Source organism: Chaetodon trifascialis, chromosome 2 (genome assembly GCF_039877785.1).
Source record: "Chaetodon trifascialis isolate fChaTrf1 chromosome 2, fChaTrf1.hap1, whole genome shotgun sequence".
Taxonomy (NCBI): domain Eukaryota; kingdom Metazoa; phylum Chordata; class Actinopteri; order Chaetodontiformes; family Chaetodontidae; genus Chaetodon; species Chaetodon trifascialis.
Window position 1 is genome coordinate 22,455,708 of NC_092057.1, and position 278,264 is coordinate 22,733,971.

Genomic DNA, 278,264 nt, shown 5'->3' on the forward strand with positions numbered 1-278,264 from the left:
GGAGATGAATGTTTAAATCTGTTACTTATTGTAGGGGAATTGAAAACGCATGCATGTTCAGGCAATCCTCATCAAGACAGAGATTTCTGAATGAACCGGTTGGATAATAACCACTACTTCAGATAGGAAGCCAATCGAGAAAACACATTCATGGCCCACCGACACAAGACTGTTTCAAAGAAGTATGTAAACAAGCTTGGGAAAATGAGTGAAAAGCAGCCTACAGCCTAGTCAACAGAAATTAGATGTACTTCAATGGCAAGTTCAGGCACATCAGATGGTTTATATAAAGAAGTTGTGCTCCACATGCACATGAACCAAAACAGACGATGTGCTTGTTCATTTTGGAATAAACGGGTTGTATCAGTTAAAGTAGCTCAGTAAAGGGTGTCATCAGTATCATGGTTTTTACATTTACAATTATTTTCAAACACAGAGGCAGATGCATTTAGGGAAACAATCCATTTAAAGGGTGTGATGGCAAGCCAAGCAGCCCTTCATTTATGAAACCTGTCATTTCACCAGTATTTCCTGGTAGCCACAGGATGTGGCTCTCTTCTGCTTTGCCATCCCGGCCTTTGCTGTCCTATATGGTGTTCCGGAAGTTCTGTTTGTACTCTTTGATTTACAGGGTGCAAACTGTGGGTTTGCAGTGTATGAGTACATACTGTAGTACAAATGGCCTTGCAATATGAAGTTGAGTGATGAGCGCTACTGTTGAATTTTGGATATGCCATGTGGGAAGATGGTTTGGATATGAATATGATTTACTGTAGTGTGTGGTGCTCATTTTTCCAGCATTTGTTTTACTGGATTAAATGGAGGAAAGCAGTGATGGATAGTATGAATGCATGGAAATAATGGCATGAATCTCAGAATGTGTTACCATGATGTTAACTGGGGTAGCTGGTTTTCAGGCTGGAGTCCAAGTTCAAGCACAAATATGAAAACTATGTGTATATTTCAGGGTCATTTTGCAGCTTAGGTGCTGCTGGGCTCGTTACTAGCAAGCACGTGTTAGCTTCCTTTGTCGCTGTTCTTGTGTAACAGCCATGACTCAACTGTGTGTTAAACAGCTGGCAACAATCCAAAAGACATAAAGTAAGAAGTGAAACAGACCAGAATTAAAACTGTGGCAGAATTCAGTGGTTGTCAGAACATAATATATGATATTATAACAACAGCAGCCAGTGGTAGAAAATCTGCTGGTCATCACTTCACCATCTCACCACATTGTACTCATCCCATTTGTTTTTGAGTCTGAAAAAGACAATGTTTTTAGAGAGTGCAGGGAGTGGATGATTCCCTAATAAATGTAACAGCCACAATCTTGGCCTCCCCCTCAGTTTTTCTTAGTGATATTTTTAGATGGGCTTGGTCCACAATCCACATGTGAAAAGGCGAGGAATTGTTTTTGTTGATGCTCGTTTTACCACTTCAGTGCGGTGACTCGTGATGAGCTGGTGCCTCCATACGTCACGAGAGGCCAGAGTGAGTGGGAGTCAGGCTCCACGCTCTATTAAGGGGGGAGCCAGTCACCCAGGTTATTGGCCAACGAGTGACGGGGGACTGTCCCGTGGATTTCCACTCGCTGCTATTTTAGGGTAGCTGCGGGTCTGTTTTGAGTTTAGAGAAAAGCCACAATATCCTATTAAGCATTGTTAAAGTAATTGGGCAGTGTTTACTCAAAGGGCCTGCCTGGTTAAACTGAGGCTCCTGAGCCTCTGCAGATGCTATGCAAGTCAAATTAAGGCTATGGATGGATGGATGGATGGATGGATGGATGGATGGATGGATGGATGGATGGATGGATGGATGGATGGATGGATGGACTTGATGATTCGCTGGGTGGAGGGAAGGATGGATGACTACAATCTACACTGTTATTATGTCAATACACACCAATTTTGAAGAATAAACGTTATATGTTTATCCTTAAGTTTGAGGGCAAAAAGAAAATTTTATCTTATTGCTGTATTTAACAGGGACAGTGCACACTGGTAAACATGTTTCTGTAAATATGCAAGAGCTGGCCAAAAGGCTGTTTTTCATCTGTAATCCCGGAATTGCACCAAAAATGAACCAACTTCTGATCCCTTGCCTGCAGCTGCAAAAGATCAGCCATGCTGTGGCCTTATGGCGCACATCCAGCATCTCCGCTTTGTTTGGACGGACTGTGGCTGGGTCAGCGCAGGCAGGTCAGACCCAACCAAAGCTCACCACGGGCTGACACATAAAGCACAGCTACCCAAAGCTGTGCCTGTGGTTTGAGTATAGTCCTAAAAAAAATAAACCGTCCAAGTTATTCTAAAAGAGTGTGCAAGTTTTGATGCGTCACCTATTTTGATTTTATTCATGGAATAAATGCTGATGACTGGCTCATTACAAAGCCTATTAAGTGCTTTTTTAAAGCAATCTGTTCCATTCCTGGACAATAATATACTGATTCCACATTAGGCATGTCTGATATTTCCATATTTTGACATGAAGCCTGGCTGCCTACCTAACAAAGATGATTAGTCATTACAAACAGAAAATCAGAAATCAACATGCACCTTTAGACTTTGTACACAAAACCAACACCATCAAGATACTGTCTTTACTGCACAAGAGGAAATCAGTTTGCCCGATATAAGACAGAATTATCAGCTCATTACACCCCGTTTCCATCTTCAGTCTGGCATTGCTAACCTGATGCACCACAGAACCATCTGGGAAGTCATCCATGGAAACTGTGTGCAATCAGATCAATGAACCATATGACATTGTGGAAGAACTAAAACATCTTCTCCATCAAGAAAAGCCTTCAGCGCTGTTCTTTGTTCTTCTTTCAATGAAGAAACGCTGTCCAGTTCTGACTGAACTGGTGCTATAGCAGCATTTACACTAACCTCTTTAGGAGCCATTGATTTCAAGCGAACAGTCATGCTGTCATCATACCTAAGCTGCCAGCAGTTACTCATAGTAACTCTTATTGGTCCAAACCGCTGTGGTTCAACTTGAAGCCTGGCATGATCTCACGTAGTCTCGTGATCTTGTGAATCCAGCTGTCTCACCAGCTAATGCTTCCTCTCTGTGAGGGGGGTGCGATTTAACTATCAAAAACATATCTGCCTGAATCTAACATCACCAACTCAACACTGTTGCATAGCACACTGGTTTTTCTGGAGTTTTAAGAGTGGAGCAGAGCTAAGTAAAAACAACCCATGATGTCAGGTGAAGAACAGCCTTGACCTTGCTTATAGCAGTCACCAGTGCTGTTATTACTCCTCTTGTTTCTGGTACACACCTTAACAATGACATTAGTCCTGCCCATGGCACTGATTGGTCAATTGTGTCCTCCTGCAGTGCTTATTGGATGGAATACTTTTTCAGCCAAGAAACTGTTTCATGCCATGACGCCAGATGAAATCCTCAGTGGAGTGGGCAGATTCAACAGTCTGGATGCAAAAAAATAGATGCAACCTTCAGAACTGCAAAATGAACTCATCACCAGATTTGTTGAACTCAAACTTACAGAAACATGTGACACATGGTGATGGAAGCGTTGCCTAACAGGTTTGTCAGTCTGAGAATCTATGATGAAACTCAGGAGGAAATGAAGAATATTCACAGTTTTGGTGATGACTGTTTCTTTGCATTTCTTGTACAGTGACAGAAGCAATCATTTGGTTTATAGCCAAGCAGCCAACGCCTTTCATTGTTTTTCATATTTTACAAAATGAAATTTCTTTACCTAATCATGTCAGAGAAGTATTTTCTAATCATTTAAAAGGTATTTCTTCAGAAACTATTTGCCCCTTCTGATTGGTGGATCTTTTTTTTTCAACATATGAGCATATATAAGCAAGCACAATATATGCGAAAAATAACTGACACTGAAGTGTTTATTTGCATTGTTTGTTTGAGAGAGGGTGCTCCAAACCAGTCCTTCGCCACCTCTGCCATTCCTCCGGCTGGCTGTCATCCCGCGTGGTTTTGCTCTGAAGGGTAATCACAGCACAGTCTCATTCAGACACCTTCTGGTTCCAGGGCAGTTGAGAAAATGATGGGAAGCCATCTGCTGTCTGAGAAGAAAAAGAGCATCTTTACAGTGTCTGAGGTTTGGAGATGCTGGGTTGAGATTAGAGACACAAAAAATAAAAAACCTTGGGCCCAGCAATTGCTTTGCTAATTCTAAATTGGTTATGTAACTGAAGAGTCTGTTAACGTTAGAGCTTTTCTGAAGAGCTTGGCCCTCCATGTGGCATTGAACCAACATTTTGGGAAACATTTGCTCTTTAGCTGAAAGTTAGATGACAATATCAAGAGCATTGTCATATATGTCTGATAAATATATGACTGCAGCCAGCAGTCTGTTAGCTTAGTTAAGCATAAAGACTGGAAACAGTTAGCTAGCATGCTTCGTCCAAAATCCTTTTTCCTCGTGTCTGTACATTAAGGAAGCCCTGGATAAGTTTCACTCAAACTGAAACATTTTCCACTTGCACAGATGCGTCAGCGCCTCTTTTCTTGACGCCCTGACTAAATTTTGTGCCTACTCACTTCTTTCCACTGACTTTATGTGCCGTTATGTCTCAATCCTTACCTTCGGACTGAGGCAGGCAGCCGTTTTTCCCTTTGTTTCCAGTTTTTATGCTAAGCTAAGCTAACTAGCTGCTGGCTGTAGCGTTATATTTTGGCTTCTGTGCATTTGTGGGAGCGGTATCAATGTTCTCATCTAAATCTCAGCTGGAAGGCAAATACATTCCCGAAATACATTTCTTAAGTGTATTTTCCAAAACACACCTACTTGTGTGTCGAGTTTTTTCTTAAACAGTGTGTGAGTAATCAAGGTGTGAGCATTTGGACATATTATGAATGACTTCTCACAGGTGCCAGAGCAGTAAGGTGGTAAATACTTTATGGCTCATATCACTCACAGAGGCATGTGAGACCGGTCTGGAGTCTACAGACTGAGGAAACAGATCTGACACACACAGAAATACACACACACACACACACACACACACACACACACAAACAGCACTGACGCTGTCTTCTTCACCGTATCAAGTGTATTTGCACATCACAGCAGTCCTGCTGACAGACAGGAAGCATTTTAGAGTCAAAGTTTAATCTCAACGACAGAGCCAAGCAGCAAGGAAAGGGTAAGATGGCACTGTGGGTAAAAGCGGGAGGCAGAGAAGCGGAACACAGAGCCCAGTTATAATTGCTTGCGTAGGCTGACACATCTGAATTTACAGGCTGCACTGGAGCTGCGCCACTCATTTAAGATGCTTATTTAAGAGCAAAGAGAGAATAAAAAATACAGAGCAGATATTTTGTTCACTTGTTTCTTATTCCATTTTAGGCCCCTCCCTTTGCTTTGCTGGTCCTAAATTTGTCTCCCCTTGCTCAAACGTAAGAAGCCAAAATGACACCATTATTTTGACTAGACTGTTTTTCCTCCCAGGGAGAGAGGCCAGAGGAAGTGTAGGTGACCTAGACTGGTTAACCACTGCTTTACCGCGGGTTGGTTGGGGCAGTGCCTCCCCCGCAGCCACCCTCTACCGCCTGCCAGGTCCACATTACTACTACTACACGCCATGACCGCACGTGGCCCTGCTCCAGTGCCAGCCTCCCATCAGGTCCTTGCTGGGCGCTTTCTCTCCCTCCATTGGTGTAAACAGTCTGCCGTCTGGCCATCGTCTGGCACAGAGCTCATTTAGCTTGTACTGTATTTACAGGCATAATGTGTGTATGTTTGTGTATGTTAACCCGTCTTGGGCCTGTACCAGCAGTTTGGTCTTCATTGCGTGTGCTCGACTCTGCCCCTGTGTTGTTTTTGTGTGACTCTTTCTCCATGAGCTGCAGCACGTCCAACCTCAAGCTCCTGTCTGGGACTGATCAGCTGAAGAGCCTTGGCTCAGAAGCTGCAATGAAGTTTCTTCTGAATGCAATAGGGGAGATACTATCTCTGCTCCAATCAGAATATATTTTCACATTTACTTAGAACACGTAGGGAGGGAAAAGATTTATAAACTCAGGACAATGTCAAGACGGTACACGTAAACTTGGTCCTGGGGAGATTACAGTGCACAGGGCTCTTTTTCAAGAAAAGTTCTCACACACCTCTAAAAATGTCCTCCTACAGCCAAGCACCAGATGTTGTCATCTGTCTACTGTTGATTAGAAAACACAAACACCCAGCCGCAGAGATTCAAGCATGTCAGTTACTTGAGTTAAAACAGAAAGGGAAGACATGTTAAGTATCTTTCTCTCAGCGTTTGGCCCCTGTGTATTATTTGGGACTGAAAGGTGTACTGTAAACACTGCAGCCCGTGCTACGGTCACACACACATACACACAACGCCCACCATACTGGTTGTGGTACACTGCTTGAGGTGTTTCGGACCATTTCTATGTGGTAGCAGCACTCCACTCAGGCTGGGGGACCGAGACATAACAACAGTCGGTCAGACCATGGATGTCTTTTTTGTTTAGATCTGTCTGGCAGCTACGTTAGACTGTGTTACACACATTCATTTTCTCTTTGTCTTCCACGGGTTGACGTAAAAGCCAGCAGGGTAAACTGTGAGGACAGCGAAGGATCATTTTGAACTTTCTGACTCTCTGAACACACCTCATAACAAACCACACCCAAAACTCAGTTGGGTTCACTTCAAAATATTCATTTCTGACCAATATTTTTACCACAATTATAGCTCCAGTTTCCTGTCACCTCCTAAAACAACACAGTCAAATCCAACTTTTCAAAGAATTTCACGTTCAAGTGATTTCACACGTGTCATGTTACATAATTCTCACCGTTTTGCACCAGGAGCTAGCTGAAGTGCTGGATAAAAAGCGCTTGGCGGAGGAGCCTGTAGAAGAAACATGAAGAGATGACTCATTTTTAAAAGAATAATAATCTCATATTTGCACATGGCGAGACACAGGACCTGGTGGTGGTCTGCCTCTCTGCCGAACTTTCCATGTTTCTTCACTGCGGTGGTGATGGCGGTGGTGTTAGTCCCAGCCGAGACGGTGTCATACTTTCCTGCGCAGCTGCTGCGCTGAAGTTTTCCCCTGTGTCTTGACCAGTGACCATCATCACGCCATTCGATGATGCTTTTCAGCAGACTACAAAGAGCTTTAAGGGCACACACTCATGTTTTTATACTTGCACACTGTGTGAATATGTCTAAAGACAGGTTTTGTTGTACTTTTTGAATTCCCTGTCAAACCCTCCATTTCAGTACATAAACAGTACTGATAACCTACTGTTACTCCATCATCAGCTGAACAATCAAGTCCCTTTTACATCTTCAATGTTCCGTCTCTCATAATATGGCCACAGAGTTTCAAAGTTAACCCCTCTCTAACTCAACATGACACTTGGTGACATAGTTGTGTAATGATTTCACATTTTCCACTAACAATGCAAGTTTCTGTCCAGTAAGATGACTAATTAACCAAACATATTCTCTTTTCTTCCCATATCAGCAGGTTTTTTGTAACACTTGGAAATGCATGTGATGCTTTGAGGAGGACCATTGAGTTAGCTCGACATTTTCCACTGAACAAAAAGAATCAGTTTGATTTGCATGTCTGTGGACTGAAAAACATCATTTTGTGACTCATATAGTCTGTTATAAGTTAGCGCTAGTGTCCACTTCCAAAGGGTTTTCCACACACACATTGTAATATGTTTGCTTTGCACCCCACTGGTGATACGCATGAATAGGTGTTACACAACACTGGCAAGAGGCTTGCTAATATATTGGACTTGAGTATAGTGAAGGTAAAATCCTGGCATTTATCTGAGTGTTGTTGGTCTCAGTTTAAAAGGTATGTCTGCTCACAAACACACTGTGTGGTCAGACGACTGGTGGTTTGGGATGTGGGGAAAGGAGGGAGAAGAGGGAGCGAGAAAGGAGGTAAGGGGCAGTGAGTGAAAGTGGGAGGAGTGTGTCTGGGTGTGGGACTGTCATCCCATTGAGGGGAGTTGCTGTGGTGTTTTGATCGAAATCCAGCAGATGTGGGAGAGAAGAGAGGGGTGAGAGAGAGAGAAGAGAGAGAGAGAGAGAGAGAGAGAGAGAGAGAGAGAGAGAGAGAGAGAGAGAGAGAGAGATTTCCACCCACCCAACAAGGAGACACACTCATAAACAGCAGGCAGACTGAGTGAGAGTCAGAAAGGCACAGGATCTTAGGGCAGCAGCAGTTCAAACAGCCAGGCAGACAGAAACAGAGTTTCATTGAGAGAAGATGTTTTATTAAAGGGGAGGAAAAGTCACACAGACTCTCTCCAACACACACACACACACACACACACACTAATAAACACAGAGCGTTCCACCGAGACAGACAGGCAGGAACAGGCTAAACCCAAGCTATACTACCATTAGCTAGAGAGGAAAAGTCTAATAAGGGCACACATACTTTTAGTCTTTCTCCCCTCATCACACTCACATACACACACACCGGTGCTGGTGCTGAGTGACCGACCCCAACAAGTGGACCATCAGGGAAGAAGGAGCAAGCGAGTGGATGGATGCCTTTTGCAGACTGAGTGGCCTGGACCCTCTGTGGGTGAGTTTGTGAGGTGTTCACCTGACCCTGAACTCACATTTATTTATTTATTTATTTGCCAAGACCAGATAATGCAGGACCGTATTCAGTTGAGTTATGAAGAGTTGGATATCTTAGGTATGGCAGGCAGGTTTTCCTTGTCACAAAATTCATGCTCATTTGATGTATGCCAATATCAGTTACTAACATTGAATGTAAACTTTTTGTTTTTGGGGCCTGAATAATGAGCATCCACTGTTGTTTATGTAAATTTAAATGCACAACACAGTGAACTAATTATGATCTTTTGCGTACTTTCTCTTGTTAACCTGTTAAATCCTGACCATTGATGGACTTAGTGCTTAATTCCATTAGCATTAGCCACATTAGCATGCTGTTCTTGTGTCCTTTGCCACTAACTATGATGTTCATTGGCACTGGACACGTATTAACTATTCGTTCCTAAATAATAGAATGAAAAATAATAAGGTTGTGTGTAGAGGAGGGGGGACAGATTAACCTCAAATGTTGCCTGACAGCACTCAGCAGTATTGGAGGAAAGTCCCCAAAAAACATACTCCGACCCTCTCAGTCTGTAGACTGCACAGTATGTGAGTGCACCAGAAATCTAACCTAAAGCGAGTCTGAATGGGAGACTTTGCTTTTGATGCATGTCAGCTGTAGTTACTGTAATGCTGAGAGGTGGAGATGTGTCACACTGAGGGAGCTGCTGTTGTTGGAGAGGCTTTTTAATCTTGCACATTAACATACCTCCACATTCTGAATCCTGGCTTGTAAAAAAAGTAGAAGACTGGCCATGAGCCAGCTGGCATGCCAAAATATTGAATGCATTCACTCCCGTCTTGCATCGTTCCCCCCTCTTCCCCCTCTCTCCCTTTCTGTTTCTCATTATTGCTCTTTCTCTGTTTTTACTCCTGCAAAACTTCAAAACAACGGCCATCAAACTTTACTGAGAAAGTGAAAGTAAACTTTGCCATGAAAGTTTGAAGAACAGATGCAATGTCCTCACCTTCATTGGATCCATCACAAAGCATAGCAGATGTTTTTGTCTCATTTTGGTTGTAACATTTACTTTCAAACTGTAGTAATCAACCTTTCACATACTTTTGGAATTGCATCACTGCTTACTCATTGGTCACAGCCCTAGGGTAGCACTGGGGATTTATTTGGCATTAATACTGAACTGAACATGCTCAATCCAGCTCATCAGATGAGGTTTGATCCAGAAACACATAGCATGCAATGTATTGAGGGTGGATAAATTTTAAAGGGGCCAATTTAGGAGCTACAAGTGTGTTTCTTTATTTTTAAATCAAGCCATCCTGTAATTTGAAAAACAGGACAATGCCTTTTAAAATTAGTGTGCCACATACTCGCATTAGGGGTATAATGCTGTTTCGCTCACAACAAAGTGACAAAATTTCATTTATTTAACTTATCAGCACATGAATTGCATTGCCATGGGGTTACTAGGCAGTGAAGTTCTCTATCAAATATAGCGTAGAGAGTAGAGAAGAGTAAAAAGAGAATGTAAAAAGAGACATTCAGCAGATCTGCTTTCACATTACTGTGTTTGTCAGGTAAAAATAGACACCTCGGGCACCCAAGCTGTTGGCGTCTACAAGTTTACTGCAACCACTTCAGCCACGGGTGAGACACAGGATAAGCAATGGGCAAAACGTGAAAGAAAGTGCCAGGAGAGGGTCTGACATTTGGATTTCTTACATAAAAGTTCTCTGTTCATCCGTCTGCCATTGACCACAGGACTCAGAAGAGTCTGCGAAAGTAGCTTCCCACTCACTGCCTCTCAAGAGATTTATCACTTAAATGGATTTTGGTATGTCGGTGCTCACAGAGACCACTAGTATACAGTACGTGCAAAATGCTGTGTTGATTACATAACCTGAACCACCTATGTTATGAAGGTATATGTGGGAAATTTTTATAACGCTGTGGTGAGGCAGGCAAAGATGTGTGCACGCTCTGATGTGAACAGGTCTGCAGTCAGACCGTGATTCAGCACCCTCGTGGCACCAGAGGCAGTAAACAGTAGCGATTGATGGTAAACTTGAATTAATCACTGTTCGCGCTGAGACATGCCTCCCCCCGAGCAGCAGCATCCATCTGCGTAAAGTGCGTCTCACCTGCCGTGGTTCGCTGGCAGGGCTGCGGGTGGACGGTCGTTACATAATGATCCTACAGCCGCCACCAATTGTGGCCTCTCTCCCTTATCCCACTTGGGAGTCTACCAGCAGGGCCAGACTGCTTCGCCATGGTAGAGGCTTTAAAACCACTTCCTGTGGTGACTCCGCAGGGCAGCCTCGTTAGCGCAGCCAGACACCCTGCCCCTCATTAGGCCAGTGAGGTGATAAACAAGGGAAGCAAGACAACAACATGCCACTTAGCTCCACTTAAGTTTTTTTTTTTCAACCTATCCTGCTTCTGCTGCTGTTATGTAATCTCAAACCTTGGCAGCGTTTGTCCAACACGCCTCGTCTGCACGGGCTTTTATTGTTTATAGGCTTAATTATTAGTATAATCCTTGACCTCACATTTTAATGTTTTGACAGCATACATTGTCCAACTCAAATTAGGAAACAAGCTGGAGACTTGGTTTGAAAAATTCCAAAATTGACTCAGCTTTTTAGCAAAAAACAAAAGTCCTCTTCCAACTCACACTCTCTCAGGATTGGGCACAGACGCATTTTCTGTTGACTTGCTGTGGTTTCACTCTCCACTGCCTCGATGGATGAAATGTAGGACCTGCACCAAGTCTGGATTCTCTGAACTTGGCCCTCATCGGCTCTGTCTCTCAGATGAAGGATACAATCTCACAGTTTTACCTCAATTTCTGACTCTCACGCTTATTGTCTTGATCTGAACTTTTGGCTTTCTTACATTCTCTTTGTTGTAGGACTGGAACCGTACGTGGTACACAGCCAACCCAGACCTGACCCAGTGTTTCCAGAACACAGTGCTGGTGTGGGTCCCCTGTATCTATCTATGGTTGCTGGCCCCCTTCTATTGCCTTCACCTCTACTGCCATGACCGCGGACGCATTCGAATGTCGTGCCTTTGCACTGCCAAAATGGTGAGACTTCACACAGGCTTTGGCCAGTCGTCAGTCTATTGTTCAAGGTTTTTCACACGACTGAAATCAGACAGAAGGTTTTCTCAACAAGATCCCCATCATCAAGAGAAATATCCTGGTAAATGTGACTGTCTATCCAATCCATCTCCCATTACTTTCCTGTCCTGTTCAGGTGTTGGGTTTCCTGCTGGCCTCCTTTGGCTTCGTGGAGTTCTTCTACATCTTGCTGGAGAGGAGCCAGGAGATCCAGCAGCACATGGTCTTCCTACTCAGCCCCATCATACGCAGTATGACTGTGGTAAATACTGTGGCTCTCTCATAATTTTGCTTAAGTGTTCACCCACGCGTTTTGTCCAAATCGGGAATTGTTGGACTAAACTCCTTGTAATTTTATGATTTCTTGAGCTCTCAATGCTTAGGGACCAGTTCTAACCTTGCATCAGTGCATCAAGGGTGGATTAGCAGCACCCTTGATGCCTTGATACCCTTGATAGTGACAAAATCCCAAAACATGATAAATGAACATTGGAGAATATCAACAGTGGACATAGCGAACCTTCTTCACGTGGTTAATGTTGAGATCATTCTTTGGCTTAGAAATGTTATGTAACTTAAGTAGGTTACATGTGTTAAAATAAGTCAACATTGACTTTTGGTTTTACACTGGACATAGGTGAACGTCCTGTGTTTGTTTGACCCATCCATCCACCCACCTGCTCCATATGCAGACTTTACTGTTCTTTATACTCTCTCCCATTACTGCTCTTTCTCTGTTTTTACTCCTGCAAAACTTCAAGACAACAACCATCAAACTTCGTTGAGAAAGTGAAAGTAAACTTTGCCACGAAAGTTTGAAGATCAGACGCAATGTCCTCAGCTTCATTGGATCCATCACAAAGCATAGCAGATGTTTTTGTCTCATGTTGGCTGTAACCTTTAGTTTCAAACTGTAGTAATCAACCTTTCACATACTTTTTGAGCTTACTCATTGGTCACAGCCCTAGGGTAGCACTGGTCCCATCATAATTACCATAGACAATCTATAAATCAAGGTCCATCTCCAACACAGATGTTGTCTTCAGTCAGTTTGTGGACTCATCCACCTGAAGCATGGTAAAATGTGACAAGTGCATGTACTGTGTGGGTAATAACAGAAAAGGCAAATGTGAATTTCATGCATACCACTGAAATATGTATGTATGAACTGTTAAACCTATAGACTGCCAAGGAATCACGTGCTTGTGCACTAGTTTCATAGAGTGCACACATGCTTTATAAATGGAAAAACCGATTGAGCAATGCCAGTGATTTGTGGCTATAATCGCACATCTGACATCCCTCCAGCCTTTGCTCTAGGTAACAGATAGGTTTTGGGAATATTTCAGGCCGTGTCCTGCTGGCTTTCATGTCAAATTGCAGACAAATGAAAGACTATATAGTGTGCGTACAGTATGTTGGCCAGACACTGAGGTGAGATGCACAACCAGGGACAGATTTATCTTGTTGCAGGCAGTGCAAATATTACAGCAGCCTGTAAACACAACCTGTATTTGACCATCACTCATCAGAGCGCAGAGAACATACAGTATGTACTCTGCGCACTGATGAGCTATTATTTGATCTGGAATAAGTGTACGTATGTACGTGGAAAGTTTCAATGTAATGAAAAATATGATTGGTAGCTGCTGTGCGAGTAAAAGACTGCATGCCATGAAGAAAAATGTATATAAAGAAAAAAATTTCAGATATTTTTAGAGGTCTATACTCTTCCAAAGTATATACTAGTTATCCCCACATCTCCGCAGATCACAGGCCAATCAGTCATAAACTGTAAGCATTAACTCACTGGACGGTCAGTGCTTGTCCACTCCACTATTGTTGATGCTATTGTCCAGTCATGTACTTGCATGCAAATGAGTTGCTCAGCGGTGGTGGCAGAGTGTTGACTAATCATGCGCTTTAAATCAACTTGATTTGAATCTCTTCAAACTTTTGGTTCATCTTTAAAAAACACAAAACCACCGAATACTAAGGTGATGATACACAATTGTAGCTTATGTTAAAGTTAATTACACAGAAAGATCTGGTCTTTATATGGACTACAGGTGTGCTGCTGGACTGGAGGTTTTCAGTTCCTCCTTTGAGCGCCATTGTTCTGACCAAAACTGTATTTAAGGTGCAATGTGTTTGATTGCAATACCTCTACAGAAAGAAAGAAAAAACATAAAGGACAAACCATTCATACAATTTCCACCAGAATAGGAACCTGAGGTGTTGAACAAACAAAATTATACCCAAAATCCATACAGTGCGCTTTGATTTGCTCAGATCTCAAGAGAAACAGCTCAAATAACTCAAGTGTTCAGATCCCAATCAGTGCAAGACCTGTGCGGATTTATGCAGTATATAGATGAGATCCTTAATCTTTACAAATGTGCTTTGACTCTTCTCCCTCCAAACAGGGCTGGTGTGCAATCAAAGAAATGTTTTGGCTTGTGTTGATAGAAACAGCCCTGAATGTTTCTCACTCCCACTCATTTTCAGCAGATTTTAAATGCTACTTAAATGATGAGTAGGAGCAAACAGGAGAGGGGCGCAGCTCACAACATGGGTGGCATGGAGAGCTTAAAATGTTGTTTATCCTCAGCAGGAGTGATGCAAGAATTACAATGCGGTACAAGAGTGCTGAGTCCATATAGGAAGGGTTGCTGTAGTCCAGTGAGCCTCTAAAGCTGACCCACAGAGCCGTATAGCTTAACGCACAAAGCTACCTCTCTCTGCAGCTTCATACAGGTCCTGCACAGTCTCACTCTCTCCATGGCAGACAGCCTTTCCCACCTGTGGTCTTTTCAGACTCTTGGGTAAATAGCAGCACGTGTTTGGGTAAAAATACACTGAGACGTCTCTTGTATCGAAGGATACATTTCAAAAATGGTTATTTATTTCGAGGAAATCATTTATCACACTAGGGGGGCAATTCAATTCAATTTTATTGGTACAGCTCCATTTCACAGCAGACGTTGTCTCAGGACACTTTCCATATGAAGCTGGTACAGACCGTACTCTTTATCTACAGAGGCCCAAGAATTCCCTTAGGAACAAGCATTTGGTGACAGTCAACAAACAAATCATATTAAGTGTCGCTTGTCAACAATCTTCAAATGTACTTGCTGATTGGGGCCTCCCACCACCCGTTCCCTGGATGCAGACCTGGAACACTGTGTTCTTGTTAGTCAGACTAACTTTTTTTCTCGCCCCTTCAACTACAGTTAATGTATAGGAACAGTTCTCCCGGAGTCAGTCAGCCCATGAATGAATTGTGGTCAGTATTGATGAAGTACACATATAACACTGACTATAATCAGCAAAACCATGACGTAAAACTGCTATTCCTTCCCCAGCACTGCACACTTCCCATGTAATTATAAGGTAGGGTTTTTGATTCGGGGGTTAGTGATGGACTTAGTTCCACCCACTGACTTGTACAAACAGATGGGCTCATGGTTTGCAGCAATTTGGCAAATCAGAGCGGAAGGCTGGGAATAGGAGGGTCCTTTTTTCCGAGGTCAGTTTTACATTTTCTTCTCTCATGTTAAAGTTTGGATTTAGGCGGATGCAGCCTCAGCATCATCAGCTTAGTACCAGCTGTCGATGACGTACAGTAATGTTCTTGCCATGGACTTGGTACTACTGACTGATACACTGTGGTCTGATAGATGTAGGAGAGACAGATACAGACCCATAGATGACTTGAGAACTTTCCAATGACTGGGAAAGTATTGGAATATAAATGTTCATTGTAAAAAATGTATTTTAGTAATCATTAGGTGTTCTTTGATTTGAATGTTGCTTAAAGTTGCAGTAATCAACATTTTCAAATAATGGATCAAATGACTGTGTTTAAAAGGTGTCGCTCACAGAGAATTATCCCCCGACTCAGCAGTTCCCCTCAGCTGTACTGAACAATTTCAGCATCTTTCAGCTCATTGTTTTGGTTTTTGGCCTTTGCTGAAAATTCTAGAAATCCACTTAAATTGGACTTACATTCGCCAGCTGACACAAACATGACCCCGAATGAATGAAAATGTTGCTTCATGTCGACTTGATGTGTAAATAAGCAACTGTTTCCTAACATGTTCTCAATATCCACTTTATAAAGTGGTAATAAGTCAATATTTTTCTTACAGCTTACAAGTGTAGCTTGTGTTGAAACTAGTCAAGTAAAAGCATGAAAGTAAAAAGCTGCTCAGTAACTACAGCACTGTCATTCACATTTTCACCCCTAAAGTACATCAGATTCTTTGACATTCATGAGCCTGGAATTTGCATAGTGTCCCTGTATTTGCATGCCCTCAATAGGTGTGACCAAAGACACGAAAGTCAGGTGGACTGAAGCCTCTTCTTCAATAAAGTGGCGAGTATCGAGTGAGACGGGAAAATGAATGAGCAAATGCTCCGCGTGTCACCACACCAGACAAATGAGAACCCTGGATATTTTTTTCTATCAACCAGACCACATAAAGATGTTCACCCTCTTAGTCACATCTCCACATACAACGTATGAGGTTGTTGATGTGAAACTCTTATATAATAACCTGACCGCCATAGTTTATAACAGGACAATGCTGTGGCTCACCGTTAAGTAACCAATGTGGTACTCGGTATAAAACCTACACCCGCTTTCTCCCTGCTTGGTGATGAGCTGGCATGACGAAGTGACGTCTCACTTGGCCAACCACTCAGAGAGGGAGCAATTACAGTGGTTCAACGGCAGATGCGTGACTCCATCGAGGACAGGCAGACAGCCATGTCCACTGAACACTGAATCAGTCCTATTTCTGAGAAAACATCACAGTATGGAGTTTGTTTTTAAGGCAAGTAGGACAACATGAAGCAATGTGTGCAGGGAATGCGGACATACCGTACATGTGTTATGTTTTTATAGGCGGAAGTCGACCAAAAGACATCTGCGCCTGCGGCCAGGGAAATCCCAGAAACCTATGTTCTTTCTTAAAACCACTATCAGCTGCATTAGATCAGACACAGTGTGATTATGCCCTCTGTGCCCTGCTGGCAGTGACATTGGCAGCTAAAGGAGAGAAAGTGCTTTTGTTTTCTTCAGCTCAATTAAAGTGGAATAGCGCTGAATGGCAGCTTGAAAAGAAGCTTCTCCTGGAGCAACTCCACCGCTACTAAAAATGAATCAGAAAACAGTTGAGAAAGTCAGTTCATACTTGGAAATCACATTTTCCTGTGCTTATCAGTGGAGTCATTTCGGGTTGTTCATAAACATGGCACAGATTTTGGCTCTCTGCTCTCTGGCTCAGGGGTCGAGTTGTTTCACCTCTCTGCTGCAAGAACTGCACATGTGAATTCTTACATAAAGTCTTTCTGTCTCTCTTTGTGTCTCTCTCTCTAGATCTTGGCCTTATGCATCATCCAGTTGGAAAGAGTAAGAGGCTGTCGCTCCTCTGTATTCCTCTTCCTGTTCTGGGTCTTGGCTGTTGTCTGTTCCCTGGTGCCTCTCAGAGCTAAGATCCAGCTGGCCATGGATGAGGTATGTCTTTAGCCTGTTAATGTTAACACTATATCACTCCACTCAACAGAAATATTACCACCATGTCCTGCTGTATGGATTAACACAAGATTCATCCACAAATCTCTCAACAATGCTCTTTTCAATGCTTGAAAATAACGAATTATTCAGCAGTAAAGTGAGTATTTGAACTTGATGAACCTGCAGTGTGAAAACACATCTAATCAGGTCTACTCCTACCCATAGTCTAGACACAAGACTCCAGCAGCACAGCTTGAGATATACCCTGTGTCAGCAAAGAGTTTCTATTTCATCCTCTAAATTTCAACCAAGGTAACCTAAAGTTAACCAAGTGTTGGAGGATGACGGTGCCAATTCTGGTCAAGCCTGTGTGTGTTTAAGTTTTCCTTTTCTTCCTGTGTCTCCTGTCAGACACTGCAATCATTGTTGCATGGGGCAAGTTTCTATTTAAGCACACACAGCCGTGGGGCAGTCGCATTTGCATTTCTATAAAAACACACAAACACACACATCCATATTTCTGTTTTTTATCGTCCTCAGTGTGACATTCCCACACTGCTTGGGGGAGAGTAATGATGGCCCTGGGATAAATGCTGGTGAGACATGGCAGCCCAGGGTCAGACCAGAGGAACGTCAGCGCTGTGTTTATGGGCCTACACTGCTGTAAACACAGCCAGATGGAAATCTATGCATCCACACATAATGCAAGGCCATTTAGAATTCAGGCACAGATGTTTTCATTTCATAAAACCACATGTGCACATTGGATACACATGTGCCCACCCATATATTTCTCCACCATATCCATATCATATATCTACAGTACATGCTGATGAACCAGATTCATAAGCTTCAATTCTGGTCAGACTTTAAGAGCATCCGGCGTATTTTGCTTGGTCATGGATGGTACACAGTCAAAGTAGGACTGGAGACAATGACGACAACTACAAAAATGAACAAGCGCGGACTGCTCACTACATCCTAAAACCAGTGAAGGAAGAAAAAGTTTTCACTTTCACTCCAAAGTCTCTCTAATTCAACATTTTGGGGAAATATGCTTATTCACTTTCTTGTCAAGAGTTAGATGAGAAGAATGATAATACTGTTAGAAATGTAGAGGAAGCAACCACTAACTAAATAGCTTATTAGCTTAATATAGCAGAAAGATTGGAAACAAGGGAAAACAGCAAGCCTGGCTTATTTTGTTATGTTTGGATAGAGCCAGGCTGCCTGATTCCCCGTTTCCAGTCTTAAGGCTAAGCTAAACTAACCATCTACAGATGTCTGCTTACGTATTTAGTGTAACTTGCGGATATGAGAATGATTTTGATCATCTAACTCTTGGCAAAAAAGTGAGGGTTAGCATCTAAATGCTCTGACTAATAGAAATATGGATACCTGGGACCTGTCATCAATTCAAAGCTGAACAGATGTCAGATCATCAGGGGAAAATAAATTAAAGGAGAGACATGAAACCCTCTTCCAAAAACAGGCTTGAAATAGCAGTTTCACTAACATTTTAATAAATTCTACATTGTGAAAACGTTAACATTTTGGCTGGTATGGTTTAATTTATTTCCACATTTTGATCCCCATTTTCATCCTTTCCCCATTTATGAGTATTAGTTTCCTAAAAACTGATTTTTGAAACTTGAATATTTTCACCATGTTGGACACATTTTTTTGTATCTGTGTCCATGTTGCAGAACTTATTGTAGAATGTTTTACTATAGCTGCTGATACCTGTCTTATTGTAGGACATTAAAAAGGACTCTTCTCTTGTAACTGGTGTTAAATGACAAATGTGAGCTGACAAAGAGGACGGGGAGAAAGTGCTGAGCTGTGCAGCAGCACTTTCTCCCCGTCTTCTTTGTCAGCTCACAACACGTAATTCACTGACACACTTTCAAAATATTTCTAAAGAAAGTGTCTTATTGACACGGCCGCGTCGATGGCTTGAGTTGACAGGGTTCGTGTTTGTTGACCCTCGGCCATTCTTAGTTGCTTGACCTACATTTTTGCCACCCACTCTCCAACCATGCTGACCGTGTTTTTCACTGTGTGGCCGGATCCATTTGGCCCCTTTGTATCTTCTTTCTGGGTACAGCACCACATTTTTCAGAGAAAGTAATTTTACTGTTTACCATGGCTCTGATTTTCATGCATACCCGTACTGCTGGACAACAGACTGGCTGTGGCAGTAGCGCTGGCCCAGTCATAAACAATGCCTCTGCCAAAACCCACAGTTTCTGTATGTCAGGAATAACATGCGAGTCCTACATTTCACAAAAGTCTCTGAGTGGTTAATATCACAGCTGCTCCTTTGATTGAAAGTTAGAGTGCTGGTTTGTAAAACCACAATCTCACTATTTACAGATACGGGCTCTTAGCATGGCGAGAGGCAGCTTTAACTATCGAGTCACTTATATAAAGTACACCATTAAAGACTTTGGGTTTTTACCCTTATTTAGCATGTAGGTCCAAAATACTCTTTATTGTGTCTGTGATCTTGGCGTATAAACCATATCCTGTGCTATACAATGTTTAAGTGTGGGAAAAGCCATGTAAGGAATATAAGGATGTTGTGAAACTGCATCCAAAGCCACAGTGGAGATAAATAGCACTGTATACCACAGGATGTTGTGTGATTTGTTAAGTAATGTTGAAAAAGATGAAACGACCACAACACATTCTGATCCTGCTGAAAACCTTATGTCTTGATGCAAGAGCAATGTTATTTTTCTGTGGCATGCGGCCACGAAGCCAATTAATTGTGTCCCTGCTTTAAAATAAAAGTCAGTCACGCAACTCGTCTGGAATAGCTTAAAGCAAATAAACCGAAGGAACTCTTACTAAAAGATTGTGGTATTTGCAGTTGTGTAGCAGCCTCCTTAATCTGCTCTTTCTTATTCCACAGGGCATTGCCTCAGATATTGTACGATACCTCGCCTTCTTCTCCTATTTCACAATCCAACTGGCCCAGCTCTTCCTGTGCTGTTTTGCTGACCAGCCTCCAGAGGGAAAAACCGTCTTGGAAAAGGTAGGCAGAAGAGAATGTATCCCGCTTCCGTCAAAAACCATCCACTCTGATCCACTACCCAGGAAAGAAAATGCCTGAGCAGCTATCTTGTGGTTTTCAACTTCTGTTGTCAAGACATTTTTCCCTTTTGGAGGAAATGATGTGATTCACCTCCCTCCCTCCTTCCTCTCCCACTCTCACTTCACCGCTTTTGGCTTCCTGTGAAGAGAGTGTGAATGTGTATGTGTGTGTGTGTGTGTGTAGGTGTGTGTGTGTGTGTGTGTGTGTGTGTGTGTGTGTGTGTGTGTGTGTGTGTGTGTGTGTGTGTGTGTGTGTGTGTGTGCGCGCGCGCGCGCTTCTCCTTGTTCTCCTGCATACCATCAATGCGACTCACTCACGTCAGCGTTGGATAACATCGTGACTGCTGCTCAGACTCAGTGACCACACAGCAGCCTAGGCATCACTTAATACAGATCTCACTATCCCATCAAACTTGAGCCTGACGGAAACGTTTTCGAGCTCAAAATAGCAAGTTGGTTCAGGACAGCTGACAGGTGAATGAAAATGAGCTTCTAATCAATCAAACAGACATGTGATGTAATATTTCCCTGGTGACAAACAATCAAAATAGCTGGAAAAGTCCCTAACAAACTCTAGGCCGCTGGCGAGGAGGCTGAGGGTGCAGAAGCCGCAGTCTGGCGCGGCGGACACACCCATTGGTCGTTCCTTGGTGTGTCCTCCTCCTCTTCCTCCACCTCCTCCTCCTCTCTGCCCCACGCTCTGGTTAGAGTTACTCACAGGAGGAGAGGAAGCGAAGGGATGAAGAGCAAGAGTGCTGGTAATGAAGAGAGCAAACACCCTGTTGAGGGGGTGGCAGGGTGGAGAGAAGCCATAAAGCATGCGTGAGAGGGCAAACTTTCTGTGTGTGTGTGTGCGGGTGTGTGTGTATCCCCTCATCGGACAGTTTGTGATGACACATTTCCTCTCTGTCTGCGTTAGACCTCAAAACGTCATCTTAACCCTGTGCACTGAACACTGAACTCTGTTTATCCTGTCCTGTGGGAGTTCACGGCCTCTGCTCCTCACAATGGACCACCTGACTGTACAGTGCTGTTTACACACATATGCTTTCCTAAACACACTCCTCACAAGGGCACCATTCAAGCATCGTCTGGCAGGCTCTGTGAAGCTGTGTGTCTCGAAAGCCTTTAAGCGGTGAGAGATTTACTGCGAAAACAACAGTGAGTCTGGTCTTTAATCTGTTGCAGAATCCCTGTCCTGTGAAAGATGCCTCTTTCCTGTCGAAGATTCTCTTCTGGTGGTTCACTGGGTAAGATGGTTCTTCCACACCCCCTCATTTTTATTCCTCAGCTGACTCACTGCAGCAACAGTTTGCACTTGTTTACAATAATTTGTGTGTTTTGTTGACGATTACGTGTGCGTGAATCATCTCCGCGCTCCCTCTTCAGGCTTGTTGTGAAAGGATATCGCACCCCGCTGGCAGCAGAGGACCTGTGGACCCTGAGAGAGGAAGACACGTCACACAAGATCATCTCTGAGCTGCAACAGGATTGGACAGCTGAATGTGCCAAAATTCAAAAGTGAGAACTCCTGATGATTGACAGATGGCAGTTGAAAGGGTGACCTCAGGAATGGAGTGCTGTACTTCAGACTCACAAAAGACAGATTGAACAAGCAATGCATGTTACTCTGTGAGGCAGTACTTAACACAGTAGTGTTAACATGCTGCTATTAGGTAGATATAATATTTACCATGTTCACAGTCCTGGTTTATTGTATTAGCATGCTAACATTTACTAATTGGCACAAACCACAAAGTACAGCTGAGGCTGATGGCAATGCTACTGACAGACAAACATTGCGTCCCAAGAGCCACGTCACTAGTGCGGCTAAAAAGAATGGTCAAAACTGAAGCACCTGACGTTTAGACCTTCAGATGGATCAAGTTTCAAAGACTCTAAATCCTACATTTCCCATAATGCAGCAAATCCCTGATTAACACGCTCTTTCAAACTCCAAGCTCTCAGCTTTATGTGTGGATTTTTAGTCTCCAAGATCAAACCAAGATAATCCCAGTGACATCATAATCCCAATTACATCATCCAGGGTATTTTAGTAGACTTTAGAAAGATCCATGTGGAGCCACGGAAGACATAGTAAACTGATTTTTATGTATACAATCTGTGCAGTGCCCCTTCAGTAAGCCTTGGCTGACTAGTCCTCTATTTTATTTATTCTATTAAGTAGCATGAAGAAATGTGCAGCAGAGGACCAGTCTTCACACGGACAAGACATGTGAAAGACATGCACATGTTGTCTTTCATGTTTCCCTCTGGTTCATCTGGCTTTCTATTTTAACACAGGCCTATGATCCTCCATACAGCTCTCACTATTGTCCCAGCTTAACAGCCAAAGAATCAATTCCATTTTATTGCATTGTGGCCAAACATCAGCATGGCGGTGGCTGAATTAATCGCCCAAGCAGAGCATGACTTAGCTATGATTGCGTCAAATTGAAATTCGGGACATCTCATCACTGGAGGAATTTTGAGCCAAAAATAAGTCCAAAGGAGTCTCTTGATCACATACAGAACCATAATGTCAAGACAAGGGTCCTGTGTCATTTTCAAAGCTTGTTAACATGATCCAGTGCTTTGAAGATCCCTCGTTAAGTCCCATAATTATGTCAGTGAATAATGCTCTTTACTGCTGCTGGCGTCTATCACTGATGGTACGAATAACAACACTTTTCATTTTTTACAGTCTGTTTTACATTAAGACTTGAAAGGCGCCAGCACCGTGTTGGAGCATCTCTGACACAGCTGTCTTGTCTGTAACTGCGTTCTCTCCCTCTGGCAGGCAGGAGAAGGCTTTGGCCTCGGGTGTGGCACTGGGGAGCAGACTGCCAGACCAGGCTCAGCTCCTCAGAAAGCTGCAGAAGGAGCAGAGCTCCGGCTTCTTCCTGCTCAGGACGCTGGCACGCAAGTTCGGTCCATACTTTCTGACCGGTACCCTGTGTATCATATTCCACGATGCCTTCATGTTCGCCATCCCCCAGGTGCTCAGGTAAGACTTTAAGCCAGGGTGCACAAAAACTAAACTTGCCCTCACCGTGAGTGCAATCTGGAAGTGACTAGCCGTGGTATTATTTGCCAGTGTTTGGAGATATTAGCTGTATCTCAGCCCAGTAAGCATTTGGTTTGTGGTGCAGACAGAGCCCAAAATAACAAGATAATCCACAAATGTTCTTGTTTACAGTTTGCCCTTTTTAGATGAGGACAGAAATCAGGCAGCTGTGCTTTGATAACAAGAAGATCTCAGTGAAACTGCTCATAAGTCACTATCACAAGTAACCATGTCATTATATTTGGATAGAGATGTTGTTGTTTTCCAAATATAACTTTTTCAGTGTTCAGACCCCCACAAACCAAATGGCATTGAACGCATCGTATTGACAGAAGCTGCGGCCAATATTTTCAAAACCCAGACTGAAATTACCTGGATGGACTGCAATCCAGGCTCAAGTGAAAATAGGTTTTATTGTGTTTTTTTGGGTGAACTGTCCAATTCAACTTGGAGATTTAAGTGAAGGAGATGATATTTTCCTCATAGGATGATTTAAAGAAACATGGCAAAAATAAAATACCACAGTCTAGATATATGGTTAGAACTGTATAAACAACTCCTCAGTTATCACCTCAGTTATCACCTTCATTGTCCTATTTTCAATGATTTGTGACACAGACAACCAAACAACAACAGAAGCTGGCAGCAGTGAAAACAGGTCATGGCTGACCCGCCGCACCATCCCACTAGCCAGACTGGAATGTTGTTGTTGATGCACAGCACAGAATCAGTGGAAGTGTTAATTACGGTCACGGAGCTGTGAGCAAGAAAAGTAGACGAGACCACAGTCCTCTGTGCTCCAGTAAGGAGGACAGGCAGAGAGGGAGAGGAGGCTCTAAATGGCAGAAATGTTGTGGGACCACAATAAGGGAGCCGCTGGCCAAGTGTGTCGGCCACAATCCGAGCACTGTTGTGCAATACATTCAGCCAGCGGCCACAGCAGCGCTCCAAGGCCATTGGTTTTAGGCACACATTGAAAGTCAAATAATACCAGATTGAATAAAAAAACACAATAAAAAAAGATCATGACAGGGTAAAAATTTGTCTGTCTGCTTTGATTTGTATCAGTCACTACTTTCCAGGGAAACTCATACATAGAAATAGTGTTTTGATGCAGGATAGTGCACTGAAGGGTCAATCAAAAACTCCAACGTGCAAACCAATGAACATCCTTTTAATCTCCTACTTCTCTCCCCCTGCAGTCTTCTCCTGGGTTTCATGAGGGACGAGGATGCTCCGCAGTGGAAAGGCTACTTCTACGCCACTCTAATGTTCCTGCTGTCCTGTCTCCAGTCCCTCTTCAACCACCAGTACATGTACACTTGCTTCACAGTGGGAATGAGAGTGAAGACAGCTGTTATGGGCTTGGTTTACAGGAAGGTGGGTAAATCTATATCTGTGGACATGTAGCCACTAACCTCTAGACAGGACATAAGTTATGTTTTAAATGGCAACAACAAAAGTATTCTCTCCTTCCAGACAGGGAAACAGTACACAGTGTATGATTAACAGCTTTTACTAAGATGAATGATCATCTGAGATCTTTACGAGGGTGTAAATTTATACTGTACACAGTGCACTGAGGGCTAAAATGTCTTTGTCTCTTTTGTTGTCAATCCAGTCTTTGGTGATAAACAGCTCTGCCAGAAGGACTTGCACTGTGGGCGAGATTGTGAATCTGGTGTCAGCAGACACTCAGAAGCTCATGGACTTTGTGGTATACTTCAACGCTGTCTGGCTGGCTCCCATTGAGATTGCTCTTTGTCTCTTCTTCCTCTGGCAGGTATGTCAAAATGTAGTGTTTTTACAGTGCTCCTCATTCATGCACAGCTGCATTTTAACTGAAAAGCCCTTGACACCGTTCTTTGTTTTGTTTAGCATCTGGGCCCATCAGCTTTGGCAGGGATTGCCACTGTCATTCTCATTTTTCCACTCAACGGGTTCATAGCAAAGAAGAGAAGCAAGCTACAGGTAAGAGCTGCTGCAGGAATCCTCCATACTTTCATTTCAGTAGCTCTGACATCTGGCATGTAAGGTCAGGGATGCCACAGCTGGTTTAGATAGTGGCTGAAGGGCCGTGTGGGTGTTTGGCCTGGATGGTACATTCTCTCTTGTCCTTTTGATGTCTGCCCCATATAACGTGTTTGAAAAACAATGAAAGGAAAGGGTGGGCAGTAGGAAGACATAATTTTTCATTTCTTTGGAAAAACAACAGACGGCTCTGTAAATTTGGATGCCAATTTAATCGAACTTAGTCTTGAATGCGGTGACCGCATCCATGGCCCTTTGTTGTTTCCTTGTCATAAAAATCACTAAAATGTAACAAGCAATAAATTCTTACAGAATTAAACAAGTTCCATGGTGTTCAGGAAACCTACTACAGCTGTAACAAGAGTGGACAAACCCATGTTCACAAATGCATGTATTTGCTCTGGTCTGGTAATTGTCACTGTGCCCCAGTTAAGCTTAGGATAGTTTATTTTTTAAAAATAAAACGTTAAAACTTTCTTTGTCTGGTCAACAGGAGATTCAAATGAAGTTCATGGACGGCCGCATCAGATTGATGAATGAGATCCTGAATGGGATAAAGATCTTGAAGTTCTACGCCTGGGAGAAGGCCTTCCTGGAGCAGGTTTTAGGCCACAGAGAAAAGGAGCTCAAAGCCCTGAAGAAGTCTCAGATCCTTTATTCCATTTCCATTGCATCTTTCAACTCCTCCTCTTTCCTGGTAAGAGCACTAAACTGAACTGAGAGAATGTCCAAAGTTGGAGGCTGATGAAGTTTAATATTTTTCTTACAGTCAAGAAATTCTGTGACGAGACCAAAACCAACTATTAATTGCTTCTAACAAGTATGTGTACCCCAAGCCTGACATAGCCTAGCTTATTGCTCTGTGCCGTAGATCTACTGTCCTATAAGACCATACAGCTAAGCCAACAATGCTGACTTTGCTAATTTGCACGAAACACAAGATGACAATGGGAATGTCATAAGCCAGTTGTATGGTATGAGTGGCGCTAGATTAAAAGCTATCCGTTCCACAGAGTTTTAAAGGTCATCCTGAGAGGAACACAAATGTCTGCAACAAATGTCATGGCAATCCATCCAGTACTTGTTGAGACAAGTTGACAACCAAAAACGCAAACCTCATGGCGGCACTAGAGGGAAAGTCAGGGGAATCATGAATGTCTGGACCAAACCATCAGACCAACAGACCAACATTGCCATCCCCAGAGCCGTACTGCTGGCGTGGCAAGAAATGAAACAAAAAATCTGTAGTTGTGACTGGTTTTTAAAGATCTTCAGTGGGAGCAAACAGGCTTGGAGTGCCACAGACAGGGCGGGGAAAGGCAGAAAATGCTGGGAGACAGACTAATGCATTGCTGTTGGTTTTGGTCTTTTCATGGGTTATATTGACAATTACAGAAATTGAGAATAACACCAGCCTTATCCTTTAAATTGCATCTCTAAAGATTATCCATTCGCACAAGTCCTTGCCTGTAAAGTTAACATTTAGCATCTTTTTTTCCCCCAAGATTGCCTTTGCCATGTTTGGTGTCTACGTGACGCTCGATGACAGGAATGTCCTGGATGCACAGAAAGTTTTTGTCTCAATGGCGCTTATCAACATCCTGAAGACCCCACTCAGTCAGCTTCCATTTGCTATAAGCACGACTATGCAGGTGGGTAACTAGTCATGATTGCTCTGAGACCTTTCATCCATCTCTGGCGCCTGTTGAGGTATATTTCCACGGTCCCATATGCTGAATGTAGGTCAGTTAACTAACCACTGTCTCCCTTTCAGGCTATGGTTTCACTGAGACGTCTGGGAAAGTACCTGTGCTCTGAGGAGTTGAAAGTGGACAATGTCTCAAAGGCTCCTTTGAGTTCTGGTAAGAACCACACCCATGTATAAACTATTACTTCAGATGAACTTTAACTTCATCAATTTCCACAATTTGTTCCCCATTCTGACTGAAATCATAGGCTGTCATAATCAATATAAGCAGGCCGCAAGATTTTGTTGTTTATATCTGTGGGGTACCACAGCCTTGTATGGATCATGTGCACTGTCACTTCCTGGGTCCTGGGCTGACTGGTAGACAGAGTAATTATAGGATGTTCTCATTTAGTGGTTGAGCATAAATCACAGCATGAATTCAGACATATGATTCAGGGAGAAATTAAAAAAAATACTCCACTCCTCTGTCTGTAATCTGTCAACACTTCCTAAGAAAGCTTGTGAAAAAGCAACAGCTCTGTAATTTGTATGATTAAGCAAATTCACTTGTAATTACGCCCAGGCTGCACTCTGACAAGTAACTTCAAGGGGGAAATTTTGTTTTGAAAGTTTCTTTGTCGTTCAGGTTGAAAGAACATGTCCTCAGTCTTCAACGTTTCTCAATCTTTCTCTCTCCTATAGACGGAGAAGATGTGGCGATAGAAAACGGCACTTTCAGCTGGTCTGCAGAGGGCCCTCCCTGTCTTAAAAGGTAGAGCTTATGGATTAAAAGAATTCAGAAAATCACTAAATCCACAATAAAAATAGACTTACAGGACAATTCCTTCTTTTGCTGACAGGATCAACGTGCATGTGCCACGAGGTTCCCTTGTTGCTGTGGTCGGACATGTGGGCAGTGGAAAGTCCTCTTTGTTGTCTGCCATGCTTGGTGAAACAGAGAAAAGAAGTGGCAGTGTTGCTGTTAAGGTACTGAGCTCATGTTCCATGTGCAAGTTCTTTTCAGAGTTGTGGTTTTCAGTTAATAAATATTGACTTTCTCTCTCCCTACATCTGCCATTGCAGGGCTCTGTGGCATATGTGCCCCAGCAGGCCTGGATCCAGAACGCCACAGTCCAAGACAACATCATATTTGGGCGAGAAAAACTGAAGACATGGTACCACCGCGTGCTGGAGGCCTGCGCACTGCTGCCAGACCTGGACATCCTTCCTGCTGGAGATGCTACAGAAATTGGAGAGAAGGTATGGAAGTTAAGAAATGGAAATAATGTGACATTTTCTTCTCGTCTCCAAATTGTCTGAGATTTATTTATTCTCGAATAATCTCAAATAAATGTCTTCACGCAGGGTCTGAACCTCTCGGGTGGGCAGAAGCAGAGGGTGAGCCTGGCCCGGGCTGTCTATAGAAAGGCTGATGTTTACCTCCTGGATGATCCACTGTCTGCTGTTGATGCACATGTGGGTCAACACATCTTTGACAAAGTCATTGGACCAAAAGGAGTACTTAGAGACAAGGTAATGCAAACCATGCAAAGTGCAGCCTGTTCAATTTAGCTGCAAAGAGCCAAAACAACACCTAAACCACTTACAAGCCAGTGACCTGCGCTATTGTTATCATAATATGGAAGCCACCACTTTGCTGACATTGTTGTTTTCGAGAGAGCTTCAATTTAGTGTTGGATTGTGCTTTTGTCTTATTTTTCTGACTTGTGTGGCTTGCCTTATAGACCCGCATCCTGGTGACCCATGGGATGAGCTTCCTGCCGCAGGCTGACCATATCCTCGTGCTGGCAGATGGGGAAATCACAGAGAGCGGCTCCTACCAGGAGCTCCTCAGCCGCCATGGTGCTTTTGCTGACTTCATCCACACCTTTGCGAGCACGGAGCGAAAAGAGAGTGCCATTCAGAGAGGTGACAAGATATTTCAGCAATAAATAAAAATAAATAAAGTGAATATTCTTTTGAATGGAGTTTTCTTCTGTTCTTAATTCTCAAACCTTCATTAAAAAAATAACCTTTTTAAATAAACTTCAATGTGTGCAGTAAAGAGGACTAGCATGGAATAATGGAGTCCAAAAATGAATAGTCACAATTAAAAACCAAAAAACTGTCCTTTTCTTGTAGCTGGTTCCAGGAGGTCCAATGCTCGCCTCAGCATGGTCGACTTCATGCCATTCTCCAGAGACCTGTCACAGGAGCAACTCATTGGGTGTGTAAACAAATGCGAATTGTAACACTGTCGTGAAGATGTTTGGCCTCCCAAGCATCTTTTTTTTTTTTTTTTACGAAATTGACCTCCGGCCTCTCCATATCCTCCAGGGGTGACACCACAAATACCAACCTGCAGAATATGGAGCCTGTGTCTGAAGCAGACCAGGAACCAGTACCAGAGGACCTGGGCAAACTGACTGTGGTGGATAAGGCCCGCACTGGAAGGGTAAGTTTGACTTCACCTCAACTCAACATAAAACCTAAACTGTCCATACAAAGACAAACCAAGTTATCAAATTCCTTGATATTGATTGGTACTTTTTGTGTTTTTCTACAACAGGTGAGGCTGGACATGTACAAGAAGTATTTTAAGACCATCGGCTTGGCCATCATCATTCCCATCGTCTTCCTGTACGCCTTTCAGCAGGGCGCCTCATTGGCCTACAACTACTGGCTCAGCATGTGGGCTGACGATCCTGTTGTTAACGGCACCCAGATCGATACAGACCTGAAACTGGCTGTGTTTGGAGCACTGGGCTTTGTGCAAGGTCAGTTAGAATCAAAATAAAAAGCATAGTTTAGTTCTTCTACAAGATGGGAAAACTGCTCTCTGAATAAAAGGTTTGGATTTGTCCTCAGCTACGACTGAATGAAACATCTTTGCCCTCTCTTCAGGCATCGCTATCTTTGGTACGACTGTCGCCATCTCCATCTGCGGCATCATCGCCTCTCGCCACTTGCACATGGACCTGCTGATCAACGTGCTGCGCTCTCCGATGTCTTTCTTTGAGTGCACGCCCAGCGGCAACCTACTCAACCGCTTTGCCAAAGAGATTGACGCCATCGACTGCATGGTCCCTGATGGCCTGAAGATGATGCTGAGCTACGTCTTTAAACTCATGGAGGTCTGCATCATCGTGCTGATGGCGACACCTTTTGCGGCCGTGATCATCCTGCCTCTCGCTTTCCTTTACGCCTTCGTCCAGGTACGTTTCTCCACCATCTCTTAAGGTCTTTGATCTTTATGTTTGAGAGCAGTGAGTTAAAGGTGGCTGAACAAGAGCTGGGTTCTATTGCAGCGCGTTGTTGGGAAGCTCATGGCTCCAAAATCAACCCTGCTGATTTTGCCGTTCGCTTATGTTTTGTTCCCCAACCTGCTGACATAAATGTTGTACATATTCACTTTGAATTATGGGAAAGCCCTCCGTGTTCCCTGTTGGTTTCGTTCATTAAAGCTGGTGCTTTACTTTTCCACTGTGGGCTGCAGAGCTTCTATGTTGCCACATCCTGTCAGCTGCGGAGGTTGGAAGCTGTGAGCCGTTCTCCCATCTACACCCACTTCAACGAGACGGTACAGGGCGCCAGTGTCATCCGGGCCTTTGGCGAGCAGCCCAGGTTCATTCTGCAGGCCAATCAGAGGGTCGACTTCAATCAGACCTCCTACTTCCCCCGATTTGTGGCCACTCGGTGAGTTAATATGGGATGGCTGTACATTCATTTGCTCAGCTACAGTTCAGTGCTTTATGTCAGATGGTTAAACAAAGTGACTTCTGGCTGTACTAATGGGGACACATTTTTGAACTCGCCTGCCCACAACTAAATCAATGTTACATCCACAGGTGGCTGGCAGTCAATCTGGAGTTCGTTGGTAATGGTGTGGTCTTAGCTGCTGCCATTCTCTCTGTGATGGGAAAAAGCACCCTGAGCCCAGGCATCGTTGGTTTGGCTGTGTCACACTCCCTCCAGGTGAGAGGCCCTAGCAACAGACATGCACACACAGTAGCACTGGAGGTGTCCCAATACTTGACTTATTAACATGAAAGACAGCCAATTTCATACACCACACAGCATTGTGGGACTCATTCCAGTTGCATGCCGCATGTACCAATTAGAGGTTTAACTGGATAAAGTGAAATAGAAATTCATGGCTTTGCTCAGTCAGCAAATGCATTTCCACCGCAGGAAAGAAAACGATTTAAAGTAAACCTTGTTGCACTGGATATTGCAGGTGACGGGAATCCTGAGTTGGATCGTGAGATCCTGGACTGATGTAGAAAACAACATTGTGTCTGTGGAGAGAGTCAATGAGTATGCAGACACAGTTAAAGAGGTCAGTACTCCCACCACTCTCACACACACACACACACACACACACACACACACGTATTTGACATGACAAGTACAGTCTTGAATACAGCAAGAGGGCTTTTTTACTGTTATTCACCTTCTGTTATTGTCTCATTTAGGCCAGTTGGAGTATCGAGGGCAGCTCCTTGCCCCTGGCCTGGCCCCAGAGAGGTACTTTAGAGTTCCAAGACTACGGCCTGCAGTACCGTAAAGGCCTTGAGTTGGCTCTGAAGGGCATTACCCTAAATATTCACGAAAGAGAAAGGGTGAGTCATCTTGTCTCATAAAAACAGTTTGCAATCTTCGCCAGTCTTAATCCTGGATCACTTAAATTGCTTGAATTGCAGAATTACGTCAAGCACAAATTCTGACTTAAAACCTCTTTACAGGTTGGAATTGTGGGTAGGACAGGAGCGGGGAAGTCCTCACTTGCCCTGGGAATCTTCAGGATCTTAGAAGCAGCAAAGGGAAAGATCTACATAGATGGAGTCAACATCGCAGACATTGGACTCCATGACCTCAGATCACGCATTACTATCATTCCTCAGGTACGACAGCAGTAATAACAAAAGCTGAGCCCTGGCTTTCATCACATAAGCTGTTTGCAATAGCTGCAATCCGTATCCAATATAAAAGAGGCCGGTCTAAATCCTAATTATCCTGTTTCGAATTTGGACAGTTTGGTGATGAATAACCTGCTGTCCTCTCTCCCAGGACCCTGTGCTGTTCTCAGGCTCCCTCCGGATGAACCTCGACCCTTTTGACACCTACACTGATGAGGACGTGTGGCGCTCACTGGAGCTCGCTCACCTCAAAAACTTTGTCTCTAATCTGCCTGACAAACTCAACCACGAATGCTCAGAGGGGGGAGAAAACCTCAGGTACGCACAAGTTCACTGATATGACACAGACAAACCACGAGCCTAGTCAGTCATTAATATATTATCACAGGGATATCCACACAAAGCTGCAGCACGCATACAGGATAGAGTCTAACGTCTGATTGCATTTCTCTCCATCCAACTCTTTGTCTGAGCAGTCTGGGTCAGCGCCAGCTGGTGTGCCTGGCCAGGGCCTTGCTGAGGAAAACCAAAATCCTGGTTTTGGATGAGGCAACAGCTGCTGTGGACCTGGAGACAGACACACTCATCCAGTCAACAATCCGCACACAGTTTGAAGACTGCACTGTCCTGACCATTGCTCACCGCCTGAACACCATCATGGACTACACCAGGTACTGTACATTACGCAGTTGATATTTTGTGGTATTGAGTGGAGCGACAGAAAGTAATAGATGACTATTTGGATACCAATTATTCATCTTAAGATAAAACACCAAGTATTTGATGGTTACAGCTTCTCAAATGGGCTGTTTCAAATCACTGTAATCTGAATACCTTTGGACCTTCTTACTGTTTTTACTTCCTAGCAAAGGCCTAACTTTAGACTCTGGAAACCTATTTTCCTTATTTCTGACTTTCGAGAGACAAAAGAAATTCTTATTTCCAGCTCTACAATCCACTAATTAATGAAATGCTAACCACATTCCAGGTAAAGGCCTGGGCACCCCAAAACCCACAGCTTTATTACACATGTATATGGTAGGTCAGGTGATCTAAAACCCATCTTCCTCTTTGTTTCCTTCTCCACAGAGTGATCGTCATGGACAGAGGCCACATTTCTGAGATGGACTCTCCAGCCAACCTCATCGCGCAGCGGGGACAGTTCTACCGAATGTGCAGGGAAGCTGGCCTGGTTTAGACCATCACTGGGCTTCATACCATGTAGCCGGTGTCCTGGTGTACAGAAGTGGCACCTTATTTGTGTGTCTCTCCAACACACATTCAATCGGGCCATTCCAAGCTTTGTGGCAGCTCTAAACTCCTCTCCCATTGAGGGCATTGTCCATGAACACGCTGTCTTAAGTCAGGAAAGGACACTGTAAACCTCAGATGATGAACATTCAAATGAAAGCTACAGAGTCTTCAAGCTATTAATATTGTATATAGAGTAGTGGCATCAGTTTATTCCATGAAAGTATTAAGCCGAGAGCTGGAATGAAAGAGTACCACAAATCTTAAGAATTTTCATTCTCTTTTTGAATGGGAGCAATATTATTTTTGTAGTTTTTGTAAGTGTTATAAAGCACATGACATATTTTTTGATGTTGTCTCAGGCTTAAAGGTTGATGTTTACTCACACTTTTTATAGCCTTCTATACAAAAAACAAAAAAAAGAGGCAGTTTTGTAATTGTAAATTGATAGACATCTATTTTTATCTTCTTGTCCAAGAAACTGGGAAAGGAAGTACTCTGACACACTAACCTTCAAAAGGTTCGCCCTGGCAAACGCAGGGGAAGTGAGGTTTTCAAAGCCTTCAAAATCTGAGCTGGAAGCAGCCAATTTGGAGTTTTTATATGTCAGGGTAAGAGAGGAAAACACTGAAGTGAGCCAAGGCATCAGCAACTGCCCAAGTATGTTGTGGCTATTGTTTATTTCTGTCAAAGTAAACACATAAAAAAGTCAATAGAGACCTTGCAGGTCCGATTTAACCTGACGCCGGTAGTGAAAACCACCATGAATGAAGAGAATGCCTCAAAACAATGGTGATAAATCTCTGTGCGATTGTCTCTGCCTCAACCACATAACTCAGGCCATATATACATATGCAGAGGAATAAAAAAAATCAGTGTTGTTCTTTTGGTGCTGACATAACAGACTATAGATAGTCCACATTGACCTTTATTCTAGATTCAAAGAAAGAACACAATGAACTTTTCAAAGAGAAGAGGCATTTACTGTTTTTGTCTTACTGGTTTAGACAATATATTCTAAGAGAAACCCTATAGTTTATTTATGTCATATGACAAAATGTATTAAGTGTCCTTAAAATTCTGAGGATTGTATTATATTTATACTTTTTATAACAAGCTTGTTCATTTTTCACTGATCATTTACTGTTAATGTACTGTCTTGATCCATACATCATGCTGGATAATAAAATGTATTTGAACCTATAGTGTGGTTATGCTTGAATTCATGTCATTGTAAATGAGTGTGGGGGCAAGATTAATAAAAATGAATGCCCTTTAAAAGCACATTTGAATAAAATAAAGTATATTATTATTATTATCTTTATTATTATTACTATTGTTGTATTATATAAAATAGTCATTTGTATTTATGAAGCCCAGTACAGGGCTTGCAACGGGTCCAAGTCAAGTCTTGACTCTGTCGGAGGAAGTCTCAAGTCTTCATAAGCAACTTCTAAGTCAAGGTGCATGCCTTTCAGGTCTCTGAAAGCTACCCATTAAAATGATAGCATCTGACCTTACTCAAAGTCCAAAGCATCTATATGCCTAATCATTAAATATACTATGAATGGCCATATTTTGATGCATGCAAACTCGGATGTGACTGACTCTGAATACATCTTCAGTCTTCTAATATCCAGAATCACATACAATAAAAATACTTTTGATTCACATTTAAAAGGGGTGAAATCTTCAGATGATAATACACATTACACTGATGTAGTACGTACAGTAGAGGTGGAAGTCCCATGAACCAGTAAGCTGTAGTTACAAAACTCGGTCACTAGATGGCAGAGGTGTTCGATGTTAACAGTGGCAGACAGTCGGTTGTTTACAGTTGTTGCAATGGCGACCATCACTGAACTAAAATGTGGTAAGCGGTCGCTATCATTCGCGATTTTGTGTACTTATTGGATTCTTCAGTCAAACTGGCTTAGATGAACGACAGATCATTTAACTGGACATTTTTGCAAATTGCGAGTAGCACTGGCTTAACCACAACACGACTCCTTCGTGTGTGTGTCTCCATTCAAAAATCCTACAATTTTGATAGCTAAGTGACCCTTGTTGTCAGGAAATAGACGCCTTAGAATGACTCAAGGCTGTCTCTAATCTCAAAATCTATATTTCACTTCGGCACACATAAATACAACCTAGGTGCTACAGAATTCCTGTTTCTCTTGGATTTCACACTGCTCGCCAAATAGCGTTAGTTAACGTTAGCATCTAGCGGCGATAGCTAGTTAGGTAACTTCAGGCCGAAGAAAGTTGTACGAAAATGGTGAAGTGCATTTATTGAAGACAGTTTGAATAATCATAAGTATTCCGATTTGAAGAGTGATTTCTATGGATTCTGATTGGATATTGAGTGGTATTTGAAGAAGTATGTGTCGTTGTGAATAAGTAAGGGATCATTAAATGTATACAGTGTTGAGTGGAGTACGGCAAATATTTGAAAAGACCGTTAGTGCTAAGTTAGCCTGATATACTAAGTAAACTACCACCCACAATATAAAGTAAGCTCTAAGTTAACGAAGTGTATGAGCTCTTTTTAATCTAATAAAACCTGAATGTTTTAGCCGTGAGGGAAACGCTGGAGTCCCGCGGTGTGCTGGGCCAGCTGAAGGCTCGTATCCGGGCAGAGGTGTTCAGCGCCCTGGATGACCAGCGGGAACCTCGCCCGCCGCTGTCCCACGAAAACCTGCTCATCAACGAGCTCATCCGGGAGTACCTGGAGTTCAACAAGTACAGGTACACGGCGTCAGTCCTGACAGCAGGTGGGTGAAAACAGCTTGTGTTCTCACAAACATTACCACAATTTCGTGATCACCAAAGCACCACGTTTTTTATGTGACGTGTTTCACTTGGTACAGAATGTGTCCAAAGTATTACGTGTCCTGGTTGTTGTTCCCGTCCAAAGCTTATGGGATTGATCATTTTACAGTCAGCAGATAAAAACGATAATTAGTTTTTCAAAGTTGGGAAAGGAGGCATCTGTATTACTCCAGCTGATGTTTCTGAAAGTCAACCAATCACAACATCAGAGCGAAATGAATTCCTTCAAAGCTCAGGTCTGTTTGTTTTCTCAGAGTCGGGCCAACCGGAAGTTCCCTTGGACAGACAGTTCCTGGCAAATGAGCTGAAAGTCACAGAGGATGCAAGTTCCAAGTCTGTGTAAGTCCTGTCTGCTGTCCAACACAGTGTTCAGATACTTACTGATCTCTCTGGGGGTATGATCAGTTACGGGATAATCATCTCAAAAGCTCTGTGAATCATCACTGTTATCATAGTTCCATCTTGAAATATCTAGGGATTTTCAATCATTTCAACTTGTCCCCACTACTGCTTTGGAAAAACACGACTAGTAGTTTGTGTCCTGAAAGTCTACACAGGGATGCATCGGGGGTAGGAGTCTGGTTTGCGTCACTTTTATACCACTGTTCCTTTTCCCATCACCTCTAATTTTGTCTCTATGCACCATCGGGGAAAACTTGAAAACACATAATTAGCCATTTGGATAGATTGTGTACCAATGTAACATGATGACCTGGGTCTGATTCTTGCCCAGGATCTTATCACTGAGCCCATTTCCTCTCAACCAGTTTAACAAGTTTCCACATTTCGCTTTTTAGGCCTCTTCTCTATGGCTTGGTGGGCCACTTTGTGAACAGCAGTGATAATGGCAGAAAGGCGTTTCTGCGGGGAGCCTCTCTACCAACTGGTACTACTTTAAGCAACACAGTACCTGGACCTGAGGCCTAAAAGTTGATGCACTGAGGAGTGGAACAGCATGGACTGAAAAGACACTTTTACACTTCAGTAGATGACGTGAAATGTTGCAGCATCTTGTCGGATTTTAGTGATGTAATCTTCACAGTTTTTCACTTTGTTTTCACCTGAGTGTAATCTACAGGCAGCCCAGCACGGTACGGTGGCAGTTGCCAATGAGCCCGGATGGCCTTTTTTTGTTTAGGCTTTAATTTCAAGCTTTAGGTTTAGCATCACCCATGATGCCACTCATATTCAGGTTTGATACTTTTCTATTGTCTTTCAGTTGTTCAAAAATAAATGTTTTATATTTATACACTACGCTGAATCCAAATCGTTTGTGGCAGTGCTATTTCAATTACTACCACATGGTGGCAGCCTCACCAAAGAAAGAAGAAGACTGCTGCTGCCTGAGAGCTGAAGAGTGATATTTTGTTGTAACCTGTTGAAGCCTCATAGCCACAAACTGTTCACCTTAAACACGAGGCACTGTGTATTAAAGATAAGGTATTCTAATTGTATTAACATTGTGGTTAGAATAATCTTATTAGATTTTGTCCGTTGAACAGTATAAAGATATGGAGCTCACTTTTTATTTGAAACTTTGGTAAAGTGTATTCCTCACAATCCAATCTCCATTTGCCAGTACAGAATGTACTTTTGAGCATTTTCTTCATTCAGTTTTCATCACATAGAGTTTAGATAGTGCTGAATAAGCTGCACCTGAGCGTTTTCTACATCCACATTCAGCTACTTTCCTGTGATTGTCCTGACATTTGTGGCACTCATTGTGTTGGGTGGGCTTGGCTGCACAGACCGTGTTGCCCCTTCACCCTTGCCTGTGAGCTGGTCTGTGATGTTTGTATGAGTGGATGTTTTATCCTGATCTCACACGGCTGACAATCCACATGTTCATGCTGAGTTGAACGGGACATCCTCCAGGTTTGTTTACGTGGCTGCTGTCCTGCTCGTTCGCGTCTTTTGCTGTGTTCTGCACAGCTGAGGAACCGGAGTCCTATCGACCTCAAATTTGCAATATTAAAATGATATAAACTGTGCCGGAAAGGGAAGAGGGTCCTTCCTGTGAATTCAGCAAGTCATAAAAGATGCTCACACTCCTTCAGCAGACAAACATCAACTGCAACCAGCCCGCTCTCTGCATCTCACTTCCTCTCACCATTTAAGGGAACTTGACATTGCTATCTCACACAATTTGAAACCCAGAGTTTCTGGAACTGATTATCTACGGGGCCAGGCATTTATTTCTCAGCCTGATATCTGATGCTGGACACTGAGTTGGACCACTACCGCTATCTGTAACGTAATCCATGTCTAAATTGTTTTTAGCTTTTAGAAGTATATTTATCTTGTCTACCATATCTGCACCTCTCATTCCTGATTGTAGAGAGTTTGATAGATGAGATAATAGCTCCCAAATTAGTTCACTAAAAGAGTGAGGTCATAATAGCACACATGGTAGAACTTGCTAAATTCACCCTTGCCTCTGATGGAGCGAGTAGCTTTACAGATGAAACGTGACCATTTACTGTCAGTGCAGTTTGTGCAGCAAGATGTAATGTTCACTGAACTCTATACTGTATGCATATGCATGTTGAAAACTGGGTCAAAGTGAGGCTCATTCTGGATATTTGGAGTCTGAATTTCCATGGTTTCCTTGAAGCAAACCTTTTTTGCCCTTATAGACTATGGCCCTGAGGCACCCAGTTTATTGGCACCAGATATGAGCGTTCTCTTGAAAATGGCTATATAAGCAGAGGAAGTTGAACAATGGCACATGATTGCTCAACTGGCATTTTGCCCAATAATAGGTAACCTTTCTCCTCCCCGGTATAAATTGGTTGTGTGTAAAAGCGACAGCTGTATAAATACTGAATGCAGTGGTCTTTTGACTGCAGCGGAGCGAAATGATGTTTGCCCCTGGTCTCAAATTAGAATGCAATTGCATTCCACGAGGGTCAAACATATCCATAAACATATTTTCTCTCCAATAGATGGCCTTCTATGGACATGAGGGTGAAGAAAAACATTAAACATACTGTAGAGATCTCTGCATTACGGTTCATATGATTTTTATTATATGTATTCTACCACGCTGTGTGGAAGGACAGTCCACATCTGTGCTGTCAGCTGTTTAGCTGAGTGGTGAACTGCATAAATTCACTCATTTGTTGCATAAATTTAGTCGCAATCATGTATTTTTAGATTAAGACTTTATTTAGATTTATTCTGTATGTTTCTAATCCCTTTATAATGGTTATAACGGGATTCACTGATGACTATTGATTTAACCATCCTTCACCCAGACTTTTTATCCACTCCCACCACCTCCTCTCCTCCTTGTCACCGTTGGCTTTTCATATGTTTATTCACTGCGCTGAGGAATCAACTTGAAATTATTGCCCATCTTAGAAAACCAGGAGAGAACAAATGTTCCGGACAAAGTTTAGCACAGGGTCATTTTGACAGCACATGTGTCCCCATACTTCTTATAATTAATGCTTTCAAGGTTCCTGTCCTCCCTTCTCCTGGCATGTATCATACATATATCACATTAAAGAGGAATACTGAGGTGACAGCAGTCTGAGAGCTATGATCCTGTTATAAACCTGTGGAAATGAACATAGAGAGCAAAGTAGTGGCATGAAGTTGCAATGCAAAAAATCATCTGATATATATACTCTTGGACTGACAGCATATTCCCTTGTTGCCTCGTTGTGCTGCTCATTGATGAGCCATAAACCATTTGTCTGTCACAGCCACAGGTAAAGAAACAACTTTGTTTGTTTGAACGACGTTATTGCTGCTGGACCATATTTAGTCACTGGGGCTCGGGGTGCTTGCCTGTGCTAGAAAGTAAAACAGAAAGCTGCCGAGATTCCATACAGACCCCACTGTCCTTATATGGCACACACTGCAACCTCTCTGCTCAGTGTATCTGCTGCTTTGTCTCCCTCTTTCCTCCTCCTCCTCCTCCTCCTCCTTGTCTCGTCCTTCATCCCTCCCTCTGTCTTGCCTCTCACCCTGTCTCCCTGAGTTTTTCAACCCTAGTTTCTCCTTCGTTAACGGCACCCTGTCCCCTTGATGTCAGCCAGAGGGAGCCCTGAGGTCCTCCGTGTCTTTGGTCTGTCATCAGGTTTCACACACACACACACACACACACACACACACACACACACACACACACACACACACACACACACACACACTGGTGCAGTGCTGTGCCTGTCTGGCACAAAACAGGCTCCGGCTATCAACCAGCAGCTTGATTTATTAGAGCAAATAGATTGGTGTCCTTATATAGGAAGTTCCATCGGAAAGAAGCTGGAAGCAGGAGGGATGCAGCAGGGGAGGGATGGAGGGGGGGAGGGCTGTTTGGGATAGTGGAATGCAATGTGCGCAATGACAGAAGACACGCATGTGGGATGCATACGCACACTCACACACAAACAAAAAGACACGCATTCATTATGTGAATTATGAGTTACGTATTTGGGGGGGAATCTCTTGGAGTGGTTACAGTAAAGGGGGATTCCTGTGCTGGGGACACCTTGCCTTATGAGGAGTAGGAGCAGATTGCATAATCTAAAAGCAGGATGTGGGATTGGAGCATGCAGCCATTAGCTCTTAGTGGTTGTGCCTCCATCACGTAACTGTGATGAGTTTTATTACCCAGTATTTTACTTCAGGTGTACAACCTGACCTGGGAGGGAAAAATATATTCATTAGAGCTTTTTCACAGAAGACATTTTTGGCATGTCACAGGAGTAAACGAGTAAACGCACATAATGACATTAACAATGGCTGAATTGCATCATGTATACTGTCTCTCTGTCATATCTGACTGGGACATTTGAATAGAGCAGAGCCATCATTAACATTATTAGTAACACCTGTGCTTTTACCCCTGCGTCAAGACAAATGTCTGCAGTGGAAAAACTATCACTATTGCAAGTAAAAGTCTTTCAGTCAACATGTTACCTAAATTAAAATCTTAATATGGATGGTAGGAGCTGTAGGTAGCAGATAAACGTGGTAGTAGAAGTATAAAGTAGCATAAAATGGAATGAAAAGTTTTACCACTGTCACACACAGACCTTACTGCACACAGACAAGCATCCTGCCCATGTGCCAGTCCACTAAGAGCAGTGATGGGAGACAATTAAATGATATTGACTTTTCTGAGTTTTACCCTTCTCCACTCAGCACCTCTTCATTCACGTCGTACCTTCCTGAGACTGGTGTCCGCAGTGCGCATGTCCGCTGCCTCCTCCGCCGCTCCTGGATGCTGCCTGCCGCGAGACGATGCTGGAGGAGGAGGGCCAGCTCGCGCGGCTCCACCCTCGCGCAGCCGTGCGCAGTTTAAATGGTAAAGCCCTCAATCGGTCGGGGGTCATTTGGACTGTTCGTTTTTGGAGTACCTCGTCAACGCCGGCCGCTCCAAACCCTAACTTTCCAAATCCAAAGCTCCCCTGAAGGCAAATTTCTTCATACTATGTGAGTATACCGCTGACTGCAGAGTGTGATTTTAAGAGCGGAGATGCTGCAGTGCACTTGACGTCCCTCTCACACTTCTGCTAACTTTGCGTTTGAAGAAGAGGATTTCATTCTTTTGTCTGTATGTGTAAGATGATAACACGTGGAATATGATGCTGGAAAAAGTTGAATATTAATTACCGGTTAAAGACATTGTTTTAATAATGATTAGCTTTAGCTTATTAGCTGACATGTTTGATAGTGTGTCTTTGCTTGACTCTAGCATCAGTTATTCTAATTACTCGTTGAATAAAATGAGAACATTTGGGTCCCAGACAGGTGCTTTATTAGTGAGTTTATTAGTATTTGTCATTTCTACAGAATTGTATTTATCAAGTGGAGGAGACAGTGAACTGCTAGGACTGTAAAAATGATGGTGCGTTCACTGCACCACACTGCAGTTTATAGCAAGGAAGTAAGAGGAGGTTAGGTCTGAATATCTCAGTGAAGACAGGCTTGACTCTAACCATAGAGTTTCCTGTTTTCCAAATATGGTTGTATTAAGCTTCATCTGTCAGACTGTTGTGACTGAAGATGCAGACTATAATGAGAACTGAGTCCGGACAGTTTTCACATGTCACCAATCAAACGAGTATCAGTAATGGCTTTGAAGGACTTTACTTAATCTCTCTTGATAGATTTGCTTCATTTTATTCTTTGTGGTCTGCACAGTTATGGATACGAACGACTAGTTCAGTAATATCCACATTCATTTGTATGAAATGTTCATTAGTCCAAAGGAACACCAGCATTGCTTTCACTTAACTTCATTGCACTGACTGTGAATGCCTTTAACATCGAGGCATCGCTGAAACAGAAGGAAGTTTTCTGTTGAGAGTTTATTTGGTTGTCATATTTGTATTTCCCTGTAAGGTTCTACAGTCAAAGTGGGACCTTTTCTCTGTGTCGTCATTCGTCTATTTTAGTCTCTATGATTGAATTATTTTCATGCTGTAATCCTTATCATTGTACAAAGGCATGGAAATCCTAATGCGCCATGGTTTATGAACATGATGATAACAGGAAGAATGTTTGTGAGGCAGCCAAGAGAGGAAATGAGTAAAATCATTCACAGGCTCTGCAGGTCAACCTCTTTAACCCACAAATAGAAAGGTCACAAGGTCTCCTGGGTGACATTTCCACTAGTTTATTATTATTTTGAATAGATGCTCTCAAATGATTTGATTGTTATTTGACACATCATAGATTTGCATTATTTTTTTCTTTTCAGCCTCAGCCATGGAGTGATATGTTCAAAGATGCTGGCCGACATCTAATGATAGTGAGGGATTTGATCATCTTAGCAGACATGCGATACCGCTTTGAGTTGATGGTTTGCACTGATCTAAGCGAGGCAGTCAGTTTGTGTGCTGCGTAGGGCGTTCCTGTGTTATTATGAGTTGAAATTAATATTATTTTCAGTAATTTATGGTATGACTGTGAGCACATTAATTATAACTCTGGATGGGTAGTGTAGTCTCATGGCAAACAATGCATGTGGTGACACACAGAGCCTTGTGGTGGCTGTGATCCCTTGTCATCCTTTAAATTTCCAGTCAGTCTGTGTCAACCTGTTATCCTGTCAACCCCACTGCAGACAGCTGTCTTCAAGATACACAGGCTGAGTGCAAAGCTGTGTTGACACAACAGAGAGAGACAGAGACGGAAGGCTTTACAAAGGTATGAAGCCACACTGCTGAGGAAAGTTAAAGAGGCTGAAGACAAGAACTTTGATTGGTTGCTTTAGCACGAGGGGCTGTCAGGAAAATTTTCTTTTATCTGCAGAAATAGACGTTCATCAAAGCGACAGCTGCGCCCTTCCTTGTTTCCTTAGAACTATGCTCGACTCACCGGACTTATCCGCAGCTCTGCAGTTATCACAAAGAGAAAGTGTCTGTCTCCATCTACACTTCATATTTATTAAAGATCTTTCAGTAGTTTCTGGGTGGCTTGGATTTGCGGGTCCCTGGGGTACATTTATAGGCTCAGTGGCACAGTTTTACACAGTTCCCACTCATTTAAAGTGTGTGCCAGTCTCAGTGTACAGAGGGATTTGGGGGCGGGGGGGTTGAAGTAACAGCAGTTGTCTGTAATCCAGGAACCACTAAGTTTTTCTCCGGTGTAATGTTAGACTCACTGCACCATTTTGCTTGGTGGCAGACATATAATGCAGAAAGTGGTGATATATTTGAAATATTTGCTACAAAGCCATATGTCTGATTTACAGTATACAGTTAGGTTCAGGTACAACTCCTGCACTGAATACTGTTGTGCATTTTCCAGTACCTCCCATTGCAGGGACTACTCCCAGACATGCTGAGTCGTAGACACTTGTTCAGAATTTAGCCACTGCATGTTGCATTTAAAAATGAATGCCGCTAGGGGCTCATATGAAGTATAATTGTTAAAGCCCCAAGCCCCCCTCAGGCGCTCTGCCTCACTGTTATCATTTTGGAGTAAACGACGAGGCCAGCAAGAGACATACTATTCCCTATATGGGCTTTGTTTGGGAGTTCACTTGCCTTGCTGTTTAGGTCCGCAGAAAAGAGTCCTGCTCCAGAGAAGGGGCCCATATATGGTCATCACAGCACGAGACTGTAGCCTCCTCACAGAGAGGCACAGAGAGAGAGAGATGGAGGAGGAAAGACATGGAAAAAAATGGATGTTGTCAATTAAGCACTGACTTAAAGGTTCAGTATGATTGAATGCCAGTGAGCATTAGTGGTTTGGGGATAATTCAAAGCTGTTGAGAAAATGCACTGGTCTTTATTATATTCGTGAGTTAATTCAAATCAATTTCCCAGCCTCAATCTTTCTGTCTAAATCAGGGAGGGGAATTGTTTGTGCGTGTCCCTTGTGGCGTCTGTGAAAGTGTAGGGTCAAGAGGGGGTGGAGGTCTGTGAGAATGACTGCACTCTGGAAGTCCCTGATGGATGAAACATGTTAGCTCTTTGAGTTACAATCACAGGCAGGAGGCAACTTTAGTAGCATGTCTTCCATACCAAGAGACTCATCATTTACTGCAGTGTGTAGTTGTGCACAAACTGTTGTCTTTTCTCCAAAAATAAAAACAGGATACTAGCAGCAGGGTGTTTGTTTATCTATGACATGTCATATAAAGTTTCATTTGTGAAATGTATAGTCAAAGCATAATTAATATTAATACATCAATGCAATATCATGTCCTATAAAAAACATGCTGTTGAAATCTTATTTCTTGCCCTCTCATTTTCACATATTTCCTGCCTTTCCGCTGTGCTTTGTTCCCTCTTGAGTCCATTTTTTCCTACATTAGTTCCTTCCTTACTTTTCACCTCCCTTCCGTCTTTGCTTCCATTATCGTTCACTCTTTTCCAACATCCTATTCATTTTGTTCCCTCCAAGAGTTGGCCCTCCACCTCAACCCAAGATGTCCAAGAAAGCCCCAACCGAGGACGAGAAGTTCCTCTTTGTAGACAAAGACTTCCTGAACAGCCCCATGGCTCAGGCCGACTGGGCGGCCAAGAAGCTGGTGTGGGTGCCATCGGAGAGGCATGGCTTTGAGGCGGCCAGCATCAAGGAGGAGCACGGCGACGAGGTGCTGGTGGAGCTGGCTGACAATGCCAAGAAGGTGACAGTTAACAAGGATGACGTCCAGAAGATGAACCCGCCAAAGTTCAGCAAGGTGGAGGACATGGCCGAGCTCACCTGCCTGAACGAAGCCTCCGTGTTGCACAATATCCGCGAGAGGTACTTCTCTGGCCTTATTTATGTAAGTATACAGTAAAAACATCTAAGTGCGCCTGCAGTCATTTGCTCACACCCACCATGACGACGTGTAATGAAACACAGATGTTTGTATTTATACATTTGTGAGGATTTTCTGTTGACTTTATTGATTCCCTAGCCCCTAATGCTAATTTGAACCTAATCTTCTTGTCTTAATTCTAATATAGGACGTTTCTGCAAATAGTGACCCCAAATATGTCTTTTAAAAAAATGGGTGCGCTGACATTTGTCCTCATATTGCTGGATTTTTACAGTATTTTAATATTTGTGTTTTCTTTTGTCAAGTCCTCCCAGTCATAGAAATACAAGAACACACACGTGTGTTAGCAGTACTCACATACTCCTCTTCCTCATGGTCTTTCCTCTCAGACGTACTCCGGCCTGTTCTGCGTGGTGGTGAATCCCTATAAAATGCTTCCCATTTACTCAGAGAAGATCATTGACATGTACAAAGGGAAGAAACGACATGAAGTCCCCCCTCATATCTACTCCATCGCTGATAACGCCTACAGGAACATGATGCAAGGTACGATGTTTCCACCTCTCCCATCACTTTGTGATATCTACCTCACATGTTCTCCTCTGATGGAGCAGCAGTTTCATTTGTGGTCCTTTCTTTGTGGACTTTTATTGTTATCCAGGTGTTTGTGTTGTAATGCAAATCACATCAAATGAAATCAAATAAATTAACTGAAATAAATAAAATGTTCTAGTTTGTGTGTTTCTGGCTCTATTAGCTATGGGCTGGGAGCCTGTGCAGAGTTGCCCCCTACCCAGTACATCTTGTAATAGGCTGCAACATCCCATAAGTGCAACTGATTAAGTCAAATAACTCATTGACAGTTCAGACACAAATGTGAGCCTCCTGTGTTTTCATGTGATGTCTGTCAAATCGTGGTGTTTGCTTTAAGAGCTCGGTGTAGGCGAGCTGTGGTATCAGCTGTGAAAAGTCTCACTTCTGCCTGAGTGATGACAGCTGAGAGCATTTAGCTCTGTCACGCTGACAAAGTGGTTAATAAAAACCCCAAACCGGCCTGCGCTGTCAGGCTCGATAGCTTGAAAAGCAGAACTGTGTTCATCACTACGTACAGTCCACAGTCAGCCTTGCAGCTCCACCTGTCTGCCAGTACAAAGTAAGCCGGTCACGGAGTATGAAAGAAACGAGCACAAAGGAGCGTTTTATGGCCGATTTGAGAGTCAGTGTCTTGTAGAGGTGACGATAGTGGCATTGGCAGAGTCGTGCTTACAGTAAATGGCTCTTGGATAGCCCTGCAGTGGTACGGCTTTAGAGCAGCTGGTTTCCCAGAGAATCTGTTCCTTGTGCCTCCAGGGGGTCGTGCCCACTGGACTTCATGTTGACGTGAGGATACTCTCTCAGAGGAGTTGACATCTGGATTGAGAGATGGGTGGAGGGCAGTCAAACATTTCCTGTTCCAGCAGCCTCCCCTTCCTCATTCAAACTTCCTAAGTGTATTTCTTCCCTTGTGGTCAGTATAAATACCAAAGATACTTTCTTGTGCGAGACATGAGAGTTTAAAGGTCTTATTAAATGGGTTTGAGATTTTACTTTACTTTGGTTTGATGAGATTCACAATGAAGCAGGATGTTTGGACAGGAATTACGGTACAGTTAGGAAGTAATTGTTTGGGGAGTTAAAGTGGAATTATCCAATCTTACGAAACCATAGCAACCAAGCCCTGTGGCAGCGAAAGGAGCTGCCAAAACTGACACGAATCGGATGTCAGCTTGCCGTTTTGCAGGTTATCTTTACTTAAGCCGTCTGTCCATCCATGAAAGCGTATGTAATCACATGCAGATATTTCCACAGAGCCCACAGTCAGCCTCCTGCTGCCTCTCTCATCAAATGGACACACTAGTAGAAATGTTCATGAGCACTGAATCTGATATACCTGCTCACTCTTTCATGTCAGTTTGGATGACGTGGAGGATCTGACCAAAGAAACAAGCATAAACTTGTCTTCAATATAACACAGCAGTGCAGTTCATCTTATAGGCTTAGATCAGGCATGTCCAAACTATTCCACAAAGAGCCGTGTGGCTGCAGGTTTTTCCTCCAACCAATCGAGAGGATGCAGTGTGACCAATCAGCTGTCTGAAGACTGAGATCAGCTGATGAAATGAGTCAAGCCTGGTGTGCTGCTGCTTGGTTGGAAAGAAAACCTTCAGCCACTCAGCCCTTTGTGGAATAGTTTGGACATGCCTGGCTTAGATTGTTTGTTAGATTTGTTTCTCATATCAGATCTTTAAGACAGTCTGCACTCTTTATTTGCAAATTATCAGGTTGGATTTGTGTGTCCACACATCATCAGCCTATTTTTGTGGATTGCTGTGGTGACAACATCGGCATCAGTAACTCTATAGGCTGGCGACATGGCTTTCCAACACAGAAGCATGAGAAATGCAGATCCATCGTTTCACTTTCCAAACAATCGTGGTGTCAAGTTGAGGTGCAGAACTCCTCCTTCGTTCCAGACGGCTCTGCTTGGAGCAGCGTGTATGCTGCTCAGCTGCTCTGATGCACTTCTGTCTCCCTCTGGATTTGACATTGTGTGTGTCGTGTTGCGAGTGATGCAAAAGACATTTTGTAATCTGATTTGAGTGGCCAGAGCATCCAGACTGAGACACACCTGTAGAATCCAATCTGATGTCCAGACTTTCTCAAATCAATCTGGATATAATCAGGCAGTCTGAACAAGGCCACAGACAGCTCAGTTTGCCACGAGCATTTCACCGTCATGTAAATTATTATTATGCACTCCAAACTGATCATTGATCTGAGTCACTGGAATATATTGCTGCTACCTGTTGTACTGATGTTGTCACTTCTTGGCCATCTTCAATTTAAGCATTTTAGCTATGACACACACACACATACACACACACACACACACACACACACACACACATGCACACTGACTAAATAATACAAGTGTGCTCAGAGCTAACATCAGAGCTTCGAGTGGTGCTGAAATGATAACAAAAATCTGGAAGCTCTTATTCATGTGGAAAGAAGAAGCTTAAGAAATGCAGCTGCAACAATATCCAGTTCTAATCCATGGATGTATATACTGTAATGTGTGAATGTTAAGATTGTGTTCAATTTGCTGAATGCTTTTGGCCTTGTCATGATGAATATCCGAAATCTGTTTCAATGCTTCATGCTGCCTCAGACTTCAAGAATGCAACTGACACTGATATGTGTACAGTGGAGAGCTTAACGTTCCATCAGGCTGGTACACAGGAAATTATTGTATTTACTCCTACAGCTATGTTGTGTAAACAAGTTGTCACAAGTAAACAAGAAGGGGGTGGATTGATAGGTGTTTGTCTTGGTGTTTGGATTTCAGTCCGTCAGCTCAGCCCTGCAGAAGAACCCATACAGCCGCAACTTGGAGACTATTTTCAGTTTATGCGAGGGCGCTAGGTGCACATGTAAAAGAGTGTGTCTTGATTTGCTGCATTTATTCAAGACTAAACAAATCAGATGTTTGCTTAGCCTCATGATGTATTCAGTCCCATTCAGTTTTTTTCAGTGCTTTTTACAACAGTGAGGAGCAAAAGTAACAACAGCATTGTCAGGTAATGCATGCAAAAGGAAAGATAAAGGCAAACTATAAAAAGGAGGTCATAAACACTTCAGATCAAGTGAATCTTTAAAATGACTTTTAGGACGTGCCAGAGATTTTACTCCAGTTACCCCTTAGGTAAGAAAGACAAAGACTCAAAGATGAGTCACCTGGTATTTTTAATCCAGACATTGGCACAGTCTGCAGGGATTGTCTGATATGGGTTCAGATTTCTGTGAGGGCCCAGATGTGGGTAGCTACTGTCCCTAATTTGCAAGATTTTGAAGAAGAGATTACCTGCAGGTTTGGATTTTCTTGTCTCATGGTGTATGATCTTTCAGAGAATAAATTATATCGAAGAACTGTGACGCTTCAGGACAGTCCTACAGTCTTTATGTAGTATAAGTGCTTTCAGGAGTCCTCAAATATGAAAAGGGTGAGACTGAAACTATACATCTATGAACCCCATTTGAGCCTTTATTGCGTAACATTGTGGCTGGCAGAGAGTTGTTGTTGTTGACGCATTGGTGGGCTTTCCCATGAGGTAATGACGAAAGACATGGGATGTTATACACTCAGTGCTGTGATATGAACAGTTCACATGTTAGGGTGGAAGTGGTGCATAACTACAGCAAATCCAGATAACGCTCCTAAGCTTTCAAACAGTCTTCTCGTAGTCTTGGCTGAGAGCCCATTCCTCCGAAACTGTGCTTCAGTCTTTGATGTCCACGAGAGAAAAATAGGAAATTCCCGCGGGGAGATTGCTGTCCCCTTCAGCAGATGACTGATGCATTGTTTTCTCTGCTGCATGTGTGTATTTACACACATGACAGGCAGGTGCAAAGACATTGACACTCACATGTTGTCAGATTTTGGGTCTTGCTTTACTGAGTCAGTGTCATGAAAATATTCTTTAAATTTAGCAGTGACAAAAAACCTGTATTTGCTCTCTGAGTGTTGTTCTTGGATGTTTTTAAGACTTGGCCACTCTCTCTCTCTCTCCATCTGCCTTAATTAGGAAGTGCAGAGAGAGGACAGACCGCATGTTGTGTACGAATGTAAGGAATGGAAGCAATGAAACAGCAGCCAAAGTCCGAGAAACAGCATTCATGCTAGTTTATAGTTCAGGACAGGCTGCGCACTCTAACTGTGTGTGTGTGTGTGTGTGTGTGTGTGTGTGTGTGTGTGTGTGTGTGTGTGTGTGTGTGTGTGTGTGCACACTAACACAGAGACGTATGCGCACACACAATGATAAATCACAGTATGAAAATGATGACGCTGCACTTAAAGGATCGCCTTCACAGTCCGCACATAGGATCATTTTTGCAGTACCACTTCAAACTGGCATTTACTGAGAAGTTTCATGTCAAGGATCAACTACAAAGTTATCTCTCTTTCAGCAGTGTTCCCCCAGGGGTGGTTTGTATTGAAGGGTAAATTTCCAAAGTAGCCTTACATGGACTCAGTGTTTTCTCCCAGGAGACGGTATAATGACTCATTGCTCAGCACATTCAGAATTGATTTTCATGGTTAAAAATCAAAGTACTTGTGGGACTTACATGTATCTTCAGACACGAGGGAACCTTCACAAACCTCTAAGCCTTGAACTGAGTTCGAGCTGGTGTGCTACATTTAACACTACATTGATCTTTATTCCTGGAGAGGCTTGTGGTTTCACATGTGGTATGTACAGTAATGTACTGAGCTATTGTGCATGGCTGCACAGCATAATCCTTGTAATGCATCTTTGTAATTTGGTCATTGCAGATTCCTTTGGTTTACCACATCATTTTTATGCCTTTATAAGTGATCCGGACACTGACATACTGTGTATTTGTGAATGAGTTGTTGTAAAATGTGTCTAACAGTCAAACTTTCTTTGCTCTGACAGATCGTGAGGACCAGTCCATTCTCTGCACGTAAGTAAAATTCTGTTGACTTTCCTTAACCTTTTTCCTGGACATCACATTAATACTAGAGGGAGGTTTGCATGTGTGTATGTGTGGAAGAACAGTTACATAATGCTTGTGTAAATACAGAGTTAAACAAATGACATACCTCTCTGGTCCCTCAGCACTCAGCCTCAACCAGCCAGAAATCATTCATAATACAGCAGTGATTTTTTTTCACTGGCGGTTGCTGGCTGTGTCCAGAATGTTTTGGTTTGTTACATTATGTTGCAGTGAGTTGTGTGATGTGTTCAGGAGGAGCTAAACTGGACACGAGTGTTAATGCATTCGCTCCCAGTGGGCTGTGGCGCCGCTCTCCTCACAGACCCTCGGTCAGGAAGTATGCCCTGCATCCTGATGGGAGAACCAGATTAGCCCTCCAAATGTTTGGCCTCTGTTTTTGTTTGTTTCTTTTGGGTTTTTTCTTCAAAACTAATTATTGGGAACTGGGGCATCAGACATCCAGGGACAAATGGCCTCTTTTAGTCTGGCAGTAAGAGCCTGATTGTTTGAATGGGATGAGTTAATCCAGTTTAATGCAGAGAAAACAAAGTTGATTAACCCATCAGTTTATTTTTCTTGTCCTGTTTTAGTGACTTTATAGGCTTTACATGTTGTATGAATGTGTTCCCAGGCCATGATTCATTTCAAATTTTCTGCATTGCCTAATTTTTTAGCAACTACTACGACTCAGGTTTCTCTCTAGAGACTAATTTTCCACTCCCATACTGTGCTCTATATTTATCTCTGTCCACCTCCACTGAAAATGCACCACATGACAGGAGGACTTTTATGCTCTAAATCAAACTAGTTGAGACAGACCAAATATGAATGGCAAAGGTTCAACAGTAAGTATCCCTAAATGGATCTACAACTGTACAGTGACATGTTTTCTTCTTTCAGTCCACTATAGTCATTTAGGTTGGCTGACTAGTATCAAGGAGCTGGTACATTTTCACATACAGATCGTGTTATTTCTTTGATTAGTTTTAAGTTAACAGTGGCACCTTTGCTGCTCAACATCCAGTGGTCCCAGTAAAGGATATGGAAGGAAGGGCTCTTCCCCTTCAATGCTCTTTCTACTCTAAATTTACAGCACTGGTGCCACAATGCTGCAAACTCTTTAATCACATCAGACCATTTCCTCAACTATCAAGCTTTCTTTATCAGAGGGAAGCTTTGGAAAAGTTTGTTAGTATTCATCCCTGTCTGTACGCTGAAAAGTAATGGAAAAACAGAAGGATTATTTCAAGCATTCACGTTAAAATGTCACTTTGAGCTACAGCTGGTCTCAGTCTGGAGCCATATATGGCAGAAATGTCTCTGCTGCGATACATGGAATGTCATGTATGACGTTTTCCTCCTGCATGTGCATGTACACGTGTTTAATTGCACTGTACTATATGTTCGTTGGCAGCATTGTTTTTACAACAGTCCACCAGGCCTTGCATCTTTATGGCATTAAGTTCAGTAGACATTTAGAAGTATTTGTTATTATGTTGTCCGGAGACTTCTGTAACTCTAATTTTAGGGATTTCCTGTTTTAATTTCGCTTGTAAGAATCGCATTCTTCTGTACTGACAAAAGCACAGACCATCAGAAATGCATGATGGCCGAGCTGGCGACAAAGCTGTTGTGGGATTTCTGGCATCCCTACACCAGCAACATTTGCAGTATAAAGAGCAACCTTCATAATAAAGAAAAAACAAACAGAAACAGAATACCAATACCTCCATCTGGAAACAACATCTCTTGATGACTGGTTTCTTGATGATGTCTGATGTTAAGAAATTATCTACTCCACTTGCAAACAAGAAAAGATAATTGCCAAACACAGGACATATAGAATGAGGGTACAGATTGGCCCGCACACTCCAAAAACAACCAGAAGTATTTACTACATTATAATAAGCACTTTTTTTTAGCAATTTCCTCCTACAGATGAAATGATCTGGTAAGATTTCTGAGACTCTTGCTGCATAAGTCTGATTTCTTTTTGAAACTGTTTTCACTCCTCTGCATATCATGCAACACACAGATTAAAAAGTAATTTCCCCACCTCCTTGTATTATGCATTGATGCTCATGCAGGCATAAAGACATTCCTTGGCTAATCATGGCACCTCTCTAACACCATGACAACACAAAAACTTAGCACACATTGCAGACCTCTTCTCCTGGATAGCATTAATGTTTACATGGGTATTCTTGGTCACTGAGTGTATTCTGGTGATTTCACCCATGATTATATTCCTCAGATTCCTCTACAAAGTAGCAAGAATGTGACATGGGAAATAGCTGGGAGCCAGCTTAATCCATTCTTGAGATGATGACATTTCATCTCAGCAAGGTCACCAGTTTCCTTTGTCTAATATTCATTCTGTGTGTGTGTGTGTGTGTGTGTGTGTGTGTGTGTGTGTGTGTGTGTGTGTGTGTGTGTGTGTGTGTGTGTGTGTGTGTGTGTGTGAAAGACTGGACTGGACAGTTTCCATAAAGTGGCAGGATATTGCTTACGAGTGCATATTCGCAGCTGTTTCTGACCCTGTTAAACCAGTGGATTTCAGATGTCGTATGTCCTTACTGAACCTGAGCAGGACAGTCATTCCTCTCAGACCTGCCGAGCCCCCACGCAGGAAGCGTCCCGTGCCTTTTATGGACCCATGTCTGAGGATGTGTCTGTGTGTCAGACTGCTGGCTGGTGGTTCTGGCATCATTCACTTCTGTCTTTCTAAGTGTCCAAGTTCATTTTTTGGAAAGAATGTGTTCCTGCTTCTGTTTGAACAATTTGAGTTATAATTTTCTTTTGACAGATAACTTCATTTTTACTTTGAGGTTTCTGACTAGTTTAGCGGCATCTATCATTCAAGTCCTAATAACTCTTTTTTCCCACTATATACACACTGATTTTGTTGCTGTGAAGTATCAGGCCATTAGTTCTGTGCTGCTTACAGACAGCCAAGGAATAAGGAATAAATCAACATCTGATTTTTGTGAGATATACTTATTCACTTTCTTGCAGAGAGTTAATACCATATTTGTGTCTATACTGTAAATATAAAGCATCAGCCAGCCGCCTGTTAGCTTAGAATAAGGGCTGGAAACAGGGGAAAACCCAGTTAAGCTGCATACCACTATTGTTGCATACACCCTTCTCTCTCCCCGTGTTTCCTGTCTATCTCACACTGTCTACTATCAATTAAAGGGAGGAAAGCCAAGAAGAATCTCCTTCATGGGTATCTAACATTTTCACATTAAAATGTCTAAAAACTGTGCCTATGTTCTATAATTTCTTGAGCTGTGTTCATGCATTATCGCAAATGTTTCCAGCAATGTTCAAACCCAAAGAAATGTATAATTTCATTCAAGGCAGTGGTGTGCCTGTCAATGGCATCATATCACCTTTACCCCCTGTACTTGCTATAAATTTGGGCAAACACAGGAAACCAGATTATGCGTCAGAGAGTGAGGAAGTCAATAAACATGGCTAAACAAAACGTGAATAAAACTTCAATACGCTAGCTCGTCCATAAGCATTGCAGCCTGAGTCACATCAGTTTCTTCTGCAATAGTGGCAACAACAACTCCCATGATACCACACTACACTACAGCCAGGTCTGATGTCTCCCCTTGTTTCCAGTAACAGCATTAATGCTCTAAAACGGGTCAAAGGGGTTTGTGTTTACAATTATGAACATGATAGTTGGTAAAAAGGACATGGGCATACAGGGATCGGTGTGTAGTGAGCAGACTGAACAATAACATTGTGCTTTGTGCCAGACGTTGGTGCTCTTATCTCTGCTGCACATGATTTCCATTCAATTAAACTGAGTTATTGAACTGTGAATAGAGCACCCGTCAGTGCTGCTTACCTTCATGTTCTCTCTCATTCCCTTTCACTATCTCTCTTCTGCTCCTTTTAATCCCCTTCTCACTTTTCCTCTCCAGTGGAGAGTCCGGTGCTGGGAAGACAGAGAACACCAAGAAGGTCATCCAGTATCTGGCTATGGTGGCCTCCTCACATAAAGGCAAGAAGGACAGCAGCACTGTAAGTATCTGTGTGAAGACACCATGCTGTATTAAAAGGTTCGGATCTGCCAGCCAGTTCCCTCACACTTCAACTTGTGTGGCAAACTGCCCGGTTTAATCCTGTATATCGCCATTTCCTCCAAATAGCAACAATCAGGATCACAGTTTGCCTACGTGAGTAAAGGGGAATGCCTGGAGTGTGTTTTTGTGTGTAGTGTTTGTGTGTGTTCCTTCCGTAGGTTAGAAAAGTGCATGAAGATAGTGTCACTGAGTTACCCAGAAAAGTCTCTTTTCTGTTTGTTTTTTCTTACACCAAGGGTCAAGATCCCAGATCTTCCTGTTCTTGCGTTAGAAGGCGTTTACCCTAACATTCGCCATTTCTGTATCTTAATCAACAAGAGCTGACCTAGGCTGCATGATTATCATCATAGTACTGACCCCAGTCACTCAAGTGTTCAGTGATGGACGTCTAGTGCTGCATACTCCTGACCTGGTTTACCATGTTGAGTTTGTGTCAACCATCTTCTTATGAACACCCTCTCACTGCCACTGGAGATGAGACAGGAGCCTCCCTGGCAGTGAAAGGGTCTCTCACAGATCAATGAGCACAGTGTGAGCATGCCCATCTCCTGTTTTTATCTGTCAAACACAACGACCCCTCCCCCTTCCCTCCCAACCTCCTCATCCTCCCACCTGCCATTTGCCCTGAAGTACAGCATTGGCTGTCCTGTAGTGTTAACTGGATGTTGAAAAACATCTATGTCATGAGACAGTATTGACTCTTCAACCCCATGGCTTGGATAAAATGAGCTCAGTCGATCAAGCTCTTTTTGAACAGCATTGCAGACAGGATCATGCCTGAGTAAGATGGTGTCCCGGCTCCTGATGAGATGTTGATGGTTTTTGGTGTTGTTCCGGCATTGTTGTATAGGAAGGACTCATTTGCGGGTCAAAACAAAGGTCACCCTCAGGGCCTTTGCCCCAGAGGAGGCAGCCTCCAGCAGGCTGTCCTCAAGGCTCCGGTGGACCTCACCTAAACAGAAATAGCACCAAGTCGATCTCTTTTCTCTGTTCTCACTTTCTCTCCTCACTCCTTAGCTATCTGCTTGAGCGTTTTATTTAACCAGTCTCTTAAGAACAAGCCTTTCCATCAGCTGTCATGCCATTTTGCTGTGCTCTATTTCTCTTGTTCTTTTCTCTCCTTTCTTTCCCCCCCAGCAACTTAAATTAGCAGGACCCTCCTCTCTGCTCTGCCAACTCTGAACTGCACCTCTTCAGCTGGTCTGTATCTTTCCTGTTTTTCCTTAAACGTTTAAAACAGATGAACTTTTGATGACACTAATAGACTTCTTATGAAATCACTGCTTTGTTTGTTTTTTATTTATCTTTACATTCTGAGTAAGAATCAATTTCAGTGAACACAGACTAGTTAGCAAATGTGTGAACATGTCCATCATCATCATTGTGTTCTTGCATTATTAACTCAGTTTGTGCCCTTCTCCTCTGCATGGCTTTAGCTTGTGTACACCGTAGCTGAAGGGAGTGTTTAAGGTAGAGGTCTGCAGACCTTGATGCTAGGCTGACACAGGCCCCTTTGATCAGGTGGATTAGCTCGATGCAGAAGGACGGGGTGTCTGCCTCATTTACAGACCATCACCCAGCTCCACCCACCGCTCTGCAGGCTCTGCAGCGAGTCACACTGGAAGCAGATCGCAGCCGTTTGTTCATCAGAATCATTTTAACTCGCCGACACATTGAATGCATTGAGTGCACCTCACTCTTCCCTCTCCTTCTCTGTTTCCACATCATCAACAGCAGCTTCTCCTCATTTTAACAGTTTCTCTCAGAACAGCTGAAGTCTGTAGGCCATGGTATGTGTTACGTAACGTACTGAAGAAAATCAGGATATTTATTTATATCCAGTCATATCAAATCCTTCATCTTGTCGCTCACCTGCCAGTGGTAATATTCTGAAACCTTCCCCAGCCCATACCCACCTTGAACCACTTCATCCACACCAATCATCATCTACTCCATCTACCTTCCACAACCGACCAATGTGTAATAGTGATGTTTCTGTATATCACTAGGGGGAGCTGGAGAAGCAGCTCCTGCAGGCCAATCCCATCCTGGAGGCCTTTGGAAACGCCAAGACCATCAAAAATGACAACTCCTCCCGATTTGTGAGTTTGCTATTTTACCAGACAACTTTTTTACAATTTAGATTTTGTGCATGTTTTGTTAGTCACACCAATACATCCTGGAACATCTTTGCTTATCTCTCTCTCAGGGGAAATTCATCCGAATCAACTTTGATGTGACCGGCTACATTGTTGGAGCCAATATTGAGACTTGTATCCTGTCTGTGTGGCACCTGTAGATTATTATTCTTATTTATGCATGTTTTTTTTTATCTTATTCACATAATTGATATCACAGAGGAAGAAGTAGATTTTGCATATGTAGTAGGTACTGCACATGTATTCTTTAACAGCTGACACTGTCAGACCTGCTGGAGAAGTCTCGCTGTATCAGACAAGCAAAGACAGAGAGAGCTTTTCATATCTTCTACTACATGATCGCCGGTGCCAAGGACAAACAGCGCGGTCAGTTAAAATATACTGCTTTTCTCTCTTCCATAATCTCAGTACTATTACACATGCAGAACAGTCACTGCAGGTTAACTGACCACATGTTGTACATCATCACTGTCATGTCAGACATTTCTCAAATTGAAACTTACAGAGACAAAGGGGAGACAGTCATGGCTTCAGTTTGACTGTCATGCCTTTTACAAATCTTTTTAAGGCCACGAGATTTTCCTGAACTCACAGAGGTCCGTGTAATCCCTCTGAAGTTAAACCATGATAATGAGGTTAAAGCTGAGAAAACACGGCCTGACTGTTTAACTTTGTGTGTTATATTTTCAGAGGAGCTTCTTCTGGAGCCCTTCAGTAATTACCGCTTCCTGAGTGCTGGCCACGTTCAGATCCCTGGCCAGCAAGACGATGAGTTGTATGAAGAGACCATGGAGGCCATGAATATCATGGGCTTCACCGAAGAGGAGAGACTCGGTATCAGTGATAACTCATCTTACAGTAACTCATCTTGGCAGGATTAGTTTGCTTGGAGTGGGATTAGGTAGGGTGCCACCACTGTTTCTTTAACTGTAATATCACCATGTTTCAGATATCCTGAAGGTGTGCTCCACAGTCATGCAGCTGGGAAACATTGAGTTCAAGAAAGAGAGGAACCAGGAGCAGGCCACCATGCCAGACAACACGGGTTAGACACCAGCGTTTCTCACTTGTTACCGTGTGGTTAATAACTTATTCCGATTTCACAAAGTGAAACGTAGATTTCAATTCATTTTATCTACAGCAGGGAAACAAAATATCTGCTCAAAGAAAAACAGAAGAAACGCACTTAAGTGCACCAACATATTTTTTCTGTTTCTAGCGGCCCAGAAGGTGTGTCACCTGCAGGGCATCAATGTGACAGACTTCACCCGTGCCATTCTCACCCCTCGAATCAAAGTGGGCAGAGAGGTGGTGCAGAAGGCACAGACCAAAGAGCAGGTACTACAGGGAGGGCACTGTGTGAAACCATAAGAACAATAACACTGATGCTGCATTTAATGAACACTTCCCGCTCGCTCGCTCTTATCGCTCATCAGATATTTTCTGTGTGTGTGTATTAGGCTGACTTTGCTGTTGAAGCCCTGGCTAAAGCTGTGTTTGAGCGACTTTTCCGCTGGATCCTGTCCCGAGTCAACAAGGCCCTGGACAAGACCAAACGCCAGGGAGCCTCCTTCCTGGGAATCCTTGACATTGCCGGCTTTGAGATCTTTGAGGTATGGACATGTTGATCACTGACAAGTCAGAAAACAATCAGATGTTGTGTAGCTTATTAAACACAAAGGACAGACAAAAGTGTTCAGGCATGATATGTATTCTTCAGTTCTGTTTTTTGGTTGTTGCAGGACAATTCCTTTGAGCAGCTGTGCATCAACTACACCAATGAGAAGCTGCAGCAGCTCTTCAACCACACCATGTTCATCCTGGAACAGGAGGAGTACCAGAGAGAGGGCATCGAGTGGAACTTCATCGACTTTGGCCTTGACCTGCAGCCCTGCATTGAGCTCATTGAGAGACCAGTGAGTAGCAGTGAGACAACAAAAGCACAGTCATTTAAATCCACTTCATTCATTGGCCAAGCCAAGTACGTTCTCCTGCCTAGTGCAGATGTTTTGTGATTTAGTGCGATGTGTCTTAATTGAAATTGTGGTCAAACTTAGTGATCGGTGTGTATTCTCTGCAGAACAACCCTCCAGGCATCCTGGCCCTGCTGGATGAAGAGTGCTGGTTCCCCAAAGCCACAGATATCTCCTTTGTGGAGAAACTCCTGAACACACAAGGGAACCACGTGAAATTTGCCAAACCTAAACAGCTCAAAGACAAGACAGAGTTTTCTATATTTCATTATGCTGGGAGGGTGAGTGTGAGGGGATGAACTGTATATAATGGGATAACAGCATGATATATTATCCTCTGTTGAGGACATATGGTTATAATTTGGGTAAGTTCAAAAACATTGATGTTGTTTTGTTTGTAGGTGGACTATAACGCCACAGCCTGGTTGACAAAGAACATGGACCCTCTAAATGACAACGTCACAGCGCTGCTCAGCAACTCCTCCAGCCAGTTTGTGCAAGACCTTTGGAAAGACAGTGAGACAAACACAGCTTTCTAACAATGGGTTACATTTATATATGAAGGATGAATCAATGGCAATCAGTTACAACCATTTTAAATAGAATTTCCAATTTAAAACTTTTAATTTGCATGAGAGACACGTTAGCATACTAAATGAATACATTTTTCCCCTTAATGTAATGATGTGTTGTCCATTTCAGCGGACAGAGTGGTGGGTCTTGACACAATAGCCAAAATGTCAGACAGCTCCATGCCAAGCGCCTCAAAGACCAAGAAGGGGATGTTCCGCACGGTGGGACAGCTCTACAAAGAGTCTCTGACCAAACTTATGACCACACTGCACAACACCCAGCCCAACTTTGTCAGATGTATCATCCCCAACCACGAGAAGAGGGTAAAGAAAAGTGCAATGTCATTAACACTAGAGTCTCTTAAGTCTCTCAAGTTCCTTTCAAGACGCAGTGTATTTGACACAGTGAGAAAAAACGTCAGTATCTGAAATGTTTGACCAGTCAGATTGTTATAGAGAAGGCCAGCTGCTACCTGTCTGTGGCAGACTGATGATCTGTCCAAGGTGAATTAGTCTCTCCAGCTCCCTGTAACCCAGAAGGATAACTGATCCAGATCCATTTTTAGAAAGTAATAACAGAAATCCAGCACTTTCATCTCTTGCATGAGTAATATATATGTATTCCTTCATAAAATCAAATTTAAATCCTCCTGTCCTCAGGCAGGGAAGCTGGACGCTCATCTGGTCCTGGAGCAGCTGAGGTGTAACGGTGTGTTGGAGGGGATCCGAATCTGCCGACAAGGATTTCCCAACAGAATTGTCTTCCAGGAGTTCCGCCAGCGGTGAGTGGTATCTAAGGACACTCATTAACTTATGAAGTGCTTATGAAGTTTAGAATATTTCCGTAAACCTTTCTCAACATCTATCTGTCATTTTCCTGTCTGGTAGTTATGAGATCCTGGCTGCTAATGCTATCCCCAAAGGTTTCATGGATGGCAAACAAGCCTGCTGCCTCATGGTGAACACATAAGTTCAAAATTCCCCTCCATCAAAGTTCTTTCAGAGATTTTCATACCCTGTGTGAGCCTCCTTTTTCTCACTGATCTCCTGTCTGTGCAGATCAAGCATCTGGACTTGGACCCTAACCTGTACAGGATCGGACAGAGTAAGATCTTCTTCCGCACCGGAGTGCTGGCCCAGCTGGAGGAGGAGAGAGATCTGAAGATTACTGTGGTCATCATCGCTTTCCAGGCCCAGGCTAGAGGCTTCCTGGCCAGAAAGTATGAATATACAAGCCTCCTTTCACATACTTCACCCACTTATGAATTGCGCTGTCTGTGTTACCCTGTTCACAAGTTTAGTATATCTTGTCTTTTAGACAGTATTTTGGCCCTTTTTATTTAACAGAAGAGGGGGGCTTTCATGACTTTTTGGTACATTTTTGCTGTTTTTATTGCTATAAATTTGAAAAAAGGAACACGTTGCTTTCCATTATATATGATATATTGGTTTCACTGTTGTATTTCTGAAGGGCATTTGCCAAGAGGCAACAGCAACTCACAGCCATGAAAGTGATCCAGAGGAACTGTGCTGCCTACCTCAAACTAAGAAACTGGCAGTGGTGGAGGCTCTTCACAAAGGTCAGCTCATCATTCTGCATAGGAATGCATTTAAAGCACGTTGATGCTTTTCCCATATTTTTAATGTTGTCTTAGAGCTAATTATTCATGTAAATTAGAAACGTAGCATTACATTGCCTTAACCACATTTTAAAATTTTGATGTTGCTCATCTTCCCAAACCACAGGTCAAGCCTCTGCTGCAAGTGACCCGACAAGAGGAGGAGATGAGTCTGAAGGAGGAAGAGCTGCAGAAAGCCAAAGAAGTCTCTGTCAAATTTGAATCTGAGCTGAAGGAGATCACCTTGAAACACACATCGGTAAATGAATAAATATACAACCACATTTCTTCCTTCTGCTTTCACTGTCACAGCCATTTAAACCTGTGTGCAAGTACCCTTCCCATTTTCAGTGGTTATTCAGCCCATGAGAGAGACCAAGCTCCTGTTTAAGGTCTACCAAGAATCTACTGACAATGAAGCCAACCCCAATTTTTTTTCCTGTGCGTCTGCTTCAGGTTTTGGAGGAGAGGAACGCACTGCAGGAGCAGCTTCAAGCAGAGACAGAGCTGTATGCTGAGGCAGAAGAGATGAGGGTTCGACTGGCGGCTAAGAAACAGGAGTTGGAGGAGATCCTCCATGAGATGGAGGCAAGACTGGATGAAGAGGAAGAACGTGCTCAGGCTCTGTTAGTGGACAAGAAGAAGATGCAGCAGCAGATGCAGGTCTACACATCTGTCTCTTGTTCATAAGTTATTGTTTCTTGTTGCATCCTATAGATAAGGAGCTTCACTGTGTTTATGCTCCCGCTCAGCTGTGTGCTGAAGTTAAAGTATTCTTCATGTAGGAATTGGAAGAACACTTGGAGGAGGAGGAAGATGCCCGCCAAAAGCTGCAGCTGGAGAAGGTCACCTGTGAAGGAAAGATCAAGAAGCTGGAGGATGACATCCTGGTGATGGAGGACCAGAACAATAAGCTGCTGAAGGTAAATGTGGTCAAACAGGCCTTTATATTTGTCAGTCACTTATTAATACAGTTACTGTATCGAAAGAAGAATGTAGATTTCTGTAAATTAATGACCTGTTCTGTATTTTGCAGGAGAGGAAACTGATGGAGGAGAGGATTGCAGACTTCAGTACCAACCTGGCAGAGGAAGAGGAGAAGTCAAAGAACCTCACCAAGCTCAAAAACAAACACGAGTCCATGATATCTGAACTAGAGGGTAAATCATCTGTCACGCAACAGCAACACACAATGTTACCAATATCACAAACAGTCATACTTGTTGTTTGGAAAAACAGTTATGCTAAATGATGTCGCTCTGCTGTACTTCCAGTCCGCTTGAAAAAGGAAGAGAAAGGTCGACAGGAACTGGATAAAGCCAAGCGTAAGTTGGAAGCAGAGTCGAATGACCTGCAAGAGCAGATAGCTGACCTGCAGGCCCAGATCGCTGAGCTCAAAGCCCAGCTCGCAAAGAAGGAGGAAGAGTTACAGAACGCCTTGGCCAGGTGAAGCACCACATCAACATTTAACTTCTTCGATGTTATTTCTTGTTTCTCTCAAACTAATAAATTTCCTTCTCAATGCACTCTTCTTCCTCTCAGGTTAGAAGATGAGACAGCTCAGAAGAACAATGCTCTGAAGAAGATCAGAGAGCTGGAGGGACACATCTCCGACCTACAAGAGGATCTTGATTCTGAGCGGGCAGCTAGGAACAAGGCCGAGAAAATCAAACGGGACCTCGGGGAGGAGCTGGAGGCTCTCAAGTCCGAGCTAGAGGACACCTTGGACACCACTGCCACACAACAGGAACTACGGTCGGTCATACAATGTTGATACATATATTAAGAATTTACAAATATGGGGCAATTCATGAAAGAGAAAATGAATATTGAAGGCCACCACTGCAGCAAACCAAGAAGCAAAAATATTTTTCTTTGGTGTTAGAAAGCTTGTCTACAGTAAAGGTGTGTGACAGAGGCTAAATATGACAAACATCTGCATGATCCATCCATCCAGGGCCAAACGTGAGCAGGAGGTAACCCTGCTGAAGAGAGCCATTGATGAGGAGAACCGGACCCATGAGTCCCAGATACAGGAGATGAGACAGAAACATACCCAGGCTGTAGAGGAGCTCACAGAGCAGCTGGAGCAGTCCAAACGAGTAGGCCTGCATCATTTCATACAGCGTTAGAAATAATCAGGTGTCATTAAGCTTGTTTGTATGCTGATACTGTTTCTGAAGGGCAGTTTTTTTTTCTTTCTAACACACAGGACATTGATCTTGTATTTTCTCTCTTCTGCTCAGGTGAAGTCAAACCTGGAGAAGGCTAAACAAGCCCTGGAGAAGGAGACGTCAGAATTAACCATGGAGGTGCGCTCACTCGCCCAGGCCAAACAGGACGGGGAGCACAAGAGGAAGAAGTTGGAAGGTCAGGTGGCAGATCTGCAGTCACGCTTCACCGACAGCGAGAAGCAGAAGGCCGAGCTGGGGGAGCGCTGCTCTAAGATCACTGTAAATAACTACCAGTAACTGAATCAACACTGTGATTGAAAACAGTCTGCCTTTTTAAAAGCTTCTACACTCATGTGCTGAAATGTCCTTGAAACCTCATCTCTGTCTTCAAACAGGTTGAACTGGAGAGTGTGACAAACCTACTGAATGAAGCAGAGGGCAAGAACATCAAACTGAGTAAAGATGTTAGCAGCCTCTCCTCCCAGCTCCAAGACTCACAGGTAAAGTTTAGAGCTGAAGCAGTGTATGTTATAATCCCAATACACTCCTCTTCTGTGACAATTAAGTATACTGCATGATGCTTTGACCTTTGACCTGGTGTGCTGCTACAGGAACTGCTGGCTGAGGAGACGCGTCAGAAACTGCAGTTCTCTACAAAGCTGCGGCAAGCAGAAGACGACAAGAATAGCTTGCAGGAGCAGCTTGAAGAGGAGATGGAGGCCAAGAGGAATGTGGAGCGACACGTGTCCACCCTCAACATCCAGGTCAGAGTTCAAACTAGGGGTCAATTAACAAGAGATTTTAGTGATGTTACTTTAGGAGATGCACGCGGGAGGCCTGAAGAAGTTGGCAGAGACACTGAAGGATGGACAAACCCCAGAAAAAAGATTTATTGTCTTCATAATTAGTGTCTTAATAAAGGCTTCTTCTGTCCACAGCTATCGGATTCAAAGAAGAAGCTGGAGGAAATGATGGGAAACATCGAGCTGCTGGAAGAAGGTAAGAAACGCCTCCAGAGAGACTTGGAGGCAGCGAACACCCAGTTTGAGGAGAAGGCCTCTGCATATGATAAGCTGGAGAAGACCAAAAACCGTCTGCAGCAGGAGCTCGAGGACACGCTGATGGACCTGGACAACCAGAGACAGAATGTGTCGAACCTGGAGAAGAAGCAGAAGAAGTTTGATCAGGTCTGTTCAGTCAGAAAACTGGTAACACTAAGAGATAAAAGCCATTAAAATACTTAAGTGTAGCGCTTTTCACTACAGACTATTCACTCTTTATATACAACATTTAAAAAAAAGACTCATTAATTACACATTAAAATTTTTGCATTTCTGTATTTACTGTGACCTAAAACAAGTGCTTTCCTCATGGTTTTCTGTCCTCTCTGGTCTCCAGATGCTGGCCGAGGAGAAGAGTATCTCCAGTAAATATGCAGATGAGAGAGACCGGGCTGAAGCCGAGGCCAGAGAGAAGGAGACCAAGGCTCTGTCCCTGGCGAGAGCTCTGGATGAGGCCCAAGAGTCCAGAGAGGAGCTGGAGAGAGCCAACAAGGCCCTGAGGATGGAGATGGAGGACCTGATCAGCTCCAAGGATGACGTGGGAAAAAATGTTAGTGCTGGAACAATGTTTCATACAAAACATCACTGAATGTGTCACGCATGAGACTGGGGACTTACTTCAAAGTCCATGGTTGGGCTGGTCGATTGTCTGGTACTATTTACACCAAAATGTAGCAGTTAATCTGGCAATGTATTGATGGCAGGTCCACGAGCTGGAGAAGTCCAAGCGAGGCCTGGAGGCCCAGGTGGAAGAGATGAAGACCCAGCTCGAGGAGCTTGAGGATGAGCTACAGGCAGCTGAGGATGCCAAGCTGCGTCTGGAGGTCAACATGCAGGCCCTGAAGGCCCAGTTCGAGAGGGACCTCCAGGGACGAGATGAGATGGGAGAGGAGAAGAAGAGACAGCTTGTCAAGCAGGTAAAGAGGCATGACCCTGTGATTTGATCCACAGTAAGAGATTGTCTCACCAGCTGTATGCGTAGTCTGAGCAATGATGCATGTTGACTGCAGGTTCGTGAGCTGGAGACAGAGTTGGAGGATGAACGTAAGCAGAGGGCCCTGGCGACAGCAGCCAAGAAGAAGTTGGAGACGGACATAAAAGATCTGGAGGGACAGATCGAAACAGCCAGTAAGGGACGAGAAGAGGCCATCAAACAGCTCCGCAAGCTCCAGGTGAGAGGGAGGGGGCAGAGGAACTGCACAGCAGGTTCAGCACAAGACAAGTATTTGTCTAAACGTGGTGCACTTTTATTGGATCTGATTTTGGATGCACATGTTTGCTTTAACCATTTACTGCTTTTTTGATATTATTTTGTACATGTGCATGTTGGAAACCTTTCTGCTGGGACCTGTTACTTACTGTATGACTTATGAGTGGGGCGTTTCTGTGCTGGAAACTCATACATGTAATGTTGACATCAGGTCAAAGCTCTAGCCTTAGAACTGTAAATATACCTGGTAGATAAACCACATCCTGATGCTGATGGTCTCATCACTCTTCCTTTTGCGGTCTCCATTTCTCTTCGTCCCAACAGGCCCAGATGAAGGACTTCCAGAGGGAGCTGGAAGATGCCCGTGCTGCCAGAGAGGACGTGTTGGCCACTGCAAAGGAGAGTGAGAAGAAGGCCAAGAGTCTCGAGGCTGAGCTCATGCAGCTACAGGAGGTAACACATTTGACTCTTGCCAAGGCAGCATTGCTGGAGAACAGAGGCTTGACATAAAGGATTCATCTCTGTTACTAGGACCTGGCTGCAGCTGAGAGGGCACGGAAGCAGGCGGAGGCCGAGAGAGATGAGCTGTCCGATGAGCTGGCCAGCAACTCCTCTGGAAAGTGGGTGGAGATTTGCCCCCGCTGCTTTGTCTGTGAAATGAACGCAGTTGACAAACGGTGGTGACGTTTGTTTTCTGCTGTACTCCACGTGCAGGTCAGCCTTGGCAGATGAGAAACGGCGTCTGGAAGCTAAGATCTCCCAGCTAGAGGAAGAGCTGGAGGAAGAACAGAGCAACATGGAGATCCTCAACGACAGGCTGAAGAAGAGCACGCAGCAGGTGACCGGACAGGAGCAGCTGCTTGAGTCAACAAAGAGCTCTGTAAGAGCAGACGTCTCACTCCTCTCCCCCTCCACAGGTGGATCAGCTGAACAACGAGCTGCAGACGGAGCGCAGCACCTCCCAGAAGAACGAGAGCGCCCGGCAGCAGATGGAGCGCCAGAACAAGGAGCTGAAGGCCAAGCTCCAAGAGATGGAGAACCAGGTCAAGTCCAAGTTCAAGTCCTCCATCTCTGCCTTGGAGGCTAAAGTGGCACAGCTGGAGGAGCAGCTGGAGCAGGAGAGCAGGTCGGCACAGAGAAAGTCAAAGATTAAGTCTGATAAGATGGTTTTGTGTCAGTATGCTCCTGCAGAAGAGTGCTTTTCAGTTCCATTATCATAACTCTCTTTCTATTCTTCACCTGAGAAGGTTTAACATCACTGGTATTACTCACTGAACTCTTTTGTCCTCTCTCAGGGAAAAGCAGGCATCTGCAAAGACTATACGCCAGAAGGACAAGAAGCTGAAGGACCTGATGATGCAGGTGGAGGATGAAAGGAAACAAGCAGAGCAATACAAAGACCAGGTGCGATCACTTAATGCAACCAGCACAAGTCCATACATGTTTCTTGTGTGCACAGACAAGACATAGTGTCCAGTGCACTGGGATTGTTAGCTGGGATGGTCAATCGAAAACAATGCTATGTTGCCTCCAATGGCTCACCAGGGTGAAAAGGCAAATGCCCGCATGAAGCAGCTGAAGCGGCAGCTAGAGGAGTCGGAGGAGGAGTCTCAGCGTGCTACAGCTGCCCGCAGGAAGCTGCAGCGGGAGCTGGATGAAGCCACCGAGGCCAATGACGCCATGAGCCGCGAGGTCAACTCTCTCAAGAGCAAACTCAGGTAGGACCAAGCGCTAAAGAGTCTGTCTTTCCTCTTGTCTCATTCACCTTTGTGACATTACAACAGCACACAGGTACTGTAGTAAGAACAGTGGACAGAATGGTAAACAGTCACTATGTGGAGGATGTCTGCGAGTGAGTAAACTATGCATATCATACATCTATTCACACAGAATAAATCAACCCAGATAGTGTTGACTGTTCTCAGGTCAGTGACATGAGTCGTCTTCAGGGTTGCAAACACATTTAAGGCATTCAAATAGATTTAGCATGGCAGCCTTGCTGAGCACAAGCAAAACAACGGTGTCCATCTCTGTTGCAGAGGCAACCCTGAACCCAAGGAGTAACACAGCAGGTACCTCTGCGCCTAAGAGTTACCCCATCACCATTTCTTATTAACTTATCATAACTTTTCATTGCCCCGCATACACTCCTAATGCTGTCACATCTTTCATTAAGCCTAGCTGAGAGAAATATGGCTCATCAGCTCCCATGATTTCCTTAGAATAAGTTAAATATTGGGCAGCTAGTGACTTTTCCATTCCATCAATTTCTAACTGGGGGCCATATTTTTCTCAGTGCTTGGTTTGACTGCCATAAACCGAACTCATTTTCCTGAACCAGAGGTCAAATGAGTTACAAAGATAACCAGCGTGCTTAACCTGTACCCCAAGCATAACCTGTAAAGTCTGCAATTCATCAACACCGAGTGGTTTTCAAGCAATCTTCAACCAGCTCAGTCACATACCACTTCTCTCACCCCAGGGATATGTGTCTGTGTTTGCATCTGTGTCTTGTGTGCATCTGTGGCATTGTAGACGTGGAAATGAGCCCTCCTTTGGCAGCACACCTCGACGTATGGGCGGAGGCCGAAGGGTGGTCGAGGATGCCTCAGAGGAGGATGCCGACTCCCAGAGCGACTTCAATGGTACCAAGTCCGTGGAGTAAGGCATGTCAAATAACTAGATTTCAGATTCCCTGCCAGGGCCAGGCCTGCAACTTCGAAGCCTATCCAGTTCTTCCGTATCACTTCAAAACGTATATTCTCCTATTTCCAGTAGTGTACTGATCTGTCTTCTTATCTCAGCACCTTTTCTCGACACACAATAATCAGAAAGACTTGATATCAACTAGGGGAGGTTGTTCTGGTGGCTCTGCTGATGTGTGATTTGCTGTTCCTTTTATTTTATTTTTTTTTTATTTACACTGTTTTGTACTGCACTGAATGACCAGGTTTTGTACACAAGAATAGGCGCCTCTAATTACCACGCTAACCTGCCAGCAAAGCCTCGGGTCTCCACAATAAGTCACCTTACAACTTAAAGCAGAGACACCATGTAAATCTCTTGATCAGTAGCTATTATCAGCGATTGTTGTCCTATTGCCTGTGACTGCTGTTAGTGTTTCAGAGCAGCACTGAGGTGGCTTTAACAGACTGGATATGTCGAAAGTTATTTCTGTACTCAAGTCTGCATCCGGTCAGTGCTGCCATTTGTACCCCAACAAACAAATATTTAGCTGTTAACCATTTTCTAATGTCACCGTTTTATATTATTTGCACCTGTCTTGTGTCCAGGTATGTTTAGATTATTTTAACTAAAGGGTCAGAAGTGTCAGAATGTTTTAGGTCGGACAAAGTTTAGGGTTACCCCAACTATAAAAGTTTTCAACATTGGGCACTTAGCAGCACTTAATTTTATACATTTTTTTTAACTGTACATGTTCAAAAAGCCCCTGATCACCTGAAACTAACTCATTCTCATTGATCATGTTATATGTAACCAACTGATGTTTACATGACACCAATCCTATCTATTAATTGTTGAACCACCTGCACAAGAATAAAGATCTTCAAGAAAAAAAAAAAAAAGAACGACTTTGATTTTCCTCCTTTTAATGTTTCTGTCTTGGTCAGTCAAAGGTCAAACTGGATCATCACAACAGAGCATCATTTTCATCTGCTCAGTTGAACTGCAAAAACAACTGCAAACCACCAGGATCAAACTTGGGTAGAGTACCTCAGGCACAAAGTTTAGAGTCCAAGTACAGAAGCAGTTGCAGAGGTGCTTCATTCAAACACCCAGTACACAGTGGTCGTGGATCACAATTGCAGTTAGCTCATGTTAGCTGAAGAAAGGTTAAACAGCAAAGAGGAGCAATAAATCCAGCAGTGATATGTAAGGACCACAATTCCTACACAGCAGTATACAGTGACGACCGCTATACAAACATATTTAGATATACACTGTAATATCTGCTAAATGAGCTGCTGGATGGCAGTAGTGAAAACTCAAGATTAACCAGAAACATTTCAGGGAAAAGTACAGGTGTCACAAAAATGATTTCTCACTCTTATTTCTCCATTCACATTAGTTCTCACTAAAAGGCAGGAAAAGAGTATTCAATATAGGCTCTATACACCTACACAGATATACTATGAAACTGTGCTTATCTTTGACCTCTTAAAATCTATTATTGCTTGGTATTTTCACAATTTGCCCACCATATAACTCTTCTCCTCAGACAGCAGGTCTCTCACCTATTAAAGAATCATTACTGTACATTCAGTAGTAAACATGTGCCAGTCTAACTTCTACAGTCAACTAAAATCCGTACAAAAGTTATTGGTAACAGTAGGTCATAAACCTGCAGCATGACAAATGAACATCTTATCTCTGAGGCAAAAAAAAACAAAAACTAAAAAGCTACACTTCACGTTCATAAGCCTTGCATACCAGAAAATTATTAGTCTGCTGAGACAAGTCTGTGCAAAGGCCGGAGGGAGGAGATGGAGAGGAGGTGGGCCGAACTGAATTTAAACAGCTACCCTGTGAGATTCAACGAGCCTGAAAGACAATGATATTATCTCATTTGTAGAGAGCTGGCAGCATGAGAAACAATAATCCATTCTCTTACTTGAACCCTTACAGCAAAGCAGGGCCTACAAACTGAAGAGGTAATGACACTGATGAAGGCAGCGATGGCTAAAGTACTAACACTAACTCCTGGCAGCGACTTTTCAATATTGAATCTCTTCTAAAAAATATTGGCTCTTATCTTTTCAAGCAACAACATCAAGCTCCTCCACAACAAACGGGTAGTCCGTGCCGGTGTTGTTCAGTGCTACATTAGTCGAGCCCAAACTTCAAAGAATAAAAGAACAAAAGCTCGTTAAAGGTTTTACCGTGTTTCTCCTATCAGATTCAAAGAGACAAAAAACTCACGTTATTTTATGTTTGATCAGTTTTCCATTTATCAACACTTTGGTTTGAACTTGGTCATAAACATTTGTACGATGGGACCCTTTTAGAAATGGTTCTTGGTCCCTACATCAGGGTCGCATCCAGTGGCTGGTTGTAATGTTATAATCAATGGGTAAGTGCATTAACCACCCTAAATGTGAGTTTCCCCAGCCCCGTTGTGGCTCACCCACCACAGAAATCTAATCTGCAGACGGAGAGGGATTGATTTGAGATGCTACCCACCACAGTGTCAGAGATACAGCAGAAGATACAGTGAGAGCGCTCGGTTCTTCTTCTACTCTTTGACTTTACACGAGCTGCAGTGCTGTTTCCTGTGACAGAAATGGTGTGGTACTAGCCTGGGGCAGCAGAAGTCCATGCACTGATTATGTGGGGCACGGAGCAAGGAGAGTGGCCTTCTTGTTCAGCTAGTTCAGCGGGCACGTGGCGACAAGGAAGACAGCTCAGTTCAAAGTCCCATTGCTGTAGTTTATTGAGGAGGGAGAGGGGACAGGGGCTCGGAGTCAGGTTATTGAAGGGGGTGGGGATGGCGGAGGTTCGCCGTCTTTCTCGTCTCATAGCAGAATTTTAACCCCTCCCTGAGGAGACTGGGCGCCCTGGGAGACTCCTCTCGGAGGAGCTGGTCCAAACTCTAACCGTTTCACTAAACTGCAAGACAAAATGTAGCACATACATTCATGAGATTTTAAAAAAAAACAACAAAAAACATCAAAATACTTCTTAGTTCAAATATTTGATGGCTTTACAGACATAAAAATAAAATGTTACATAATTGCAGATTATGATGAAAAACAAGCCCTGTTTAAGTACAAGTAAGTAAGTAAATAAGTACTGCTTAACCAGAAAAACTGACTTCTATATAATACCTGATTGAGTTCTTCCACTCATTTAAACTGTGCTGCTGCTGTTTTGCTCACCTGTCGTACTGAGGAGGGGGACTCGTGCTGGTAGCTTGGAGCTCAGAGCCTCTGTCTAAACCAGGACTACCAGGGCCAGCCGGAAGTGCTGGTCTGCTGACAGGCACGTCGCACACAAAGTCTCGACAGGATGCCAACTTTGACTCCAGGTTCTGGCAGGGATACCAAAGCACTGTCAGTCAGCCCACACATGGAAAATCAAACGTGTCGTGACTCTACTCAGTGATCAAAGTTATCTGTGCAGCTGCTGGGGTGCTATCATTTCCAAATGACTTACTCCAACTTTTCTCAGCAGCTCTCCTACAATGTTGAGTGCAGATATTCTAGCAGACGTAGTGAGCGGCGTCCCCGTTAGACCATCACCTAAAACAAAACATAGTGTGCTAACACAACGCTGGTATATTTATCATCACTGCAGTTAGTACTGCAGTCGAGGTTTTTCTACTCACCTCGTCGGATACTGGAAGCAGGGGGCGTGGCATATGAACTGATAGGTTTGGCGGGTGTCACGGGGATGGATGAGATACCAGCTGAGGGACATGTCAGATCTGCTCGATCTGTGTCTTTGCCCAGGCTGCTGGACGGCCGTCTCTCCTTCTGACGTACAGCCAGCTCCTGGCGAAGGTCTGATACCAACAAATATAAGGAGTCAGCTTTTCAGGAAATGATAAAGATCCCAGTGTCACGTGTCTGAATAACACCAACACTGCTTCCTATTACGTTACATGTTGGACAAAAATGAAATTGCAGAGACTTCTAACTACCTAAAGTAAGTAATCCATGCAGTCATGTCAGCTTTGTGGTAATCAAGTGCACACATTTAAAAATCAATTAATCTCAACTAAAAACTGCATTTCCACAAAACAACACAAGTGTCCTGATTGCTCTAACATAAAGCCAATGTCAATCAAGTACAGACAGAGTGTAGAGCCAACAGCCAGCTGACTGCTGACATGCACGTTCACCTTTCCACAAGAGAAAACCAATCTGTAGTCTATATTTCTAATACAAAAACAATAAAAAACAAATTTCATGCTAGTGAAAGTGAATCTGAGTCTCCACAAATTCTCAGAATGGAAACTAACAATATGTCCAGTAATAAATTGCCACTGACATTGTACAGACTTGCTTTACTTTTCTTTAAAATAAGACACTGACTGCCTAGGTGCCACCAACTCAACATGCTCAGTCAACCAGCAGCAGCAACAGATAACAGCTGAGCAGCAGGTGCACGGCAAAAACTAGCCATCAGGTAATGGTCGTCTAGACCGCACCTTATTGTGTCAGGGCCCTAACAATGGCAATAACAGCAGATATGAAACTATCCTATTTGTCATGGGTGACCACACTTAAGCAAGTTTCCTATCACTCTGAAATAAATGGAAAATGGTGGGTGTCTGGATGGAGGCAAAAACATAATTCAAACCTGAAGCTGAATGAATATTTGATCAGTATTAAATGAGCTTAAACGTAAAAAAAAAAAAAACCCTTCTAATGAGGTTAGGCAGTACAAATATATAATACAATAAAACTACAACTCAGATGCATGATAAACAGGAAGAGTAGGACACACAGTAAGACACACAGGATATGGAGTTTTAATCCAGCTATCAAAATTCACTGAGTCAGGCATAACTGTCAGTTTGTAGAGAAATCAGCAGGTCTTGTGAACCTGAGAAGCTACACTGAGTGCATGTTGGTGTGCATACCTCTGGCTTCATCCTTGAGCCTCTGAACGGACTCGAGCAGGTTCTCCTTCTCATCCAGCTCGCTCTCAAGAAAGGCGTTCCTCTCAATGACGTGGTTCATCCGCTGCTCAAAGTCCTCCAGAGACATGATGGTAGCCCTGGGACAAGCAGAGAGGATGGAATGATAAAAGTTAACAGTGTGAGTATGTGTACTAAGGTCAGAGTTAGCCAGTTAGCTTGTCATTTGGTGGTGAAATCCTTTGGTGAGACAATAACATAAGACCTCTGAGACACTGACCTTTTCGTCCTCTCCAGGTCATCATTGGACTGTTCTAGCTCTCTGATGTACTTCTGCAGGTGATCTCTCACCGCTCTGGTTTGTCCAAGATCTTCCTCGAGGGTTGAGATGTGTCTAAAAGCATCCGCCTGCTGAACCTCAAATTTCTCCTGCAAACAGCACGCAGACATTGAAATAACTGACAAAAGCGATGGCAGTGTCCTTGCAGATTAATCAATGGAGCCACCAGCACAGTATTCAAACAGAAGATCTGTGGATTTTTTTCAGCTGAGACAAAAAATCCCATTGAATGTTCTTCCTCTTCCTCGTCCCCAACAACCTCTGAGCGATAAGGCATTTTTAGCACAATCCTGCATTCACTTCTCCAATTAATGCTCTCTTCCCCATGGACTACTGAACAAAAATAGCAGTCAGCTGCCTTATAGCTTGGCAGCAGTTTTACGAGTGGCAGCAGCAATGATATGCTGAATTTAGGTTGGCTCGTCACTGTCTGTGTGCGTATGTGTCTCTGTTTGTCTGGCTGGCTGAAGGAACAGAACAGAACTGCTTCACCACGCCTCACTAGCACCAGAGCTTGTCAGGTCTGCTGGGGACAAGGCCTCTTTATGATCACAGTGCTCTACCTTTATGCTTTCCAGTTCCATGCGGAGTCGGCTGTTGTCGATAACCAGCTCTTTGTTTCGACCCTCACACTGCTTCAGCTCGGTTTCCAGTTCAGCTTCATAGTCTCGACTCATCTGCTGAAACTCCTGCAGCTCCTCCTGAGCCTCATCAGCCCTGATGACAATACATTGTTTACTACCAAACAACGATTCAGGGCTATAGCTATGGTGCATGATTTTTAGTTAAGCGGTCCATTAAAGAATCTCTATGGCATCTGTTACAGTCTAACGTTACCTTTGCTGATGTTTCCCTGCCTGCTCTTTCCAGAAGCCCAGCTCTTCCGCCAGGGATGCAAACTTATGTGTCGTTGGCTCCACCATGTCTGCTACTTTATGTCAAGATCGGAGACCTAACTGTAAATTAAAACACAGTGACGTTACTGCTTTAGCTGTATCTGCAATGAGAGCACAGACATCCGCATCATTCGAACCATAATACTGTTAAGAGCTTGCAAATGCTAGCGAAGTTCGCTAGCGTTAGTCCATAGCAGTGTGGATTTTGTACCGGTATATACAGGCCTGGAAAAGTACATACATGTGTTTTTGCATTTATTTCTATCAAGTACGAAAAAGTAATGATGGGAAGTGAACGGGTTGGCTACTTTTTAAAGCTAACAGCTGTGTTGGAAAGTGCATATGCCATGGCTAAGCTTTTCAGCTAAGCTATCATAGCTAGCTTAAGCGACTTAGCCTGAATGTTATTCCAACATAGTGAAAAACTCAAACATGGCAGACTCACCTGCATACGAGGGGCCGACTAAAACATGCTACAGCTGACGGAATGTATTTCGTGGTAAGGTTAAATTCTCCGAATTTGTGGAGCAAACGTGCCGTCAGCTCACTAACTAATCTCTTGTTACGTTAGCACGGTACTCGACTCACCAACCAAATACAAACGAAGCTTGGGTTCTAGAATGCCATTGGACAATAGAGATGACGTTAGGAAAATGCCATCCAATCACATTTTTCAACGAAATTGTAACGGCGGGAGGAGGAGCCCTCAACACAACACACTGCAGCCGAGAGGTGGAAGTTGTTCGTCATCATTGTGCAGAGCTGCAATGCTATATTGTGGAGGTTAAAAGTAGAATTTTATTTTTAACATCTATTATTATTATGAAAGATGTTTCTAGTATTTCTCCCACCTCATGTACATATATGGACAAATATTATCTGAACAATTTATGAAAGGAAAACAGTGTTATTATGCGGTACTTACTATGAGGATATCAAATATTAATGTTAAGAATTATTATAAAATCTAAAGGCTGGTAATGAAATGAGCATCATTGAGAGCAGCATTCTTTAACTGAACAAGAGCCCATGAAAGCCTGAAAAGCATTACCGCTTGCAATACTTGATATTGACCTTTTATTCATTCATCTTTCATGCTTATGCCTTGTTTTACTTTCAGCATGCACATACAGAATACACCTGTTGTTAACAGCATAGTTACTTCAAAGATAATCACAGTCCAGACAAAACCAGTCCAGTGGTTCTTAAAATACCTGACAATTCACATTTCTGGTATGCTTACTTTGTCCTGCCTCACCTGGAAATACATCTAAACTCTGCGTTCACAAACTTCTCTCATTCTGACATAAAGGGCAGAAAGCAGGCTCTTGCACCTGTTCAGATTCCAGTCCAGAGATCATGGCTTATATTATAAATTATGATTGGAAGGCATTTAAGATCCTGAGAAAAGTAGCATGTATTATAGAAAAAAATATAAACAGGAATTTCATTAAAAAAAAAAAAAAAACAGGTCAGGGGTCAGCAACAGATTGCCTCAGATATGAGACCCTGTATTTGGAGCATTCTACTTTATCAAAAATGAGACATCTGAGCTGTAAAATGTCTGCTGGCCAAACTACAGCCTGTGTGAGTAAGTATAGGCCCCCTCTGTTTTTGATAGGGAATACCCCACCAGACATTCAAATGAAGGCGAGTGCACAGGTTTTTCTTCCAGTTCTTCTTTTCCATCACAGCATCTCGTCATCAGGTCAGTCATTCAGTAACAAGGCAGAGACATCTGAAAGAAAATAAAACCAGTTCAAGGAGAAATCCACCAATCAGGTCACTGAAGTTACACAGCCTCTATTAGAAGACTAATTGTTACCTCAGAGGAATCATTCTTCACCTTTGTCCGTTTCTTTCTCTTTGTTCTTGCGTGGGCATATCTTCTTACTGTCTAAGACATCAGTCTTCACCTGACCCAGAGTTCGAAGTAGGCACATGGTGTCAAAGCCCTCCTCACCAGCCTCTTGTAACAACTCAAGCACCTGTAAATAAGACGTGTCACTTCTTTTTCAAAGCAAAGGCAATGACAAACACGGGCGACGTGTCTCTGTGCTGGGACCCACCTGCAGACACTTAAATGATTTCAGTTCACTCAGGTTCTCCTGCAGGAACAGCAGATAGATGCTGAGGTCGTTGTAGAAGGGCGTGACCACACCCAGAGCACCAAAGCCTGGCAACATCTCGTAAGGCCTGAGGAAACTGGAGCTCTGGCGAGCTGGTCCAAGAGCAGCGTACACCACCAGTGGAGCAAGAAGCACGTACACCCCCAGGTTGATGAAGCTGAGCAGCCTGAAGACACTCACTGCCACGAGCTTACACTGGACAGCAGGTGGCACATTGCTGTCATTCTTCAGCACCCCTGTACGCAGGTCACAGGGGAACTCATCAGTGAGAGAGGCCAGTTGGATATAGTAACCAAGGTAGAGGCAGGCCAGCAGGAGGGTCAGCAGCGTCAGGCCACGGCATGCCAGATACTTGACCACGAGGCAGCGAGAGAAGCGCTTGGTCTTCAGGTACTGCTCCACTAAAGGGTATTTGAAGCAACCCTCTGCTAGGTCCAAAGCACTGCTGCAGGGAAAAAGCACACAACCATTTCACCTGAGATGAAAAGACTTCTGTGTTTAGAGATACAAATGTTATAGAATTTACCTGAAAAACAAGCGAGAAATGTTCCCTGCACCCCTGCGCTTATTCTATGCTGTTTTACTAATAATGGAAATTGGCAGCGACATGCATTGCTGTCTGCCAGCCTATTTTTTCTTAACACTGCCACTGAGGGGCACCAAAGACACATTTCCACTTCTATGTACAGTAACCTTAAAGCTTACATTTCTAAATGAACAATTGGTCAAATGACTATGTGTAATGTGAAAGATGTCACTCATAGAGACGTAGCCAGAGATTGATCACCCAACCCTGAAGCTGCCCTGTGGAACAACATTGTCATCAACGTCCCTTCCAGATTCAACATCGAGCTATTTACACCTAAAAAAAAGCCCTCAAACCTTCTGCATACTTCCTGTCTGGCAGACAGAAAAGGTTTGCAACTAGCTGGTGAACACAGTGGAGCATTTAACAGAGAAATGAATGCTAATGTTGATCCATATCTGCTGGATGTGTGAACAGGTGAGTGTTTGCTGGCAGCTGAGCTGTGACAGTTTCATAAGGTAATGTCAGTGCCATGTTTACAGCTTGTTGAGCTGCCGCCAAGTGGCCAAAAAATTAGTTAATAACATGGTGTTTACCTCTGAGTGTCCTCAGCGGCATCTTTGGTGTCTATGGATGCTAGATTCTTGGCAAATCTGATGGAGCGATTGTAAAAGCGGTCCAACTCCTCCATGATGAAGTTGAGGTCAGAGGAGAGGTGCGGAGCGGCAGTGAAACGCCACAGCAGGGCTGGGATATACAGGAGGATGGCCAGGAAGAGCAGGATGTACGGGAAGAACTGAGGGAAGAAAGGGAGGGAGAAAACAGAGCAGAAAAAGATAAAGAAGACAACTTAGAGAGCATATAGCTATTTTAATTTGCGATGTTGTAGTCAGTTTCCAGCCTGCCTCATTTGTCAAGGGGCTAAAAAAAACAACGTGTTAAGATACAGTTGATCAGTGCACATCTATAGCCAGCAATTTCTAAAAAAACAATAATTTTCCAGAATTATGGACGCTTTAATTAATGTATTTATTGACATGTTTGGCCATTCCTTGATTAAACAATGCCAGTAATGACATAACAGTATAAAGACTTAAATAAACTTATAGCCATACAGACACACTGTCAGTGCTGATGATTGTCACTGGCAGTGCCTGCTGGGGGGACGTCTGTACCTTGTGCAGCCATAGTGGTGAACTGTCAGCTTGTTGCTGTACTGCTGCCCAACAAAATGAGTCCACATAAGCAGCCTGTCTCCAAGAGAAGTTGGTCGGAGCAAAGCAGCTGATCTGGGTACCTGGGTGAGGAAAGTGAAGAATTAGTGAGAGCTGACAAACATTTTGGTGATTCAACAGAGAGAGACAAACACGACAACTGTCAGCCTTCCCTGCTCTGCACTCTGCCTAAATTGTTGGCGTGTTGTTTTCAGCATACATTGTGTCAATAATTACACCGTCCCCTATTAGAGTGGGTGTACAATGGGAAGTTCAGTCTGCCATGTATAATTCACAAATGACCCACTTAGTCAACAGACTAATATATTTGGCAGCACAGGGACTCTAATGTGAATATTACAGATAGATGCTTTAAATAAAGTGAGCACAGAATTGTAGCTATTCTCACAACACATATGCAACATGTATTTTAAGCCTCTTATTTTATGTAAGATCTGCGGTGGAAAGGAACTAATTACATCTACTCTAGTTCTGTACTTAAGTGCAATTTTGAGGTCCTTGCACTTTCATTTTATGCTATTTCATGCTCGATCGATACATTATGATGTATCATGATGGACTAAGCTTCCTGGCACTATGTAAAGTAATTAAAATTAGCCTTTCCTTTACCAGCTGCAACAGCATTAGAGACGCCTTCACATTAATACATCACTAATTATAATCCAGTTAAATGATCATTCTGCATAATGAGGCATTATAAGGAGGCATTACAAAACTTGAATACTTGTACATGAGATGGAGATATGTATTCTCACGCCATTTCACAGAAGATATTTCAACATGTCACAGTAGGAAAAGCAGTGGTGGTCAGTATTATGTGATAAACAAGCTGTCCACTGTCATAAAAGCTGTCTGGAGTCTTGCAGCACACTGGATCCATCCTGAGTATCAGGACCAGCAGTATAATGTTAACAACAACAGACTGCGGGCGTTATGACTTAAGCTGATTATGTAGATTCGTTACACTGCTCGAGGAGCTGTAGATATTTTGGTTTTACATGGTTGTAGTGCATGTAGAAATGTGTGACAGTGTGTGAAGCTGTCAGTGCCCAGGTACCCAAAGTTTCCATCATCATCATCATCATCATCATCATCATCATCTGCAGCAGCAGTGTATGCATGCCTCACTGTCTGGGCGTCAGACAAACAGAAAGGTAGAGACATGAACCACACCTTCTCCATGATCACACCTCTGCCTTTGTGATCATTTACTGAACCTAACTCCGCCAAATGTGACATTAGTTCAGCCACCACCGCACTTAGTTGTGTTTTACTGAAAGAAACGCGCTACAACAGCTAGAATATATGAGAGGGACAGGGACAAAGACGCTCTCCATCGTCTGGGTACGTCCTGTTGATGGTCCACGTGATGAAATTCTAAGGATTAAAACCTCAGACGATGAAGGCTCACACTCACCTACTGACACCTCTTGAGCAAAAGCGAGCGAGATGAGAAACAAAGGCAGTCCCACCGCCAGAAGCGTGACTATCTTGTCCACCGCCAGCTCCAGACGCACCCCTTTGTACTTGGCCTCCGTGGGGTCCTTCAACAAGAAGTCAGAAAAAACGTACTCGGTAGCTACGTGAGCAATCGCCATGACGGGCGGGAACAAAAAGCCGGTGTTGTCTAATTGATGGACGAGTCAGTCTCTTTTCAATTAGCCGAAAGCGAACTGGACTGAGGTTTGAATTAATAAAAAAAATCCTCCCGCAGTGTAGAAATGTGAATAGAGTATGAAACACTGAGCCGTTATTGTTTACCCATCTCTATGCACCACTGGGGCAGATGGTTGAACCTGCTGTCCCGGCACAGTACCCCACACACCACAGGCAACAGGGGGACTGGCTGCCTGCCAGCCGCTAGAGGGCGCTGCTGTGCCGCCAAGAGCACCTGAGTCTGTACATCCTGTCAATACTGAAACACCATTGCTTTAGCAACACTTAGTCTTATGATAGCCTTTCATTTTAAGTTACTTTTCTCTGATGTAATAAGCAATTAAATTATATATAGAGTCTTTATGTTTTAATGTTTTATTCAGTTGTGGAAGAAGTATTCAATAGGTGAGCACATTCTGCATTATGAGCACTTATTTTACTTCAACTTCAATTATGCAGTATGCATGTTACAATACTGAGTTATTATTAATGATGTGATGCAGCATTTTAAGGTATTGCCTTTATTCAGCGGTAAATGTTTACCCAGGCAAATCCAGAAACTTATGGCAATCCAATAGAAGAAATCAGATCAAGTGACTGAGAACTAGACATTGCCATTTTAACGTGAAGTTAAGTGTTGCTGCAACTGCAATTAATACATTAAATAATTGGAACGGTCCAATAATAATTAATAAGGATACAAATCTGTAGGCTAAAAAACAAACAAACATATCATAGTTATATTGCTGTTAAAATCCATTATCCTCTAAATTACTATTTGCTCAGTTAAAAAAAACAAACTGTTTCTTTAACATATCGCAACTAGCCATGCATATATATGAATATCAGCCAATATCAGCCGATTCAACACGCGAGTCGAGGCGCATTGTTATGTACTGGTGTATTTTCACGTCTCTCGTTCATCAGACGTAACAATAACATTTACGACAGCTATGCGTGGTTTCTGGCAAAAATAGGTTACAAAAAGGTGCGGGTTTCTAGGGAGACAGATAGGGGGTAGCAGTCGTTTGAGGAAGATGTGAAAGACGAGACTTTGTCAGGTAGCGAAATAATCAATTATTTCGAAAATATTTTGCCAGTACTAAATAGTATCGATTTCACCGTAAGGACAATGAACATTAGCATGTCGGGAAGTAACGTTAGCTAACATATGTGTCAGTTAAACAAGCTAACGAATGGTGCTTGTTGTTAGCTTGAATCTCAGGCTAGCTCGAGACAGCCAGTTAACGTTAAATCACCTAATTTCAGATAGCAGTTTGGCTACATAACCAGCTAACTAATTCCGCTATAAACGAAAACTACTCGCAGAGAAATTGCCTTAACGTGAACTAGCTTGTAGCTAACCTTAGTTTTAAATTGCTCGATTTGCTTTGTGAAAAACAGTGGCGTTAGTTAGCTTCAGATAAGCAGCCCAAACTTTACAAACGTGTAACTTAACGTGATGTACACAGATATGCCCCCTTTGTTGATTTGAATTGCCACTACGTAGTTGTGTTAAGTCGAAAGCACCTGCTCGACCTGTGCTCTCACAGATGACTTAACACAGAGGTGTTAGTCAACGCGAACGAACTTCCGCACCAGGTCATAAAGAGGTGATGTAAGCTCTACTAATGAGTGGTAACTTTTAACTTTCATTTCGCCTGTGTAGGGAAGCATGACAGAGGAAAGAAATGAACGTGTGGTGAAAGACCTCTCTGGGTTGTATGATGGAAGGACTGGGAAATGAGAGATCCATATGCAGCTCTAGACCCTATCCATGGCTCAGTCACCCCAAAACAGAGGCCTCCACCCTGCTATGGAAACTCAAAGACTGCTTCTCCACCAATGAGACAACCTCCCTTCATCACACAGATAAAGAAGTATGTATATATCTGTGTACAGTCCAGGTATCTGTACAGTAGTACACTCACATGTAGGGGAGAGTGGAGGAATCAATTGAATTAAGTTGTATTGTGAACTCTGGCAAAGTTGAGTGCAGTGCAGGTATCGTATGGTCAACTTTAAATTCAGCCTTGAAGTGTTGGCAGAGATTGTGCGACAGTACCTTTTCTTTTCTGCTTTGATTCAGCCCTGACAAGTCATGTGAAATTTGATAATCACTGTTCAGTGCAATCACCTCCTGCTCTGAGAGTGCTGTTAGAATCATTGCACACCCATTCAGGTTATTTAGATGAAATGTTACATGCTTATATCAAATTTCCATAATAAACAATAATCTACAGAATATTGTTACTTTACTTGTCTAATGTACTTGTCTTTTTATGTTCCAGAACAATTACATGGACAACAGAAAGGCCGTGCTGGAATTGAAAGATGTCCCCCCTCCTCCTCCGCACCATACTTCCTCTTCCCAATCATCCCAGCCCTTCTCTCTGGCCCCTCTCCCTTTGCCCCCTCCCTGCTTGCCTCCTCCTCCACTTACACAAGACTCCCACCAACAACAGCCACCACCAACACCACAGCAGCAACAAGAGGGGGCTAGGCCCAGAGTAAGCATTTGCACTCAATGTGACTTTTGCAGGACAGAGGGCTATGGGTCATTAGGTGGTGGGGGTGGTGTTGGTAACAGTAGCAACATTGCTGATGTGGTCTCAGTATATATGACCCCAAGCTCTCTGGGAACTCCCATCAGCAGCAGCAGTATTACTAGGTCTGGCTCTTGCTCTGTAGTTTCATCTGGTCGTCAGTATAAACATAACTTGAGCTGTGGAAGTGGAGGTGAAATTCTTGATCCTTTGCTCAGTCTTGCTTACAAACCTCAGCTGCTCTCTTCTGTTGCTACCTCTCAGCCGATGTCATCACACCCATACACCTCCTGCTGCTCAGGGCTGCTGCATACCTACCCATCTGTACCTCTTTCATGCAGCCAACCCAGCATATTTACCTCCTCAGCACCTATGGCTTCCTCTCTGCCCTGTGTCTCCTCTCTTCCTACTTCCTTGCATGGCTCTTGCCTGGCTTCTTCTGGCTACTATGCTTGTGTGGACTGTTGCCCATCAGCCAGAAGATCCCAGAGAAGCACACTCGGTGATCACCCAGCCACCACCACCATCACCACTACAACCACCTCAGCACATTTCTGCTCTAATCCTATGCACCTAAATGTAGAACGCACGGTTTGTGTGAAGGGGGCACACTACTGCCAGGAATGCCTGTTTAAGGTTGGTGGAGCCTTTTGTTTGTATTTGTGAATGAAGATCACTTTGGGTAACTTTATTCTGTATGCATGGATGACTTCAGTCATGTAAACTGAGAAAGGTTTTGTATTTGTCTTTCTAAATGCAGTTGGCAGTATTGGTTGTTGCTGTTTTATTTCTGTTTTCCCTGACAAATGTATTGATTTGTACTTACTTGCAGCCCATGAATGATCTGAGTGAATCAGACAAGGTGTGGCCCAATGTTCCTGTTCCCCAGACTGCTCCTGTCCCTATTCCCATTTGTAATGGCTGTGGTACCTCCTCTGATGGCATGATGCTCATGCCTTCAACTAGCCTCAGCAAGACTGGCCAGAAGTATGGTTAGTAGACTTTACAATACAGTTTTAGATTTCTACATATTTACTATTGTAGGAATTAGATGATTTACCAATTCCACGAATCAGTCTATGAATTGTGCACGTTTCTGTGGCCCTTTCTCCCTATGGTGAGGGAGAGGACAGAAGGACATTCAATGCGGTAAACAGGTGAGGGGGGGCAATTTAGGGTGCAATTGATTGTACCTGAGGGGGTATAGTATAAACCCTAAAAAAGCATCAGTGCAATCCTCAAATGGTCATTCCTTTGGGGGAGGCATGATGGTGTATGTGACAACCAGATGTCCTGTTGTTGCTGGACAGTATAAGAGTCAAGACATTGTTGAGAGAGAACACTCTACATGAGTCTTCCCTTCATGCTGCTTTTATTAAAGAGACCTGATTCGTCACACCGAGTCTGTAATTCTTCATAGAATTAGCAACTCTCAGCGATCAACAAGGAGAATTTCCCTTACACTATTTGTTGGAATTTTATGTCAGATTGGTCTGAGAGTCTGGATTGAACTGTTTGAGAGAGCAAGCTCTTTGTGATTTGAGTGTAGTTGATGCAAAATATTCATCTATCCATCTTAACTGCAACAACAGTAAAACAACTTTATTAATTTGAGATGCTTTAAAACTGTAAGGTGTCTTTAGAATGAGTGTTTTCTAACTGTCTGCTAGGTTCTCCAGAGAATAGTGGACCTGAGAACATCCCTCCAGTGGGTGTCTTCTGGGACATTGAGAACTGCAGCGTGCCCAGCGGCCGATCAGCTGGAGCTGTGGTTCAGCGTATTCGCAGCCGTTTCTTTCAGGGCCACCGTGAGGCAGAATTCATTTGCGTCTGTGATATCAGCAAGGAGAGTAAAGCCGTCATCCAAGAGCTCAACAACTGCCAGGTATCAGCAATAGTATTTTTTGTTTTAATAGTTAAACTATTAGAAATAATCAGTGCTGTTCACAGCCTGAATGAATAGTCATTTACCATTAAGCTACAGTTTTATGATGAGCAGAACTGGTCCTTTTCTCATATTATTTCATTGTATTTTGCACCAAATTACATAATTTATATTGAAGCCTGCAGGAAAAAAAACAGTGAAATTACCAATTTGATGTTGTCAAAAGTATTCCAACATCAAACATCAAGTCCTCCAAAAAAATTGCGTAATAATTCCCCACAGAAAATAAATAAATAAAATAACAGCAAAAGAAGATAAAAAAAAAATAGGAAAAAAGTCTGAAGCTATGAATATATAATTGTTCTTCATCAGGTTACTGTTGCACATATCAACGCCACAGCCAAGAATGCTGCAGATGACAAGCTTCGCCAGAGTCTGCGGCGCTTCGCAGAGACCCACACTGCACCTGCAACTGTTGTACTAGTATCCTGTGAGTTCAGCCAAGATTAACTATGATCAGCCCTGTCCTTGATACCACAAACATTGTTGTCATAAGTGTTATCCATTCTTTGTCTTTCAACAGCGGATGTGAATTTTGCAAGTGAGTTGAGTGACCTGCGTCATCGCCATGGTTTCCAGGTAATCCTGGTCCATGGCAACCATACATCTTCAGCCCTGCTGCAGCACGCCCACTGCCATGTGGCCTTTCAGGAGATCACAGCTGATCTGCCACCACGCATGCTTGTCAAAGCACAGGTAGGCCTCACAAATGCTTCGTTAGGACTAAAAAATGCTTTTCTTTATCTGCTTGGTGTTGAATATGGTAAGTAGGTGCTGGCAAGAGAATTTCATTTTAGTGTGGACTTACTTAGATGGCAGAGAGTGAAGCTGTTGGAATGTGAATTTGATCATCTTAGCAATTATTAATTTATGCAATTTTCTCTTTGGGGTCATTACAGTTTTTTTAATCTATACCACTCTCAGCCATTCTCCAATTGTTTTTCAACTAAAAGGAAGAGTACTGCTTTAATTTTTTGAAGTGTAAATTAAACAAACCAGACAGGCACGCTGTCTCTTCCTCCCCTCCCTCAGCCCAGTTTCAACCTCCTCTATGTGCACAACCTCCCTGTCAACTGTGACAAGAGCCTGCGGAATGCGGTGAAGCTCAGGCTCCGCCGCCTGTCAGACAACTGTGGTGGCAAGGTGCTGGGCATGTCCCAGGGCACAGCAGTCCTCCGTTTTGGCAGCCCCGAGGCAGCTTCGCGTGCCCGCAAGCGAATGGAAAATGAGGATGTGTTTGGCCATCGAATCAGCCTCTCCTTCTCCCCGCGCCCCAGAGATGATGCAAGTCCTGAGCCTGAGCTTCAGTCTCGGCCCCATCACTTGCCTCAGCCTCAGACTCTGCCCCAGACCTATCTGAACCAGGATTCAATGTTTGCCCCTCCCCCATCCATATCGTCCTTCTCTTTTCTGCCCCTGGAGAAGCCCAGGTCTCCCAGAAGGCCACGGCGAGCAACCCGCCCATGCCACACTCCAGGCCCAGTGCCTGAAAGGCCCTACAGCCCCAGGAGGGGGTGCAGTGGGCCTCCCGGTGGTGCTCCAGCCAAGCCCCATCAGGTCAGCAGACTCGTCAGTGCCTGCTTCCCCTTAAACTCCGTTGCCCTCTATCCTTGTCTGGGCTGCTTTGTAGATCACAGTAGCTTCTTTCCCCCCAGGATCCTAATTGCTGCTTTGACTAACAGCTGCTTGCTAAGCTTCATTTGTCTGCCTGTGCTAGCATGCATGTAGCATGTATTAACTGTGGTTCATGCTTCATGTATCCCCTACTGTCCTGCATGTTCATTCATCATATTAATGCATGAATTAGCCCATAGCTTTTGTGCTTTTTTGTGGCTGTTCTTTGTTCAGTATATCACTGCTGATATACTGTGTCTGTGGTTTTCATCCATTCTGTTTATTTTGTGGCTGGATTTGACCCATACAGTTTCCACTGTGTTAAAACTGACCTCTGGTGGCTGGAATAACTTCCTTGGTTTGTCTTTTGATTTTGATGACAACAAACAGACCAGTGTGGAAGAAATATGACCCATAAATGGATTTCTGTGTAGGCAGACTAAAACTAGAAATGTGCATTTTAATTTTTCTCTGTTGTTATACAGAGAACAATCAATCTGAAGTTTATCCAGTATTAGTCTCAAGTACTGTACTTGTCAATTACATGACAAGTAACTATCACAGATCTCTCAGTTGTAACACTGTCTCTCCAACTGCAATATTTGCATTCCTGTTGGCTGTTTCAGCTTGGCCTTGAGCTTTCATTATTCTTGTCCTATTGCTGTTTATTCACACCAGCTCACATTGTGTTTAGTACAGTCCACTCAAGTTAAACTAGTTTCTGTGAATACGTTCACAATCCTTCGACAGACCTTAAGATGCAAAAAATACATTCTAATATTCAGCTTGTGCTGGCTGCTGCTCTGTGCTTTGTAATCCGCTAGTTGATTTTAAATGTGCATCCTTAGTTAAAACCTCAGAACAGCAGTTAATGCCCTTGCATGACCTTTTCTGTTGCGTGTGACACATACACATGCACTAAAGCTGTCAACCAATATGAAAATTAGAATTTATATTAGAATTGTAGAAAATACATACATTTGATTATGAAAATGGATATGTGATTGTGTTTAAAAAAAAAACAAAACAAAACATCACCGCCGCAGTGTCTGAATGAACTACATGACAGACAGACAGAGAGGAGTCACAAAACCAGTGTTTCTGTCGTTTGTTCTGTGTTTAAGTCCAACAAATCAGTCAGTTGAAAGTTCGATGTGAAAAAATTTCAGCACCACAAGCTGTTTTCACTGCTTTTCTGATGTCTGCCCTCTCTCGCTAAAATCTTCCAGGATGTGTGAACAGGCACCAATTGTACACGTCACTTTCAATGATTGAAAATTAGGTCAACAGTGCGGTATAGAACATTGTTATGTTTGTTTTTTTGTAATGTGTATGTAGATCTTTTAAAAGACATGCTTATGTTGAAGTAATATAAAAGTAGTAGGTCTGTAGTGGTATTAATTTTCCAACTCCTAGACATAATGCGCAAAAATAGATATTCAAATGGTTCAAACCTGTGTTTTTGGTTTTTTTTTTTAGAAGTAATAATCAAACATCATATTTGGCCAGTTTTGTCAGCTCTAGCATGCACACAAACACATCAGCCGTATCCATCCATTAAGCATGTACTGTATTAACATCTGCTGCCTCTGTCTGATTTAGGAGCTGGGTAGTTTGGAGGGCAAGCCCAGAATGGGCTTCCACCACCTCGAGAGAGGACGTGCTGCTTCCTCTTCCCCACACAGTAATGGTGAGACAGGAGTCCTGGAGCAGCTGTCTAAGCCCGCCCTCACTGGAGAATCCATGTACAGGAGGAGGTACACATGTCATTTGATAACAGCAAAAAGCTCCTGATAATTGGCTCCATATCTTGTTTGTTTGTTTTTTGTAAGATGTGCTCCAGGGATGCCACGGTGAGGATATTTTCCCATCAGTTAATGAACTTGTCATAACAACAGTGTGACAGATTACTCGACATTTTACAAATAATTAAGGTTAAGGTTACCCTGTTGGGTATTTGCATCTTATTTCCAGATAGGCGCTTTTGCTTCTTGCTTTGACACCAAATCCTTCACCATTGTCTTGTTGCTCAGATTTCTTTAATCTCTTCATGTGGTAAATCTGATTCCTGCTACTGCTGCAACTCCGCTGCTGCTGTATGGGGCAGACCTTTTCAGAAAAGTTTCTAATTGTAGTGTCCATTGTTTAAGTATCAATAACCTGCTTAGTATTTTACAGATTTATTTGATGAATGTAGGCACTGATTAGCATAAATGTGGGCAAGTAATGTAATCAGTGTATGACCGAACACCATGTACCACTGGTACTGCCGCAAGCCTATTGAGCCTTACACATTCGTCCCTCTTTTTTCATCTGTCTGTGTAGAAGAGAAGGCTCTATTCCTCAGAGTGTGACTGAATCCCCTGTTGAACAAGCAGACAGGAGCTCAGGGGAGTTCCAGATAAGCACCCCCTCAGCTTTCAGCAAGTTGAACCTGCACAGGAGCTTCAGTCCCCTCGTCCTGTCCCAGGGCTCCTGGTCATCCAGGTAACTTAATGGATTTCAGTGGAGATGACATACTGCTAATGTTATATACAAATCCTTCAGGCCCTCATAATATCAGGTGTAATGCTAGTTATTTTAAATTTGTCTTCCCCTTGTCTAACAAAAGGAGCGCATCCCCTTGCCTGTCCAGTCGGTCTTCGCCCCTCCTGGCTGCCCCTCGTAGCCCATGTCCCGAAGGTCCTCCTGAGCCTTTCTCAGATGGGGCAGAGGTCCAGGTCGCCAACCTGGACTACAGAATGTCCCGCAAGGAGCTGCAGCAGACACTGCATGACACTTTCTCCCGATATGGTCGGGTAAGACCCACTCCAGTTACTGTACTGATTAATGGATAGGTCAAGTACGCCTGTACTGTATGTTTGCTTTCAGTAAGCTTGTTTGCAGACTTTCTACTTGAAATGAGATTCACCCTTGTCTCAAAACACCTCCTTGTGGTGTGACTTGTTTTGTCTAGGTGAAAGCTGTGGAACTTAGCCCCCACACTGACTATCAGCTGAAGGCCACAATACAGATGTTGTTCCTGCAGCAGGCCATAAGTGCTGTCAGTGGTCTGCACCGTTATAAGATTGGAGGCAAGCGCATTCAGGTGTCTCTTGTCACTGGTGGCAGCAAAAAATCCCTTGCCATGCTCAGGTACAGTCAAGCATTGTTGATTTGGGGGTTCAGGGAACTTTCAGATAAGAGATACAAATACATGTTTTCTTCAGCTGCTTTGGTTTGGATTGTGGTGGTAAACTTCAGCTTTTTCACTATCCAGTACTGAGCTCATCAGCATTCTTCAGGACGCACCTGCCAATTGTCTTCCCCTCTTCAAGTTCACTGAGATCTATGAGAAAAAGTAAGTACCTTTGTCTCAGTGCAACAATTTCTGTCATATTACGTACATATAACATTGTACTTGAACTGTATGAACTCCAGAATAAGAAGATGCATTTCAAAGCAGTTTGTGCCAGACTACATGCTCTGCATTCCCCTCTCCAGATATTCCCGTAAGCTTGTGATTGGAGATCTGTACCGGCTACCAGAGGTGGTGGCAGTGCGGGAACAGGGAGGCTCCAGGCTTGTGTGTCTCCTGCCCAGCAGCCATATCCGTCAGAGTCCACTGGGATCTTCCCAGTCCCAGGAGGGCTCCTCCTCTGCGAGTGGCAGCCCTGTGGTGTTTGAGGAGCTGGAGTACCATGAACCTGTCTGCAGAAAACACTACACACAGCAGGACTTCAGGTTAGTAGACTTGTGCAGTGTATATATAATTTTCTGATTAGTTGCTTATTTCACAAACATGAAAAAACGCGTTTTCGTCAAACTGTTCCAAGAAAATCTGAATTCCTCTCTGGTCGTAATGTCAGAGAAAATAATTCCCAGGTTAGATGTGAAAATATTCTGGCTCTACATGCTGTTTTCCTCCACTGCTTCTCTGAGGTCAGCCCTCTGACTCTGCCTCCTTGATTGTTTTGATTGTTGGAACAGTGGAACGTTTTGGTGTTTGAGTGTTGGAGTTTTATTTTGTTTTTGTCAGCCTGAATGACGTTTGTTTTAAAAAGATCAAATTACTGTTTCTGCAAATGGAGTCTGGTGGCTTTGGTGAGAGCTATATAGCAGCTGTTTCTGGTTAAACAAAAAGGATCTTATTCTTTAACCAAAAGGTCTGTCTCCGTAGGGATCCTTTCCATAATGTTGTCAGACACGTAGAAAAACCAGTCAGTGGTAAAAACATGCATTAAAATCTGGTGTCTGCCCAGTTTAATAATAGGCCTGTATTTTTGTCCACTGATTTGTCACATACCTCACTCACACTTAATGAAGAATTGACTGCTCAACCTTAATTCTCACAACCACTGTTCTTTAAATTGTACAATTTCAGTTAACTGACATCTGCTTTTTTTTTCTTTTTTTTTTAGTGAGGCTGACTTTGACCCTGACTCCTATAAAATACCTTTTGTTGTGATGTCTCTGAGCACCTTGGCCTCTGAGGTCCACAGCCTGTTGCAGTCACACGAGGGAATTCTGCCATTACTCAGGTGACACCCAGCTCTTTAATTTACAGAAAAAAAATTTTTAGTCAAACAATGCATGTGTTCACACATTATAAAGTAAATAACTTTGTATGTTTGCCTTTTAGTTTTCCAGACTGCTATGCAGCACAGTTCTGCCCTCTGCAGCTGGGCAATGAGATGCTGGAGGGTGGTGTTCCTCTGGAGCACCTCATTACTTGTGTTCCCAGTATCACGATAGTCACAGCTCAGAATGGCTTCAAAGTCATCAAGTGGATCCACAACAAACCACCAGCACCAAACTCTGGTAGGAACATTTCAACTCTGGAATGTCTTGGACGTTTGTTGACATATTCTACAGTAACTACATCGTGCTGTCTTAACCAGGCACATATATCTGTTTGCCACATTTATCCTTCCCCCACGCAGAGCCGTGGATTCAACGCTGCAAGAGTCCAGTCGGCAACCCGCAGCTCATCCAATTCAGCCGAGAGATTATTGACCTGTTGAAGAGTCAGCCCTCGTGCATCATGCCCATGAGCAAGTTCATACCCTCATACCACCATCACTTTGCCAAGCAGTGCCGCGTCTCTGACTATGGCTACACCAAGCTGCTGGAGCTTCTGGAGGCTGTGCCACATGTCCTGCAGGTATTAGGATGGATAATGAGGATTGCACATAATTGTACTTAACCAATCCTAACTGTGCTTTGTTTGCATATTGTGTGTTTTTTATTAACATTGCCGACAGATCTTGGGTATGGGCACCAAGCGTTTACTGACCCTGACCCATCGCGCTCAAGTGAAACGCTTCACCCAAGACCTGCTCAAACTGCTCAAATTTCAAGCCAGCAAACAAGTGGCAATCAAGGACTTCATGCAGGCATACCATTGGTCAGTCAGCATTGCGTGGAGCTTTAGATGATGTCACCATACTGCCTTTGTGTTTGTAGAAGTTTTAATTGTGTCCATATAAATGGTCGCAAAAAATTAGTTTCCCCTCATTAAGAATAGGAAAAAACAAATGCCAGTTTGAGTGGTGAATATATGTATGGATCATCTGTGTTGTGGACATTTGTAATGTATTCTTATACTTTTGTATCAGGTGCTTCTCTAGAGACTGGAGGGTCATTGACTATGGCATATGTGACCTGATGGACCTGCTGACCGAGATCCCTGACACCACCATCACTATTACACACCAGGACACGGACACAGTCATCTCTGTCCCCAAGAGAGGTCCATTTAAACCCGTTATTAAAAAAAGATTCAAACTGATCACTAAAATGTTATTGAAAGTAATGGAATGAAATAACTTTTTGTTTTGATTAGATTTCACTGAATTCTCTTTTATTTGCCTACAGAGCGTACAGTGGAGGAAATGGAGCGCACTAAGCAGTTCGGGAAGGAGGTAGTAGACCTTCTCCGTCACCAGCCTCACTGCCGCATGCCCTTCAGCAAGTTCATCCCCACCTACCACCATCACTTTGGTCGCCAGTGCAAGCTCAGCTACTATGGCTTCACCAAGCTCATGGAGCTCTTTGAGGCAATCCCCGACATACTGATGGTGAGTTCGTGTTTGTACAGAATAATTAATTCCTTGTGGTCCTTTGTGCTCCAACACACTACTTAAAGGCAAAGGTATTGAAGTGTATTACTGGTATGAGCTTAAAGGCGTCTTCCTTTGTCTCTGCCTTTAAAATCTGTTCCCTACCCTCGTCAGGTGTTGGAGTGCGGTGAGGAGAAAGTGCTGACCCTGACAGAAGTGGAGCGCATCAAGGCTCTGGCGGCTCAGCTGGTCAAGCTGCTCCGGGCTCAGAAAAACTCCAGTCTCCCTGTCAGCCGGCTGCTCACCGAGTACAGCAAGACCTTTGGTTATGGTCTACGCCTGCAGGACTTCGACGCCAGCTCCCTACCGGCTCTGCTGACCAAACTCTGCCATGTTGTCAAGGTAAAGAACATGTCCAAGGAGTAGTTTTTGTCGCTGTTGTTATTTTCTGTTTTTCGATTTCTGCTTTGTTGTTTGTTTCACTGCTTGTAAAAATGAAATGAAATCAGCGTTTTTCTAAATCAGTCTTCAGACACCAGTAAACAAGCAGCCACTTTCCTTCCGTTTCCAGGTGGTGGATGGCTCTGAGGGTAGGGAAGTGCAGTTGATCAACAGGAAGTCTTTGCGCTCACTGACCTCCCAGCTCCTGGATCTGCTCATGTCCCAAGATGAAGAGCAAGTCACCATCGGTCTCAGAGTGGAGGTCCTGAGCGAGCATTACCTGGCTGTCCATGGAGCCCCTCTCAACCCATGTGAATATGGGTTCCTCTCCCTCAGTGAGTTACTCAAGAGCTTGCCCTACCTTGTCGAGGTGAGTGGAAGTTGGAGTTTGTTTTTTATATCTTGTTAATGCTCCTTTAAGCTCTCGTACACCTGCACTCCCACACTGAGGCAGAGCTGCCTGTGTCTGATCTCTTTTCTTCCACAGTTGTACCACAATGAAAGCGATGACAACAACAAAGCTGGCAACACCGCCAGTGGTCATGGTGAGGAGTGGGTGAGGCTGACACGGCTTTACCAGTTCGCCCGGGATGTACGCGCTCTGCTCCATACCTACCATTACAACCAGATCTTCCTGACTGATTTCCAGGGGGCTTATAACAAATTTACAGGCTGCAGCCTTGAATCACGTTTCTATGGATACATGAGCACTGATGAGCTGCTCAGTGCCATTCCACAGGTAGGAATGTCATCAGCTATTCACACTGCAGTCGTGGGTGCCTGCTTATGTTTTAAAAGATGAGTAAACCCTGTGCTCCATTTAAACAGTGTGGGTGAACTCAATTGACACACTGATTGACAGCCAAACCACAATGTGACAAATGATCATTGATATTGGCCGCTTGAATTTAATCACCTTATTGTGAGGACGTTGTGATTCCATTTTTCCAAAGACAAAAAGTGGGGTAGTGAAACCATCACTTTGCTCCCCTGCATTGAATGCTGGGAATGCTTTTGCTCCATTGCTCAGGCACTTCTGACTGCACTGACTCTTGAGCTCTTGTGAGATCTGCTACTCCTTGTAGTTTGCTCTTCTTGTCTCTACATGTGTTCTTTGTTTGGTGTCGTCATCAGGTGGTCTGGATCAAAGGGCACGGTCGCAAGAGGATTATCGTTTTGAAGAACGATATGAAAGGTAACGGTGATGGGCTTTTTTTTTTTTTTCATAGCATGTTTCATTTGTGTGTGGAAGCTGTGTAATGTGGATCCGTGTGTGTATTTTCTTTAGTAAAGGCAAGCTCTTCAGCCCCCAACAGCCCCCTGCCAGGAGAGAGCATGGAGAGCCCGAGAGACAGCCCAGTTAGCAACGCAACGTCTGGAGCCCGGAGTCCAAGTGAGACAGGACACACAAGTATTTATATGGACTGCTCAACATTTGTTTATTTATTATTTTATAGTGAAGTAATTAAAATGATTAAAACTGAGTTTAAAGAAACAATAGCAAGGAGATGAAAATAATGTTTGACTTCCAACCAGGATGTGATTTTTAAAGATAGCTCTGCTCTCCGTCTCTCTTGAGTAAAATATATATGAAACAAAATTGTGTTCTTTTGCCTTCCAGGTGGCGACGCAGCAACAGAGTCAGAGCTGCTGTGTCTAACACAAGAAGACCTGCTGTGTGGACCTGTGCCATCCTGCCTACCGTCACCTCAGCTCCACCCTGACCCCGTTCTCCTCCAGGAGGCAGACCTGATTCACTTTGAGGAGAGGACTCCAACAGGTCAGGTCACTCAAATGATGAGAGCCGTAACAAACAGCCGTTCACTTGTGTATTTTAATGCTGATCTGGATGCTTCTTTAAAAAATTAAGCTTTCAAGATTTCTTTTAATTATTATGCGGCCTTCTGAGTGCTTTCTAGTTTTCAAAATGGTATGAGGTGACGAGCAAAGAGGCACAGCACGGCAGAGCAAAAATACATTTTAATTAGTATGACACACTTTCATTTGCACCTTTCGTTAGGTGTAAGCTCAGTCTGTGCCTGTCTGTGATTTCAGTGAGCGATGAACCTGAGGTGTTAGCTGTTGCTGATGACACATCTGATCCACGTGAGCAGCCTGGCAGCACAGAAGACAAACCTGCACCGCCGGCTGACACGAAGACCCTCCTGTCCATGGACAGTCCCAGCCGAAGGGCCACACGCAGTAGGATTAAGCTCGCTGCCAACTTCTCATTCACATCAGGCCTCTGATCCTTTTCACACACACACACGCACACCCATACACAAAGCAATACTAGTTCACACATAGTGTAACTCTAAAGACAAGAGTTGACCGGCTGCACTGACACACACACACTACACAGACGTGACCCCAGAAGAGCTTTGGTGTTGTCCCCTCTACATCCGAGCAGGCTGTTGCATTCTTCTACTTTCTTCTTAATCACATGTCGGCTATCTTTGTTTACTTCGTTTTGTTTGCTTCACAATCTGCGTGTTCTTCCAACGACGTTCACCCAGCTGTGATTTTCTTCCTGCAGATTTTCTGCAATTCTTTCATTTGCCAAATCCATCTACTGTAACCTGTGTTTGATTTCATTTGGAGGGAAGTTAGATTATATTTCCACCAATGTGCATCTTCAGTTTAGAGCCACTTTGTGTCAGCGTTCGATGGTTTACAGGGAACACAGCATCTAAAATGAGTTAGTTGTCACTGAATACAGAGTATTAGGTAATACTGGGAGAAACTCTAGGGACGAGTAACTACGTTTTCTGTGTAAAATCCAAGAAATGTAGTTACCCCCATCCTCAGTTTATAAGCTTGTCAAATATCAGAAGGTTTAGAGAGATGTTTTGTTCATGTATCATATTGAGAAACCTTCATGCGTGCTTCCTTGCTGCATCCCCAAAGACGGAGCATTTAATTTAAGACATTCATTCATTTTTGAACTCATTTGAAATCTTTGGAGATTTTGCTTTGCTGGTAACAGTAGACACCTCAACCCAACTGGCCACTAAGCAACCTGCCCGCTTCATTCTCTCAGTCTTGGGTAAAGATTTCAAAAGCCTCTGCTTCTCTTTGAGGTCTATACTGGACTTTTCTCTCTGTTGTAAAGCAGCCTGATCACAGTATTTTCAGTTGCTTTTATATAATGCTGTGTGTTCAGTGGTCTGTGGTAGAATTTAGCCTAATTGTGTGATGTATTTGGTGGCAATTCAATGATGGACTGAAGAGATTAGCAGAGTTAACTGTTCCGATAGGGGCTTTTGTTAGTGGAAGCTAACAGTCTTTGAACAGTTCGAGTATGAATGGTGAGGTTTTGATTGATATTGCGACAAGCACTGCTCTCAGGAACTTTTCTTCTTGTCGTACACTGATTTAATTTAACGCAAAGATTTTGGCTCGTCTCTCCAGGGGCCACTAATGAGGGCCTGAAAGAGAAAGGTGGCTCTTTAACACTCCGACCAGGTGTGTGCTTGGGCAGCAGGAAATGAAGATTACTCTGATTGTTCAGCTTTAGCCCGCAGCCGGTGTGTTTGTGTTCTTTTAGCTGCATTTCGTCTGTGTGTGGTTTACACTGGAGTAGGTGGTGTGAAATATGCATGGTGTGCATAAATGAGTTTATGCTTGGTGTAAGCCCAGGAGGAGCAGACAGGAACAGATGATGGGAAGACATTCTTTACGATCAGTCTTTTATTTCCACCATGTTTTAGGGATCTTAAGGGTTGGCCGTCACCCTCGCAGTTGCCACATAAAAGCTCAAGGTTTTTTAAGTTAACCTTGTTGCTGGTAGTTTGTGCATCCATGGTGACGTCCACACTGCCCAAGTTGAAGAGTTGGAGGGGAGCAGTGAGCACTCCTGAGTTTTTGATTTTTAAAGACAAGGTGAAAGGTTGTGAGTTTTTAGGGATAAGAGATGGGACGGGAGAGGGTAGGTCGGCTGTTTGTGAAGCACCATGGGGGCTCTGGGAAGCCTCCTGAACAGACTGTGACGTACGCACAGAGGACCCTCTGCGGCTCTCTGGAATCTGCCGGGCTTTTACAATGGCTTGTATTTGCCACGGTGCCAAAGTAATCACCATCGCACCTCCCCACCCCTTGCATCTCACGTAGAGGAGTTTTTACTTAGTGATGTGTGTTGGTTTCTCCGTTTTCCTCTGTCTCAAGTGTTTACAAGACTGCTGGCTGCTGAATTGCCACTAGATGATGTCGGCTGGACGTTTTAGCACAATCCAAGCGCTGCTGACGTCAAAAGGTTGTTGTTGTGTTCTAAGAAAAGATGCAAAGAATGGGTAAGAGCCCATTTTATCATTTTCTGCCCAGTTTCAGTGTTTAGGCAGCGTTAGCAGTGTTATTATCATGAGTTTTCTTTGTCTGACTTGATTTTGACTAGGTGTGAAAATCCTTAAAAGCTGAGAGATTCCACCTGCCAACTCATCAAAATGTCTGAGATGTTAATCAAATGTTTTTAATCAGGGCTGCTGGGGTTCAGGTGTCTCCCGCGGTGTTTTACTGACCTCTTTGATTCAGGAATGAGCAACTCAGAATTGTTAATGATTTAGAATTGGTAATGATAGAAAGGGGATGAAAATGCTCAGAAGAAATATGTAGATTTAACTTTGGCAGTAAGAATGTATTACTTTTTGTGAATTTGAGCAAAACCCTAGCTCTCCCTTAGAGCACAGCAGTGGCAACTAACTCAGATGAGTGCATTAACTTCTCTGTAAGCTTTCTCTTTGTTTTGGTTACATCAGTGAGAAGCTATTCTGTCAAAATATGCACTTTTGCATAGTTTTGGTTCATGAAATTTGTTTGTCTTTACCTCTGTTTCTGTTTGTCTGACTTTATTCAATTTTCATGTTGCACAACCGCTTTTCCTTTATTCAGCAGTGTCCTTAAAACTCCTGCCTTGTGATTATTTTTTGTTTACTTGGTCAACAACTGTCTCACTGATGTGTCCTCTCTACAGTCACCTCCCCCCTCTGTCACACCGCTTTACTGCCTCGCTGCACCAGAAGTCACTGTAACAGTCCGATGTTGTTGAGGGGACCAAAAAGATTTCCGTAAATAAATTTCACAAGCATCATTTCTGCCTCGTCTCCATGATTTTCTGGTCGTCTTTGAAAGAATCAAATTACTCAGTAAAATCCTGAAAGATGCTCTTTATTTAAACATATATGTACAGGTAGTTTCAACTTATTTTCTGCATATTTGTTCAATATTCAACATTAGGACCTTCATAAATTCACTACTACTACAGAACGCTAAGTTATCAGAAGGAAGGTAAAGTGACAAAGGGCAACACTTTGCTTGACAGGAGTCACTAATGTCCTAAATACACTCAAACATACACCGTCTATTGGAGGCATTTACAAGAGGATTGCATTCATTTCCTGGTGTTTATCATAAAAACGCAAGACTAAATTCAGAGGATGCAAGTTGTTTGTCAGCAATATCCATAATATCTATGAATGACGTCAGACTACCACAGTCAGTAATTCCCAGTAGCTGTTGGCTGAGATGATGTCAGTAATGTGGTGGCTGGGTGGATGAGCAAACATAGTGGACCATTTAAAACTATTGAAAAATGCAGGGCTTAACTTAAGTAATGAACGGTCACTAAATCGCTAGTGGAAGCTGCAAAAGTGGGTCATATGAGGTTTGCGTGATAGTTAGCATTAGCCTCTATAGAGTGAAATGCAATTTTGGACACATATTCATAATTTTGTCTGATTGGATTTTCACATATATTTTCTGTCACACTAAATTAGGAGGCTTCAGCATTTTTTAGCCAACAAATCGTATAGCAGGTCTCTGTAATATCAGTGGGTTTACTCTAAGTATATGATGCACATTGTATCCAAAAACTTTCCCTGGAGTCTGTCTTGTTCACGACCTGAGAAGATGAACTCAAACACAACACTGTGTCTTTTTCCTCTTGCACAGCACTGTGAATTATATATGTCCGTCATGTATTTAGATTTGCTGGTTGCCAGATTTCTTTTAAAGCAGCCGAATGCTCTTTATTGGCATTCAGCCTTAACATGACCCAGCTTCATAGCAGCGGTGCAGTGGAGTTGTTGTCGGGTGATCACTGAAGGCCGTTTTCATCAAGTATTTCTGTGGAGGCTTTGTCACTTTCGTTAACTGTGACACAGTCAGAGAATTAAACTGCTAAACTGACCAAAGGATGGAGTCAAAAATACGGTTCAGCTCCAGTGCAAAAGCATCCGCTGGCTGCCACCCCTCTCTAACCCTAACCCTCCTTTATACCAGTCACCTGATCGGCAGCCATATTGTTTGTCTGAATCTTGTGTGTTTGTCCCACGTGGGAACCGTGATAAAAACGCATAGTTGGGGGTGTCCTGAAGGGGAAAGAGGTTCGTTGGTTGGTGTTAAAGGGCTGAAATGGAAGGATAAATACCCGTTGTCAAACATGACGGGATGAAAACACATGATTTCTTTTTCCTGTCAGACAGAGAACCTCAGCAGTGAAACTTCACTTTGAGGGCATTGTGCTTGTTCTTCTGTGAATGTTAGCACTGTTTATCAACCCGCATGAACATAGACTATATTGTCATCTTAAAGGAATGTTACACAATGGAAAGACCAAATCTGACTCTCATTTAGGCTTTATTTACACTTCCCTTTACATACACTGTGGACAAATACCTTCACTCACAGATGCTTCTTATTGTCAGGATCCCCTCGAGTACTGATTAGAGATCAGTTCTCAAACTCTGGGCTGAAACCTTGTGGCTGGAACTCAATTTTGAACCTGAACAGTTTTGGGGGGAATCACAGCTAACTGAGGGTCTTTGAGTCACAGGAAGTGATGTATGGCATGTCATGTGACGTGAGTATGGTATGTTGTTTCTGACACGGGAACGAGCTCACGAAGATGTCGGTGTCAGTTACATGACGGCACACTGGGTGGCTCCGCAGCAATCCTTAATGATGGCCACTCCTGACTTGGTGATGGACGGTTTGTTGGGGGGCGGCTCCGGGATTTGTCTCTTGGGCTTTGGAGGATCTTTGTGAAGAGAGAGGAGAGAGAGAGATGATCACACCGTGGAAGTGAAAGTGAGCAGCACTCCTGACTGTTTCACACCTGCTCACTCACTTTGTGTAACTTTCAGCTTCTTCTCCAGAGGCATCAGCTTCAGTCTGAGGAACTCCGCCATCTCCTTGTCCTCCTCTCGCTCCCTGAGTTTCACACACAGTCACACAGTCACATGTAGCCTCACTGCAGTTTGAGCCTCTTAATCAGCCCTTTTCAAAGCAAGAATAACACAGGTGCAAATAAGAAAACCAGTGATGTCTGAATTCTGTTTAGCTGTGTTGCTTTCAGGGTCCTGGTGTTGCTCATGCTGGTTCAATGTCACAGGGACGCTTGATTAAAACAGCCATCGTTGGTGTCATTAGCTACACCTGTGCTTTTCCTGCTGTGACCAGGCACAATGTCTGCTGGGAAATACATTGTTATATTGTTCACTGGTACTCTGATCACGGAGCTAAGCATCTGTTCCTCTACAAGACAAATCCTGTGTTTGTAATCAAACAAATGATGGTTGCCAGAGGTTAAAAAACCTCCTTGCTCCTGGCTCCAGATGTAAAAGATGTAAATGCATTATTTTGGTTTGGTTTGGTTGGTTAATTTCTAGCTTGTGTGTGGGTGGGTTTTCAAATTGGGAAATGGGTTGAAAATCTTTTTGTAGCCACATGAGCCACTGTGGCTAGCATGGCCTTGATGTTGACACCACACACACTGTTACACACTTTTCTGCTGTGACTGAATAAATCTGCCTAAACGGACGGAAACACCCCGTAAAAAGAGCATATCTGCTAGCTCTGTTTCAAAATTAACCTTTGGAGTTGGACCTCGCAAAAAGCTCATCCAGTGTTGTAAAACCAGCCTGTGATTTGATATCACTTTGTATCACAAAGCGACGTCTGTGTCACACTGTGGGTTATCTGTGGGCGCAGGGGAAGTAGAAAATGACAATGCAGAGCCACGTTCATCCATCAGCCTCACACACACACACACACACACACACTGAGCCAGCGAGCGAGCGGTGCTGTGATGATGAGTGACCCTGCCCCCTGCCTTCAGTCATGCTCACATTTACTCCACACACTAACTCTAATGAGTCTCCTTCCCACTGCTTCTCCACCAACCTGTCTATCAAAGGAAGAAATCAACAGTTCTACCCAACACCGTGTAAACAAACAGCCAGCCAGCTCCCGCAGACAGCCTCCCAGATATTAACTGTGCCTGCAAGTGGGAGCGCTCTACCTTAATCTCTCCACCTCTGCATCATCGACCAGGAAATCTCTCTTCTGCACCAGCTTATGGATCTTCAGGATCAGCTCCTCTTCCCGCTGCCTGTGCTTCTTGGTTTTTTCTTTCTCTGGGGGAAAGGAAGAAGAAACATGAAAGTGTCGTAAACATGTAAATAAATGGATGGCTGGAGGGACAAGCAGACTGAAGTGAAACCTTAATATTCTTCCTCCTCACATAAAGCTGCTGCACGCAGGCTCCGTACATTTAGCTACTTACAAGTGACCATAACAAACTGACCTTACAGCAAAGTCAGCTGGCTCTTAAACACTGACTCACATCACAAACAGACCCTTAATTCTCCCCTCATGCATAATTTATAACAAATAAGGCCCTGACTTAATTATGCAAATGCTGGAGAGCTCTGTTTCATGTTTTATTTGGCAAAGAATTTGCATTCACAGTCAGAGACCCATGAACACGACATCCTCTTTGCTTCGCATCACGTTCGTAACCTTCACACTCCAAAGCACAGACATAGACACTCAGAAATAGACCAAACAAAGTGTAACACACACACACACACACATGCGCAGACAGCTGCAGAGGTAAGTTGTCTGACACTGCTGGTATCTAGGCTAGGTGAGGAACCGGGGGTTTGAAAAATGAGTGCAAACATCAGCTCTTTCGCCCATCTGGAAATAAAGCAGAGCGCTGCAGATACAGTGCGTATCCCCCCGAGGGTGGAGCGATCTGAGGGGTGCATGGCTGGAGCTGGAGAGGCAGCAGGGTCTGCTTGTCACGTGGCTCATTGTGATAGAGTGAAGTAAAGGGGCTGCCTGAACCCCCAACAACTGCACACATGAGGCCCCAGTGGCTCATGGGAATGTCAACGAGGGCCAGTTTTTGTGTGACCAGTAATCCCAAATGCACCGGGAGGCTTTACTCTATAATGCACTGCAATCAAAGCGGAAGGCGCCATAAAGGACAGCGAGGTCTCATCCTCTGAGTTTTCTCTCTGGGAATTTGGTGGTTTTATAGTTCATAATTACATCAAAATGCAATTGAACAGTAAGATTAATACATAAGATATGAAAAATACAAATAATTAAAATTTTGGAGACTTTATTTTCTGGCTGAGGATGTGTGACGTGGGGTGTGTGGATGTGGACAAAAGCTCTGAAGCAAGCGTGTCAGTGGATGTTAATGTTATGTAACTTCTGAAACAAGAAAAGAACATCCTCTTCACCTCTTACAAATAAAATGTTGAATGTTGTCGTCTCGCAGGTTCCCATGGACAGTGGCTGAATCTGGATTGTGGATTACAACTGCGTCTCCTGCCTTGGCCCTGCCTGACATCCACTGCAACTGCTACTACTGTTATTACATCCACTGTCACTGTTACTGTGACTGTCTGTCTGTCTGTCTGTCTGTCTGTCTGTCTGTCTCTCTCCCTCTTGCTCTCTCTCTCTCTCTCTCTCTCTCTCACCCAACCGGTCGAGGCAGATGGCCGCCCACCCAGAGCCTGGTTCTGCCTGAGGTTTCTGCCTGTTAAAAGGAAGTTTTTCCTCGCCGCTGTCGCCAAGTGCTTGCTCATGAGGGAATTGTTGGAGCTCGGCCTGTACCAGCTCTATATGGAAAGTGTCCTGAGACAACTTTTGTTGTGATTTGGCGCTATACAAATAAAACTGAATTGAATTGAAATCATAAGCAACAGAATGCACCTTTGCTTAGGTCAACCCTCTCAGAGGTTTTGCCTCCACAGCTGTGCTTGGTCTGGTATGCAAACAAACAACATTATTGTTTACATTCAGTGTTACTCACCAAAACACATTGTGTGTGTAACAAAAGTCTTGAATGCGTTCTTCTCCCTCATAAACTGATTTTTTTAAAAGCTTCAATCCTGCATTGCTCACATCCATGTTTACCTGCTAGCAATCTTCTTCTCCCCCGCCTTTGCTGGTGCATTGGTGGCACACCTGTCATTAAGTGGAATAGGGTGAAACTACTTCCTGGACTGTTTATTGCATCACTGGTGTGTGCAGAGGACCCGCGCATAAAAGCTGCTCCACAGTGCTAATACAGGTCAAACACTCCACAGGGTTCCTTTAAGGTTTGCTGTGTAAGTGATTAGTAAGTCACTCTTTTCTACTTAGGCTACTGTTAAACTACATTTTGCATCTGACATTATCCTGTAACAGTTACCGCTGTTGGCTTTATGCTGGGATCGTCTTTTTTTGGTATGAGGGGGCAGGAGGTGTCACAGGGTTGCGCTGCGAGGAGTCATGACCTCAGTATTTTTAAAGTCCTGACTACAGCCCTGAATTAAATCAACGCCAACTACTACCACTACAATCACTGCCTTTCTGACAGCATTCATACATTCATTCAAACACACAGCAGAAGTATTTACTGCAGTCCTGCTCTACTGGATTGCATTACACTGCAAAGTGCTGTTATTTTGCCCTCACTCTGTACACTGCAGGGTGGCAAAGTGGTAAAAATAAAACCCCTCTGTGATTGACAGGCCGCTGGTTCATTTCCCTAAGCGGCTGATGAACATCCATAAGTCTTGCTGCTCTGTGTGTGTGTGTGTGCGTGTGTGTGTGCGTGTCTCCTTGAACACGACACCAGCCCCTCCTGCCCGCACACACGAACACACGATGTAAATACCTTCTGCGCGCTGTTGCCATGTATGTGTTACTATGTGAGACGCGGCTGACGTTGGTGAAACACTTCAGCGCATTCTGCATCTCAGATAGAGACGACAGCGGACCGTGGAGTCAAACCAATATTTGATTCTGCAAACACACCACAAAAGCACCCTGGGAGTCAAAATGAATGCTCACTCTGGACGCTCTGCCTGGAAAGCTTCCCCCTCAGCTCATATTGCTTCACAGAGATGATGCATGCGTGTTTGCGTGTGTATGACTACCTCTCGCCCATAACTCCACCACATCCCTGAGACTTACGATCAGTCCTGCACAGTTTAGTGTAATGACACTTCCTATAAATCACCATGACGCCTGCTGAGGTTATGAGACTGAGAGCTGCAAACAGGTGCACTGTGTGCCAGGAGTTCAAACAGGGAGTGTGCACATCAGTTTCTGATCAATTCTGAAATGCTGAGAGCTGGTTTTCATGATGTTAACATAAGACAGACGTGTGTGTGTGTGCGTGCGCATGTGTGTGTGTGTGTGTTTGTACTGTACCTGGTACTGCGACAATCTGTCTCAGCTCCTGCTTTAAACTCATGATGTCTTTGCAGAGCTGAATGTCATCCATCCTAGAAAAAAAGGAGGAAAACAGTAAAGCACTGGCTTCCATCAGATTAAAGAACAACAGATAATATTAGCTGCTTCCACTTCCACTTGAAATGATGTTAGACGAGCTATATTTTTTCATGAAGCCCAGAAAGAAAAAGCATCGTCTATGAAATGATCTAACGACGCCTGTCACGTACCACTTTTATGTCTTGATGAAGTGGGAACTTCTGTCAATGTCCAAAAACACAGATTCATTTTTGAACTTTAATATTATGCTTTTTTATATATAACACAGATGAAACAAAGGCTGGGAAAAAAGAGGATCCATCCATTATCTATACCGCCTATCCCTTTCGGGGTTGCGGGGGGCTGGAGCCTATCCCAGCTACAATGGGCGAGAGGCGGGGTACACCCTGAACCGGTCGCCAGCCGATTGCAGGGCCACATGCAAGGACAAACAAACATTCATACTCACACTCACACCTACAGACAATTTAGAGTCATCAATTAACCTAATGAGCATGTTTTTGGTCTGTGGGAGGAAGCCGGAGTACCCGGAGAGAACCCACGCATGCACGGGAAGAACATGCAAACTTCACACAGAAAGGCCCCGCCTGACCCGGGGATTGAACCGGCAACCTTCTTGCTGTGAGGCACGCGCACTACCTGCTGCGCCACCGTGCAGCCCAAAAAGAGGATTTTATTTGTTATTTATTAATGCTGTCATTCCCAGGCCTTCACTGACTGGCCTATCGCTCTTTGGCTGTAACCCCTCATTGCTTGTTCTTATGGTGATTCAAGCAACATGTGCATGTCTACTAAAATGCACTCTACAGTGAATCATCATAAATCTTAAATACAATTATTCCCATCAAACATTTCCTCTTTTTTCAAATAAACGTTTTTTCCCAAAAGAGAAAATGTGCAAAACGTCCCAGTTTGAAGCTAACACACTTACACTGTAGCTAAGAGCCTTTAAGCGGCAGATAAACAGCAGAAACTCTAATCTCATCCATTAAATCTCTTTTATGAAAGGTCAGAAACTATTAAATGCCCAGAACAACTTCCCAGAGCCAGGTCTTCAAATTCTTCCATTTTATCCAAAACCGACGATATTCAATTTGCAGTTGAATGAAATCAGAGAAAAGCACCGACTCCTCCCTCTGCACACCTGAAAGGGAGCCTGCATTTGGCATTGCTGCTTGATAAATCACTGAAATCATTAATCAACTGTTAAACTGTTCATGAATTAATTTTTTGTCGGCTGAATAGTAGATTGATCCGCATTCTTGTTATTAAGAGACCACAGCCTCAGGTCCTGACGCGTCACTCATCGGATGTATGTGTGGAGGGAAAACATGCAGCATGAATCAAGCCCTCGCTCTCCGAGCCCTCGGGGCCTCGACGTTTTCCCCTCTTCTCCCCTAAATCCCCTCCTCTCCCTCGCTCTCTCTGCGGAGCAGTGACAGCTACCACACAATTATTTCTCCCTGTGATAGATCAGGCCGATGACTCATCCATAGCCTCCTCCTCCTCCTCCTCCTCCTGCATTTATCTCCGTTGCTCCGTTTCACACCTCCCTCCCCTCTCTTTCTCCCCCTTGACCCCTCCCTTCAGCTTCTTCCTCTCCCTCTGTTTTTCTCCCTCCCTCTGTCTTCTTTCTCACTCTCTCAGTGCTATTGGTGGATTCCAGCAGCTTCTGCATTCTGACACCCCATCTGCTGGTGTGTGTATGCGTGTGTGTGTGTGCGTGTGTGTGTGAGCCGTCTTGAGTCACACAGAGCCTGACAACAGAGATGTAAGCAATAAGCAGCGTGGCGGCCTAATGAAGCCTTTCTAGTGGGCGTGTGAATTTACATTATCAACAGAATAAATCTCTCAGATGTGCACCGGCCTCACCCGACACCTCGGCCCTCATGCTGCAGATGTTAGGGGTGCACTGACCCACAAAACACACCGGTCACCAGAGACAATTTGATACTGTCTGATCAGCGGTATGAAGGTGCAGTATTGGACACTCCATGATACTGTCATTTACAGTGGTTCTTGAAAAGCACAGTGTGTGTAAAACTACATAACCAACAATTAATCAGTGCTTCACATTATATCAAAACAGCTGACAAAGCAAGAAAATCTTTTCAGGCCCACAAGAAAACTGCACATATACAAGGTGTTCAACATATATCAAACTAAAATAGAAAATCCCCTGTCACAGTATTAGTAATATCGATATATTGTGATGTACTAAAGTATCTAGAAATGTGTTGAGCTAATCCTGTGAATGAAATAACTGGAAAAAAAAAAACCCAAACCCCAAGGCATTTCATTTTATTGATGCAGAGATCGTCCTGCTCATTGATTTGCAACCTGTAATGTTCTAACACAACCAAAGCCATTTAAGGGATATTAAACATTAATGATATGGCACCATCTCTGGTGGCTGGCAGATTTAAATCATCTCAGTTATATCATCCAAGTGCTATGAGTCTGTATTAGAGCGGCAACAATTAGTTAGGTATCTTAATATAGTTAACAAAATAATGCTCGTAATTAATACGTTATAATCCTTTCATTAGTTATGTTACTGCCACACATTTAAACTCAGTGTTTGTCTGATCAGCTGATAGACATCCCTGCCGTCACGCCGCGCACAACATTCCTTTGATAAAGGCGGAGAGAATTTAGAGACAGGGCATAAATACAGGAAGTCTTCCAAAACACGGATCCATAATCCTTGAAGCTAATGCTGATGAGGAGCCAAAGAGTTCATCATGGTGACTCATTCAGCTGCTATTGGCATGTCCAGCCTGGAAATCAATGGACAAATGGGCCGCCTCCCCCAGTATCAGCCAGCTTTAAAAGAGCCAACTTATATGACAAGCAGACAGTACTTGAGTGTCTTTCCATGAGTGTCCACTGTGTCACAGCAAAGCAGAAAAGCTCATTTTCCGCCCAGGGACAGCAGTGGGAACAGTTACGAAACTGTACTGATTTAATCTTTGTCACACTCTACTGGAAATTGGTGTTGCAATAACACACTCACATGAAGCGCAGCTCTGACTCCCGGCGCACCAGGACCTCTCGCAGGCGCTGGATACGAGCCATCTCCACCTCGATCTCCTCTGGAGCCATGGTGCTCTCTGCCATGGACACGTCTGAATGACCTGAGGATGAAAATGCAGTGGTTACAGAGAAAAAGCTCAGTGCACATGACCAAATCACAGACTCCAGCCTGTATCTAATTTAACACATACATTCGTTTCATGTGACAAATGCACCCAAGCCTTCCTCATATCTGTCTCTTTATCCTCGAAAACTTTCTCTCAGCGTCTTGGCAAATACGTTTCTCACCTCGTCCGCCTGGGACGCGTCACATCGCATCATCCAAGAACATGATACTTGGACAGAAAGCAGCATGTGTAATTGAGAGAGGTGATTTGAATTGCGAAGTCGCAGCAGCGCTTCAGGCGCGAATGACTCAGACACTGACAACGCAATAATGTGTGCGACATGAAGAAAAAACAGCATTTAAGCATGTTATACTGGCACTTATGGCTCCTTCGCTCATGTAGAAGGTTGCTGAGGCGTCTGATGATGCAGAAGAGAAAACATTCCTTCGAACATAGATCAATGAGCGGCTGTGGCCTCTTGCTGATTGAGCCATTCCTCCCTGAACTGGACCACTGTGCTCACAGCCTCCATATCTACCACTCAACACTGACCAAACATGTATTGCACTGATCAATACACTGACCACTGCAAATAGACAGACCCTTACAAGCATTACCAGCATCTTTCAACATGCAAGCAACTACGTGGAGCTCGATTCGCCGATACAAATACATTCCAGCATTTGAAGTGTGGATCTGAGGAAGTGGGTTGCGTATTAGCAGACTGTCTTTCTCCAAGTATTCTCATCTGTCGCCACTGCAAATCATTAAAGGAGCGCTCAGGTTTTGAACAGAAAACCTGCATCACAAACTGGCCATGTGCAGTTATCAGACAAGTTGCATTATGGGAAGTGTAAGATCTAGGGGCCTCTGCTTCCGACATATTTTTTTTCATCTGTTTCTCACAAATCCCCCATTATGGAGATGTAATACTTAATCGCAAGAGTGCCAATTTAAAAAAAAAAAAAAGACAGTAAATAATGTCATGGTGTAATACAGTGCTGTGATATACCACCACCCACATGTCAAAGTCCACCTGGTGTCTCTGCAGGCCTGAATTGTTAACCTTGTTAATCTTCCACTTTTATGCAGAATATAAATATGTCACAGTGCCAGCAAATGCACCATAGTGAGATACCTGCTGTCAGCATCCTGTAACACTGTTAGGGGCGCCGGTGACAGTTATGCCCGAGATTAACTGATATGCTGATTGTGTTTTCAAAATGGTGAAAATGTCCTGTACAGTTTCCCAGAGTCCAAGGTGATGTCTTTAAATGTCTTGTTTCAATATATATTCAGTTTATAATCACAGAAGGCGGCAAATATTTACATCTGAGAGGCTGGAACCAGAGATTATTTGAATTTCTTGATTAAAAATGACTTCAAAGACAGGTTCACATTGTTAAAGCCCATCCTCTCAATCCATCTGGACACTCACCTGTCCATATGGATATTAAGAGAGTTATCGGTGTCTGTAAACATTCCTCCTGTCCTCGCAAGCTGTGAACTGATCCCTTCCTAAGACGACTACCCTGAAACAAGATCCCCAGTCCACAAGCTGATAGGTCTGAATAAACAAACTATTTGCATCTTTAATCCTGAGCTGTCAAATGGGATGCCTGACATTCATCCACAGTGTGTCTTGTAATATTAGAGGACTGGATCAGCTCTTCGTCTTCCCGCAGCAGCATAAGCTGCAGTCTGCATTCGTGGTACTTTTCATGGATGCTTACTGAGGACAGAGCTGACTCACCACCGCATTCAGTCCCGACTGGTGGCAAAACTCCAGCTCAGTAACGTCTTAACAGCTCCCTGTCATCATCTGAACAAGCTGCTCACACATACACGCGCACACATACTCAGCATTAAAAACACCACAAGGGCTGAAGAGTGTCGCTACTCCCTAATTAAAAGCAGCTCGATCACCAGAGACTAGTGAGGGTAACTCTAAAGTTTCAGGCCAACACAAGCAGCACTGCTCCTCTCATCACCTGCAGATGTAAACCAGGGTCCTCACACGCGTAATTAATCAGCTTGAATTACCCAAGATGCATTAAAACTAACTGGCTCATCAGTGTACTTCAAGATTATGGGTTAATGAGGAATAAACAGCCCAGAGAGCCTGTGTGTGTGTGTGTGTGTGTGTGTGTGTGTGTGTGTGTGTGTGTGTGTGTGTGTGTGTGTGTGTGTGTGTGTGTGTGTGTGTGTGTTGGAGCGGCCACATGGGGAAAACCACAACAGGGAAATGTCAGCTTCTGTGTCTGACAGCCAATGCAGACACATCCTGCAGTCACACCGTACATACACGACCGCTGCTGCCTCCGGACCACACCTCCTCAAAAAATACACAAGGTGAGCACAAAATAGAAAATGCAAGGTAAACACGGGCAGTATTTGTCTTTGCTTTGGAAATAAGAGGAGATAAACTTAGGGCGGGGGGTGGGTGGGTCGCTCTGCTTTACCTCTGTCTTGTTTTCTAGCTGGATGTGTTTGTGTTTGTGGTAGACAGCCAGACAGAGACAGAGAGAGAGAGAGGGAGAGAGAGCAATGGCTGGATCTGTGTCTAAAAATATCCACGGCATTTTTTTTCTTCTTCTCTGAATTAATCTGGAAGTTTCTCCACACCCAGCTCTCCCATGATGAGTTATTCTCAGTGGAACCAACTAGGACACATCTTAAAGGACGTTATCACTTGGTTGCTTCCGTCAACACATGCGTCATCCATCGCCCTTTATCGCTCAGGCTTTGATAAGAGGACAAAATAACAGAAACATCTAATTCAATGGCTCTGCAGATGATAATGTTGACTTATGTCCAGACGGTGTTTGTTCATCTCTACGGTCACGTTTGAGGCTGTAGTCCGTGGAGCTGCTTAGAGCTGAAACTACTAGATGATAAATCACTAAATCAACTGATAAATGAATGAATTACCAGTAACTGTCACACATCAAGCCAAATGCTCGTTCAAAGTGAGAAATAGCTGCTTTTCTCGGTTTTATATCACTGTAAATGGAATATCTTAAAAAAAAAGAAAGAGGAATTTAAAGATGTCGCACTGGGTTATGGATAGTGACTGGCATATTTTCAGTATTTTCTAACACTTTACAAACCAAATTATCAGTGGGTTAACCAATAAAGTACCTGCTAGTATAGCTCTGCAGCTCAGGAGGTGTTAAAGAGGCGTTTGCTCAGTTTTACAGTCATTTTTGAGGCTGCAGTCTGTGCTGTTGTTGTTTTGTGTCAGTCGAAGCTTTTGAGAATGTGCAGAAACTGTTCTTTATCTTTTGTGCTGACCGTCTGTACAATTCAATCCTCAAAAATATTCACTAAACGTGAGCAATACACTTAATGGCATTGTGAAAAACTGTCCATCAAATGATCATCTCTCACTCATTTTGCCCTGAACTGAAATATCCCTCTCAAAGTGAAATCCGCAGGACACATCCCTCTGGATTAGAGCGGAGGATTCACGCTTCTCAGGCTGAGTCAAATGACTGCATTTGTAGTATATTCCTTGGCCCAAAATTCATTCACAAACCTCTCAGTAGCCCATAGAGGGGGCTTAATAGGCCTTTCGACAGCAAGGCAGCGTCCCAAACCTTTGTGAGTCACATATTAACCATTTCAACACTAACTGCTCTGTTTCCACCGAGTGGAACACACTCTGCAAACCCGTACCTGAGTGTTTCTGAGCAGCAGGAGGTAAGACTTCAGATTTTGATGCACGGCGCTCACCTTTGTCTGTTGTCCATGCCGTTTCCGACACGGCGCCGTAGCTCCTGAGCGCGCGCTCGGTGTCCGAAATAGATTTCTTCAGTTCCATGTCGGTGGAGTGGCCGCGCAGAAACCGGGATGCAGTCTGTCCGCTAAATCTGCTCGCTTCCGCTGTGTGCGTCCTCCCAGATAACCCACTTTCACCCGGTGACAAGACTCCGGCGACCCGAGACGCTGAGCATCTTTGTTCAAGCTTTCAAGTCCCTCGACGTGTGGATGGAGGTGAGGATGTAGGGAGCATGCGCAGTGCGGGCAGGGATGTGGAGGCTTGGGAGACACCCACTGGCACCGAGATGACGTTAAAAATAAAACAATAGGCACACAGTTGCGCTGGAGTTTTTATTGGCAGGCCGACCAAGAATTTGTTTCGAGTACATTTAAGTATGCTAAAGCTCTGCCTGGACAAGTTCCATGTAATATTATCAATAAAGAGATATGAAAGCGAGCAGGGGAAACAGCTCTTCAAGCATTTTGTCTCTCAAGCAGACCTCTGCTTGTTACTTGGCAGGCAGAAATAAGGACTCGAGGTTAAGTGGCAGGTGTTTCCACATCAGGGGTCTGGTTGCATATGGCCAAATTCTGGAATGTGTTTGAGCAGCCTGTTCCAAATTTAGAAACGGCTTTATTAATAGGTGCCTAAAGCTTCATTTTTGAAGTCTCAAAAGCAGCGAGAGGTAGTCTGAGGACAGAAAAAAGTAGTGAAAAGGAAACAAAGCCACGCAGCAGCCGACAGGCCTTTCAAAGTACATGCTGTGCTCAGTATATTCCCACAAGAGATGGAGACAGAGCTGCAGTTGCATCCAAACAGTGAGTAATACAGAGGAATGAGTAATATTTCTGTCTGAACACAAGCCAAAACACACCCAGGATGCACGTTTTATAGCATATATTAGAGGTGCATTTAACTGTAAACAAGAAAACTGGTTCAGCTGCACAACATACAGTTCTGGGTTGGAGTGTGTAACCTGAGTTCAGTAATAACTGATGTGTTTTGTGTTGCACGCTCAGTAAACACTCACACGGTGGATCAATGGGGTGGGAGTTTATTCAACAATAAATGTTTCATTTCTACCACGGTTAGTGCAGCTAAAGTGCCAAATATGATCAAATCATCGTTTCAATACATTACAGCCAGCAGCACTGATCAATAGTGATATCAAGACCAGTCGGAAAAGAGACATTTCAGCCTGTGTTAAAGTATCAAAGCACGCTTTGAATGAGTTTGCAACGTTTCCCAGTCTTCTGTTTCTGATCTGAACAAAGGGAATATTCATCGGTTTTAGCTTCCAGTTCAAGTGTAACACATTAGCATATAAATATTCATTAAAAACACTCTAACACTACAATAATATTAAGTTATTTTTACTTAAGGGTGCAACTTCATGTCTAATAAAATGGATCAAATGGCTGTAGAGACCATATTGTTCTTCTGTACCACAATTCAAAGACTGTGTCGTTATTATTATATTCATTCATTTTAGATTCAAACATATGAGAAAAACAAAAACAGACACACCTCTCTGTGACACAAGGAGTTTCAGTCATATTTGGAAAAAAAAGGGGTTTTTTTTGTTAATTATCTGCCTGAGATGGAAGAGAGAAGTTTGTACTTGGGAAGAACAGTCAACTAAAAATGACCTCTACGGCAAACTGCTTGGTGGAGGTATCTGACGTCACATTTCAAGAATCACTGCAGGCAGGGAAACCTTGAAACAGTTTCACCAAAAGGTCAAATAAAACTAAACAGAATTGCAAATTGTACTGAAAAATTAGGAAACTGTGCAAAGAGGGACAACAGAGAGCACTGAATGTAACCACGACAGGAGGCATGCAGCATTTCCACATTCAAGTAAACAGATGTTTCAGACAACTTCATCAAGCATTCGCAGACAAAGTCAAAGTAACCTTCAGCATCTCATTACCTCCACAGAGATGAACAACGGTTGACAATGTAGAACTCAAAAATGGATTTTCAGATATGTCTGAGTGTTTGGGGTTTTAAGTGTTTTAAATGATGCATGTGGACCTTTATCTCCTGTTTGAGCAGCTCATTAAGGTCCTTAAGTATAAAGTATGTACCTTTGCATTAATAATAGACAGATAAACTCTAGAGTAACAGCTTATTGGTACCTCTGTGCATTTGTACCAGAGTGAAAACTGGAAACCAACCAAACCAAACAGATAGATCAGGCACTCTGATGCAGTTGCAGATAACAGTCAAAGCACTTGTGAGAGAGCGATCCTTAAAAGTTTAGAAATTTGCCCAAATTTGTGAAGTTAAAAATCTGAGCTAATACATTAGCTGCCACTCCCCATCGTGGAGATAATTCTGTGCTGCTCTCAGTCCAGTTTTTTGTGTGGATGTACAGCAGAGGCGCTCTGGAACATCATCCTTGCACTCTACCGTCATCACAGCCTCGTATCAAACATGGTCCAGTTGAATAAGGAGCTCTCTCTCTCTCTAAATGTAAGAACACAAGACTGCAATTAGGAAAAATCAAAAATAAAACCTGATGAGAAACACAGCACGTTGAGGGCTCACTGTGGGGTGGAGAAGTAGGACTGAATGATATTTTCTCATGTGCTGTATGAACAGTCAAAAACACACCGTATATACATTCCATCTGCTGGATTCTGTTTCTTAAAGCACCTTACGGCGTCATGCATGCGACGCACATTTTCAGCCCAGACATTAAAATCAAACCCTGGCAGTGACGGTGCAACATCAGCCACAGATAGAACAGCCATCCACCGGACCAGCTGCCTCCTGTTCAGAGCTCGGCCCTTTTGGTTTACGTTTTACGACGGCTGATTCTGCACGCTTCAGTTCCGCGCAGGCTTCGATGCTACGGTTGCCTCTTTGGGAGCGTCTGTCTTCTCCTGAGAGTCTGCTTTCTCCTTTGTGGTTTCTGCTTCATCCTCTTTAGGTGGGAACATCCATGCCAGCGCGGCACCAGCCGTGCCGTCACCGCTCTGACGTGAGAAGCAAAGGAAGGTGGCCCAGACGAAGGCACAGCAGCCTGTGAAGGTGGTCCGCAAGTACAGAGGCACCAAGGCAAAGTTCGTAAACTGAGGGAGAAAGATGAAGATTATAGTGTCTATAAATCATTGCTCTGGTATATCACATGTTTACATACCAATAAATAATATAGATTCATTATCTGAGTAGTAGTTTCTAAAACTAAATTACTGCCATGCAAGTGTGAGATGTCATACAGACTCTAAAAAAATCATCATACTGCAAAAACACCATGATTGTGTGAGGCTATGAAAGTGACGAGAGCCTTTGCTCAAAGGTCCACTTACTAACCCTCACAACAGGCTGACGGTGAGGCTGTGAGATGTGAGGGAGAGCGTGGAATCATCAGTAAGTGGACCTTTGAGGTTACATCGTCTTCACTGAACATTGTTCCCAAAGGTCAACAATGAACATTTAAGCATGTCAGATATCAAGATTTACCTGCATAAAAGGCCAGAACATCAGGCCCGTCTGAGGAGAGAGACAAACAGAAAGCACACAGATCATTTATAGACTGACAGAACGTTATCTGCTGACACAGCGGAAACCTGTGAAGGGATCATAAACTTCATGTACCATATTGCCTGTTTCATGTTGGCGCTACCTTCACCCGCTCTTTCAGTCCCTCCCCTCGTGTGTTTTCTCCCGCCTTCTCAGTAATCACCTGCGCCTGATTTTGTTGGTAAACTTGCTTTACAGCATTTCTTCGTGTCGGATTGCATGGCTTTTGACTTAGCTTTGTTTATTAGATTTTGTTTTTTTACCTGCCTGGATTTGTTTGCTGCATTCGGACTGACTTCCTGTGTATGACTTCCTGCGTTTTTCAGTCAAGACTTTGTCTTTTTGGACTTTACCATGTGTCCTGTATGGTTCTCTGCACTTTAGTAGAAGTCATAGTTACAACACATTATGCATGCACAGAACTGTGGGTAAACAACACTTAAACTCTCTTCAAAACCTGTTTACGTTTTGATGGAGGCACAACTTAACCGTCGCTGGCGAGCACTTAGACGCCACCAAGAAGAACCCGCTGTGACAAGGCCGTCTCTGCTCCTTCTCACCTTGTACGTATTCAGGAATTTTTCTCTCCAGTCTTCTGTGATGTCCTCCTTGCCCTCCAAGACGCTGAGACCTGAGTGACAAACAAGGCAAATGACAGTCCGGTCATTTATAGACACAGTAAGAACAACATATACAAAGTACATCATGTGTCTCGTGGAGTCCGAAAAAAGATATATCAGGGCACGTTTTCTCAAGATTTAACTGCAACACACTCTCTTGCAAGACATTATCAGTGCAATCTGATCACTGTTTCGATTAGGCATCAGGATTGTGGGTTTATATAGAAGCTGCTTTTATTAATATGGTTTGCTGTTCTACCATCAGATGTATATGACCTGATGACACTGTGAGGTCAGATCATCCATGTACCAGTTTGTGTTTGTTTAGTGAGTGAACAACCACTTACAGTACGAACCACTACTACTTTCTAATGTACTGTATCAGGGATGTTAAAGGGAGCATTGAACAGTAGTGTGAGTTGTTGGCATATATCTCCATGTGTAATACTAATCCTTCAGGTTTAAGTGACTGATGGCATTTTAATGTGACATTTGGTCTGGAGCTGCAACAATGAATCAACTATTAAATTCATCAGCAACTATTCTGATGATAGTATCTGATAGTCGATTAATCGGTTTGAGTAACTTTGTTAAGAAAAAATGAAGTCAAACTCTTACTTCTCTATTTTTGTGGGTTGTGGACAAAAGACATTTGAGGATGTAATCTTGGGCTTTAGGAAACACAGATGGACATGTTTCACCATTTTCTGACATTTTATAGACCAAACAACTATTCGATTAATCGAGAAAATGACAGATTAATCAGAGTAATCCTAACGCTGCGTGCTTGGAGTGATGTCTTTCAGGTGACCTCTGCCAGTCCAGCTTTGTTTCAATGACCGACTGCTGATCTTTCCGCAGTCAGAGAGGAGTGCTCAGTGGACTTGGGTCGAGTTACAGATCGACAGACATGAGATATGTTTTGACGTTAACCATTAACTGGCCGGCCGGCTCTCACCGGAGCTATGGCGTGCTGCCCCTGTCGTCCTACAACCCACCGACCTGTGTAGAAGACGCTGGTAGCCAGCGGCGCCGCTGTGGTCTGATCCAGGAACAGCTTCCTCATCACCATCCGGACGGAATTCCCGGGAAACCTCCGCTCCAGGAACCGCATCCAGAAGAAATTGAAGTTGCCATGGAAACTGAAGGCGAGCACGGCGACGTTCCGTGTGTGGGTCCAGTCCATTTTGTCCCTCCGCGAGAACCACTGATGGACGAAGTCCCCTCCGGCGAACAGGCAGCCGTACATGGTGACGTTGGTGACCCAAGGAAAGCGACGGATATGTCTCAAAAACGCCTTTCGCATTATTTTAGTAAATGTTGCCCAGTGGAATGAAAAGAAATGAAATCTTATGAAAATATATATATGTATACTTAGCTTAATGTGTGAGTTAGCCGGCTAAATGTCACAAATTACACGGGCGTCATCTCTGTCTGGAAATCGCCGCGGCATCACGAACACGGTGCATTTCCGTCCGCTTTTCGATGGAAAACGCTCAGAGAGCTTATCGACGACACAGTGAATATGTTTCTGGTGTAATGGCCGTCATGGAGACACAGGAGCTCAGGACACTTGCTCGTCGCACACCATCCGAAAACCGGCACAGGACTGTGAGTCTGCAGCCGGCCGGGTCCGCTCATTTCTGCGTGGAATTACTACGCCCCTTTTTACGTAATAAAAAAAAAAAGACAGTCGGCTACTGGAGCAAATTTCCGATATCCGAGAGCAGCTTCTGTAGCTCAGCCTGACGGACTAGACTTTCATCTGGGATGATCTGCTTTTTGTGTGTGTTTTTTGTTTTTCTGTTTTTGTTTTTTTACACTCATATATCTGAGTTTGATGAGGATATGTCAGCCGTCTCATTTCTTTACATAAACACAGCTTCTTTGATAAGTATGTCTTCTTTTTAAATAATTGCGGCCAACATCTGTTCATAATGAAACATTTTACAGTTGAAAACTGAACTTGTCAGTGATCCCTGATGGACAGCTGTGTAATGAAGACCTTAAATTCTACATTAATTTTTGGCATATCTTTGGCATTCCTCCCATGTAATCTCCTGTCATGTAATAATGATATATCTATCATAAACTAATATAAGCCAAGCCAGTTCATTGGTCAGGTGTCAATGGCTAATTTGATATATAGTAACATCCACATATGACAAAGTTATTAAATGGAAATTAACCAAGCAGCAAAACCTTTATTCTTCTATTCTAGTGTGGAGCTCAAAAAGTTTCTCCCCTTTTGACTTCATTCATTTGAACACATGCCGAACACACACACACACACACACACACACACACACACACACACACACACACACACACACACACACACACACACACACACACACACACACACACACACACACATTTCAAATTAGATTGGACCATTTACATTTATTCAATAACAGGTACAGTACGCTATGCTTACAAGTTGCACCAAATGCTTTAAGCACCTTGCAACCTTCTGAATAACACAACTGATGAAAAGGCCTTACAGTATGTGTTGGTTTCATTTTTAACTTTCTTATTTATTTATTTATTTATTTTAAAGACAAAACTAGCAAAATCACGTCTGGTTGCATTTGACAAGAATCTAGATGATCCCTTGCAGAAGACGACTATACACATTTACACATGCAGTTTCCGAAAACAGTCACATTCATAGCCAAGTATACAGCAGTATGTGATGAAATATCATATTCCACGATCACGAGGAAGGTACGCTTGTAGAGAAAACTTTGCTCAACTCTAAAGTGCCAAAATGAATATATTCTTCAGTGTTGATGCAGCAAGTTCCCCATTCCTTTCATTTTAAAGGCCAGGCACATGATTTTACATGTTTTAGCCAATTTACTTCATATTGTGCGTATGGTTCCACAGCACCCCAAAGTTTTTATATTGAAATTACAGATCCCAGAAATGTATTGGTTTTCAGAACTTCGAGATGGGCAAGTTTGATTTCCTGCTGACAAGATTAACTGAATGAGTATAATATAAAAGGCAACTAAACGCATTTTGATTTATGCAAGCTGATTGGCTGTACTAGTATGAACTGAACAATGAATGCATGCAAGGTAGGAAATAAATAGAAAACAACAGTTTGTTGCAAGACAGACAAAAAACATACAAAATGATAAGAATGGTCTTTTCATTGGACATGAGATATCAAGGTTAATTATTTCCTTTGAGAATCAAAATAGTCAAACATAATATGACATTAATCTTGACTAACAGTAACAATGCCGATGGTGTAAGGTGCAGACGTTACACCACCTCACAAAAGAGGAAAAATTAACTCTTCCAGTTCTTAACAGAGTCACATGTACTCCCTCTGCTCTCTCTGCTGGACCAGCCAGATGAGTCAGCAGAGCCATTCAGTACACACAAGGTTCAGTCGTGGTTACCTCAATGCTTGGATAAGAACAAAAACAGACAGTGGGTGGGTGGGTCACAGTGTATCCATTGAGCAGAGAGGCAAAAACAGTCAGGTTCCTTGTTAAGATTGAGTGAGAGATACAGAAGCACTAGACAGCCCTCTCCCAGTGCCCGGTCTCAGCCCTGTGGTAGAGCTGTGGCTGACCCCCGGGGAACAGGCTATCAGAGTTTGGGTGTTCTAAAAGGAACTGGATGGTGGACTTTATGTGCTGGACGAAATGTGGCGGCTCAGCCATCGGAGAGGTGGACAGGTACTAAGCATGAGAGAGAGAGAGACACAAGGGACAAAGTCTGCATCACGTCACATTCTGCACTGCTGTTTAACACTTACTCTGAGTCTTTGAAACATGACTGAGGCCTCGAGTGAAACATGGAAAACAGCGAATTAAAACAAAGGAGGAAGTAGATCACCTTTAAAGAACTACTAATTACATCCACTTTCTTTTACCTTTAAAATTGTGTCATCGTTTTGTGACAACCAGAAGGCAATATCCAGATTTGGAGACCACTTGCAGGGGCCAATTTTAACCAGTCCTCGACTTGAGTCATATATGTCAGCCATCTGCAAGACAACAAAACACTCATTTTATTAATTTTCGTTAATCACTGTTAATTTTAGGGAATAGAGTACATCGGTATTCTTTGTTTGTTGATGATTATAATCCCATAAAAATACTTAAACACATGGTTAAGACTTTCTGAATGAAATGGAGACTAATGATTTTTGTTTGGTTTATGTGCCACACTTGTGGAGTCTTTTATTCACAGAAACGTCCAGTATTCACACAGAGAAAACAACATTTTATATTTATTGCACCTGTCCCCCAGTGAAGGTCCGTGCCGATCGCAGCTCCTCTGCAGGTCCTTTATGGGCAAATGATGAAGGGAACACATCCCCTGTTTTAACATTTACACCTGTGCAGAAACACACAGACACAAAATATTAGACGTCACGTGCCATGAAAGCATTGCATCCCTCTCACTCTGTAGCTTATTCATCACTTACCTATTCCATATACAACAGGCCTATGAATTTCATCAATGACAATGTCATTGATTTCTACAAAGAGAAGACAGAGAACAAGAGGATTATTTGTATAAAGGCATAACTGGCAGAATATTTCAAAGCAATAGCAAGTCAAACCAGGTGTCAGCGTTACCTGTGATGCAGCATGTTTCCAGGTGAATATCCTCTTTTTGTTTCTGGAACGCCGCTGTAAAGTGAAAAAGAGTCTAAGTGTTACAACGCTCAAATGCTGCCAGCATTACAATGAGACATGGGGCTATTTGAGAGACTATACCCAGTATGTTAAGGCTGAGTTTATGGGATGTTTTTGACTCATCGTTAAATCCCCCGACAAGATGGAGTTCAAGCCTGCATAATGGAAAGCAAAGCGAAGGGATAAAGAGCATCTGAACAGGTTGTACACTTTTTATTATTCTCTGTCTTTGTTTGTGTGTTTCATACCTGCCCTCCTTACTGACGTTACTCAGGGATGTGACGGTTTTCACAAGGAGCGGGACTTCAGACCAGGTGCTGGAACCATCACAGTGAGCAAGGCAAACAGCTCCACTTCCTAATAAAATTCAATCATAGCAGACATTAGAAATGCCATTCCTGACTGTACAGAAACAGGCCGACAGCATAACTCAAATAAAAGAAATGTTACCGGTGTGTCGCAGCACAACCAAATGGCAGGTGGTGGCATCATCAGATCCAATTACTGACACACTATCTGTGATAGGTAAGACATAAAGCATCTATTATGATCCACAATGGTTAACTCGGAGTACTGTCTGGGAGTTAGTGAGAGGCTAACAAACATTGAGCTAAAAAAAAAAAAAAAAAGAAAAGAAACGTTCATATTTAGACGATGAATCATCAGGCTTTACTCACTGTCTGCTGGTGTGGTTGCAGCAAATTCTCTTTGTTGGACATACAAGAGGCACTTTGGGTCGACATCAACAAGAGGCTTGGAGCGAAATGTTCTTCCATTTTCCTGTGACACAAGAGTAAGGACGTGCAACTAAAAATAATGTCAAAGCAACTCTAGGCTTTGTGGATTAGTCTTATTTAAAGACTTCACACGTAATACAGACTGTAAACCTTCATCTGGGGTCTTATTATTATTTGACAACACAGTTTAGTTTGATGCTTGTCAGAGAATGAAAAGGTAGCCTAATTCACATTTATCTTTCAACTGATGAAAGAAAGGACTCACTGAATTTCTTAATAAATACAACAATACACTTTCAAAACTTATTAGCTTATAAGATTATAAGCTTATAACTTATTGTACTCATTAGTTCCACTTCTTCAGAAAAAAAATGACCATATGACAGTTTGCGGTAAATGATCTAAAGCTAAATGAGCATCTTTTGCACCACCAGTTGTCACCTGTGCTGCTTGTTTTTCACTGTTTTCACTTACCGCACATGCCTGCTGCTATTCTTTAACTTAACCTTTATTCTACTGTTTATTGTTCACACTATTATTTTACATACTGTTGATTTATATGCTGTATATACAAATTATTCTGCTGTTTATTATTTATTTTACATTCTTTACGTTAATTGTAAATATTTTCTCCACATACTCTTCATTTACACACACACACACATATATATATATGTACTTTTTAACTATTTTCTACCCTGTGCTGAGCCTGCTGCAATTGAAATTTCGTTCAGTGTACACCTGCTGTTTACTGCATGACAATAAAGTTTGTCTAAAGTCTAAAAAGGTATCATCCGTGAGTGATTCCAGGTCACAGCCAGTTCATTCATAAATGTAACGCTAATCACCATTTAGCTTTAGCATCAACTGCTAGTCTGTCATAGAGTGATTCCTGTGACGTTACCTGGTGATGACGGCTAGCTCAGCAAGCTAAATTTAGCTGAACTTTCTGCGAACAAACCTGTAAAAGTGGATATTTGTCGAACAGTTCCGCAGTCGAGTTTATGCGCCCAAGTCCTCTATTTTGAAAAAGCAAAGGCATTTCCTAAAGCGAGGACCACTATGACACGAAGTAGTTACCATACTAATAGAAAAAGACCAGTAAGTCCATATTTTTGCTATCTAAATATACACATATCACAGTCACTGCAAAACCCGTCGGTCAATCTGTCTGAACTTCCTGGAAGGCTTCTTCTTCTACAACTGTTTCAACGAAAGCAAGCTCAGTTTCTGACACATCGCCACCAACTGTTAAAAAGCACGGATGCGTACACGAATCAAATCCGCCATTGTTACTAAGTTAACATTTGTACGTAGCGCCAGTTCTACCGTCACGAAGCTACGTAGACTTACTAGTTAAAGTTACGTCGCTAAAGAGGGCAGGGAAAGAAGGGGCGACGCGGCAGTGAAGCTACGTGACGCATCCACCAATTCTTTACCCAAATCCTTATTTAAGCGTATTATCTGTTACAGATAAGTTTCGCACGCGTAAATTGCCGTTATTATGTAACACTTTTTAACAGCGCACAACGTAAACAAAACGGTGTCAAACGTCAAAGCTTACGTTACAAATATAGTGGAAAGGGTAGTTAAACAGTTAACGTTAGATTTTTCGCCAAAATGAGAGGGGGTTCTTCCTATGGAGACAGAGACAGGGACCGTGGACGAGACAGGTATGATTTTATTTCATACATGGAAACAACATAATGTCTACACATCGCCATAACTTGACTGACTGACTGACCCATAACATGTTAGGAGACTCCTCTGGTCTCTCAGCAGTGGAGCGATAAGTGCAACACGAAAACAACCTCAAACCACCTCAAGGCCTCCCTCCTCTGTGTTGATACTTTCACGGTAAACAGGAAGTTGAGAAGTTTGAGATGATAGAGCATTTGTGCAGGTGTAACAGTGGCCTAAAATCGACCGTGAGGGGTAACGGTCGTGTTGTCGCCAAAGTCTGTTGACTATGGCGCAAACATTAATCTTCCCATCTGAAGTCTTCGCCGGATGGCGGCGCTAAAGCAGAGATCACTAAATTTCGTCAAGTTTCTTGTGTAGCAGTGAGGTAGTTACACAGTAAATTTAACACTCTCAGTCAACATATCAGTTCTACATGTGTGGTGAATCCAGACTTGAAGCCTGCGGACATGTAGACGGAGGTGAGCGTTGATATTACACCCAGCTGAATATCATCACACTAGTTGGCTGTGCAGTGTGTGTGACGTTTATATATCTGACTGCACATTTGAGCACACAAACCGGACCTTAGAATGTACAAATGCAAATCATCAAGACCAGGTGTGTGTGTGTAGCTTACATAACTTCATAACATGACATACACTGAAAATATATCTGACAGACGGATAAATGTCTTCAAATACTGTGTAAATCGTGCATAACTTGCATCAGCAGATGGTAGAGATCTGTAATAAAGCAGTCCACACACATCAAGTCCACACGAGCCCCCTTGTGGACTTGTTGAAATACAGAATTCCCACTTTGAACTTCACGAGAATAATAATTCTGCAAGTACAGTGAAGTCTGAGCATGTGGATTCAGCCATAAGTACAGACAGACCTAAAGGATGGAAATCAAAATCATCACATAATCTCTGGTGAAGGAAGGACCTGCAGTGTTGACACAGTCACTGTGGATGGCCGCAGGTAATGCTGCCGCATTCACCACTGCTCTTTATCTCTCAGGCCACGGTTTGGGACACTGAGCGGTCGCAGTGGACCCCCACCGATGAAGTTTGGGAATCCAGGTGAGCGTCTGCGCAAGAAGCGGTGGAACCTGGATGAGCTGCCAAAATTTGAGAAGAACTTCTACACCGAACACCCTGAGGTCCAACACATGAGTCAGGTAAGTTTTCTCTCTCCCCCCTTACACTCACAAACAGTAAGTGAATCATAAGATTTATGTGAAGATTTCAGAGCATGACAAAGTATTGGATTTGAGCACACTTCCATTTGCATCCCCATCATCTTTTGTGATGCTGCTGCGGACATTATTAATACACAAAGCAACAAGCATGAACAAAGTTAAGCCCCTAAATGATACAGTATACTCATGCCTCGTGATCATGTTTCTTTGCCAAGTCAGTAATTTCAGCTGAAGGTATTCTAAAAAATCTTAATTTATAGCCGTGTCTAAAATGTTTTGTTTTTTCTGTCTCTTTCGCTGTTTTATCCAGTATGAGATGGAAGAGTTTTGCAGAAAGAAGGAGATCACTGTCAGAGGCTCTGGCTGTTCAAAGGCGATCACGGCTTTCCACCAGGCACAGTTTCCTCGTTAGTAAACCTTATCTTACATAAACTACAGTGACTGCTCAGACAATCTCTGGGAAACATTAGCTTATGCAGTAAATAATTAATCCACTCCCTCCAACATCTGAGGACTTCAGAATGTAATGCGTCGTTTTGAAGCCGCTTGCATGTTAAATGTAAACAAAACAATGCAACTGGTGTAAATGACCAATTGCAGTGCTGGTAAAATGTGTTTTACAAGGACTAGTTATTCGTTTACAAAAAGGAAATATTCTCAAATTTAGATAGAAACCAAAGTAGCAGTTTTAGCAGCGCAATGGTCTTGTTGATTGTGTCCCTCCTTCTTCTGGCAGAGTACGTGATGGATGTGCTGATGCAGCAAAACTTCAAGGAGCCGACAGCGATCCAGTCTCAGGGTTTCCCCGTGGCCCTGAGTGGCAGGGACATGGTGGGGATCGCCCAGACGGGCTCTGGAAAAACACTGGCTGTAAGGCTGCCCCGCCGTCATCCCGCATGATGATGAAGACACTTTATTGGATGTTTAATCTGAGAAATTACGTAGCGTGTAAATACGTAGCACATTTCACAAGATAGAAAGGGCAGACAAATAACATCAAAAATGCATCAACCATAAAATAAATACAACACAAAGTCAAGAACAAGTGCATGCCAGCATATTCCTGTGGCAGGATAGTTGTATTTAGTTGTCTTTCGTGTGTTTTATTCCCTGCAGTATCTTCTTCCTGCTATTGTACATATCAACCACCAGCCCTATCTGGAGAGGGGAGATGGGCCAATTGTGAGTGAAAATTCCATATATGTGTTATTATGTTGGATGGGAGTGATTTATCTAAATGTGTGGACAAACTGTCGGTTTTAATAAACCTTCCTCTTTCCTCTTCCTCTTCTCTTCATAGTGTCTGGTGCTTGCCCCGACCAGAGAGCTGGCTCAGCAGGTTCAACAGGTCGCCTATGATTATGGCAAGTCTTCCCGTATCAAAAGCACCTGCGTGTATGGTGGAGCACCCAAAGGACCACAGATTCGAGACCTGGAGAGGGGTGGGTATGGTTCTAGACGGGAACACGCCAGGGATTATTCAAAGCAGTTTGAAATTCAGAACCTTTATATCAAAAATCCTGTTCAGTATCGGGAATAATGTTAACCATGACAACTTCATTTAATGAAATTGAACAACATATTTAATTAATGGAAAACACAGAGCTGTGTCCTTGGTATGCAAGTGAGTTAAACATGTCTGTGTCATCTGTGACTTCCACAGCTGCAGCCGGGTATTGTAGCCCACACTGCATTTTCTTGTAAAGTGTGGTCTTGTGGTCAGACAGTAATTGTAAAATACAGAGTTGGATGAACAAATGAACAATCAAAAAGAACACAACTAATAGTGAAATGTCCTGCCTGAGCATCTAATCATGTGTGTTTTTGTTGATTTTGAATGAGTGTAGGTGTTGAGATCTGCATCGCCACACCTGGTCGCCTCATTGACTTCTTGGAGTCTGGGAAAACGAACCTCCGGCGCTGCACCTACCTAGTGCTAGATGAGGCTGACCGCATGCTGGACATGGGCTTTGAGCCACAGATTCGCAAGATAGTTGAACAAATCAGGGTGCGACAAAGTCTCAACTACCTTGACTGCTGATTTTAAAATGATCACCCTGACTTATTAATGTAGAAATATTTTTCAGTGAAATCAGCTGCATGCTTTCTGTCTCTCTCGCTCTCTCAGCCCGACAGACAGACTCTGATGTGGAGCGCAACCTGGCCGAAGGAGGTTCGGCAGCTTGCGGAGGACTTCCTGAAGGACTACATCCAGATTAATGTTGGTGCTCTGGAGCTCAGTGCCAACCACAACATCCTGCAGATTGTCGATGTCTGCATGGAGAATGAAAAGGACCACAAGTAAGGATAGCCAGTGGCTAACTGTCATTGCATCATGATTAATTGCTGTTAATGTTACAGAACACGACCTTATCCTTTCACACAGTTGAAGCTTGAGTTGAGGTGCTGTTTACACCTGGTATTAACCTGACTCAGGTAATCTGATCACAAGTGGACAGCTCTAAGAACAGCTGTAAATGCATGCAAGACGGACCCCATTTGGAGGTGGTCTGGGAAGCATATGGTGACACTCTCTTACATACCAATATAAGCAACGCATATTTGTGAACACACTGTTTTAACTGATTTCACCATGTAACTAGTGACTGCAGTATCCCCACACTTCCTTTTTCTCAGACAGGTGGCTGCCACTGTTGCATTATAAATGCATTGTTAAAAACAACAATGCATTTGGTCTTTGCAAAGAGAAAATGTACATGTTTATTTGCATATAGAGTAAGATTCGATCACAAAGGTCCCTTGAGACGCATGTGGAGACATATTGTAATGCCAGGTGTGATCAGGCTTCGTACTGCTGGTGTGCTCTGATCGTCTCTCCCTGTCTGCAGACTTTTTCAGCTGATGGAGGAGATAATGGCTGAAAAGGAAAATAAAACCATCATCTTTGTGGAGACTAAAAAGCGTTGTGATGATCTTACCAGGAGGATGAGGCGGGACGGGTGAGGAATGACGCAATATGATCACAGCAGATCTAGTGATGAATTATGCAAATGTTTGATAGACAGACAGACAGTGTCCTCCAATCCTGCAGCTTCACTGTGGTTTTGTTTTCTAGGTGGCCAGCCATGTGTATCCATGGAGACAAGAGCCAGCCAGAAAGAGACTGGGTACTCGCAGGTAAGACAGCGTTACCACCTCCCTCCTGCTCTTTGTTGTAGACCATTTTCTAAGATGTCGTTCATCTGTCATACCTGAGGGGCCAGTGGACAATACAGAACATTACTTCCCTCAGACTGCTGATCAGTAGATGTGGAGATTAGTTTTAAACTTACTGATTCACTGAGCGTATGAGCTGAGATCATGATTTCCATCCTGCTCTTCACTTTTCTTTTCTATGTCTGTGTCTGCTAGTCGTCCTACTAATACTTTGTTTAATCCTACAGAATTTCGGAGTGGTAAAGCTCCCATACTGATTGCTACCGATGTGGCCTCTCGTGGTCTGGGTATGTCTGCTCACACATACAGTTCATGCTGCATAATCTCTCACATGAATGTCTCTTCTCTCATTCTCTTTGCATTTTCCAGTGAATTATATCTTTCCTGTAAATAATACGAAGGAACGCTTGTAGAGTGACACAAGTATACAGTCGCCACAGTTAAATTGATGTGTACCATACAGGTGTTACTCTTCTTATGGGCCTCTAGTTGCAAAGTTATCTTGACTATCTTGAGGTAAGTATACTACAGATGAGAGCAGTTATATCTGGCAAAGTCTGGCAATGAAATGGGGTAGATAAAATCACAATCTAGCACAACATAAAGTGTAGAATTGTCTTTGACTGTTGTCAGGTTGATATTATGCTAGTTTGCTCCTGTCAAAATAACAAAGGAGATGTGATCTGTGTGAATTTACTGATGTACAATGAAATCAATTATATTAAAGGATCTCCCTTACTATTCTAACCCGACAGTTTAATGAATTGTTGAGCCCAGCATGGAGGCTTCAGGCCATCTGCTATGCTGCTCATAGTCTGTTTCTTGTTACTGCAGTTGAAAAGCTTCCTTCTACCGGGGCTCTTTGGCACACTGCTGCCTGAAAGGAGGGTGTGTGGGGCAGATATTCCTGCGCACCTTTTCTTATGTCTCCTTCATGCTCATATTACCTGTTCTCCCACAAGAAGATAAATTGTGTCGTTGTATCTCTGAGGCAGCAGGAAGGCTAAAATGGCTAATTTGACGTCCAGTTTGTTGAGAAGGGGGGATAAGTGAAGTGTCTTTGACTTGCCAAAATTCCTATGACCTATCCTTGTTCTTTTTTCCCCTCTTCTCCTCTCAGGGTTTGGCAGCACATGGCAGCTGTAACAGTCCGTGCTGCTGTCACTGCCCCCTACATCACATTAAAGTAGAAGCTTGGCTAGTTTTCGAGGGATTAAAGCCCCTCTTATTCTTCCTGGGTAACTTAAGATCCCCCTGCCCAGTATTGTCAGAGTTTGTATATCCAGCGAGCCTTCCTTGGGAGCAGCCTGAGGTGCCTGTATGTCTGCCCATCGGTCCGTCCCAAAAAGCAGACAGACAGGGGGGAGAGAATTAGACGGGCTCGTCTGGATCCAGTCCTGGCCAGGGTCTGAGGAGGGTCCTGCAATGCAGCGAGAGAGCAACAGAACCAGCTGTTTGTGTGCGTGACTCTTGAGGTTTAACGGTTCTGCTCCCGTCTGACGTTGCTGGTGTGGGATGAATCCTGTCTCCCTCCCCCTCAGCCCCTCCCTATAAACCAGGACTGATCAGGGGGGACTGTCTACCTTTGTAAAAACAACATTAAGGGGGTAAGTACCTCACCGCCCCTTTCTCTTAACTCCTCCATGAGCTCACCATATTTTCAGGTACTTCCATTGTGCTCATATTTTAGCCAAAAGAATAGCACAGTGTTTCTCCCAGCACATCGTCATTCTGTCATTCAGTAGGTTGTGGGTGATGAAATTCTTCCTGAAATGCTTCCCTCTGTCACGATGGAGGGGAAAGGTAGGCTCATTGATCAGCAGTGCCGTCAGAGCCCCAAGTCTTCTGTAATAAGAAACAGACTCCTTGTCTTCACACATTCTGACCAGTAATCACATTGGTGTGAAGATAATGAAGCCTAAACATGGTTGTTGTACACTGTCCATGTCGTGTTTGCTACATGTCGAGTGTGAAAACCTGAAGTCGAGCTTTAACTGTGTATGGTTGAGATCAGTTGTAATGGTGGGTAACTGAAATGGATCTTTAGATGTGTGGATTTTTGCATGGTGTCTGATAAAGCAGGTAAGTTACTCCATTTGTTTTGATTTTTATTTCTTGTAAGTAATTGACATTAGTTATATATATTTTTATTAGATACAAACCATCAGTTCCATCATTCTTTCTGCAGAAGCTTTTTCCCCTCTTGAGATGATCATCTCTTCCCTTTCTCCCATGCTGTGTTATTGATTGCCCTTCATCCAAAAGATGTGGAAGATGTCAAGTTTGTCATCAACTATGACTATCCTGGCTCGTCTGAGGATTACGTCCACCGTATCGGACGTACGGCTCGCAGTACCAACAAGGGCACTGCCTACACCTTCTTCACCCCGGGGAACATGCGGAAGGCCCAGGACCTCGTCCGGGTGTTGGCGGAGGCCCGGCAGGCCATCAATCCCAAACTGCTTCAGCTCGTGGACTCAGGGCGTGGTGGAGGAGGAGGCGGTAAGATATGTGATACATCATAGTCAATCATGCCGTAAAGAAGAGAAGATGTGAATTATGAAGACCAGAAGAAGAAGATGCAGTGATGAAGAGCCTAAAAATGCTGATTTTACATTTGTTTGTTGCAGGTGGCAGAATGCGTTACCGTGGCAGCAGCTCCAACAACCCGAACCTCATGTACCAGGAGGAGTGTGACCGCCGCATGCGCCCTGGTGGTGGTGGTGGCGGCAGCAGCAAAGACAGCCGAAGTGGCTTCAGCCGCAACAGCCATGATGGAGACCGCTCCACCTCCTCCTCCTCCTCCTCCTACAGGGACAGAGGCAGGGATCGCAGGAATAGCTACAGCTCAGGCTCAGATCAGTTCCAGAGTTACGGCAGCAGTGGTGGATACAACTCCCGCAGCGGAGGCCAGCCCAGTGGAGGTGGAGGTCAGGATCCGCCTAGCCAGCCGCAGGTTCAGTTTGGCCAGCCCCCTCCTCCACCATCATCAGGGGGCCCGCAGCCTCTGATGGCTCAGCAGTTTGCTCCACCACAGCCACCACTCATGGGCTTCATGGGGCAACCGCCTTACCCTTTTGCTTCTCCACCTCCTCCTCCCCCGGGCCCTCCACCTCCCCGGAAGTAGAACTATAAGAAAGAAGCACTGAGTGAATTTGTGCTACTTGTGTGTGTTCACAGTGTAACTCTCAGAGGCAGGAGTTATATATCTAAGGAGGTAAGGGCTGATATTTTCTATCTGTTTTGTGCTTTTTAATACAACTCATGGGTGGATTTAAAATGTTGCTATAGAAAAGGAAACGTAGAAGTTTTCTGCTGCATTTTTTCAACTTTCAAAGTCTCATAAAGTTGCTCTCAGCTATGCACCCTGGAGGAACAAGCTTCTACAGCAGCGTGTTGTCCCTCTCTAGTTTAAGCTGAGTCATTGGTCAGCTGTATCGGGGGGGCTCTGTGGTGCGTGGTGGAGAGTGCTGTGTGAAAAATGATTTGTAATAGAAACATTCACATTCCAGAGCCATGTCTTGCTTTGTTTTTTCTTCAAAGTCTTTGAATTATATTGTTTGAGGGAGACTTTGGTTGTGACCAGCGGTATATTCTAATTGCATTGATTTTTGGTTTGTGTTATTTTAAACACTGAAGCAGTGCATCCAAGTAGTGACTCTTCTCCCAAAATTTTGATACCATGCAAACACTTAGTTTTTTCAGTGTGATGAGCTGTCGCCGTAGGTTTAGATACATTTAGTCACGCATGCCTTTACATTTTCCTGTCCTGTACCAAGTCTGAATGGATGTGTTTCCATTTACGTGTAACAGTTTAACTCACACGTTGTTTTCACCAGCAGATCAGCTAATGCAGACCCATTTTCATGTGGATTGTTTATGAAATTGGAGCGTTATTTTTGTTTTTTGTTTTGCTTGTTTCCTCTAATTCATTGTGTTTTTACGGTGCTTTTTCTCAAATAAATGAATCAAAGCTGTAGCTGCTGTCCTACTCTGCAAATTATTTATACATCAGGTCAATTCCCTGTACAAATTACTTTATTTGCCTTAAATACACATTTGTAGTACATTCTCATTTTGTACCCAGCAGTATTTACATGTTTGTTTCTTTTAATGATAAATATTCATAATGGCATGAAGCTTTTATTCACATTAGGAGCACAAATGGAAAAGAGTGGTTCCCTCCCTCAGAAATGCATCTGGATGGACCATGGCACAACACTTAGTTTTGCTGTACTTCATGTTGAGTATCAGTCTTAAAAATCTGGATCCAGTTTAGCTGATTGACTCACTTTGGGTCTGAAGTTTTTAGTTTCCCCAGTTGTTTGTTTTGTCTTCGATCATGTGGGAGGTCCAGTCTGATTCATGTCTTTCACAGCTGGACGAAGGTGACAGCATTGCATTCACAGTCCTCGATCAAGTTTTACTGACCTCTTGCATCATACTGCAAACTGAAGCATGGAAGGAAAAGGCTGCTGAGGTTACCAAAAGCAGGGATTTGCATCTGTAATAGGTTTTATAAAGCAATAACTGACTGTGTAGCGTACCTCTAAATGCACCTCAGTACCTACGAGAGCCAGACATGAAACAACATGGCTACAATATGAGTTGCCTGTCTCATGTTTCAGGCAATCACAGTTTTCGTGGTCACTACAACGGTGCGAAAACCGGTACTTTAACAAGTTCCATCAGTGGAGACTGGGATGACAAATCAGATGACTCGCTGGGTTAATACCTGTAGCCAAGACCCAAGAAGTAAGAGCTATCATCATCCTCCCCATGACCAGAGCAATGTGATCATCTACTGATTAATGCTACTCCAGTCAGAGAATGTGGCACCATGCATCACAAAGAAGATGGCTGTGGAGATGTGTGGACTTCCAGAAAATAAATCTGAGCTGAATGTGACCCCCTCAATACACAGTTTACAGTACATCATGCTAGGAGCCCAAATATTCATTATTTACAGTCTGCTTAAGCAATGAAGGACCGAAAGGTAGTTACTGAGGCTACTGTTTTGTCTCATTATTGCTTTCTTCCAGTCCTGGACAAGTTAGTAACATTAATACATCTGTAAACAAATAAAAGCTCTGATCTCTATGGAAATGAAACACCTGATATTCAGTGTTATAAAACAGCCTATCAGAAGGATAAATGGCACTGTGTAAGGACTGTTGATGTGTGTTAATCTATTGTGAAATGTAATACGAGGGCAGAACTGAGTTAATTTCACTCAGTGGGTAATTCTCACATTGAGTCTCTCATACATTGAAGTCTTATTTCTCAGGTGGAACCTGTCTGCCTCCAAACTCATTTTATTTAAGTCTTCCTGACCCTTAGAAGGAATCATAGACCCGTGCTCCAATCAACTCAATGACTTGGATATTAGGATGATTCTGTAACATAATTTTTCAGTATTTTTCTGACAAGAACATGAAGGAATGGAAAAAAACCCCAACTCAAACTACTGATTTGTATACATATATGTACAAAGCAAATGAAAATCAAATGTTTCATCCCAGGCACGCGTGGTAGAATCAAACCGGATGTCAGCAACGTCGACTCAGGAGTTCACATGTCCCTCTTTGGGTCAACCAACAGTAGAAAGGCAACAAATAAGAGAAGACAATGTACTGTAACGGGGAATGGTTTCATGTGCAAAACTGTAAGAAAATAAGTGCATGAAAGTTCATGTGTGAGATAAATCTCCAAATCAAAATCCTGAGAACGGTCAAAAAGTGTCCCAAAATCTTGAAAACAAAGAAAAGTGCAGAAATGAAAAGCTAAATTTCAGTATTTTAACAGAGGCAGAGGTTTAGCGCCCTTCCTTCATAGTGCCTTTTCACAGAGGAGACTTTGACCTGTCGCAGTAGGAAAAGCACCAATCAGTGAAATCAGCGATGGCAGAATTCCATTTATCTAATATCCACGTGCTGTTCATGCTGGCTCACTGTCACACTGAGCCATTACTAATGTTATTAGTAACACTTGTGCTTTTCCTACTGTCACAACTCTGCTGTGGAAAAGACCTGCTGTCACACACACCAGCTTTGTTCTCTGATACTTTTCCTGTTATCACAGCATTTCTGATCAGCTCCTCACACTCTGAGCCGTCTCTGCTGGATAAAAGGGAAAACCACTTCAGCGATTACAGTGTGTTCATAATTACATTTAGCAACATAATTTCCCAGCTCTGTGTTTGGCAAATTAACAATGCAGTTTTCATTATGGGGAGTTGGTTAGCAAAGAAGCTGAGCATGGCACCATTTGACCATAATCCACTGCTGATGTTCTTCCTAGGAAGTAGCGCTGAAACAATTAGCCAAATAACCAATTCATCATTTGATAGGAAATTAATTTGGTTGATAAAAATACCAACAATTCCTCATCATAAGCTGAAAACATTGGCTGTTTTTACCGTTGTCCATACCGTGAACACATTTAAGAGATCACCTTAAACATTTAACTGACTTAAAGCTGACCTGAAAGTTATTACTGATGGACTGAAAGAAAATCAGCTCTACTCTTAACATGCAGAATAAAACACTGGACACACAAGCTGACAATAATCTGAATGTTGGACGTTTTTGCTCACACTGCGAGCTCTGCAATTTAGGAATGCATCAGACACTTGCTTTAGGCTGAGCTCTGGGGTTCTGTAAATGACAGAAACACTGCGAGACATGTTACATGTAATTCACATGACATGGGACATCGGAGAGGATTGTATACAGTATGCAATTCAGACAAATGCACACATTCGGTATTAAAAGGCTCAACTTGCTTCTCCCAAAAGTCACTGCATTGGATGAGTGGTTCAAACAGTTTGTGTTGCTCTGATTGTTGGAGGAAGAAAACGTAGCTGCAGAACAGGAACATGGAGATGATCAACTGAGGACAGGAAGGCTGTGACGGAAGGCACAAGGCAGAAGCTGGTTCCCACAACTGTTCTCAAGTCAGTCTGGATCACCAAACCGCAGTTTGACGCCGCTGAGGCGTAAAGAGGCCGTCTTGCCTCAAGTCAGCGCTGAGGGACAACTTCAACCTAAATCTAAAGGAAGCAGCAGGTCAGATGACAGGAGGTTGGCCATTCTCACTAAAGGTTCCCCCAGGTGTTTGGAGGCGGGAACTGGTCCACGTCGCCAGATTCATCATGAGATTTGTCTCCCAAGTTGAAAGTCAGCTTGTACCGCAAACGTACTTTTTCCTGAAAGACAAGAGAAGAAAATTACATCACCAGCAATGATGTAACGATTCAATCCATGCTGGCGTATTGGCACTCCTCTTCACTGCCTCTGCTGGTGCATTGGCTTTGTTTGTATATAATGTATAATAACATACATAATAACAATGTATGTAGTAGTATACATAACACAATGAACAGTATAATAATGTACACATTACTTGCTAACACTTAATAGCCTTGTCATACTCATATATCATACAATGGTCTTGAACTGAGGCCAGCTTTGCTTTGTAATTTGGGGGTCAAGTGACAGAGTACCTTATGAGGGTTAGCCAACAGCAGGATCTGTGTGACGGCGGCTGGAGGCAGGATGGGATTGAAGGCTGGGAGCTCAGTGCTGGAGGGAGGCTGCAGCTTTACTTTCATCACCTAGGCAACGTGGACACATCCACACAAAAACCATGTCAACAAGTGATATCCATAGAAAACATGTTAGCTGCTGACACCTGACTGCATGCCTTAAACTGATGAGGCAGAAGCTCGTGGGGAAAAGCACATCTGTCATCACTATGAAAAGCAGACTACATCAACCTACCTTTGGTACAGCTGCCTGAAAGCGGATGTTGGTGACAGGAATGGGGGCTGAGGACAGCATGGAGATGATCACCACCAGCACGTCAGGCCGTGACGGAGGACAGTCACGGGCAAAGGTGAACAAAACTCGGAGGCTGTGTTTGTCGAATACAGTCACTGGTAATAAGCTGCCTGGAATAGATTTGCAGAGAAAAGGGAAAAACAAAACAGAATGTGATGCGGAAAAATGGAGAAAAATGGCACCTATCACGACACCCTGCTTCACTGCCTGTGCTTACTTGGTTTGATTGATTCCAGAGGCACAGTAACATCAGCGAGAGAGATGCTGTCGTAGGGCTCAGCGGCAGCGACTGAGGCTTTCTCAGCAGGCGTGACACTGAGATTGGAGAGGAGGAGAGTGTCGGGCTGCTCTGACTGGACGGCCAGGCTGGACGTAGCCCCCGGAGCGGGAGTGGGAGCAGAGGAAGTGGCGGTTGCATTTGGAGCAGGTCTGCAGTTGGTGCTGGACTTCTGCAGATCTCGTAAGGTGACTCTGGATTGAGGCTGGAGCTTATCCCTGCATGTGCAAGAATGGAAAACACAAATTAGATGGTAGCTGTGTGCACGTCAAAGAAAAAATAAGAAACACACATCTCCCCCTTCAACAAGTGATTTGCCACTGCTGTGTGTTACATTACACTTATGAAGGGCTGTAATGACACACACAGACGTGCTTACCATTTGACCTGCTGGCTCTCTGGAGGCAGGGACTGCTGTAACAAAGTCTTCCCCAACAAGTCCAGCTCTTCCATGTGTTTAGGTGGAGCAGCAGGGCCCCCTGCTGGTGGAGCCTGGGGTGTCTGCAGCACAGCTGGCAGCAACAGCGCAGCAGGGACCGGCATAGCAGAGGATTCTGCGCCATCAGGGGGCTGAGAGAAGACACCGAGGAAGGAGATGGAGCTGATGTCACATGGCTTGAAAACCAAAGCAGCTTCAGTATTAAAGCCTCGATATGCTGATTTTTTTATATGATTATAGCATATGTTGAACGAGTCTCTTCCACTTGGTGGCACCAGAGTTTTCAAATTCTACACAATAATGGCTTTAATGAGAGCAGCACAGCATCATCTTACAACACGCACCTGAAAAGTGTTCTGAGAGTCACAGTTTTCTGCCACATTCAGTCCTGAGGGATCAGAGACAACAAAAGGTTAATTCAGTTTCATTCCAGTTTGCTGGTTGTAACATAAAAAAATGCAGTTTAAAACTCTCTCAAAGAAATCCTGAAAACACAATTCACTGCTACTGTCAGAGTTCGTGACATGTTCGGCTCAATCCAGAGAGGCTGTGCATGTGTGCAGCTCTGTTGTGGTCGAGCCAGATGTGTCCTGCTTCTGAGGATGCTGGGTTTCAGCCAGTCAGCCAACAGGAGGGCTACACACCAGCCAATGGAAATAAGGTATGACTGTGCTGTGTGGACTGAACTGTGCTGACACTGCTGACTTGTTAAAAAAGTTACGCTTAGTAATTTACCTTTGTGTTTACAAGCCAGATGAGCTTTTTGATCTTACCCAGCGACATGAGTTCATCGTCCAAGAGGCTGATGCCCACATTCTGAGTCAGGGTCTGGAGGCTGGAGGACTCCGGGTTGGAAGGTGCTGTGTTGGCTGATGCGTTAAGTCCCATCAGGTCTACTAGTGCTGAGCTGCTGCTGCCTGATTTGGAGGGAGAACATCCAACTGTGATCTCATATCCTACAGAGGTCATTCACATTTCCAACAGAGAGTTTGAAAACACACACACAGATACACACAGCCTACCTGGCTGTGAGGGCATGTTTATGCCATCCATTGACACATCCTCCCCCTTTACCAGCTGTCTGTACAGGTTGATGACCTGTGTCAGACTGTCATTGGCTTGTAAGATATCCGCTGTAAACAGAAAACAGAGGTTTTCAAATCTTAACTTTTTGGAATGAGTCGGACTTCATGATATCTGTCTGGAAAAAAGTGACTAAATACACACATAATACTATGACACACTGTCGAAGCCATGAGCTCAGCAAACTCACCTAAAGCTTCATCACTATCCTCTGTGTCACTCGCTAATCGGAATAGTGTCGGCCTCATCTTTTCACAGCGCTGGTAAAGATCCTGCAAACAGACACATGTTAAAAACACTGAAACCAGTGAGTGGTGCAAGCAGAGTTGTGAGACTGCAGCTGCAGCTAGTTATAATGTGCTGAGCTTTGCTGACTTTAATGAGCTCCTGGTTGCTCTGGGAGCAGCTCTCCCTGCTGTAGCCCTCCAGCAGCTGGCTCAGCAGGCTCACGCTCTCCTTCACCTCCTGGATGGCGTTCACCCGCTTTGATACCTTCTCCACTCGCTTCTGGTCCTGGGAAAAGAGCGACAGGGTCTCACAGTGGCCGGGATCGATACAAATCTTAGAAAACTAGCGTTTTTGCAGACCGTTTCCTGGCTGAGTTTGTTCATCAAGGTGATAATGACACAGAAGATATGACAAATATAAAGGTAATAAAGGTTCTTTTAGAGCTTTAGACCATTCTTTCTCACAGTAAATATCTAAATACAGTATATGAAGGTTAAGTGGGTCTTACAAGACATTGAAATAATTAATTGAGTTAATATTTTGCTTTACCATTAATCTTCAGTACCATTCTAATGTTGATAACAAGAAGAACTTTTTTTTTAATAATTAAATCTGTTAACACCCATTTTGTACATCTAATCATAATTTTTAATTGCCATCATGAAGCTTGATGACTTTGAAGATAATTACTTATTTAGGTTTTTATTGCTTTTTCGTAAATTCTTATAAGAATATTCAAGAAAAGTGTTGAACTTCGGAGGAACAATTCATTTCAAGGTCACTGAAACTGAAGCCTGATGATGTTTGATGAGATGATACTAAGATCAAGAACTCGATTGTTAATTGGATATTCAGCTTTCCGTTTGAGGATATGGAGTATATAATATAATAAGTACAAATAATATAATAATATTGTCTTAAAACACTATAATAATCCAAAAATGGTTTGAAGAGGCCTTGAGACTACTATTCATGTATATTAATGTTGTACAGTTGTGTACAAATGGTGGAAAAGCACAGATACACATGCACATGAGACCACGCACTGTGCAGCACATACAGCAAACAAGACCCATGACACACCTCCTGAACCATTTCCTTAATGAGCTTGTTTGCTGCTCGCAGATCTTCGGGGTGAGTGCTGTTCAACAAGCGAGACAGCATCTACAAAAACAGGATTGGACCGAAGTGGGAGAGGAAAGAAAAGAGGAAGAGAAGTTTGTAAACGGTTGGTCCCATACTGCTTTTCCCAGGAGGTCCACGTCAAAGGATCTGATGTGTATGGAAACATTCTTAGGAATCTCACATGATGACAATACAATACACAAGTCCTTCCTTGTGGAAGCCTGGTGCCTCTTCAGCACCACTCATACTTCTTACCTTGGATTTCTCCTCATCCTCAAAGACAGCACTTTTGGCTCTGGGCGGAGGGGGTGGGAGGGGCCTGTCATCAGGAAGCACGGGATCCTGCTTGACAATACCTGGAAGAGGACAGGGACACCTATTAACTTCACATGTCGACAGCTCCCATTTTATACATCTGCACTGTACATAGATCTCTGCTACAGAATCTGACTCAGTGTTGTCCATGAAATGTGTGACACTGGTGCTACAGCATTGTGCCTGGCACTTCTTTGAGATAAACGTAAGCACATTATCATAAGGGAGTCAGCTGTATTCCATCAAAACACATCAGGCATCAATGTGCCGCAACCCTACATGAGTGTTAACTATCCTGCAGTAACTACTGAACATTGATGGGAAAGTGCATCTTTAAAGTCACACTAGATTCAACTAAGCATGACTAAGGATATTAGTCTCATGGCTCATCACCATAAAAAGGAGAACTGATACTCTAGGAACCAAAACCCATTATCAGTAAAATGTGGGAAGTAAAAAACAAGATTTACAACAACGGTGTGCAAATATATGGAATGACACACGTAACTATGAAGGAAATGAGAGACTGCGAGCTAAAGTCTTTCATCTCGATGGTTCTCAAGCTCCTGCTCACCCTGTTTTTTCAGCATCTGATAGGCGTCTGCTATCTTGGTCTCATCAGGCAGCCTCACCGTCCAGCTGTACACCATTTCTAACACCCTCTTTTTCACTGGCTCTGGAGCCCGGGCGCCCAAATACTGCAGAGAAAAGGAGATTAATGCAACTATGACATGAAAATGCCTTTAAGCATTAACAACTGCAACAACTAGTTAAATACAGGTTCAGTAACTTGTCTCATAAGATTGCTACAGTCACTTAAAAGCCACTTTAATGGGTTGACAAAGCCCTACAAAAGCTATTTCTCATGGATATACAGATGCAGTCAAACCGGTCCGGCAGCATAAAAGCCATGGATGGTTACCTTGGGTGAGACCACCTTGATGAGCTCATTGAGAAAGCGAAACTTCCCCACTTCACTGTGAAATCGCTTTCCACAGCTCTTCATGCATGTCTCAAGAACCTGGGAATCATTTAAAGTTTGTTTCACTTCTGTACAGACAAGCCTTCACAAAAAAAGCCTTCACAAAAAAACAATAACACGTGTCAGTTTGCAGACCTTTACACTTTGCACTGAGGTTTTGATGGACGATCTCTTACCATAAGCGCTTGCATTGCCTCCCACTCCTGAGGTGACTGGATTTTATGGGCCAGAAGTCTGGTCGCAAGCTGGGGACTGACAAATAAACCTTCACTTTACTGACGGACAAAAAAAAGCCAAGAATACCGCAAGACATGAATTTGAAATATGAAACAAAAACACCCCTGATCTTCAAGTTAGCTGTCAGACTTCACATAAACAGCTGGAAAGCAACCGTGGTGCTTTGATTCTGCATTTTGTACATGATGGGAAGTAGAAGAACTAATCTGAAATGGTGTGATTTTCTTAATCGTCATCTCACCCTTCTGGTTCATTGTTGAGCTGATCACAAAAGCCCTTGATATTGTCCCAGTCTGTCTCCTTATTCAAAGGGTTGGTGGCCTTGTCTGTGGGAAGGGAAACACATAAGACTAAATCCTGCATCTGCTCTATATCCAAACTTTAAACCTGCTATTTTATTTACACTGAACACACACACACACAAAAAAACTCCCAGGGTGACACCAACCTTTCGCAGGTACTGATAATTCACAGCTGAGAGTTAACTTACACCTCAAGCTACTACTACTAAACGTCTGTGACACTGTCCGCAGCTGGAGCCTCTGGTTGTTTGCGATATGCAAACGACCAGCTCTCTGGTATGGAGCAGATGAGAGCTGCTCGTGTCTGCAGAAAATGTTCGTGTGAAGCCTGTGTCAACGATTATAGCAGACGCACTGTACAATTCCCGGTACTAGGTCCGTCGTGGTCCTTGAGGAGGAAACGGTCAGCGGCTAACTAGCTAGTTGAATTTGTTAGCATTCAGCTGGACATTGCTAGGATTTTAAAGTTTACATGGCAGGTTTGTGTAGCATCACCAACCTCACAATGTCAACAGTAAACACAATGTGAGCTCAAAATACGAACGAAGGTGATACATTATCTGACTGAATTTGTTCCCTATCGACAGCTGCACTTTTGATTTGATGACACTCGTTCTCTTGACTCTCAAACAATCTATTCCTCAAGGGGAGTACAATGAACGACAGCGGTGAGTTCAAACAGGGAATATACCTCTGTGCCCCTTAACATTACACCGGCTATCGGTTTACGTTCAAAAGTTAATTTGATATTGTACAGTGTGAGGACTTACTGATGCAAGACTGTAGGCTAGCCTCATCTGGAGGCGCCGCCGCCATCTTTCGGGAGTTCTAAACAAGTGGCCAATATCGCGTGATTTTGTAACATATCGCGTGGATAAACCTTGAGGGAGCGACTCTGTAGCGACTCCACCAGTTGGGCAAGTAGAACAACAACGTGACATTGAGTGGGAAAGCAGGCAAGTTGCCAACGCTTCAATCAGTGTGCCTAGGATGGCTGAGCACCCGCGCTGGGCTGCTTTAATCAACCGTTAGAGTGTTTTTTCAGTGTGCGTCAATTTCGTTGTCGTCAATCGGGCGTCACGAGCAGCGCGCGGGACGGACGTTTTATTCATCGTTTTATCAGCCGTTGCAGTCACTGCACCAACAAACAAAAAACATGTAGTGGTCCATCTCAAGGAGGAAACTGTCACCTCTGCTTCGACGGAAACGATATCATCGGCCGAAACTGCCAAAGATAATCCCCACCCTACCAGCGCTTCCCCACAAAGAAGCAAACCTGCAAACTGCAGACATAGCGTTCGGCTAGCAGCAGGCTAACGTACCCACCTTAGCGAGTTAGCTAAGTTGACTACGTCAGGAACTTTGTTGGCAAAATACCGTCATCAACTCTGGAAATCAGATGTGTTTTTAACCCTGTTATTCCGATCACAGTGCCAGTTCAGATGCAGTTATGGCTATCTGAATAACTCGGCACAGGAGATATAGTGAGGGCATAATGCATTTTGTTGTTGCAAAAGTTAGCTAACAGCTAGCTCGCCATGCTAGTTTTTAACGTGACTCACTGGCTGTGGATGAATGTATCGGGTGTTGCCTGGCTGTCGCCCCTTCACTGAAACGCTGCCGATGACTCGTTTATGACTGGAGAAAAGACTCGGTGTTGTGTCCTGTCACACCTGGGACGAAACCTCTCGATTTTATTTGACAAGGATACTTGGATTTCTGTGATACCAGTGTCATGGGATCTCTGAAGGCTCTCCAGGAGTGGTGTCGGATACAGTGTGAGAGCTACCGCGATGTGGAAATAAGGGACATGTCAACGTCCTTTCGGGACGGTTTGGCGTTTTGTGCCATAATACATCGCTACAGACCAGAGTTAATGTAAGTAGCTCTACGTCAAATAATGTAACATTGATGTTAATTAAGTCAATTTACAGTGTACGTATGTGAAAACTGTCTGAGATAGTGAAGGTAACGGTAACGAAGCTTATTGTGATGACAGGATTTGCTGGCTTCAGTGAAAGGTGGACAGACAGGCGACTTACTGTTGTCTTTAAATTGTTTTCAAGTACTGTAATAACTAGTATGTTAATCCATCCAGGATACAAACACAGAGCAAGTTTTTAAGGACTGGGATTATGCAAAGCTCCTGTCAACAAAGACTAGAATGGTTTCTCTTTGGAATATGTTTTTAAGTAGTTTAGCACGACTGGATATGATATTACAAGTGGTTAGATAACTTTTTTAAACATAAAAAACAGAGCCATGTCATTTATGTTATATTCGTCAACACTGTATGTTTCAATAATGTTTTATAGCCAAAACCAACAGCCAAAATATTCTTCTGAACATTGTAGAGAGAGAGGCCAGTGTGCTGTAATTAACTCATGCTGACGGACCATGCCCTGTCTGTAACAACACACACCCCTCTTCTCTGCATTTCACACACGCACGCACACACACGCACACACACAGTACAGAAGTTACCACTAAACACAACCGCAGTATCAGTGTGCCTAAAAATGACTTGATATGGAGATGAGGAAGTCGAGACTTGCCATTGTTTTGGCAGCGATCAAACAGAACATCTCTGACTCATTCATTCACTTGCAGTTCATAAGTGAGTTTGACCTGCGTTTGCTCAAACACACCAGAGAGACGAAGAATATTCCATTTAGTGATGATCAGCCTCCCAGTACGTTCATCTCCCATACAAGAGGGTCATCATGTTTGTCACTGATACTGTTTCTAGGACTTGTGTATCAGCATTGGTGAATCATTTGATTCATACAGCAGCAAAAATTCACAGAATCTCTGCTATGACTCACATTGGACATGCATCTCTGGATAGTGGTGTTGATGACTGACATCAGCATTACTGGTTTGATTCTGTCAAGGCAACAACCCTTATTGTTGAAGTAGGGTTGTGTAAAAGAATCCACTAATGACATGTGATGTCCCCCCTTTGTCTTGGAGGACAAACTGCGGTGTGATGGAATGATTTCAGACAATAAGCATCGTGCTCGTGCTGCTAACCTCTCAGGTGGTCCAGACGTTTGTGAGCAAATTGGACTATGCTTGGATGGCAGTCGAGCAAACATTCACTGGACCAGTCACTGAAGGACGAGTCAGTGATGTGGAATGTATCCGCAAACACAGCACAGCAGTAAAGCTGAAAGTAAGAGAGGAGGCAAATCCTAAACACCCAGCTTTCGAGCTCTGCCTCTTCAATTTGTGTCCCAGCATGCCTCTCTGTTCAGTCCTCTGTAAAGCTGCAGTGGCCCAACCAAACTCGCTCTGATCCAGACAGACAGTCCGTCAGGCTAATCTGCAGCTGAGACCTTTGCCTGTCAAACTGCATTTAGCTCTAATGTTGGGCCAGGCCGTTGTAGGGCTGCCCTGCACTCTGCAGCCAGTGTATTCTCATCTAAATACATGCAAACTGATGTACAGGAAAGACGTTAGTACAACAAATGGCCTCATCTGAATTTCAGCTTAGACCAACTGTCAATCAACCCACTGGAAAGGGAGTAGATCTGGCTGCAAGAGATCAGCCATGGCCTCGTTAAAGAAAGTGCATGGGACAGTGCAGTCAAACTTTGATAAATTGTGTTCATATACGCAGCTAATGTTCAACTTTTAGCAAGCAATATCACAAACAGTAACATCCTCTTTGTGCTTCTACTTCTGAGGTTTTTCATGTCCTTTCTGTGTTGACATTTGTCTCCATAGTGCACTTGTTTTGTCTCACCTACCTACTCCTCTACCAAATCACTGATTATGTAACATTTCTGACTGTTATGATGTCACTAAATCCCAGTCCTGTGTGGTCTAGCACAAACTTGTCAAGTCAGATGGAACCAGATTTAGCAGATATACTGGTTCGCTCAGGTTTTGATCTTGTGGATTTTGAAAAACTGGCACACCAGTCCTCAGCAGTCCTCTTTCCCAAAATAAACTTCTGAGTGGGACTCTGAGTCACACTTGAATAGATTCAGATCACACACCGTGCTTCATCGCTCATGTCGCTGTCTGCCGGTGCTGTCTGTTCTACGACTGTTTGGGGAATGATTTGAAGTCGCTGCACTTCTATCTGGCTGTGTGACACAGTGGACTTGTTTTGACATGATCTTGACATTATAGCTGCTGCTCAGTGTGTGTCACTATGGGAACTAGATTAGAGAGAACAGAGGTCACTTTGTGTGGCTCCAACACGGAGCTCATTCACAGGGCTTTGCCGTCTTGAGAGTTCCACATGGTCCACAAACTCTTTTCCAAGGTCACAGTGTTTTTTTTTTCTGCCTCACTGTTGTCCTACTACCACAAAGTTGTGTAAACATACGCGTTCTTGTGCACACACACTTTCATCTCAGAACACCTCAGACATTTTCCAGTTTTACTGCAGGATGTTTACTGGTGAGAGCTCTGGCTTGAGTTCCTCGCTGTAGGCATTTCAGAGCAGAGCCTTGTAATTATCAGCCCATCACTCCTGTTTGATACAGCCACTTCTTTCCTTTTGTCCTGGCCGTTTTTCACATCAGGCATCATTAATGTGTGGTTTGGGACCACTTGTCAGCCGCTGTAGTTGGGAGGCTTAACTGTTCACCATGCTTGCCTGTCATGCTGTCAAGCCAATAATAGATTCTTGATGGTTCATAACAGAAGTGGAAAAAGGTCAGCAAGCTAAATACAGTGCCATCCTGTATCAGCATGGCTTTGACAGTTACAGTACTTCTTTATGGTCGTCTGCGAGAGTCTTGATGTGAAAGGAGATACTATAATTTGCAGTTGTTGGAGGCTGTATACTGGAACTGTACACTGAGCCTTATCTTGTTTCAAAGTTAAACATTTTCTGTCTTGTCATTCCAGAGACTTTGGCTCGCTGTCCAAAGAGAATGTCTACGAGAACAACAGGCTGGTGAGTCAATTTTACAGTTTTCATGAATGAAATGTATAGAGCTAAAATATTTTCACTTCTAACTCTGTGAATTTAGGGTTTGCTTTGGCCAAACTGGAGTTGGTGATGGCTGGAACAGTGGAAAGAGACACCAAGACAGTTTTGTTTAAGTCTGAATAAAGCAAGTTTATAATGAGTTGACAAGGCAGTTAAACTCATCTTAGTTTGGTAAAAGAGAGAAACTTGAATTCAGAAGGTGTGCAAATATACTTTCCAGTTCAATAAGGAAAACGTGGGGCTGGTCAGAAAATTTGAATGTATCACCCAATCTTAGTGGTTTTAACGCTCGTATGCTCTTGTGTGCCATGGTGTCTCCATTTTGTATGACGATTTCGTGAAGGGAGGGTTAAATCACTTAAGAAATAATTCATATGTATCATTTAGCTTCAGGCTTTGCATCTGTTACCATGTGTGCTTCGTTCAGCCATAGCATGGTTAAGCCTTACGATTGCATGCAACCGTGGTGGGTGTGACTTCAGTGTAGCTGACTGTACGTGTGGAGAGAAGCATTACTTAATCCTGATGGAGCCTGTTGGCAAACAGAGAGAGAGGGAGGAAACCAGAGCATTCAGGATCACAAAAAAGTTCCTGACATAAGCCTGTGGAGAGACCATGTAAAGAGGATTTCAAGTGCAAAAGTGCTGAATGTGCAGCCTATTGTGAGTCTGTGGATTGAAACCAGTGAAGAATTTTTGAAATCATATTTCCCTCGTTGGGTTTTTCCACATCGTCTGTAAGCCAACAGAACATTGAGGGATGAAAAGGGAGTCTCCTCGTTTTGAGTCTGAGCTAAGCTTTGGCAGCTCTTCACTGCTGTTTACATTCTTTTTATCCAACAGCTTTCAGGGAAAGTGAGGTAGTTGGTGGTAACACCAGAATAAACTCTCAGTGTGCTGGCTGTCATTTGAGTTTGTTTTATACAAAGCAAGTCATTCACTGTATCCATAAGGCTGAAGCCTGAGTGAGAAATCTGTGAATGTAAATGTGGAAAGCACGCAAACCTAATTCAGATTTTATTAAGGAGCCAGATCGTGTGATCATGCCTTATTTGTTCATGGTTGTCTCTCTGAGATCTTCTTCTCTAATACCCCTGTCTTACAGGACAACCACACTAGTGTCTACTCACAAGTCATCCATATTTGACCCTGTTCAAAATGACGACTGTCACAGGTTGATCTCTTGTTCTCAGCGTTCACAGACTTACATTTATTACTGTTACATATAGAATGACTCTGAAATGCATTACGTTAGTTGTAAGTAAAGTTAATGAAAGTGTTCTTTTTAGTTCCCTCCACCTGCTCACATTCTGTCGCTCATGTTTATTCTCACTCTTGCACAATGTGTAAAATGCATTGTACATGCATCCTACATTGTGCAAATCACGTTATTACAGTGCTATACGTGGTGCTACAGAGGTTGAGTGTGTGGCACAGGCCACATAGTCGCATCACGAGTATAAAGCATTTGTTAAAATCTACCAAAATTAGTGCTGTCCATCCCTTGAACAGGGCATATCCGAACCTTAACAAGAAACGGTTTTAGATGAACATTTTCTTTATTGGCCCATAATGGTAAACTGCAGGGGCATAACACCTCTTACTAAACATAATGAGCAGTTCAAATTTCAGTAAATTTCTATCATCTTTTTTCATGTTTTGGAGAATTATTTATATATTTTTTTTAGTTTTGAACTACAGGACTCATCTGGACCGTTAGTCAAAACATCAGCATTTCACTTAAAATAGGTTTGTACAAAATGGACCTACTGGCATTTTCAATTAGGATAATCAGGCTGTTTTGGCCGGTACTGCTGTGAAACGAGGCTGTGCAGTGAATCAGTAATATGTCTGTGAAGGTTCTCAGTCAGCCGGGTCATGGTTATCCAAGGAGGGTTCAATCAAGGGTAACTGGACTTTTTCATTCTCATTCAAGGGACTTCTGTTCTGACTGGGAGGGGAGTCCTCAATATTTAACCTTGATGGGGTTGTTATAAAGGTCACTGATACCACCTGGGTCGTAATGGCAAATTCATTTTAGATAAATCTCAGGAGAATATTTAGTTTGAACTAGGAAGAGTTAACAATTTAAACTGTAAACCAGGTATTATTTGCTCAGCGCAGTACAGTGCATTTTGATTAATTTGGCTTTACTTCCACTTTGCCCTTGGATTGCATTTGTGGACTGGATTATCTCAGTGTTGCATGACTGCCAGCGGTTGTATCCGTGTTATGTAACCTTACCCGCTCTCATTTCTTTCGTGGAATTTTTCATTACACTGACGGTTATCCTCAAAGGACAAAACATTATATTATGAGCAAATGGCTGCTGTTTTGTCAGCAGTGTTAGATTATTCAAGGCATCAAATATGTGCTGTTTGGTGGACTATGCCAAGCATCTGAGGACATCATTCTTTCCTTTGTTTTTGCATGTTCACATTGAGACAAATAACTGGTGCATACCCAGATTAAGGGTTTAGTTTGAGTGAAACATTTTCATGATAAACCGTAACTTGACTTCCTGAACGAAACATACTTTCTCACTCACCCCAAGTGGGATTGAGCCGTGCAAATAGTTTTAGCTTCATCATATCAGATACAAGTCATTGACATTTCTTGTGCCACAACTTCCATTCGAAGTTGTGTTTTTCATACATTGGACAAGACATGCAGCTTTTTAAAATCAGTTTACATGTTAATAATAGGGAGCAGAAGACAGTCAGAATAATCAGATGGCTGTCTTTTGTTGTAGTTGGCAGTAATTATTATTATTAGAATTCATCACTGGCCTGCATGTTAACACACTGCTTGCACCGTCTCAGCTTCTCACAGACGTGCATCATCTATCTCCTCCCTCTAACCTTTCCTCTCCATTTTCTGCATCTGTTTCATCGTAGGCATTTGAAGTGGCAGAGACACAGCTGGGGATTCCAGCCCTTTTGGACCCAGAGGACATGGTGTCCATGAAAGTGCCTGACCGTCTCAGCATCATCACATATGTCTCTCAGTACTACAACTTCTTCAACAACAAGTCTCAAGGTGCGTACAGTAAATTCAGTTGGATTTCACTCATAAAAAACCATAAAAACTGTCCAACCTGTGCAAATCTTCAGATGGAGCAACTTGTGTAACTCTTGGGTATGACATCAGCTTGCATAGTTAGTTTATATCATTAACTAATGACTTTCTTTTCCACAGCAAACCCCCCTTGCATGAAAAGGCTGAGTCCTGTCGGTCATAATGAGCCAGCCCAAAAAAGGCCCCCGACCCCTTTGGAAGACAAAGTGGTTGAGTCTGAGGTAAGAACGAGACTTGGCACCAGGAGAAGGCGCGGAGATAAGCAATGTCACCCTGTGCATGTGTTGATTCTGATGTTGTTTAATACGTATAAAAACTACGTCACTGAATTACATTATTCCTGCATGATACTCTACTGAAGCTGCATGTTAACAAGCTGTATTTTTTTAAGTAATACTCTGTTAATGGTGTTCTTTGGAGGCCCGGATAAGCAGACTGAAACCTCACATATTCTCTGGTAGTATATTGGTGTGTATCTGAAGCCATGGATTATCTAAGCATAATTCTGCATGTGCTATGTCCGGGTATTAGGTCATCAGATCTGTACAATACAAATCCCATCCTGCCATTGCAGTACAACAATGTACACTATCCACAGAAGGATTTTGTAATTACCACTTCCTTGTATGGGCTTTGTGTTGCACAGCAGGGGAAGAGCAAAGCAACAGAGGTGGAGTCTATAAAGATAGCCTCTGTATCCTGTCTCTTTTTTCTTTCGCATGCCTTCACCTTCTTTCCTCCATACTTCCATGTACTGCCATCTTTTTCCTCAACTTCCACCCCCCCTTCAGATGGAAATCCATTCCACTCCCTCCTCTTCCTGCTCTTCTTCCTCCTCACATCTGATCCCCCCTCCACTCTCTGGTCCTCAGCCTAGACAGTAGGATGGGGGTGGGGGTAGGTTAGGAGGTGAAAGCTAAACAGTTAGGTCAGTCTTTTTTTAACCTTTTAACCTCTCTTTTTACATTAATGACTAACTATAGTACTATCCTAACTCTGTGTGCCAAGTTTTGGAATATGCTGCTGCTAACCCCCTTTTTACTTAACACAAAGAAAAAGCAAAAAAAACAAAAAACGAAAATGAATTGCCTAAAAGCAAAATATCAATCTTATATATCAGTCATATCTAAAATATGTGACTCCCAGGGGCACTAACCCAAGCTGTTTGGATTTTGTTACTAATAAAACTTTTTTTCTTATTTATTTGAATCATTTACATGATGTTTTAAACTGAAAAAGAAATGCAGTAGTGAACCACATGAATCCATGAGCAGTAGATGTTGCAGTAACCAAGCAGATGTAGCTAGCTGAACAAAATGCACAATCCACATCCTGAAATCCTGACTCCGTGTCTGATCTCCCCCTCCCCCATTACTCTCCATCTTCCCCCCTTCCCCTGACGTCTTCTCCCTGACCCCTCCCTGCGAACAACGTCCCGGTCGCTTGCGCTAGCCGAGCCAGCCCGTGCAGATAGGTGTGGAAGCGCTCGCAGCGGTCAAGGGCAGCACACTGAGCAGCACCTGCGCCGCCTGCCAGAAACATGTCCACCTGGTGCAGAGGTTTCTGGTGGACGGCAAGCTCTACCATCGCAACTGCTTCAGGTACTGCAACTGCAGCTACGCCCCCTGTTGACGTGTTTCATAGCCATAATATTTCTGACAGTGCAAGATGCTCTTGAGTTTGCTAAAGTGATAATCCTTAAGACTTTAGTCCTGGTTGATTTGGCAGCACCTGTGGTAAGTAGCTAGCAGCAAGTGCGATTTAATACCACAGTTTACAAAAGAGCGACTTGTTGATCTATTGGCAGAGTAGGCAGCCACACAAGCTCAGAGTGTTTTGATAAAGAATTGGCTTTTTCCATGAGAATCACTACCCATGTTTCACTAGGTGGATCTTTTTAATGTGACATATCAGCAGTAACAAACGTTCAGTTTGCATTATCTTACATAAACTTCTCATGTGAAGGAAAGCAATTTGAAATGCCTCAGAGGTGGTGGGCCCTGCCACTAACAATGAAAGCTACTATACAGACAGGTAGTTATAGGGTGTAAATACATTGTTTGGCTGTTACTGACAAAAGGCTGGTGATAAAAAGTGTCAAACACCAGATTAGATTTTATGGAAATCTTAAGGATTTGACCTGTTGAAAATCTTCCTGTCGTCCTGTGTCATTGTTGTCTCAGGTGCATAGAGTGTCACAGCACTTTGCTTCCTGGATCCTACAAATTTGGAAGCAACTCTGGGGCGCTGGTCTGTACACATCACATTTCAAGGCATACTTCAGCCAACCAGAACGGCCGGCCAGATCTTAGTAAAAGACCAGTGGTAGTTCAGTCGGCCAGGATTGGTCGCAGCACGGTTCCTCACACCTCGCCCTCTGAGAGGGACCAGGCAAAGACTCCTTCTCCAGTAAACCAAACAAATGATACCGACATGCCTACCAATGACTCGGTCACAGTCACTGCTGCTCCAGCAAATCAAGCAGACTCTTTGGAAAAAGCAAAAGACATGGATGGCAGTGGAAAAACAGAGGAGATACCCCGTTCTTCTTCTCCTCCTAACCCTTTTGATGAGAGCGATGAAGAGATAGAGGAGAAAGAGGAGGAGGAGAAAGACAAAGATACTACAACACCAGCCGAAATAACGACTAATGGGAACCTCCCTTCTACACCTGTCATTCATCATGAGGGTGCCAGTCGGCCAGTACCGGCTCCCCGTCGGGTTTCTGAACGCACCCCTCCTCCTCGCCCTGCCCCTCGGGTTCGGCTCCTCCGTACAGCAGACGGTACAGTTGGTGCGTGTTCACTGCACAATATAAATGATTACACATGAAAATAAGATCTGCTGATATTCATCCTCACATTTTACTTGAAATCACAGGTGAAAACCAGAAGCCTCCGACTCCTCCCAAACCTCGGGAACGATCACAGTCTCCTGGAAGGTAGCTGAACTCCTCTCAAATATCTCTTTCTCTGTCCATTGTCACCATTTCATCTGCCTGAATCACATCATCACAGTCTCGTTTTGTAGCGGTTTGCCCCTTCACGCCTTCATTTGGCTGTAGTTCGTTGCCTTTCCCTCTGTGACCCCTTCATCCCTGTCTGTGTATCTCACTGTCCAGCCTGTCCAGTGGCACCCATAAACCCAAAGACCCACCTTGGCTCGCCCTGGTGCAATCAGAACCCAAGAAGAAGAAAGCCCCTGCCCCTCCCCCCGCTGGCCTGGCAACACCTCCCAATACAGGCTCTCTGTCCTCTCTCAAAGGGGAGGGCTCCAGACCCAACACGCCTCCTCCGCCCTCCAACCCGTTTGACGAGGACGACGACGATGATGAAAATGAGTTAGAGGAAGTAGGAGGAAGCGAAGGAAGTGCGATTCCACCCACAGTTGCGGCTAGTCACCCATGGTACAGCATCACTCGGGCAGCAGACACGACAGGTGCTGACACTCCCCCTAGTGGGGGAAGCTCGTCGCGCTCTGCCAGCCCCGGGAATGCTAAGAGCAAGAAACGGCCAGCACCTCGTGCTCCACAACCACCTGCAGGTAACCAAGGTCAGTTCAGAACATGGAGGTTTTTGGCCTAAAGGTTCTTTTATCCAGTGAACGTTGATACGTTGGCTTGTGTTCGAGCTTGTGTCTTCTCTGATTCTTAATATTTGTTCCACTGTCTCTGTTTCCTGGCTGTAATCTGGCCTTTGCATTCTTGAGGCTCTACATCTTGTGGTAACCGGCTGAGGTTCTGTTGATGGACTCTGGTCTTTTGACTGTTTTCCAATTAGTCAGCCACATCCTGTGGAGTGTTTTTGATCTCTTGTGATCTGGTATTTCTACAGCCTTCTGTCATCCACTACATTAGCCGTCCACGGTTGACCAGATCCTTCATATCTGCTGAGTTCATCAGTGTGTTCTTTTTCCATAGCAATGCAGCACACATACATGTTTTCAATACTTTGTTTTGGGTTTCTCAGATGTCTCAGCCCCATGATAATCTGCTTCACTGGCATTGTCTCTACAATCAGATTCATACCCTTAACTTTCTCTTTTGTACTTCAAGTAGCTATGAAACAAACCTTTCAACATTATTCGGTTTCTATTTTCAACCTTATTTTTCAACTTTTGTTACTATTGATATCAAGTGTGTCCCATTCTCCATCTTACGTTAGATCTCATTTTCACATCTCATTATGTATCCTATTTTTTATGCCTTTTCATGTCTTTGTTTTATGTGAATCACTTGGTGCATATCATTTCTCTTTTGTAAAGCCTTTTAAGCTGCGTTTTATTATTATTAACGTTGATGTAAGTTGAACTGGAACAGTGAGGCTGGAGGACTGTGTGTGGGGTATTGTATACAAACGTTCATTGTTTTTTGTTCTTTCCCACATCCTCTCTCCGTTTCAATCTGTCCCAACTTCTTTGGTTCCTGTTTCATTTCTGCTCTCTTTGGTTTTTTACCACACCTTCTCTCCTCCTCAGTTCTCCCTCACTCTCAGCCCTCCTCTTGCTCTCCCTCTCCAGCTCTCAGCACAGAGAGTTTGTCCTCTGGCTCAGACCACAGCTCCTCCCAGCCCCCGCTGGCTGGCAGTGCCAGCAGGGACCAGCAACACGCCTTCACCAAGAGTGTCTCAGAGCCTTCCATCTGTTCACCGTGCGACTCTGCGGCCTCCCCTTCCTCCTCCTCCAATGAGCGTCTGCCTCATCCCTCCCTAAGCCCCTACCCTTCTCCCATGCCGTCAAATGCCAGCTCAGCTCCAGCCACCCCACAGACAGGTCGCAGCTTGGGGGCCAAAGGGACTGGAGCCCCTCCACCACGACCCCCAACAACCCCCAGCCCATTGGCCTCAGGAAACACCCAATCACACAATAAGGTAATAGAACCACTAAGAAATAAAGTGATATGAAGCAATACACTGTGCACGTTATATTCCAGCTCTATCTCTTTTCCTCCTTTTAGCGGATCTGTAAGGAGAACCCTTTCAACAGGAAAGCTTCTCCCTCTCCTGCTAAATCCAAAACCAGACCACCAAAAGGCCCTCGTCCTGCCAGACCCCCGGCCCCCGGCCATGGCTTCCCTCTTATCAAACGCAAGGTACAAAACCTAAAGGGGACATGCAGAACTTTCCAAAGGCATTCATTTAAATCCAGCTGGCTATTTTATTCTATTAATTTTTGATCCTAATAAAATAGTTCCGATTAGGAATTTGTGATTTGATTTGTGACACAGAAGGATGTCTCACCTTCTGTGTCAAACAGAAGAATAAGTACTCTGATGATCCAAACATCCATCCAGGTGCAGTCAGATCAGTACATCCCAGTAGAGGACATCCACGGGGAGATGGGTCAGCTGGAGAAGCAGCTGGATGAACTGGAGCAGAGGGGAGTGGAGCTGGAGAAGAAGCTGAGGGACAACCCTAACGGTAACACATCACACTTTGCTGAAATGGCTGCTCCAGCTGAAATAGCTTAGAAAAGCATAGATTATAAAATAAATGATCCCCTAGAGAAAATAGCGAGTAAAGAGAAGAGCCTAAAACATCATAATAGAAAGATAGCAAATGTATCTCTGTGCTCCTCTTTTGTGTTTTCAGATGAAGACGAGGAGCACCTGTTGGTGGACTGGTTCACGCTCATCCACGAGAAACACCTGTTAGTACGACGGGAAGCTGAGCTGGTCTACACGTAAGTACTAGACTGCAGCAAGGGCCGTGTGAGAGGATCTTAGGGTTTAAAGCCAATCAGGCCTTCCCCTTTGAGTTGTTCATAACCGACAGTGCAAGTAAGTGTTCAGTGTAAGTAATGAGCCAGTTTCCTGAGTTGAGGAAAATTCAAGCATTTTTTTGGGCAAGATGAGACGTTTTCTGTGTTGCGGCCTTTCATATTGAGACATAATTTTACATGAAGAATTTACAAAAAGACATTTAAAAGAAGTAAATTGGAGGCTACGGGTGTGCAACATCATGTGTGAACCTTCCTCACTGCAGTGCGAAGCAGCAGAACCTGGAAGAGAGGCAAGCCGATGTGGAGTATGAGCTGAGGTGTCTTCTCAACAAACCAGGTGTGTTTGGCCATGATCCTCACAGACAAATCCACTGCCTGCATGGGTTGGTTTGGAATGCGCAACTCAGGCTACAGCAGGAAACTACGACCGCCCACACTTAATACACACAGTATTTGCACAAGGGTTCAATAAAACCTAGGATTTGCATGTATGGTTTTGTTTACAGATGCTCTGCTGTTGCTTCAGTAATTCAAAAGTAATACAAGTGAAAGAAACCCAGATGAAATCATGCATTATCACCTCTTCCTCTCTCAGAGAAAGACTGGACCGAGGAGGACAAGAGTCGGGAGCAGGAGCTAATGGCTGAGCTGGTGACCATCATTGAGCAGCGCAACCAAATTGTCAACAGCATGGACCAGGACAGGCAGAGGTAATCAATGGGTCTGCACTGACCCAGAGTGTCTTTATCAGTGATACTTTACAACTGCCAGCAGTCTAACAGTCATTCTGTCACAGGGAAGAGGAGGAGGATAAACTTATCGGAGCCATGCTGAAGAAAAAAGGTAGGATGAGGAGAAAGGTGCATTTGTAGCAGGTTAAACATTCTAGATGTAATGTAAAATGTACATTTGCTCTCACTCTTTTCCTCCTCTTCAGACTTCCATAAGGATCCAGACAGTGAGCAGCAGCAGCAACAGAAGAAAAAAGGGGGAAAGTTCAAACCCATTAAAGTTCTCAAGAGACTGAGCCATAAAGCAGAACCAGGCAAGAGCCCCCGCAAGGAGAAGACGCCATAGAAAGGACACGTTCTCCTCCAAGAGGATATGAGGCCATTTTAACAAGACCAAGGAAGATAACAAAGGATGTGAGAAGAACACATCAAGAAATAAGATGAGGTCTCCTTTAACTGTCATTAATGACTTTACATGCAACCCAGAATCCACTCCCTGCTCACATCTTACATCACTGACTGCTTTGTGTTTTAAAGAGACTGTAGAGCAACTCAACCGCTTCAAGAACTGTCCTGTTTGTAAGATCTCTCATGAGGTGTGCAGTGGCTTTCTAAATGACTGATGTGTTCTGTGTTGTTTCACTGTCATTGCATTGGCCAGCATCTCTGGCCTGTAGGCCTTTATCAAGGCTCAGCAAAGGTGTGATTGGTCGGTTTACTTTGATTGATGTCAGTTGGTCCCTGATAGAGATTTTTAATGTTTTTCCTGACTTACACTCCTTCAATACCCGACTCCCCAACTTTGACAAGGTTTCATGTCACGTCTGGTTTGATCCTGTGGTACGAGTGAAAGGAAAAAGTTTTCTAAGATGAACTCTGCTTTAAATTTTACAGCATCTACCCATGAAACGCTCAACAATGGAGACCGAGGTTCTTCTAGCTGCTATCTTATGATTGTTTGTGGTTCCCTTGTTTATGGTTTGCTAGTTTTGCAATGGTGTCGTGTCTGTAAATGCATATCATCAAAGACGTGGACGAACGTAGATACAGTATTTATGGGGGTGTGACTCGAGACAAAGTGGGAGACTCCAAATCAGATAGATTAAGATAATGTGAGGTGTCAGCATTATAGAAAGCGTTTAAGGTCACACGTCTGTTAGAATGTTTATTCATATGAAAGGTCATACATGCAATAATGACTATTAGAAAAGGCAGATATACAGTGTTTTAACAGCTGTAGCAAGACACTAGTTTATAACAGTTTTAACCATTGGAGAAAACCTGAATATGCAATCATTAATTTATATTTTACTCTGCCTTTCTGTGTGGTTCCATGTTTTGCCTTAAAAGTGGATAGGAAAAAAACATGTTAATATTGTTTGTACGAGTGCCATTTATTTAACTGCAAATGTGGACGAGCTGTCATTTGTTCTGTGAATGTCAGTATGTTTACTCATTCTGTTCTGTCCTTTAGCCTGTCTGTCTGTCTGTCCTCCATTTCAAATGGTAATCTGTTGTGTCTGTGTTTCTGCTCTGTGCCTGTCCTCCTGTCCAGCTGAAACCAAGGGCTTTCGTAGCGTCACGTTTGCGTCAGATACATGCTGTCCTGAAAGAGCAGCGGGATCATGAAAAATATTGACACTGGAAGGCAGAGGAATAAAATAACTTAATGTAAATATTTCATGGTGTACAGATCAATTGCTTTCACCACACATTTTCCAGGTTGTTTCCAAGAGTTCAGTCAGTGGCAGCGAGTCTTCTCCCGTCTTACAAGTTCATGTTTTCGGCTGCCTGTTCTGCAGCCTCTCCTTTCCTCTCAGATGTCACTGCATCCTTCTTGTGAGAGCAGGTCTCGTCCAACACCTCCAGTTCTCGGATTCTCTGTGAGTGGAGCCATGACGCAGCACAGGTTTAAGAGCAACTGCTTTGAACAGTTTTAAAGATCTCTATGTTGCTATTGTCCTGTCTGTGAGCATCATCACGCAAAACATTCATAACTATAAAACAATGAATTTGAAACACCTGTGTTACTAAAAGCTTTATCAAAACCACACAAAGCAGGTCAATTTGAGTCACTATGTAAACCATTGTTTGTTTACCTGTGATATCTCTGTGTTGATAATGTTGATGTACTGCTTCTCCTTGCCCAGAGAGGCCATATCTGCCAGGAACTGCATCCTCTCCTCTATCTCATCCACAACTACAAATGAAACAATCAGGTTAATATTAGACTTATTCAAAGGGTGCTGGATATACTTAGATTGCAACATTTCACTCTCACAGAGACAACATCTGAATTCAAATGTTTTCTGGGAATATTTCCTCTCTGTTACAGCAGATAGTACAACTTGTCCATGGTACATCATCTGTTTCTGTGCAGTCAGCCGCACCTTCCTGATACCGGTCTCTCTCCTCTGCTGCTCCTGTGTTCTGACATGCAGGAATGCTTTTGAAAGACGCAGCTGTGGGCTCTTCTTGTCCTGTTGCCATAATACTCTGAAGCCTCCTTTTCTCTTTGTCCAAGTCTCCTAGGGTCAAACGGTAAAAAAAGGGATGGAGAAAATTTAAAAAATTCCAGATTTAGTGACAAATAACCTGCAGTATACTGCCATCGCTTACAATATAGGGCTGTCAAAGCACATAAATACAGAATTAATAATGGTGTCAGCTAGAAGAACATACTTGTGGGACCAGGACAGAACTTTTCTCTCATGTAGCTGTTCCCAGAACGACAGGATTCAGCACTGCGTCTCTGAGGCTTGCCCAGCAGGCGTTTCTGGACAGGTTTACTGGTCTTAGGCTGAGGAGGGGGAGCTGATGCTGTGGGGTCAGTGGTCAAAGGTAAAGCTGCTCCGTCTGAGGGGGAAAAGTAGAAAAACAAACAAAAAAAAGCTTTTAATGTGGCAAAAGAAAATGTAATGTTAAATAATTGAAATGGGTTAAGTCAATTCAATGCTCACTGAGAAATTATTTCAACTGGTGCACTGCAAATGTGAGCAGACCGTCCAATGTAGGGACAGAAAACACAAGATTCACCCTATTATCATATTACCCTTGAGCCATAATATGATATGGAATTTTTTGCAATTACAATATATTCACAACGATCCCACATATGATCACTATACTGCTCCCCCAGCCTCTCACCCAAACGTCTCAGACTTACTCTTGAGGCATTCATTGATTTTTTTTCTCTGGAGGTTGGTGAGCCTTGATTCCTGCATCATTACTGAGGACAAGGAGAGGGATTGATTACAATTTCAAACACTTGTACGTACACACACACACACACACACACACACACACACACACACACACACACCATCAACTCCTTTATGCGTGTTTCCTATTTACACCCAACCATCCAACCAGAATATCAACAAGTGCATCATCTCACATCTCAGCATGTCCTGGGTCTCCTTGCTGTACTGGGTGGCCCTGGGGTTGTTCCACAGTCCTCCGCCAACTCTGCTGGGTGAGGAGGCCTCCATCTGCATGAGACACAAAAAAGACTAGAGGACAGGAACCTCAATGTCTAGGCCTTAATTTAATGTTACATCTGTCATACTGAAAACTTAAACAGATCATAACAGAGACAGGCTGTGGTCATGATGCCGTTAAAGGACAAATCCTGCAGCTGCTCCATAGACAATGACTGACTGACAACTCATTGATTGGCGGCTATATTGACTTAAATGGTGTGAAATGGGGAGATTTTCCGATTCACGACTGTGAGGCCAACACACAAATACCACTTGTTTGGATGAGAGACACTTGTGTGATTGTAGATGTTGACTTTGCATTCAATATAACTGAAATGTCAAAATGTAGCTTGGCTAAAATGAGTTCGTCTATAGAGCTAGTTAGCAGTCAATGGTGCTAGGTGGCACAACTGGACGTCAGAAAGGTGAGCAGTAGGCTCTACATGAAAGAAACGTATGATAAAAGGCTACAACTGGACAGAAGCATTGAAACAGCTTGCTCAAACTCCACTTCCTTTCTTACCACAAGTCCTTCGTAAACACTTGGCATTAGCTAATTTCGCTTCGACCTAGAGAGCAGTGTCGTCTCGAGAGCAACAGTTTGCTGCCATAGCAACCGAGTAGCTACAAGCACTTCCGTGCGGAAGCAGCGTGATGGCAGGACTATGCTATTCAAACAATATCAGTGTCACACCAACATGTGCTAAACACTGAATATTTGGCTGTAACATTCGTTTTTAGAAATCTCACCATTCACCATTGACAACATGTCGCCAATAGATGGAGACAAAGACAGATGGTTGTGTTTATGTTGAGACTCCATCAGTTGCTGTTGATCATGAGCAAAAATAACTTTTAGTCAGGTGATATTAGACTACATTAGACTATTAGACTCTCTCTCTCTTTCTGTGTGTGTGTGTGTGTGTGTGTGTGTGTGTGTGTGTGTGTGTGTGTGTGTGTGTGTGTGTGTGTGTGGACAGAAAGTGACCACATTACAAACTCAATATAGAGAAAAGTGATCCTAGTCCCTCATATTAAAGTGGAACAGATGAGGCTCTGTGTGTAAAGCCTAAAAGTCTTATTTCATGTTTTCCAAATGATTTCATAAGAATTCAGGGTATTTATTCGTCAATTTAAAAATCCTACATTATAAAGAGTATGACCACATGAAGCACAGCTCAACTCTTCTTCTTTCAGTGTCTTTCTGCCTCACGGTAATATCATACTCACACAAATTTACAGAGTTAGTTGAAGACCTTTTCAGCTTGTGCAGTGGATGTCTTGTGTTGCCTTTACAGTGAGGGAAGGAGAGAGCGTCTTTATCAGCAGTGGGCTCATCATCGGGGTTCAGCAGCAGTCAGGGGTCCACTATCTGCGGGTAGACAGCAGCCTGCCTCTGCCCCGTGTCAGCAGATAACCAGCAGCCAGACTATAATCACCTTTCACACACAGGTCTTCTCAGAAGTCACAGCCACATGTCCTCACTGAGAGGACAGAGACCAACCAGTGTGTGTGTGTGTGTGTGTGTGTGTGTGTGTGTGTGTGTGTGTGTGTGTGTGTGTGTGTGTGTGTGTGTGTGTGTGTGTGTGTGTGTGTGTGCAGCTCCGTAATAAAAGATCACAGAGAAATCCACTGAGATGTCTCTGTGATGGAACATTATACACATTCAGACATGTTATTCACCGCACATGCACCAACACACTCTGTGCCAAAGCATGCTTTTTTAGATAGAGGCCGGACACGAGCTGTTTACTGGTCAGTGAAAAACATCACTCTGCAGTACTCTGCAGTGCTAGTGGCTTGAATAATGGCACAATTTAATGAACATTTAGATGCTATTTTTCTTTTTTTTATTACTTGCAGTTACATTACATCTGTGCACTGTGTCTTTGCTTACATTTAGTACATTTTGCACTGTTTTACATTTTACTCCTCTATCCTGTTTCAGCTCTTTTCATATGTGTCTCTTTGCACAATGTTGGGGGAGAGCACAGCAGGACCACATTTCACTGCCATTGTCCAGATAATGAGCAGGCGACTAATAGAGCTCGAACTTGAACTTAATAATTGCTTTATCCTTTATCCATCTTTAGATTCTATTTATTATTGCTGTGAATTTCCTCTTTAATAATCAAGGCTAATCAAATACCACTATTTTTAGGTTATTTTATTTTACATACACCTGAGTTTAACACTTCCTGCCTGTTTTGTCTCAAAGGAACTCTCCTTGGGTTGTTTTGTTCAGTTTAGATCCTGCTGTGTGAGTGAAAGTAGAAATCTATTTCATGTGTATAAAGTTGCATATGAATTTGAGGCTAACTTTTACAGAACTGTAACTGCACAATACCTGTACTCTCATCTATATTTTTGTCTATTGGTATTTTATTTTTATCTTATCCTATTTTGTTTATCTTGTTCATTATATTTGAAATATGCTTTAATGTATAATTCCTGTTTTTCTTTCTTTATGTAGAGCATTTTGAATTACCTCTATCTTTGTACAGTATAGAAATAAATTTGCCTAAAGTTAGCTTTACTTTCACATCCCCCGATGCCAAAAAAAAAAACCCAGATGGGGTGATTGACTTGAAAAATCATTATTTGCAATCTATTCAAAATAAATCCATATTAATGTTTGAATGTTCATCACCTTTGAAGCTACAGGATCATTTGTACAAATTACTTTGAATTATTTAACCTGCATGAGGTACAAAGCACCTTGTCCAAATCAACTTAAAAAGTAGCCAGTCCACAAGTTTCAGTAGTTAATGAAGTTTATTTATTTTTATAGATGTGGTTGGTCATAATAAGATTCTGGGCAAATGATTCAGTAAAGTACTCACACTGAAAAGATGATTTCGGCTTAGCATTAATATTTAGGTCCTGGTACATAAGAATGATTCATTCGATAAGTTAATGCTTTTTGGTGATGTATAAGCTTGGTGCTGCTCAGTTTTTTTCATAGAACAGGAAGACTGAGTTGGAGGTGAGGTAGTTTTTAAGTGATTGTAAATGAACAATCTGAAGCGATAAAGACGAGGAGCCGGCTAAGTAACTCACACTCACGCTCCACCTCCTAACGGTCGAAACCTACATGAAAAAGAGAGATTTGAAGTTAGACTCGCAGCTGACAGAGATAGACAAGAGAGAGGAGGGAGAGATAGCAGTGGAGGAATGAAGAAAAGGAGACAGCTTTAAGAACCTGCTTCTGCAGCCTTTTAGCACTGAGTGGACTCTAACTGGGATGACGGGCCTGCTGAGCCTGGGTTTGACTTTCTGTTAGCTGAGGGTGAGATGGTCGTATAAACAATCAGAAAAGAGAAGAAAAGAAAAGAAAAACTTCACTTTTGCTGCTACCAGAGTCAGTCGCTGTCCATGTCACAGTGCTTGATGGCTGTTACACAGGCCGTGCTCCCTTCCTTCAGCTCCTTCTCCAACCTCGCTCACTCCAGCGACAATATGAAAGTAAGTACACTTACGGTTCACTTCACTCCTGATTCCTACACAGTGACAGCTGAATATGTCCACTGCTGCCTGTTTTCTTACCTGAAGAGTGGACAGCTAAAACCAGAGTAATAAGGGTAATTTCATATCTGAGTATGATCTTTACTATTGTACGGATCCCTCAGATAAATGAGTCTTTATTTCACTTAATGTTGAAGTGACTATTGTGTCTCATATAACTTTTACATCCCACCTGCCGCAAGCATTAGTCTTATAAACTTTCCTTCGTTCTAACAAGTTAATGAAAGATGTGTTAATGAAAGACGTGCACTTGCAGTATTTCTTAAGCAGGTGCATCAGAGACTGACTTTGTATCCTGTTAACAAAGTTCTTAAGAACTCTTGCTCTTCTACTGCGGCACTGAAGTGCTTTGAATTGATGTTTGAGAGGAATGCTTCCAACTTGTGATGAAATCTTGCTCTTGTTCCTTGTTTAATAAACTTATGCTGAGCTGCTGTGAACAAAAGTGTCTGCTAATGTAATGTAGAAAAAAAAATGCAACATGGTAGTTTATGTACTGATTAAATTCATGTCTTCAAAGATAGGTTTACATTTTTTCAAGACTGTCTGACATGCCCATATGTGGAGCTATTGGTCGCTGTAAATGTTCTGTCCATACTGGCTGCAATTTGATCCCCTCCTAAAGTAAATATGATGCAAATGAGGGGGGGCACGACAGTCCTGATTCTGCGTGAAATGACTTCTAAAGTTCACCTGAAATCTAATGACAATAATGTTTCAGCAGCCTGAGCTGTAGCTTTTGAAGTGGCTCTCTTTTTTGTATAACTTTTTGGTGTTTCCACGCTGTCTGCTTGCTAAGCCATGGCTGAGGAACTGAAACAAACCAGCACTTACAGTGAACATGTATTAGGAAGGAACCTCTTTACAGCCAGTATGGACAGAGGGAACAATTCCAGCAGCCAATAATGCTACATATGGACATGCAAGTATTATTTTAAGACAAATTTAAAAAACCATAAACCTGTCCTTGAAATTCAAAAGCAATGTGAAGGAATCTCTCATCACCTCTCACTGCTCTTCATCACCATGCAGGTGTGGAAGTCTGACACTGGCTCTCTCCCTCTGGACTCTTTAAGTAACAAACTGTCACCAAGCAGCTCTAAGCAGCTGCATGTCTCCCAGCAAATGACAGAGGAGTTCCTGGACGATGACAGCCAGGCATCCTGGGACATTGAGTTCCTGCTGTCTGACTGGAGCAGCCCATCGTCTGATCTCAACCCCTCATTGGATAACAATGAGCAGCGGCTCCCACAGTTAGACCAAAACAGCGCCTACCAAGAGGCGGCCATGTTTAAGGACCAACCAGGACAGGAGCATCTGCAGATGAACAATGGCAGCCTCATGGCGGACCTCCTGGCCCCTGCTGAAACCACGATGTCGGTCCAGCCAGAGCTGTACCACCATGGTTACATAGATGACCAAACAAGTGTGACTTCATTCCCCAGTCTACCCAATGTAGATCAGTTTGGCTTCCCCCAGGGAGGCAGCGTGGAGAGGCACGGCAGAGGAAACCTCAGTAAAGTCTCATCTTGTGACTTTAACCCTTACTATCCCTTGCAACACCCCTCCATGGTCACCTTCCCCGACAGCAGGTTCATACCACCTCAAGCTGTGACCTCTGACCCTCGACATTACAGCTACATGCCACACTTTAACCACAATGCCAGCCTTTTCTGTGACTACAGCCAAGGCCAGGCCACTGGTCATCTGCCCCTTCACCAGCAGCCCCTGCTGGTTGGACCACAGCTGCCCCCTGGTGGAGTGGAGGGGAAGCGTGGGCGAAGACCTACAGGGAAAAAGAGGCCCGCCATCCACAGCTGTGATTACCCTGGATGCAGCAAGACCTACACCAAGAGCTCACACCTGAAAGCTCACCTGCGCACCCACACAGGTATGCCAGGTGACTCTGTCCGTCTGTCCGTCCGTCACCATTGGTCTCAAGATATGATTTCATGCATTTGTTTGGTATTTACCATCTGTGTTATTGTTTACTCTTCAGGGGAAAAGCCTTATCACTGTTCGTGGGAGGGCTGCAGCTGGAAATTTGCCCGCTCAGATGAGCTGACGCGTCACTACCGCAAGCACACGGGCCAAAAACCCTACGAGTGCCTGCTGTGTCAGAGGGCCTTCTCCCGCTCTGACCACCTGGCTCTGCACATGAAGAGACACACCTAATGCTCGCATGTACACACACACACACACACACACACACACACACACACACACACACACACACACACACACACCATCCATCCATCCATCCATCCATTTTCTATGCCGCTTATCCCTTTCGGGGTTGCGGGGGGGCTGGAGCCTATCTCAGCTGTCGATGGGCGAGAGGCAGGGTACACCCTGGACCGGTCGCCAGCCGGGCAACATATTCACAGACAACCATTCACGCTCACACTTAGGGGAATTTATAGTTACCAATCAACCTAATGAGCATGTTTTTGGTCTGTGGGAAGAAGCTGGAGTGCCCGGAGAGAACCCACGCATGCACGGGAGGAACATGCAAACTTCACACAGAAAGGCCCGACCCGGGAATCGAACTGGCGACCTTCTTGCTGTGAGGCACGCGCACTACCTGCTGCTCCACTGTGCAGCCCACACACACACACCACTGCCACTTAAACAAAGGAATCAAACGGAGGAAGACTTATCATGATTTGAACTGACTCTAACTAAAATCAGCTCACTGAACAGATGACTTTGGGACTAAGTGACCTCAGATATTAACTAACAACTAACTTAACTAACATGTTCTCAGTGCTAAGATGAACTATACTTGTAGAGTTAGACCATGAACAGAACGTCCGGTGGCAGAATTGCATCACAAAGCACTGCATGGGGGGAGTAGTTTGATGTGCTTGTCTGTTTTTAGTATACTTCAAAAAACGTAGCCTACATTACCCACAATGCAATTCAGACACCAACAGTTCTGTTGGACATTGGGGTGTGTTGTGGAGCAGGATACAGAGGTCTGCTAAGCTGCAGCAGTACTCCCCAAAATCAGTAAACACACTTGCCTGTTTGTTTCCCTTTAATGTGACAGTGAACCTTGCCGATTACTTGGAAATCCATCAGTCATAACCTTGGTGACTCAGACTTCCACAGTGGGGTGCTGGCTCTTGGCTAAAAATGAGTGGGCCGATCTCTCTGAGTACTTTGTGAGGACCAGCACAACTCATAATGTAAAGTTAGAGCACTTTCAGCAATAAGGGCCACTTAGACAAACACTGTACACACTGTGGGCACGTCAACAGCAAACACTAACACTAACAAAAGACCTACCAATAAATGTGTGTAATGTGGGTTATAACACAATACACAGCAGTATATCCTGTAGGATCTTATGGCACGCTGAACAGAGTCATGACTGCTTGGTAATAATGCTTAGCTCTGTTAGTGCTGACATGATCCGACATCTTTGCCTGATTTCCGTTCGATTGTAATGCAAACAAGCCATAAGGTATACTATGTGATTATACAGTAAATGCAAAGTTATGTATATTTGTCACCAAACTTTATGTTTGTCTGTTTTGGGGAATTTTAATTTAACAAGAAAAAACATATATGCTTTTGTCTCTGTCATCCAGCAGAATTCAAAACTGTAAATAATCTGCCGCTTTCTTAGTTGTTTATAATCATCTAAAAATGAGCAACATATTTATTAACATAATCTTTTATATCGACAGGAGATTACTATGTTATTGTACAATGTTTTTATATGCTCCAAAGAGTGCTTTAAAGTCTTTTAATTATTGTTTTCATTGTCATAATTGTAATAAAGGCCTCCAATGCTGTAAAGCATGACATGATTTACTCAGGCAGCTTAACAATGACACGATACCACCACCACAGTGTGAAGCCCTGTGTGCAGATCATTAAACACGATTGCATCATTCAACATTTGAAGTGGTGTGCTGAGAGGCTTTATGGTCTGCATAAAGCACAATTAAAATGTTTGCTTTTTTCCCTGTATGACTCCATCCACAGAATACATCTGGAACACACAAACACAATGTGCACTGCCAGCCTTTGGCCTTTAGGTGGCAGTCCTCTGTCATCATATCAGACCTCATGCCTGGAGGCCGTGAGCAGCAGGTTTCTGGCAGTTGAGTGCAGTGTTTCTAATCTGGGGGAGGGTGAGGTTAGGACAAGCATCTGCTTATGTAACTCAGCGCTCACTGATTCACCCTGATTATGTCAGATGATGGAGGTCGTCATCATATTATGGAGCTCCCTCGCTCACTCTCCTACACATGCACAGACATGTATGGCCCCAGGAAACACAAACAGAGGAAAGCAAACACAATTACACACTCATTCACCAGCATTTGTAACCCCCCCCCCCCCCCCCCCCCACACACACACACACACACACACACACACACACACAGTTGTGAATTTGTATCTGCTTGTAAACAAAAACTCTGGCTGTAATTCTAGTATGATCTATCAAGAGAGTCATTTCAGTACAAGACAAAACGTCACCAGTATCAGATGAAACTACAAAATGAAACTGCTTCTTGGGCTCTGTTACCTTTGAGTTTAAGGGTCTGTTTTTTCTTTTACAGCATTATGGGATAAGTAGGATCCAGAATTATGTGTCACAGGGACTAAAAAGTTTCAACCTCTGCTTCATCCATGTCCATTCATTTTTAAATCTGTCTCTACAAGTCTCCAACTGTGTGGAAGTGCGACACCAACTTGCTGGAGTACACCCTTAACACCCATAAGAATTTCTAACAGGTTTTATAGCAATAGCTGCAGTAGGTTTAATGGTTTAACAGGTTGTTTTTAACTCCTGCTTGGCTCAGAGGAAGGTAAGTACAAGCACACTGGGTTGGAGGTGTGACGATTAACATTTATTTGGCACTGCAATTAACTTTTGGGTGCGCTGCCACTGCTATGATTAGCTCATTAAACCTGCTCATCCAAGATGGCATGTTAGCAGACCAGTTGGGAAGGGAGCCAGTAACATCCACACACGTGCACGCGCGCACACACACACACACACACACACACACACACACACACCCCACTACCACTTACACAAAGTGCCCTACTCGAAGCCAAATATACACACATGAAGTAATCCTGATGATTATAGCACTACACATACACTTCTTGGCCATTAATAATCTGTTATCCACTGAGACTGTGCTCACATAGACAGATATTACACATCAGGAGGCAAATCTGCAACACTTCACCAACAGGTTAGAGGCGGTCATGAGTTTATTTTAGTGATGTAACTGATTTAGGATTTGGAAGTAACATGAGGACAGAGTTCTGTCCTGCAGTGCTCCGAAAAAGAACAAACAATCTTACACAAATCCCCTTTTTACTTCCACTTTATAGTTCCTCCTGCACTGTTTACATCATGTTATACGTCTAGGGAGGGTGTTATGCAGGCATTATGCATTCATTGCAATATTCAGGTGTTAACAGTCTGCAAAACAAGCACCAAAGCATGAAAAGACATGATATATTAAACCACTGACATGTTTGAGCTTTCTTTCTGTGTAGGCAGCTAAACAGGTCATAGATGAAGAATGTTGAGATTATAATGTTTGTGACGAGGCCAAAGCTTAAAATCTGGATGCAGTGCCATTAATGCAATGTTTGCATTTCTAAGTTGCTGTTTCTATGAATCCCCATTGCTAGATGGAAAATCAGAATAAGCTCATTAAACCACTTGATTGTTCCCAGGTTCTTCTCCCCTGTCACCCACAGGTCCAGAGGGGAGAACCAGGATTCAACAACATGGAAAAAAAAATGTGATGAGCATTTTTCTCATTTTTAATGTTTTACAGACTAAACAATTAATTGACAATGAAAATAATCGTGAGTTGCAGACCCAGTGGAAGCACAGATGAGCAACATGAATGCTGAGCAGCTGAACGAAGGCTTACTGAGGACAGATGTGTAATTAGATTCCCTCTCTCTTTCTTGTGTTCCCCTCTGGTGACACGTCGATTAATCAGTTTCTATTTATGACTTTTCTCCGTGCAGAGGGCATTTCGGGACACTAGCTTAATCAAATAAAAGAGAGGGAAAAGCAGCAGAGAAAGTCCACAGACATCAGTCAGTAGTCACACCTACTAATAAAATAATGTCAACAATCCAACAATGCATTCATAATTTTATGAATGCTACACTTTAGCTTAACTTAAACTTAACTTGCACTTTTATTTAATCTCCTCATTTGGTTGCATGAATAAGCTTTTTGAGTTTACTTTTTCATGAACTACATGTGGTTAGAAATGATAAAATAGCAAATTTAATGGGTTCATATTAAAAAGAAAATGCTTTAAACATATTATATGTTTATCGCAGATTTTTTAATGAAGACAACATTTTTCAGCTACCTAAACATTACAGTCAGCTCTATGCTAACATTTGTCATTCAACTTTCATCAAGCATTGAACAGTAACAGAGTGTGGACTTGACAGAATAACAGTGTTACTGAGAAGAAGCAGGGACATCTTTGACATAAACAGTTCAACAAACGTCTGCACCCTCACAGAGAAACACACAGAACCATTCACTGTACGGTCAACTGTAGTATTAATATTTTAGGAGCTCTGCCACTCCAGAGAGCATCTATAAATGGATTTTCTCTGCATTATTAAACCCTGCTTTTTCCAGACACCACTGATGCCAGCCTCCAAACTGAGATATCAGTCTACAGCATGTATCTATCTGCATTTGTATTTTGCAGGGGTGCATGGACAGAGCCAATCTGGCAACCCTCCATCTGGTAGAAGTACAGATTTCTAAACGCTGATACACTTGTCCAGTGTTTACTCTCCCAGCAAAGTCTCAAGTTAACTCATTCAATGTGGAATAACTTTGTGTGGATGTGTGGAATTACTGAACGTTCTGTTTGTTTTGTGATTATGCAACCTCACATAATGGGAATCTTGGCCTGATGTCCAAAAACAGGATGAGGATTAGAGTGGTGCAAGATAGTACAGTGCCGAGACTGTTGCAAGGGACTGTGTGTCCAAGTGGATGGAGGGACATAAAAAGGAAAGAGAAAGAGAGACGGTGAGTGGGAGGGGGGAGCTGAGCAGATTCCCCTCATTTGAACTTACGTGTACACACAACAAGTCAAACAAGGCCACTGTCCTCTCTATACTCAGGCAGCCAATTACGTTCTACCTTCATTTTCGAGGATCTGATGAAGCGTCACATATGCATGAATGCACATGCATCTGTACTCCTATACTTGCAAGTGCCTTCACTGACATTTAGTAGTTCCTAGTCTTAAACTTGGAGGGTGCTACAGCGATTTACTGTGACACTCGAGGTCGGGCAAACACCATAACACATCTTATATCTTGACCTTTTAATAGAACCTCCTTGATGTCTTTCACACTCTATGTGTCCACTCTATAAGACAGACTTTCTGGTAAACATGTATAGTCTCAAATTCAATTAGAAAAATTTCAACTGGAGCCGTAAACTATTATACAACTGTCCTCATAAGCTGAATATTACTCCTCATGACGAGCAAACTCCCTCTGAAGTGTCCGTTAGGTGGTGTGGCCCTTTAAGCATCACAACAATATAGCAACACTGGTTCTCTAAATGCTAACCAAATCTTGACCGTCAAGCGGCCCTTTAAAGTCCTCACCTTCAGACCTATATTTGCTCTTGCAAAGACTGAAGAACACACACACACACACACACACACACACACACACACACACACACACACACACACACACACACACACACACACACACACACACACACACACACACACACACACCTTTGATGTTATCTATATGAGGTTTATACAGCATCCAGGGTATAAAGTACCAGGTAGTAGTCACACCATCATAAAGATAAAAGAGCTACAATGAGTGATTGTTGCTCAATCATTTATCTTTCTGCCACAAAACTATCTATGATGAAATGGTTTCCTTTTGCAAACAAAACAGCTACTGGTGTTCTTACAGTTGCAAGGTCTTTTACACCTGAACTGGCCTTAAATGACATTTTAAAGGAATAATGTGGATTCAGATTTTGTACGAAAGGTGCCCTGTGTAACATGAATCTCTTTGAAGTCATAACCAACCGTGCGTATCCTTGAACAGACATGTTGACTGTATTCTCCTCTTCATTAAACATTTGCAAAGTCAATTTTGACCACAAAGGGTGACATAAGATGCATTCACTCATTGCTCCTACAGCACGACTAATGTCAGAAACTCCACAGGGTACCTTTAACTTTGTTTCTCTTTTCCTCTTTTTGATGACTGACCATTGCATTTAAAAAGAAGCGAGCCCGCCTTTCTGCAGAATGTCCATCCAAAGCACTGGAAGTCAACTGTTTTCGAGGCTTAAATGAGAGTTCACACACGCATCATTGCTTTCATATTTTGCGCAGCATTGCAGTTACATAATCCATGGTACAGAGTGGACACATGTCAGTGAAGCATGTCCAGTGATGTAGCCATTGTTGACTGTTACAGCATCAACCTTTAATCCATCACATGGGGTAACGATTAGGGTCACGGGAAGTCAGGGGTGCTGTTCCAACATGAGCCAGTTCAGTGTCCAAACATGGCGCATCTGAAAGACCACGACTCAGCTCTATCTTACCCCAGCATGGCATATGTCTTCATTTAGACAGAACAAACATATGACACGCTGTAGAGTGGTTTCTGTGCTGAGACAGACTGCAGTGAGACTCTCTGTATGGCTATGGACTGTGTCCAACTGTCAAATCACACATTAGTTTGTGAGTGCACACAGAATGTATAAAGTTCTTCCACATGGAGGAAAAAAAAGCATCTATCAAAGCAGGATTATACAGACTGCTGCACCAGCACTGACAAACTTACGCTTCAATATAAACATTTGAGCTGCAGGTGATATAATCTCAGCTCAGCTCTAGGGATGACAATGTCAGTTGATCCACCACTTTGGTCCACACTGAAATATCTCAACAGCCATCAGATGGACTGTCATGAAATTGTGTACAGACATTCATGGTTTTGGGTGTATGAAGTCTAATTTTCCATGAACGCCATCAGCAGGTTCATGTTTGTGGTTTTGAGTGAAATGTCTCAACTATAGGATTGATTGACATTAAATCTGGCAACAACTGCAGACACTCATGTCCCTGTCAGGAGGATGTGTAATACCTGCTGATGGTCAACATTTTAATTTGTCTAAGATTTTGGTTTATGACCAAATACCTGCAAAAATAATGACATTTCATCAGCTTCAGCTGCACTTTGTGTTTAGTGCTGATATGAAATGTTAACAGGCTAAACAGAGATAATGAAGGTAAACACACCTGCTAATCACCTGCTAATCTGTGGACTCCTCATCTTTTGAGAAGTGACTTCTGGGAAAAATATTTCTCAAGTAGCATCAGATGGTGTACTGAGAAGATGATGCGTCATTGCAGAATAATCAAAATGAAATAATCTGTTTGTTCAAGAGAATTAGATTTTCAGGAGTCCAAAGTGACTTCTTAGGATGGGCATTTTATGCAGGGTGACCCCGGGCTCTTGGAGTTGCTATTATTTATGGGAAAATACTTTCCAAGAGACAATCTTGAAAATAGGTGACAGGAACTGTAATCAAAATGTTTCATTTAATGCAATTTGTCGGCAGCTCAGTCAGCTCACCCTCATGACAGAGGTACAGTTTTCACAGAATTTTGTCCCCTCTGACTCTTTGCACACCAGCACATTTGCACCATCATGTTCAGACCGATCTGTCAAAATAATAGAAACAGGTCAACAGCAGCATTGTTGTTATTAAATGATCCAGAGAGGGTCGACATAAATTAAAGAATGAGAAGCTAACTGTTGCCTTGTTTTGGAGATACTGGGGAGATTGACAGAGACGGAAAAGCCCAGTGTGAAGCATTTCCCTGTGCAGGGAGGAAGTCTCACTGTCCAGCAGATCGCTCATGGAACAATGTTCCTTTTTTCTGTCCAACCTCACCCCAACTGAACTTTCAGCACTGCGCAGTCCTCACATGCTCTCTGTGTGTGCATTACATAACAGCCTTTTCCATTCAAACTTTCAACATTCAAATTATTGGCTTTCTCTGAACACACATTCTGCATTTACAGTACTTGATTATATTATTTATAGATTAACTCAGTGATTAGCTTCTATTGCTCTGTCCAACAGTCTCAAAAGAGGTGAAAACATATTGAGTGAGAGACATTACACATGCACACGTTTGGCCTTTGACAGTAGTGAATTGTGTCTCTGATAATTTATATAATACATAATACTAATTATATATTATGGCAATATAATCTATAATTCTGTGACTATTATGATCATATTTGTGTTTGTAGAGAAACAAAGAGCTCACGTGACACATTTTTCCATGTAAATATGTTTCTGTGAACTCCTCCTTATGGGTGCTCACCTGCAAAGAGCAAATGAGGACAACTCAAGCCACCATGACTGCTGCCTGTACAGGCTTGTGCAATCTGGATGACCTAATCTAACAAAGTGATGTAAAACAGTGAAGGAGAAAGCAAAAACTTGGTATTAGAGAAGGCACACATTATGCAAACACAAGAAATATATTTTTTTCTTGCTCTAACTTGAACCTCAGTAACAAACTGATTCTGCAAATTCCTATTTAAAATGTTTAAAACAACCACACACTCACACCTAATACATAGTAGAGAGACGATCTTTCTTCATGTGTAGATTTGTAAAAATTGTTGACCTGAATCAAACATGTTGTGTAATTTATTAAGATCACACTGAATTTGACTTCTTCCACAGTTTCATTGCAAGCTATGAGTGAAGGACAGGTTTAACAATTTGTCCATCAAATGCATGCTGGCCAGAAGAAAAGCTAAAACAAGACTCCCAGCAAAGACCTCGTTGTTGAATGACACATATGCATACATGACCTCCCCCATGGATGCAGGAAGACGTATGTCTTCTATAACCCATCAGCCTCATCTGTACTTAGTGCTAATTAGCAACTGTCAGCATGCTAACATGGTAGACATTATGCCAACTAAACATCGGCGTGTGAGCTTTGTCCATTTTGAACATGTTTACATGTTGATGTTAGCATTAAGCTCAAAGTGCTGCCTCACAGCAGCACTTTGATGTAAATGACCATAAAAGAACCAAGCTGGTGCAGTAACTGCTGTACACAGAGAGTGTAAAAGCTAGATAAACACAATGACATCTTTATAGTATCCACCTTGTAAACCTCGATGAGGATTGTCTGAGGTGAAACTCCAGGGGCCACTGAGGGCCATGTCCAGCCTTTTATTGCTGAGGCTGTAACTGAGTGACTGACTGATTGACCATATGTCCTCCATGGCATATAAAGGTGTTACTGTCTGTGGCAGATCTTTGCTGTCACCGTTTACTCTGTGATATGAAGTGTCTTTCTTCTCTTCAACTATCACTGATTTTTGAGCAAACTTCATTTTCAATTGCACGTCCCTTCACTGCTGGTGACGTGTCTGAATTAAGGTCCTCATAATGATGTTAAATCAGCGTGTCGGGATTTATGCAGATAGCTGATCGGTGTTGTTGTTTATTTTATGTATCTCCACTCCTTTGACTCAGCTGGCTTCCCTTCAGGAGGAGGAGGGTGGTGGGGGGTCACTCGGGGTGAGGATCCGACACCAGCTGACCCGATGAGCGGGGGAAGGAGCGACAGAGATGCGAGGCTCTGAGGAGCAGAAACATCGGATCGCCGTGTGAGGCTCCGCATGTCTCCTCTGTGTGACTGAGGAGGTTATCGTCAAACGTCTCAGCAGCTGCTTTCATTTGTGAGTAAGAGCGCCTTTATTTTCCAGAACTTCCCACTGAGATGTGAGTGAGTGAGTGAGTGAGTGAGTGAGTGAGTGAGATCACTGGTTTCTATCGTGTAACGCGTAACGCGATGTATTTCGTTAAATCGTTTTTTAGAAAGTGTATGAATTAATATTATTTGTTTAATTATAAACCCATATCGAATGACATAGCATGGGGGTGACATATGATCTGCAGACTACTTTTATCTAAACAATAAACCTGCTATTCAGAGCTGATCTGTCCTCTCTTTAGGATTTAGGGTTTAATAAAAAATATATTTTGTTCGTGATATCATGATGCCTGCTAATGGACACTGATTAGCAAATGAAAATAATAATTAATAATCCTCCTTATCCAACTATGATAAAAGAGATGTAAGTTTTAAAGGAATAATCAAACACTTTGGATTTTTGGGTCAGGGTTTTGATCTAATTTGTCTTTCTCTTTTTCCATTTACAAACTGTTTGTGGTCATTTTAGTCCAATAAATATGATCAATCAAAGTATTGCACTGTTGAAACACAGATAAAAATGAGTTTCTTTGTTATTATATATATTATAATGTTGATATATTCATTTCATATTAGTTTTATCTGATAGCATTTCTTGTCTTTGTTTATTTTAAATGAGAGCATTTATAAAATCATCAAGTCTTTGCTGTTTAATACATTACAACATTCAACTGGCAGAAGTACAATGTTGATTTAATGTTTTGCAACCTAGTCAACAAATCACCTCACCGCATGTGTTTTTTATTCACCACTAGGTGGTGCCATTACAGCACACTTCAACTCGACCCACCAACCCTCAGTGAGCTCCCTGAAGTGCCAGTCAAGAGGGTTTGAATGTGATGGCTCAGACTGTGGGAGGCGTCATCCAGGACCTGTCAGTGCCCTCACTGCTGGACGTGGAGGGACTGGGGTCCAGTCCTGTGCCAGTGGTCAGGTCCTTCACTGATGAGGCAGTTTCCATCCTGACCTCCACAAGCCATCTGGCCCGAACCCTCCTGGGTCGCACCTTTGCCCTCAAAGACAAAGAGAGACTTGCCAACAGTGATGCTAAAGTTGGCAGGAGCTGTGATGAAGACAACGGCAGCAATACGCGGCGCAAACGAGAGTTCATTCAGCAGGAGAAGAAAGATGAAGGATATTGGGACAAGAGAAGAAAAAACAACGAGGCAGCCAAGAGGTCCAGACAGAAGCGGCGAGCCAATGACATGGTGCTGGAGCAGCGAGTCCTGGGCCTGCTGGAGGAGAACGCTCGCCTGAGGGCCGAGCTGTTGGCCCTCAAGTTTCGCTTCGGCCTGGTCAAAGACACACCTGATTTTTCCAACGTGCCGTTGTCTGCTCCCCTCTGTGCTCAACCAACACCCAATATAACACATTTCTACCAACCCCACACTGTTGGATCCTCATACCTCAACACGCAGCCCGGCGCCAGCACCCACTACATTAACCCTCACCCTCCACAGCAGGGTCCCATCTATGGACCAAGGGGAGCCGGGCCTCTGTCAAGTCATAGCACATCTGAGGAGTCTGGCATCTCTGCCACATGTGGTTCAAATGTGGGCAGCCCTGTGTTTTTTGACGGCACACTGAGTGAGCGTGGTGGGACTTCCCCAAGGGAGCTGGTGGAGGAGCAGCATGTCAACGACTCCCCCATCTGTCCTCCAGAGGTCAACCAGAATGTAAACAGACAAGAGTCCCCCGAGGGTTTAAGGAGCCTCCCGCACAAGCTCCGCTTCAAAGGCCCCAGCGGTTGCAGCGAGGGATGGGAGCTGTCTCCATCCCCTGATACCAGACACAGTGGACCACCCGTAGCCACAGTGGGACCAAACATCCAGGTGAGGAACCATCATCAGGTGTGGTGGGACAGTCGGACAGACAGTCAGACTCCTTTGTGTAGGGAGGAGGCCTGTGCTGGATATGGGGAGCAGTATGAGGGTCTGTCTTCTGTTTGTTATAACTCCTCTTCTCTGCAAAACTCCAGGGACACCAAGCACTTGACAGAGGACATCAGTCTCAAGTCTCAGATCAGCTGCTTGTCTCAGGAAGTGGCTCAGCTCAAGAGGCTCGTGTCTCAGCAGCTGCTCTCCAAGATCATTTAAAACTTCAGCACAAGAGGATCAAGTCCGAACCAAAGTTAGGAGTCAAACCATCCGTCTTACAGACTGCTGATGTGCACAGGACAGCATGGCCCCAGCATAGACAGCTACCTCTGAAGTGACAAACCTTATTTACGATGCCTGTTTCACTGGAAAAGCTCAGCTGAGGAGCCTGTTTGTTCTCTGATGTTCAGCACATCGCTACCAGAAGGTGAACTTTAAAACATTGCTTAATGACTGCAAAAATAAAAGTCATTCATGTGTGAGTCATCACAGGTCCTTGGCTCATATTGATTTCCTAAGATCTGAAGGACGCTGTATATTTCTGAATACTTAACTGGTCTGTCAAGAAACACTGGAAGAGCAAGTTAGATACAGCACAACGCATGCAGTCCAATCTCACCATGCTCGCTTGACTCAGATGTAGCTATTTTTATAGCCATAGTATATCAACATTACCACGTGTTAAGTATACTGTGTAGAAAAGCAGCACAAAGTCCCAAAGAAGGCAGATGGGTGTTTTGGTGATGTTTACCACATCTGGTTTATCTTATGACAGCAAGGTACGTGTTAACTGTATAATACATTTTTGTTCAGAATTATAATTGAAGTAAACTGCACTTGAAAATGAAAGTCTATTTTCTATGAAAGAATGGTGAATGTTTTATGAAGCTCTTTAGAGATATTGCGACTGTAATGTCTGTATCTAACGATGATGCAACATAATCAGATGGGATGAGTGTAACAGCTAGAGCAATAAAATCTGTGCTCATAACTTAGAGACATTGCTGTTTTGGATTCATTATGCATGCAGCCATTGGCGTGCAATATGAAGGAGAGTTTGAGGCTTTTTCAAACTGCATTTTGCATTACATCACAGGCAGGGATGAAAAAACAGGAACCAAGCTGGGGCAGAGAGAGGTGGGAGTGGCACTGGAATGAGGAGGTGCACTGCGCAAGACTACAAGTTTCATGTTCAGCTGAACTGATATCATATGACTTTGATTTATCCTCTAATAAATTCCATCCTTTCAAACTGTAAACACCATCATGGTGTCAGTCCACCCTCACTGAACTCAGGGTACTGAAATGAGGTGGGGCAGTGGGGTGTAGGACAGTGCCAGGGAGGGAGGGGGGTGGGGATGCAGGGAGTTGAGTGAGACTGCATGACTCATCTATCACGTCAGCAGTATGAAAGCTATTTTTAGCCTTGAAGCAGCTGCGGCGGAGACTGACTGGCCCATATGGAAGTGAAGGATACAGGTTCAGAATACAATAACACCTGGAAAGAGTACAAATCTGCAGGTGGACACGATAAGCTGCTGTGGAATACATTGTGTTCCTGGTGAGCAGACAGAACTTAATTTTTGTCTGAGATTATGTTTCACCTGACCGTCATTATTCTGTATTAACAAATTCTTGAATATTTACATTTTCAGTGTTTAGACATTTTTTTTCTCAACACCAGGTGGCGCCAGGTGTCAGTATGGATCACTGAGTCGCATTCATTCATTCATTCATTCACAGCAGTGTTACCACAGAGGTCGTCTCCTCCATTGTGCATGCTGTAGTACCACATGCTGCACATGCAGAACAAACAAGGATGTGAAGGATGTTCTGAGTTGGAAGCACAGCGCTCCCACCTTCATATTACACATCCTTATTCATAAAGCACAATGCAAAACGAGGCTTGAGCTTGAACATGACATACATTTGACCTGCACAGATGCATTTTAATGCTAACCTGTGAGATTAAACATGTAACATCAGACATGTGCAGCAGCAGAAACGTTCCTTCTTTTGACACCGACCACAGCAAGAGATACACATGAGATCTTTTGTCTGCAATCTTCATCCAGCCCAGCCTGCAAACCCCCATGCCATGAGCAATATAGGAGAGAGAGCCTTCTGGTTGCTAGGCAGGCACCACCACACCACAGTTGCCAAGGGAATGCCTGCAGAGAGATGGTGGAGTGTGTTGGGGGTTGGTGGTTTTAACAGAGGAGTGGTGGGGGGAGGAGTTAGACAAGTTCAAGGCCACCGTTTCCTCAGCATGGTCTAATGGTGGTGGTGGTGGTGGTGGTGGTGGTGGAGTGTGTGTGTGTGTAGTGAATGGGTGCATGTGTGTGGGTTGGGACAAAGCAGGGGGAAGGGATGTGAGTGAGAAAGTGGGCTGGAAGTGGATGATCCATAACAGGGCTGACGTAACTGCTCATGAAATATGGTGGTGATGAGGACAACGGGCTTTGTGGGATAATAGAAGAGCTCCTAAGCAGATATTACAACTCCATTTGCTGTAAGAACGAAGAAAATGACAAAAAAGATGGGTGAGAGGGTGAAAACGAAAAAATAATAATACAAAGATGGCTCTATTTATAGTAACAAAAGCGATTTCTTTTCCTGTGATTCCTCATCTTATCAACCATGGATAGCGATTGTGATTTCAGAGTGTGTTTTTAGTCTTAAAGTGAGGTTTTACTGTTTTCTTAAAAAAGAAAAAACACACAATACAAGCAGGATGAAATTATTTCTACTGTTAATTCAGATCAAATGCTAATAAAAGCAAGGCACCATGAGAAATGTGATGAAAGAAGAACGAGCTTGCAGCCCATGTTTTTAGAGTAATAACAGAGGATTGTTTGAACAGGATGTATTTTTCTGTGTGTGTGTGTGTGTGTGTGTGTGTGTGTGTGTGTGTGTGTGTGTGTGTGTGTGTGTGTGTGTGTGTGTGTGTGTGTGTGTGTAAGAGACTTAAGGCATAATAACCAAAAACAGGAAAATGTCAGTGCTTTATAACGCAGCCTATGTAACAGTCTATGTAACAGTGTAATAAGTGATTTTTTGGTGAGGTCTTCTAACTCAGACTGTCCATCCACAGACAGCCTGCATGTCTCTGCAGTTAAAAGTCCTCCCAGCACCTCCACCCTGACCTGCTGCAGACAGTCAGCGAGATCCACACACGAGGGGTGAATAGGAAGAGGTCTTCATAGCTCATTTACTGATGCCATAACAGTTACACAAGTGTTGTGTAAATGAGCCAGAAATCCAAGATCATGCTGCCAATGACCTTCATGCAAACCCTCTGATGCATGAACTTTGAGCAGCACCAGTGCTGAGCTGCATCAAAACAGACTGTAGTGAAATAAAGAACAAGTGGCTGCTTGCTTGAGCTGTCATACAGATTTTGTTAAAATGTTGCTTGAGGTGTTTTCAAACGCTGCCCTTCAACTACTCAAGTTGTACTGGCAAGTGGAGGTGGGAGAAGTATTCAGATCGTTTGCAGATTTATTTTTATCTTTGCTTCATTAACTGCGCCAAGAGGAAATCTAGAATCACGTCTAATGAGAGAACATGTGGCAGCGGCTGTACTTGTACACAGTTTGAAGGACATGCTGTTACATGCTATTATTGGACCTCTCGGTAACACGGCGCCTGTGTTAAAGCGGCCATGCCCTTGTTGTAAACTCAAGCACTCCCGTGAAAGAGATGGCGTTACATGGTGGGGGAGAGATGGAGATGAAGATGGAGGGGTGGAGAAGAGAGGAAAAAGACACGGGCTGATAACACAAAGAGAGGGGGAGAGAGAGAGAGAGAGAGAGAGAGAGAGAGAGAGAGAGAGAGAGAGAGAGAGAGAGAGAGAGAGAGAGAGAGAGAGGACAAAAACGTGACTAGGCAGCCTAAGAGCTGTTATGCAACCGCTGACCTACTAACACATATTTCTAGAAAGGGAGCCGGAGAAACTGGAGCAAAGTGTCCGGCATCGCACTACACACAGGCAGCCCGAGCCAAGAGGCAGAGACAGCATCCACCCGACCCACTGACACCACCGCAACACACCAGAGCACCGACACGAACGGCAGAAGAAAACTTTTCAGCCTTTTTTTCTTTTTGGGAGGTTTCTTCTAAGAGCACGGGGAAAGGAGGAAACGGGAGCGAGACAGCTTTTGTGTCGGGGAAGCCTGAATCTGTTCCCCCTCCTCCAGGACTTGGAAAGGTATGTTATGCCTGCGCGGACGGCTGCTTTTCGGCTTTTGTCTTTGTTTGTGTCTCCATATGTGCGTGGCTCGGTGTGCTTTCACGCAGAGGTGTTTCGGCTGTGTGTGCTGAGGTGAGGACATGATGCTTATGGCCGGTTATTGTTCACATGGCGGCTCTCGGGAGATCCGCGCGCCCGTGACTTTGAGACGTTTGCGGCTGTTTTTTTGTCACAGTAAACGCGGCGCTCGCGAGGCTAGTGTGCTACTTTATCGCCGGTTTTCTTGTGTTCGTTTGCCTCGATACTGATTGGAAAGATTAAGTTGGACTGGGAAAACGTGGTTGGATATATCCTACGCTATGTGCTCAATGTCAAGGCGAGGTTATTTCCCCTCATGGTGGTGGTATTTTCCAGGGAATGGGGGCAGCTGCCGTGCTCGCTCTGTGTTGTCTGGTCAATGCAGACACACAGTGTGCTGTTAGCTCCTGCACGTGGCATGCTACTGTCTGTATGTGTATGTTTTTTATGTAGGTCACCAGTTTAGCTGCAGAGATATGAGTTCTTCTTTGTGGCTGTTCAGCTCACACAAACAGACTGGACTGAAGCAAGGCTTCTTTTTCACTACCAATTTACATGCAAGATATTCCCAAATGCCACATTTTCAATAAAGGTAGTTGAAAGAGAAAATTTAGATTATATGCAAAAAATGTCATAATCATAATTTTTTTAATAATAGGTAGCCACTGCATATTGCGTAAAAATGATGGGAGTGTTACAGAGAATCTTGGGGGGCCACATGTAATGCAGCAGGCATCTACTAAAGAGAAGAGCAGATTTTTTCCATGCTTACGTATCTATAATACTTCCTTCTCTCCAGATGTGCAAAGCCTTTGCTTCTGTTTCCAGGTTACATCACTAACACATTTATAGATGTTCAAGTTCAAAGGAGAAAAAAACAGTCTCAAAATGTCTGATTCTTATTCAAAGTGAGTCACTGGGTGATTCTTTTTTACTCCTAAGGTGTGTTAATATAGCACAGAGCTTGGCTTTGAGGGAGTTGGAGGGTATGACATAACCAGCACACAGCAGGGAGAAGCAATAAACAGCAGCTCTCTCCCGGGACAGAGAGGCCTGTAATTGATTCCCGTTCACACCCTGCGCCTTCTTCCCATCATTCATTCCCTGATTAACATCAAAAATCCTCACTTTTAAAGCAGATGCTGGTCGGGCTGGGTGGAAGTTGTATTTTAGAAATGCTTTCGTCAGTGATGTAACACAGCTGCTCGACGTCTGCGAGATATTTTTAACTTTGCAGTCTTTCTCCTCCAAGAGAACGCAGAAAAAGCAGAAGTGAACTTGAACCAGATCTATGAGACTTTTCTCGATTGCTACAAAACTTCAAGATGTTGGTTTGACTTTGTTGTGAAATTAGGCATGCAGGATGTGATGCAATGCATGGAAACCCCTGTCTGGCGAAGGCAGGCAGAGTCCTGGTGAGCTCTTAGTCCGCCTGCTGCCAGCTGGTCTGGTTTGCGAGCCGGCTGCATTGCTCTGTTCCAGCCAGCTCTCTGAATATAGGTCAAACCTGTATCTGGGCTAGTAGACGCATGAGATATACAGGGCAAGCTGTGGACTACTTTGACCACTCTGAGGAATATGAGACCACAGATTCAAGCAGACTGCAGCAACTACAGCTACTTGGCATGGTTTTCTGACCTTACTGTCTATTCATCAATGTAGGGATTTTACTTTGTGACTCTGCTGACTGTAGGTAGCTAAAACCTTTGACTTGTAAGTACAGATATGATCATGTTGCATGAAGACTTAAAATGATGAAAGGTCACATGTCACCAGTTGACCCAGTAAGGTTCAAAACACTAAACAGAATATTATGCAAATGTATAAGCATGTGTAGATTTGTACATTTCAGAATATTTGACTCACTCTTCATCAAATTTGTAGCCTTCTCTCAAAAATGTGCATTTATGTGGAACACTGTCGCTAATCATTAGTTAAGGTAGAACAGCTTTTAGTCACATATTACTTAAAGGAAGGAAATGACACACGGCCATAGGTCTCGCTAACTGACCAGGAATGTCTGGATTCCTGTCTCTTAGTTTTGTGCCTTGACACAAAAGCCGTGGGGCAAAATGGAGGCTCCTAGCTGGGGCCCCTCCACGTGTGTGGTGTTGGATGACTTAAAAGATGGAGGAGGGGAAGAGGATGGCATGCGTTTTACTCAAACTTGCCTTAAAGGAGGTCAGAGGTGAAGCATTCCTCCCCAAGCATCAAGTGCCTGGGAACTGCCTCAGAGCTTTTTTTTTCCCCAAAGCTGAAAACACTGAAAACAAACTGCTTACAGTTGCTGCAGCGGATTAATAAATTTTTAATGGAAAATAAGCCTGTGCACAGAGTCAATTGCACAATGTGCCATGGCCAGTATGTCTTTATTTTCTAGCTTTAACCTTAACTTTTATTTAGAGCACAACATGCACAGCGAGGACAGTCAAAGGGGAGATCAGAGGCCATTCACAGCACTACAGTAACCTGTAGCGTCTGCCGCGATGTAATATGCATGCGTTACACAAGCTTTGCTTCACAACAAGAGAAATTCAGAGCACGTACGTTACGAGCAACAACAGCAGCCCCTCCCCATGCAGTCCTCAGAGAGAGCCTGTTATGTGTGAATTCGGCTGCAGAGATGGGTGTGTGCTCTGACGTCAATGCCATCTCCCCATCTCGCACATCTCGTCGTTTTTTTCATCTGCTGCTGATGCATTTTGTTGCATGCTGCGTGAGGTGTTGTCGGGTTTTTTTCTACAGCGAACAGGAGTTAATGTGCCATGAAAATCACTGGTGCTTTCGAAATGTGATTTTGAGGCAGATGACATGTTCAAGTTTGTCTCTTTTATTCTTCCTGCTTCGCATTCGGTAAAATTCCTCTCATTTCCACCAACTGAATTCCTCTTCTCACCCCATCCCTCTCCTGCTTCCTCCCTCCCTCACCTCTTTCTGTTGCTCTATTTTTAGAGTGCACTCTAATACTCTCTTTCCCTCTCCTGCCCTCCCTCCCTTGCAGTCCCACTGACCTATTTTATGGCGCACCGTCAAAGACAGGAGGAGTGTTTACTGCTTAGCGTCGTTTCTAGGTCAGTGGGACAGTGCAGACGTATGCGTGCTTCCTTCCCGCCTGCCTTTGTTTCCCACCCCCCACCCACCCCAAAGTCTTTATGAAAATTATGGGGGGGGGGGTTGTGGCAGACTGACCCTATATTTTTCCACATCTGTTGGTAGCTGTGTCCAAATCCCTTTCTGTTCAGCGTAGCTTTACTCCAGTTCCTTGAGGAAAAAAAAGTAGACAAACAAGAGATAGTAAAATCTTTACAACGGCGCTGAAGGGAAAATTCAGTTTGGAGAATAGCCGGCAGCATATCTAGACTCAGCTCCAGAGTTACAAAATAGCAAACGTGTAAATAAAAGGTTAATTATTCAGAGAGTAGTCAAGCTGTTTCACAGAGACACCCTGTTTCTTGCAACAGGGTCAGTGACTCTGAGGAAAGTGGAGACATGCTGTAAGCAGTCTTTAGAGGATGCTCATTTGATTAAGTAGTTTTGTGATATTGACTTGAGGGTGTGAAGTCACTGGTTTGTGATATGGGAACAGTGCACCGCAGCATAATTAAAAAAGTTGATGTGCATCAGTTTGGTTCAACTCAACCACTTTTGCTCTACTCTCTTTGGGACGTGAGTGTGTTTCTTGCCTCCTCGCCATCACAGTTTCAGTAATGGTAGCAGTTGTTGTGCAGTCTTTGTTCAGGTCTGCTTTCTGATATAGAACATACAGTAAGACCGATATGGTATTACCAATATACTAAATAAATATGAATATTTTTCTCAGTGTTTTTTGAGGTAAGAGTGAAAGAGATGCAGGAAATAGTCTGCATGTATCCACTCCCAGCTGCTTCAATTGCACAACTCAAATTCTTGAGTTCACATAAATATGGGTTTGTACTTGTTTCAACATTTAAGCTTCATAAGTCTGTACAAAAGTTTCTTGACAATTAAAAAACCAGAGTAAGTGGACTGCGGTGAGACTGGTAGGTTTCGAGTTAAATTCCTTTAAACAGCTTTGTGTCCACCAAACTGTAATTGAGCTTCACTGACTCCAGTTTCCAGTATTTAAATAGAAACTGGGTTCCCTGAAAAAGTAGTGGCAATGGGAAAGATGAGGCATGTGATGACGATAAAAGTTCATATTTATGCTACTTTTAGTCCCAGCGTTGCGAATGAAAAGCGACTCCAGAGGAGTCATTGTTACCCACAGGCACAGTGACCTAGATTATTACATTCCATTTGTGTGTGTGTATGTCTTTCTCTGTGTGTGTGTGTCATAAAAGATGTTTTCCTGTTTGTATTGGACTCCAGGGCTCAGTGTAATGATGTGTTATTAATTGCTGCATATTGACTGTGTAATGCTGTGCAGTGAGGGAACTAGAGGAATCAAGCCTAAAACAAGAGCAGATCTACTTATTACATAACGCTGGACTGCCGGCAACATCCGTCCGTGCTGCATTCAGCATTGTTGTTAACTTCATGGCGCAAGTCATGCTGGGTGGGCAAGGCTTCCTGTAAAGCCACGATGTCAACACTGCATAGGGAAGTGCAGCAGCTTGTGGTGTTGTGTAATTTCAGACAGTGTGACGGCTTCCAGAGAAACTGAGACACTGCCTGTGACAGGGAGCCCCCCTCCCCCATACACACACACACACGTGCAGCCCAACACAAATGTATATCTATTCCCATTAGATTAAGATTAAGATTAAGATTAATTAAGACTCTTCAGTCTTGTCCAGTATTCACAGCTCTGATTTTCGTCCGTAATGCATTTTATGAAATAAAATCTAAAAGCATAAATTCTAAATACACAGTACTTATACTATAAGTACAGCATTATACATAGAGTATTGAAATACATCAAGTGCATCCCCGTCCATTCCCTGTCTCCCTCAGCCCTTTATCTGTCAGTCTGCAGAGCCGGCACCAGGTCAGCCTGCTCCTCGTTACGTGATCGTCCTGTCTTACGCAAGAGCTCTGCAGTGGCAGCAGCAGCAGCAGCAGCACATACTGTACAGTATGTTAAGTCCCAGCTACAGCCCTGTGTACTCTTGTGTGCTGCTACTCAGACTCTGCGTCCGCCCTCCTGTTCTCTGTGAAGCCAAGGAAACAAAGGCAAAGACAAACATCACGTAACTGTGGCGGTAATGTCATAGATTTCTGGCACAGGTTCAACTGCAATAAACAGACTGTGTATTGATCTCAAGCCTTAGAGATTACACTCAAGGGACACGCATTAAAACTTTGATCTACTGAAATGTTATGTGTGTGTGTGTGTTTGTGTGTGTGTGTGTGTATGACACAATAAACTACAATGGTTTTATAAATCTCTCTCTCTCCCTCTCTTTCCCACCCTCTCTCTCCTTGTCTCCCTAACCCAGTTAGTGGTCAGCAAACAGCATTACTGAAGCTGGATCCTCAGGGAGCACCGAAGTAGACGGACTGACCTACATCCTCTGTGAGACACTGAGAGAAGCAGGGCAACGGCCTGACAGGCATAAAAACTCTGCTGAACATCGAGGAAGACGTCGATAAACTCAAAATCACCCCCAGTGAGACTCAAGAGACTGCTTTGAACTGTTTGCCAAGACAGCTGGAAGACTCTTTGCTCAAAATACGAACTTGTTTCTTTTTATAGATTCCTCGTTTAGAACACTAGTTCAATGTCTGAGGTTTTTGTGGAGTTCCACCTCTTTTTAATCTTCTTGGCTAATTTTGACACTTGAACGTTTTAATCTTGAAAGATCAGCAACAGAAATCAATGAGGCTATCCCTTCGAGGAGCTCAAATACCTCATCAAGAAGTTTTTGCGGATCCTGCAACATAGGTCAAACTCCTAAGTAAAAAAGCAGAAGGCTCATATAGTTTTACATCTTTTCCCTTTCCCCCTTTGCCCTTTGCTAGAGTTACACTCTGGCCCCCAGCTGGGAAAAAATGGAAAGCCTGAGTATACACATCCCATCCACCAGCAACAAAAATGCTATGGAGGTAGACAATTATTCTAACTACAGCGGGAGCCTCCCATCCCCTGTTCCTGAAGGTGGAGTGCGGATCAGCCGCCAGGCTAAAGGTACCAAGCCTACTGTGACCTGCCGTCGCAAGCGAGAGTTTATTTCTGATGAGAAGAAAGATGCCTGCTATTGGGAAAAACGAAGGAAGAACAATGAGGCAGCCAAGCGCTCACGAGAAAAGCGTCGCCTTAATGACATGGTGCTCGAGAACCGGGTCATGGCGCTAAATGAGGAGAACGTTCGTCTAAAAACTGAGCTCCTTCAGCTGAAGTTGCGCTTTGGCCTCATCAGCACATCCTCCTACATGGAGAAAAGTCAACAGATCTCCAACAGTGCTGCTGCTGCCAACGCTAGTAGCAATGGGAGCAGCACCAATGGCACCCCAAATAGCGCCTACCTCTCAAGCAGCGGCTACTCCAGCGCATCCCAGGTGATGCTGAACTCTGACTCATCTGAAACTGAACAGTCGAGCCGTGGCGACCGCCACAATATGCTCCACAGTTACTCTCCCCGGGGCTCCGTCTCTGACATGTCTGATGGCTCCTCAAGAGACAGCCCAGAACCCATGGGCTACAGCATAAAGAAGGAGCCCTCAAGTATGGAGATGGCCAGACTGGAAAGCAATGGGATTCCCATTGCTAATGGGATGTCCAATGGTATGCCAAGTGGGGCTTACCATGCCAGCCACACTGCTCTGGTTTCTCCTCACCAGCAGAACACCCCATTGGCTGAAAGTGCCATGGACTACCAGCACCAACAGCAGCAGTGCCACATAGAGGCATCCAGTACGACTCCTAAGGCCACTGCTGCACAGAGGAGCGTCATCTTGTATCGCTCCAGCAGCGGCTGTTACCCCATGGAGAACCAGAGGCCAGAGGACCAGCAGTCCCAACAGAGCAGGTCACTGAAGCAAGACCAGCACACGTCAGCATCCATGTTCTCTGACTGCTCAGTGACCATCAAAGAGGTCGCTGAGAAGCTAGAGAGGACAAAGACCATTGACTCACCTCAGTATGAATACACTAATGGTCATGCTGAATCAACACAAGAGCTGCAGCAAAGGTACAGTACCAACACCCAACAACACCATGAGAACCATCATGGACACTACAGCCACCAAGGTCAGGAGGGCAGTCCTCAGCATGCAGAAAGCCACCAGAACCCCTTCGCCCCAGACCTGATCCATAACAGTGAGGAGGGCAAGTCCTCCTTCCCACAGCACAACAGCTACCTCAACACACTGGATGAAGAGCCTCCGGTGCTCACCTACGAGGGAGGCCCCCAAGCCGACGGTTTCTACCAAGAGAGCTCTTCTACTAAAGACACCTCATCCAGTGATGGGGACCCTCGTAGCTCTGATAAGGAGGGCTCCACAGATGATGAGTCCCCCTCCTCGTCCTCCTCAGACATCAGCAGCTACCACCAGAAGGCGGTGGGAGCTGCCGGTTCACACTGCGAGTTCCAAGCTGAGGTCAAAGCCACTGCCCTGCCCCACAAGCTCCGCCTCAAGTACAGAGCTCTGTCCAATGGGGCAGCAGGAGTGCAAGGGGAGGGACCGGTCAACACCTCCATGTCCCCCTCTCCCAATTTGCCTCAGCACCCTTACTTAGCTCTACCCAGCAATCCCCACAGCACCCAGGTAAATGGGGAGAGCAAAGAAGTGGAGAATGAGACTGAGTATGCGGAGCCTCAGATGAGTGAGAGGGCAGAGGCTAAAAAGGACGGAGGGAAGAGGGGGTCCAGCAGCAGCAGGGGTGGGCGCAATAAGAGGCGAGATTAAGGACAAGTGGGGACTACCTGAGCATTTTCCTGTCACCTTGTTGTTGTCTACAACAGACAGACAATGACAACTTTGATTCACATCACCACCTTACAAGACAGAGAAGAAGCCAGTGATCTGTGTGAACTGTTATTAGGATGTGATTTCACCATAAAGTTTCACTGTGTCACCTGCTCCCCATCCCTTTACTCTCTTTACTCCTACCTCCCACCTTTCCCTCCAATTGAAATAATAGATCACTAAACGAGGGAGGGAACAGAATGAAACTCTCCAGAGCTGGAGTCTGGGATATTTCCCTTGTGGAGAATTGAAACATTAGTCAATTATTCATTACTGTAAACTGCCTTGGTGGCTGGCCAGCATTTATTGTGGCATTATGGGAACATTCCTTTGACCAAAGAATACACCTCCTTCCTCTAGCGTCTCCCTTTTTGGCTAAGAGTTACATTCTTCCTCCCTCTGAACACATCTGTACCTTTTCACCCTCTTACCATCTGCACACGAGTCCCCTTCACTTCTGAAGCACTTAGATTGTATATTACTGTGACATATAAATTTGCATATATGGAATATATATTTTAAGAAGAAAAATGTGGCAAAAACAACAAAAAATAAAGCAAGTGGGATGCGAAAGTCATAGACTTTAAAGTTTGTTCTTGTTGAGACACCTTGTACAGTCCCCTTTTGTCTAGAAAATGCCTCAAAGATTTTCTTTTAACTGAAAGTATGAGCCACAACTTGTACAAAAAAAAGTACACCTTTTTTCAGAGTTATGAATCAGATCGGGGGCCTCAGTCTAGTGATCTGAGCTCACTCAGAGCTGTCAGAACAGTCAAGGCCAGTTATACGCATATCAGTCAAGGCTAGGCAGTCACACATTGCTGTTGGCAAAACCTGACAAGCACAAGGAAAGCTTTGTTTGCCAGCCGTTTGACAAAATCAATACATCTTCATTTCCAGACAAAAATGGTCTGTCTAATAGACAAAATGGCTCTCCAAACCAGCAAAGCTGCTCTCTTTTCATAAGGTGCCTCTTTATTGTGTTGTCCCTCGTCCCCACTTTGACCGATGTCTTAACGATCCCACTCACCTCCGCACTGAGTTGTTTTAGCTAGATCATACAGTCTGTACAAGTTTAACTGTTTCACTTCCTGGTGCCTGCCTCTGGCCACTATGTATAAATGTAAAGTTGTCTATCTCTTGTATACTGCTGTCATTATTTTATTATTATTTTATTAATATTGTTATTTTCTATTATATTTGGTTATTATTTTGACTATTTTGTGTATTTTTCTGTCATCCTGTTGTGTGTCATTTTGCTCTATGCTCTTCCTGGTTGTGCTGTGTATTTACCCATGCTGCCCTTTCCCCCAGTTACCATTTGTACTCTGTGTTACCGTATAACCTTTGTTGTTTGCCGAAAGGCTTTCCAAAAATGGAAAAAAACAAAAAAAAACAAAAAAAAAAACAAGAACAGAATAAGGCTTGTCCAGAAGTGATTATGTACTGCTATACTTCATGTGGATATGCAAAATGGTTACAAAAACACTCATTTTTGATTGTGAAAGATTCAAAATGGGGAAAAAATAAAAGGTTGTTGAATTTCTGAATGCCTCTTGTGAACTTTTTGAAATGCATTTATGAAAGTGACACACACATGCACACGCATCCAGCTCGGCCTATTTCTAGCTGAAAACCAACTAGCTGATTCACAATTCACAGACAGAAACCTCCCAGTCTGCCATTACAGCTCAGTGTGAGCCGACACGGCCAGACAAACTTCACCAGTTCACCGCGTTGTCACTTCATGCCGCCTACTGCCAGAAATTCACTGGAATGAAAAAAATCAGAACAACACACAGACTGTGTGGTAGTGCCGTACAGGAGGGAATCTGTTGGCTAAATTAATATTCATGTAATGCATTTACACCGACAGTCACAAAGTACACATGACTGCAATAAAAACCACAGTGTGCACTTCATATTTTACAAACCGGTCAATCTTTGTGAAAACTCTCACAGTCAAGCAGTTATTTCAAGCCGAAAGCAACTGATCGGAAAAAATGGGAACTGGTTAAAAGCAGTCCATTTAAAGAGCTTTGCACAAGGTGGAGAAGTACTAAATGCTCTCATATGACAAAAACTACGCAATTCATTCTCCTTGAATTAATAAAAAGCAGAACAAAACAGCAGTGTTTTTAATTTCGATATAAAAGTCATCATAAAGTTTAAGCCAGTCTCAAATAGAAACAATAGTAAACTGCCTCCTTTTACAGTAACCCAACTTCAAGACCACCTTAAAACCTGCATGCTGAGAAGTGTTGCGTCAAGTAGTTACACACCAGCAAAGTTACATATTTAGCTTTCTGATGCTGATGTAGTCCAGCATTGCTCAATGCCATGGGCCATAACTTTAACAGATGTGCTTTGCTTGGACAAAAGAAGAGAGGAAAAATCCCAGAGCGTATCAGAGTGCAACAAGCAAAAACAAGTTACACAACTGTCTTGGGAGAAAACTGCGTCAAACTGTGAACACAGAGTGTGGCAGCCTTCATCTGACCCTGCCGTTAATGGAGCAATAGCTAATGGGAACAACAAGTTGGCATGGGCAGAGCGTGCCACTGACAAGGGTTACATAAGAGCCATTACAGGAATGACAGCCTATCAGATACAGAGGAGTTGCAATTTCAGGGAAACACCCAAATTTCTTGAGAATCTCGGGACAACAGCTCTGGTCTTGTATGAATGTAAGCAATAAAACACTTGTGCGCATGTTTTCGTTCTCTTTATTACCAGAGCGCTTCACATTTTGAAATTTTGCAACATGAGTGAAATGCATCCGCAGCACTTGTCATGTACAGAAAGACTAGCGTGTTCCTGCGTCTCAGTTTCAGATAGACAGAGGAAGGATGCACATGTGTGGAAGATGCTGACCACAGATAGACCCACTGATTTTAATCAGGAATAAAATATTCCTCGTGTGTTTTCACTTCTGCCCTCCATGCCACCCACCAGCCAGCCATAATAAGGTGACATTCCTGAGAGAACTACAGTGCTTTGTAGTGCACCCCTCCTTTCCTTATTCCTGCCCACCCCCCCACCCCAAACACACACACACACACACACACACACACACACACACACACACACACACACACACACACACACACACACACACACACACACACCCAGTATCTCTTGGTCTCTCTCACTCATCCTCTTTTTTTCCCCAACCCATCTTTGAGCTATTAACACTGCTTTGTATTGTGTGGAGGCTTGTGAAAATGGGCCAGTAGTAAAAGTAGGTCAGTGAGGAGGGATAGGAGAGAGTGGAGGAGGGGGTGAGGAGAGAGAGAGAGAGAGAGAGAGAGAGAGGGGTTATTCAAAGTGAAGGGCTGACAGAGAGAGGGAGAGAGAGAGGAGGGAGGGTTACGTCACATGCCTCTACAGTGTAAACTTGAGCAAACTGCTCAGAAAGAAGCTCTCTTGTTGCTGCCTGAGGGAGCAGGTCAGTAGCACACACACACACACACACACACACACACACACACACACACACACACACACACACACACACACACACACACACACACACACGGGTTAATTGATGTATCAGTTTGCATAAAGCTGACATTTATAAAAAATGACCTACATGGACTGATTAATCCCTCGCAGGATTATCCGTTGGAAAGCTCCATGACATTCTCATATGATCATTACTGTTCTCATCAGCATTCTTACTATTTTCACTGCTCCTGTCGAGTTTTAGGGACCTCTTATCAAAGATTGAAGGCTACTAATTATTTTAGTTCCTTCTCTTACTTGAGTTTGGGTGGGGAGATGTTTTTGCTGTGCGTAGATGTGTACCTTTGAGGAAGACAGTGACGCATGACATTACCAGCTGCCAGCTTTCCTTCACATACAAACTCTAGACATGTTGGTTTGACCCAATTTGGATGTTTTGCCTCAGTGTTTGCCCACACACACCACTTAAATCCACATGTCTCTCAGGTGTGTGCACAGGACTGTGGATTTTGGCTGAGGAAATTAATGAAAGCTGCTAAGTGCGTAGCGAGGACTCGTTTGTGTGTGTGTGTGTGTGTGTGTGTGTGTGTGTGTGTGTGTGTGCGAGGGGGGGGTGTTGGCCCTGCGCTGCCTGCGGTGATCAACAGCCCTGGCTGGTTATGTAACCAGGATGCTGCAGTATGTAGGTCAGCAGCACAGGGAGAGGCAGGGATGGGGCAATGAGAATGAAGCTGAGGAATGTGTTAGACTGTGCGTTTGTACCTATGAGTGTATGTCCACACCTCTGTTTTTCAGGTTTGAGTCACTTCAGCCAATTGTCCACACACACAGAGGACATGCAGACTTAAATTCAGGCTTGATGCTGCTGAATCTCATTGTGCAATGAGGCTAAACTGGCCCAGCTTTAAACATCAACTTCACAGCCTCTCAATGGTTTTGTGTCTTCTCATGTGAAAAGGAAATATTATAATAATGAAACAGTATGCGCTTGTTAGCACCAACATGCCCTGAAGGGCAAATGAATGTCTGGACTTGACTCAGTCAGGATAGAGAGCTGGTGTACTGTTGGAAAACCTGGAAAAAGCTATCAAAATAATTCTAATCATGATGAAAATAATCTGATATCATTCTCATATTACGCACACAGGACACATGAGCGACGGTCTCTGAGAAGTTCTCCAGTTAAAGAATAAATAACTCTGGAATGCAGTTAGTCAATTATTAAACACTTTGCATTTGCAGCGAGGTTTATTAGAGTCGTTGATAAGCCTCAGGTACATCCTCTGAATTTCATTTCCTGTAATTATTGCAATCATTTGAATAAAACTGTGCCATTGTGGATCACTTTATGTGTCTTCACCGACTGCGTTTGTAATTTCAAGCTTTTAAGATTTGTCTTTTTTTACATTTCAGCTCAATATTTTTGCAGCACATGTTTTTTTTTTTTTTTTTTTTTTAAGTTTTACCGTATGTTTCTATATTTATAGATGTCTATTTTTATATTTCTGGAAGTTTAGTTTAGTCAATGCTGACAATTTCAGAATGTCAAATAAAATAAAAGTATATACCACACCACTGAGCAGGGTGACGCCAGAACAGATATGGAAAGCTATGTACTGTATTGTCACCAGCAGAAATGGGCTTCAGATGGGGTACATGCCCGCAGGAAGCCTGGAAGAGAAAACAGAGCGAGGGGAAAAAGAATCCTCTGCTGAACATGCTTGGTTGGCTGCGGTTCAGGAGAGAGTTATGTTGCCTGCCATGACCCATTCAGTCCCTGCTGCCTCTGTCCTACACAGCACTGTAAAATAGGTCAGTGAACGTCTGCGTGTGTGTTTGTGCACTGCTACAGATGTGTGGACAACAATGATTTAAGGACTGCCAACTTCAACGACACACACACATGCATTTACATCACAACGTAAAAATAGGCCACAAGAAAGTTGTGCACTTTTGAAATGAAAGTAGGCCAGCAGGAATAACTGCGTGTGTGCATGTGTGTGTGTGTGTGTGTGTGTGTGTGTGTGTGCGAGAGAGATGAATCAGCTCCATGTTATGCAATACTAAACCACCCTTGGGTCTCATTACCATATCTTGTGCCCTTGTGCTACAGGAAGTAGCGCATTGGCCTACGCGTGTGCGTGTGTCTGTGTGCGCGCACATACACACATCATCTGCCCATTGAACTTGTCAGGCTGCTGAACCTTTATTTATTGACTGTTTCTGCATGGCAGCTTTGTAAAAAAAAATCTCAGAATTATCATTTTTTAAAGGATGTGTTTATGTGTTTTAAATAATTAATAATAATTAAAAAAAGTTACATTTTAACAATTCAATCCTCTTGGTCTCTCACTTTCCTGTCTCACTGCAGCTCTGTTATCCAATAAAGGCTCAAAGGATATCTTTAAAAAAGTTTCAACTTTAAATCAAGTGCGTTTAGAAATTGATGAGAATTTGTCAAAATATTTTAATCAATCCAACCCTCAGTTCTTTCAAAGTTTAAAAGAATAGTTTGGCATTTGGGGAAATATGCTTATTTGCTTGCTGAGAGTTGAGATGAGAGGACTGATATCGCTCTCATGTCTGTATGCTACATATGAAGCAACGGTCCGCAGCCTGTTAGCTTGGCTTAGCATAAAGACTGGCTCTGCTGCTGGAATCTACTGTGCTGACGAGACTCCAGGTTGTTGCTGCACCCATCCAAGGAATAGTCTGGAACATAATCCCCCTGGAAAGCCACAATGTGTCTTTTGTACGCTGAGTTTTTAGTAGGAATTAACAAACAAGATATAACCATTATATGTGTGGGTAAGGCAGATTTTGTTACCTTTGGACAGAGTCAGGCTAGTTATTTCCCCCTGTTTTCAGTCTTCATGCTAGGCTAAACTACCTGTCTGCTGGCTGCATATCTACATATCTACCTTACAGACATGAGAGTAGTATCAGTGCTTTCATGTCACTGTCAGTAAGAAAGAAGATAAGCGTTTTTCCCAAACAGCTCCTTTAAAAGTGAGGAACTATTCCTTTCCCTATCTATCAGTCTAATCTTTTTCAAACCAAAATCTATGCAATATTCATGCTACGTGATGTAACCATGAATACTGATTCAGTCCAGACCCCAAAGTTTCCCACAAGCTGCCAGAGAACTCTGACTCAGGTGTCATGAATGTTTCTTGCCGACTTTCCCGTAAAAAGATTCGGATTCATGAGCAATTTGCAGATATCTTACCGACACCAGAGGAACACTAATGGCCCTTGGAATGAGGAGCTCAAGTGGTCGTTTGCAAATCCAAGCTGTCACATTGTTCCATAAATATTTTAACTGGAATATCACTGGAGATCAATAAAGTTAATTAAACACGGAGAGGAAGTAGACTACCTGGCTTTATAAGACACTGTGGTAGCACTTTACAGGCTATAAGGGGTTTGATGTTGTTTGTAATAAAAACCTGTTCATTATTAATAAAGCATTCATTAATGCTTTACCCCGGGAATGAGTATAAATAAATAAATAATAATAAAAATAAGCATGCATATTTAAGAGGAGTACGACTGTATCCATACTAATTTAACCTGCTCTGTCTTTTTAGCCCTCAGCTCTTCAAAGGCTCAGGAGTGACTTTGTCTGCTGATGTGACTTACTGTTAAGATGTCAAGTGAAACGCCTGTCACCCATTATTAATGACGTTTTCTCCTTAAGCCATCACGTTTGCAGTCAAAGGGTTGCATATTTTTCAGTTAGAGATAAGTGGAGCCTGCTGATCGTTCCTCCTGTTCACACGGCCTGTGTAGAGATCCCTTGTTAGCCGAGCTAATGTGTTACTATCCCTCCACTCTGCTGCTGCGCTCAGCAAGGACACTTGCAATGGGAAAGACAAATATGCAGAGTGACGAAGCCTCATATTAACTCCTCTCTCTTAACTCTTGTTTTAGAATGCATTTTCACACAGAACGAGGGCTCGTCACTTATTGAAGGCGCTTTAGGAAGGCATCTCTTCAGGTGATTACAGAGACGTACATACGAGCGTGTATCTGAAGCTGATGCTCCTCTGCAGATACGGTACACACGGCTGATGCTGCTTCATCAGGAATATTGCGCAGTTGGCATTTTCCATGTAAGCCAACATTATAGGAGCTCCAGCAGCCCGACAGACAAACAACATGTTGGAGCTGTGGTGAGTGAGGTAACCTGCAGTCCTTCGTGGTGGTTATTAAGTGGATTAACCCCTTTAGATTAGTCTCAGCCATTTCTCCCATCTGTCTACTGTTACACCACAGATCTGCAACCACACAACCAGCACAGGACACACACACACACACACACACACACACAAACACACACACACACACACACACACACACACACACACACACACACACACACACACACACACACACACACACACACGAGGGTAAACACATTAGGTATTAGAAAGATGTTTACATGAGCATGTGAGCAAATCTTCTCCCACTGACCTACTGTAGTGTATATCTTTGCGTGACTGCACAGGCACATACCACACAAACACACACACACACACACACACACACACACACACACACACACACACACACACACACACACACACACTAAACATTAGCTTGCTCCCATCACATGCTTACATTGTACTGGAAACACATGCACACACAGTGGCCTCTGCCTCACATGCAAGACAACACATGCACACACATACGCGCATGCACACACACACACACGCACACACACACAGACTTATTTGTGATTAGTCGTTGGTTATTAGTCTCAGTTGAGTGAACAGGAGACATGCAACTCATGTACAGTACTGACACAATGAGGTGGAGTTAGTGACGCATGACTGCAGGCACAGCTGTCTGTATGGAGGGATTTAGATTAAATGTGTAAGTGTGTCACTGCGTACGTGTGTGTGTGTGTGTGTGTGTGTGTGTGTGTGTGTGTGTGTGTGTGTGTTTGTGTGTGTGTGTGTGACACTGCTGACAAGGGTGGGTTTAGAACCTTTTGAATTGAGGGTGGACCTAGGCACAGTTCTAAAGAAGAGGGGCACAATTGTAGAATGTCCAAAACTGTGTTACTGGTTCTTGGTGGTTCTTGACAATAATCAACCTCATTATAAATAGTAACATTGTTTATTCAGTGTAATGAATGAATGTCTAATATTGTTTGAACTGTTGAAGGTGCAACTCAAAGCACATAAATGTCTTTTACTGGGTTGTTTTTTTTTTTGGATTAAGCTTATTCTGATGAACGCCTAAAGAAAATTCACAATGAAAAAGTGTAACGACAAGAGCAGAACTCATTGCTGTCTCCTGATCAGTAGAAAAATAATTAGAGATTAAATTAAATGAACAAAATAATCTTTGCATGATTCCATGAAAACTTACACCCTAACCTTAAAATTTCCCTGCATGCTTCAGTCTGTCACACACACTGCGATGTGTCAAACAGCCCTATAATTACCTCGACCAGAAGGTAATGTTGTCAGTCCCATTGTCTGTGTGTTAGCTGGCAGAAGTCCTAAAAAAAAAAAAGGACTAGAAGCAAAATGATTTTTCCTTGGATTTTTTGGTCCAGTCTGCACCTGCAAATAGGCCACACCTCTTTTAGCATAGAGACATTTCACCATTTTGATTTCAGCACACTTTTTGAACACTCCTGTTATAAAACCTTTTGATATGTGCTAGAAATAATGAAAAAAAGCTACAAAATGTACTAATTAGCAAATTTTGGGGAGCAGGGCTACTAAGCCCTATTTTATTAGAAATGGTTTCCAATTGATCTCCTGATCACCATAACGCAGCATTTCATGCAAAATGATTTACATGATAAGTCCAGACATAAACTCTGACCCTGGCCCAGAAATAAGTCAAGTATGACTTCTGGAACTTCTGAAGCTCTATCAAATGGCTCTTGTTCTCTGCTCCCGCTTATCCAGGTTGATTAATATTATTCTTAACTCTAATTCTGCTCACCAACCATATTGAATACTATTTTTTGTCACTTTATATCTTTATGTGACAGTGAACTGGGAGATGCTGAAATTCTTGGATGGTGCCTCCTCACTAAGCATTTCCATGTTGACTCTCTGAACTTCTGATCCCAAACAAATTTATATCCCTCAACTACTAAACCAAACGACTCATGAGTTCTGCTGCAGGCCTCATTTTTGCCCTCCATAAAACACAAAATCAAAATCATCTATAACTAATTTCAGAGGCTCCGAGTGAATCTTCTGTGAGTCAATCGGAAGTGAAGTGAGACTAATTTATATTCAGCTCTCACATGATACCAGTTGACTGGATGATAGTCAGCCTATTGATTGAACAGTTTGTAAGTTCATGTCAGGAAAGTGGCCTGGACTGGCCCCGAAACACACTGGAAGTCATTCAGAATCAATCAGCCACAAGGTCCCAGAGCAGAGGAGGACGGCGAGAAACCACGACCACAAGTGAGAAGAAAGAGACTACTCTGTCCTCATGGCTCATATACAGTATTCATGTTGCTTTAGCTATGAGCTGACACACACACGCGCACACAAAGGATGGGTCGATGCAGATAAACTAATCATTAAAGTAAACAGATAAGCAGTAGTACTATTACAGCAGAATAATGGGAGAGTGTGGAGGAAAACAATGGTTAAAAAGGATAATCAGAGGGGAGGAAATAAAAGTTAAAGAATATGTTCGGTCTCTGAATCAGCCACAGACCATTTGCACCGAGCTTTTAGTAATCTAACCCGTCTCCTACTCCTCCCACTCTCTGACAGTTAAGGGCTAACTAGTACGAGTGGAGACAAGTGTGTTCAAAATATGGAAATCAGAGCTCTCATAACATGCAGCAGTGCTGGCCAGACAGGTCACAACCTCCCACCCCACACACACACACACACACACACACACACACACACACACACACACACATCTGTCACTGTGAACTCTGACCTCCCACAGTGTTCAGCAGTGCTTCATCCAGCAGAACAGCCCTGTTGTTTTGACTCCCTCTCACTCTCTTGCTCTGTATGGACTTGTGTTTTATCCTCATCTCAAGTGAATTTCTTTAACCGCTGCATAAACATCCTGTTCCCACAATGATTTCACCTTAACTCGTGCTATGTTGGACAAAATGAAAGTCCTGAATAGGCCTGATGTTTGACTGAGGGTTAAATCGATTGTTTTGTCAGGGTGAGCGAAGCAGGAGAAAACCATTTAAAGTTATTGTGTTTGGCTCCACCTAGTGGTTGGCTACAACCATTCCGTTTTATCAGTCATATCGTCAGTCTGATGCTACACCCTGGCTGATTCACAAAGCCAGAGTTCGTATCAGATTTACAAAATGATTAGAAACTGAGGCTGAATTTAATATTAACCAACTGACGATGTTTGGATCCATGGCCTCAGGAAATAACTAAGTCATAAGCAATACAATAAATAAAAATAATAACACTTGTAGCATTATGATAAATAGTAAATAATAGTTTTATTAGTGGACATTTAATACTAATAATAAAGAGCAAGTGCTTAGATGAAACTTTAAAAATAAAGAATCTTTTAAAACAAAATATAAGAACAAAGACACTTGAATTACAATGTGCATACAGTAATGTTGACATTTCAAACGCATAATGGAGACAATGAGCTTGTAAGCCTCCTAATTATACAGTCAACAGACAGACAGACAGACAGACAGACAGACACCACAAAAGACTCCTTCATACTGTTTAGTGCAGCTGCCAGACCTTTCATCTGACTTTTAACAGACTGCAGCAGCGCCAAAGCTGCTCTCAGAGATGCAAAATCCTGCACAAACCTGAGGAGAAACCATCACCAGCGTGCTTCATTTTAAACAGGGATGTGACCCACTCTGTGTGCATCATGACCCAGAAGAAATCAAGTTCAACTTGAGAAAGCTGCCCTGGGGTTTTGTGGGGGATTTCACATCACTGAGACAATTTTATATATGTCACATCGAATTCACATACTGAGACACTTCATTTTCACATACATGAACCATTGTTCAGATTAATCTCATTCTCACAGCATCACGCAGGTGGAGTGAGCTGTACAGCACGCAATGTAGAAGGCCTGTTCTTTAATCACCCTGGATTACAGACTTATGTGATTAGCAGTCTCACCTGAATCACAGCCTTTATCACCAGGGAGGAAAACACAACAGAGAAACCTCCATGTCAGCTATCCAACTCCTCTTCAAACCCTCTGATATGTGCCAAAGTCCAGGCAAGACTATAAACATTCAGAATATGTGCACATCACGCTCCTTCATTTAGTAACAGCAGACAGTAAAAAGTCTGCTTGCTTTCTTCACTGAAAATAATGCAAACTTGAGTTGAGCTCATTAGGTACCAAAGCGATTTCGGCACATTAATGTCTGAGAACAGTGGAGCATCACGGACTGAAGACAGGATCCAAAATGAACCACAACAAACAGAAACAAACAAACACATTTCCATCATGCCACTTTTGCCCTAAAAGCTGAATACTGCAATCCATTAAATAATTTAAGTAGATAAAATGACACCACGTTACATGAAAACATTTAAATAATCAACTAGAAGACGACTGAATACTTATTAGCGACTCTCCGAGGAGTAACGGGCCTGGGTCCAAATGATGCTTCCCCATTTGATTTGAGGGGGAGTCTCATTGTTCATCAGTGCTCTCAGCACGACTGAAACCAGACTGATTTCACATTTGACCCAGATCTGTTTGGAAACGCTTACTCATCAGCTAAGAGCGAGCATGCTAAGTTAGTCACTCAGCTTAACGTAGTTAACAGTCAGTCAGTCACTCAGCCACACAGGCTGAAGGAAACGTCCCACGTCGGCTGGTCCAGGTCCAGATCAGAGACCGCATCAGTCTGCCAGCCTGACTCTGCAGCCTCGTTTCCTCCTGTGGAACGATGCCTGCTGTGATGACTCACAGCTGCTTCCCCAGACAAGCTGTTCCTGATGTGTGTATGAAGCTGCAGTGAAATACGATGTGCTGTTTATTTTATGATGCACAATAATCCACCACGTCATGTGCATTCGTCCACAATGATACAGATGTGTCTATCTTAGGAAAAAGGGTTCTGGGTGAATTGTGCTTTATTTATCCAAAAGACTGATTTCTTTCTCTGCTCCTTCTCGATGTCTCCTCTGTATGCTTGAACATTTCTCTCTTCTGAATGACTCTTTAAAGAGTCCACAATAATTCTTGGAGGAACACAGTTCAGTGTTGTACCCCATGCGTCTTGATGAGAGTTATTTTTCAGTCAAAGATTTCTCAGGACAGTCTATGGAGGACTGCTCCTTTCTGCTGTGCAGCGACAGTCTCACGGTGGCGAGTCGATACAAACTGCCTCAGGTGTGTTGCAGATGAGCAGCTCCTCCTTCTAGATGTACTCCTAACCTTCAGCCAGGACGGACGCTTTTCACTTGGCCTGGCGGCTCTTGGGTTGAGCTCCAGGACTGGAGGAGGAGCCCAGATGTCTCCTGTGAGTCCTCCAGCGCTGACGCAGCACAAAGTCGTAGTTGGCGGAGGTGCTCATGGCATAAAATACGTTGGCTTTGTCCGGTATCTGGAGCTCTGAGGCAGACAGAGGAATGAAGTGATGAACTGTTGTTTTACTTTATCTGCTTCTATTCCAGTTAGTGTTTACTGATATTTCTTCAAATTACATGGGAGGTACTTTGAGAAATGTTGGCATTTCATACCTACTGAGAATGATAGCATCATTGAAGGCAATGAAAACATAATAAGAACAAGAGCTGTTTTACAGCTGACTGTGTTAGCAAAGGAACTGATTTTTGCTTCCTCTACAATGGATTTCCTGTCATTCACTGTTGATTTGTACCATTAAATTAAATATTGATGTACATTTAGCCACATAAAATCAGAGGAATGACTTCTGCCTATGAGGCTCAGAGATAAAGTTTTAACCAAAGTCTGATGCTGCTTGACTGATGGCTTTGTAATTCAGTAGATAATGAGCTTGAAATACTCCTTAGCGGCCTTTGATTGGATCACTGGCATAAGAAAAAAGAAGTCCTGCTCGAGAAAAGGAGGCCTTAGAGTTAATCCTGCTCTCAGATAACATTAGACTGCTCGAGGAGAAGCCGGAGGTGAAGACATTTACCTTTCCCGCTGTTGAGCATCTGGCAGAGGCTGAAGTCATGGCAGCTGACGTCCTCCATGTTGTGTTTTTCGAGTGCCCTCTGAACCACCTGAGGCGTGTGGTCCTGACTGGTCAGCTGGAGATGAGACAAACGCCGACATGTCAGAATACCACCTGAGCCAATCCTGCAAGTGTCATTCAGAATACTGAGAAATCCTCAACTTAATCTGAAGGCCTGAGATTTCATTTTGAACACACAGGATCTTTGGAGGTATTCCTTTTTCTTCCACTCTCCTTTTTTACAACGTGTGAGACTAAATGAACCAAAAGCAGGCTGGCTGATCTCACAAATACAAGATTACAAAAGCACATTGGTTACCAGAATGCTCTTATAGACGTTTCCATTGCTGACACACTCCACGCTGACCCTGATGATACACGAGTCGGCAACCTGTTTGTTGTAGACGGGCAGCGTGGCCTGAGGGCAGCAGCCAGATGACGACTCGGGGTTCAGAACCAGAGAGGAAGAGCTGAGGTCCGGATGTGAAGAGCTGCAAGAGGAGCTGGAAAGACTGGGAGAGGAGGAGGACGGGGAGCTGGAGGAGAAATCCTCAGCAACGTTGTGAAGAGAGCCTGAGAGAGACTGAGGAAGGGGAGGAGAGGAGAGGGGAAATATGAATATCATGTTGCAATTTTAAACCAATACCCCAGTTTTTAAATCAACTAAGCAGCAAATCCATGAGAAATCTTTGGTCGTTTTATGTTTTTAATCTACATTTTCTCCCTGCTGACCTCCACACACTCTGACTCTAAATGCAGGAGAGCGTCTGAGCTCGTACCTTCAGTTTGAGTCTGAGGGGGGAGGGCTGGGGGGCGGAGAGGTCCTCCATGTCTGAACTGCTGGAGCCAGAAGACGACACACTGATCTGGTCAGCGTGGGTCTTCCTGAGGGAGCTGTCACTGGCTGTTCGCAACCTGCGCACACAAACACACTTTAGTTTCATGACACAGCAACTGAAACTCACTTTTTAAGACTGGGAATCTTTTAAAGGATATTCCTCATATTTCATCATAAACTACTGAGTTTGCTCCAATGTGAAGTCAAATCTGGCCAATGTATGTCATAACTGTTTGGGTGTATTTTGATGTAGAGCCAAGGTTTTCTGGGTCTGACACATCTTATTTAGTGTCTGAGGGTTTGTTTCGTAGCAGGGCAGCTGTGTGTTACAGGCTAAAGGTGGTTTTGCAGACTCACGAGGCGAGTTTCTTGGTGAGCAGGCGACTGCTCCATGAGTTGGGAGAACTGGGGCATGGGTCAACTGGAGGCTCAAGGTCTCGGGACAGCTCATAGCTTCAAGAGACACACAAAAAACGAAACATTAAGAAATTATTATTTCTTCTCGTATTGTACTACAGTGCTGTCAGTGTGCGTCTCACCTCTCCTGGTCTGTGAGCAGCGTATGTGCCTGCAGCCAGGCAGTGATATGACGGTTGACTGGAAAGCTGTAGTGGGAACAAGAAGCCTGGAGCTGCCGAATCTGAGACAGAATCTCAAACTCCTGCAAGAGACACAGATGAATTCACACAACAGAAAAGAAGTCAGCTCTCTATTAACACTGAGGCAGTAATTCATGCGAGACGCCACTAGGGGGCGACACCTACTCGTCTGCGCTTCTCAAAGTTGATGAGTCCTCCCTGAGAGAGATGGAAAAAACCAGTGTTATAAACATGGCCTCATAAATCTTCTAAAGTACCATAAAAAGACCATGCTAGAACAACGTGGACTCACCTCCACGGTGTCACTCAGTGCTGTGTCCAGCATGGTGAGGACGGTCAGGTAAGTGCCGAGGTACGGCACCACACCCCTGCTGATGTTCTGCCGACACAAATCAAGCAACATGTTTATGTGTGTACTCCTTAGTGCTGCTCGACCAGAAATTAGCTAATGCCAGCCTCAGTATGCTGGAGTAAGAAAGTCGAACGAAAGAGGACAGAACACTGAGGTCAGTAACAATAAATGATTACACTGCAGCTGAAGAAGAAATAGAGATAACCGAAAACACAACACTATCACTATTTAAATACAGTGAATATGGGGGTATAAAAGGTTTGACACACAGCCGCTCCTGGGTAAAGTAAACTGCCAAACTGTGGGAAACACTGCTCACGTCAGCTTCTATACTCTTCCCTACGTAAGGGGGTAAACAAACACTCATGTGACTTTTAAGTGTGCTATCTTTTTCCATCAAATGAACAGACTGAAAAAGAAGACGGAACTGGAACTCTGGTGGCTATTTTAGCAAACTGGCTAAAGTTGAGGACATGTGACTTTTAGGGAAGTAGAATCGATGATCCAGGCAGAGAAACACAGACCTGTGACTTTCATTTTTACAGGCTGGCACAGCTGCCATTCACATTACTTTGGTGGTTAAACCTGAAATGGAGGAACCACGTGGTTATTTCCAAACAGGACGATCTTACCATCTGTCTGGATGCTGAGCAGAGCCGGGGCGATCTGGAGCCCGGGGTGGCACTGCCATCTGGGTGACTCCCATCCTGCAGAAAACAGACAAATAAACAGCCTAGTCAACTGTAAGAAAAATGAAATATCTCTGAATCAGGGCGTTAATGTGAGAGTCGGGGTGTGAGATGACAACTAAGTAGGCAAGTTACATAACTGTTTGTTCTGAGGGTTGAGCACCTGCTGACAGGGTGCTGCTGGGTGTGGGAGGGCACCTCCGCAGTGCAGGCTGTGTGACAAATACAATCACAGCCACACAGTTAGGGCCTATTGTGCAGCCCTCAGGCTCGCACTGTGTGCGAGTGTGTTTATCAGGAGATTATTAGACAATATGTAGTCCATTTCTGGTGTTATTTGTGTTGGCTGCTAACAATGGTCTTTTTATGACTTCAGACAGACTGGGCTGCTCATAACACTATCGCTAAATAAACACTCATATCAATTGTTTTTCACTGAGGGCAAAGAACAGAGAGTGGCAGGTGAACTGGACAGTGGACATTCATTTAGTCTTACAGGACAAATACAGCAAGTAACCAACTGTTAGAGGCCATATGCACACAAAGCATTGAGTAAGTGGATTTACTTCATCAGATGTTTAAAAACCTTAGAATAATACTGACAGGCTGATGTGTGTCAAGGCTGTAACTAATAATTTTCAAAACTGCTTATTCTCTATAAACTGTTCTCACTTGATGTCAGAAAATAGTGACAAATGTCCAGTGTGGCATCTTCAGTCATTTTATAACGACAGAAAACAGAGAAAATCAGCAAATTCTCACATTGGAGAAGCTAAAACCACAGAATGGTTTTTGTTTTCAATTGGTTAAACATCCAAAATGATTACTGGTTATCAAAATAGTTTGCAATTCATTTTCTGTTGATCAACTAACTACATAATTGATAAAGTCAACAGGCCCTTACAACCTAATCCCATTCCATCATGAAAACAGCCCTCTGCAAAGAGCTGGCGCAATAATAATGACACAGACCTGTCCTTTGTTAGACAAAGCCATTGGTCCGCTCCTGTGTTTACATGAAAAACTGTGTGTAGTTACCTCCACCAGGATCTCTCTGCTGGTTAGCACACAGTTCTCATCAGGGAAGGTCTCGCACAAGATGTCAAAAGTGGACATGCTTTCTCTGAAACCAGACAAAATCAATCTTTAAAGACTTTTTGTAGAGTCAATATTCATCAGATCAATAATTCAGGGAAACCGACTCAAGAATTGATTTTCTTTTCATGAGTGTGCAAAAAAGGAGCTCAGTGGTTTCTTTTACAGATGTCTGTTCGTTAAATTCAATAAAACAACAGTTTTGTCACTGGTTGCTGACCTGCTGACAGCAGCCCAGGTCTTCTTGAGGCGATACACAGCGTTGGACTGCAGAGCTGACAGGATGGCCCTCAAAGAGGAGAAGTTCTTCATCTGTCTGCACTCCTGCAGAGAGAAAACACAAGAAAATGCAGATCTTACAGAAAGTTACATTCATTTATGTGACTTGATTGTAAAGCTAAATGTTTCTGGACCCTGACCTGCGCTATGGCGATCCACCGCTCGATGACGCACGCTCTGTGAGCGGGGCTGCTGTGGGCGCAGTTGGGGGGGCTCAGAGCACTGGATGGGTACAGGAAGGTAGAGGAGGGGCTGGGTGATGAGATGGGAGAGGAGGTGGAAGGGCTGGGAGAGGACGGGCAGAGGAGCGAGGTGATGACACGGTTGGTGACGGCGTTGAACTGGGAGATGGTGGCGCGGATGGTGGGTGCCAGGTTTCGGTTTTCCTTCTTGTCACGCTGGGACCAGACGCAGCCCAGGCAGTGGAAGGGCACGGCTCTGACAAATAGTTCCTGAGGAAGACACGATGACATGAATGAGAGACCCGCGGCGACACAGAGCGGAGCTTTGAGATATCTGTTAATGAGACCTACAGCGTCCAATCTGGTCAGTTGCTCCGCCACTTCTCTCACAGGGAAGTCCATAAAGTTACATCTGTCCTCCTCCTTAGTGGACGTCTCGCCTCCGTCCTCCTGGTCTCTGTGCTCCGGCTGCAACGATGGACTGTTGCGCTCTGGCGCAGACTGGCTGCAATCTGTCAGACACACCAAATCATAAATGAAAAAGCAACAGGCTGCTCAAAGGATGCAATACTCACTGCAGCTCAATCGATGCTGATCATCTGCTTCATGCATTCTGTATCTACAGTACGCACAGACACGACAGCGCAGCAGCCTGCACAGTCACATCTCCCACTCCCCCGCACCTTGTTCCTGGAGCCTCTTGAGGAGGGTCTCGGCAGTCTGAGCCAAGCGTCTGAAGCAGAGCCGATGCCGCAAGTGGACACACATCAGCCGGAGGGCCTGGTACTGAGGGGGCTCATGGAAGTCTTCAGTGTACTCCTCCAGCCACAGCCGGATCACTGGGGGTAACGTACTGAGGGGGAAATGAATAAGAGTTCATTATGGCATTAGTGCTAAAGTCTCATGTCTCATGAAGTGTAGGACAATGTCAAGCTCTGAATGAGTGACCACACTCACCTGCGTGGGCACACAGTGTTATCCAGGTTGGCAATTGAGTCCTCTCTGTGGAAAAGTAAACACATTTGACTATGAGAAGGAAATATCAATGATAATCACCGCATGGAGGGACAACATGGCTACCTAGCGGTGACAGAAAGCCTCCTGTAAACAACAAGGTCCAAAGTTTAATGGTCTGTAACTGTTCATCCTGTGGAAATGTCATGCAATGCCGGAGATACTGTGGCCTTGTTATAGAGTGATGAGGGTCTCCCTCAGGGATCAATAATGGCATCATAAACATATATTTGCAGTGTAAATGAGGCATATGGTCACGCTGGCACATTTGTTGGAACATGGCCAAGTTCTGTGACAGCGTAATTCTCTTTCCTGCACCACATGTGACACAACAGAGTCACATTTAGGAAGCAAATCAATGAACGTGAGAGTTGTGCTTGGTCTAACAGTGAATAAACTCATTTACACAGCTACACCTATCACGTGACAGAACTGGTGTTTTACAAGTTAATGACAGCAACAAACTGTTACATCCTGAACCAAATCCTGTGAGGAAAAGCAGGGAAAACACACGTCCCAGACTGTCCCTGAAGATGACCTCAGCTACAGTTCACAGGAAGCCTGTTGCCACCAGCATCGCAGATATGAGGGTGACTGTTTGACAAACAGAACATGAGGTGAACAGCACTTATAGCCCCAGTATCACACAGGCAGCCATTAGTAACACACTGAGCTGAGCAATAACAACTTCAGACAGTAGACTGCACAGGCTCTCCTGATTGGCTCTGAGCCTGCTTTAGCTCTTCAATCATGTATATTAAACCAGATTAAGAAAAAAAAAGAGTTGCTTGGGAAATCTCTACTAAAAACCAAAGAAGAACGTTCCTCACTTAGTCTAATTCAATGTCAGAGTCGAAGTGGAGAAGCACACCTCTGCTAGGTGTGGAGGGTGGAGTCATGACCACTCAGGAATGGAGCAACACCTGTCACTGAAGCTTCTCTGGCATCAACAGAGGCTTGCCTCATGAATAGCTGAGGTGGCGTAAAGAGGTCACTGAATAAACACCGTCTTCTTTAGAAATAGATATGTGCATGTCGTTATGCATATGTTCCACTTACGTTTCCATACAGTGATGACCTATTTAAAAAAACAGTTTTTACTCTTCTGTGTTTGTACGAATTGAACAAACAAGATAATAACATGATAACTAGTGAGCTTTAGAAGTTCTGGTAGGCTAATTTTGTTCCCTTTGGACAGAGCCAGACTAGCTGTATCCCCATTTCCAGACATTATGCTAAGCTAAGCTAAGCTAAGCTAAGCTAAGCTAATGGCTGTCGGCCCCAGCTTCATATTAACTGGACAGATATGGGTGGTACTGATCTTTTTATCCAACTTTTGATAAGAAAGAAAGTAAATAAGTATTTTTCCAAAATTGTCAAACTATTCCTCTTAAAAGGGTCTCCATCAGGATAAATCTTTAGTGGTAAACTGAGCAGATCCCTGTGAGTCAAACAGCAACATTGACCTCCGATGTGAGCCTGCAGTCCAGACGACTGAGCCCTCATGGTTTCAGTGTCTCAGCTGTGTTGTGTCTCAGTTCTGTAGACAGTTCCTCACCTCTGAAACAGCAACTCGATGAGGGTGCTGGTGGAGGTAAAGGCCCTGTAGGTGGAGAGGAAGATGTGGATGAAGTCGGGCTCCCGGTGCTCGGGGTCCAGCAGGTGGGTGACCAGACGCTCCAGGGTGGCGGCCTTCAGCCTGCGAGCCTTCACCGTGTGGTACTGGACGAAGCTGAAGGCTGTGGGGGGCTCTGCTGCGTCTGAGGGCGGCAGGACGGGCTCCCTGCGCAGAGTGATGCCAAACACGGCCCCATCCTCCTCTTCCTCCCCCCACTCCTGCACCGGGTCCTGCAGGGGGGAATGGAAGGTCATTAAGAGCCGGAAAATAATAAGCCAAACACACCATACAGCCCGCTACTCTGCTCCTTTCTCCTAGAAATGGTAGATAATTAAATTTATTTGACTTCACTGAACGGAGAGAAGGGGAATAAAAGTACCTTTAAAAAATTAACAAAATTTTTCTTAATCCCTAACAGTCATGGGGCCCTGCTTCTCTGAATTACTGTGACTGTGGCACATCTAAAACACACACCTCAGTGCGAAGGCAGAGAGCCTTCAGACTGAGTCATGTCATTAAAAAGGTTAAAGCTCAGCGTCGATTAATTTCATTCTTGAGATTCTGCTTGTGACCCAGCCTTGAACGCTGACGCAGACAGACAGCTGGTGACTGGGCCCATGACGAGGCACTGAGGCATTCAATGGGACACTTGTTTATGTCCACAAACACAGGGACAATGCACTGAACCATGACACAGTTTTTTCTTAATTTAATTTATAACTTCGTACACAGTGTCTTGGTAGCCGGATGGTCGCAACCATCACTGGCTCCAGCCGGCCATCTTTGTTGAATGCCATCCCCCTCCCCCCCTCCTTTCCTGTATGCATCTGCACAAGCACTGTCCAAAAAAGTGAAAAAAAAAAAGAAAAGAAAAAAAAAAGCCCAAATAATCATCTTAAAACTCTCACAGCACACTGCATGTTCTTTAAAAAAATGGCCAGGGGAGATCAGGAGGTCTTTCTTTGGCCTAGACATATGAAAGAAACAAGTACAGAGATGTTTCACCGACTCTCTGAGTGATATGATGAGTGATTTGATAAAGTCCATCTCACTCGCTGAGTAATCGGAGCAATTCATTAAGAAAAAAAAAAAAATCTAAATTCTGCAATTCCAGCTTCTTAAATATGATTTTTTCTTGTCTCTCTATTCCTCTCTGACAGTGAACTGAATATCTTTGGGTTGCGAACAAAATGAGAAATCTGAGGACATCGTCTTGGGCTTCCAGAAACAATGACAGACATTTTTCACCATTTTCTGACGTTTTATAGACCAAACAACCCCTCCATCGATCAGGAAAATAATCAACAGATTAACCAACAACAAAAATAACTGTTAGCTGCAGCCAAAGCTGGAACACATAAAACTTAGAGTATCACCTTACACACAAAACCTGAGAAAACAAAGACTCCCGGGATGATAACTGTCATATTTTCAGTGATGATAAGCAATAATATTTAATTATGGCCCAGCACTACATGATTGATTTTTCACATGGCGGCTGAGTGGAAGAAGGTAACATATCACAGTGAGATGTGTGGCAAGAAACTCCTCTACATGACAGCTGTACCTGAAGAGAAATGTATCTGTGTGTGTGTGTGTGTGTGTGTGTGTGTGTGTGTGTGTGTGTGTGTGTGTGTGTGTGTGTGTATATATTATTATTATTTTTTTTTTTTTTTTCTTACAAAGCAGGAAACACATCTGTGGTGCAAAGACTGCTCTGCATACTGTACGATGACCAGAATAAAACTAGTATGTTAGAATTATTTTGTAGTACCACAAACTGGAAAACTATATAAACTTAGGACTTGGAGAATAATTAAACTGTAAATTCTAAAATCATAGATAACAACTTTTTTACTTTATTGCATTGGGCAGCAGTGATAAACCAGATCGAAGTAGCCCCATTCTCAGTCTCTGTGACGGGATAAACAAATATAACTGACTGCTCTATAATAATACTGTAATCATGTCTGCACAGTGTCAGTGAAAGTGGACAAGAAGCCAGGGGGAGACATGATGCTGACCACCTTCAACAGCTGCTCTGCAATGACACTATGCAAGCATTCTGTGCATCCAGGCCATCAGTCATCTCTGTTATGTGGCGCGTGTGGAACAATGGGTGCGGACGATGGTCGAAAACACACCTGACATCACGAGACAGAAACTGACAAAAAACAGTGTGCTCGCTGCTGGATCCATCAGCCCTGAATGAAGCCATTCAACCAGTGGGTTTGTCCTGGTGACCGGACACAGCGACCGAATAAGTTTCACATGGAGCCAACTCCACATCTGGATCAGCAAAGCAGAGCAACAGCTGGATAAAATGACAACCTCACACACAGCGCAGAGCGCGTCATGCAGCTCACCATGGATAAGTGCCATTTTCCCATGTTCGTCTGACTCTCGGAGGAGAAATCCTTAAAACTTAAATGCGTAGACTCCTTCAGATGCAGGTGAAAGACGAATCCGCAGCGCGCACAGGACTCACGGATGAAGCTCCCTCCTCCTCCTCACTTCAGTCTCAATGATATCTGACTCTTTCATTTTGGAGAACTAACGCAACAAAGTACGACACGATGACAAAGTTGACTTGTGTCCAACCGTGAGAGTCGACAGACAGCGGACGGACTGGTTTGAGAGGGAGGAGGAGGACCGGGAGGGACGGCATTTCACGGGGCGGGGCCAAAGGCACAGGTGTGATTTATTGACCAATGAGGATACAGCGACTGACGGCATCAGATATTATTATGCAGAATTGAGTCAGGAGGCGGCGACTGGGGGGAGATGATATCGATGGTATTGTTACCACAAATACAGGTCAGCCAAAGAAGAAGTTAAAAGGCTTGAAACTGAAAGCTTGTCCCTTTATTTCAAATTGCAGTTGAGTCATTTATTTTCTTTGGTGTCCTTTCAATGCTTTGAATGTTTTACTGATTTTCTTGGGTATGCTGCAGAAGAAACAGCTCAATAGACAGGTGGTCTGTGAATTACACGTCATCATTAAGCAGAGTATTACATACTTCATCTCCACACTGTTCCCATGTTATCACTGATGTTTTTCAAGTAATTCTAGAACAGTGGCAGCACCAGGACCAGCTGTAGTAGCAGCTATTACAACTATTTACAGTATAGGTCGTGGTATACAGACACGGGGGTCAACCCACCCAGTAAAGGAAAACCATTCAAAGTCTTTAAAATGTACTATGTCGAAAACGATGTAAATTACTTCACATTATGACAATACTTCCTGCACAGCATCATTCTTCTAAAATACTATGTTTTTAAATAGAAATAAATGTGTACAGTACATCCATCCATTGTCTATACCCGACTATCCCTTTCAGGATTGCGGGGGGGCTGGAGCCTATCCCAGCTGTCATTGGGCGAAAGGCAGGGTACACCCTGGACCGGTCGCCAGTCGATTGCAGGGCAACACATATAGACACACAACCATTCACGCTCACACTCACACCTAGGGGCAATTTTAGAGTCACCAATTAACCTAATGAGCATGTTTTTGGTCTGTGGGAGGAAGCCGGAGTGCCCGGAGAGAACCCACGCATGCACGGGAAGAACATGCAAACTTCACACAGAAAGGCCCCGCCCGGGTAGGGGATCGAACCAGCGACCTTCTTGCTGTGAGGCACAAGCACTACCTGCTGCTCCACCGTGCCGCCCAATAAATGTGTACAGTAACAGTGAAATCCTGAAGAATGAAGCCCATTCAGAGCGGTGTTGAGCGGCTGAGGCATTAATCAAAGACCAATTTAAACTACAGTTTATTGTGTGTTTTTCATTTCCTGTAAAATTCTAACTGGGAAAGTAACCCGACACGTCAGCTGTCAGATTTGTCCAAAACTGAGTGTCAAAGCAAAGTTCCAAAGCACAGAAATGCTTAAGCAAAGGATGCTGACACAAATTGTTGTAAATCTGGATTATGGATGGATGGATTATGATGTCTTGCAGTCCAACAAGTTAGACGAAATTAGAAATAAAGGTCAAGTAAAAAAAATTGCTGAAAGCTTTAAAGCTCTGTAATTCAGTGAGGGTTCTGGCGTCAGAATCAACAAATGGTGTGATATTGAAAACCTCCATCGGAGCCCAACACTGTTTGCTGGATATGAACATGGCCTCACTTTTCTTGAAGCAGACAATAAAAACTGGAGCCACAGCCCCACTCATTATGACCACTGCACTGTTTGTAAGACCTTAAAACCTTCTATACAAAATAAGGAAACGCCATACGAGTGCTGTATAAGCTCTCTGTCCAGATCGACACCAGGCCCGGCAGCTTTAAGCCTGCTCCACATTCCCATCAGGAAATTTCTATTTCCAGTTGTACAAAAACCGCCATGATAATTTTACAGGAAGAGATCCAATGCAAGATGCAAGAGGAAAGGCTCTGTGCTAGAAGCTGATTTCAGGCCAACATCAACTTGTCTCGGTGCCTGAAACGCTGCCTCCAAAGAATCCGGTCGGGACGGTTTTTCATGACGGCCTCTCGCTTACGTTTCTGCCTCTGGTGTCAGAGGTGGGGTGGGGACATACCACATGAAACAGGTCTGTTCTGCTCCTAAAAGCGACTTCAAGGTAGCACATAATCAAGACGCAAGAGAGTCTGGCACCACTGAAAGCACTGAATTTCATTTCATTCAGAGACAAACAGACGAGCAGCATCACACTGTGCTGACACTGACCAGCTGAGCTGATGGGACGTCTCTAGATCAGACTCTCTGCTGCTCTTTCAGCTCACAGGGAAGAATGAGCTTTTTGTTGCTCTAATGAGTCTGCCTGTCTCTCTGAACTGAGAATCTGCCATCATCCCTCCATGTTTGCCCATGCCACCCACCCTCTCTCTACAAAAGCTGAACAAAGGAGCAGAGAAACAGCCCCAGAGAGACCTCAATTAGAACTCATTAGACACATGAGTGGGTGACAAGGTGGCAGGCGAGCAACCAGCGGAAATAAGGCGATGTCGAAACACGCTGAGGTTGTTTCCTCAAAACTTTACATGATTTAAAAAGGCTTCTTTTAGCTGGAAATAGACGGCACACCCACAGAAACATGATATACTTCCTGGAGGGTCAGCTGTAGTTCCCTCTCAGTGGCACTGAATAATATCTGTGATGACGTCCTGAGTGAAAAAATGTTGACCTGAATGGGAACAACAACAACAAAAGTTCCCAGAGAGGAGCCTGACGTATGCAACGACTGAATATATGACAGCCGCTCCGTCACACACGTGTGCGTGATCACACCAGTTAGCCCTAATAATTCACAGAGTAATGGCTTCCATATCACTAAATACAACACTTCAATCTGGGATGTGAACGTCATGGCTGGGCTGAAAGGTTTATGGCACACGTCAACACACACAGCCAGATATCAGTACATATATGTGTGTACAGAAAACTATTTTTGGCAATGTTAGAATTGTAATTCTTAATTAATTCATTTGAAATCATTTTTAAGGAAAAAGGCAAAAATCACTCATTCCTGCTTCTCAAACGTGACCACTGTTTCTTTCATAGTCCTCTATGGACAGAAAAGGAATCTCCTTTGAGTTTTGGACTTTTTGTCAACTTCAACATGAACTCAAATTTACAAAGGACATATTTTTTAATGATTTCCTGGCATTTTATAGACCAAATGAAAATAATCATCACTTTCAGCCCTAATCTGCTGCTAGCTTTGTAAAAGCAAAGACTGGCTGCTTGTCTTCGTTTTATGGCACTGCACGTTTAATATCTTTTAGTTTTGGACAGTTGGACAAAACAAGGAACTTGAAGAGGACGCCACGGGCTCAGGGAAAGTGTGATGGGGATTTTTTTTGGTAATTGTTTTGTTAAATTTTATACACCAAACAGTTTATCTGGAATATTATTAAAAATCAGACCAGGTGATATTCAAGGTCATATCCCAATAGAAATATTCTATTATTCTATTAACAGCTGGAATACCTCAGAAATGCCAATGTTAAACTTATTTCTGTGTGTGCCTACTCTCACGCTCTGTTTGACCAAAGGCTCGGACAGAAATGAGTGTTACGAGTGGAGATAAGTGTGTTCATGCTTTGACTTCTTTGCATTATGTCCATGTGTGACATTTTGATAACTGATCATGACTGAACTAAATATTCTGTGACTCCTGAACTTCGTTCAAACGTGAGATGAAACTCTAAACTACAGTAAAATGGATGAGAGTAACACAACAGGTGAATCTCCGACTGACAGTCATGGAAACCTCGTGTAGCTTCTCACCTCAGACTGTCCATCAGTGTCCAACACCTGGAAGCTGGTCAGCCACACGCCGGGCTCCGTGTCCATGTGGATGTCCACGCAGTGACTCGGCCTGAGCCACAGCAGCCTCTTCATCCTGCCCACCCTGCTGCGGAGGCCGCGGGACTCCCCTCCATCGCCGCCTCCGCACACAGGAAGAACGGTCCTCATCTCTCGCTCTGTGTCACGCTACGGGCCCACACACCTCGTCAGACCTCCCCCACGCCTGCTGCAGCATCTGTGCCAGGGAGGAGAGCGTGGAAACGTTAGGCATACTCTGCTGTAACTCTTGGTGTATTCCAGCCATCACGGGAAGCGTCCAGGTCAGCTGTAGGCAGGTCACACCTCAACTGTTTGAATGTCACTAAACAATGATCTGTCCTAAAAATCTGGGTCAGTACTAGTTGAATTTGAGCACAGAATTCATGATTAGATTTACCACGCTGGGACAGAATTAAGGTTAATGTTTCTGCCAAACTCAATTCATTAGGAGCAGCGCAGCACGACAACATACGTGATCTCCTGTCACTGACTTACCTTCAGAACAAAAGTCATTTTGTCTCAGCTGATTGAGGAATCTTCTCTTGAATCAACACAACTTTGTTGCTAGCAATAATCTTTATTATCAAAAGAAAAACAAAAACACACACATGGATATTCTGACTCCACTCTTTGTAGGATTGTTAATACACTGTTAAATGGCCTAATCACAAGCTCGGTGAAAACATGAAAGCTGTGACATACAGTATATAACCTTCTGATCAATGCTTAATATAACCAAAAAAATATGTTCTTCTAAAAACTCACATATATTCAATGAGATGATTAACAGACACCAGCAGCTACTGAGATCAATGTTTCCTCTACAGAATCCCAGAGAAAAGTCTCAGCATTCAAAAGACACTCAACAAGACCAAAAAACACATTCACCTGAAAAAAAGAAAAAAATTAAATAGAGTTACCTAACCATCATTTTGCGTCTCTTGAATCCTGATGGAAGCCATGCTCAGAGCTGTACTCGTCCAGCCACGATATTCAGCAGAGATGGTGTGAAACTTGGACGGAAGAGACTCTGGCATTTATCACTGAGGACGGATTGTTCTTTGTGTTTGTGGGTGGATGATGCTCTGCGCGCATGTCTGTGCGTGAGTGAGTGTGAGTGTGAGTGTGTGTGCTGGAATGGCCTCCTCCCTGCTTGGCTGTACACTGAGATGTATAATTGTCCCATTTTGATTGCATACCATTATTCCAGCTCACTGACTGCCTCATTAGAATAAAGCAAACCCTGCCCGCATTGTTCACCTGAACACACCAACACTGCAGCAGTCATGTGGAGGGTTTGACAGAAAAGTGCACACTCACGGACTGAAAAGTGTCTTACCTGCCTGTGGGCTACAGGTTACAGGTGAGACAGCGTGACGCGGCTGAAACCCTGCTCGCGCTGCTGATGCACGCTGGACGGAAGCCTGCAGGTCGGAGATGTTGAGGAAACTCACGTTTCTGCCAGAGAAAATCAAAAATCTGCATCAGGCCGCGCAGGCCCGCCTCCTCTCCGTGATTGGTCGAGCAGCTGAAAAGGCAAACGCCAATCAAGTGAATGCGCTTCACTTGCTGCAGAGAAGCGCGGATGTATTGATTGATTGTCGATATGTTTGGCTTATATATCAGTGTCCAACAGGATGAGGAACATACGTTGTGTTTTTCTTTCTTTCATTCTTCAGTTTTATGTACACACCAATTTTGGGTCACATGCTGTTTGTTGTTTTGATTTACTTCATATTTTTATCCCTTGTCCTTCATTAGATTGAGTCTCTGCTTCTTTCTTTTGTAAATATTTGGAGAAATTTCTCATGTATGTTGATTAAGAAGGAATCAGCATTTATTTAAACAATGACATTGTTTTTCTTAATTTTCATAAGTGGTGTATCTTAGAGCTTATTAAATAAAGGTCATTTTGATTGGGCCCTTTACATAGGCCCTTGAGTTATTGCCTTTATTCAGCCAAGTATTGATTGACAGAGCCTAAAACTTCAGACACGTTGGTGGAGAGTTTCAGTCTGATAATGAGCTGAAACAGTAATCAGGACCACCCATGTGATCTGAAAAGAACCTCATTATTTTTGTGTCTTCAGGACTGTAAAAACCCTTCAAATGGAACAATCTGAGGATGAAAAACACTCATAACACCCACGAGGCGATAACCTGTGATGTGGGCTCTCAAGCAGACATGACCTCATTAGAAGAGGTCACAAGGCACGATGGTGAGCTTGATCTAAATAGTGTCCAAGTGGCTTTAATTTATCTACTCTAACATGATAGTAAACCTAAAGACTCAGCAATGATTTCATAAGTGTAATCTGTCGAGGTCAAGAAAGCAGAAAATTTATGAGGACTAGTTGACACCTGCAGTCTAGATCAGGTCAGCTTTCAAACTCTGCCTCTATGTTGACCTTGCAAACACCTTATTGGTAAAATCATAGAGGCTTTTATTAAATTATACAGTTGTTTTTAGACAGTAATGGACATGTCAGGCACTAACAGGAAAAAAATCACAGTCAAGAAAGGGCAGAAATGTGACATGAGTCCTTCTCATACCACAGCTGCTCTTATTTTAACACATATTCAGCGGCTTGGTCAAAGGGCTTTTGTTCGCGGCCAAATGTCGTCCGTCTGGTTGCATTCGCTGACCCATTTAATCTCAGCAGCTGCGGTAACACGTATAAGAAGTCAGCTAGACAATTAATAAAGACAGAGCACAGTGTTGAGGTTTCACTCATTCACGACATTTTGGTATGAGGAAATGTTGTTCTGTCAAGAACTCAGAGACAGAACAAGACAGTCCACTTAACATAGAGCATATGCTCTCAGTGGATCAGCAGGACAATGACAAAGCAGACCTTTGGGCACAAGTCACCTGTTTCATCCCCATACAGCCATTTATGATGAAGAAAAACTACGTGATTAAAAGTGAAATCAATGATTTCATAGAGGTAGAGCGTGTAATTCTGAGCTGTGACAAAGAGGCGGAGAGACGAGTGTTGGCGCCGACAGTGTCACCTGACAGACAACATTACTGTTGTCAAAGCAAACCCTCTTATGTAACAATCAACCAGGTTCAAAGACAAATATATCTATTCAGAAATATCACAGAAGAACTGTTCATCTTTCAACATGTCTAAAAATATGTTTTCATTTGTATTTTCAGCCATCAATCTCCTTTAAACCCCAGATTCTTAGAAGCATCAGCTACTAATAACTGTCCAGGTGATTCAAATAGCAATGGGAAGTCCTGGACTGTCCTGATATGGTCTCACAGTGAGCTCATTTTACACTCCAGTCAGGTTTTGGTTCAGCTCATTTATTTTGTCTTGAGGCTGGTGTGGGATCAGAACTTCCCCTTCTTCTTCTTCCAGGGCTTCTTCTTGGACTTGGAGTCAATGATGAGCTGAGACTGACGCTTCAGAGCCTCCCGTGAGATGATGTTAGCCTCGTCCTCCTCACTGTCCTCCTCTGAGACACAGACAAAGGCAGATATAGGCTGCGTGCTGGTATCTGTGTGTGTGTGTGTGTGTGTGTGTGTGTGTGTGTGTGTGTGTGTGTGTGTGTGTGTGTGTGTGTGTGGCTCTAAACTCACCGTCATTGAAGAGGTCCAGTCTTTGGTCCTCAGGCAGCTTCACACGGGTGTTGTAAGCTGGCAGTTTCCCCTCAATCCTGACGAAGAACTGTTTTGAGCAACAGCACGTTGATAATAGTTAAAGACTCCCACCAGGCAAACATTTATGTTCTATTTTTGCCAATGAAGATTTAACAAAATGTGATTCTGAAATCTTAAACCTTTAACACCAGTATTAGGTTTATTTCTCACATCTAGGCTACTGATTTTACTTTTAAGCCTTTTAATATAAACAGAATTATGCAATTATCTAAAATTTCATGAGGAAATTGATGAGATCTAGCCATTAACAAACCACTCACCGTACTTTTATCAATTCTATATTATCATGAATGGTCATTTATATAGTGCTCACCTATTATGCTGTATGATAAGTGTTATCACTGAGTCTTGTAACAATGACCAGCTGGTCATTCCCAGACTTGATATATGGTAGAGGTGCAAATTGTTTATCCAGGACAGCCGAGCAGTTTAAAATTATCAGCTCAGATTTACGTCAGTCACAAAGATTATGCCTTCTAAAAATGGATCTGAGAGTAAAATTGTCAATGTCATTAGTGAATAGCCTCCAGAGTGTTCCGTGTTTCCTATGGTACACTCTGATATCCCATGTTCTCAAACAGAAAGGGCTGCCTAGCGTTAGTAATCATGAGTAAACACTTCAGGTGGCTCTAATGGCTGCCTTTCCATTCAGATAAGTTATGCAAGCACAGCAGCACGCATGCACACATGCTCGGCCATGCTGTGCACTGGAGGCTTATACAAGACGGCCTTTTCCAAAACTGCCTTTATCACTGGAAGTTCAAGCTGATGCAGCCCTTAAACAGGCGGCTGCTGGTGGATTCCCAAAGAAGGAAACCATTTTACACAAACAGGTTTTGGAATGATGGCCCAAACCCTTTTCTGTCATCACTTACAGAGGTATCATTAGCAGACTATTTTGGTCACATGACATTCATCAGCCATCTCATCAGAGACACCTATTCATGTGTAAGGCTAAACATGTGCAGTATGGACAGTATGTACAATATGGTTCATCCCATTATCTACCTGTTTGTTTCCCACACAGTAAAACTGTGCACAACCCTCCTGCATCAGTTTACGAGTTTCCAAAAGTCAAACAGGTTTTCAATATCCCATCCAAAAGCACAACCTGGATTCAACCCACTGCGATGCTGGGTGGGTGCTGTGGAGCTTCCACTCACTTACCTCCTCCTCCTCCATCTCCTTCATAATAGCAGCCAGGTCTTTTCCCTGAAGCTCCTCGTGCAGCGACTGCAGCTTCAGCTCACACTGAGTCATCAGCCGCAGCACAAACTCATCTGAGTCTGGAGACTCCTCGGCCGCTGCGTCCTCACTCTGCAGAGAAACAGCAGCACGGTGCACAGACATCAGTTTGACTGTCAACAGACATAAATTAAAATGAAATGAAATGATGGCTGACGTGGTATCTACCAGTGTGATGTGTTGAAGTTTGTCTGTGAGGTGCTCCACCCCGCCTCGGACTGTACTGAGGGCTTTAACGAGCCAATCCAGACGCTCTTCAGCGGCATCGCACCTCTGCTGCTGAGCCTGCAGTTGCTGCTCACACTCCTCGCGCATCTGTTGGTCACTAATAAAACCACAGAAAAAGAGTAGAGGCTTGAGAAGCATTACAAAGCTGCACACACATGCCTTTGTTCCACTGTCACTGCCTGGAGTGTCTCACCTGGAGAGTTTGGCTTCTCCAGAATATTTCATGTCCTGGAACTGCTGGTTCAGGAGCTCCTTCTGCTCCTTCAGCTGCTGCAGCACCTGCTCATTCTCCCCCCTCAGATTCTCCAGATGCTGGTGTGTCTCCTTCTGTGAGATGAAGCGTGCCACTATCTCCTAAAAAAAAACCAAAAAAAACCAACGTAAATGTTAACACTGATAGTAACCACATAAACACATCCAGGTACGGTGTGTGCACAGCACATCCTCCTCTTTCCATGTGTCTACCTGTGTGTCTGTGACTCCAGTGGCCTCCTTGATGCACCTGAAGGCCTCCTCAAAGGTGGAGTTGGCCTTCTCCTCTACACCTGCCATCCTGGGGGTGCTGCGCTGGGCCTCGCTGCTCAGCTCATCCGGCTGCATGGTTGTTCTCTGAGCCTAAAGGCAGCAAAGGTTAGAACCACTCAAAACACAATTCACTCTACAGAAAGTCTATGTTTTGAGCAAAAATGAGATTGACTGCTTTTGGAGTGAGCGTTGTGTTCCCTTCTGTGATGATGTTTCTTGATGTCTTTCAGATAATTGCATGTTCAATCACAAGTGCACATGGCCAGTGAGAAAGCAGGTGATTGGAAGAGGGAACAACATCAAAATAAAACCACAAAGTACTTCTAAGTGTTTTATGAGGTCGCAGGGGTTACTCACTACCTTTTTACACATATTAAATTTAGCCGCATTTTCATCACATTTAGTAGAGTGAGCCCACACTTTTGAACATTTTGCCCTGTCAGACATGCCTGGAGAGCACAGCATGTAAACTCACAGTTACACAACGTCAAATAATCGCCTGATGCCGGCAGCTTCATCATCAATTTACCTTGCGAGGCGGCTGGATTTATGAGATCACGCAAGCCCATCTGGCACCTCAAGTTAATCAAGTTAAAGGGGACAGATAGGTCTTTGAAAATGCCAGCTATGTTACAATGAATTAACCTTACATAAATACCAGCAGCAGCACCGTTTGTCCTGAAGCTTATTATCAGTACGACCAGTCAGGAACGACGCTCATCCCCATACAATAATATTCTTGAAGTTCGCACATACTGCATATATACCATCATGTGTATCTCACCCTTCTATCGAGTTTTTCAGCCTGGGCCTTGCGCTCCTCAGCCTTTTTCCTGTAGCTGGCTATAATGCGCTCTCTCTCCTTACGATCCTTGTAGAGCAACTCCTCCAGCTGCTGTAACTCAGCCTGGCAGGAAGAAGAAAGGGAAGGGGTGATGGAGAGGGAGCAAGGCAGGGTCGAAAACGAGGGAGATAGCACAGTTAGACACAAACAACAGTTAGCATGACAACAATGAATTTGCTATGACTATAACTCAGATACAAGAAGGATTTTTTATTGACATAGAAGGCCGTCATATAGGGGACACCTTCACCCATCATGATGCAGTACGTTTATTTTGAAGAAAGAAAAAGATAAAGGAGACAGTAACTTTGTTTTGTTTGCACAGTATATACTGATGAGGCAGACTAATGCGTCTGCTCTTGCATGTTGTACATATGCATCAAAATCAAAAGAACACGTGTGAATAAACGCTTCAAGCAGAGGAGGTCGCAGGTCACCTTGGCTTCTTCTTTAGAGAGCTGGGCTTCGTTGTTCATGGCCTGCATGTTGTGGAGCTCCTCTCTGTGCTTCAGGATTTCTGCTTCCAGACTGTCCAACTCACCCTGGAAAGTCAGACTCTCCTCCTGAAGCGGTGACAGGAAGTGTGTATGTAAAGAGTGAGAGCTGCGGCGCGTGTTTTAGAAAGGTCACGAGAGGACTGACCTGGACCACTGTATGAATAATTACAAAACATTAGTTTGAGGCAAACAATATGTATGTTGGACTAACCTGCAGGTGACTTTTGAGTTTCTGATAGTTAATCATGATGTTCTCAGCCTCCTTGCACTTAAACTGTGTCTTCTCCAAACTGTTCTCCAGCGCCCGCAGGTTCTGAAGACACACACACACACACACACACACACACACACACACACACACACACACACACACCATCGTTTACAGAAGGTGTCCGTGTGTACTACAAATCCATGTTTTGCACTTTTAATGAGCTTTAGAGGTAACCACCATGGCATCTTCCTCCTTCTTCCGAAGGCAAGCGTCAGCAGACTGTGCTCCACCACTGCCCTCTGGTTTCATCCTCTGGTATTCCACCTTCAGCTCTTCCAGGCGCTGCTGGTGGGTCTGGGTCGTGTGTTTGAGGGCATTGAGACGCTTTGTCGTGGACAGCACCCTCTGGTCCAGTGTTGTCAGGGCTTCCTGAGAAAAGGGTAATGACAGGGAGAGCGTGCATGAGCAAAAATGAGACAGACAGGCAAACAGACAGAGTTGAATGCTTGCAAGCAGCCTCAATCTATTATTAATGTCATTTAAATAGACATTAGACTGAGAACTTTTGTTTGTTGCTTTGCTGCAACAACCAATAGCCAAGATCTTAACTGTGCAAAAAGTGAAACCTGGGATGGAAATAGTCCAGTAACATAATTTTGTAGTGCACTATATGAATTTAGTCAAAACTACAGCTGCAGAGAACCTTGATAACACACAGTGTTTATGCTCCTTCCTCTCACCTTCCCTGACATGTTGCGGTAGGCATCCTTCTCAATGCCTCTGTTCTGAAAGGCCACTTTAATGACATGTTCATCACCCTGTGAGGCAACACACCAAAAGGAAACAAGAGACTGTGATTGTGAAGAAACACAGGTATGACTCGTCTGACTGTTCCTTTGACTGAAGACAGACGCCTTACAGCGTTAGCTTCTGCCAGTCTTCTGTGCAGCTTCTTGTTCTCCTGCCTCAGCTGACGGATGGACTCTGTGTTCCTCTTGATGGTGGCCTGAGTGCTCTCATAGTATGCGCTTCTGTCGCCCTCTAATGGACCAATACAGTCATTACACCAATAATAACAGGAAAAAAAGCGTTTCATTATTCACTAATAATACAACTAACTGCTTTTACTGTAGGATTTAGTTATGGGCTCACAGTTGCGTGTCACATGAAATCCTAACCATGGCAGTTAGCTTAAGGTAGCTAATTGTTGTAAAGCACACTTCCGTTAGCATAAACTGAAATCAGCGCTTTGAAATATACTTACCGAGAAGTTGGATTTTACGCTGCATCTCCGCTATTTGGTCATGCAGCGGAGGTTTGAACCCGTCGGCGGTGAACGGCATTTTTGTTGAGTGTTTTTGTTGTGTACAACGGGCAAAAACAGATCCCCCAACCGCCACTGTTAGCTTCACCTCAGCGTACACCCCTTGTTGTACTCAGTGTTGCTTAGCAACCTGTACACTTAGACCAAAGCGAGGCTCACAGGTTCAGCTGACCTCTTTCCTCACTGACGTCATGAGTTTTCAGGAACGCATGTATGTGATAAATAGAACATACTACAGCAGTGACTTAGGGCCACGTCTGTTTTCAGTTATTAAATATTTCATCTCACCACTCACATCTCTTTCTTTCAGAAATATCATTAAATATCCAAAAATGCCAATTTGTAATAAATACAAGCTTCCATTGAGAAACATACAGGAGGCATACAACCTGAAAAATAAAATGACTACTAGTCTTATATTGTCTGATTATGACCACTTCAGATTTGTTATATGATGTACACAATGCATGTTCATGTTTCAAAGTTTAGAATTTGTAGCATGATTCTTTATTGAAAAGCCTAGATGTAAAAAAAATGCTCTTATATTCTAAATTGTACTTTTACACGTACTTTGCTCATTCTTTCAAAATGTCTTTATATTTAGAATATTAAATATCAGCATTATCAAATCATTTCCCTCTATAATGGAGAACAGTAATAAAAGCAATCATCCACATGTCTTTTTTAGTACCCAGATAAAGAAGCAGTGGCCTTTTTTTTTTTTTTTTTGCTCTGAACACTGGTATGGCAATACAAACTTTTATTAGTTTACAACAAAATGAAAGTTACTGTAAAACTTTTACAAACTCAAAATTTGTACATTAATTGTTGACATCTTTTATATTCAGCGAAGAGTGTGAACAAAAAGGTATTAAAAAATAAAGACTTCAAATCCAAGTTAAAGCACTTGGGTCATATGTAATCTCTTAAGGCTTTGATTATCATACTAAGCTTTAAATCTCCTGCAGTTTAGCACCTTTGCTTTGGTGAACAGTGCAATATGCTTAGTTAAACGGATAAAGCACAGCTTTACTCATGTATCAACAGGCTCCAACTGCCATAAAGTAGAGATCTCATTGAAAGACACTGGACCCTTCAAAGCCTCCACATTAACTGCCTGACAGAATGCACAAAAAAATGCACAATGAACAAGAAAAACATTAGTTTTGAAGGCAAACTGATGCTTAAATTAACTACAGTTATCATATGTAACTCAAGTTCCCAAACATATGGAACAAATCTCCCTTGTTGGAAAGTACAGAAGAGAATGGGCTTAAGGCTTTGTGACAAAATACAACCCGGTCAATAATATCATAACATACAGTGAAGGAATCCTATTTGGCAGCAAGACACAAACACACTGTCTACACATTATGTAGTACAGGAAATGGCGCTGTAAGTCCTCCATTTGTTCTGATTTTCATTTAAGAACAGCATGCACACACGCACACACGCACACACACACACACACACACACACACACACACACACACACACACACACACACACACACACACACACACACACACACACACACACACACACACACACACACACAGGAAACTGGGACTTAATCTACAGATTTGGGCGCTTCGTTGGACTTCTTCAGGAGGGAAAGCAGGTTCTGCGACATGAAATATGGCCTCTCTGCTGATCCATCGTTGCGCTCCAGATCCTCCACTGTGACATGGACAGAAGCAGTTGAGGAACAACATTTTACAAAAGGCTGTAACACTTAGCAGGAATGTAACTGTTCTTGTATTCATGCTATTGTATTTGTTTTGTGAAGAATTAAAGGGGCGGTCCAACAAATTTAACATCAGGCTTCCAGGAGGGAGGGAGACAAACAGAAACTCAACATCAAACTGAAAAGCAGTGTTTTGCTGCCCCCTCTGGTAGAAATGCTCAAGTCTGTTGGGCGTGGTCAGTGCTTTGTTCTGCCTGAAATCAAACCCAACAGTGATGTCACTCCAGCAAGCTCAGAAGGTAAACCATGAGGGGAAAGCAAAGACAATTAATGTATAAGAAAGAAAAAAATGAGCTTTCTCAGGTTTTCCCTTTTTCTATTGAAATATTCTGACTCAAGTATTTAAAAATCCATCCTTCCGAGAAGAAAAAAAATGTCTCTTTGGTTCAACTGTTCACAAATCAAATCCACAAAAAGTACATAAGCTTTTATTTGCCGCCAAACCTTTCTTTTTAATGGGTCACAAACCAAAAATGTTGGGACCCACAGTTCTAAATCTATCCCTTTTAGTCTCTAACATGGGACTAAACAGGAGTTCATCAAGTTTCAAAAACCCAGGATATTACACTTCCCATGATGCATCTCCGTCTGTTCATTAGCAAATCCACCACAGGAACTTTTCCCCGGGACTAGGAACCTTTGAGGAAGACATAGTGTGTTTCCACCACGGGGACCAGGGTCTAAATTGAGTTATTGGGATCATTTTACCCCATAACTATTTCAAAGTCCCTGCTCAGGGTGTCGTACTTTCCAGTCTTTCAGAAACTTTGGGGGTGGGACTTGCAGCACTGAAAAATTCTGATTGGTTGAACACTTTATTTTATTTCAGCCACCATTTTTAAAAATCTGCAGCTGCAAACCAGTTTGTTTTTTGTTCACTGGGCTTCGACACATCAACATGGAGTTACTCCTTGCTGGATAGTCGCATGTAAAAACAGCATGTAAAAACAGCTGCTGCTTTGTCATCCATCATATGCTTTTTGTCTGATCTACGTGGTGGAAATGCAGACGACAACGGGCTGAAGGAACCTTTCAGCTCCTTGAAAAGTAGTTCCTGGGACTAAAAGTTCCAGGTACTTTGGCTGAAAACCTGACTTAACATGTAAAATTGTTGGAGTTCCCCTTTAAGACAAAATCAAAGTCCTGGCTCACTGTGACGAACATGAACACTCACCTGCATCCAAACGCCACCTTGAAACTCATGTTTACCCATAACAGAACTACTATGATTAAATACAATCAACTTTAATCGAGATCCAACATCCAATAAATATGGAATGTCATCAGTAATTTCAGTGGAAAATCAGCTTACATCTTTCACAAGGTGACAAACAAGAAAAAAGGTACAAAAGCATCCAGAGACTTAAGATGTTAGTTGCGAGCATTCAGAGGGCCATGTCAACACCATGCAGCACTGAGAGAGGGAGGGAGGGAGAGAGAGAGGGAGAAGGAGAGAGAGAGAGAGAGAGAGAGAGAGGACAGGGGCAGGGCGAGGCAGGTGGGACCAGTAAACAATTGCTGGGGTCTGCAGAGGTCACGATGGCTGCGTCGTGGTGACACAGTTGCGGCGCTTACACCAGTCCGAAATACCAAGGCAAGTCGGTGGCAATACAATACATGGGATCCCATCTTGGTGAGGATCTCTACTAGACCGAAGCCAAAAAATACATAATAGACATACACTACTGTATATATACAAGTTCCATAGGAAAAAAAAAAGATCCAATATTCATACAGTATATCAAATATGTCTGTAACATTTTGGCGTCAGCTGGTATTATTGTAAACAGTGAAAGAGATTCACCATCGATTGACATGTGTTTGTTTCGACTGTAAACATGGTACTTAGTGGTTCTGTAGTGCATAACAGGATTAAGACAATAACTATTAGTGACAGTAATCAGGCACAGGTTCAGCACTCACGATGTTCTACAGATCTTCACAATATAAAAACCAACACTGTTCTAAAACCAACACAAGAGAGCATTTTGTTCAAGCTACAGAGATGCACTGGGCTTTTGACCTGCTTCAAGCTTCACACGTCGCCTCCTCCAGCTGGACGTCACTCACACGGCAAGGCGATCCGAAATCTTAGCTTGTCATATGCTGCACATTTAACACGTTCATGTCACAAAGTTGTAGGACAGTTCTTTCATTCTTTACGCTTCATGAGGTTTACCAAGCCTCGGGGTGGGGAGGGGTTGCCCTTACATTACTGTTAACATCTACTCCTGTGGTGCAGAGGGAGGAGTCTCTCCCTGAACTTCCTCCTTCTCCTCTTTCTTTTCACCAGTCTCCTCTTTCTCGGCCTCCACAGCTGGAGGCGTCACCTCCTCGCTCTTTTCCTCCTGTTGCAGCTCTTGCTTCTCTGCCGCTCCTATCACCTCTTCTCTTTCCTCCTCTTTTTCTTTCTTCTCAGCCTCCTCTGCCTCACTGGCTTTTTCTTCTTCATTTTTCTCCTCTTTCGGCTCCTCAACATCTGTCTTGGACTTCAGAGGCTGCTCCTCCTCATTGTCCTGTTTGAGAACGGTCTGCTGTTTCAGTTGGATCTCCCCGTCTTGCTGCTGCTGGAGAGGGGTCTCCTCCTCCAGCGTCACCTCGTCCACCTGCTTGGCAGAGTCGACCTGCTCATCACCGCTTCCATCTTCCTCCAGCCTCTTTGTTTTGGAGAGGATCTCATGCAGCTCCGGGGACATGAAGTAAGGCCTTTCAGACGAGCCGTCATTTCTTTCCAAGTCCTCACCTTTTGCATGTGCGTATTTTTGTATTTTTTGATTGGGTTAATGGGAAATTAGGGGAAAATGAAAAGATGAAATAAAGGGAAGGTGTGAAAATAAAGTAAAGTAAAGGGAGAAATGAGACAAAAGAGAAGCAGAGTCAGAAACACAACAGGAAGAAGAAACCAGCATCTCAGCTTTCGACAGTTGTATGAGTGCTTGAGAACAGGAAGAAGAGAGGAGATCTGCAGGAAATCTGGCTGAATGCAAAGTTACTCACAGAAGCAGAGGAAGAGTGTGTCCACACACATGGCGTAGACGCTGAAGAAGCCGTGGGCAATGAGGTAGGATCCAACTACCACCGTCTAGGTGAAGAAAATCACATCCATCAAGACGTCTGCTGTGGCATCAAAGCCAACGCGAAGGATCAAATCATACAGATATACTGCAGCTGTCTCTCACCAGTATTGGCACCCAATAGTAGTTCAGAGACGGAGCAGCGTCCTCTACCGCTTTGATCCTTCCAGAGAAGAAGAAGAAAGAGAAGATCCCTATAAAATAAAAATGTGAGTTAGAAATGAGTCCAGATGGATGTCTCTCTGCAGTCTGAAGAACACACACTTTTGGTATAAAACTAGAAGTTCTCCTACCAACTATTCCAACGATGAGCAGCTTCCCCAGAAACAGCAGGAAGTCAGTCACTTTATCTAAAACAGCCACCCTGCGTTGAAACGGGCCCAGCAGAGGATATGAGATATATACATACATAATACAGCGAGGCTAGGAATAGCTTCAGTTGTGAATAAATGATGTAGTCTAATGCTTATCCACCGTGTGGATATGAATGTAATTAAATCCCACCTGACAATGTTCCTCATGAGAAGGAAAAAGGCATCTCGAGCTGAGGGACAGAAGCTTTTTCCATAGATGGCAATCTGGAGAAAACAACAATTTGCCTCTATAAAAGCTGACCAGACCCAACATCTCACAGGCGGCCGTGTGCGGTCACAGGGGAACTCACCATGATGTAGGCGTTTCTGTTCAGGAACTTGATACATTTCTCCAGACACCAGAAGCAGCACTTCATGCAGCTGAGCAGGAACTTAGCAAACTTGTTCTGAGCACCTGAGGGATGAGAGCGAGACTGTCACAACTACAGGAAATCAAAGATAATAAAGATCATGAGGAAGATGCACAGTCAAGTAATATAGTGGTCGGTCTTCTTCTTCTGAAGTTAAATCTTCTGACCTTTCAACTTGTGATCCAGGTACTCCAGAATGACCCTGATGACCTGGACCAAAGACAGGATCAGAGAGCCAAAAGCCAGGGAGCCTGTGTGGTATCTGGACAGGGGGAGGAAACACAAGTGGACACTGAGCATTTTCCTATCACACACAGTACCACCCACCGACCAGAACATATGCCTCACAGTTCAAAAAGACACAAATGCAGACAAGTGGACAGACTGGACACACAAATCCAAATTTAGCCTCTAACCGGAGGGCCCGTCCTAGCGAGGCAAAGATGGGATAGGCGGGAATATCTTCAGGCTTCTTGAAGGCCCAGTAATACGAGGCAAAGGCCCCCGACAGAGTGACCTGGCCCAGGGCCGTCACAAAGTTGGCACACCAGAAGAAGAGAAAGACGTTGTAGAACTGGAACAGGATGAGGTATTTGTGGTAGAGGGTCTCCCCACCGTAGAAGGCAAACTGGCACTCTGCGTCAGGACACTGAGCGGAAGCGTTGGAGGTGTTGAACGTCTGGAGAAAGAGAGAAGAGGCAGTGAATGGTGATGCTGTACAGGTAGCGTCTTCCTAAAAGGTGTAAAATAGAAGCAACATATTTGTTTGGCTTGACTCGGTTTAAAGGCGTACCTTGGGGTCGCAGGTCTCTCGTGAATACTCGCACTCAGAGTTGTTGAATACTTTGTAAACCTGCTCATTAGACGTGGACAAGAAACTGGTCAGAACAGTCAAGGAGATCATGTCAACAGAGGGAGGTTATCTCTGAAAAGGCCACAATCAGGAGTCATCTGCATCATTTATACATTTAAATTTAAATTCCTTGAGGTAGTTACTTTTTTCATGCCCTGTATTGGATGGTTATATACAATATTATCTTTATATGCTTTCCTCCTTCTTTTCTTTTAAAGCTAAATATATAAAATGTTATAAGAATAAAGAAAATATGCAGTTTAAAGTTGGAAATTGAATTGAGTGAATGACTATAAAGTAACACATCTTTGATCATCATCTGGACAAATGAAAGGATACACAGCAGTGATGGCCCAGTAAGCTATCACCACAGCCAGGAGGGCAAAGGTCAGCAGGGGGTAGAACAGCGATGACATCACATGACCGACAGCTCTGAGGAAGAAAACAACAACCAAAGCATGAGTTTAGATATAATGCTCTCCAAAAGGAAGAAGAGAGTTTCCCAAACACACACAGCTCAGCCCTCCCTAACAGCGACGATTAAATGTAAGGCCAAAAAGGCTCGAGCTGTTTCAAAAACAAATGCAATCAAATTAAAGCTGCATTCATTCATTTTTTTCACCTTTTGGGATCAGCAAAACAAGCTGTAAATACCATACTGACATATGATTATAATGTTGTGATGCTAAACATGTTAGCACAACCAGTTTACACAACCAGCAGACTGTGAGCAACATTAGCCACATTAGCCATTAGCTTACTGAGATAGCTTACTGGTATATGTGGGTAGGTATGTATGTTCATTTACATAGGTACTCATTCTTAAGCATAGTTTTAATTTTCCTCTTTGAATTTGTTTTTTTTTTCAAATGTAAGGTTTTAGACAAAGAACAATAGTATTATGCATGATTTTATTTTTAACCTTGTATATATATGTGTGTGCTTTTCTCTTATTTAACGGGTGTTTTTTAGCACTTGTATATATTTTGTGATTTTTAACAGCACTTCTTTGAACGCACTTATTTTGTGTTTTTTTAGCACTTAAGTTTTACTAATCCCTCTTGTTTTATGTCTGACTCCTTGCATTTACATCTTAGCACTTATTATTATTTATTCTTTTATTATATTGTACAAAGCTTGCTCTTTTTTAAGTAATGACAGCTTTGAATGTTACAGCAGAGACCCTGGAAAGAGACGGGGGACTTTGATAAACATACAAGTTCCCGTGGCCGGCCTGCACCGTGGCCCAATCCACCAAGCACATTTTATTTAACATCACACTGGGCCAATCTTTTAAGTATTCCCAAGGATCAAAGATCCTTTGAGCCCCCGAGAGCCCGTGCCCCTCGGAGTGCTCCCCCAAGCGCACTGCGTCCTTTTCTAAACCTAACCCTGATTCATTAAGTTCAATATTCAGCCTCCTTTTAGCTCTGATTACAGTCTTCATCAACTCTTGAAAACAATGAGCTGAAAGAAGCTAAAACGCTACGCAGAGCTGAGGGAAACTGCAGTGGGTGATAATTCTCTGTGGGTCTGTCACTATGATGTCATCATAAAAACACTGATTAGGGCAGCTTTAAAATATGTGAGCATGTCTGGACAGAATGGAAAGACGCTCCACCAACTCAGACTGACCTGCTGGCCTCTTTGATGAGGGCGATGGCAATCAGGATTCTCTTCCTGAGGAAGATGAGTAGCAGGATGATGATGACCTCCACAATGGCCAGGATGATCACTGCAAAACAGTGAATGCATTAGACGGACAGGATTGAGGAACGCTTCATGCAGAGATGCGGTGAAGACTGGAAGCCTGTCGGTACGTACTGAAGGCCAGCCACGTCTGTCTGATCTGCAGGTAGACTGAGAAGTCCGTCTGCAGGCCCAGGTCACGGATGGTGACGTCAGCGCCGGGCTCTCCCTTCAGACTGGCAAACTCCATGTAACAGTGGAAAATCCCTGACAAACAGATCAAATGTTCGGAGAGTTTTCATTTTAACGAGCACAGAAAACAACCTGATCATCTCCAGAGGCTGAGCACTTACCATATCCGATGACTAGAATAACCAAGACGATCATGACCCAGACCATGACGCCAGCCAAGAATCGAAGCAAGACGATGAAAATCAAGCTGACCACCATGGCGATCACCAGACCACTGCAGAGGGCGGACACATGGAACGTTTAACATATGAATGTTGTCACTACTTTTTCTGATGGTCTAACCAGCTGTGGTCATGCATATTTTCTGGTTTCACAGGTCACTGAAACCACGAAGAAGTAGACAGACTTACAGCAATATCCAGTGCCAAGACTGAGTGTAGTCCTCGAAGATTCTCATGGCCACTTGACGAGCTTCAACAACCATGTTTGATTTCCTGTAACGACAGGAAATTCATTTAAAAATAACACACACACACGTGTCAAGTGTGGAGCTCTGAACCTGGCAAAATGCATTAAGAGGCTATCAGACAAGTCGAGAGATTGAAGATTGCAGATTTACACTTTTAATTTAAAAATAATTAACTTACCTAATCTGTAATGAATTCTGGTTATCTGCCATGAAGTTATTGACTCATTAAGTCGGTTATGTCACGTTGCAAATTAAAATAAGTGATTCGACTCAGTTGTGTGTCTTTACAGTCTCCAGCAGAACATAAGAGCCTGTAATACTCATCATCTTAATAAATAACATGCAGGGTGCATTGAACCCCCCCCTCCCCGTGGGAAGAACGCTGACAGAAAACACTGACATAAAGACCTTCCAGGGTGCATACAGAGCACAACCAAAGCAGGCAGACACACATCAGTGTAGGGAGTACATAAGAGCATAAAGACCATAAAATCAGACATCAGACCGCTGTAATGACATGTGAAGGGGATGTGATAGGCGAGCTGTCAGCTGCCACAGCATCGCAAGATGTGTGGCCAAAGTGTCAAGCTTGAACTGGTTCATTTACCCACAGAACAGCATTTTCTCTCAACCTTGAAAGTAAGGATTGCACTAATTTTTACTAATTAATGTAGAAATATGTTTGGTTTATCCAATTCGTCTTTTGAAAATGATAAAAAAAAGAAGACAAATGTCCACAATTTGATCCGAGAGCACGAGGTAATATCTTCAGCCTGCTCATTTAGATTAAAGCAGCCAAAGGGATTAAATTCACAGAGTGATAAAATGCCTGTCAGAGTGGCACTAATCATGACACGAATAATCATTTCAGCATTGATTTTATCTTAAAGTTACTGGCCATTGCATTGGGAGGAACCTTGCTGATTTATCATGCAGATTTCGCACATTTCATGACCATCTGCTGATCCGTTCGGAGCTTGTTAACGGCTCTCAGAGCTGGAATAATGTGATTGTTCCATGTGTTAATCAGACAGTTCTGAAACTGTGCTGCACAAATTGACTGATTAACGTTCCTATCATAGCATATTGTGTGTGTGTGTGTGTGTGTGTGTGTGTGTGTGTGTGTGTGTGTGTGTGTGTGTGTGTGTGTGTGTGTGTGTGTGTGTGTGTGTGCATTGCCATACGGGGAAAAGCACTCACTTGGATGCCTCCAACACGTCTGTGGCATTGATATTGACGCCCTGTCCGGCATCAAAGGTGGTCTCATTGCCCACCACCACCACCCCGCCCTTCATGGTTCCCAAGGCAGGAAGGCAGCGGCGCGTGACTGCAGAGGGAGGAGATTATCTATTTATGTGGCTCTACTTGTTTCCGTTTCACACACAAACAACCCACGGACACATCTGCCTGTCGTGTGGGTGAAAATTAAGTGCGTTTAGAAGAGGAAGCAGCTTTTCACCCACATGGTTTACTGGGCATCAGCATGGCGGGACACAAGCCATCCTTCAGGATCTCGGGAGGACTCTGGATGATGCAAAACAGCCTTCAGTCATCTTTCAAAACAGTTTTTATTGCACTGCAATGTTCACAACACATGTATAAAATGTGAGTGATGGAAGTATTTGAACACGTACCAATTTGGCGAAGTCCACTCCTTCCTTACAGTATTGTTTGTAATATTCACGGTCTTCTTTGCTGCCTAACTTGGCTTTCACCAATGTCAGGTGCCTGTCAGGACAGCTTTCCACACATAACTGGACACAAACAACAACAATCACGACATTAACATGACCGTCAGGAATGAGACAAACGTTGCGATGACCATGAAGCAGATATCAGTTTGTGACCTGTGTGGTGGGACACTGGAACTCCAGCAGCACCAGAGGACTGGCACATTTCAGGATGTTGAAGTAGAGCAGAAGAGGCTTCTTCCTGTCGTTGGAGAACAGTCAAACTCTTATTTGGCCTGTATGCTAAATACATTTTCCCAACGAGGGGTGTCAGATAACAGTTACGTCTAACACTATCTGAAATACTGAAGATACAGACACATGCTGCAGACACCACGCTCATACTGTCAGGTGACTCACTCCAGAGGTGTTCCAGCTTGTCCGCAGAACTGCCCCCTGCTGTCCGTGGGGTAGATCACTTTCCTGGGGTCGCCCTGAGACCAGGCTGCATGGAGAAGAATTCACAAACGACAAATATTAAACACACACTGCTCTTGCTCTTGCAGATTTGCAGTTTCAGGTGTATGAATCATCTCTCTGCTGGCAGCACTTAAATGAAATCCCAGCTGGTAAAGATGGACTCTGCTCATAGTGAAGTTTGCATTCTTGGAGAGCAGACAGACAAAGCATGACGTCCTTCATTATGTAAACAATTTCTAACTTTGAGAGCACACACTCAGTGAGGTACAGGCAAGAGTGACCTTCACTGCAAGTCTGTCAGAAATAAAACATGTTGCATCACTTGTCTCTGGTTAATCAAACTCTTTTGGGTATGTTGCCTCCATCAGGCTGGTGTCTCTGTTATAATCCATTACATGATGACTATAGACATTAATCATATGTGGAACATTACAATCATGTCCTGTTGCTCTTTCTCTGTCTCCTAATATTGTACTTAGCATCTGTGGTGGACATGTTTCCATTTTGATGGAAAATAACACACATACACAAATTACAATAGCAGGGTTCCTCTAAAATAATGCTTCAAAGAGCAGAAGCATCTTAGTAATGAAACGGTACATAAAGTAGTAATAGAAGTCCAGTCTTACCGAGGATACCCACAGCAAAGTACCCCAACAAGGCCAAGATAAAGAGAATACAGCAGAGGACATCTGTGCAGCCCCTGAGAGGAGGAGAGGCAGAGTGTGGTTATTGGGGTCTTGTATGAAAGAAAGAAAATACTTATTACCAGCAACTGAAAGAGACGTCTCACCTGTTGTGAATCGGCCCTTTGAAGTTCGGGTCAAACTTCCTGGACTCCCCTGGAGATAGAGAGAGACAACGGCCCGTCAGTGACTGCTGTTTAAAATCTCAGACTCCTGCCTTCAATCTGATGATTCATAACACATGCGTTAAGGTTAGCTGACCTAGAACAAGCAGCCACTTCGGGAACTCTATAAGATAACCACTAACCACTTATGACTGTAAGCTCTCGATGAAAGACCTGAATGGAAACCTGTTGACACAGACTGCTCCTTATTTTTTGTAATTACATAAATGTAGGTCACCCATCACAGGCACACGATAAACAAGATTTATATTTCTCCAATATCGTCATACATTATAGTACAGCAGCAGATAAAATGCTTCAAACATGTGAACCAAAAGGAAAATATTTTCCTGTCATTTTGCTTGGAATCACTCATTTGCAGAACTGCATTTATTCTCCATCATGACACAATTCCACTAAACAGTAACCATATAATCCTGCTGAATAGCTGTGGCTGGTCTTTGCTGGCCTGGCTGTCAGTCAGTGCCATCAGAGCAAAAGTAAAAACAACCTAAAATGTGAATGATACTCTGGATACTGTAAAGGTCATCACTGGATTATGAGCACCTCCTCGCACAGTCAGTGCACATGTGTAAACGACCATAGCACCATAGATCAGTATGTGACTGAAGCTTGATGGCTCGTGTGGCACATCCTGGGATTATGCAACTGTAATGTCATTTTCTGGTGTCATAATGAACTTACTGACGCTCACTGTATGAGTATGACTAATTGTGCAATGTCCTTTCTTCTGTTAATTAAATCAAAGCTGAAAATGAGCGAGATTTCAGAGCGAATAGTCCCTTGATTTATCACAGCGAAGCAGCATTTCTTCCATTAATTTACACTGTATTTGAAATGACTAACAGTTCATTAGCATCCACGGTGGGCTGTATGAGTCAGCTCAACGTATGTGTGAACACCAAGAGCTCTCCGTGTGTGGGAGACACCCAGGAGCACAATATAGAAGTGTGTGTCCGTGCTTATTGACAAAGGACAGTCTGCAGAACAAAAGGATTCTTCTGCCTGACTGTCATGCCTAGCAACCCACAAAATGGCTCCCCGGTGACGGTGAGCTCCCTGTGGGCATCGCCAGCCACCATGGAAACACCTCATGCAAGGCAGAGGAGAAACATCAACCAAGCCCTCTCTGCCCAGAGCGAGCTCACCCTGAGCTACCACGGCGAGCACAAACGTCTGAAATTTCACCTTGAAATATGTTTTCCACAGGAAATGAGCTCAGTGCAGAGCGTAAGCTCCACGGCCAACATCCCCCAAACAGACAGGCATGAGCCATTCCACATCCTGTCACATTACTGTGCATGTCTGCAGCAGCGTCATGACACACCGACGATGAAGCGTCACTGACCTGTTCTTTAAGCTCTTAGAGGCGAGCCCAGCGACTTGTTATCACTGCTTCCACACAGTATGTCTGCTACACCACACACTGCTAATACACAGGATGCACACGCACACACTGCAGACACACAACTGGCACCAAAACAGAGGCATTACTGGACTTTGTATTTTAAAGAACTGTATGTCTGCTGTTGGTTATATGTGAATTAAAGCAGTCCATTAACCCTCACAATAAGTCAACTACACATGAGCCTTTAGTGCAGCTGTGGTCTATCTTAGACTTACACTGCTTCTTTATTGATCCCAATTTGGGAAATTATTTTGTTGCAGTAGCTATTAAACATACAGACAGAACGCAGAATGTATACAAGAAATGTGACACGCTTGAATAATGTCCATGAGACATTCAGCAGCGAATGAACCTTCAGCTCATCATAAATCCAGTTACAGTACCTCGTCGCTCGTATTTTGTCATTCCGTCGTTATTTCTCTCTCAGCTTCTCTCATTTATGGACTTCTCTCAGCCTGTTGTGAGCGCTTGTTGTTTCTTTATGTCTCCTTCCTGTATGAAGTCTACGTCCTCCGACCTCAAGCTCCCCACTTCCTTTTTTCAGTGCATTCAAAGCCTTGCCTTCGTCTCCTTTCCCCTCTGTCTCTCTTCGGTCCCTCTCTTGGCTCGGGACTTGTCGGGGGAATTGCAGCAAAAACAGTATTGATGGGGGAATTGAGAGAGGAGCGACAACAGCAACAAAGACTTGTGGCGCCTGAGAACCTGCCGCTGCCAACATTGACTAAAGACATGTGAGTAGGGGGACATGTTCTGCAGTCAAAACAGTGTTTCACTCTGGCATCGTCACAGTTATTTCAGGCTTCAGCTCAATCCACCGAATCGATGTGTGTTAGCTGTTTCCTTGTCACGGCTCGTCGACAGCGTGCAAGCAGCTGCACTCTCACCTCACCGTGGTCACATGATCAAAAAAACATCCCTCACAACAAAGCTCTTGACAGAAGCTTTGAAACAAGCACGGTTTTACAAAACAGTGCCACTGAACAGCTTTCTCTTTAACCCTTACTCAGTAAGATTTACGGCCTTCCCTCGCTCTTTTCTCAGCTTCCTGTTTCTACTTTAAGCTGTTTTCTCCAGCTTGTCACAGCACTTGGACCACATCTCTCCTCTAAGTGCTTTAATATTCCCACTTCAAGTCTCTAACTTCCTGAACAATGGATGTCTTGCGATGGGATCATGCATTGTTCAGACAATGATTTGGTTATAATGCGCTGTGTGTGTCTCACACACATGCTGAGCTGGACTGTACATCTGAGATAAGACCATCCCACATGTTCTCTGGTGGCACATGCCCGCGGCCTGCGCTGCCCACTTCTGCTGCCATGTGACAAACAGGCAGCACGCCATAGCTTGAAATACAATACTAATGCTGACCCCCCCTGCACATGTCTGTTACATACGCGCTGCCATGTCCTTCGCCATCAACCTTGTTCTTCTTAAGAAACCCTGTTTACTGAAGCTGTATTGGAGCACAACAGGAGTAGCAACGCCCTGAAGTTACGAAACAACCCAGTATACAGCCTTTATATGAAAGGTTAAGAGGGTTTGCTGAGCTGCTTGGTCTCCCTGCCATCACTTTGCATGTATACATTTACTCTTTCCCTTCACTGAGGGGAGGATAAACACTGGAAGTGATTTTTCCATCAGCCTTTCATTTGCAGGACCATCTGCGAATGTGAGAGACACAGCTCCATTAGAGCTGCCTGCTCTGTGCCACATAACAGTCACTGATGGCGCTGAAAAGCATTCCGGCAGATCTGTTGTGTAAAGGTTGCCAAATGTCTTGTAAATAGTCTTGTTTACCTAACTGAGAAAATGAATGTGATTTTTTTTTCCTCATGTGGGCTCTTCAGGTAGCTCACTGCATAATCAAGGCACCCTGATGGTGAAAACCCACTGGAGACACCAGATGATCTGGTGTGCATTCAGCTCCCTGTGGAGTAAAAAAAAATGTCTGCCAAACCTCCCGGGTCTTAACAGTGTTTAGTTAAACCATGAAATATTTTTAGAAACTGAATGGAAGCAAATGTGAATGGTAAAAGTGGAGAAAGACAATCTTTGTTTCTGCCAATAATATGATCCGTTTTTCTAGTCGCGTCTGTTCATTTCTGTGTGTGTGTGTGTGTGTGTGTGTGTGTGTGTGTGTGTTAAAAGAAGTGATGATGTCATGACTGATGTGATTCACTAATGGGCCCAGAGGGGTTATCAGATGAACCTTTCCCTGCCTACCTTAATGGGTTAGTGGGTGCTGTGGTTGTGTGTGTGTGTGTGTGTGTGTGTGTGTGTGTGCGTGCGTGCGTGCGTGCGTGCGTGCGTGCGTGCGTGCATGCGTGTGTGTGTGTGCAGACTGTACATGCGAGAAGACACAATGAGTATGTATGGTCGTCTTTGCTCTTATTCCTGACATATTTAGGGCATGTAGATGAAGATGATTAATACATGGGAACTGATGGAGTCACAGAAACTACTGAATGTACTTCTGTCCTTCTTCTTCTTCTGTATCAAACAGCTGTTACTGCTTGATAAAAACTACCCTCTGATGGTTAGAAATGAGATCAGTGGCCTACATGCTCTTAAAAAACATTAAAGTCTCTCTTTGCAGAGCTAAGTACTTAAAAAGTGACACCCGCTGGCTCAGATCACTGTCTCTCTGTACCCCTCACAGACACTGCTTGGATCAAACAGCCACAGCTTGTCTGATTTCCCCAAACCAAAGTCCAAATGACAAACGCTCATTGTGAAAGATTCAGCAGTGCTTGTGCATCTGTGTGTACATGCAGCATGTATGTGGCAATGCATCTGAGCGTTCCAGCATGATATTGACTGGAGGCGTCTTGACTGTGTCAGCTGAGTGGTTAGAGGAGACAAGGCTGAACACAGTCCAGGCAGTGCAGGCTGTGGCCTGCCTGCCTGCCTGCCTGCCTGCCTGCCTGCCTGCCTGCCTGCCTGCACACCGAGGCAGCAACTGTAGCGGGCAACAAGAGACTGCTCACACATCAATCTCTGATGCTAATAAACGCCGATGTTTAAGAACACTGCTGAGCTGGAATTTGTTTTGCGTGTTTGCATGTATAAAGCTTTATTGGTCTATAAGGGCTGTGGAGTTTGACCTTTTAGCCTCCGTGGGGGAGGGGAGTCGGGCTATAAGAGCTGTTTACATGGTTACAGGAATGCAACAAGGAAATGCTCCACAGTGGGAGCTCCATGGATTGACTGGGGAGGATGTGCACTTAGTACTGTGGGTGTGGGCTGTTGGGAGCATCTTATATTGTGAAAGAAGGCACAAGCCAACAGCATTAGTGCTGTCTTCACCAATGAAATACCAATGTGAGGACAGCGGTTTGCTTCTGAGCCATCGATGGCCACCCTCTCATGTAACAACACCGACATGGGGTATTAAAGCAAGAAAAACACTGGTGACGGAAACTTCATGACTCAACAGTCCATAGGAGCAACAACCCAGCCCAGACACGAGACGACCACGCCAGGCTGCTGTGGGCCGCTAAGTTGAGAAAATGCATGTGTGACACACATAACAATCAGTGATGAGTCATGTCTTTGGCTGGTACAGAGGACGGAGTTTCCATAATGTGTGCATGGCAAAAATCAGTGCGAACAAAAGCAATTAACATGAGTGAAGTGAATGTTTTTGTGTGTTTGTGAGAGAAACTGTGCGTGTGTGTGTGTGTGTGTGTGTGTGTGTGTGTGTGTGTGTGTGTGTGTGTGTGTGTGTGTGTGTGTGTGTGTGTGGATGGGCAGGGATGAAATGACCATATGTGGTTTTAGAGCCCAGGGGAAAACACAATAAACCAAATCCACTACCTCCACTGTGGCCTGTTTGTGTGTCCCTGCAGTACAGAATATGAAGGCAGGTTAACATGAGCATAGCAAGACGAGCCTTGACTGAATGGATGACAACCCTGTTTCCTTCATCAGCCTGTTTTAGGAGGAGCACTACAGGACCAGGCTGAGCTGTGTAAAGATTTTGTTTGAAGCTTCATTGATTTGGTTTGTAACGCAGCGTGTTGAAATAGGGCAAACTAGTCCAATATCAGCACCCATTTACAGCACGTCGCCTTCATCCAATGTGTGCTGTCAAAACCTCAAATCAAAACCTGATTTCATACAATTTTCCTGAGATCAAAGAGGACTCCTCTGAAAAACAGCCAGGCCGGGGAGGATGAGGATGACTCCAGATCTGCAGAGGACCCACGAGGTCCACACCCTTCCATCCCTGGCAGTCATTGTTTCCATTTCTTCCCCCGTTTCAAGAAAAAGCAAAGATCGAGGAGAAAGCAGTCACTCAGAGCTGCTCTTACCGTATTTAGGGTCCGGGTTTTTCTCCTCCGGCTCCATTCTCACTCACTGCTCGGCTCCTGGCTGCTGATCACACCTTAGACAGGACAGTTACCATGGAAATGTCGAGGAGAAAAACATCAATAACAGTGGCGGACTGCAACAGCTACACACACACTCAGAGAGAGACCATCCCAGACCAAACCGAAGCACAGCGCGTTCCAGGCTGACGGAGAGGAGAGGCAGCCAGTGAGAGAGCAGAGCCGGCGAGCTGACAGCTGCCACAGCCAATCAGAGTGCGACTCAGCGGGACAAAACCATTTGTCTCGCTGCCACTTCAATGGAATGTATGGAGGGTTCGTAAAGACTAATGTGGCACTAACGGACATAATGCGTTTAGAAAGACGTTTAAAATGTCAGGTTTCACTCTCATGATTAACATTAGATCAGAAAGTACTATATTTTTTAAATTATATATTTACAATTTAGCTTTTATGTGTGTGCGAGAGAAAGTACACCCAGTAATTAAAAGCTCACAGCAGTGGTGAAAAATCAAGTATTTAGAGCTACTTAACTGCATTAGAGACACACAGAGACATTAAATCATCTCCAGCTGAGAAGGAAATATTGCTCTCCACTGTGTATTTCTGACAGCTTCAGTTTGGTTTTTCCATACAAAGAAAACGATCATCATGTGACTAGAAACAACCCAGTAGAATAAAGTAGTCATACACCATTAACTGCTGATTAGAAGTTAATGCAAGAGAAGTAATCTAATGTTGTAATATGTGCAATAATATTTCAGTCTGGACAGCACTTTTCTGTTGCTACTATTTGCTGATTATACTTTTATGTACTTGAATAAAAAGACTTACTCTATGGTGTTTTAATAGTGTGTTTCACTTGTGATAGTACATTTATGTAAGGATGTGAGCTCTTCTTCCACTGCTGGAGCACAGTCTCCATACTCCGAGTAAAAAACCTGCTCCTTTTCTAATATGTCATGACATGAGAAGTAATTTGAGCTGTGTCAGTCCACTCAACAATTTCCTGATGTACAAAAAAATAAACAAGAACTAACATGACAACACACCACTGAAAGGCAAACACTGAGGGGGAAGCCCCACCTTGGACCACAACGTGTCATTCATGTGCAGGTGTGCCGGTGAAGTCATGAATAATTCACAGGTAAGAGATATTATCAGGTTTCTCAAGAAAATCATCAGAGCATTTAAACATACAAAACAACAATCAGTCTAACAAATAAACACATGTTACTGAACTTCCTGTGACAGATTTCTGGGTAAAGTCAGCTGATTTAAACTGAATGAATGTTGATTGGTTAAAAGTTGGTAGCGTTGTAAAAGGTCACCTTTTTTATTTAGTTTTTTATTTTAAATCCAGGAGGGTGTCAGGCAGATGACCATATGCTGAACATTGTATTGCATTTCATAGCCAACCAAACATTTTCCTCACAATATCAGCACACCAAGGGCACAAACATGAAGATTATATACATGATCACTGTTGCTGTGTGGGGCTGTCAGCTGGCCCCACCGCCAGCTGCAGTGTCACTTACCAAACTTGTGTACAGGCGCTCACACATTCTGTACATGGCTCCTTATTTTACCAGCCAATGAGCAGGCAGGGCGGGGGGCCACACCCTCCTCACACTGCGCTCACACGGCGATCCACAAACGCCATTTTGAGTGTGGAAGAGCGCTGCAGAGGGCTGTGACGTGCAGGAAGCGAGCGAGCATTTCCAGCAGGCAGACTCCGCAGTGCATGTGATGAAGGCAGTCTGCAGGTGGCTGCAGAGGCGGGCGTGCACGCGCTGCACGCCTGCAGGTCGTGCGTCGCTCCGGCGTCGTTTGCCACACCTGTCATGGAGGACGACAGCTCCCACGTTGACAGTTACGTATCCCTGTGACGTTGCACCGGGAGGAACATTACTTAACCGACATTGATCGCTCGCACCGCCGCGGAGACTCGTCGGATCATCAGATAAAACCACCGTAAAAAGGTACTGTATACCTGGATGTTTAGCTCAAGAGCTCCTGAAGAAGGCGTAGCAGCTTCTTGTTTACTCTGTTGCACGGAAAAGTTAACTGAGGGTGTGTGAAGAGCGCTCACAAGTGTGTTCTGGTAAATGTCAAACATGGAGCTGGGAAAACCTAACTAACACCCAAACACCTGCCGACTGTCCTGCATGTAGTGATAATAGTGTAATAACAAAAAGAAAAGTGTGCTCCCAGCCTTCTAAAGAGTACTTAGCGTAAGTAAGAAAGGAAATTATAATGCGTGTCATACTAAAGCAAACTTGCCTCATTTTCACTGGTCTGACCACACAGCCTTTTAATTACATAAACGGTGTGTCATAAGGTCTAGATTTATTGTCCCAGAGGGAGTTTAACTGGGACTGTGCTTTATAAATGTGAAATATTTAATATATATTTCATCTCCTTTCCCCCTCTGTTCAGTCTACATATGGCTCTCAGAGGTGCTGTCACCCGGCTGCTCTCAAACAGCCAGAAATGTGCTGCTGTCAGTTTGTCCAGAGCCCAGGGCACGGCTGCTACCTCTCCAAAAGGTACATTTCATATTCTTTATTCATTCTTTTGTCTAAATACACAGAGAGAGCTGTGAGTGACAGTCTTTAGAGAAATGCTTCAGTCCCTTGATGTAGGAAACACTGTCTTCATTTTTGTTCAAAAAGAAAAAACACAGCAGGTGAAATCAGAAATAAGCTGTGTGAATGTGTGGAAGATAATGTTAAATCCACAGGACTCAACACTTTTCACCTTTCAGATGCTGAAGAAGTCAAAAAGCCGGCAAAGTCACGTAAGTGAAGCTCGAACCTGATCTGTCCAGATGTCTTCACATGTCCCGTTGCCACGTGTTGCAGTGACATAACAGCTGTGTGTGTGTGTGTACATGTTTTGACACTCAGCCAAGGTGCCATTCAACTGGCGGGACGCCCTGGATCTCGAGGGTCAGCTGACAGAGGAGGAGACCATGATCCGGGACTCGTTCCGTGACTACTGCCAGGAGAAACTCATGCCCCGCATCCTCATGGCCAACAGACACGAACGTAAGCGAAGCGCACGTCCACGATCGGAGCACACAGAGGAGTCAAATGTGAGACTGTACAGACTGACGTGTTAAGATCAAATAACCAGAGCTAAACCTGTCTTTAAGGTGTTTATGCTCATGATCAAACCAGGGGCGTCAAACTCAAATACACAGTGGGCCAAAATGAAAAAAATCATTCCAAGTCGAGGGCCAGACTGGTTCAGTGTTTATTGAAAACTGACTGAAATGACCTTATTGCACATACTGAACCTGCAACTAAATAAAGTCAACATATATTAGACCTGAGTGTGCTGCTCTCTGATGCCCACTACTCTAAACCAGATACTTGAACCTGGAACTAACACAGTTTATAAGACCGTTTTTATCCATAAACAACAACAATAAACATTAAATACAAGAAAGAACAGTTGCATTTGTTTCTTCTGGCTCTTTATGCAGCAGGTAATTTACCTGTCACAGTGTTTCGCTTCATAGTGTCTTCTTACATTATATTCTTTCATGACAGCCACACTGTCTCTGCACAGAAGACAAACAGCTTTGTCCTTCATGTCCGCAAACACATACTCTGCCTCCCACCTGCCTTGAAAACCCCTGTTTTCAAAGTCCACCGTCCGTTTAGCCATTTTTCGGGGAGAGGGTAGCTGAACATTGACCACAGGTCCATCAGGCTGCTGATGAAGGAGTAGGCCAGGGACTCACGCTCACGGGCCTTTGATTGACGTGCCAACGCACTGGCACTGCATTGTGGGAATTGTAGTACTAGTGGTGTGTGGAATGCACCGGTGGGCCAGCTCTAATAATAATTAGATATTATCATGTGGGCCGAAGATAAGACACAACCGGCCTGCAGGCCTCGAGTTTGACATTTGTGATCTAGACTAACATGGTTTCAGATTTTGGCTCTTGACTCACTTCTCAAGTTGCAAAAAGGGTTTATTTTCTGCTAAATATTTGATTGTCACTCTCCATTTTCCCGACATGCACGGCGCTACAGACTTCCACCGTGAGATTGTCTCAGAGATGGGAGAGTTAGGCGTCTTGGGCCCAACTATTAAAGGTAAACAGAACCACACAGAATATGAAGACGAGCCTTTGTTTTCAGAACGATATCTGTGTTCTGCAGTATTTCAAGTATTTTAATGTATCTTTGCACTTTCTATATGTTTTTATGTCATTTTGTCCTTTCAGCTACTTCAAAACACTGCGTGCATCTTGTCATGTTTGGATTAGGATCACTTTACACTGTGTTTTTTTTCCCCTGCAGGGTACGGCTGTGCAGGCACTAGTTATGTGGCGTACGGCTTGATTGCCAGAGAGGTTGAGAGAGTGGACAGCGGGTACCGGTCAGTCATGAGTGTCCAGTCTTCCCTGGTCATGCACCCGATCAACGCTTATGGCACAGACGCCCAGAAGGAGAAATACCTGCCCCGGCTCGGTGAGAGTGACGTTTTCCCACATTAGCGCACAACATTTTAAACACTGCTAAGGACGGTCTCAAGATTGTCCCTCGTGTTTTCATTTGTCTTGCAGCTCGCGGAGAAATCCTGGGCTGCTTCGGTTTGACAGAGCCCAACCACGGCAGCGATCCCAGCAGTATGGAGACCAAGGCCAAATACAACCCGTCCAGTGGCACCTTCACCGTCAGTGGAGCCAAGACCTGGTAGGTAGACTGACAGATAGAAGAAGCACTGGCTGCACAGACGGAGTGTTTTCTCAAAGCTCTCCGTTTTCCTACAACAGGACAAACATGACAACACTGACACCAAACCTGGACAAAGATCTGTGCTTTAGATTGCTTTGAGACGGCATTTCAGGTCAATTAAATCTGGAAACTTGGGTCAGACAAGTTTGAAATCTTTTCTTCTTGTTGCTCTCTTCCTCTAATAGGATCACAAATTCCCCAGTGGCAGATATCGCGGTGGTGTGGGCCAAGTGTGAGGATGGCAGGGTGCGGGGTTTCATCTTGGAGCGTGGAATGAAGGGTTTTGCCACCCCCAAGATCGAGGGCAAGTTCTCGCTAAGGGCATCCGCCACTGGCATGATCTTGATGGACGAAGTGGAAGTTCCCCAGGAAAACCTACTGCCCAACGTCTCTGGTCTGGCTGTAAGTGTCTGCTCTCGTAGATCAACTAGTCTTACTTTAATATTACATCAACGTCACAGCGTGCTGACATCTTGTTTTGTTGGTGACTTTTGTGACCAGGGTCCCTTTGGCTGTCTGAACAACGCCCGGTATGGCATTGCATGGGGAGCTCTGGGAGCTGCTGAATTCTGCTTCCATGCTGCACGTCAGTACACTCTGGACAGGTACGTGATATTCTATCTACAGTACGCGTTGTCGCTAAAGTCAAGGTGATCATTACCGTACTGTGTATATCCAGATTGTCTCCTTGTGTTATGCCAGCCTCAGCTTTTTTAAAGGATTGGTTTTCATGTCTTTCTACCCTCCAATCAGAATCCAGTTCGGGGTGCCACTGGCCAGGAACCAGCTGATGCAGAAGAAAATGGCTGACATGCTGACTGAGATCACCCTCGGGCTGCAGTCATGTCTGACCCTGGGAAGACTTATTGATGAGAAGAAGTGAGTCTCCTCTTTCTTCTCGCTTTGGCCTCTGTTAGCTTCTCGTCCTTCTCTTTTATAAAACCTAAAAGAACAAAAAAAATGTTCCTTTATAATGTGTATGTTACCCATAACAGATCAGCACCAGAGATGATCTCCCTGCTGAAGAGGAACAGCTGTGGCAAGGCTTTGGATATTGCCAGACAGGCCAGAGACATGCTGGGAGGAAATGGCATCGCAGACGAGTACCACATTATCCGCCACGTCATGAACCTGGAGGCCGTCAACACATACGAGGGTAGGCACACACAAGAGGACACATCTAGTGTTTTCATTTTTAACATTTTCAAAAGTACCATCAGAAGAGAGCATTGCAGTGAAAGGTCTTCAAACTTAAGCTGCAGTTATGTACTCACACCACCAGAGGTCAGCAGTGCAGAGAGATGGAGACGTTTTTCAGAACTTAGTCCGCTTTTGATCTATAAATGTTGACGAATTACTTTAAAGAACTCAGAAATGTGACCAAAGAGGTCTGAGTGAGGTTTGGAAAACACCCAGCAGTGAGTTTTACTGACATCTAGCATGTCTTCATGTAGAAGCAGCTTTGTTTCTAAAGCTTTTTCATTATACTTTGCAGGAACTCATGACATTCATGCCTTGATCCTGGGCAGAGCCATCACTGGACTGCAGTCTTTCACTGTTGACAAGTAAAGGCTCTCCACCATCTTCTTGAAATGGACTTGAAGTGGATTTGTACTGTACTATAAGTGGCCCCCGAGAAACACAGCCTCACTGGGCACAGTTATACAGTATGTGTAGAAACATGAGGTGGACTTTATCTGCCTCCCACGAGGAGCTTTACCCGGTGGAACAAATTAATAACACCTGGTTAGATTTATATTTTTTCAAATTACTGACAGGAGACAGTTCTCACTGCCTGTTTGGCATTTTTGGTGAGTATGTAAGGTCAAGCTAACAACACAATGGGTCCAACAGTCATGACATTTTTACAGTGAAGATGCATGAAATGTACTTTAGGAACTGATTGGGCAGTTCATGTAAAAGTTGTGGCATAATATTTGGTTTATTTTGTGATAACTGAATATGTAAATAAATGGCTTTGATTGAGTGAGAAGATGAGTGAGTGTCACTGAGATTTTGATTGATGTGATTGATGTGCCAAATTCAAACGAAATTATCCTCTGTTGTAATTTAAATAGTTACTGTAGGTAACAAAACAGAGTACTACGATGGGGCAATGTAATGGGTAACAAATATAAAATGTTAACAACCGACAGCCAAATAACTTGGTTTATTATGTTGTTGATAGTTGCAGTTTTATTTATTGAATCAACAGATTGTGAAACTTAAATGAAACATGGACTCAGATTTGTTTTTGACTGAAATCATGAGCTGTAGCCTGAACTATTATTCCTACAACAAAGACATACTCAGCCGTGTATTCTTAGAAAAAGAGGAAACCAGAAGTTGTTTAGAAAAGCGAACTATTCTGAATACCCAATATAATATTAAACAAGGAACACATTAATAACTGATTCAGAATAACACATGAACTTGTCCAAAACAATGTGGACATCAGAACAGTAACTGGTTTTTCAGGGTTTGGACATCTGGCTAAGGGCCGGGCCCTCTCTGAGACCTGCCAGCGCCTGGATGGCCTCCGTGAGCTCCTTGTTGAGTTTACTGCAGCTCTCCAGCACCTTTGACAACTGCTGCAGCTTCACCTGCATCTCATTACTGTTCTCTTCATAAACCTTGTACATGTGCTCCTTCATCTGCTGGCACAACTCCGTCACCTGGGAATAAAATATGGGGTTAAAAAAATTCAGACCATTGACCCGATTACAGCATTTGTGGACAGGGACAGCACAAGACACACAGTGAACTACACAAGTACATGTATTACTCCACAATTCATGCATTCGAGTCAAGCATGAAACAAATATTTGGTAGGTATGTGCAAAGTGGTGGACTACATCATAATAGCGAACAGTTTTGTACCCTCTCCATCATCTTCTCCTCGAAGATGTCCATCATGTTCTGGTCACTGGTGCGGCTGTCGTTAATCTTTTCGACCAAATCCTCCACTCTTCTGCTGATGTCATCTACGTTTGAACTACAGAGAGGACTGGCAGCCCTGGGCAAAGTGACAGCACTGCTCCAGTAAATATGGATGCTGCATGAATGATCACTTCAGTGAATGTGTTGGACTGAATGGGTAACTCTGTACCTGGCGTCTTGCTCCTGACTCTCAGTCCTGCTTACACTTGAGGACTTCCCTCTTGAAGAATCGTGGTCTGTGTCTTCTGTCTATTGCAGAGGACAAAGAAATAAGCAGCTATATGTCTTCCATCATCACCAGGTGCACAATGTACATTTACTCTACAAGTGTGGTTTCACAGATCCCCAAAAAGCAGAACCCATGAATTTTTTTTTTAAATCTTAAGAGAATAAAAAAGTTGAGGAAATTGGCGGTTATCTGGGACAACATGGGAGCAAGATGTGTGTGTTTTTCCACTGATTCATCCATTTATGGTTGAAACAAAACACACTACACACACCATGCTGCACATCAAACAGTAACTCGTTCACACTATCTTCAAGTTTTTTCAGTAGTATTGCTCTGTCACAATGTTAAAGACACCATATTTGGGGACTCCTGGGTCTTTGGCAGGATATGATTACTTACCATGGGTGAATCTTCATGTAGGCTCTTGGCAGTGGACTGTGAGGTGGATGGGAGCCGGTCGTCAAAGAAGAAATCCATTTTCGTCTGTTTGACTCTGTGGTGGCTAAATCTAAATAAATTAAGAAATAACGCGCCTGTTAAATTGAAAAGTAATGTCATTGTTCTTCTAAAATAATGACCAAATAATAATGAGTCACGTTAACATGTGAAGTTAGCGAACAAAGTTAGCTCAATTTTCATATCCAAATGGCTTCAGAAACCTTTAGCTGACTCCTTTTGCTGTAAAATATAACATTAGCTTTAGCTTCACACCTGCAAACCACATATTGAATATAGTTATGCAGTTATAGTATATTGCAAACAAATGCTAATAATATTACCTTCAGACATACATACTTACCGCGTCAGGTGTGTGTGTACGAGTGTACATTAGCTATCTGTATTTACTACAAACGCGTGTGTAAACCTACTGTATGTACATTCAGTAGCTAGCATTAGTTAGCTGGCTAAGTGCTAACGTACTGTTTTTGCTAGCTAGTCGTTTCCTTTTCGTTTCTTTGCTGTTTATATTGTTAAACAAGCGGAAATCCCGCCATATGATTTGATATGTTTCTATTTGAATAGTACGTTGTTAAAATCACAAACTGTACAACATATTTATCTTCTATTCAGTCTGGTTAAAATGAGATGTGAGATGTCTCCCTTGATTAGCAGTGGTGGAAGAATAAAGTTTCAGTAAATTAGCATCACAGGTTATAACACTGCAAAAATCCCGTCACATGTAAACGACTTGTTAAAAAATGAATAAATTATATAGCCCCATAACAGCTCCTTTAAGAGTGTTATTTATTATTTATAATAAATGTGTTATTTATTATTTATGATAATAATAATAATTACTATTTATAATTAATTCTTTAGAGACCTATGAGAAATTATATTGACTACAGTCAAATCCAGAAGTGGGGCAGGACTTAATTTCAGTCTGTCCAGTCAGTTGGCAGTTTATTTACTTATTTAGTATGTAATTTAAAAAACAACAATAATAATAATTTTGTGTGCGTAACTAGTGTATGTGTGTATAATGTGAGTGGGCATTGCAGGTGAGAAAGCACTGCCTCAGTCTGTCATGGATTAAGAGGGATGGGCTGGGGATGGGATGAGGGGCTGATTGATCGTTGCTGTGATTGGAAGTGTAATCCCTCTCTTCGCCTCTCCCTCTGCCCATCTGTGTCACCACCCACAGTCTGGATTATTCCACGCAGAGGACAACACACTCAGCAGAGAGGCGGTCAGACATGTCCTGATGTCTGGTGGAGGATGAACTGATGAGATCAACATGATGAAAGTGATGACATGCTGCACACATCCAAATGTGTTTGAAGTGGAGACTGCAAAAACTTGACAGGTGGGTGAATTAATTCACTGGCCTATTTTCATATTGCAAAAGTAAATAAAAAGGTAAGTTCAAATGGCTCTTTGCACCTGTTTGCATTACACTCTTCCATTTGCCTTATGTCAAAGTTAGTTAATTGATCAATTATTAGATATATAATATTCATTTTACTTTTGAAGTAGCAGACTTTGACTCTGCCTCTCTGCATTTTAGGGAGTGACACCTGAGCAAGCGGATAAATCAATCATTTTCACCTTGAAAATAATGAAATAACAACTTCTCACTGGCAACATGGACAGCCTTAACTACACAGACAATGGTGGACTTTCATTCCAGTACTTGGTAAATAATATTGAGCCTCTGTACAAAGAGTACAGACCTCCTCCCAGGGACCTCATCCAGCTACCCAAATCTGTTCTCTACCTCGTTGTGGCAGCCCTGGTGGTTGTCGCTGTGGCTTATGCTATCGTGGGTCACCTCATCAAAGACCTCCTGCTTGACATAACAGGTACCCAAGTCTATTAGAGGTAGCTGTCTCTCCTTAACTAAGCATTATGCCAGAGGTATTTATGACCACTGCATAAGTTTAATAGTTTTGTCATTTTGTGCTGTCTAGCATTATACGTTTGTCAGTATAGTCTATATTTGTTGGTGCGACTAGAGAGGGCAAGAAAGAGAGAGAAAAAAATGTTGATTAATGTGATTTGAACCACCATCTGCCGTCCAGACATCTGCACTGACTGAATTTTGACAGAATTCAATAAATGTGATGTCTGTTTAATTCAAATGTTGTTTGATTATCCTGTACTGGAGTAGATATCCTCTAATAGAAGGGAAATGTATTTCTCACCACATCTTATTTGGTGTCATGAGCTCCCCAAAATATGTGTATCAGTTAGGCAAATGTCTGTGGTTTCATTGTAAAGTCTTAGATATTATAATTTTATGAAGAGGTTATCAGGCACTCTTTAATTTTGCTATAGTGCTGTTTTACATGTATTGAATTGCCTTAAATCTGTATGTGAATTCTGGGAATCATACCCCTCATAAGATAAACTTGATATATATTATTATGACACCATATCAAATGCTCTAAAAAGCTGAAAACACAATGTCCCTTTGAGATGAAGCAAAATGCAGCAATAGTTAAGCATGATGTCAGTGGGATCTCTTCAACAGTGACACAGCTTAAATGAAATGAAAATCTGAAGGACTTCTTTGAAAGAAAGCGGTGATTGGGATGGGGCTGGTGGGGATAAACCGCTGAGTTCTCATCCCTCCTCTCTTATCCGTCCACAGACTGTTTGCTGGGCCCAATGGATGAGGAGCTGACTAAAGACAGTGAGGTGGAGGGAGTCAGCCCTCTGCACTTGCCACCTGCCCTCAGCCACTCCCATCCAAACGCCTTCCACGTGTGGGACCAGGATGATGTCATTATCCCCATGGGTCCGCCAAGTGAGAGCCCGCTGACCAGCCCTCTGATGTCCGTCATCCCATACATACCGTCATTCTTTCCCACCTCCCACAGCGTCAGTAGTCCATCTTACAATCATCCAATCCCAAAGGAGAGTGACGCATGAGGCACCAGAGAGGATCCGAGACACTTTTCACATCTAGCATCTGCTTTTAACACTGTTTCCTCTTATTCCCCCTCGCTTTGGTTTTCTTGTATAGTTGAGCTTCTTTAGCTCCTGTTTGTCACCTCTGAACCATTTTTCCCAATCTGCTTTTTAAGGGCATTGGAAAAGTTCAACAATTTCAGGAAGAACTCATGAAAATCAGTGACTATCACAAGTCCACCAACATTGTTTGACTTGCAGAGACTTGCAAACTATGCTTTGAGACTTTTCATATTTTCCACGTCTGACTGGAAACATACCTAAGAAGCGATCAAGGCCAATCTGGATGTATTTACTTCTCTCGGAGCCTGGGACTCTCAGTGGGACAGCCTTCACTTGTTAATTTTCCCTCTGGATTTGTGCCAAGTTAGCATCATGACTATTTACCTTCTACCACACTCAGTTATCAGCTGTTTCATTTGTTTTTTTATGTAGGATCATTACCTGCTTCAACAACCAGAGTTATGAGGAGCTTGTGACCACATTCACCGTAAAATAATACAAATGTAAAATGAGTTCATGTTTGGCCATGAACAGTGTTGTGTCTTTGACTCCAGCAAAAGACACATCCAGTCAAAATCATGTCTTAAAGACAATATGTTACACAGTATAAGTGAGGAGGAGGGCCAAGCGTTCATGCTGAGTTCTTGTGTCAAATAAAGGGGAATGCTATGTTAAGTTTGCAAATAGTTGCTTCTCAATCTTATTCTGTTGCTAAATTTACTTCTAGGAGGATGGGCCTAACTTACTAATAGGGTGAAGTTAATTCAATTAGTGGACATGACCGCTTTCAGGTGACCGTGTGATTTTGACCTTTTTAAGGATAGGCACAGTATGAATAAGACTGATACAATATAAAGTGAAAGCCTCAGAAATAGAGTGTCTCTACTTATCTATTTCTGTAAAGTATTAATAACTACAATAAATCCAACAATAAGATCCTATTTTTTCTGAATCTGGGTGGTGAATGGTGTTAATTTGGTAAAAATTCAGCACTAAGCTGCACAAATGTGACATTATGGCTTTAATAATGGTGTGTGATTCACTGGAGTCGTATCTGTTATGCTGTTAAATTTGGCGGTGTGTGTGTTCAGGATGTCACTGCAGAAGGCAGGCAGCTCTCTGTTTTTGCTTTTTGGCATCAAAAAACACAAACTGTTACACAACTCAAAAAGACAGATTTCAGGGTCCATTTTAAGCAGGATATTGGCTGAGATGCAGAAATCCTGGGATATTAAAAGCACACGAGGGCTGTGACGTCACACACACATACACATACACATACACACACACATGTTAGGCTTTCACCACTTTTGGGGACATTACATAGACTTGCATTCATTTCGTGGACACTTGCCCTAACCATAACCACTACCTGCCTAACCCTTACCTTAACCTTAACCCACATCTTCACCCTAAAATATAATGATTTACCTTATGGGGACTTGCATGGTGGCAGCACATTTATTCATTTCTCATTTGTTTCTCTTCCTGCGTCCACAACTGAAAGGAGATTATTCCACCTTTACTATCACATGAAAGTACAAACAGTGCTTTTCTTCTATTCAGTCACTTACTGAGTTAACATTGCTCATTCCATCTGTGAAAGCCGGAGTGCCTGTATTCAGTGAGGGGTGGAGATTAGTGAGAGAAGATTAGATGAGCAGCTTAGCCTTTAATACAGCATCCTTTATTACTTTTGAGCTGTGGAATTAGATAATCGTACAGCAGCACACCACACTGAGAGGACGAACTTCAGAGACTTCCACTGTTATTCTGGTTGTATGACAGGATTCACTGGATCCAGGTTGAGGTGTTCAGAGACAGACAACACGAGTTTCAAGAGAGAGGAGTGTTGCGTGAGGAGTAAAGAGGAAGTATGGAGTCAGTGATGAAAGGGGAAGGCAGAGCTCAATGCAGCAGAGAATAGGTCAGATTTAAGTCTATGGCTAATCTGAGTGCGAGATGTTGCTGGCTTGCAACTGGCAGCACTGGCAGAGGTCTCCATGGCTGGGTTGCTGTTTTACATGGTGGGGTTGGTCAGGGGAGGGGAACAGCAGCACTGCATTGCACAGACAGTCAGCCTATTGCATCTAATGGGCGAGAGCTGATGTTTGCAACAACCTGGAGGGAAAACAAATGCACAGATGGAGGGCTGAAAGTCACTGGAGTTGCAGTGGTGCCAGCTGTGCAGTGCAAGGATGCAGGAGTGTAAAATGAGCAGAGGAGCAGGTGCAGGAGAACAGTGACAGTTAAAACAATGGTACTATGACACGAAAAAATCAAGCAAAGGGTTGAATTGGGAAAAAATGTGTAGTTTAGATAGAATTATGAAATGGAGAACCTATTTTTATTTTCAGAAAGCATTTTTTTTTCAGCATTTTGTAACTCACAACCAGCTGAAAGGCGACTTTCTTTAGATTTATGAAGATCATGAGATTTGAAATGTATTTATATTTGATTAGCCAGCCTTTCACTCCATGAAATATGGAGATTTAGCAATAAAAGCCAAATGGAATTTTATTGTTCCAGTTCCAGTTTTACTTCCTGGTAAACTATGAACTTTAAAGGACTTGTAAACCTATTTCCTGCATCGGCTTCTTTCAGTGAGCACTATAATCCTTCATGAACACAACATTTTCGGCCAAAGCTGCAATACTTTTGATTTTTCACTGACAGATTAATCAGGATTTGATTGCTGAAACTGAGTTTCAGACTGGTTATAACAATAACACACTTTTGAAAAGTCTCAACCCTTCCCCATCAATCCAAGTTCATATTACATTAGATTTCTTGCTCTCCATCCCATTTATTTTTACTTTGCTTCTTATTCTCTGGTATGACATGTGTTTTTCAAATAAATCAAAACAACACTTTTTTTTAGTTTATGAAATCCACAAGTTACAATTTGAATTTAACTTCTGAAAATGGCTTTTTCAGTTCTGACTTGAGAGAAGATCGAGGGTTTGCTAATCCTATTTCCTCAGGAGATCTAGGCGCTCTCAGCTCCACGCTGACACCGCAAGATGGCTGGTGGCACAGGAGCTCTCTGTTTGGTGCAGAGGGGTTAGGGCTTAAGGTGGAGCCAATTAAGGATCAAAGGAGGTCAGACAGCGAGGAAGTGGTAGACCTGCACCAGAAGGTTCCAGACCCTCTACACTGTTTTATCACTTTAACCAATAATATCACATTTCATTCAGCTTTTATTCAGTTTCTAGGGCCTGAGCCTGGGTACATGTGTTGCAGGATTTTACACTGTGCTAGATGACCCCAAGTTTAAAAGTTCACTTTTTTCTGGGTTATTGTAAAGAAATCTAGCAAGTTATTTAAAAAATAGCTTCCCGACACAGTGCTTCTGTGGATAATTGCTTGTGAAATCATTTTAAATTTAGGATTAGCTGCTGGTGGATTTTGAAGTGGCACGTGTGAGCGCAGGATTACAGTGCTACAGTGAGGCATTGCACAGGTAGGAACACTGATGGTTTGGCTGCTGCTGGGAAACTGCTCAAAGAGCTAACATGGTCACAAAAATTGTAAAGTCGTCCTGAGAAAGTGCATCAACAGAATTAAAGAAATTTAACCTTGGTAGCTGAACATGACACAGACAGTAAAGGAAACACACGACCATATAAAGGTTCAAAATTTGAAGTAACTAAACAACCTCTGCAAATGTCACTACAGTAGGAACATGGCTCCCATCAGGTTACGTGCCAGTCAACAGTGCTCTACAGCTGCTCGATGCTCTCTATGTTCACCAGCTAACTGTGTCTGTCTGCGGTTTAGAGCTGAGAAAGAGGTGTGTGGTGTTCCTTGAGAGCTTCTTTACTTACTTATTTAAAGTGAATGATGCTGTGAGAGTAGAAAGACCGAAGCAAAACAGTAAATTTATGGTCCACTCAGCTAAACAATGAGCTGGAACTCAGTATGAAGCAGAGGGGGAGCAGCAGATTAAGGTGATAACTGTGTGTTGGTTTAGCAACCCATTTCACAGTCTTTTGATGGTTACTATTAAAATGATTTTATATGCTTTAATCATGAATTTAAACTGTTTAATACCACCTGAGAACCACTTGTGGCTCCCACTGAGGACCCCTGAAGGTAAGAGGTGAACACATACATGTATACGATTAGTGTAGGGTCCAGTCGTCATCCTACCTGATCTACGTCAGTCGGGGTTAAGTGATCCTTACCTGTGCTTTATCCTTAGGTGACAGCTTATCCTCGGCCGATTTCTTTTTGGCACTGACTCAGTTCTGTCAGTCCAGCTATGGATGATGATACGTGACAAAACAGCAGACTGTAATTTATCCTAATCACTAATTAAACAGACTAAGAGTCAGTAGTCCTATAATAGCCGCACAGTGGGTAAGAAAGAAGTGCACAAGAGAAAAATATCAATGATATTTCTTTACATAATAAAAAAAGGCATTATTGCATGCTCTGTTTGGGGGTTTGTGAACCTGTTAACCAACATACTGTGGTCATTTGCATGTATTGTACATATATTTGTTTTCTCAGTGTTCTCAACAACCAACTTACTCTGCAGGCATCAGTGGTAGTAAAGCTGAACAATTCAACATGTCAGCAGGAGGAGGGTGAAAAATAGAGACCCGTCTGTTCTGGGTCTCTGCTTCTCTCCCAGGTCACCTGTCATTGGTTGGCTGAGTTTATCCTTGTGGCTGCCACTGCCAATCTGTTATCATTCAGCCAAATCCTCTGTTGGCAGGTCAGGTGGTTCTCTGTGGAGGCAGTGATTGTGGAAGTCTTGACCTCTCGTGTCGTTCAGCAGCAGCAAGCCACATCCGTATCGACACTGCGCACACGGGCCTCTAACATGAAACAACTGCTGTTTGCTCCAAACATTTAAGGGCTGGGTGATGGGATCCAAATGTGTTACAACAGCTCTTGGACTTGACAGATTTGCAAAATAATCCTCATTTTGAAATGTTGAACCAATTCTCTCAACCAATTAGTGATGTGCTTCTTCCAGATCTCAGTGTATGAAACAATTTTCTAAAATGTACAACAAATACAGAATTAGCAGGAAAGCTTATACAAGCCTTAGGAATTGTAATGGCTTAGATGTGCAGAACTGCAAGTTCATGGCATAATGCTTATTACAGTCACATGACTGAGCAAGAACAGAACAAAGAAGCCACTGTGCTTGTTCTTTATTAGTAACACTGGTAGACATGCCACTATATAGACTCAACTTAAAAGCTCATTCCGGACTTCGGGCCCAAATAAACATCCCTACTACATCTTAATCCATGTACCTTATGGTGCCTGTAGGGTTGTTTCTGTATAGAAATTCATGCACATGCAGCATTTTGAGCATTTAGATCAGAGGATCACATGCAAAGTCAGAACAGCTCATAAGCTTTTGAAAAACAAAGGCAGCATTTACACTAGAACTTGTAGAGGAGCAGCTACCAGGTTTTGACTGGTTCAAAATACAATTGCTTGGACACACCTGAGAATGCCTGCATGAAAACTACTCATGCATTCACTCCTGAACTCACCCCAAGCTTCAGTTTCCATACAGAAACTGCTTCCCCACACAGAGCGACTCTGTTTTCAGCTGTGCTTGCAGAGGACACATACTGCTCTCCAAGCAGTTGATTAACCACATTTTAACCAACTGACACAGAAGTCTGGTACAAACACCAGTTCAAGTCATGAGACTGCGACAGAGCTGACAAAGACAATTTACAAACCACATTTATTCTTTAAACAATTTATATGTAAAACTGATTCCCTTTTAAAAAAAAAAAAATACCATAATTGCTTTGAAATATTAATGCCAAACTTTAAAAACACTGGATTAACAGCCATTACTTTGATCTCAAACTACACTGCAGGCTAATGTTTTATGTAATTGAAAGACTTGAATGTTCATGTAGTTAGCTGATCTAGTCAAAGTTCCTTTGAGAGAGGACAGTGCGATAGAGAGAAGTGCCTTTAGCCTGGAAGAAGGTCACAGTCATCTTGTTCTTTGTGACTTCTGCATGGATGAAGCCTCCCAGCGTTGAAGCTTGGCCAGTGAAGAACTTCACAGAACCTTTGGGAACATGGTTCCAGTGACGGACATCAGGATCCAGGAAGTTCCCTGCTCCGCTCACCACGTAGCCCACACCAGACTCTTCGATGTACTGCAGGGGACAGAGACAAGATGGGATTATAGCAGCCTTTCACATTCATACCAAGAGTGTTTAGCACACTTTGCCTGAACCAACCTGCAGATTGTGGTCATGACCGCAGAGGTAAGCAGTGGCCTTGTATTTAATGAGCAGAGGATGAAGCCTCCGCAGAAGGCACTCTGTGGGCCCGTGTTCGGACACGGACCACACAGGGTAGTGGCCCGCCACCAGTAGGAAGTCTGCAGTGGAGCGAGCCAGTCTCTCCTGCAGCCAGGTCAGCTGACGGTTGGCATCCACCGCACGCAGCGGCCCTCTGGGCTTCTCATCCACGTAGTCGTCCGAGTTACCGCACAGCATTATGGTGTCGAGCATGATGATGGTCAAGGTCTTCCCTGTGTTGGGGATGTGGAAGTTCAGCTCGTAATAGTAAGATGGGAATTTCCTAAGAATGAAGGGAGCATAGTTTGACACTTTCATCAGCACTTTAAGACTTAAGGATGTCTGAACTTTCAAAAGAGCTTTCTAAAGTGGCCCCTTACCATCTGTCAGACCTGTGGCTGTACTCGATCTGTGCTTTGACGTTCCCCGCATGGTCGTGATTGCCAGCAAGCACGTACCAGGGGACTTTGAGAGACTTCTGAGTGTACACGGCCTCAAACGTGTTCTGATAAATTCACAAGAGAAACCAGGGTTTTGTTTTGTCACCTCCATAATGTTGCTTTTTCAAAATAGATCAAGTTTACTCAACTGACCTTAAACCGAGGTGAATCCACACTGTCCACACCTTTGTAGTAGAAGTTGTCGCCAAGGGCCAGAATAAAGTCAGCTCCCATCTGCTCTGCTACTTTGCTCATTTCTCGAGCTGTAGCCTTCTGCACAGCGGTGATGTACGGGGGATAAGGCACTCCACCCCAGTCTCCCACAGCCAGGAACTTAATGGAGGTTCTGTTTTCTGTAAGGTAACAAAACAAAGCCGTAACAGCTGAAAGTCTGAGAGGGAAGCTCTCATATGGCTAGCAAACTGTTCACAGGAGATTGTGAAACGTTGTGTTGAAGGGATACTTACTGCCAAGTTCCTGGAGATCTTGGAAGGTAGTAGGATAGCAGTAGACCACAGGGATGGCAGCAATTAAGATGGATACCAGTGTAAGTGCCATCTTAAAGAAATCAAAAAACAAAATAAAACAGACAGTGAGAACCACAGCTTAACATAGTGCAAATGGAGAACGAGGCACGCAGCCAGCCAAAAACGAAAGTAAACACGCCCCCAAAAAAACAGAAACATGAAGCGAACAAACCACAGCTGCGACTTACCATGTGAGCCTATGCTTCCTCTTTCCCTCCTACCTCACTGAACAACAACAGCATGTCTTGTTTTATGTCTGAAGGTGACTTGTGATTGGCTGCTGCCTGAAGCTGACATGTCCCAGCTGGAGCTAATAGAAGCTAATCAAAGCAGCCATGTCTATGAGGCTGAGAGGGTCAGAGGTCACAGTTTCATGTCTGTCACAGCAGTGTTGCATCTCTGCTTCTTTTAAAGAGGAAACTCTGCTGTTTGTGAAGCACACAGACCAAATGACCTTCATCAGCCAGAGTAGACGGTAAAGCAGTATCTAAGGCCTCAAACCTCTCCCATCAAAAAGAAAACAAAGCTGGCTGACAAGAAGACATCTTGTTAAGAGTGGATGTCAGTATGCAGAGATAAGAGTGTCACTTACGGCTGATAACTGGTAGGTGTGCTCTGGATGTCCTGAAGGGACACTCTACATGACACTCATCCTGCCTGCCTTTTATCAGCATTCCCCAGCGAGAGGCTGCAGGACACGCCGCCAGGGCATGATCATTGCTCACGCCCTGACTCAGTCTGGGACTGGAGGGTCATCTAGACACATGTGATCCACAATGGTTATAATAACTGGCGTTCACGCTCCAGTCTTTCCACTTCCGTGTTAATCACTGTTTCCCTTCTTTATTTATTTCCCATCTCTGTGCTTACGCCCAGTAAGACTTCTGGATCATCTGGGAATTAAATATAACCAAGTGAGTTTATTTCAACAGCTTATTGCTTGACATAAAGCACAATAACTGCTGAAGACACGGCCAAATTGCTTGGTCTCACAGAAGAACTTATATTCCTTCTTCTGTCCCTTTAACTGAAACAGGACACCCGGCCCTCTTCTCACTTTGATGCAAACGCACAATCATCGTCTGTTGATCAGATATTGGTGTCACTGTCAGTCCATTATAAACTGTGAATTTACATTTTGCAGGCCTAAATCAAGAAGAGACCAATTTTTACATGGCCAGAAGAAGAATGGTGCAGCAACTAGCGACCTAATTTGCCCACAGGAGTTCGTGAGGTCCATCATCTGTGAGCACATACAGACCACACACAATACGTGGAGAGATTACGTGCTAGCCTGGCTGACACCGTGAAGCAGCTGCATGCACTGCAGAAGCCCCTCACAGCAACATGAGTATTGCAACAGATCCCCAATAACACTGATCTGAGGAATATTTTGGATATATTTTTAAAGGGACACTCAATTTGACTGGGATTTCAGCTTTACAGACATATTTCATAACATCAGATGGTAGCCCATCAACGACATTTGAACTTCCATCATAGTAACTAATGAACTAATAGTGCTTAAATTTCATCTGAGGAACTCAGTACTTGTCTGTGAATTAGCACGTGGATGGTCACAAGCTTTGCTCCAAAATAAGTCATTTATTTTACAAGATTAGAGCATTTTGTGATACAGACATGAATAAATCTTCAGTTCAAAACTACGAGCAGCTTTAAATAAACCCAAAACATACTGATACAGAACCTGTCCAGTACACTAAGAACGAACAAAAACACACACAAAAAACCCTAGAAACAAGACAATGATAAACAAGACAATGATTTTTTACACTCATGTCAATATGGAAAGGGCTGCTGCAGCTCGACTTAACCAAAACATAAGCCTGAATCTGTCACCTACAGTTGCTATGAGCAGATGTCCATGAACTAACAATTCAGGTGAAACAAAAAAACAGCAAAATTCCACTTTCAGAGACAACACAAGCAATTTTTTTTCCTTTTCAGAGGTGGAATCCCAGGGTCATCATTAAGGGTGGACAGTCGGAGCCAAAAGTGCGGCATAGTGAGGTGAGAAAGGCTGTACGGGGTGTGACGATTAATAATTCATGTTGCTGTATCCAGAGTACGAGCCCTGGTTTTGTCCTCCGAAGCCTTGGTACATGCCATACCCCTGCTGACTCCCCCAGGACGACTGGTTTCCCCAACCTGTGGAGCAAGATCAGACCAGAAGGCGTCATTTCCTTTATCTGATACATTTTCTCTTAAAACAGGATAGTGAAACGGCAGCGAGGGATCATCTGCAAATCAAAATCAAAAACACACAGGCAGGAAGAGTTTTATTTGACGGCAGGGGTGGATTTCACTTTGCAACATCATTACTCACCATAATTATTATACATTTGGCCACCCGTCACTGAACTAGGGTAAGCTGTGCTGTACATTGAAAAGTCTCCGCCCTGGGCCTCGGTCTGACTTTGGGTCAGCATCTTCTTCTTTTCATCTCCATACCCGTAGCTGTAGGGGCTCTCCTGGTCGGCGGGAGGAGGCATCGACTGGTAGCTTTCCCCCTTTGTGGTGCTGGAGATGGAGCTGGAGACGGGTGGGGAGGAGTAGGTGCTCTCTGGGTAAAAGGTGCCGTAGCCGATGCTGCTGCCTGGTGCAGTGAGGTCGGGGCCTTTGGCTGTGTTATTACCATACAGTTTATCTAAAAGACAGTTGAAACAAGAGCAATATCACTATTGTGTCAAATCATGTGTCAAACAGACTATTTTTCCTTCAATGGAGAAAACAGAACCACATGAAAACTACATGAAATAAAGAAAACACATGCTGGGTGCAAACTAAAATGAGCACATCACCAATGAGAGGTGGCTGAGAGGAATCAAGCTGAACATTTATGAAATGAAACAGGAACAATCTATAAAAATTCTTCCTATTTTGTTTAATTCAGTGGCAAAACACAAACAAAACACCACAAGTCAGTCCGCAGAGTGTATACTTACGATAGCCTGTGCCAGTGCTGCTCTCATAACTGTAGTTGGCTTTTAAAATGAAGGACAGAAATGACTATTTAGTCAGTTTCCTCAGAAGTGTACAAAGTCCAAGCCGACACTTAGAGAGTGTAAAATTCCTCTTACTCTTGTTGTAACTGGGTCCTGGAGGAAAAGGTTTACCCCGGCCCCTGCCTCGACCTCTGTTGGGACCCCAGCCTCGAGAGCCAGAGTCTGAGGGAATGCCACGGATGGTGCCGAACCCTGGAATGTGCTGTCGAACAAGAAACGGCAGATTTTATGTAAAGAGCAAATGGTTTTCGATGCGACATAGTGTGATCTTGTGGAAATGTCCATGCAGTGGTGTTTCAGAGAATCTTAATGCACAGATGCATCTTTAAGTGGGCATGTATTTTTGAGGTGTGGTGACTTTTGATACATCAAAAGAACTGAATGTTTTAGTCAACATTAATAATTGAGTCTGAATTCTACCAAATAAGGCTATTCAGTGCACACTCTAAGGGAAATGTACCCTCACTGCTTTGGGCCATCAGGCTCAGCAGTGTTAAATTACCATATCAGTATAAGTGATCTTCTTCTTTGCAGGATTCCTGTTGGTGTTTGTCAGTCCGTTGTCGTCTGGGAACAGCTTCTCCAGAGCAGCGAGGGCAGCGAACGCCTTTGCTTCCTTCTTATTTGAGCCCCTCCCTTTGAACTTCTGCCCATCAACCTCCACCTGACGGACAGGAAAAAGATAACCTTTCAAAACTGACATGCATTACTGTCCATAAAGTCTTTATTCTTACTCTGATCTACTGCTTAGAACTGGCAAAGTTTGAAGCGCTTGAAATCTTGAGTGGACTCTACAATGCTCTTTTTCTGTGATAGACATCCCATAAAAAGCTTTGATGCACATCAGACATCAACATGTTTTAATTTTAGTGTTTCCTACACTTGAAAATAAAGGTTGAGGAAGAAACCCGACAGAAACCTTTTCATCACCTTTTCAGTCTTCTTTCCTGCCTGTAATACTGCTGACTCACCTCCATGACAAAGCACTTTTCATGCGAGCCCCCCGTCTCCGCAGACAGCTCGTACTTCAGGCTGCGGCGCTTCTCGTTCAGCTCCATCACAGGGTTCTTGCCATTTTTAGTCAGGATAGGACCCTGACCACTCTGTTCAAAGCAAGCCAAACAATGGCTGTTAAAAACACATCTGTAAACGCTTTATCCAAGAACATCTCAGTTTCTTTTCTCTCTGACGAAAGCAGATGTTGACACTGCTTCACTGTGTTGCAGTTTTTAAAAGGAGACCTATAAATGCATCACTCCAGAGGGAGACACTGGGGTACATACGTCGTCTGACGTAGCAGAGGCCGAGGAAGACGCTTTCACCGATTCCAGGCTTCCTTCAGCATCACCACTGGACTCTGACTTCGATTCTGAGCCTGTTGGAAGACCGAGATCCTGCAGGACCTGTGAATGACAAAAGTCAAAACTTGAAGTGACAAGAACTTAAACAGCAACAACTCTTCATTCATTCAGATCTCCAGTGTGTCTGTAACAGTTAAGGAATGATCAATACATACATCCATCCATCCATTTTCTGTACCGCCTATCCCTTTCGGGGTTGCGGGGGGCTGGAGCCTATTCCAGCTTCAACGGGCGAGAGGCGGGGTACACCCTGAACCGGTCGCCAGCCGATTGCAGGGCAAGGATCAATACACACAGTGAAAATAAACGGAGTGAACAAATGCCTTACTGCTGATTTAATGACTACTGCCTGAAATCCAAGGTTTGGTTTTTTGTCAGTGATGTGCTTGGGGGTCAATCAGTACACTACAACAGGAATTGAGACCAACATAGATATCAAGAGTGGGTTCATCTTTGTAGCCAATAAGTGAGCAGCCAGGCCGGTTACTTGGGAAACCAGTAACTATAATAAAGCAAGTTAAAGGGAAAACTATCGATTTTCAATCAGGTTAGTATCATTACAGTGTGAGTATATGCAAATCAACAAGGGTTGGGCAATTGTGTCTATTTTCACATCATCCAGTCATGGTTACTCCACGCCAGGGGGCAGTGGGAGTAGGAGGGGGTGGGCGGAGTTATGTCACAGCAAGCCAATGAAATGCCAGCATGGACAACTTTGTGTCAAAGAAAAACGAGGCAGTACTGATCAAATATGAATCAGGATTCTGTCAGTGCTGTGCTCGTTCCCCACCTCAAATCCAAACCAAAAACCTCTACCTCACTTTTATGCCAATACCATCCTTTCCAGCAGTGACATACTTCGAAGAGAACTCATGCAGATAGAAATAGAAGAGTCTTGCCTTGGTGGCTACATTAAGCTTGGCTGCTCGTTTGGAGGGCCCCGTCGCCTCGTACGTCTTCCCATTTAAGTCCACAGCCATTGTGAAGACCGGCTCGTGGACTGGACCAGTCTGAGATGTAAGTCGGTACTCCAGACCAGGTCTGTACTGGTTCAGACGCATCACAGCATTCATGCTAAAATCATCTGTGACTGTGGAGAAAAGGCAGAGAGAAATATAAGCACGAGGTTAAATGAAAAACAGCACATAAAGGCCAGCTTCACAAGGGCTCCAGTGTTATCATTATTTCTTTCTTTTTTTACACAGATTCCTAAAGAAGAATTTTCACTATTGACACCAATACAAAAATCAGCCCTCTGATAATCATTACTAACATGATTTCCTCTGAAAGCGCTTCTGGAACTTCAGAGACTTCCTCTGTTTGCTGTTGAGATGGAGCTCATCCTCTTCTTTCTCCACCTCTGTGTAAGGTCTCTTAGCTGGCAGGCTGAAGTGCCCGGCAGGTGGTATCTGAGCTGCATGAAACATCAGAAGCAAGGCTGAGAACAGACTTTTTAATGAGAGTGAACAGCACAGAAAGGGAAAGGACAAAGATCACCAAGTACCTGTGCCATCTTTGCCGCTGGCTCCCACTGATTTCCGGGGCTTTATAGGTTTGAAGTCCATCCCCAACACCTTGTGCATCTGTCCAAACGCACACAGCCTCAAGGCAAACTAAGGAAAAGACAAAAGTTAGGTGCTATTTCCAGGGTTCAAAAATATGACTTGCATGTGTTAGCAGCCCCATCTTTACCTGAGCACTCTGCGTGATGTCTTCACGCTGCTGCATTGTCAGATTTGCGGTGGCATCGACTGGTTCCTTCTCACACGGATCTTTAATTCCAGGACCATCTTTGAACAGATACACGTCAATGTATGTAAGTCAATGTTAATGCCAGTGTAGAAATATCCATGCTGGTTTCACAACTCAATAAAAGGTTCACCTTCCAAGAGGATTCCAGATGCTACACACTCCAAAACCCTGCGCAACGACTCGCCTGCTCCCATTGGCCTCTCAGAGGTACCAATAGCCTTCTCCACCAGCAGCTCAAGAGGCTACGTGGGTATGAGAGCAGAGTACAGATGCTACTTATCAAGGTGCTGCTCCAGGTTTTGATCACAGAGCTGGTTTACACACAACTACATATTGGACAACAACAGTTTCCTCACCCATCCTGAGAGTGGCGCCCAGGTGGGAACACGGTTACACAAGTCTCTCATGATCCGGATCACGACGACGGCAGAAGTCAGATCGTTGACTTTGGCCTGGAGACACAAACAAAACGAAAGTTCAGAGGAGCTGCTGACTCTGGCGTGACCTCAACTTCGAGCTCTCTGAGGTTCCACAAAACGATCCCGAAAACAAAGCACAGACAGGTCAGAACAACTGAGCCAAGGCCAATCCGTATCATTACACACTGCCCACATGCTGTTTGTTGTGGACAAGAGCAGTGGAGCTGATAGACAGAGAGCTCAGTCTGACAGAGGACATTTTGATAAATTATATGCTGGTGTCGATACCAATGATTTATCCAAATCTGTCATTGGTATGGATCAGCAGACCACTCCTCACGAGTTAACAAGGACAATTCTTCAGCTTCCGACATTTTAATATTATGGACTAAATCGACAACTACTGAAGGCACAGTTAACAAAGTGTTACTGTCTCTAAATGGAGAGAAAATAATAAAGAGACCATTCAAAGCAACAACAAGAAACAACCTTACGTACAAATAAGGACGTGAATGCAAACCTGGAACCACTTGGCGTGGCGGAGAGACGCCAAGGCAGATAGGCATTTCTGCCTGTCCAGAACGTCCGGCGGATCGTTGACTGTTCGCGTTTCTATTGACGAGGTGGGGTAAGAAGAAAAGGTACAGTTTGACCAAGGGGGTCGGCTCTGTCTTGCAGCTCAGGGAGTAGCAGCTTTCCCCAAACCAGCAGCAGCAGGGAAAGGGGGTCCCAAGTATCTAATGTGTGAATCTTTGGCCCTGACAAGCATAATAGTCACGTGTCACAACTCCCAGCTAACATTTCCATAGCGTGTGAAAGTTACAACATTGCATAACATGTTAATGTATGCACTGGGTCAACCAGAATAAATACCCCCTTCCCTCAGCCCCTCGGCTTGGGTTTGCTGCTTTTCCCCCCTCCTGAGACAGTATGTCCAGTTGGTCAAAGGTCCAGCGTTCCTAAAAAACTTGACAAACTAAAAGGCAATCAGTTGTAAATCACAAGCATTTAGAGAATCTTCACGTCTGCCCCACACTGCAGCAAAACTGATGTCGTCCCTGATCCAAAAGTGGCTTAAACGGGCTGAGAGATCGGAAACACAAGTGGCCATACCAGCTTTGTGCAAGTTTTAGCTCATTTGCTACACTATAAATACAATTCAACTCATCTAACGCCCGCAACTTTTAGGCTTCTGCAAACTGGACACAGGAAAAACAGACAAGCAGGAAAGTATGCTTGCAACAGGACTGCACGATAACAGCCAAAATTATAATAATAATAATATTCAACTGAAATGACAACTATCTGGAACATGCAACCTTATTTAGCAAACACAAAAAAATGTTAAGTTGATTAAAAATGATCAAATCTTTGAAAGTCTTCATATGAAATCAGTGTTTTCTCAAAGCTTATCATTACAGTAGATATAATTTGATTCAATAATACTACTAAGTAATACTTAAAACAAGAGTAATGCAACATTATCAAAATAAACTCATTGATCACAATGAAGACGATGCAACTCCAGAACAGCTGCCTACATTAGCTAAGTTCCGATTTCGAAGTTATTTTGACCCAATCCGGATCAGAGTCCTATAACATTGGGTATCTCCAATTCTGAGTCCAATCCAATGCTTGTATTTACTTGAATGTTGATTTAATTTCCACTTGCGGCCGTGTAGGTGAGTTACTGCTTGTCATTTTGACCGGTGAAAGCAAAGGTCAGCGCCAGCCAAACAGAGAAGCTGCAAGCTGAATGTTTTGTACAATGACCTGCTAATGATTATTAGCGTTAGATCATAGAAAATGCATTTTGCCAGCCTCAATGTCTGAATACAAAAGCTCCCACAGCTTCTCTGACCTGCCCTGTTAACTTTGCCCTTGCACTTTGTTTACGTTTGCAGCCCCATTTCATTTAATAAAAATTAACTGAACAAGCAAAGTAAAGCTCTCTGAGCTAACCAGGTTGCTAACAGGCAGTTAACAAGCTTGTTAGCGTGTTTGCTAACAGGACAATAAGTGTGTTTATTCAAAACATACATATGTGCAAACAACTCATCTTATAAGTGTCTACCACTTCTCTTCCACCTGACCGGTGACTCTGATGTACCACAGTCAGGCCTTCAACCTAGAGTCTGTGATGCACCTGATCATGTCTCAATGACCATGGAAGCTAAAATCACCCTCACAATTAAGCCATCATTTCAATTGTGCAGCCCCAACGTGCAGTGTAGTAAATGGACTAAAGCTGCACTGAGACCGGTATGGTTCTCTACGTGGGGCTTCAGTAAACTCCCCCTGACCATTAAATGACTCACTGACACTTAAGTCTCCCATGTAACTACAGCTCATGCTGAATAACACATCAAGACATTCCCCTCGAAACGAACAATGATTTACTTATTTCAACCTTTTTTTCCTGTCTGGTTGAATTTAAATTCTTCTAAGACAAGCCACAGAAACGTCCTCACTGCTGATCAGTTTTGCTGCAGCTGGTGCCAAATGTATATGTTCAGCATCAAGTACATGCAATGCGCGCTTTAACTTGTTATTCTTGAAAAGCCTTCATTTCAAACATGAAAACAGTTCAACAAGAATAAACAAAGTTGTTTTTATGACTGGCATTGTTATCAACAACATGTGTAGACTGTATCAGCGACTACAGAGGAGGCGCACTGTTGGAGGACTCTCGAGCGAGTGGAGAGCCAAAGCTCATTGGCTGTTCACTGGCATCGGTCTGAGACAGTCACTGTACAAGCTCCACTGAGGTTTAATGAGATGAAGATGAGCAACGGGTGTGGCGTTTCAATTGGCAGTGCAGGGTTACACATCAGAGGAGCAGTACAGTGTCTGTATACTGACAACGCACAGATCAGGCCTGTGGTAGCTGATGTCCACTTCAAGCCTGGACCAACATATGTACCTTCATTTTCTTCGGCAGATTCGCTCTCTTGCACCGTCCTGACAAGAGGTGATGTCAGGTGGATGGTGAGAGTCAAGGCCGACCCCTTGGCGCTTGTCACAACGATGTCTGCCGTCTCTGGACACTGGCTTACTGTGTATGTCTCCGCAGAAGTCTCCTATTTAAAAAGGGGAACAAAACATTAGGAAGGCAAAGGACTCTTAATGTCTACGGTGCAAACATAACCTGGAGAATGACATGAAACGACTGTTTGTATGCAGTTCTACCTCTAACTGTGCAGTGAACTTCTCGGCCACTTCTTGAAGCAGGGTGACAGTAGGCTTGTCGGAGCAGAGCAGCACCAGCTCCAGGTCCTTGTCTCCCTTCAGCAGGAGTCCCTTGGCCACCAGGCCGACCCTCATAACCCCACGCAGGACACGCTCTTGTGACTCGGCACTTGCATTATGAGGAGCAAAAAAAGAATGAAAATATTTATTTATACAGAGGGAAAATATCTGAGTTAAAAGATTTAAAAAGACACCTGACATACAGTCCTTTTTAATCACTGGGACATATGCCACAGACCACTGGGATGCCTCTCTTACCTCGATGCCTCTGTATTTTCCTGGTCATCTTTTGGAGTATCCATCTGGTCAGACACAGTCTTAAGGGCACATTCCACATGGGAGACGATGGTCTGCACTTCCTCCAGCTCCTCCGATGAGGGATACACTTCAGAGTGTTTGGCCATGACGTGGCGATCGTATTGAGACCGTATGTGCACCTGGGGGGCTGCAGCTTCCTTAAGTGGAAAAAACTGAGGTTAATGTCAGACATGGTATTTTTTAGCTTACACTGTCATCATATACCATTAAGTGTTTTTCTGTAATGAATAGATTGCATTCCTTATTCAGTTTATTGCTACTCTGATGTATCCCAGTGAAACAGCAATCCCATACAATGTATAAAATAAAAATAGGACTGGGAAGTACAATATTAACAGTAACAGTTAGGAAGTGCAAGATTAAAAAAAAAAAAAAAAACCCTTGGAAAAAGAAACATTCACACGCACCAGACACAGCTTTCACGCAAGAGGAAGAGCAATCTTTTTAAAGTACAAAAGAAACAAAAAGCTGACGGAAAACATTAGATGACCAGTCTGAATGTGGAGATATGAAGAAGTGGACTACGTGAGTCAAATTACAAGGTGAAACAAAAACCTCATAATGCCGCTTATCCTCCATTTCCTCCATAGCAGCAATGTAGTTGTGGTATTGTCTCAGCTCCTCCTCGTAGCACAGGCAGTCGTACCAATAGCGCAGCTCCTCGTATCTGGAAGCATGAAATGACAAGATGAGAACAGTCCACAAGCTTCAGGCTGCAAGCCGCTGAAAAGCAGGTGCGACAACAATGCAGAAGCATGAACGAGGTGTGCAAAATAACACAACAAGCAACATTTGTCATCGACACTTTGAACAATGAAATCAGTCCTCTACGGCTATAATACTGAATTGTACATTGAAACTGACAGACTGTGACAATAAAAGTGATTTCAGCATAAAACTGCTTCCAAAGCAAAAGGAAAAGTTGTATTTTCTCAAGCCTATGATTAACTCTGTGTGTCTGTGGGCTATATTCGTGTTTTTGTCATTACTGAACTTTTGCAAAATACTATATTATCTGGATTTTCATATACATCGCTTGCTGTATGCATTTTAATGTAACACACACTGAGGTTACTGGTCATGAAATGCGCTGTACAAACTCAATTGTCTCGCCTTTATCTCAATGCCACTGTATTTTCTGATTTCACTCAGCGCTGTTTGTTGTGTGTACCTATCAAAATCATGCGGGAGGAGGCGGTGGCCCTGTTGTATGAGGCTGTCCCAGTACAGTAGCTCCTCATACGCCTGGTGCTCATCCCACGCTGCAGAGGACGCCATGTTGTCACGACTTCCGGACCGAATCTACCGCCTGTTTTGGATGGAAAACCCTCTCTTGGTCACCAGTAGATAGCTGGCAGTATGAGAATCAAATGTCATGAATTACGTCAAGTTATCTACATGCATGCTCTGCTAGCAGCTGTTTGCTAACATTACGTAGAAAACTTGCTGAGCAGGTTAAGGCTACAGCCTGGTAACCGCCCACTTGATGTTAGCGAGCTTGCTAACATTGGCCAGCATGTCAGAGCCATTTTTGTCCGTTTGCTACAACAAATGTCCATTTCGCAGAATACCGCTGACTTCTGTCTAAGTTTTGTTTGTGCAGTTAAGGCTTACCTCTGTCAACGACCGAACAGGCAGCTGAGTGTAGGTCTTCTGGATGTATTGTTACTACCTTTTTGTTGCCGTCAAACAGGGAACGGTCACGTGACTACTACTACTACTTCTTCTTTGCGTTTTTTGGTGGATTGCGATACCAAATGTATGTACATAGCGCCGTTGACCGTAGCGGAGGCTCAAGACAGGCTCTTGTTTGCATTTATCTTATTGTTCTGGCAATAAATAAATAAATAAATAAATAAATAAATAAATAAATAAATAAATAAATAAATAAATAAATAGCAGAAAGCTTTTTCAGGCAGGCCTGTGAAATAGGAAGGGAAGGATTTTGCAGCTGTAGACCACGTGAATGTGGTTGGAAAGAAACAATGAACTGGAGGAAATTGATAAAATAGGAAGCTGGTAATAATAGTATTTCATTGATGCACTGCACCGCATCTCAAGTTTACTCACAACACAGCCAGACTGTCTACCTCGTGCCTACACACTTGCGCATGGAAGAAATCAGCTAACTGAATGGCAACTGAATCAAGCCTGAATAAAAACATTTGGGTCAACAATGTTCTTGATTTCGTATCTGCATAACATTTGTGGAGAATCCTTTGCGATTTATCTTCATCTGAGTGAAGTCCAGAATGACTGTGCAGGAAATCCCTGCTGCAGATCACACTGACAATATTTTATGAAATACTCATGCACAGCCCAAATAACTAATTTTGATAATTAATACTCAGGAAAGCAGAGAGAACACCGGACTACAGCAGTACAAATTAATGGTGGCACGGTGCAACAGGGGTAACACTGTTGCCTTACAGCTAGAAGGTCCCAGGTTCGATTCCCACCTGGGGCGCTGTGGGTGCTGGGGGCGTGTCTTCCACCATGCCTTCGGTGCCTGCTGCTCAAGAATAGGGGCCTTTCAGTGTGGAGTTTGCATGTTGTCCCAGTGCTCACCTGGGGTATCCTCCATAAAAAACCCCACTAAAAGCATGCAAGAAGATCACCACCTGACCAATGGTGAAGATAAAGGAACTGGTCCCTGGGCGCCGGTTGGCTGGCAGCTCACTGCTCCCAGTCTGCTGCGGAGGAAGGACTGACTAAGGATGGATCAAAAGCAGAGCAGAATTTCACATAAGCATGCAGTTTCCCAACTCTGCATGTTGTGTTGTTGTGACTAATAAAAGATGTCTTCAAACTCTCCACTGCAATTTAAACTGGTACTGAATTATTTTAGTAATAATAAACCATAATGAACTTTATTTGTACCTTACATACAGGAATTGCAGCTCAATTTGCTTTACAAGAAAGAAATCACATTCATCAAGTGAGTGCTTCACATAGAATGGACATACAAATATATTATACATATAATAATAATTATATATATGGAACAGTTTTGTAACTGCGCATAGTGTAGCCTATTCATTAAACACACAAATATTCTCCTTTGCAACTGGCCTATTTATAAGGAAAATCATGAAAAAGGCTAGAAGTCAAAAATAAATGCAAAAGTTCAGTGTAATGTCACATTGCATTGTTTTATTTACATTCAATTTGAAGTTCTTTACATATCCTCAGTAAACAGAGGGCACAATTCAAGTATTAACTTATAAAATCTGGCAATATTTCACATGAAGCAATGTATAAACACTAGAGAAGCATATTTAAACATATACATAAACTCAACAGTATCTGGACATTAACATCCCTTTATGAAATACATTCAGCAGAATAATTAACATTACAAATACAGTCTAAATACCTCGGGTTTTGGTCTGGAGCTCCCTCTGATGGTTATATCAATAAAGCTCAATTCTTCCACACTTTTCCATTGAAAAAGTCATTGTAACATTCATTTTTTCCTTTCAAAGCTGGTGAGGATGAGGCTGACACATAAGACCATAAATACTGTCCCTTTATAAGTATCAGCTCTGCACACCTTAGGACACCTTCCCACGACCGAGCTTGTTAGTACTGCATTCATATACTGTGGCCACGACTTTCCAAATGAGTATGTAATAATAAGGAATGTTTACTTATTATAAGTAAACAGGAGGATGTTTATGATACTTTGTGCAAAATCATAGCATTAGCTAGCTTCCATTTGTAAGGTGAGACGATGAATTCACTGGTAAACTTAAGACGGTGTGTGTAAAAGATACTTTGATTAAATCCATTAAACATTTCTCAAGTGGACCAGCCAAGAAACGTCATGCTGAAAGTCTAATGTGATTGGCTCCACCGTCACAGCCACACGGTTAGCTCCCTCCACATGCTTCTATGTGGGTCTCCTTCTTAGCGTCTTTGTACGCAGAGCTCTTGGTACATTCAGTACGTGTTGAAGCACATCCACAAAGTACGGTATCAGTTTTTCTCTCTGCTCATACTTGGTTGACGTCATTCTTCTCTGAGCTGGGAAAGGAGGTGGGCTCCCAGCGGCCTAACATGTTACCCCTCAGGCCTGCCTGGCACTTCACGATGAGGTAGATCTTGCGGAGGACGGTGCGGCGCAGCAGGATGTAGACCCAGGGGTCGAGGATCTGGTTCCATGTAGCCAGCCTCACGCCCATCACCATCAGGGTTTTATAGTGTGGCAGATCCTCTCCAACAAATCCCATGTAGGAGCGGATCACGGACATCAAGCCAAAGATCTGCAGGCATGAAACGTGCGCAGGTTATCATATGATGACAGGTAACACTGAATGGATAGAAAGCTCCAATTACTCAAAAATGACAGCTTTGCAGTGTTAAAATGGTGTGTGAATTCTCTGGACTAATGAGGTGATCACTGCAGGTGCACACACACACACACACACACACACACACACACACACACACACACATTGCTGGAATGACTGCAACAGAGATCCGACTGACTCTAGAAGTGATACTCTGAAGAACACCTGATGGAAGTATTAATGCTGCAGGTATTGATCTGCTCACCCCTATTTAAAGAACATGCAGCAGAATCTGAGATCAGTATTTGTTATCATTATTACTGTTTTCCTATTGAATTGCCATTTTTGCCGGTTCATTTGAGTCTCTTTCTTTGACAATTTCTCACAACAAAGTCAAGCAGAAAGTAAAAAAGAGGTGAAAATAGAGAAGTTTAATGTCTCTAACTGTTGTTAACTGTGCCTATATATAACTAGATCTATTACAAACCACACTGTCTTATCTATCTTATTTAAAACGAACAATAATATCTTCTAATGGCTTCATCAACAAGGGCCGGGACCCCCATTGATGCTGACTCTCATCTGGCCCCATGCATACTGCACATTACATTAACATAAAGTCTACACGTCTAATTTAAGGTGTTTCATCACAGAACACTTTAGACTGTATATATTTCACACCAAGGGAAAGTCCTCGTGGGTGAAAGTCTGCTTGGCAGTAAACCTGTCTCTGACTCTGATATTTTAAATCTTTCGCTAATTTCACACTCTTGTTAAGTGACATATTCCTGGAAAAAATATTTCTCCCAATCCCTGCACATCCACAGAAGCGCATTCAGTCACCCTGGTTCATTAGCACTCTGACATGCCCTCATCCAGCTCTGTGCACTAATAAGAAAGGTGAAAGTTGTCCCACCCTAAAAGATGCAGCAAAATCAACAAGCAGAAAGTAAGGCAGCTTTCACATCACAGCTCTCCTCTCATTGCAATTCCCAATACTCACCAGCAGAGGACTCCAGCAGATACATGAGGTGACCATGATGCCGACCAGCTGCACCACCATCTCTATGTCATGGGACTTGGCTGAGTGATGGGAGCCGGGCTGCCTCCTGAGCCGAGCGAGCACCAGCGTCAGTCCACTGATGGTGTTACACACCAGCGCCACAGCCAGCGAGGTCAGACCCAGTCCGGAGAACAGCACCACGAACGCCACATCCACCTCCTTAGTGTCACTGAGCACGTTAATGAAACACCAGGTCCCCGGGTCCTGATAGGTGTAAGAGCCCAGCTGAAAGCACGGCAGCATGGCCACGCACAGAGCCAACAGCCAGATGACAGACAGGCAGATCTTGGTGCGGGTTTTGGTGACCAGTGATGAGTGCAGCAGCGGCTTAGTGACACCCAGGCAACGCTCAGCAGCCATGGCACAGCCCATGAAGAGTGGGCACAGGCCAAAGAACACCATGCTGCCACCCAGGAACTGACACATCCGATCAGAAGAGCTGAAGTTCTCAGGGAGCACACCTCCAGAGAGGTAGAGTCGGAGAACCAGGCCACCAGGGATCACATGGCCAATGAAATCTGTGACCACCAGTGAAGTGGCAAACAGAAGGAATGTGGCTTTGGTACGCCGGCGCTGGCGGGAGTAGGCGCTGGCCAGGATGAAGAGGGCCACAATGTTGGAGATGATGCCCAGTGTCATGGACAATATGACAACAATGACGCCAGTGGTGGTGGGCTGCACCAGGGTGAGGTTTCCTGGCTGCGGCAGCTCCTCAACAGCCACCCTGGCCTCCACCTTCCCTGCGCTGACATTATAGAAACGAGGGGGGAGCGGGGAGGCTGAGGAGTTGTAGTGGCTCAAAGCTAACATCACTGAACCCTGAAGCTCATGGGGCCCATTTTTAAGGAAGGCTGCAAGAGAAAGAAGATCAACATTTGTAAAGAGCAAATGAGCTGTGGATCAGCATAAGTAAAATACTGCTGATTTGCACATTTGACATAGAAATGAAAATTACAGGAGGAACCCTGAATGCATCGGTGAGGAAACATAATGAATGCACATGATAGACGAAGCTCCCCACCACCATCATCAAATCTTTGGACAGAATGCTGCTTGATCCTGGAGAAGCCATGAGAAGGAGCAGCGAGGCTGTTCTGGCAGTTCATGGCAGTCCAACACTGTACTAAGAAACCTTACTCATTTAATTTGTAACCCATACAGTAGGCCCATGTACTTTCTCCAAAACACATACTCCAACTACAAGTTCTTCAGAGATGACTAAAGATTTGAATAGTTTCCATGATGGACTCTGATCACTCAGGTTTAGTTTGGCTGGTGGTCAAACACAGGTCATAAACAGGAGGGTCCACCCAGCAACACACAAGCAAAAGCAATATATCAAAACACACCTGCACCTACTGCAGCATAGTATTTGTTTAGCATCCTTCATCATACTCATATAGGGGATTTTTTTTTTATATCAATAATCTTCATACCTCCTTTTGTTATTTTCTGGGATTTCTCTCAGAATGACTTCTGTTAGCTGAGACTAAACAGATCGTGTCATGCTGGAGACATCAGAACAGAGTCTTGTTGTTATCATGATTTAAAAAAACGTTATGCATTGTCCATCCTTACACAAAGGTTTATCATCTGAGGTCGAAATGCTATTAGATGGTGGATGCGCACTATTGGTGGAACCCGTTTGCAAATATTGTGCAACTTTGCAACGTGTGAGAAAGTATGAAGAGGAAAATTCTGATTATAGTAATAAAACAATACACATCTCATAAATCAGATCATTGTCACACATGCAATCCACCCAACGTTTCATGTGGGTTCTCTTTGGCTGATGTTCAGAGAAAGTCTACTTTATTCTTTTTTATCATTAGATTTCAAATGAAGAAATGACTCACCACGACATCGCTCAGATATCCTTCTCAGTCCAGCTGAACAACCAGAAGATAGTCACAAATATCCAGAGGCACTCCACAGGCAGGGTCCGTGAGACGATTTCAGCCAAGTGTCTTTGTCCTCACATCAGAAACCATGTCTCTATTTGATAAAGTCCAAAGCATCAGTGACTTTTGCAGAGTAATTTCCATGTCTCCACCCGTTTGGCTGTGTCATGGCTGTACAGGGTCCCCACTGATACTCATATAGCGAGTCCCGGTGGTCTTATAGCTGCTTCTCTGCGTGGGCGTCTCTGCTGCTGTGCGCCCCCTGAGTCAAACCCGCGTCTCATCCCTCCGCCGCACCTTCTGTCAACTGTCTCTGCTCGCGTTCACTGCGCACGCACGACGTTACTCACCTAAAGTGTCACTTTTGTGTCGAACAAGTTATGTCAAATAAGGCTTTTTTTAATCATTAGGCAGCACACGATGTTCACCGAGCTGCTTAGATTAACACTGCTGCAGATGTTACAGCTCTGAAAGTGTTTGAATGTGCAGACTTCAGCTCATGGCACTGTTCACTAAGTTAGGATTGGATTTTACTTGTTCTTGTGGTAAAGACGTGGTTCAGCTTTTTGTTTTCTGCGGATCTGTGATTAGATCCAGCTTCAGGTTTTCCTAATAACCTCTGAGGTTTCAGCTTTCCAGACAGACCCAGTGCATGGTGGAAATGCTGTTTATCAGTCTGCTGAGGAGGCAGCTGAATAAAAAAAAAAAAGAAAAAGAAAAAAAAAAAAAAGATAAGGTGTGGTTAGATTCTGGGATATTTGTTTTGCATTTCCATGTTGTTGCCTATCCAAATATCTAGATTTTCTGGAAACTCAAAGAGTGGAAAACTCAAATTCACCCTTATGAAAGATCCAGATGTTCCTCAAGGGCAGATGTTCTCAGGGTTTATGCAGCTGCATTAAAGAAAACATGTCAACTTTTCTTCCGTCTGATTGACACCTGGAGAAGGAAAAAACATATGTGTGATTTTGGTCCTCTGGCTGTATACTGGGTACAGGTGGTCGTGTTTGTTTTAATTTTACAAGGACCTGGCAGCTGGAAACAGACTTGTACAAGTTGTGGTTTGGAAACAGTGTAAAGTGTAAACTGGCTGCTGGTTCATGGCACAGAGGACGGAGTGAGCCCTGACACATAAATTGGTTTGATTTATTTTTTTTTTTTGTCTGAAAGACAGACACCTGGAGGAAAGGCTCTACTGGTTGGCAGTGTAATAAGTCTGTGAACTGTCTTTTGAAGACAGACCGTAAGGTGTGCCTGTGTGACAGGGGAGCATGGTTCATTTATAAGGTGACAGCCTGTCTGCTGAGAGAGAGGTTTAAGGGCTGAAACACACAAAGGCATTTTACAGCAGACAGGGAGCAGGAATTCACCAAACACTGAATAAAAACACATCTGGTTTGAACTTCCAACCTAACCAAGCGTCTCCAGACATGCTTTTGTAGGTATCATGTTCACCATTGTTGTCATATTAGCAATGGAAGTTTCGCTGAGCAGCACAGCAATGCAATTTGAGGAACATGCATATTAGAACCAAATTTCACAGCAATCCATCCAACAGCTGTCAAAACATCCATCCATCCATTTTCTATACCGCCTTGGTCTGTGGGAGGAAGCCGGAGTACCCGGGGATGCAAACTTCACACAGAAAGGCCCCACCCGGGGATCGAACCAGCAACCTTCTTGCTGCTGTCAAAACATTTGACTCAAATATGTCAGTCTCATCACTACAGTCATTAGGATTCATCCTCAGGGGACCACAAATGTCTGTGCAGCTGTGCGATCAACTGTTGGAGACTTTCATCCCTTGTTTCTTCCCTCATTTTGCTGTCTGATAAAGGAATGAAGTTCCCAAAAATACAGTGAAAAAAAATGATGGTATTAGAGGAAAAGTGAGGGGATCATCAAGGTCACTATGATTCAGCCTCTGGGGACCATGAATGTCTGTACTACATATCAAAGCAATCTAATTATTGAGATATTTTAGACAAGAGCAAAGTGGCCCGACAGACCAATAGACTGACCATTGCCATCCCTAGAAACAATTATTGAGGGGAACCTGTTCGCATATTCATGTTGCTGTACTTTTCTATGGACATATTACAGTAAAAAGACACAGCAACACTCAAAAGTGGAGGCAGCTGACTGTGAATTTCTACACATTCAGCTCCGACCAGACCATTGTTTATTTCCAAGCCCACTGAAGGAATTCAGAAAGAATAGACATGGCAGCTTGAGAAGTCAATGCTGAATGAGATGGCTCTCCATTAAATTAGCTTCATATATCTTATTAGTACATCAGAATAGGCATGTTCCGGTGTGTGCTGATCTTGGACTCAACAGCCAGTAATTTATGTCTGATTTGCCTTTCCTGGTGCCCATTTAGACTCTAAGTGTAACAATCAAGCGCTTGGCTGCCATGTGTGTTTTTCCTCCAGCTCTGAAAGGAGACCCTGTTGCCCCCATTTTCCTCATCAATTGCTCTTACAAATGGTGCCATTTGGCCTCTGCAACCCATTGGCTTTTCCAATACTAAGTCTGGGGTTTATGGGTTTGAGGCTCCCTCTACACCCTTTCCTCTT

The 278,264-nt window shown here is 43.4% G+C and overlaps 24 protein-coding genes across 45 annotated transcripts; 11 read left to right on the forward strand and 13 right to left on the reverse strand.

Annotated features, from left to right (window-relative positions):
* Positions 1-8,202: 8,202 nt before the first annotated feature.
* On the forward strand, positions 8,203-34,382 carry abcc6a (ATP-binding cassette, sub-family C (CFTR/MRP), member 6a). Its single transcript, XM_070979968.1, has 31 exons — positions 8,203-8,574; positions 11,489-11,665; positions 11,838-11,963; positions 17,085-17,222; positions 20,140-20,262; positions 21,510-21,571; positions 21,711-21,842; positions 23,122-23,328; positions 24,591-24,768; positions 25,010-25,171; positions 25,267-25,359; positions 25,913-26,116; positions 26,925-27,071; positions 27,194-27,281; positions 27,812-27,881; positions 27,970-28,096; positions 28,193-28,369; positions 28,475-28,642; positions 28,855-29,038; positions 29,252-29,336; positions 29,447-29,564; positions 29,679-29,886; positions 30,014-30,324; positions 30,606-30,805; positions 30,958-31,084; positions 31,347-31,448; positions 31,585-31,731; positions 31,855-32,013; positions 32,180-32,346; positions 32,505-32,699; positions 33,118-34,382. Exons 1-31 carry the CDS (start codon positions 8,533-8,535, stop codon positions 33,224-33,226), a joined length of 4,533 nt encoding a protein of 1,510 aa, XP_070836069.1. The 5' UTR covers positions 8,203-8,532; the 3' UTR covers positions 33,227-34,382.
* A 705-nt stretch (positions 34,383-35,087) lies between these two features.
* On the forward strand, positions 35,088-37,366 carry cep20 (centrosomal protein 20). The gene is made up of 4 exons (XM_070983743.1): positions 35,088-35,152; positions 35,859-36,056; positions 36,369-36,453; positions 36,912-37,366. The coding sequence occupies exons 1-4, from the start codon at positions 35,125-35,127 to the stop codon at positions 37,039-37,041; spliced, it is 441 nt and encodes a 146-aa protein (XP_070839844.1). The 5' UTR covers positions 35,088-35,124; the 3' UTR covers positions 37,042-37,366.
* Positions 37,367-41,486: 4,120 nt separating this feature from the next.
* On the forward strand, positions 41,487-69,349 carry myh11a (myosin, heavy chain 11a, smooth muscle). 4 transcript variants are annotated; one of them, XM_070991602.1, is made up of 43 exons: positions 41,487-41,562; positions 44,988-45,352; positions 45,739-45,895; positions 50,848-50,875; positions 54,850-54,949; positions 55,078-55,104; positions 57,021-57,113; positions 57,221-57,284; positions 57,438-57,536; positions 57,861-58,004; positions 58,120-58,215; positions 58,390-58,508; positions 58,631-58,783; positions 58,913-59,086; positions 59,251-59,424; positions 59,545-59,659; positions 59,846-60,039; positions 60,376-60,497; positions 60,604-60,673; positions 60,775-60,935; positions 61,187-61,295; positions 61,462-61,593; positions 61,791-61,997; positions 62,120-62,257; positions 62,371-62,494; positions 62,609-62,780; positions 62,877-63,089; positions 63,292-63,436; positions 63,581-63,787; positions 63,904-64,008; positions 64,120-64,272; positions 64,447-64,695; positions 64,907-65,119; positions 65,274-65,486; positions 65,580-65,741; positions 66,104-66,232; positions 66,311-66,399; positions 66,494-66,617; positions 66,697-66,905; positions 67,075-67,183; positions 67,325-67,497; positions 67,819-67,851; positions 68,315-69,349. In XM_070991602.1, the coding sequence occupies exons 2-42, from the start codon at positions 45,011-45,013 to the stop codon at positions 67,841-67,843; spliced, it is 5,832 nt and encodes a 1,943-aa protein (XP_070847703.1). In that variant the 5' UTR covers positions 41,487-41,562; positions 44,988-45,010; the 3' UTR covers positions 67,844-67,851; positions 68,315-69,349. The 4 variants fall into 4 exon arrangements, with proteins under 4 accessions (XP_070847703.1, XP_070847685.1, XP_070847694.1 ...); XM_070991584.1 differs by lacking the exon at positions 67,819-67,851; XM_070991593.1 differs by lacking the exons at positions 55,078-55,104; positions 67,819-67,851.
* Positions 69,350-69,376: 27 nt separating this feature from the next.
* On the reverse strand, positions 69,377-75,228 carry LOC139350340 (nuclear distribution protein nudE homolog 1-A-like). Of its 2 annotated transcripts, none has more exons than XM_070991635.1 (9): positions 75,064-75,228; positions 74,560-74,678; positions 74,286-74,439; positions 73,663-73,811; positions 73,386-73,522; positions 72,126-72,302; positions 71,954-72,039; positions 71,677-71,828; positions 69,377-71,407 (listed from the first exon to the last, which is right to left on the reverse strand). In XM_070991635.1, exons 2-9 carry the CDS (start codon positions 74,643-74,645, stop codon positions 71,314-71,316), a joined length of 1,035 nt encoding a protein of 344 aa, XP_070847736.1. In that variant the 5' UTR covers positions 74,646-74,678; positions 75,064-75,228; the 3' UTR covers positions 69,377-71,313. The 2 variants fall into 2 exon arrangements, with proteins under 2 accessions (XP_070847736.1, XP_070847726.1); XM_070991625.1 differs by having other exon boundaries at positions 74,560-74,674; positions 75,051-75,167.
* A 453-nt stretch (positions 75,229-75,681) lies between these two features.
* On the reverse strand, positions 75,682-80,352 carry LOC139344894 (pannexin-1-like). Of its 2 annotated transcripts, none has more exons than XM_070983330.1 (6): positions 79,926-80,352; positions 78,449-78,570; positions 77,870-78,069; positions 76,688-77,192; positions 76,465-76,606; positions 75,682-76,356 (listed from the first exon to the last, which is right to left on the reverse strand). In XM_070983330.1, the coding sequence occupies exons 1-6, from the start codon at positions 80,104-80,106 to the stop codon at positions 76,328-76,330; spliced, it is 1,179 nt and encodes a 392-aa protein (XP_070839431.1). In that variant the 5' UTR covers positions 80,107-80,352; the 3' UTR covers positions 75,682-76,327. The 2 variants fall into 2 exon arrangements, with proteins under 2 accessions (XP_070839431.1, XP_070839439.1); XM_070983338.1 differs by having other exon boundaries at positions 76,444-76,606; positions 79,926-80,336.
* Positions 80,353-81,124: 772 nt separating this feature from the next.
* LOC139340861 (meiosis regulator and mRNA stability factor 1) lies at positions 81,125-97,834 on the forward strand. The gene is made up of 27 exons (XM_070976943.1): positions 81,125-81,225; positions 81,834-82,044; positions 82,456-83,346; positions 83,543-83,702; positions 84,381-84,595; positions 84,968-85,085; positions 85,179-85,351; positions 85,688-86,212; positions 87,872-88,026; positions 88,595-88,756; positions 88,881-89,067; positions 89,226-89,404; positions 89,529-89,609; positions 89,753-89,992; positions 90,670-90,789; positions 90,891-91,069; positions 91,192-91,412; positions 91,513-91,655; positions 91,867-92,000; positions 92,126-92,328; positions 92,485-92,712; positions 92,882-93,121; positions 93,239-93,490; positions 93,886-93,946; positions 94,040-94,144; positions 94,373-94,531; positions 94,807-97,834. The coding sequence occupies exons 2-27, from the start codon at positions 81,889-81,891 to the stop codon at positions 94,998-95,000; spliced, it is 5,481 nt and encodes a 1,826-aa protein (XP_070833044.1). The 5' UTR covers positions 81,125-81,225; positions 81,834-81,888; the 3' UTR covers positions 95,001-97,834.
* A 61-nt stretch (positions 97,835-97,895) lies between these two features.
* On the reverse strand, positions 97,896-111,516 carry bmerb1 (bMERB domain containing 1). The gene is made up of 6 exons (XM_070982461.1): positions 111,201-111,516; positions 107,339-107,459; positions 104,242-104,315; positions 101,045-101,159; positions 99,872-99,954; positions 97,896-99,781 (listed from the first exon to the last, which is right to left on the reverse strand). The coding sequence occupies exons 1-6, from the start codon at positions 111,286-111,288 to the stop codon at positions 99,663-99,665; spliced, it is 600 nt and encodes a 199-aa protein (XP_070838562.1). The 5' UTR covers positions 111,289-111,516; the 3' UTR covers positions 97,896-99,662.
* A 745-nt stretch (positions 111,517-112,261) lies between these two features.
* Positions 112,262-117,567, reverse strand: LOC139344352 (mpv17-like protein). Its single transcript, XM_070982451.1, has 4 exons — positions 116,382-117,567; positions 115,320-115,390; positions 114,700-114,729; positions 112,262-114,308 (listed from the first exon to the last, which is right to left on the reverse strand). The coding sequence occupies exons 1-4, from the start codon at positions 116,683-116,685 to the stop codon at positions 114,063-114,065; spliced, it is 651 nt and encodes a 216-aa protein (XP_070838552.1). The 5' UTR covers positions 116,686-117,567; the 3' UTR covers positions 112,262-114,062.
* Positions 117,556-122,644, reverse strand: ntan1 (N-terminal asparagine amidase). 3 transcript variants are annotated; one of them, XM_070982439.1, is made up of 10 exons: positions 121,742-122,072; positions 120,721-120,823; positions 120,494-120,559; positions 120,292-120,400; positions 120,125-120,198; positions 119,984-120,037; positions 119,830-119,883; positions 119,641-119,738; positions 119,272-119,385; positions 117,556-119,077 (listed from the first exon to the last, which is right to left on the reverse strand). In XM_070982439.1, exons 1-10 carry the CDS (start codon positions 121,820-121,822, stop codon positions 118,913-118,915), a joined length of 918 nt encoding a protein of 305 aa, XP_070838540.1. In that variant the 5' UTR covers positions 121,823-122,072; the 3' UTR covers positions 117,556-118,912. The 3 variants fall into 3 exon arrangements, with proteins under 3 accessions (XP_070838540.1, XP_070838530.1, XP_070838522.1); XM_070982429.1 differs by lacking the exon at positions 121,742-122,072 and adding an exon at positions 122,525-122,644 and having other exon boundaries at positions 117,565-119,077; positions 120,125-120,400; XM_070982421.1 differs by having other exon boundaries at positions 117,565-119,077; positions 120,125-120,400.
* LOC139344331 (probable ATP-dependent RNA helicase DDX17) lies at positions 122,154-130,821 on the forward strand. Its single transcript, XM_070982409.1, has 13 exons — positions 122,154-122,453; positions 123,486-123,645; positions 123,977-124,073; positions 124,403-124,536; positions 124,783-124,848; positions 124,967-125,108; positions 125,514-125,674; positions 125,795-125,967; positions 126,516-126,626; positions 126,743-126,804; positions 127,071-127,130; positions 129,109-129,345; positions 129,474-130,821. The coding sequence occupies exons 1-13, from the start codon at positions 122,401-122,403 to the stop codon at positions 129,968-129,970; spliced, it is 1,953 nt and encodes a 650-aa protein (XP_070838510.1). The 5' UTR covers positions 122,154-122,400; the 3' UTR covers positions 129,971-130,821.
* On the reverse strand, positions 126,714-140,510 carry LOC139344322 (ADP-ribosylation factor-binding protein GGA1-like). Of its 2 annotated transcripts, XM_070982390.1 has the most exons (17): positions 140,443-140,510; positions 139,612-139,696; positions 139,310-139,385; positions 139,074-139,172; positions 138,726-138,849; positions 138,092-138,192; positions 137,795-137,875; positions 136,859-136,996; positions 136,674-136,755; positions 136,423-136,533; positions 136,174-136,317; positions 135,745-135,788; positions 135,341-135,531; positions 134,902-135,179; positions 134,625-134,794; positions 134,348-134,458; positions 130,866-134,050 (listed from the first exon to the last, which is right to left on the reverse strand). In XM_070982390.1, exons 1-17 carry the CDS (start codon positions 140,486-140,488, stop codon positions 133,940-133,942), a joined length of 1,992 nt encoding a protein of 663 aa, XP_070838491.1. In that variant the 5' UTR covers positions 140,489-140,510; the 3' UTR covers positions 130,866-133,939. The 2 variants fall into 2 exon arrangements, with proteins under 2 accessions (XP_070838499.1, XP_070838491.1); XM_070982398.1 differs by lacking the exons at positions 130,866-134,050; positions 134,348-134,458 and adding an exon at positions 126,714-126,723 and having other exon boundaries at positions 134,615-134,794; positions 140,443-140,499.
* Positions 140,511-140,583: 73 nt separating this feature from the next.
* Positions 140,584-155,825, forward strand: micall1a (MICAL-like 1a). Of its 5 annotated transcripts, none has more exons than XM_070977038.1 (16): positions 140,584-141,550; positions 144,539-144,587; positions 147,520-147,661; positions 147,821-147,921; positions 149,153-149,301; positions 149,884-150,494; positions 150,581-150,641; positions 150,822-151,252; positions 152,177-152,568; positions 152,655-152,789; positions 152,991-153,117; positions 153,289-153,379; positions 153,682-153,755; positions 154,014-154,128; positions 154,215-154,261; positions 154,356-155,825. In XM_070977038.1, the coding sequence occupies exons 1-16, from the start codon at positions 141,408-141,410 to the stop codon at positions 154,493-154,495; spliced, it is 2,808 nt and encodes a 935-aa protein (XP_070833139.1). In that variant the 5' UTR covers positions 140,584-141,407; the 3' UTR covers positions 154,496-155,825. The 5 variants fall into 5 exon arrangements, with proteins under 5 accessions (XP_070833139.1, XP_070833166.1, XP_070833157.1 ...); XM_070977065.1 differs by having other exon boundaries at positions 152,219-152,568; XM_070977056.1 differs by having other exon boundaries at positions 150,822-151,243.
* On the reverse strand, positions 155,799-158,257 carry c2h22orf23 (chromosome 2 C22orf23 homolog). Its single transcript, XM_070977088.1, has 7 exons — positions 158,155-158,257; positions 157,547-157,640; positions 157,316-157,378; positions 156,832-157,005; positions 156,540-156,677; positions 156,249-156,349; positions 155,799-156,030 (listed from the first exon to the last, which is right to left on the reverse strand). The coding sequence occupies exons 1-7, from the start codon at positions 158,179-158,181 to the stop codon at positions 155,917-155,919; spliced, it is 711 nt and encodes a 236-aa protein (XP_070833189.1). The 5' UTR covers positions 158,182-158,257; the 3' UTR covers positions 155,799-155,916.
* A 2,497-nt stretch (positions 158,258-160,754) lies between these two features.
* On the forward strand, positions 160,755-164,968 carry klf1 (Kruppel like factor 1 (erythroid)). Its single transcript, XM_070985122.1, has 3 exons — positions 160,755-161,096; positions 162,189-163,047; positions 163,156-164,968. The coding sequence occupies exons 1-3, from the start codon at positions 161,007-161,009 to the stop codon at positions 163,329-163,331; spliced, it is 1,125 nt and encodes a 374-aa protein (XP_070841223.1). The 5' UTR covers positions 160,755-161,006; the 3' UTR covers positions 163,332-164,968.
* Positions 164,969-173,798: 8,830 nt separating this feature from the next.
* LOC139344393 (NFIL3 like protein-like) lies at positions 173,799-175,957 on the forward strand. The gene has a single exon (XM_070982513.1). It carries the CDS (start codon positions 173,830-173,832, stop codon positions 175,084-175,086), a length of 1,257 nt encoding a protein of 418 aa, XP_070838614.1. The 5' UTR covers positions 173,799-173,829; the 3' UTR covers positions 175,087-175,957.
* A 2,859-nt stretch (positions 175,958-178,816) lies between these two features.
* Positions 178,817-188,569, forward strand: nfil3-5 (nuclear factor, interleukin 3 regulated, member 5). Its single transcript, XM_070982663.1, has 2 exons — positions 178,817-179,077; positions 184,555-188,569. Exon 2 carries the CDS (start codon positions 185,108-185,110, stop codon positions 186,962-186,964), a length of 1,857 nt encoding a protein of 618 aa, XP_070838764.1. The 5' UTR covers positions 178,817-179,077; positions 184,555-185,107; the 3' UTR covers positions 186,965-188,569.
* Positions 188,570-197,933: 9,364 nt separating this feature from the next.
* rgl3a (ral guanine nucleotide dissociation stimulator-like 3a) lies at positions 197,934-214,705 on the reverse strand. Of its 3 annotated transcripts, none has more exons than XM_070983993.1 (18): positions 214,569-214,705; positions 213,584-213,839; positions 207,264-207,553; positions 205,649-205,693; positions 205,375-205,544; positions 205,043-205,203; positions 204,650-204,961; positions 204,451-204,554; positions 204,174-204,258; positions 203,079-203,153; positions 202,387-202,473; positions 202,260-202,292; positions 202,035-202,156; positions 201,853-201,948; positions 201,437-201,572; positions 200,977-201,240; positions 200,619-200,733; positions 197,934-200,068 (listed from the first exon to the last, which is right to left on the reverse strand). In XM_070983993.1, exons 2-18 carry the CDS (start codon positions 213,770-213,772, stop codon positions 199,914-199,916), a joined length of 2,439 nt encoding a protein of 812 aa, XP_070840094.1. In that variant the 5' UTR covers positions 213,773-213,839; positions 214,569-214,705; the 3' UTR covers positions 197,934-199,913. The 3 variants fall into 3 exon arrangements, with proteins under 3 accessions (XP_070840094.1, XP_070840102.1, XP_070840111.1); XM_070984001.1 differs by having other exon boundaries at positions 214,564-214,668; XM_070984010.1 differs by lacking the exons at positions 213,584-213,839; positions 214,569-214,705 and adding an exon at positions 209,690-209,953.
* A 1,363-nt stretch (positions 214,706-216,068) lies between these two features.
* Positions 216,069-222,294, reverse strand: odad3 (outer dynein arm docking complex subunit 3). Its single transcript, XM_070987009.1, has 13 exons — positions 222,131-222,294; positions 221,786-221,907; positions 221,607-221,684; positions 221,104-221,295; positions 220,867-220,968; positions 220,596-220,721; positions 220,099-220,221; positions 219,255-219,404; positions 218,983-219,143; positions 218,730-218,886; positions 218,484-218,633; positions 217,236-217,323; positions 216,069-217,111 (listed from the first exon to the last, which is right to left on the reverse strand). The coding sequence occupies exons 1-13, from the start codon at positions 222,207-222,209 to the stop codon at positions 216,987-216,989; spliced, it is 1,653 nt and encodes a 550-aa protein (XP_070843110.1). The 5' UTR covers positions 222,210-222,294; the 3' UTR covers positions 216,069-216,986.
* Positions 222,295-222,919: 625 nt separating this feature from the next.
* Positions 222,920-239,861, reverse strand: slc44a2 (solute carrier family 44 member 2 (CTL2 blood group)). Of its 4 annotated transcripts, none has more exons than XM_070979684.1 (22): positions 235,751-235,864; positions 233,882-233,930; positions 233,718-233,791; positions 233,029-233,113; positions 232,786-232,870; positions 232,573-232,692; positions 232,402-232,462; positions 232,139-232,265; positions 230,880-230,963; positions 230,631-230,743; positions 230,413-230,544; positions 230,224-230,323; positions 228,928-229,020; positions 228,529-228,613; positions 228,152-228,414; positions 227,903-227,997; positions 227,676-227,779; positions 227,516-227,589; positions 227,305-227,375; positions 227,117-227,205; positions 226,935-227,019; positions 222,920-223,870 (listed from the first exon to the last, which is right to left on the reverse strand). In XM_070979684.1, exons 1-22 carry the CDS (start codon positions 235,770-235,772, stop codon positions 223,761-223,763), a joined length of 2,121 nt encoding a protein of 706 aa, XP_070835785.1. In that variant the 5' UTR covers positions 235,773-235,864; the 3' UTR covers positions 222,920-223,760. The 4 variants fall into 4 exon arrangements, with proteins under 4 accessions (XP_070835785.1, XP_070835777.1, XP_070835760.1 ...); XM_070979676.1 differs by lacking the exon at positions 235,751-235,864 and adding an exon at positions 239,684-239,832 and having other exon boundaries at positions 222,937-223,870; XM_070979659.1 differs by lacking the exons at positions 222,920-223,870; positions 235,751-235,864 and adding exons at positions 225,167-226,680; positions 239,684-239,861.
* Positions 239,862-241,384: 1,523 nt separating this feature from the next.
* Positions 241,385-246,448, forward strand: gcdha (glutaryl-CoA dehydrogenase a). The gene is made up of 12 exons (XM_070989023.1): positions 241,385-241,683; positions 242,141-242,250; positions 242,469-242,501; positions 242,611-242,751; positions 243,748-243,810; positions 244,018-244,188; positions 244,284-244,413; positions 244,641-244,857; positions 244,957-245,060; positions 245,209-245,334; positions 245,451-245,611; positions 245,951-246,448. The coding sequence occupies exons 2-12, from the start codon at positions 242,148-242,150 to the stop codon at positions 246,022-246,024; spliced, it is 1,323 nt and encodes a 440-aa protein (XP_070845124.1). The 5' UTR covers positions 241,385-241,683; positions 242,141-242,147; the 3' UTR covers positions 246,025-246,448.
* A 2,817-nt stretch (positions 246,449-249,265) lies between these two features.
* LOC139346226 (uncharacterized) lies at positions 249,266-251,999 on the forward strand. 2 transcript variants are annotated; one of them, XM_070985193.1, is made up of 3 exons: positions 249,266-249,431; positions 249,633-249,927; positions 250,719-251,999. In XM_070985193.1, the coding sequence occupies exons 2-3, from the start codon at positions 249,711-249,713 to the stop codon at positions 250,997-250,999; spliced, it is 498 nt and encodes a 165-aa protein (XP_070841294.1). In that variant the 5' UTR covers positions 249,266-249,431; positions 249,633-249,710; the 3' UTR covers positions 251,000-251,999. The 2 variants fall into 2 exon arrangements, with proteins under 2 accessions (XP_070841294.1, XP_070841302.1); XM_070985201.1 differs by lacking the exon at positions 249,266-249,431 and having other exon boundaries at positions 249,599-249,927; positions 250,719-251,624.
* Positions 252,000-256,194: 4,195 nt separating this feature from the next.
* acp5a (acid phosphatase 5a, tartrate resistant) lies at positions 256,195-258,905 on the reverse strand. 2 transcript variants are annotated; one of them, XM_070981622.1, is made up of 6 exons: positions 258,897-258,905; positions 258,245-258,335; positions 257,931-258,130; positions 257,718-257,842; positions 257,275-257,620; positions 256,195-257,190 (listed from the first exon to the last, which is right to left on the reverse strand). In XM_070981622.1, the coding sequence occupies exons 2-6, from the start codon at positions 258,333-258,335 to the stop codon at positions 256,951-256,953; spliced, it is 1,002 nt and encodes a 333-aa protein (XP_070837723.1). In that variant the 5' UTR covers positions 258,897-258,905; the 3' UTR covers positions 256,195-256,950. The 2 variants fall into 2 exon arrangements, with proteins under 2 accessions (XP_070837723.1, XP_070837715.1); XM_070981614.1 differs by lacking the exon at positions 258,897-258,905 and adding an exon at positions 258,493-258,531.
* A 984-nt stretch (positions 258,906-259,889) lies between these two features.
* Positions 259,890-270,159, reverse strand: ilf3a (interleukin enhancer binding factor 3a). Of its 3 annotated transcripts, none has more exons than XM_070976393.1 (20): positions 270,044-270,159; positions 269,601-269,738; positions 268,985-269,096; positions 268,370-268,566; positions 268,052-268,220; positions 267,786-267,942; positions 265,383-265,474; positions 264,800-264,895; positions 264,574-264,685; positions 264,384-264,481; positions 264,196-264,304; positions 263,965-264,105; positions 263,591-263,781; positions 262,614-262,733; positions 262,302-262,433; positions 261,833-261,994; positions 261,406-261,532; positions 261,271-261,309; positions 260,652-260,972; positions 259,890-260,473 (listed from the first exon to the last, which is right to left on the reverse strand). In XM_070976393.1, the coding sequence occupies exons 2-20, from the start codon at positions 269,705-269,707 to the stop codon at positions 260,364-260,366; spliced, it is 2,592 nt and encodes an 863-aa protein (XP_070832494.1). In that variant the 5' UTR covers positions 269,708-269,738; positions 270,044-270,159; the 3' UTR covers positions 259,890-260,363. The 3 variants fall into 3 exon arrangements, with proteins under 3 accessions (XP_070832494.1, XP_070832501.1, XP_070832487.1); XM_070976400.1 differs by having other exon boundaries at positions 269,601-269,780; positions 270,044-270,153; XM_070976386.1 differs by having other exon boundaries at positions 268,370-268,581; positions 270,044-270,151.
* Positions 270,160-271,566: 1,407 nt separating this feature from the next.
* Positions 271,567-275,829, reverse strand: ptger1a (prostaglandin E receptor 1a (subtype EP1)). The gene is made up of 3 exons (XM_070985489.1): positions 275,641-275,829; positions 273,725-274,635; positions 271,567-272,694 (listed from the first exon to the last, which is right to left on the reverse strand). Exons 2-3 carry the CDS (start codon positions 274,592-274,594, stop codon positions 272,425-272,427), a joined length of 1,140 nt encoding a protein of 379 aa, XP_070841590.1. The 5' UTR covers positions 274,595-274,635; positions 275,641-275,829; the 3' UTR covers positions 271,567-272,424.
* Positions 275,830-278,264: the final 2,435 nt, after the last annotated feature.

Bases quoted from the DNA above. Each gene is read 5' to 3' on its own strand.
- acp5a (XM_070981614.1), bottom strand. The intron at 257,843-257,930 runs GTCAGTTGAGTA...TGAATTTATCAG, and splicing joins TGGATTCACCTCGGTTTAAG to AACACGTTTGAGGCCGTGTA. The intron at 257,191-257,274 runs GTTGGTTCAGGC...TGTCCCCTGCAG, and splicing joins GTCATGACCACAATCTGCAG to TACATCGAAGAGTCTGGTGT.
- odad3 (XM_070987009.1), bottom strand. From the start codon at position 222,209: ATGCCGTTCACCGCCGACGGGTTCAAACCTCCGCTGCATGACCAAATA. The intron at 221,296-221,606 runs GTGAGAGGAAGG...CCCTTTTCTCAG, and splicing joins ACCGCAACATGTCAGGGAAG to GAAGCCCTGACAACACTGGA. The intron at 217,324-218,483 runs GTAAGTGAGTGG...TGCTCAAAACAG, and splicing joins AGGAGATGGAGGAGGAGGAG to TTCTTCGTCAGGATTGAGGG.
- rgl3a (XM_070983993.1), bottom strand. From the start codon at position 213,772: ATGAGGACCGTTCTTCCTGTGTGCGGAGGCGGCGATGGAGGGGAGTCC. The intron at 205,694-207,263 runs GTGAGGAACTGT...ACTTTTCCACAG, and splicing joins ATCGAGTTGCTGTTTCAGAG to AGAGGACTCAATTGCCAACC. The intron at 201,241-201,436 runs GTACGAGCTCAG...CCCCTTCCTCAG, and splicing joins CCCTCAGACTCAAACTGAAG to TCTCTCTCAGGCTCTCTTCA.
- ptger1a (XM_070985489.1), bottom strand. From the start codon at position 274,594: ATGTTAGCTTTGAGCCACTACAACTCCTCAGCCTCCCCGCTCCCCCCT. The intron at 272,695-273,724 runs GTGAGTATTGGG...TCATGCCTGCAG, and splicing joins TCTGCTGGAGTCCTCTGCTG to ATCTTTGGCTTGATGTCCGT.
- abcc6a (XM_070979968.1), top strand. From the start codon at position 8,533: ATGGATGCCTTTTGCAGACTGAGTGGCCTGGACCCTCTGTGG. The intron at 29,039-29,251 runs GTGACAAGATAT...CTTTTCTTGTAG, and splicing joins AGAGAGTGCCATTCAGAGAG to CTGGTTCCAGGAGGTCCAAT. The intron at 31,085-31,346 runs GTGAGAGGCCCT...TGGATATTGCAG, and splicing joins CTGTGTCACACTCCCTCCAG to GTGACGGGAATCCTGAGTTG.
- LOC139344894 (XM_070983330.1), bottom strand. From the start codon at position 80,106: ATGGCGATTGCTCACGTAGCTACCGAGTACGTTTTTTCTGACTTCTTG. The intron at 78,571-79,925 runs GTGAGTGTGAGC...TTCCTCACCCAG, and splicing joins TGCTCAAGAGGTGTCAGTAG to GTACCCAGATCAGCTGCTTT. The intron at 77,193-77,869 runs GTAAACACCATG...TTTTCCCTGCAG, and splicing joins GCCGCTGAGGACACTCAGAG to CAGTGCTTTGGACCTAGCAG.
- LOC139340861 (XM_070976943.1), top strand. From the start codon at position 81,889: ATGATGGAAGGACTGGGAAATGAGAGATCCATATGCAGCTCTAGACCC. The intron at 85,086-85,178 runs GTGAGTTCAGCC...GTCTTTCAACAG, and splicing joins AACTGTTGTACTAGTATCCT to CGGATGTGAATTTTGCAAGT. The intron at 89,405-89,528 runs GTACAGTCAAGC...TTCACTATCCAG, and splicing joins AAATCCCTTGCCATGCTCAG to TACTGAGCTCATCAGCATTC.
- nfil3-5 (XM_070982663.1), top strand. From the start codon at position 185,108: ATGGAAAGCCTGAGTATACACATCCCATCCACCAGCAACAAAAATGCT.
- LOC139350340 (XM_070991635.1), bottom strand. From the start codon at position 74,645: ATGGTGGAGCCAACGACACATAAGTTTGCATCCCTGGCGGAAGAGCTG. The intron at 72,303-73,385 runs GTATGCACACCA...TGTTGGTATCAG, and splicing joins GCTCAAGGATGAAGCCAGAG to ACCTTCGCCAGGAGCTGGCT. The intron at 72,040-72,125 runs GTGAGTAGAAAA...GTTTTGTTTTAG, and splicing joins TGCTTCCAGTATCCGACGAG to GTGATGGTCTAACGGGGACG.
- LOC139344322 (XM_070982390.1), bottom strand. From the start codon at position 140,488: ATGGCGGCGGCGCCTCCAGATGAGGCTAGCCTACAGTCTTGCATCA. The intron at 136,756-136,858 runs GTCAGCAAAGCT...GTCTGTTTGCAG, and splicing joins GCAACCAGGAGCTCATTAAA to GATCTTTACCAGCGCTGTGA. The intron at 136,318-136,422 runs GTAGGCTGTGTG...CCTCCAAATCAG, and splicing joins AAACATGCCCTCACAGCCAG to GCAGCAGCAGCTCAGCACTA.
- slc44a2 (XM_070979659.1), bottom strand. From the start codon at position 239,720: ATGGAGCCGGAGGAGAAAAACCCGGACCCTAAATACG. The intron at 232,693-232,785 runs GTCACAAACTGA...GTTTGTGTCCAG, and splicing joins TCCAGTGTCCCACCACACAG to TTATGTGTGGAAAGCTGTCC. The intron at 227,780-227,902 runs GTCAGAAGATTT...CTCATCCCTCAG, and splicing joins CCTGGATCACAAGTTGAAAG to GTGCTCAGAACAAGTTTGCT.
- cep20 (XM_070983743.1), top strand. From the start codon at position 35,125: ATGGCGACCATCACTGAACTAAAATGTG. The intron at 36,057-36,368 runs GTGGGTGAAAAC...TTGTTTTCTCAG, and splicing joins GGCGTCAGTCCTGACAGCAG to AGTCGGGCCAACCGGAAGTT. The intron at 36,454-36,911 runs GTAAGTCCTGTC...TTCGCTTTTTAG, and splicing joins GATGCAAGTTCCAAGTCTGT to GCCTCTTCTCTATGGCTTGG.
- LOC139344393 (XM_070982513.1), top strand. From the start codon at position 173,830: ATGGCTCAGACTGTGGGAGGCGTCATCCAGGACCTGTCAGTGCCCTCA.
- LOC139344352 (XM_070982451.1), bottom strand. From the start codon at position 116,685: ATGCGAAAGGCGTTTTTGAGACATATCCGTCGCTTTCCTTGGGTCACC. The intron at 115,391-116,381 runs GTCGGTGGGTTG...TTTGTCACTCAG, and splicing joins TACCAGCGTCTTCTACACAG to GTCTCAGCGTCTTGGAGGGC. The intron at 114,309-114,699 runs GTAAATCTTGAT...TTTCTCCCTCAG, and splicing joins TGTTCTGGCCTTTTATGCAG to TTTACGAACTTTGCCTTGGT.
- bmerb1 (XM_070982461.1), bottom strand. From the start codon at position 111,288: ATGGAACTGAAGAAATCTATTTCGGACACCGAGCGCGCGCTCAGGAGC. The intron at 99,955-101,044 runs GTAGAGCGCTCC...TGTGAAACTCAG, and splicing joins GCAGAGGTGGAGAGATTAAG to GGAGCGAGAGGAGGACAAGG. The intron at 99,782-99,871 runs GTGAGTGAGCAG...CTCTTCACAAAG, and splicing joins GAAGCTGAAAGTTACACAAA to ATCCTCCAAAGCCCAAGAGA.
- ilf3a (XM_070976386.1), bottom strand. From the start codon at position 269,707: ATGGCGTCCTCTGCAGCGTGGGATGAGCACCAGGCGTATGAGGAGCTA. The intron at 261,310-261,405 runs GTAAGAGGAATT...TCATTTTAAAAG, and splicing joins AGGACCCAGTTACAACAAGA to CCAACTACAGTTATGAGAGC. The intron at 260,474-260,651 runs GTGAGTAATGAT...CTTGCTCCACAG, and splicing joins CCAAATGTATAATAATTATG to GTTGGGGAAACCAGTCGTCC.
- LOC139344331 (XM_070982409.1), top strand. From the start codon at position 122,401: ATGAGAGGGGGTTCTTCCTATGGAGACAGAGACAGGGACCGTGGACGA. The intron at 126,805-127,070 runs GTAAGACAGCGT...TTAATCCTACAG, and splicing joins AAGAGACTGGGTACTCGCAG to AATTTCGGAGTGGTAAAGCT. The intron at 129,346-129,473 runs GTAAGATATGTG...TGTTTGTTGCAG, and splicing joins GCGTGGTGGAGGAGGAGGCG to GTGGCAGAATGCGTTACCGT.
- gcdha (XM_070989023.1), top strand. From the start codon at position 242,148: ATGGCTCTCAGAGGTGCTGTCACCCGGCTGCTCTCAAACAGCCAGAAA. The intron at 242,251-242,468 runs GTACATTTCATA...TTCACCTTTCAG, and splicing joins GGCTGCTACCTCTCCAAAAG to ATGCTGAAGAAGTCAAAAAG. The intron at 245,612-245,950 runs GTAGGCACACAC...TATACTTTGCAG, and splicing joins GGCCGTCAACACATACGAGG to GAACTCATGACATTCATGCC.
- myh11a (XM_070991584.1), top strand. From the start codon at position 45,011: ATGTCCAAGAAAGCCCCAACCGAGGACGAGAAGTTCCTCTTTGTAGAC. The intron at 57,537-57,860 runs GTCAGTTAAAAT...TTATATTTTCAG, and splicing joins TGCCAAGGACAAACAGCGCG to AGGAGCTTCTTCTGGAGCCC. The intron at 59,087-59,250 runs GTGAGTAGCAGT...TATTCTCTGCAG, and splicing joins TTGAGCTCATTGAGAGACCA to AACAACCCTCCAGGCATCCT.
- micall1a (XM_070977038.1), top strand. From the start codon at position 141,408: ATGGGATCTCTGAAGGCTCTCCAGGAGTGGTGTCGGATACAGTGTGAG. The intron at 141,551-144,538 runs GTAAGTAGCTCT...TTGTCATTCCAG, and splicing joins CGCTACAGACCAGAGTTAAT to AGACTTTGGCTCGCTGTCCA. The intron at 154,129-154,214 runs GTAATCAATGGG...ATTCTGTCACAG, and splicing joins ATGGACCAGGACAGGCAGAG to GGAAGAGGAGGAGGATAAAC.
- ntan1 (XM_070982421.1), bottom strand. From the start codon at position 121,822: ATGCCTTTGCTTTTTCAAAATAGAGGACTTGGGCGCATAAACTCGACT. The intron at 120,824-121,741 runs GTTTGTTCGCAG...CTTGTGTCACAG, and splicing joins ACAAATATCCACTTTTACAG to GAAAATGGAAGAACATTTCG. The intron at 119,739-119,829 runs GTAAGTGATGAA...GTTTCTGCACAG, and splicing joins GCCTGTTGTATATGGAATAG to GTGTAAATGTTAAAACAGGG.
- klf1 (XM_070985122.1), top strand. From the start codon at position 161,007: ATGTCACAGTGCTTGATGGCTGTTACACAGGCCGTGCTCCCTTCCTTC. The intron at 161,097-162,188 runs GTAAGTACACTT...ATCACCATGCAG, and splicing joins ACTCCAGCGACAATATGAAA to GTGTGGAAGTCTGACACTGG. The intron at 163,048-163,155 runs GTATGCCAGGTG...TTTACTCTTCAG, and splicing joins TCACCTGCGCACCCACACAG to GGGAAAAGCCTTATCACTGT.
- LOC139346226 (XM_070985193.1), top strand. From the start codon at position 249,711: ATGGACAGCCTTAACTACACAGACAATGGTGGACTTTCATTCCAGTAC. The intron at 249,928-250,718 runs GTACCCAAGTCT...ATCCGTCCACAG, and splicing joins CCTCCTGCTTGACATAACAG to ACTGTTTGCTGGGCCCAATG.
- c2h22orf23 (XM_070977088.1), bottom strand. From the start codon at position 158,181: ATGCCAAGTGTTTACGAAGGACTTGTG. The intron at 156,678-156,831 runs GTATGTTCTTCT...GTTTGACCCTAG, and splicing joins GTTCTGTCCTGGTCCCACAA to GAGACTTGGACAAAGAGAAA. The intron at 156,031-156,248 runs GTAAACAAACAA...CTCCACTCACAG, and splicing joins TCAACACAGAGATATCACAG to AGAATCCGAGAACTGGAGGT.